At 43.1% G+C, this 288,358-nt stretch overlaps 14 protein-coding genes and 2 long non-coding RNA genes across 54 annotated transcripts in view; 8 read left to right on the top strand and 8 right to left on the bottom strand.

Moving 5' to 3' along the window:
- exd3 (exonuclease 3'-5' domain containing 3) overlaps window positions 1-54,956 on the bottom strand; it is a 95,375-nt gene extending 40,419 nt beyond the window's left edge. Inside the window, exons 1-17 of one of the 6 annotated variants that reach the window (XM_062959116.1) lie at window positions 54,841-54,956; window positions 47,102-47,169; window positions 41,365-41,423; window positions 39,605-39,772; window positions 37,607-37,774; window positions 31,820-31,873; window positions 27,596-27,735; window positions 27,257-27,348; window positions 25,185-25,258; window positions 25,048-25,086; window positions 15,218-15,384; window positions 11,500-11,644; window positions 7,771-7,987; window positions 7,538-7,656; window positions 4,723-4,912; window positions 4,450-4,634; window positions 2,000-2,176 (exon numbers count right to left, since the gene is read on the bottom strand). In XM_062959116.1, the coding sequence (XP_062815186.1) occupies window positions 2,000-2,176; window positions 4,450-4,634; window positions 4,723-4,912; window positions 7,538-7,656; window positions 7,771-7,987; window positions 11,500-11,644; window positions 15,218-15,384; window positions 25,048-25,086; window positions 25,185-25,258; window positions 27,257-27,348; window positions 27,596-27,735; window positions 31,820-31,873; window positions 37,607-37,774; window positions 39,605-39,772; window positions 41,365-41,423; window positions 47,102-47,132 (2,025 nt within the window). In that variant the 5' untranslated portion in view covers window positions 47,133-47,169; window positions 54,841-54,956. Of the gene's footprint in view, window positions 1-1,999; window positions 2,177-4,449; window positions 4,635-4,722; window positions 4,913-7,537; window positions 7,657-7,770; window positions 7,988-11,499; window positions 11,645-15,217; window positions 15,385-25,047; window positions 25,087-25,184; window positions 25,259-27,256; window positions 27,349-27,595; window positions 27,736-31,819; window positions 31,874-37,606; window positions 37,775-39,604; window positions 39,773-41,364; window positions 41,424-47,101; window positions 47,170-47,596; window positions 47,823-51,827; window positions 51,950-54,774 lie in introns of those variants that run through there. The other 5 variants (XM_062959120.1, XM_062959118.1, XM_062959119.1 and 2 more) reach the window with 5 other exon arrangements.
- A 6,332-nt stretch (window positions 54,957-61,288) lies between these two features.
- cimip2a (ciliary microtubule inner protein 2A) lies at window positions 61,289-68,398 on the top strand. Its single transcript, XM_062959133.1, has 7 exons — window positions 61,289-61,421; window positions 61,713-61,927; window positions 62,045-62,400; window positions 63,067-63,184; window positions 64,863-64,957; window positions 67,905-68,022; window positions 68,197-68,398. The coding sequence occupies exons 1-7, from the start codon at window positions 61,366-61,368 to the stop codon at window positions 68,283-68,285; spliced, it is 1,047 nt and encodes a 348-aa protein (XP_062815203.1). The 5' UTR covers window positions 61,289-61,365; the 3' UTR covers window positions 68,286-68,398.
- Window positions 68,278-73,104, bottom strand: tubb4b (tubulin beta 4B class IVb). Its single transcript, XM_003229741.3, has 4 exons — window positions 72,946-73,104; window positions 72,719-72,827; window positions 70,388-70,498; window positions 68,278-69,466 (listed from the first exon to the last, which is right to left on the bottom strand). Exons 1-4 carry the CDS (start codon window positions 73,000-73,002, stop codon window positions 68,406-68,408), a joined length of 1,338 nt encoding a protein of 445 aa, XP_003229789.1. The 5' UTR covers window positions 73,003-73,104; the 3' UTR covers window positions 68,278-68,405.
- Window positions 73,105-75,637: 2,533 nt separating this feature from the next.
- On the bottom strand, window positions 75,638-83,423 carry LOC103281776 (uncharacterized). 4 transcript variants are annotated; one of them, XM_008123956.3, is made up of 13 exons: window positions 82,096-83,423; window positions 81,629-81,750; window positions 81,482-81,536; window positions 80,863-81,016; window positions 80,704-80,769; window positions 80,488-80,562; window positions 79,092-79,145; window positions 78,918-78,965; window positions 78,624-78,668; window positions 78,248-78,301; window positions 77,131-77,202; window positions 76,929-76,979; window positions 75,638-75,774 (listed from the first exon to the last, which is right to left on the bottom strand). In XM_008123956.3, exons 1-13 carry the CDS (start codon window positions 82,145-82,147, stop codon window positions 75,741-75,743), a joined length of 882 nt encoding a protein of 293 aa, XP_008122163.2. In that variant the 5' UTR covers window positions 82,148-83,423; the 3' UTR covers window positions 75,638-75,740. The 4 variants fall into 4 exon arrangements, with proteins under 4 accessions (XP_008122163.2, XP_062815204.1, XP_062815205.1 ...); XM_062959134.1 differs by having other exon boundaries at window positions 78,933-78,965; XM_062959135.1 differs by lacking the exon at window positions 78,248-78,301.
- A 141-nt stretch (window positions 83,424-83,564) lies between these two features.
- Window positions 83,565-92,506, bottom strand: tprn (taperin). Its single transcript, XM_008123955.3, has 4 exons — window positions 90,490-92,506; window positions 85,757-85,949; window positions 85,277-85,404; window positions 83,565-85,058 (listed from the first exon to the last, which is right to left on the bottom strand). The coding sequence occupies exons 1-4, from the start codon at window positions 92,494-92,496 to the stop codon at window positions 84,996-84,998; spliced, it is 2,391 nt and encodes a 796-aa protein (XP_008122162.2). The 5' UTR covers window positions 92,497-92,506; the 3' UTR covers window positions 83,565-84,995.
- A 1,315-nt stretch (window positions 92,507-93,821) lies between these two features.
- tmem203 (transmembrane protein 203) lies at window positions 93,822-97,072 on the bottom strand. Its single transcript, XM_003229740.4, has one exon. It carries the CDS (start codon window positions 97,013-97,015, stop codon window positions 96,587-96,589), a length of 429 nt encoding a protein of 142 aa, XP_003229788.1. The 5' UTR covers window positions 97,016-97,072; the 3' UTR covers window positions 93,822-96,586.
- On the top strand, window positions 97,062-168,514 carry ndor1 (NADPH dependent diflavin oxidoreductase 1). 7 transcript variants are annotated; one of them, XM_062959127.1, is made up of 16 exons: window positions 97,062-97,161; window positions 101,961-102,095; window positions 102,747-102,824; window positions 110,382-110,479; window positions 111,219-111,317; window positions 111,443-111,544; window positions 112,776-112,982; window positions 115,708-115,829; window positions 116,036-116,256; window positions 117,770-117,877; window positions 119,900-120,014; window positions 123,204-123,350; window positions 124,776-124,894; window positions 129,099-129,193; window positions 131,821-131,986; window positions 168,225-168,324. In XM_062959127.1, the coding sequence occupies exons 1-15, from the start codon at window positions 97,150-97,152 to the stop codon at window positions 131,963-131,965; spliced, it is 1,803 nt and encodes a 600-aa protein (XP_062815197.1). In that variant the 5' UTR covers window positions 97,062-97,149; the 3' UTR covers window positions 131,966-131,986; window positions 168,225-168,324. The 7 variants fall into 7 exon arrangements, with proteins under 7 accessions (XP_062815197.1, XP_062815198.1, XP_062815196.1 ...); XM_062959128.1 differs by having other exon boundaries at window positions 168,296-168,317; XM_062959126.1 differs by lacking the exon at window positions 168,225-168,324 and adding an exon at window positions 141,289-142,353.
- Window positions 138,387-140,576, top strand: LOC134292988 (uncharacterized). The gene is made up of 2 exons (XM_062959005.1): window positions 138,387-138,852; window positions 138,916-140,576. The coding sequence occupies exons 1-2, from the start codon at window positions 138,387-138,389 to the stop codon at window positions 139,518-139,520; spliced, it is 1,071 nt and encodes a 356-aa protein (XP_062815075.1). The 3' UTR covers window positions 139,521-140,576.
- Window positions 144,757-151,451, bottom strand: rnf208 (ring finger protein 208). The gene is made up of 2 exons (XM_062959137.1): window positions 151,182-151,451; window positions 144,757-146,324 (listed from the first exon to the last, which is right to left on the bottom strand). Exon 2 carries the CDS (start codon window positions 145,758-145,760, stop codon window positions 144,891-144,893), a length of 870 nt encoding a protein of 289 aa, XP_062815207.1. The 5' UTR covers window positions 145,761-146,324; window positions 151,182-151,451; the 3' UTR covers window positions 144,757-144,890.
- On the top strand, window positions 168,381-180,894 carry cysrt1 (cysteine rich tail 1). The gene is made up of 2 exons (XM_062959140.1): window positions 168,381-168,518; window positions 178,379-180,894. Exon 2 carries the CDS (start codon window positions 178,405-178,407, stop codon window positions 178,786-178,788), a length of 384 nt encoding a protein of 127 aa, XP_062815210.1. The 5' UTR covers window positions 168,381-168,518; window positions 178,379-178,404; the 3' UTR covers window positions 178,789-180,894.
- An 883-nt stretch (window positions 180,895-181,777) lies between these two features.
- Window positions 181,778-185,516, top strand: rnf224 (ring finger protein 224). Its single transcript, XM_062959138.1, has one exon. It carries the CDS (start codon window positions 184,726-184,728, stop codon window positions 185,341-185,343), a length of 618 nt encoding a protein of 205 aa, XP_062815208.1. The 5' UTR covers window positions 181,778-184,725; the 3' UTR covers window positions 185,344-185,516.
- Window positions 185,517-189,102: 3,586 nt separating this feature from the next.
- On the top strand, window positions 189,103-226,801 carry LOC103281621 (uncharacterized). 3 transcript variants are annotated; one of them, XM_062959094.1, is made up of 31 exons: window positions 189,103-190,637; window positions 191,700-191,851; window positions 194,153-194,283; window positions 194,373-194,497; window positions 194,639-194,809; window positions 196,806-196,910; window positions 197,194-197,340; window positions 197,527-197,940; window positions 198,072-198,294; window positions 199,346-199,566; window positions 200,588-200,776; window positions 200,918-201,102; window positions 202,167-202,359; window positions 202,517-202,671; window positions 205,086-205,210; window positions 205,375-205,499; window positions 208,751-209,095; window positions 210,868-211,019; window positions 212,823-212,901; window positions 212,998-213,222; window positions 213,360-213,500; window positions 215,317-215,483; window positions 216,892-217,004; window positions 217,184-217,302; window positions 219,473-219,633; window positions 219,905-220,017; window positions 222,041-222,165; window positions 223,863-224,081; window positions 224,260-224,364; window positions 225,392-225,481; window positions 226,607-226,801. In XM_062959094.1, the coding sequence occupies exons 1-31, from the start codon at window positions 190,559-190,561 to the stop codon at window positions 226,753-226,755; spliced, it is 5,043 nt and encodes a 1,680-aa protein (XP_062815164.1). In that variant the 5' UTR covers window positions 189,103-190,558; the 3' UTR covers window positions 226,756-226,801. The 3 variants fall into 3 exon arrangements, with proteins under 3 accessions (XP_062815164.1, XP_062815163.1, XP_062815165.1); XM_062959093.1 differs by having other exon boundaries at window positions 191,697-191,851; XM_062959095.1 differs by lacking the exons at window positions 189,103-190,637; window positions 191,700-191,851; window positions 194,153-194,283; ... (1 more) ...; window positions 194,639-194,809; window positions 196,806-196,910 and adding an exon at window positions 196,931-197,096.
- A 153-nt stretch (window positions 226,802-226,954) lies between these two features.
- lrrc26 (leucine rich repeat containing 26) lies at window positions 226,955-233,044 on the top strand. The gene is made up of 2 exons (XM_008123555.3): window positions 226,955-228,111; window positions 230,739-233,044. The coding sequence occupies exons 1-2, from the start codon at window positions 227,508-227,510 to the stop codon at window positions 231,017-231,019; spliced, it is 885 nt and encodes a 294-aa protein (XP_008121762.1). The 5' UTR covers window positions 226,955-227,507; the 3' UTR covers window positions 231,020-233,044.
- On the bottom strand, window positions 232,934-285,479 carry grin1 (glutamate ionotropic receptor NMDA type subunit 1). Of its 23 annotated transcripts, none has more exons than XR_010000075.1 (23): window positions 285,084-285,479; window positions 282,162-282,296; window positions 276,933-277,109; window positions 272,222-272,284; window positions 271,056-271,156; window positions 267,533-267,654; window positions 263,210-263,384; window positions 261,374-261,518; window positions 261,116-261,199; window positions 257,659-257,793; window positions 254,523-254,660; window positions 254,055-254,219; window positions 253,602-253,720; window positions 253,259-253,371; window positions 252,710-252,858; window positions 252,181-252,338; window positions 251,645-251,806; window positions 250,919-251,028; window positions 248,975-249,120; window positions 244,960-245,025; window positions 244,370-244,480; window positions 236,041-236,133; window positions 232,934-234,676 (listed from the first exon to the last, which is right to left on the bottom strand). XR_010000075.1 is itself a non-coding variant. In XM_062959100.1 (22 exons), exons 1-22 carry the CDS (start codon window positions 285,330-285,332, stop codon window positions 234,608-234,610), a joined length of 2,883 nt encoding a protein of 960 aa, XP_062815170.1. In that variant the 5' UTR covers window positions 285,333-285,479; the 3' UTR covers window positions 232,934-234,607. The 23 variants fall into 23 exon arrangements, 17 of the variants coding, with proteins under 17 accessions (XP_062815170.1, XP_062815169.1, XP_062815172.1 ...); XR_010000076.1 differs by having other exon boundaries at window positions 232,934-234,673; XR_010000077.1 differs by lacking the exon at window positions 244,960-245,025 and having other exon boundaries at window positions 285,084-285,478.
- LOC134293010 (uncharacterized) lies at window positions 236,471-238,905 on the bottom strand. Its single transcript, XR_010000082.1, has 2 exons — window positions 238,198-238,905; window positions 236,471-237,976 (listed from the first exon to the last, which is right to left on the bottom strand). It is a non-coding gene; the product is annotated as an uncharacterized LOC134293010 (long non-coding RNA).
- Window positions 239,519-247,100, top strand: LOC103281620 (uncharacterized). Its single transcript, XR_507729.3, has 2 exons — window positions 239,519-239,609; window positions 244,088-247,100. It is a non-coding gene; the product is annotated as an uncharacterized LOC103281620 (long non-coding RNA).
- Window positions 285,480-288,358: the final 2,879 nt, after the last annotated feature.

Below are 288,358 nucleotides of genomic sequence, written 5' to 3'. Positions count from 1 at the left end.
ATAATAACCTAATTTGATGTTGAATAGGCTTTTCCTTAATCCCTCTTTATTATTCAAGATATTCGCTTATCCAAGTTTCTGCTGGCTTGTTTAGCTTGGATAAGTGAGACTATACTGTATATAGTACATATATAGTAATATATATATTTATTTATTTATTTACTACATTTATATCCCGCCCTTATCACCCCGAAGGGGACTCAGAGCGGCTTACAAATTAAATTTACATACAATATTATATTATTAGCATAGCACAATACTGGCAATAAATTATTCTATTGTACTATTTCAATATATTCTCATATTATTAGTAATATTACATGTAATATATAATTAATATTATTATATGATATTATTAGTATTATATTGTATTACAAAATATTATTAATATTATATGTATATACACTATATAATATTATTATATATTATTGTAAATTATGTTGTATATTATATACTATATATATATATATATAAGCATAGTAACACCTATATTAGATATATAATATAGTAATTATATATCCCAATCATCTCTCAATCAATCAATCCATGATATAATATATCTGTCGGGGGTGATTTGAATGCAGCTTCTTGGCAGGGGGTTGGACTGGATGGCCCATGAGGTCTCTTCCAACTCTACTATTCTATGATTCTATGATTCTATATCTATGACCATGTATCTATGTTTGGATGGGCCTCTGTAGGGAAGGCTTGATCCTCCTTTGGGGTCCTTGGGGGTTTCTTAACACTCTAGAATTAAAAAAAAAACCCAAAATCCTACCAGGAAAACCCCAAGTGCAAGGAACCCGATGGCACAGATCCATCCCTATGAGTTTCAATGCGATCGGAGAGAGAGGAGAAGGGAAAGGGGACCCCTGTCCGCATTATCTGTGACCACCCAAGCATGGACCGCCGCTTTGGGTAGCCATGGGAACCGGGAGCCCAAACCCACCTGCTCACAAAAAGCCCCCTGATAAAGCACCGAAAGGGAGAAGCACAAAGGATGGAGGAGCCGGGAAAGCCACCTCGCTCTTCCAATTGCATCAGGACGCAGGTTGATGGCCATCTGTTGGGAGGGCTTGGATTGTGTCTTCCTTTATGGCAGAAGGGGGTTGGACTGGATAACCCGTGGGGTCCCTTCCAACTCTTAGATTCTTTCATCCTATAGTCCTATTTCTCCATGAATCTGACAATGTCTATGAGGTTGCATGGTCATCTGGCGGGAGGGATTAGATTGTGTCCTTCTGCCTAAGAAGGTAGGATTGAATGGCCCTTGGGATCTAGGATTCTATGATTTATTTATTGATTGATTTACTACATTTCTATCCCATCCCCAAGAGTGACTTAAAAATTATATGTACAGTAGAGTCTCGCTTATCGAACGTAAATGGGCCAGCAGAACATTGGATAAGCGAATACGTTGGATAATAAGGAGAGATTAAGCAAAAGCCTATTAAACATCAAATTAGGTCATGATTTTACAAATTAAGCACCAAAACATCATGTTATACAACAAATTTGACAGAAAAAGTAGTTCAATACACAATAATGCTATGTAGTAATTACTGTATTTACGAATTTAGCACCAAAATATCACGATATATTGAAAACATTGACTACAAAAATGTGTTGGATAATCCAGGACATTGGATAAGCGAGTCTTGGATAAGTGAGACTCTACTGTACATACAGAATATAATATACATAACATAATATATTATATTATTAGCATAGCACAATATTATCATTATAAATTACTATATTGAACTATACCACTATAATTTCATGTAATTAATACTATTAAATTGTATTATTAGCATATTGTATTACATTATAATATTATATCAATATTATATATATAGACAATATATTATATCATTATATATTATTGTATAATATATTGTATATCAATCACATGTATCTCTATCAATCATATCTATCTATTTGACCTATCTCTATGACTGGGTGGCCATCTGTTGGGAGGGCCTGAATGGTGTCCCACCTCGGCCGCTTTCCGATGGTCGTCGGCGTTCTCCAAAATCCGGACGTCCACCCCGAGGCAGCGCAAGTGGCGGCCCAGGCCCTGGAGCATGTTGTCGCAGACCACGCGGAAGTCCTGGACCGGAGTGACCACCGGCGTCGGGATGGATGGAGTGCCAACGGAGGTCGGGTCCCAATCCTGCAAAAGGGGGAGGTTGGGGGACGAGGTACAGACAGCCCACACCCTCATTTCAATGCTTTTCGTGGCCAGAATCACTGGGTTGCTGTGAGTTTTCTGGACTGTATGGCTATGTTCCAGAAGCATTCTCTCCTGACGTTTCGCCCACATCTATGGCAGGCATCCTCAATTGCAGCATTCACACTTGCCTCCAACAGACCTTATAACCTCTGAGGATGCCTGCCATAGACGTGGGAGAAACGTCAGGAGAGAATGCTTCTGGAACATGGCCATACAGCTTGGAAAACTCACAACAACCCAGCCTCATTTTAAAGCAGGGGTCCTCAAACTCAGTCCTGTGGGCTGGATGAGGTCCTCCAAGGTTATTGACCTGGCCCCTGTCCTAAACTTGGAGGTCTTTGGAGGTCTCTTTGCTTACTTATGGTCTTATGAGATCGTCTAGATGTCTTTTGGAGGTCACTTTCCTTACCTATGGTCCTGTGAGACCATCTAGATGGCCTTTGAGGGTCCCTTTCCTTACCTATGGTCTTATGAGATCATCTAGATGGTCTTTGAAGGTCTCTTTGCTTAGCTATGGCCTTATGAGACCATCTAGATGTCTTTTGTAGGTCACTTTCCTTACCTATGGTCCTGTGAGATCATCTAGATGGCCTTTGAGGGTCCCTTTCCATACCTATGGTCTTACGAGGTCATCTAGATGGTCTTTGAAGGTCTCTTTGCTTAGCTATGGTCCTGTGAGACCATCTAGATGGCCTTTGGGGGTCCCTTTCCTTACCTATGGTCCTATGAGACTGTCTAGATGGCCTTTGAGGGTCCCTTTCCTTACCTATGATCTTATGAGATCATCTAGATGGTCTTTGAAGGTCTCTTTGCTTAGCTACAGCCTTATGAGACCATCTAGATGTCTTTTGGAGGTCACTTTCCTTACCTATGGTCTTATGAGATCATCTAGATCGGGGTCCCCAAACTAAGGCCCGGGGGCCGGATGCGGCCCTCCAAGGCCATTTACCTGGCCCCCGCTCACAGTTTTAGACTTAGGCTCGCCCAAAGTCTGAAATGACTTGAAGGCACAACAACAATCCTACTTGATTATCTCATTGCCCAGAAGCAGGCACACACTTCCCACTGAAATCCTGATAAATTTACAGTATGTTGGTTAATATTATTTTTATTTTTAAATATTGTATTGTTCTTTCATTTACCAATATTGTAAATGAAATATTGTAAATGAATGATATGGTAATAATATAATATATTGTGTATACAAATAATATTGATAATAATATTATAATGTAATACAATATAATTTTTATTTATTTATTTATTTATTACAGTATTTCTGCCCCACCCTTCTCACCCCATAGGGGACTCAGGGCGGCTAATAATAATAATAATACAACATAATAATATTGTATAATATAATAATATTAATTATATATTATATATTAAATGTAATATTACTAATAATATTGGAGCCCCAGATGGCGTAGTGGACTAAGTGACTTGAAGGTTGGGTTGCTGACCTGAAGGCTGCCAGGTTCGAATCCCACCCGGGGAGAGCGCGGATGAGCTCCCTCTATCAGCTCCAGCTCCATGCGGGGACATGAGAGAAGCCTCCCACAACGATGGTAAAAACATCAAAAACATCTGGGCGTCCCCTGGGCAACGTCCTTGCAGACGGCCAATTCTCTCACTCCAGAAGCAACTCAAGTTGCTCCTGACACGAAAGAAAACTAATAATATTACGGTATAATGGTATAGTACAATATAGTAATATATAATGCTAATATTGTGCTATGCTAATAAAATAGTATACTGTATGTACATACAACTTGTAAGCCGCTCTGAGTCCCCTTCAGGGTGAGAAAGGGTGGGGTATAAATGTAGTAAATAAATAAATAAGTAATTGTTGCTGGGTTGTTTTCTTTTGCACTACAAATAAGACACGTGCAGTGATCATAGGAATTTGTTCGTTTTTTTTTTCTCAAATGATAATTCGGCCCCTCAAAAATCTGAGGGACCATGATCTAGATGGTCTTTCAAGGTCTCTTTGCTTAGCTATGGCCTTATGAGACCATCTAGATGGCCTTTGGAGGTCACTTTCCTTACCTATGGTCCTGTGAGACCATCTAGATGTCCCTTGAGGGTCCCTTTCCTTATCTATGGTCTTCTGAGGTCCTGATGAGATCATCTAGATGTCCCTTGAGGGTCCCTTTCCTAACTGATGGTTTTATAAGACCATCTAGATGGCCTTCGGAGGTGGTGCTACTCACCTCCTCCTCCTCCTCCTCCTGCCGAGGAGAGTCCCCTGCGGCTGCGGATTGACCACCGGGCTGCTGGACCTCTGCGCTTTCTGTTCTGCCCATCAGAAAGGCCAACGTCTCGGGACTCAGTCCGAAGGAGGCCGGGTCCTCTAGCAGTTTTGCATACACCTCCAGCAAGCAGTAGGCGTCCGAGGCTGAGGAAAGGAAAGGAGAAGGCCTCAGCACAACTTCCTTTCACCGGAAGAGGGTTCCCAGCCCAGGCCACGGTCCCGATCCCCAGACCTGCGTAGAGGAGCTGCTCCTCCCGGAGGGGCCTCTTCTCCCAGTCGGAGAGCTGCTCTGCTTTGTCCAGCGGACTGCCCAGCACCTCCTGCACCAGCAGGCTCAGGCCACGCTCCGCCAGGCCCCGTGCCCTGCGCCCTCGGACCTCTGACCGCTCGGCATCCACCTTCTGCAGGTCCCCTGGGGAGCCCTGGGAGGAGGGAGGAGGCAGACAATAATCATAATAAATTTAATAATAAAGATAATAATAAGAATAATAACTTTAATAATAACTTTAATAATAATAATAATAATAAATTAATAATAATATATTTAATAATAATCACCCCCGCAGTGATGTTGACTGGCTATATCTGCCTAGAAGATCAGGGGGCAGAGGACTCTTACAAGTCAAACAAGCAGTCAAAGAAGAAGAACATGCCCTGGCAGAATATGTCAAGCAAAGTGAAGAACCTGCTTTGATTGAAGTCCAAAATCAGAAACTCCTCAAAACACAGCAGACAAAAAACCAGTACAAGAAAACCGCACTACAAATTAGAGCTGACAGCTGGCACAACAAAACATTGCATGGAAAGAACCTTGACAAAATTAAAGGAAAAGCTGATAAGGAGAAGACCTGGCTCTGGCTCACGAATGGGACCCTGAAGAAGGAGGCAGAAGGCCTGATCCTTGCAGCCCAGGAGCAAGACATCAGGACAAAGGCAATTAATAATAATAATAATAATAATAATAATAATAATAATAGAAGACCTGGCTCTGGCTCACGAATGGGAACCTGAAGAAGGAGACAGAAGGCCTGATCCTTGCAGCCCAGGAGCAAGACATCAGGACAAAGGCAATTCAGGCCAAGATCGAAAAATCAGCTCATGACCCAAAATGCAGACTGTGCAAGGAAGCTGACGAAACCATTGATCATATCCTCAGCTGCTGTAAGAAAATCGCACAGACAGACTACAAACAGAGGCACAACTGTGTGGCCCAAATGATTCATTGGAACTTATGCCTCAAGTACCACCTCCCAGCAAGAAAGAACTGGTGGGATCACAAACCTGCAAAAGTATTGGAAAATGAGCACGCAAAGATACTGTGGGACTTCCGGATCCAGACTGACAAAGTTCTGGAACACAACACACCAGACATCACAGTTGTGGAAAAGAACAAGGTTTGGATCATTGATGTCGCCATCCCAGGTGACAGTCGCATTGACGAAAAACAACAGGAAAAACTCAGCCGCTATCAGGACCTCAAGATTGAACTGCAAAGACTCTGGCAGAAACCAGTGCAGGTGGTCCCGATGGTGATGGGCACACTGGCTGCCGTGCCAAAAGATCTCAGCCGGCATTTGGAAACAATAGACATTGACAAAATCACGATCTGCCAACTGCAAAAGGCCACCCTGCTGGGATCCGGGTGCATCATCTGAAAATACATCACACAGTCCTAGACACTTGGGAAGTGTTCGACTTGGGATTTTGTGATATGAAATCCAGCATGTCTATCTTGTTTGCTGTGTCATAATAATAATAATAATAATAATAATAATAATAATAATAATAATAATAATAATAATAATAATATCACACAGTCCTAGACACTTAGGAAGTGTCCGATGTGTGATCCAATACAACAGCCAGCAGAGTGTCTGTTGCGGACTCATCTTGTTGTGTTTCAAAGAATAATAATAATAATAATAATAATAATAATAATAATAATAATAATAATGAAGGCTTTTATGGCCTTCAACAACATATTATTATTATTATTATTATTAAATTTATTATTATGGAAGACGTAGGTGAGGAGACAAGAGAGATGGGACCCACGGAGCCCTGAGACAGGAGGTCCCGTACACAAGGTCCCGTTAGATCATGGGACGGTGATGAGGATGATGATAACAACAACTGGGTTGCTGTGAGTTTTCCGGACTGTATGGCCACGTTCCGGAAGCATTCTCTCCTGACGTTTCACCCGCATCTATGGCAGGCATCCTCAGAGGTTGTGAGGCCTACTGGATGTCTATGTGGGTATCATCTCATGGATGATGAAGATGATGATAACAACAACTGGGTTGCTGTGAGTTTTCCGGACTGTATGGCCACGTTCCGGAAGCATTCTCTCCTGACGTTTCACCCGCATCTATGGCAGGCATCCTCAAAGGTTGTGAGGCCTATTGCATGTCTATGTGGGTATCATCTCATGGATGATGAAGATGATGATAACAACAACTGGGTTGCTGTGAGTTTTCCGGACTGTATGGCCACGTTCCGGAAGCATTCTCTCCTGACGTTTCACCCGCATCTATGGCAGGCATCCTCAAAGGTTGTGAGGCCTATTGCATGTCTATGTGGGTATCATCTCATGGATGATGAAGATGATGATAACAACAACTGGGTTGCTGTGAGTTTTCCGGACTGTATGGCCACGTTCCGGAAGCATTCTCTCCTGACGTTTCACCCGCATCTATGGCAGGCATCCTCAGAGGTTGTGAGGCCTATTGCATGTCTATGTGGGTATCATCTCATGGATGATGAAGATGATGATAACAACAACTGGGTTGCTGTGAGTTTTCCGGACTGTATGGCCACGTTCCGGAAGCATTCTCTCCTGACGTTTCACCCGCATCTATGGCAGGCATCCTCAAAGGTTGTGAGGCCTATTGGATGTCTATGTGGGTATCATCTCATGGATGATGAAGATGATGGAGAAGCAAGTGGAAGGAGGTCCCAACGCCAAGCTCCCCCTCTCCCTCTGGGCCCTGCCCAATGGGTGCTCTCCCCTTTGAGAAGCCACTGGGGCCACTCCTCCGTTTTCTGACCTTTCGGATCACTTTATGGACCTTCAGCAGGTCCAGGAAGTTGCACAGCTGCTTCTCCATGGCACTGAAGGTGGGCAGGCTCTTTGCCAGCTGCGCCAAGTCTCCATGCATCCCATAACCTGCAGAAAGGAAGGAAGGAAGGAAGGAACGGAACCCCTCCATGTCTCCATCTCCTCCAAGGCTCCTCCCCTTCCAAAGTGGACTACAACTCCCATTGCAAAGGGCTCTCTTACCCAGCTTGGTGACGTTGGGATCCGCAAAGAGCTCCCGGAAGAACTGGTCGAGGGCTTCTTCCTCTTCCTGGGCCCCTTCCGGCCGAAGAAGGGCCAGCATGTCGAGCAGGAAGACCCGGTCGCGGACGGCCAGCTGGACCAAGGAGACGCGGGGCTTGGACCCCAGGACCCCAAAGGAGGGGCGCCACTCCATGTCCAGCCCCACAATCTGGCCGGCCTGAAGCAGAAAGAAGGAGCTTGCCATCACAGGACCCCAAGGACCACCCAACCCTGACCCATGTGTATGTGTTTATATATATTATACACACACACATATATATACATGCTATGCTAGCTACTGTATATACTCCAGTATAAGCCTAGTTTTTCGGCCATCTTTTTAAGACTGAAAAAGCCCCCCTCGGCAGGCCTGTAGCGAGAGGGCGGTTTTAGGGGTTCAACCCCCCCCCCCCCGAAATTTTTCAGGTTATAAAAAAAACCTGGTTTACTCATGAATTTTAACTGGTTAACCAAATCCCCATGCTAAGTCTATGAGACGCAAAACATTAAGAGTCCCTCCAGGCACTATTTCAAGCAGATATTGACAGGTTTGTAGCGGGGAAAGGTGTGTGCTAAGGGTTCAACCCCCCCCCCCCCCGAAATTTTCAAAACCCCTCCCGAAATTTTTTTCTGGCTACGGCCCTGCCCCTCGGCCTATACTCGGGTGAGGGTCCTGGTTGGCTTATATTTGGGTAAGCTTACACTCGAGAATATACGGTACATTTATTATTTTTCTCTATTATTATTGCTACTATTACATTTATTATTTTTCTCTATTATTGTTGCTACTACATTTATTTTACTCTATTTTTATTATTATTAATAATACATTATTTCACTCTGATCTTATTATTATTGCATTTATTATTTTACTCTATTTATTATTACTTGTATTATTTTCCTGTATTTATTTATTTTATTATTACATGTATTATTTCACTCTGTGATTATTAAAAGGATACATAAGCACATTGACATTGAAGAAGATGAGAATAATGATTTAATCAGAGTTGGACAGTCTTATCTTAAATTGGAGCTTTATGTAAATATTCAAAAACATTTAACCTACTGATGCCTCAATTAATGTAATTTTTTGGTATCTATTTTTATTTCTGAAATTTCCCACCCTTGGCTTATACTGGAGTCAATGTTTTCCCAGTTTTTTGTGGTAAAATTAGAGGCCTTGGCTTATATTCGGGTCGGCTTATACTCGAGTATATTACATGCAATATTACTAATAATATCACGGTATAGTGGTATAGTTCAATATAGTAATATATAATGTTAATATTGTGCTGTGGGAATAATATAATATATTGTATATACATATAATATTGATAATTATATTATAATGTAATACAAGATAATACAGTACTAATAATAATACAATATAATGATATGAATTATATATTACACGTAATATTACTACTAATATTACGGTACAGTGGTATAGTTCAATATAGTAATATATAATGTTAATATTGTGCTATGGGAATAATATAAAATATTGAATATACATATAATATTGATAATTATATTATAATGTAATACAAGATAATACTAATAATAATACAATATAATGATATGAATTATCTATTACTTGCAATGTTACTAATAATATTACAGTATAATGGTATAGTTCAATACAGTAATATATAATTGTAATATTGTGCTATGGGAATAATATATTGAATATACATATAATATTGATAATTATATTACAATGTAATACAAGATAATACTAATAATAATACAATATAATGATATGAATTATATATTACTTGCAATGTTACTAATAATATTACAGTACAGTGGCACAGTTCAATATAGTAACATATAATGCAAATATTGCTAATAATATAATATATTGTATGTATGTATATATAATTTGTAAACCGCTCTGAGTCCCCTTCAAGAGAAGGGTGTGATATAAATGTAGTAAATAAATAAATACCCATGTGGTCATGAAGGGTCAGAAGCGACAGAACAAATAAACAACAACATACGACAACAACAGTTGACCTTTTATGACCGTTTTTATCGATATTGTTATTTTTATTGCTGAATGATTTGCTTTATTGTTTTGTTTGCTTTTATATTGTTGATGTCCAGGCCTGGCCCCATGTAAGCCGCCCCGAGTCCCTTCGGGGAGATGGGGCGGGGTATAAGAATAAAGTTGTTGTTATTATTATTATTATTATTATTGACACAACGACGTTGTATGACACAGCAAACAAGATAGATATGCTGGATTTCGTATCACAAAATCACAAGTCGAACTCTTCCCAAGCGTTTAGGACTGTGTGATGTATTTTCGGACGATGCGTGCAGATCCCAGTAGGGTGGCCTTTTGCAGTTGGCAGATGGTGATTTTGTCAATGTCTATTGTTTCCAAAGGCTGAGATCTTTTGGCACGGCACCCAGTGTGCCCATCACCACCGGGACCACCTGTACTGGTTTCTGCCAGAGTCTTTGCAGTTCAATCTTGAGGTCCTGAGAGCGGCTGAGTTTTTCCTGTTGTTTTTCATCAATGCGACTGTCACCTGGGATGGCAACATCAAAGATCCAAACCTTGTTCTTTTCCACAACTGTGATGTCTGGTGTGTTGTGTTCCAGAACTTTGTCAGTCTGGATTCGGAAGTCCCACAGTATCTTTGCGTGCTCATTTTCCAATACTTTTGCTGGTTTGTGATCCCACCAGTTCTTTGCTGCTGGGAGGTGGTACTTGAGGCATAAGTTCCAATGGATCATTTGGGCCACATAGTTGTGCCTCTGTTTGTAGTCTGTCTGTGCGATTTTCTTACACCAGCTGAGGATATGATCCATGGTTTCGTTGGTTTCCTTGCACAGTCTGCATTTTGGGTCATCAGCTGATTTTTCGATCTTGGCCTGAATTGCCTTTGTCCTGATGTCTTGCTCCTGGGCTGCAAGGATCAGGCCTTCTGTCTCCTTCTTCAGGGTCCCATTCGTGAGCCAGAGCCAGGTCTTCTCCTTATCAGCTTTTCCTTCAATTTTGTCAAGGAACTTTTCATGCAATGTTTTGTTGTGCCAGCTGTCAACTCTAGTTTGTAGTGCAGTTTTCTTGTACTGGTTTTTTGTCTGTTGTGTTTTGAAGAGTTTCTGATTTTTGACTTCAATCAAAGCAGGTTCTTCACTTTGCTTTACATATTCTGCCAGGGCATGTTCTTCTTTTTTCACTGCTTGTTTTACTTGTAAGAGTCCTCTGTCCCCTGATCTTCTAGGCAGATATAGCTGGTCAACATCACTGCGAGGGTACAGTGAATGATGAATGGTCATGAGTTTTCTTGTTTTTCTGTCCAAATTGTCCAGTTCCACCTGTGTCCAATTTATAATGCCAGCAGTATATCTCATGACAGGTATGGCCCAGGTGTTTATGGCCTTGATGGTGTTGCCTCCATTGAGCTTGCTTTTGAGAATTTTTCTGAGCCTTTGTGTGTATTCTTTGCTGACCACAGTTTTCACATGTTCATGCTTGATGTTGTCCAGCTGTAGTATGCCCAGATATTTATAGATATTTATTATTATTATTATTATTATTATTATTATACGAACACACATGACAGATATATCTCTTAGGATCATAACTGGATGGGCCCCCTGGTCTCCCTGTTCAGGCACAAGAAGGGACCCCCAAACTCAAAGCAGACTCCCCATCTCGGCGGGACCTACCTTTAGGAGGCACTCCTTGTGTTCCTGCAGCGCTTCCCAGGTCGACAAAAACAGGATCTGCTCCCTGGGAAGAGGGAGGCCGTAGCACTGAGCCTTCCTCCTGCCTTCGCCAGGACTCCTTGCCGGCTCCGGAGCGTCCTCTCTGCTTGGGAAGAGAAGGAGGCAGGAAGGGGATGATGGGATTGGAAGTGGACGGGCACCAGATCCTTCCTTCCTTCCCCCGGTTTATTCTTTGGGACCACGTGACCAGTTTGATGGTGTCCTGGGGCAAACACGTGTCGTCCAGCGGGCCTGTGTGCTCACCAGACGGTCAATATTTGTGCAAGTGCCAGGGGCAATATTTGGGAAAGGTGTGCGAAAGCCTCCTTTGGATCCACGCATCCAGAAAGATCCGGGAGGGAAGAGGGCAGAAGGGAGGCGGAGGAAGGCGCTGCGGAGCCCATCGGGATGCAGTGTTTCATCAAATGGCAAAACCAGCAGTGAAAGGAATTTAGGAGTCTTCGCAGACCGCAAACGGAACATGACCCAAAAGGGTGATGCGGCAGCTTAAAAGGCTAATGCGATTCTAAGCTGCATAGTATAAAGTACTGTATATACTCGAGTATAAACCCAGTTTTTCAGCCCTTTTTTAGGACTGAAAAAGAATAATAATAATAATAATAATAATAATAATAATAATAATAATCTTTATTTATACCCCGCCACCATCTCCCCAACAGGGACTCGGGGCGGCTTACATGGGGCCATGCCCAGAACAATACAATATCACACAATATAAATAAAACAACAAATCATAACACATTAAAGAATACAATAAAAGATAATATACACTACATTAAGCAAAATCAAAAGAACAATAAAACCAAGAACCTCCTCAGCTTATACTTTTTCTCTCAAAATGGCTTTAGATATGTATCTATGGGGAAAAGTATGTTTTAGAATAGAAGAAATAGGGCAACAACAACAACAAAAACAACAAAAATAATAATACCGTATATACTCGAGTATGAGTTTTTCAGCACTTTTTTAGGACTGAAAAAAAAAACCTCCTCGGCTTATACTCGGGTGAGGGTCCTGGTGGGCTTATATTCAGGTTGGCTTATACTCAAGTATATATGGTATATTTATTATTTTTCTCTATTATTATTGGTATGGTTACATTTATTATTTTACTCTATTAATTATTATTATTATTACATTTATTATTTTTCTCTATTATTGTTGCTACTATTACATTTATTTTACTCTATTTTTATTATTATTAATACATTTATTATATCACTCTGATCTTGTTAATATATTGCATTTATTATTTTACTCTATTTATTATTACATGTATTATTTTACTCTATTCTTATTATTATTAAAAGGATACATAAGCACATTTACATTGAAGAAGATGAGAATAATGATTTGATCAGAGTTGGACAGTCTTATCTTAAATTTGAGCTTTATGTAAATATTCAAAAGCATTTATTTATTTATTTATCACAATATTTATATCCCGCCCTTCTCACCCAACAGGGGACTCAGGGCGGCTTACAAAAAACACATATATAAAAATTATACAGTGTAATATAAATCAGTTAAAAAAATATTATTAACTTACATCGGTATTCATAAAACACATTATAAATATATAAGGCGTGTTCAGTTCGAAAAACTGGGTCTGTCGATTGAGTTCCAGAGTACATGATAATAATTAATGCTGCAATTAACCTACTGATGCCTCCATTAATGTATTTATTTATTTATTTATTTCCATCATTTATATGCCGCCCTTCTCACCCGAAGGGACTCAGGGCGGCTCACAATACAGTAGAAAAATAAAACATAGCAATATAAAACAATCAATTTAAAACAATCCCATAAATACATTTAAAACAGTATAATAAAATACTTAATCCATTCGTCCACATAAACCTTGCACGTAAACCTTAGTCCGGACCGAGTTAAAGCCATTATAATTCATTCATTAAACGCTTGTTCGCAAAGCCAGGTCTTTACCTTTAATGTAATTTTATTGGTATTTGTTTTTATTTCTGAAATGTACCACTCTTGGCTTATACTGGAGTCAATGTTTTCCCAGTTTTTATGTGGTAAAATTAGGTGCCTCGGCTTATATTCATTTATTATTTTACTGGATTTATTGTTATTATTATTATTATTACATTTATTATTTTCACTCTATTATTATTAAAAGGATACATAAGCACATTGACATTGAAGAAGGTGAAAATCATGATTTAATCGGAGTTGAACAGTCATATCTTAAATTACAGTTTGATGTAAAGTTTCAAAAACATTTAAACTACTGAGGCCGCAATTAATGCAATTTTATTGGTATCTCGGCTTATACTGGAGTCAATGTTTTCCCAGTTTTTATGTGGTAAAATTAGGTGCCTCGGCTTATATTCATTTATTATTTTACTGGATTTATTGTTATTATTATTATTATTACATTTATTATTTTCACTCTATTATTATTAAAAGGATACATAAGCACATTGACATTGAAGAAGGTGAAAATCATGATTTAATCGGAGTTGAACAGTCATATCTTAAATTACAGTTTGATGTAAAGTTTCAAAAACATTTAAACTACTGAGGCCGCAATTAATGCAATTTTATTGGTATCTCGGCTTATACTGGAGTCAATGTTTTCCCAGTTTTTATGTGGTAAAATTAGGTGCCTCGGCTTATATTCATTTATTATTTTACTGGATTTATTGTTATTATTATTATTATTACATTTATTATTTTCACTCTATTATTATTAAAAGGATACATAAGCACATTGACATTGAAGAAGGTGAAAATCATGATTTAATCGGAGTTGAACAGTCATATCTTAAATTACAGTTTGATGTAAAGTTTCAAAAACATTTAAACTACTGAGGCCGCAATTAATGCAATTTTATTGGTATCTCGGCTTATACTGGAGTCAATGTTTTCCCAGTTTTTATGTGGTAAAATTAGGTGCCTCGGCTTATATTCATTTATTATTTTACTGGATTTATTGTTATTATTATTATTATTACATTTATTATTTTCACTCTATTATTATTAAAAGGATACATAAGCACATTGACATTGAAGAAGGTGAAAATCATGATTTAATCGGAGTTGAACAGTCATATCTTAAATTACAGTTTGATGTAAAGTTTCAAAAACATTTAAACTACTGAGGCCGCAATTAATGCAATTTTATTGGTATCTCGGCTTATACTGGAGTCAATGTTTTCCCAGTTTTTATGTGGTAAAATTAGGTGCCTCGGCTTATATTCATTTATTATTTTACTGGATTTATTGTTATTATTATTATTATTACATTTATTATTTTCACTCTATTATTATTAAAAGGATACATAAGCACATTGACATTGAAGAAGGTGAAAATCATGATTTAATCGGAGTTGAACAGTCATATCTTAAATTACAGTTTGATGTAAAGTTTCAAAAACATTTAAACTACTGAGGCCGCAATTAATGCAATTTTATTGGTATCTCGGCTTATACTGGAGTCAATGTTTTCCCAGTTTTTTTGTGGTAAAATTAGGTGCTTATATTCGGGTCGGCTTATACTCGAGTATATACGGTACTTAAAACACCTTAAAATAAACACAACCATAGGTCTAGGTCTAAGCTGGCTGGTTCTCTCTCCCAACTCCGTGATTGAATGATCCAAGGGAAGGGATCCCGGCAAGGCCGTCCCTACCTCTCCTGCTGCCGGAGCCTCTCCATCTCCTCCGGGACGCTGCGAGGGAGGCTCTCCTTGGGGAGGCCGTAGTGCAGGCCCCACCGGGCGGCCGCCTGGAGCCCTCCGTGGTGGACCAGGAGATGGACCAGCTGCTCCTGCAGCCACCGGTTCCCCTGCACAGTGACCTGCAAAGCAAAAGGGAAGCGGGTCACTCTCGGGACAACTCAGCGAGGAAGACTCCCTTATAACTAAAGCCTCCCCATCGTTGGCTCCCAGGCTGACTCCTGCTTATAGGGCCACCCATCCCTCCAATGGGTACAGATGTTAGTGTTGTTGCTGCTGCTAAATTATTATTATTATTATTATTATTATTATTATATTATGACACAGCAAACAAGATAGACATGCTGGATTTCGTATCACAAAACCACAAGTCGAACACTTCCCAAGTGTCTAGGACTGTGTGATGTATTATTATTATTATTATTATTATTATTATTATTATTATTATTATATTATGACACAGCAAACAAGATAGACATGCTGGATTTCGTATCACAAAATCACAAGTCGAACACTTCCCAAGTGTCTAGGACTGTGTGATGTATTATTATTATTATTATTATTATTATTATTATTATTATTATTATTATTTTATTATGACACAGCAAACAAGATAGACATGCTGGATTTCGTATCACAAAACCACAAGTCGAACACTTCCCAAGTGTCTAGGACTGTGTGATGTATTATTATTATTATTATTATTATTATTATTATTATTATTATATTAAGACACAGCAAACAAGATAGACATGCTGGATTTCGTATCACAAAATCACAAGTCGAACACTTCCCAAGTGTCTAGGACTGTGTGATGTATTATTATTATTATTATTATTATTATTATTATTATTATTTTATGACACAGCAAACAAGATAGACATGCTGGATTCCGTATCACAAAATCACAAGTCGAACACTTCCCAAGTGTCTAGGACTGTGTGATGTATTATTATTATTATTATTATTATTATTATTATTATTATTATTATATTAAGACACAGCAAACAAGATAGACATGCTGGATTTCGTATCACAAAATCACAAGTCGAACACTTCCCAAGTGTCTAGGACTGTGTGATGTATTATTATTATTATTATTATTATTATTATTATTATTATTATTATTTTATTATGACACAGCAAACAAGATAGACATGCTGGATTTCGTATCACAAAATCACAAGTCGAACACTTCCCAAGTGTCTAGGACTGTGTGATGTATTATTATTATTATTATTATTATTATTATTATTTTATTATGACACAGCAAACAAGATAGACATGCTGGATTTCGTATCACAAAATCACAAGTCGAACACTTCCCAAGTGTCTAGGACTGTGTGATGTATTATTATTATTATTATTATTATTATTATTATTATTATTATTATTATTATTTTATTATGACACAGCAAACAAGATAGACATGCTGGATTTCGTATCACAAAATCACAAGTCGAACACTTCCCAAGTGTCTAGGACTGTGTGATGTATTATTATTATTATTATTATTATTTTATTATGACACAGCAAACAAGATAGACATGCTGGATTTCGTATCACAAAACCACAAGTCGAACACTTCCCAAGTGTCTAGGACTGTGTGATGTATTATTATTATTATTATTATTATTATTATTATTATTTTATTATGACACAGCAAACAAGATAGACATGCTGGATTTCGTATCACAAAATCACAAGTCGAACACTTCCCAAGTGTCTAGGACTGTGTGATGTATTATTATTATTATTATTATTATTATTATTATTATTATTATTATTATTATTATATTAAGACACAGCAAACAAGATAGACATGCTGGATTTCGTATCACAAAATCACAAGTCGAACACTTCCCAAGTGTCTAGGACTGTGTGATGTATTATTATTATTATTATTATTATTATTATTATTATTATTATTATTATATTAAGACACAGCAAACAAGATAGACATGCTGGATTTCGTATCACAAAACCACAAGTCGAACACTTCCCAAGTGTCTAGGACTGTGTGATGTATTATTATTATTATTATTATTATTATTATTATTATTATTATTATTATTATTTTATTATGACACAGCAAACAAGATAGACATGCTGGATTTCGTATCACAAAATCACAAGTCGAACACTTCCCAAGTGTCTAGGACTGTGTGATGTATTATTATTATTATTATTATTATTATTATTATTATTAATTATTTTATTATGACACAGCAAACAAGATAGACATGCTGGATTTCGTATCACAAAATCACAAGTCGAACAATTCCCAAGTGTCTAGGACTGTGTGATATATTTTAGGATGATGCGTGCAGATCCAACATTCGCTTATCCAATGTTCTGGATTATCCAACGCATTTTTGTAGTCAATGTTTTCAATACATCGTGATATTTTGGTGCTAAATTCATAAATAGAGTGATTACTACGTAGCATTACTGCATATTGAACTACTTTTTTTGTCAAATTTATTGTATAACATGTTTTGGTGCTTAATTTGTAAAATCATAACCTAATTTGATGTTTAATAGGCTTCTCCTTAATCTCTCCTTATTATCCAACATATTTGCTTATCCAACGTTCTGCCGGCCCGTTTATGTTGGATAAGTGAGACTCTACTGTATTATTATTATTATTATTATTATTATTATTATTATTATTATTATTATTATATTAAGACACAGCAAACAAGATAGACATGCTGGATTTCGTATCACAAAACCACAAGTCGAACACTTCCCAAGTGTCTAGGACTGTGTGATGTATTATTATTATTATTATTATTATTATTTTATTATGACACAGCAAACAAGATAGACATGCTGGATTTCGTATCACAAAACCACAAGTCGAACACTTCCCAAGTGTCTAGGACTGTGTGATGTATTATTATTATTATTATTATTATTATTATTATTATTATTATTATTATATTAAGACACAGCAAACAAGATAGATATGCTGGATTTCGTATCACAAAATCACAAGTCGAACACTTCCCAAGTGTCTAGGACTGTGTGATGTATTATTATTATTATTATCATTATTATTATTATTATTATTATTATTATTTTATTATGACACAGCAAACAAGATAGACATGCTGGATTTCGTATCACAAAATCACAAGTCGAACCCTTCCCAAGTGTCTAGGACTGTGTGATGTATTATTATTATTATTATTATTATTATTATTATTATTATTATTATATTAAGACACAGCAAACAAGATAGACATGCTGGATTTCGTATCACAAAACCACAAGTCGAACACTTCCCAAGTGTCTAGGACTGTGTGATGTATTATTATTATTATTATTATTATTATTATTATTATTATTATTATTATTATATTAAGACACAGCAAACAAGATAGACATGCTGGATTTCGTATCACAAAATCACAAGTCGAACCCTTCCCAAGTGTCTAGGACTGTGTGATGTATTATTATTATTATTATTATTATTATTATTATTATTATTATTATTATTATTTTATTATGACACAGCAAACAAGATAGACATGCTGGATTTCGTATCACAAAACCACAAGTCGAACCCTTCCCAAGTGTCTAGGACTGTGTGATGTATTATTATTATTATTATTATTATTATTATTATTATTTTATTATGACACAGCAAACAAGATAGACATGCTGGATTTCGTATCACAAAATCACAAGTCGAACACTTCCCAAGTGTCTAGGACTGTGTGATGTATTATTATTATTATTATTATTATTATTATTATTATTATTATTATTATTATTATATTAAGACACAGCAAACAAGATAGACATGCTGGATTTCGTATCACAAAATCACAAGTCGAACCCTTCCCAAGTGTCTAGGACTGTGTGATGTATTATTATTATTATTATTATTATTATTATTATTATTATTATTATTATTATTATATTAAGACACAGCAAACAAGATAGACATGCTGGATTTCGTATCACAAAACCACAAGTCGAACACTTCCCAAGTGTCTAGGACTGTGTGATGTATTATTATTATTATTATTATTATTATTATTATTATTATTATTATTATTATTTTATTATGACACAGCAAACAAGATAGACATGCTGGATTTCGTATCACAAAACCACAAGTCGAACACTTCCCAAGTGTCTAGGACTGTGTGATGTATTATTATTATTATTATTATTATTATTATTATTATTATATTAAGACACAGCAAACAAGATAGACATGCTGGATTTCGTATCACAAAATCACAAGTCGAACACTTCCCAAGTGTCTAGGACTGTGTGATGTATTATTATTATTATTATTATTATTATTATTATTATTATTATTATTATTATTATTATATTAAGACACAGCAAACAAGATAGACATGCTGGATTTCGTATCACAAAATCACAAGTCGAACACTTCCCAAGTGTCTAGGACTGTGTGATGTATTTTCGGATGATGCGCGCAGATCCCGTTCGGGTGGCCTTTTGCAGTTGGCAGATCGTAATTTTGTCAATGTCTATTGTTTCCAAATGCCGGCTGAGATCTTTTGGCACGGCACCCAATTATTATTATTATTTTATTGTATGACATAGCAAACAAGATAGATATGCTGGATTTTGTTTCATAAAATCACAAGTCGAACACTTCCCAAGTGTCTAAGATTGGGTGGTGTATTTTTGGACGATGCACACAGATCCCATTCGGGTGGCCTTTTGCAGTTAGCAGATTGTAATTTTGTCAATGTCTGTTGTTTCCAAATGCCGGCTGAGATCTTTTGGCACGGCACCCAATGTGCCCATCACCACCGGGACCACCTGCACTGGTTTCTGCCAGAGTCTTTGAAGTTCAATCTTGAGGTCCTGATAGCGGATGAGTTTTTCCTGTTGTTTTTCATCAATGCGACTGTCACCTGGGATGGCGACATCAATGATCCAAACATTTTTCTTTTCCACAACTGTGATGTCTGGTGTGTTGTTGTTATTATTATTATTATTATTATTATTATTATTATTATTATTATTATTATGAAGTGGAACAGGACAACTCCTGCTTATAGGGCCACTCATCTCTCTAATGGGTACAGATATTATTGTTGTTGTTGTTATGTGGAACAGGCCAAATCCTGGTTATAAGGCCACTCATCCCATCAATAGGTGGTATTATTATTATTATTATTATTATTATTATTATTATTATTGACACAAAGCCATAGTATGACACAGCAAACAAGATGTATATGCTGGATTTTGTTTCATAAAATCACAAGTCGAACACTTCCCAAGTGTCTAGGACTGTGTGATGTATTTTCGGACGATGCACGCAGATCCCAGTAAGGTGGCCTTTTGCAGTTGGCAGATCGTAATTTTGTCAATGTCTATTGTTTCCAAATGCCGGCTGAGATCTTTTGGCATGGCACCCAGTGTGCCCATCACCACCGGAACCACCAGCCAGTTTTGTAAGCCACCCTGAGTCCCTTCGGGTGAGAAGGGCGGGATAGAAATGATGGAAATAAATAAATAAATAAATACTATTATTATTATGAAGTGGAACATGCCAAATCCTTGTTATAGGGCCACTCATCTCTCATATGGGCCTGGGCTGTGGCGCAGGCTGGAGAGCAAGCCAGCTGCAACCAACTGCAATGAATCACTCTGACCAGGAGGTCATGAGTTCGAGGCCCGCTCGGAGACTATGTTAGTCTTGTCTTTGTTCTATGTTAAAAGGCATTGAATGTTTGCCTTATATGTGTAATGTGATCCACCCTGAGTCCCCTTCGGGGTGAGAAGGGCGGAATATAAATGCTGTAAATAAATAAATAAATAAATAAATAAAGATATTATTATTGTTATTTTTGTTATGTGGAACAGGCCAAATCCTGCTCATCCCTTCAATAGGTGTTGTTGTTGTTGTTGTTGTTGTTGTTGTTGTTGTCATCCCCTTTGACCTCTTGATTGAGATTGAAAGTCCTGCCCCACAATTAGAGGAATGCCTGCTGGCTGCCATCCCTTTGCCCCCCATTCTGCCCTATATGTTGACCCCCTGGCATTCCTGGGAAGGGGCTCCTTGGGGGTCCACGGGGCCCCAAAGCTGGCAAGGATGGAACTGGGGCCCGGAGTCATTGCTCCGGCCTCTTCTTTCCTGAGCAGCGCAGCCCAGTGTGAAAGAGCAAGGAGAACAAGGGGCCGGTCGGGCGGGATTCCTCCGCTGCGGGAAAAGCGAAAGCCGGCATGCCTCGCCCGCCCGGGGCTCCCTTGGCTGTGAAAACACCTGCACAGGCCTTGCACAACCCTCCCCAGAAGGAGGAGGATTGGGGAGGGTCCCACTCCAAAGTATCCCATGAGAAAGTGATTGAACATGAGCCAACAGTGTGATGCAGCAGCTCAAAAAGCCAATGCGATTCTAGACTGTACTTGCTTCCTGGGAGTACAGTAGAGCCACCTTCCCTCTCTGGGAAGCAGAGGCTGGATGGCCATCTGTCGGGAAGGACTGGATCCCTTCCAACTCAAGGATCCTACATCTATTACCGTATATACTCGAGTATAAGCCGACCAGAATATAAGCCGAGGCACCTAATTTGACTACAAAAAATTTGGGCAAACATTGACTCCAGTAAATTTCAGAAATAAAAATAGATACCAATAAAATTACATTAATTGAGGCATCAGTAGGTTAAATTTTTTTGAATATTTACATAAAGCTCAAATTTAAGATAAGGTTGTCCAACTCTGATCCAATCATTATTCTCATCTTCTTCAATGTAAATGTGATTATGTATCCTTTTAATAATAATAATAGAGTAAAATAATACATGTAATAATACTAATATTAAATACAGGAAAATAATACAAGTAATAATAAATAGAGTAAAATAATAAATGCAAGAATAATACAGTAGAGTCTCACTTATCCAACATAAACGGGCCAGCAGGATGTTGGATAAAAAATATGTTTACTTAGAATATAATCCAGTTCTAAGCAGATAATATACGATTCTCAATATACAGTAGAGTCTCACTTATCCAGCATAAACAGGCCGGCAGGATAAGTGAATATCTTGGATAATAAGGAGGGAATCAAGGAAAAGCCTATAAACATCAAATTAGCTTATGATTTTACAAATTAAACACCAAAACATCATGTTACACAACAAATTTGACAGAAAAAGTAGTTCAATACGCAGTCATGTTATGTTGCAATTACTGTATTTACGAATTTAGCACAAAAATATCACGATGTATTGAAAACACTGACTAAAAAAATGTGTTGGATAATCCAGAATGTTGGATAAGCGAGTGTTGGATAAGTGGGACTCTACTGTAATAATAGAGTAAAATAATAAATGCAATAATAATAATAAGATCAGAGTAAAATAACAAATGTCATAATAATAATAATAGAGTAAAATAAATGTAATAGTAGCAACAATAGTAGCAACAATAATAGAGTACAATAATAATTGTAATAATACCAATAATAATATAGAAAAATAATAAATGTACCATATATTCTTGAGTATAAGGTGACCCTAATATAAGTCAACCAGGACCCTCACCCGAGTATAAGCCGAGGGGGGCTTTTTCAGTCTTAAAAAAAGGGCTGAAAAACTAGGCTTATACTCGAGTATATACGGTATATACATATCGAGATGGATATGATAGATATAGGTTTGGGGCCTTGGGGAGAATGTGACCCCCGCCTGGCCCCTCCCAAGAGGAGTGCCTCTCACCTGCGCAGGTGCCGAAAGCATCTCAGGAATGAGGCCCAACCGCCACCGAGGCAGCATTCCTCTGCTGCACAAGGCTGCGTCCGCACACGCACGGGCTCCTTCGGGGGGCAAATATGGCGGCGGCAGCAGCAGCAAGGACATATGTATGTGTATATATGTGTGTGTACATGCGTATGTTGCAATGTACTGTATTATTTTTATATATGTGCTTTTATTGTAAGCCGCCCTGAATCCCCTCTTGGGTGAGAAGGGCGGGATACAAATGCTGCAATAAATAATAAATAAATATATGCACATGTGTGTATATAATATCAAAGGATCAAAGAATTGGAAGTACCCACCAAGGCTTATTCAATGCATGCCAAGCAGGAAGGCACAATTCAAGCCCTACCAACAGATGGCCATCCAGCCATAGATTATACATTCCCCCCCCCCCCCCACACACACACACACATATACACACTATACACACACACACATATACATACAGGGTGTTTGAAAAAGATCTCCCTAGTTTTAAGTATAAACACATTAAAACTAGGGAGTTCTTTTTCAAACACGCTGTACATGCATGCACACACACATATACACCATATATATATACACACACACATATATACACATAACATGCATACACACACATATACACCATATATATATATATATATATATATGCATGCACACGCAAACACATATATACACACCATACACATATATACACATACATGCATGCACACACATGCACCATTGTGCTGTCATGTCTGGGCATGGCCCCATGTAAGCCGCCCCGAGTCCCTCCGGGGAGATGGGGCGGGATATAAGAATAAAATTATTATTATTATTATTATTATTATCTATATATATAAAAGGGTAATGAAATTTCGGCCTAGGACAAAACAACAAAACTACACATCCCAGAAACACTAAACTTGGCAGCATAACCCCTCATCCATGCCTCTACATTCATACAACAAAAAGCTCCAGCTACTCCAGAAAACGGCCAGGCTTTGAGACTGCAAGGCTATTCACTGCTATTTCACCTGGCCAACAAAGGATTCCCATAAGTCACAGCAATGCGTGGCCGGGCAAAGCTAGTATATATATATATATATGCATGCACACGCAAACACATATATACACACCATACACATATACACCATATATATATATATATATATATATATATATATATATATATATATATAAAAACATACACACTCACACGCAAACACATATATGCACATCATATATATATATATATATATATATACATACATACATACACATACACACATATACATATACATGCATGCACACACACACAGATATATATAAACACACCATATATATAAACATCCACACACACTCTCACACATATATATACTCACCATATATATACATGCACACACACACACACACCGCTATATTATGATATAAATATAATAACATTGTAGACCTGGGAGTTCTAAAGACCATCCAGTCACACCCCATTCAGGCACTATGCAAGCCCTCCTGACAGATGGACATCCAACCATAGATAATGATTGAGAGGGAGATATGATAGATAGATCATATGGTCCTAGAGGCAGAGGAGACCCCAAGGGGTGACCCCATCCAGCCTGCAGGAAGGCACCATCCAAGCCCTCCCAACAGATGGCCATCCAGCTACTACTGAAACATCTCCAGAAATCAAGGGAGATATATATACGAATGCAGGCAAGTTCTGTTCCGGCTGTTGTGGGTGAAACCCAAGCGGGGAAACTCCCACCCTGGCTCATTCCTGAGGCAGAGCTTCCTTTGCAAGTGGTGGCCGTGTTCCTGTTCCAGGCCGGCAACCGTCCCACGCTCTGGGTTCCCAGGCCGAGCGAGACGGAGAGAGGAAATCCTCCCCGGAGCAAGGACAGGGCTTCCCAGGGATGGAGCAAAGGAACCTTAGAGTCGGAAGGGACCTCTAAAGGCCATCCAGCCCAACCCTATTAAGCCATGACGGCGTGATTTGGAAACGGAACAGGCTTTTCCTTATGGGCCCCAGAAAACGCGACGTATTCCAAAACTCACCTGGACGTGGTCAGTCCAGTTCTCTTCCGTCATGGTTTTCTGGGAAAGGAAATGCAACGGAAGGGGGTTAAAGCCTCCTTCTGGGCATCGAAATGAAACAGACAGAGAGTGACAGACAGACAGATGTTCCTACTCACCTCCCTAAACCTCTTGTAGATCAGGTACTTGAGGGTGCTCAGGTGTCGCTGGTTGACCACGTTCGGGCAAAGAGCTGGAAGAGGGGTTTGGATATCAGGACATTAATAAATATTTATTATTATTATTATTATTATTATTATTATTATTATTATTATTATTATTATTATTATTATTTAATATAATAATAATTATTATTACATTATTGTTTATTTGTTTATTTATTTACTACATTTATATCCCGCTCTTCTCACCCCGAAGGGGACCCAGAGTGGCTTACAAATCAAATGAACATACAATATACCGTATATACTTGAGTATAAGCCAATCCGAATATAAGCCGAGGCACCTAATTTTACCACAAAAAACTGGGAAAACATTGACTCCAGTATAAGCCAAGATTCCAATAAAATTACATTCATTGAGGGATCAGTAGTTTAAATGTTTTTGAAACTTTACATCAAACTGTAATTTAAGATATGACTGTTCAACTCTGATTAAATGATTATTTTCATTTTCTTCAATGTAAATGTGCTTATGTATCCTTTTAATAATAATAGTGAAAATAATAAATGTAATAATAATAATAATAAATGCAGTAAAATAATAAATGTAATAATAGAGTAAAATAATAAATGTATTATTAATAATAAAAATAGAGTAAAATAAATGTAAATGGGCATTGAATGTTTGCCCTATATGTACATAATGTGATCCGCCCTGAGTTCTCTTCGGGGTGAGAAGGGCGAAATATAAATACTGTAAATAAATAAATAAATAAAAGTATTTATTATTATTATTATTAATAATAATAATAATAATAATAATAATAATAATAATAATAATAATGTGTATTTATACCCCACCTCCATCTCCCAGAAGGGGACTCGGGGCGGCTTACAGAGAATAAAAACAATAACAATATTCAATATACGATACATCAATAAACAAAAAACATACACAAATTATAAAATGTTAAACATTAGCCTATAGAAATAAAAAACACACTTAATAAAACATGGAATTAAAAACAGCGAGGTTATGATAATAGACTAAGTAAAGTGCACATTATAAAAGTTGTAAACTCAAGATAACAGAATAAAGTGCTGCAAATTCGTTGGAGATCAATTTGGGATGGGAGAGGCCCTGAGTTCAACAATAAAAGAGTAAAATAATAACAATAATAACAATAGTAACAACAATAATAGAGTAAAATAATAATAAATGTAATAATAATAATTAATAGAGTAAAATAATAAATGTAACAATAATAATAGATTAAAATAATAAATGTAACAATACCAGTAATAATAGAGAAAAATAATAAATATATCATATATACTTGAGTATAAGTCGACCTGAATATAAGTCCACTAGGACCCTCACCTGAGTATAAGCCGAGGTTTTTTTTCAGTCCTAAAAAAGGGCTGAAAAACTAGGCTTATACTCGAGTATATACAGTATTATTAGCATAGCACAATATGAGCATTAAATTACTATATTGTACTACAGTAGAGTCTCACTTATCCAACACTCGCTTATCCAACGTTCTGGATTATCCAACGCATTTTTGTAGTCAATGTTTTCAATACATCGTGATATTTTGGTGCTAAATTCGTAAATACAACTACATAGCATTACTGTGTATTGAACTACTTTTTCTGTCAAATTTGTTGTAAAACATGTTGTTTTGGTGCTTCATTTGTAAAATCATATCCTAATTTAATGTTTAATAGGCTTTTCCTTAATCTCTCCTTATTATCCAACATATTTGCTTATCCAACGTTCTGCCGGCCCGTTTACGTTGGATAAGTGAGACTCTACTGTACTATATATATATATATATATATATTTCCATAGTAACATTATTATTATTAGTATAATACCGTATTACATTATAATATTATCATCAATATTATATGTATATACAATATATTATATATTTATAAATTATTATAAATTATATATACATATATGTATATAAAATTAGCATAGCATGTTGCTATGGCACAGGAGACAAGATGGAACTACCTTATAAATAGACAAACAACAAAAAACAATGTCCTGGGCCTACCTGGGTCCAGCTGGAACTTGTCCAGGAATCGGAAGACTGTCCTGTTCAAGAGCCGGTGATTGACCTTCTCTGGCTTCAGGCAGGGAAACTTCCTGGAAGAACGGACAGCGGCCATGAAGGGAACCAGGGGCAGGTTTGGCCCTTCTGGGGTCTGGGGGCTTCATGGGACACCTTCAGGAGGGAGACGAGGGAGCTCAAGGGTCTGGAAGCCTCGGAGAAGCCCCCTGAGGAAGACGGGGGTCTTTAACTTGGGAAAGAGAAGGCTGAGAGAAGACAGGTTTCAATATTCAGAAGGGTGTGTATGTATGTGTGGATGGGTGGGGGGCTCTTACCACTCACCGGGCCACGTCTGTGATCTGGAAGTCGGGGGCGAACCAAGTGTCCAGGAGCAGGAGCAGCTGCTGCTGGAGGTCCGGGTGACTCTCCACAAAGGCCTCCACCAGGTCCATCCGCTCCTGGAACAGCAGCGGGACACACATCTGCGCCAAGAGATGCAATAATAATAATAATAATAATAATAATAATAATAATCCATAAAGAGGTTGGTAGCCCCAAGCTAAAGTTTTTATTATTATTATTATTATTATTAATAATAATAATAATAATAATAATAATAATAATAAATGGCAAATGAACCTGCAAACTACGGTTGCATTTAATAATAATAATAATAATAATAATAATAGCAATAATAATAATAATAATAATAAAACTTTATTTATACCCCGCCACCATCTCCCCAATGGGCACTCGGGGCGGCTTACATGGGGCCATGCCCAAGACAATACAATAAACCATAACATAATACAATTAAATAATACATTACATAAAATAAACAGTACAACATAAGATCAAAACAGCAATATAACAAGAGCGGGCCGCATGAACACTACATTTAAAAACTAGATTAAAAATTAAAACTCTGGGTGAGAAAGGGATCAGAATAAAACCTCGAGGGACGGGACATCAGATAGTGAACCAGTCTAGAGGATAAATATCGGAGGGAAGTAGCATAGAACATTTACTCTCCGAAAGCACACCGGAAGAGCCATGTTTATAATAATAATAATAATAATAATAATAATAATAATAATAATAATATGGAAAAGCTGTTGTAACCCCATAGAGAGGTTGGCAGCCCCAAGCTATAGTTTTATTATTATTATTAATAATAATAATAAATGGCAAATGAACCTGAAAACTATGGTTGTATTATTATTATTATTATTATTATTATTATTATTAAACTTTATTTGCACCCCGCTAGCATCTCCCGAAGGACTCGATGCAGCTTACAAAGGCCAAGGCCTCAACACACAATATAACAATACAAAACAAAAGGCAAATTAAAACAATTAAAACAGTATAAACAACAAGCAATAAACAATACGCTAAAACACAATAAAACTGGGCCGGGCCAGAGTAATGGGTACCAGATTAAAAGTGCTGATGTGACAGGTGATATATAAGGCGGTACAAAATAGAAAAGGAAGGAGGACAAAAGGAAGAAATAAGGCTTAATTTCTTTGCCGATGATGCAATGATTATTACAAGTCAACCGTTAATTATGGTAAAAGATATTATTAAAAAACTGGAAGAATTTAAAAATATATCAGGACTATTCGTTAATATTAAAAAGTCAGAGATACTATGTCTTAATACCCCACCAAGGGAACAACTGGAGATTAGGAAAATATCAGGGTTAAGATTAGGATTAAAGAAGCTGAAATACTTAGGAGTATGGATATATAAAAACCCAAAGAGTATAGTCAAGGGGAATTATAAACAAAAATGGAAGGTAATAGAGAAACAGTTTAAGAATTGGGAAGGAAAAACATTAACAAGAGTGGACAGAATAAGGGCACTAAAAATGTTTATAATACCAAAATTGACATATTTATTTCAAACATTACCGAACACAGTAGATAGGAAGACACTAAAGACATGGGACAGGAGAATAAGAAAATGGGCAGTCGGAGGAAAAAGGCCCAGAATAAGGGACAAATGGTTAAATGCAAAAGAGGAAGAGGGAGGCTGGGGGATTCCAAGTTTAGAAGTCTATCATGATGCGTTTCAAATCCAAAGATTATTGGAAATACAGTATACTAAAAAAAAATGGGCAAATATGGAGAAGATAATAAATAATACTAAAGAAAAAGAAATAATATTTAGGGAATGGAGTAGGAGAGAAGAAGCAGAATTTAAGGAACCTTTTAAAGGAACAATAAAAGTGTGGAAAAAAAGAAAGAAGAAGCTAAGTCCAGGCAATGAGAATAAGATGGCAACTATATGGCAAATTAATTACAATAACAACGAAATTATAGGCAGAACATTGAGATCAATTGAAAGTAGAGGGAAAAGGTTAGTGGAGGATTTGTACACAATAGATGGAGACCCTGTAGAACAAAAAGAAATTCAGAATTGGATAGGATCAGGGAATTGGATTCAAAGCTGGGCTATAAGACAGGAAATTTTTAGATTGAGAGAAAAAATTAGAGAACAGGACAGTCCATTTGAGAAGGTGATTAGGAAATGTTTGAGAGAGGAAAAGAAGGTGGCAGGAGATCTGTATGAACAAATTATAACGGTAAAAGAAGAAATAGTAGAGGAAATTTTCCAAACATGGAGAATGGACATGGAAATTGAGAGGGAAGATATACAAAGGGAAATAAGTAATATAGCAAAAGAAAAGTACAATGTATTAAGGGAAGCAAGAAGGAAAATGTTACAAAAATGGTACAGAACTCCTGCACAACTTTCACGGTTTTTACCAGGGATGAAAGATAGGTGTTGGCACGGTTGTGAACAAAGAGGGGTGTTCAATCATATGATATGGGAGTGCGATCGGGTGCAAGAATACTGGAGAATGATTGAAGGAGAAATCAATAGAATGCTAAATCTACAAATAGTAATAGTTAATAGAAATGTACTACATGCAAGGATAACAGAAGTGAAGAATATACAAAAAGAAAAAATGATTGACAAATTAATAGCATGTGCACAAATTGTTTTAGTGAGCGGTTGGAAAGATAAAACAAAATGGACTCTGACGAATTGGTATAAGTATATAATTGATATGTTAAATGTAGAAATCACAAATTGCAAATGGAATAATATAGATAAAAATTGAAAATATTGCAATAATCAAGGGGATGTGGGAACCAGTTAAGAACTATTTAGAGAATGTACTAAGATGTGGAGTGGAAAAATTAAGATTGAGATTGATATTTCAAATGTAACTTCTGTAGTTTGTTGTATAAAGTGTATGTACAAGGGGGGGAGGGTGGGAGGGTGGGAGTGGGATAAGATGACAAAACAACAATAAAAAAAATTAAAAAAAAAAACAGGTGATATATAAGGCTTCTAGGGCAAGTGCAGAGTGCGATATACGATCTTAGTTCTAATAAAGTGCTTATGGGACTTGGTATTGGAAATTTCCTATTAATCTGGGAAGGCACATTGGAACAGCCAGGTCTTCAAGTTCTTTCTGAAGACTGCCAATGTAGGGGCCTGTCTGAGATCCTTGGGGAGGGTGTTCCAGAGTCGGGGGGCCACCACGGAGAAGGCCCTGTCTCGTGTCCCCACCAACCGCGCTTGCGACGCAGGCGGGATCACGAGCAGGGCCTCTTCAGATGACCGAAGTGGACGCGTGGGTTCGTAGACGGAGATGCGGTCACAGAGGTAGGATGGTCCCAAACCGTTCAGGGCTTTGTAGGTAAGCACCTGCACCTTAAATTGGGCTCGGAAAGTAAATGTAATAATAATAGTAATAGCAATAATAATAATAATAATAATAATAATAATAATAATAATAATATGGCAAGGCTGTTGCAACTCCATAAAAAGGTTGGCAGCCCCCAAACTATGGTTGTATAAATAACAACAACAATAGATGGCAAGGCTGTTGTACCTCCAAACTATGATTGCGTGTAATAATAATAATAATAGTAATAACAACAATAATATGGCAAGGCCGTTGTACCTCCAAACCATCATAATAATAATAATAATAATAATAATAATAATAATAATAATAATAATAATAATAACAACAACAATAGTATGGCAAGGCTGTTGTAAACCCATGGAGAGGTTGGCAACTCCCAAACCATGGTTTTATTTTGTAATAATAATAACAATAATAGGTGGTAAGGCTGTTGAACCTCCAAACCATGGCTGAATGTAATAATAACAACAACAACAGCAACAGCAATAATTGTATGGCAAGGCTGTTGTAACCCCATAGAAAGGCTAGAAGCCCCCAAACCATGGCCATATATAATATGGACATAAATAATAATAATAGCAATAGCAATAATAATTGTATGGCAAGGCTGTTGTAACCCCATAGAGAGGCTAGAAGCCCCCAAACCATGCCCATATATAATATGGCCATAAATAATAATAATAATAATAATAATAATAATAATAATAATAATAATAATAATAATAAATAAAATAATATCATCCCCAGGTTTGTCTGAATGGGATTATTATTTTATGAATTAAAGCTGAGTGTGCATAAAACCGGAGAGCGGGAGTCTTGTGAGGCGGGGGGCTCACCTTCTCCAGCTCCAGGTCCGGCTGCAGCTCGAGTTTGATTCCTAACACGGCTGCCTAGAAGACCAAAGAGTTGGGGCAAGGATGAGAAAAAGAGCTTTTAATGGAAACCTCAGAAATGTTTGGCCAACTTTGTTTGAAGGTCACAAAGCAAAGGGGACAGGTAGCCACTTTTCAGAATGGGTTGGACTAGATGGCCCTTGGGGGTCCCTGGGGATGTTTACAGGCCACTAAATGCAGTCAGGATTTGTCACAGGCCCGGCATAGAACGTGTGCACATGCCTCCCCATACGATGCGGCTCATTTGTCTTCCCCGAATGATGGCTGTGACCTTTGCAGGAGCCTAAAAATACCAGGGGGAAAGGGGCAGGGGTCCGGGGAGGCAGGGGGCCAGGCCATTCCCATGCAACTATTTTGATCGGGGCTGGAAAAGGGGCAGAGAAAGCAAGGCGGCACCGCCGGCCCCCAAGCCGTTCCCTTGCGGTTATTTTTACACCCGCTTGGGAACGCTGGGAGCGGCAAATGGGAAGGCTGGGAAGAAAGGGGCCAGGCGGGAAAGGCCCCCCCCCGGGGACCGCTCCCGGATCAGGACCCCAGCCCCACTCCTCCCCGGGGCCGGATGGGGCCACCTTCCCATGCCCTGCCCTGCCTGCCCCACGGCTTCTAGACTCATGGGAACCGCAATCCAAAGAGGAGCCAACCTGGACCCTGTTTTGGCCCGGGAAGAAAGACAGAATCCTTGAGTTGGAAGGGACCCCCAAGGGCCATCCAGTCTGACCTCATCATGGGAAACACAACGAACGAACGAATGAATGAATGAATGAATGAAGCATCATCTATATATATAAAAGAGTGATGGAATCCTGGCGACCACCAAAACAACAAAACTAAACAACCCACAACCTCGAAAATTGACAACACAACCCATCATCCACGCCTCTAGGTTGATACAACAAAAAGAAAAGAAAAATAAAGTCCTAATTAGAGGGAGAGGAATAATTGTTTTTATCCAATTGCTGCCAGTTAGAAGGCTAAGCTCTGCCCACTTGGTCTCCTAGCAACCCACTCACCCAGGGGACAGTCAGAGTTAGGCCTCACTTAGGCCTCTTCCACACTGCCTATAAAATACAGATAATCAGATTTTAACTGGATTAGATGGCAGTGTAGACTTAAGGCCCTTCCACACAGCTATATAACCCATATAATCTTATATTATCTGGTTTAACTGGATTATCTGGACTCCACACCTTTACCCTTTACCTTAACTACCACCAATTCCTCAATACTTTATTTCCCATACCACCATACTTCGCCACAGCAACGCGTGGCCGGGCATGGCTAGTGAACTCATAAAAGTGGAAGAGACTTCCAGGATCCCTTTCTTCCAAGCAGGAAGACACAATCCGATCCCTCCCGACAGATGGCCATCCATAGATATGATATCATTGAGAGAGAAATTGGAAGTAGGCAGGTAGGTAAGTAAATGTATATACAGTAGAGTCTCACTTATCCAACGTTCGCTTATCCAACATTCTGGATTATCCAAGGCATTTTTGTAGCCAATGTTTTCAATATATCATGATATTTTGGTGCGAAATTCGTAAATACAGTAATTACTGCATAGCATTACTGCGTATTGAACTACTTTTTCTGCCAAATTTGTTGTATAACAAATTTTTATTGTTGTTTTTATTGTTTTTATTGTTATTTTAAAGCTAAGTGTATTGTTTTAATCTATTTCTGTAAACCGCTCCGAGCCAAACTGGGAGTAGCGGTATACAAGTCTAATAAATAAATAAATAACATGACGTTTTGGCACCTAATTTGTAAAATCATAACCTAATTTGATGTTTAATAGGCTTCACCTTAATCTCTCCTTATTATCCAACATATTTGCTTATCCAACGTTCTGCCAGCCCGTTTATGTTGGATAAGTGAGACTCTACTGGAATAGATACCTAGAGTTGGAAGAGACCCCAAGGACCCTCCAGTTCAACCCCTTTGTGCCAGGTAGGAAGACACAATCCAATCCCTCCCCACAGATGGCCATCCATAGATATCATATGACTGAGAGAGAAAAAGGAGATAGGCAGGTAGGTAAGTAAATGAATATAATAGAATAAATGAATAGGCAGGTAGGTAAGTAAATGAATAGAGTTGGAAGAGATCCCAAGGACCCTCCAGTTCAACCTCTTTGTGCCAGGCAGAAAGACACAAACTGATCCTTCCCGAAAGATGGCCATCCATAGATAAATGTTTGAGAGAGAAAGAGGAGGCAGGCAGGTAGGTAGATGCATATAAGAGATTCCTAGAATTGGACAAGACCCCAAAGGCCCTCCAGTGCAATCCCCTTTCTGCCAGGCAGGAAAGACACAAGTCCGATCCCTCCTGACAGATGGCCATCAATAATAATAATAATAATAATAATAATAATAATAATAATAATAATAACAACAACTACTTTATTTTTGTATGCCGCCTCCATCTTCCCAGCGGGGACTCGGAGCGGCTCACACGGGGAACAAGCCCAATACAGTGACATAATATCATAAAATACAAACCATTAAGACATCAAGCAACACAAATTAAAAACAAATAAACAGGTCATAATTTAAAATAGGCATAATTAAAATGTTAAACAATCATCCAAGGCATTAAAAAGTCCAATATAGGACAATATACAATAGAGTCTCACTTATCCAACATAAACAGGCCAGCAGAACGTTGGATAAGCAAATATGTTGGATAATAAGGAGGGATCAAGGAAAAGTCTATTATACATCAAATAAGGTTATGATTTTACAAATTAAGCACCAAAACATCATGTTATACAACAAATTTGACAGGAAAAGTAGTCGCATGCGCGATGATGCTATGTAGTAATTACTTTATTTGCAAATTTAGCACCAATATTGTGGTCGTGTAGCAGCCATCTGCATTTAGCTAAAATTTGACCTGCAACAAGGAGTTCCACAGATTCGTAGGAACCATGCTGAAGTCAATAAAAGAATGAAGTATCACGATGTATTGAAACACATTGACTACAAAAATGCATTGGATAATCCAGAATGTTGGATAAGCGAATGTTGGATAAGCGAGACTCTACTGTATCTATATATATAAAAGAGTGATGGCATCACGGCGACCGACAAAACAACAAAACTACAGGACCCCCAACCTCAAAATTTGACAACACAACCCCTCATCCACGCCTCTAGGTTGATACAACAAAAAGAAAAGAAAAATAAAGTCCTAATTAGAGGGAGAGGAATAATTGCTTTTATCCAATTGCTACCAGTTAGAAGGCTAAGCTCCTCCAACTTGGTCTCCTAGCAACCCAATAAAAAATAATTAAAAACACTAAAAAATAATTAAAAACACTAAAAGATTAATACAATAAAATACTATAATAACAGAAAATAACTAAAAATAATACAAGAAAATAATAAAATATAATAAATAAAAAGATAACTTACAATAAAATTAATTAAAAAATACAAATAACGTCAAATAAAAATTACACAATTTTTAACCAATACCACCACCACTTTGCCACAGCAACGCGTGGCCGGGCACAGCTAGTATGATATGAATAAGAGAGAAAGAGGAGGTAGGCAGGTAGGTAAATAAATGCATATAAGATATTCCTAGAGTTGGACAAAACCTGAAGGGCCCTCCATTGCAATCCCCTTCTGCCAGGCAGGAAGACACAATTCGATCCCTCCCAACAGATGGCCATCCATAAATCGGAATGTTTTCCATATCCAGGCCTTTGTCCTCCTTAAGAGACTTAAGTGCCTGAAAGGAGAGTCATCTTGGCCTCAAAGAAAACCTCCCATGAAGTCCCCCCGCCCCCCCAAAATGGCTCACCGCAAGCCAAGAGGCAACTTGGGGTCAAGCCAGGGCAGAGTCTTTGAGGCCCAGAAGATGCGACAAACCCTAAGAAAGTCCCTGAAAGCATATCGGGGAGGAGATACTAAACATTTGTCTTGTTTAGTATTTTTCGGGTTACCTTTCTAAGTGTTTTCCCTCTTTTAAGATGTAAATAAACGGACTCAATGGACAATGGAGGGCATTAAGTGAAAGACGGTGGCCCCGCCGAGAAAGAAGTCACCGGAGAAAGAAGTCACCGGAGCCCCGCTAATGGGAGCTGACAGTGGCCTTTTGGGGGCCCCCACCCCGAAGCCCCGCCAGACAAGAGCCCCCTTTGTCTGCCCCCTTTCAAAGGCCGAGCGAAACCCAAGGCGGGGATGAAATGCAACCCAACCCGGCCCCCTTCCTCCTCCTCCTCCTCCTCCGCCCCTCCAGGCCCATTCAGGCCCTTCAATCCCAGCATTGTCTAGGCATGAGAAGTAAACAAACGGAAGGGACAGCCATCTTGTTCCCCTCGGAAAGTGGTCCCACAGAGCCCCCCCCCCCCCCATCTCTGCAGATCATGGATTTATCTTTATCGATCTATAAAGCCATTTGTATCGCTAGCTGGATGGCCATCTGTTGGGACAGTTTGGATGGTGCCTGGCAGAAGAGAGTTGGACTGGATGGCCCACTGAGGTCTCTCCCAATTCTAGAATCCTATGAACTATCCATCCATCCATTCATTCATATCTTTAATTATTATTTATTCATTTATTTATTTATACCCCGCCATCTGGATGGCCATCTGTCAGGAGGGTTTGGAGAGTGCCTGGCAGAAGAGAGTTGGACTGGATGGCCCACTGAGGTCTCTCCCAATTCTAGAATCCTATGAACTATCCATCCATCCATTCATTCATATCTTTAATTATTATTTATTCATTTATTTATTTATACCCCGCCATCTGGATGGCCATCTGTCAGGAGGGTTTGGAGAGTGCCTGGCAGAAGAGAGTTGGACTGGATGGCCCACTGAGGTCTCTCCCAATTCTAGAATCCTATGAACTATCCATCCATCCATTCATTCATATCTATTATTATTTTTATTTATTTATTTATTTATTTATTTATTTATACCCCGCCATCTGGATGGCTATCTGTCAGGAGGGTTTGGAGAGTGCCTGGCAGAAAGTAGTTAGGTTGGGTGGCACCTTGGAGCCTCCGCCAACTTTATGATCTATATATCTATCTATCCATCCATTCATATCTTTGGCTGGATGGCCATCTGTCGGGAGGGATTTGCTTGTATCTTCCTTTGAGGCAGAAGGGCATTGGATTGGATGGCTCTTGGAAGACTCTTCCAATTCTAGAATTCTATTATCTATCTGTCTGTCTGTCTATCTATCCATCCATCCATATCTTTGGCTGGATGGCCATCTGTCAGGAGGGCTTTGGTTGTATCTTCCTTTGAGACAGAAGGGTATTGGATTGGATGGCTCTTGGAGGTCTCTTCCTACTCTAGGATTCTATTATCTATCTATCCATCAATCCATCCATCCATATCTTTGGCTGGATGGCCATCTGTCAGGAGGGTTTGGATGGTGTCTTCATCTAATATTTATATATATATAAATAATATATGATAATAAATAATATATAATATTATATATGATATATATAAATATATGTATTTATATATATCATATATATCTATCTGCCATATTTATGTCTGGAGTATAAGAGTATGATATATCTATCATAATATATATATGTGTGTATGTGTGTATATATATATATATATATATATATATATGTATGTATCATATCTATCCTATGACTCAGTCTCTCCATGACCAGATGGCAAGGCTGCCCCCAAGTGGCCAGAGGGGCAGATGACCTCCACCTGTCAAGGCATAGGGATGGATGGGGCGGACCCACCTCCTTGAACTTGCCCTTGTGGTAAAGATGGTTGACGTGGCCCAGCAAGAAGTCCCGGTCGGCAGCGTGGAGATGATAGATGCCGATCAAGGGGTCCAAAAGATTTGCATGGCACTCGGCCAGGAGCGGGAAGAGGCGGGCCTGCAGCTTCCTCAGCTTCAAGCCGGACTAAGGAAAATAATATTAATAACAATAATAAAACTCAAGTATAAGCCTAGTTTTTCAGCCCTTTTTTTAAGACTGAAAAAGCCCCCCTCGGAATTATACTCGGGTGAGGGTCCTGGTTGGCTTATATTTGGGTCAACTTATACTCGAGAATATATGGTACATTTATTATTTTTCTCTATTATTGGTATTATTACATTTATTATTTTTCTGTATTATTGTTGCTACTACTACATTTATTTTACTCTATTTTTATTATTATTAATACATTTATTATTTCCCTCTGATCTTATTATTATTACTGTATATACTCGGATATAAGCCTGGTTTTTCAGCCCTTTTTTAGGGCTGAAAAGCTCCCCTCAGCTTATACTCGAGTATACCTTATACTCAAGTATACCAGGCTTATACCCTGGCCGGCTTATATTCAGGTCGGCTTATATCTGAGTATAAAATTATTCAGAGTTGGACAGCCTTATCTTATTAAAGTCTTATTATTATTTTAAATTACAGTTTTATATAAATATTCAAAATCATTTAACCTAAATTTCTGGAAAATCAATAAAAACTATTCAATTCAAAACCATTTAACCTACTGATGCCTCAAATAATGCAATTTTATTAATATCTATTTTTATTTTTGAATTTGACCTGTAGCTGCTGCATTTCCCACCCTCGTCTTATACTCGAGTCAATAAGTTTTCCCAGTTTTTGTGGTAAAATTAGGTGCCTCAGCTTATATTCGGGTCGGCTTATACTCAAGTAGATACGGTATATTATTTTACTCTATTTATTATTACTTGTATTATTTTCCTGTATTATTTATTATTATTATTATTACATGTATTATTTTACTCTATTATTATTAAAAGGATACATCAGCACATTTACATTGAAGAAGATGAGAATAATGATTTGATCAGAGTTGGACTGTCTTATCTTAAATTTGAGCTTTATGTAAATATTCAAAAACATTGAACCTACTGATGCCTCAATTAATGTAATTTTATTGATAGAGTCTCACTTATCCAACATAAACAGGCTGGCAGAACGCTGGATAAGCGAATATGTTGGACAATAAGGACGGATTAAGGAAAAGCCTATTAAACATCAAATTAGGTTATGATTTTACAAATTAAGCACCAAAACATCATGTTATACAACAAATTTGACAGAAAAAGTAGTTCAATACGTAATAATGCTATGTAGTAATTACTGTATTTACGAATTTACCACCAAAATATGATGTATTGAAAACATCGACTACAAAAATGCGTTGGATAATCCAGAACATTGGATAAGTGAGTGTTGGATAAGTGAGACTCTACTGTACTTGTATTATTTTCCTGTATTATTATTATTATTATTATTATTATTATTATTACATGTATTATTTTTCTCTATTATTATTAAAAGGATACATCAGCACATTTACATTGAAGAAGATGAGAACAATGATTTGATCAGAGCTGGACAGTCTTATCTTAAATTTGAGCTTGATGTAAATATTCAAAAACATTGAACCTACTGATGCCTCAATTAATGTAATTTTATTGGTATCTATTTCTATTTCTGAAATTTACCACTCTCGGCTTATAATAGAGTCATTGTTTCCCCAGTTTTTTGTGGTAAAATTAGGTGCCTTGGCTTATATTCGGGTCGGCTTATACTTGAGTATATACGGTAATAATAATTTGTTGATAACCCACTCTATTTCTCCAGGGTGCACCATGATGCAAGCCCTCCCGATAGACTGCCTATCAGAGGATGAGATTTCATTGTATCTAGATATGGAAGGGGCACCCAGAGGACATCAAGTCCATCCCTCCTCACCGGCTGTCCTTCCGGGTGCTTCGTGCACCACTGCTGCAGCCCTTTGACCAGGAGGGCGCCCAGGCTGGGACCCTTGCCCCTCCATCCGCCGCAGACCTCCAGCGCCTCCAGCAGCCAGGTCCAGGGGTCGTCCAGGGCCGAGAAGCCCACCTCCATCTCCTGCTTCAGCTGCAGAAACAAAAAGGAAGGGAAGGGGCTTCGTTGCAGGATGGGGACACTACATCCCCAAGGGGCCTAAGGAAAGCCGTGCTGGGAGGTTGCCCTAAGATCATGAGACAGAAGGGTGGAAAGAAATGTTTCCATAAAATATAAAATAAAAATAGAATATAATATAAACAAAATAATACCTATAAATTAAACAATAAATACATAATATAATAAAATTTTTAAAAAATAAACAGATAAAATTAAAACATTAACAATCAAAATAAAATACTGTATATACTCGAGTATAAGCCTAGTTTTCAGCCCTTTTTTAGGACTGAAAAAAAACCTCCTCAGCTTATACTCGGGTGAGGGTCCTGGTGGGCTTATATTTAGGTCGGCTTTTTTTTTTCTGTGTCAGGAGCAATTTGAGTTGCTTCTGGAGTGAGAGAATTGGCCGTCTGCAAGGACGTTGCCCAGGGGACGCCCAGATGTTTTGATGTTTTACCATCCTTGTGGGAGGCTTCTCTTATGTCCCCGCATGGAGCTGGAGCTGATAGAGGGAGCTCATCCACGCTCTCCCAGGGTGGGATTTGAACCTGGCAGCCTTTAGGTCAGCAACCCAACCTTCAAGTCACGAGGCTTTTATCCCCTATGCCACCGGAGGCTCCTGGTCAGCTTATACTCAAGTATATATGGTATATTTATTATTTTTCTCTATTATTATTGGTATTGTTACATTTATTATTTTACTCTATTAATTATTGCATTTATTATTTTACTCTGTTATTGTTACTTTTACATTTATTTTACTCTATTTTTATTATTATTAATACATTTATTATTTTACTCTATTTATTGTTACATGTATTATTTTACTGCATTTATTATTATTATTACATTTATTATTTTACTCTATTTGTTATTACATGTATTATTTTCCTGTATTTATTTATTTATTTATTCCCAATATTTCTATCCCGCCCTTCTCACCCGAAGGGACTCAGGGCGGCGTACAATTGGCAACAATTATTATTATTATTATTATTATTATTATTATTATTATTATTATTACATGTATAATTTTACTCTATTATTATTAAAAGGATACATAAGTACATTACATTGAAGAAGATGAGAATAATGACTGGATCAGAGTTGAACAGTCATATCTTAAATTACAGTTTAACGTAAAGATTCAAAAACATTTAAACTACTGATGCCTCAATTAATGTAATGTTATTGGTATCTGTTTTTATTTCTGAAATTTACCACCCTTGGCTTATTCTGGACTAAATGTTTTCCCAGGTTTTTTTGTGGTAAAATTAGGTGCCACGGCTTATATTCGGGTCGGCTTATATTTGAGTATATACGGTAAATGCCATAAATATAATATAAAATAATAAACACATCCTATGTTATAAATAAAATAATCGATGCAATACAGATAAAATAAGAAATAAAGCAGATAAAATTAAATTGAATTTAAAAATAAAACACAAAGATAAAAGAAGTCCCCTCGAGCCGCCCTGAGTCCCCTCGGGTGAGAAGGGCGGGGCATAAATGTTGTAAATAAATAATAAATAAATAAAAGAAAGTAAATATCATGGACTCACCTTATTCATGTTTCGCGTTTCCCAGACAGACTGAAGGCTTTGCAGCAGCGGCTTCGGCTCTGGAGAGAAAGAAGGGAGAGATTCAGCAAAGGAGGAAAGGCAAGGATGGAAAGGGCAGGAAAAGAGACTCCATCTCAACCTGCCTCACAATCAAGCGCTATTCAAATCTATCTATTATATCTCTCATTATCAGCAGCAAATATTATATTATGGTCCAAAGACCTTTATTGCACCATAGGCGTAGAAGGCATTCAGGTCAATGAGGCAAGCAACAGCAGATTGATTAACAGCTCTCTCATATCTATGGCCATCTATCGACGGGTGGATGGGCATCTGCTGGGAATGGTTTGATTGTGTCTTGCTTTGGGGCAGAAGGGGGCTGGACTGCGTAGCCCTTGGGATCTCTTCAAACTGTAGGGTTCTATATCAACTGTTCATATATATATATATGTGTGTGTGTGTGTGTATGTACACACACACACATACATACTGTATATACTCGAGTATAAGCTTAGATTTTCAGCCCTCTTTTTAAGACTGAAAAAGGCCCCCTCGGCTTATACTCGGCTGAGGTCATGGTTGGCTTATATTCGGGTCAGCTTATAATTGAGAATATATGGTACATTTATTATTTTTCTCTATTATTGGTATTATTACGTGTATTATTTTTCTCTATTATAGTTGCTACTATTACATTTATTTTACTCTATTTTTATTATTATTATTATTATTACATTTATTATTTCACTCTGATATTATTATTATTATATTAGTTTACTCTATTTATTATTATTATTATTATTATTATTATTATTATTATTATTATTACATGTACTATTTTGTACATGTATTATTATGTACAGGGTCTATTCCCATCCCAATTTGCACTTCCAAGAATTTGTAGCACTTTATCAGTCACCTCCTGTTTACAATATTTATATGGTGCACTTTACCCAGTCTACTTTTATAACCTCTCCATTTTAATCCATGTTTTTATTAGTTCTTGTCATTTATTTTTATTAGCTAATGTTTACATTTTTATAATTGTGCATGTTTTTTGTCTATTGTTGTGTTTTATATTGCTATTGTTTTTTTTTTCGGGCTTGGTCCCACGTAAGCCACCCTGAGTCCCCTTTGGGGAGACAGAGGTGGGGTATAAAATAAAGTTATTATTATTATTATTATTATTATTATTATTATTATTATTATTATTATTATTTTACTCTATTATTATTAAAAGGATACATACGCACATTTACGTTAAAGAAGATGAGAATAATGATTTGATCAGAGTTGGACAGTCTTATCTTAAATTTGAGCTTTATGTCAGTATTCAAAACCGTTTAACCTGCTGATGCCTCAATTAATGTAATTTTATTGGTATCTGTTTTTATTTCTGAAATTCACCACCCTCGGCATATACTGGAGTGAATGTTTTCTGGGTTTTTTGTGGTAAAATTAGGTGCCTCAGCTTATATCCGGGTCAGCTTATACTCGAGTATATACAGTATGTGTGTGTATGTGTATATATGTGTATGTATACACACACGCACACACGCACATATATATAAATAAAAGCCGTCTCTCGATCATATCTATGTCTGGATGGCCATCTGCCAGGAGGGCTTTGATTGTCCCTTCCTTTGTGGCAGGAAGGGTTCCCGTCCCCTTGATCAGGGGATTTTTATTTATTGCTATATAATTGTATTGTTTTACTTTGCTTAATAATGTATTATTATGTTGCTATGTAATGTATGTGTTGTTTTTATTATTGGAAACCGCCCTGAGTCCCATCCGGGAGATAGGGTAGTATATAAATAACGTGTTGTTGTTGTTGTTGTTGTTGTTATTATTATTATTATTATTATTATTATTATTTTATTGTATGACACAACAAACAAGATAGACATGCTGGATTTCATATCACAAAATCACAAGTCGAACACTTCCCAAGCGTTTAGGACTGTGTGATGTATTTTCGGTTGATGCATGCAGATCCCAGTAGGGTGGCCTTTTGCAGTTGGCAGATTGTGATTTTGTTTGTCTATTGTTTCCAAATGCCAGCTGAGATCTTTTGGCATGGCACCCAGTATGCCGATCACCACCGGGACCACCTGCCCTGGTTTCTGCCAGAGTCTTTGAAGTTCAATCTTGAGGTCCTGATAGCGGCTGAGTTTTTCCTGTTGTTTTTCGTCAATGCGACTGTCACCTGGGATGGCAACATCAATGATCCAAACCTTTTTCTTCTTCACAACTGTGATGTCTGGTGTGTTGTGTTCCAGAACTTTGTCAGTCTGGATTCGGAAGTCCCACAGTATCTTTGCGTGCTCATTTTCCAAGACTTTTGCAGGTTTGCGATTCCACCAGTTCTTTGCTGCTGGAAGGTGGTACTTGAGGCATAAGTTCCAATGGATCATTTGGGCCATATAGTTGTGCCTCTGTTTGTAGTCTGTCTGTGCGGTTTTCTTACAGCAGCTGAGGATATGATCAATGGTTTCGTCGGTTTCCTTGCGGAGTCTGCATTTTGGGTCATCAGCTGATTTTTCGATCTTGGCCTTAATTGCATTTGTTCTGATTATTATTATTATTATTATTATTATTATTATTATTATTATTATTATTATTATAAGGGGGTTAGACTGGATGGCCATTGGGGTCCCTTCCAACTCTAGGATTCCTGGAGGAAGGCCCAGGAGAGGGGCTGATGCTTCCTACCCCAAATGTAGGCAGGACCTTAGCCTTGCCGCTCTTCTGAAAGGAGAGCTCACCCCGCAGGGAGGGCGTCCTGCCCGGCAGCCCCTTGCGTTCTTCGGGGAACGCCCTCCCTGCGGATCTGGCCCCTTCCAAGAAAGGCACATCCTGTTTTTCTCATGTCAACGGCGGAGCAAGAAACGGCCAAGTCGGAAGAGCCCAACAGGCAGGAGAGGGATGGTCCTAGGAGGAACCAAGCGCTTGCCCGGGCCCAGCCCTTCCTGGCATCTCTTTTGGGAGGGGAAACCCTGGAGCTTCCTTCAAAACAGATACTGGATGGCCATCTGTCTGGAGGGCTTGGTTTGCGCCTTCCTGAATCATGGCAAAAGGGAATTAGACTGGATGGTTTCCGACTCTAGGATTCTATAATAAATCTTTGATGATGATTATGACAGAGTCCCCTTCTCGGGAGTTTTCAAGCAGAGGCAGATGCCCATCTGTCGGGAGGGCTTTGACTGTGCCTTTTATGCCTGGCAAAAGGGGGATTGATTCGATGGGCGAGAGGGGGAAAGCTATCCAGTCGGCTTTGGTTTTCTAGAATTCTAGAGCGAGAAGGGCCATCCAGTCCAACCCCATTCTGCCAGGCAGTGGGACACCACCCAAGCACTCCCGGCAGATGGCCAGCAGCCATAGATATGAGAGTGGGAGAGATAATAAACAGATAGATATGGTGGAGAGAGAGAGATACGATGAATATATCATAGTATCCAAGAGTTGGTAGAGACTCATAAAGGCCATCCAGTCCACCCCCTTAATAACACAGTAGAGTCTCACTTATCCAACATAAACAGGCCAGCAGAACGTTGGATAAGTGAATATGTTGGATAATAAGGAGGGATTAAGGAAAGCCAATTAAACATCAAATTAAGTTATGATTTTACAAATTAAGCACCAAAACATCATGTTATACAACAAATTTGACAGAAAAAGTAGTTCAATACGCAGTAATGCTATGTAGTACTTACTGTATTTACGAATTTAGCACCAAAATATCATGATGTTTTGAAAACATTAACTACAAAAATTCGTTGGATAATCCAGAACGTTGGATAAGTGAGTGTTGGATAAGTGATACTCTAATAATAAAACTTTATTTATACCCCGCCACCATCTCCCCGTGGGGACTGGGGGCCGCTTACATGGGGCAGAGGCCCAAACAACATAAGGATAAAATATACAGCAACATAATACAAATCACAATATAAAAAATAAAACAGTAATACAATATGAACAAGAGTATTATAACAGTTGAAACCAATCAATTAAAACAATACAAGGATAAAAAATTGCATTTAAAACACCTAAATGCTAAGAAGGGCACCATCCAATCCCTTCCAACAGATGGCCTTCCAGCCTCTGCTTAAAAGCCTCCACCAGGCTCCGAGGCTGGAAGTTCCACTGGTGAACAGCTCTCCTTATGGTTAGGAAGTTCTTATAGTTATCTGTCTTCCCCTTTCCCAGTGTTATTATGAACATAACAAAAACAGATCCCCCCCCCCCACCTTCCTTCCTAGCCTTCCTCCTCCTGCATTTGAACTCAGGGCTTCATTGCTCTCCTGGGGCCTTGGCAGCGAAAGGAGGGAAGTGGGGCCCGAGTCATTGTCTTTGTGCTTCGGAAGGAGGAAGAAGGGAGACGTCAGTTCCTCAGGCAGGCAGAAAGCAGCCTTGTTTGTCTTGGAAAGGAGGCCCTGGTTCTGATTGATGGACAGATGGAGGGAGCAAAAGTCTGGGAGACAGAGAAGGGAATCCGCACCCGGCTCATGTTTGCTCTTGGGGACTTCTTTGGCTAAGAACTATATGCTGTCAACTAACTGCTTTCCAAACTGAGTCATATTTGTATTTTGTGAATTTTAATATATGTATTTCACAGAAATGCGTTTTAATATGTATATTTTAGATGTGTTTTTAATGTGTTGTCAAAAGCTTCCATGGCCGGAATCACTGGGTTGCTGTGAGTTTTTCGGGCTGTATGGCCATGTTCCATACATGATGTGGTTTAGCTATGTTGTTCCCCATCTTGAGCTATGAGGAGAGGTGGGTAAGAAATAAAACTATTATTATTATTATTATTATTATTATTATTATTATTATTATTATTATTATTATATACTCCCAGTGTTGGGACTCAGCCAGACTATCCCTATCCCTAGTTGTTTACAATGTGCCACAAACATGAGGCTGAGATCTCACTTCACAATATCTGTTTTTCAATTTTAAATATTTTTTTACATTTTAAAATATTGTTTATATAGATTTGTCTTGGGGGGGGGAGGTGAGATTATTATTATTATTATTATTATTATTATTATTATTATTATTATTATTATCATTATTATCAGCCACTATCATGACCTCAAGATTGAACTTCAAAGACTCTGGCAGAAACCAGTGCAGGTGATGGGTACACTGGGTGCTGTGCCAAAAGAGCTCAGCCGGCATTTGGAAACAATAGACATTGACAAAATTACGATCTGCCGACTGCAAAAGGCCACCCTACTGGGATCTGCGTGCATCATCCGAAAATACATCACACAGTCCTAGACACTTGGGAAGTGTTCGACTTGTGATTTTGTGATATGAAATCCAGCATGTCTATCTTGTTTGCTGTGTCATACAATAAAATAATAATAGAACAATCACACAAGAGACGACAGGATGGAGTGAGTCACCTTGGGCAGAAAGACTCCACATGCTCAAAGGAGAGGTGGGTAATAAATAAATTATTGTTATTATTATTACAATATTATTCTGGTACATTTCAGGGCTAAATTTGCAGATATTCGGTGACTAGTCTTGGCCCAAAAACAGAGGACAGGAAGAAAGGAGAAGGGAAACTCTTCTTTGGTTGTAAGTAAACACAGTAAACGAAAAACAATCCAAATAAATATAAACAAATAAATATAAGCAAAATAGCCGCCTTGAGTCCCCTTGGGTGAGAAAGGCGGGGTAAAAATATTGTAAATAAATTGTAAATAAATAAACTCACCCCTGTCTTGGGAGCCGCTGGCCTCCAGCATCTTTCCTCAGTGATTAGTGGCAGAAGGGTCTTCAATTCTAGAAAAAGAGAGAAAAAGAGGTTGCCATGATCATAAGGGACGAAGAAAAAGCAGCCGAAAGGGCCTCCTTTGTGGCTTTCCTGGATCTCAACCCATCAGGAGGTGAAAAAAAGGGAAGGCAAAACTGCTTAGGAATAACAGCAAAACTAATCAACGGAGCACAACTACCTCCCTAATGCAGTGTTTCTTTAGTTGTGTGGGGAAATTGAGAGACGTCTCAATTTAATGAGCCAGAACATACCACACATACATACATATAAATAAACATTTTCTGAAGGGTCCTATGGGTGAAAAAAAAGGTTGGGAAGTGCTGTTATGTTATAGAAATGTGTTTTAATATATGCATTTTATGGTGATGTGTTTCAACTGTGCAAGGCAAGGCAGGTACACATTATTATGATTACTATTACAGTAGTCTCACTTACCTAACACTCACTTATCCAACGTTCTGGATTATCCAACGCATTTTTGTAGTCAATGTTTTCAATGCATCGTGATATTTTGGTGCTAAATTCATAAATACAGTAATTACTACATAGCATTAATGTGTAATGAACTACTTTTCTGTCAAATTTGTTGCATATCATGATGTTTTGGTGCTTAATTTGTAAAATCATAACCTATTTCGATGTTTAATAGGCTTTTTCTTAATATCTCCTTATTATCCAACATATTCGCTTATCCAACGTTCTGCGGGCCCGTTTATGTTGGATAAGTGAGACTTTACTATACTATTATTTTTGAATGGAGGATCGGGTTCAGAAAGAAGTAAGGAGGAAAGGCACTATCCCTTTGGTTTGGCAATGGATGGAAGCATCCCTCTCTTTCCCTCTCTCCGAAATCTGGCTGCTCTCCGTATTTTGCTTCAAAGGGAGGAGATGGAAAGGCCCACAGACCCTGTCTGAGATGTTTTGCATTTTTAAAGCCTGGCCTAATAAAGATTCCCAGCCAGTCTCCCCAGAGGGGCCAAGCGGAGGAGAAGGCGGCGTGATTCCCATTCGGAGCCTTTGCAGAAGCCACCCAAAAGCTCCCCCCTTCCAACTCCCCCCAAATCTGCATTGTTCCAGGCTTGGCTTTGCACAATGGAGGGGGAAAAGGCGGGAGAAAGTGGGAAGGAGAGAAGGAGGAAGCAATAAAAACAGCTTGCGGTCTGGTCCCCAATTGCTTTCCCTTCAAAAAAACAACACTAAACACAGACACATGCGCTTCGTCCAGAAGCAGATGCTGTTGCCAATCTATATACAGCAGAGTCTCACTTATCCAAGCTAAACAGGCCAGCAGAAGCTTGGATAAGCGAATATCTTGGATAATAAGGAGGGATTAAGGAAAAGCCTATTCAACATCAAATTAGGTTATGATTTTACAAATTAAGCACCAAAACATCATGTTATACAACAAATTTGACAGAAAAAGTAGTTCTATACACAGTAATATGTTGTAATTACTGTATTTATGAATTTAGCACCAAAATATCATGATATATTGAAAACATTGACTACAAAAATGGCTTGGATAATCCAGAGGCTTGGATAAGCGAGGCTTGGATTAGTGAGACTCTACTGTATATATAAAAGGGTAATGAAATGTGGGCCTAGGACAAAACAACAAAACTACACATACCAGAAACACTAAACCTGGCAGCACAACCCCTCATCCATGCCTCTACGTTCATACAACAAAAAGAAAAGAAAAATAAAGTCCTAATTAGAGGGAGAGGAATACAGTAGAGTCTCACTTATCCAAGCCTCGCTTATCCAAGTCTCTGGATTATCCAAGCCATTTTTATAGTCAGTGTTTTCAATACATAGTGATATTTTGGTGCTAAATTCGTAAATACAGTAATTACAACATAACATTACTGCGTATTGTATTACTTTTTCTGTCAAATTTGTTTTATAACATGATGTTTTGGTGCTTAATTTGAAAAATCATAACCTAATTTGATGTTTAATAGGTTTTCCTTAATCCCTCCTTATTATCCAAGATATTCGCTTATCCAAGCTTCTGCCGGCCCGTTTAGCTTGGATAAGTGAGACTCTATTGTAATTGTTTTTATCCAATTGCTGCCAGTTAGAAGACTAAGCTCCGCCCACTTGATTTCCTAGCAACCCACTCAGCCCAGGGGACAGGCAGAGTTAGGCCTCACTTAGGCCTCTTCCACACTGCCTATAAAATACAGATTATCTGATTTTAACTGGATTATATGGCAGTGTAGACTCAAGGCCCTTCCACACAGCTATATAACCCATTTATAATGGACTTAATGTAAGATAAAACCTTTACCCTTTACCTTAACTACCACCAATTCCTCAATACTTTATTTCCCATACCACCATACTTCGCCACAGCAACGCATGGCCGGGCACAGCTAGTAAAGACCTAAAGATACATCCCAAGCCCTTCAGACCCCAAAGCTAGCTCTTCAGACCCAAAACAAACCCTCAACACCCCAAAACTAACCCTTCAGACAAAAAGCCAGCCCTAAACATCCCCAAAACAAATCCTTCTAACCCAAAATCAGCAGTAAAGATGCAAAACCAGCCCTCCAAACCTAAACCTAGCCCCAGACACCTCCAAACAAGCCCCAACCCCACCCCCCAAAACAAGCCACAAATTAGCACCAAAAACTAAAACTAGCCCTAATTATCGCCCAAAGACAGATATTATATTTTCGAGATGCAGACACAGAGGAGGATGGATGTGGTACAAAAACAATTGATTTGAGACTCCATGAAGCCCAAGGAGGATTTTCAGTCATGGGACCCTCCAGAAGACATTTACCATATACACTCGAATATAAGCCGACCCGAATATAAGCCGAGGCATCTAATTTTACCACAAAAAAACCTGGTAAAACATTGACTCCAGTATAAGCCGAGGGTGGTAAATTTCAGAAATAAAAATAGATACCAATAAAATCACATTAATTGAGGCATCAGTAGGTTAAATGTTTTTGAATATTTACATAAAGCTCAAGTTTAAGATAAGTCTGTCCAACTCTGATCAAATAATTATTCTCATCTTCATGAGCGGCCACTGTTAGCTCCAGCTCCTGCCAACCTAGCAGTTCGAAAACATGCCAATGTGAGTAGATCAATAGGTACCGATCCAGCGGGAAAGTAACGGCGCTCCATGCAGTCATGTCTATGGCCACATGACCTTGGAGGTGTCTACGGACAATGCTGGCTCTTCGGCCTAGAAATGGAGATGAGCACCAACCCCCAGAGTCAGACATGACTGGACTTAACGTCAGGGGAAACCTTTACTATACCTAATAATATAATATTGTATGTAAATTTAATTTGTAAGCCGCTCTGAGTGAGAAGGGTGGGATATAAATATCAGGGGAAACCTTTACCTTTACCTTATCCTTTTAATAATAATAGAGTAAAACAATACATGCAATAATAATAATAAATACAGGAAAATAATACATGTAATAATAAATAGAGTACAATAATAAATGTAATAATAATAAGATCAGAGTGAAATAATAAATGTAATAATAATAATAATAATACAGTAAAATAAATGTAAGTAGCAACATTAATAGAGAACAATAATAAATATAATAATAGAGTAAAATAATAAATGTAATAATGCCAATAATAATAGAGAAAATTGATAGATGTACCATATATTCTCAAGTATAAGCTGACCCAAATATAAACCAACCAGGATCCTCACTCAAGTATAAGCCGAGGGAGGTTTTTTAGTCCTAAAAAAAGGGCTGAAAAACTAGGCTTATACTCAAGTATATACAGTATTTCCCACAGAACCCAACCCTATCCCTGGTTTGTTCCATCAAAATATCATAAAACCTCAGAGTTGGAAGGGACCCCCCCTCCAAGGATCCTCCAGTCCAATCCCAATCTCCCATAAAGGATAATATCATGAATGAGTTGAAAGGTATTCCCATGGGCTATTCAGTCCAACCCCATTCAGCCAGGCAGGAAGACACAATCCAAGCCCTCCCAACAGATGGCCATTCAGCCTCCACTTTAAAACTTCCAGAGATTCCCCCAAAACTTCACTGAACAACTTGTGTGAGCCTGCAACCAGAGTATTGGGAAGTTAGCTGTGCAATGGCTTTTAATGCAAATATATCATAATAATGTTTATTATTATTATTTTCTCACACACATCCCCAGACAGCCCTGCGCTTGGGAGTTGCAGTGTGACACATCTGGAGTGGATCTAGATCAAACCCAGATGGAATCTCCCTTCCCCCTTTTCCTGCCTGTCAATCACTGCAATTTGTGAACTGCAGGCCCCATTTCTCCAATTTCTAAGAGAAGGCCTCCCCCTGCTGCTAGTATCAGGTATTTCTCCCTACTAAACCATATTTATTTGGTATTATTGCATACATTTCGTAATTCTATGGGCCTTGTCAATAAAATAAGCAATATATTATTAATATAAGGAGCTTGTGGGAGGGTAGGGTGAACACAGCACATATAAGAACTTTAGGTAAAGGTTAAAATTTTCCCCTGACATTAAGTTTAGTCGTGTCCGACTCTTGGGTTTGGTGCTCATTTCTATTTCTAAACCGAAGGGCCAGCGTTGTCCATAGACACCTCCAGGGTCATGTGAATGGCATGACTGCATGGAGTGCCGTTACCATCCCATCAGAGCAGTACCTATTGATCTACTCACATTTGCATGTTTTCAAACTGCTAGGTTAGCAGAAGCTGGGGCTAACAGCGGGAGCTCACTCCGCTCTTCAGATTGGAATCGCCAACCTTTCGGTCAGCAAGTTCAGCAGCTCAGCGGTTTCCTATCCTTTCCTATGGCACATAGCAAACAGACAAGAACAAACTAGAGAGGTTTGGGGATAATTCACCACGAATTACCAGAACAGTAAATAAAGAACAGTACAGTAGAGTCTCACTTATATAATAATAATAATAATAATAATAATAATAATAATAATAATAATAATTTTATTCTTGTACCCCGCCTCTATCTCCCCGCAGGGACTCAGGGCGGCTTACAAATGCAAAAGAGTATACATACAAAAACATCAAATACTGAAAACGCACAAATGAAAAATTAAAACATACCATTAAAATCAAACCATTAATAAGACAAAGTTAAAAACACATCAATAAAACCATAAGGATGGGCTGAGGTTCTGGATTATCCAAGGCATTTTTGTAGTCAATGTTTTCAATATATTGTGATATTTTGGTGCTAAATTCGTAAATACAGTAATTACAACATAACATTTCTGCGTATTGAACTACTTTTTCTGTCAAATTTGTTGTATAACATGATGTTTTGGCGCTTAATTTGTAAAATCATAACCTACTTTGATGTTTAATAGGCTTTTTCTTAATCCCTCCTTATTATTCAAGATATTCGCTTATCCAAGGTTCTGACGGCCCGTTTAGCTTGGATAAGTGAGACTACTGTACTCAGAAAACAGGGGAATTCCTGACAGGAAACAATCAGGGCCAGCTAACACCTCCCAACAAAGGATTTCCCCCAAGCAGGAAGCAGCCAGGCTTTGAAGCTGCAAGACTATTTGAATATATTTTATGCCGGAATTTGGGCTTGGTCCCCATGTGAGCCGCCTCGAGTCCCTCCAAGGAGATGGGCCAGGATATAAGAATAAAGTTATTGTTATTATATTATTATTATTATAGTTTCCAACAGACCTCACAACCTCTGTGGGTGCCTGTCATGGAGGTGGGCGAAACGTCAGGAGGGAATGCTTCTGGTACAGCCTGGGAAACTCACAGCAACCCAATAATAATTATACTACGGTAGGCCCTTGATTCAGTATTCGGCATAGATTCAGTATTCCAAGAATTTGCAGCACTTTATCAATCACCTCATGTTTACAATATTTATATGGTGCACCTTACCCAGTCTACTTTTACAACCTCTCCGTTTTAATCCATGTTTTTATTAGTTCTTGTCATTTGTTTTTATTGGGTAATGTTTAAAATTTTATAATTGTGCATGTCTTTTGTCTATTGTTGTGTTTTATATTGCTATTGTTTTTATTCGGGCTTGGCCCCATGTAAGCCGCCCTGAGTCTCCTTTGGGGAGATAGAGGCGGGGTATAAAAATAAAGTTATTATTATATTATTATCATTATTATTACTATTATGCAGAGGCTATATTATTATTATTATTATGCAGAGGCTGTATTATTATTATTATTATTACAATAATAACAATACAATATTTACATTATTTATATGGTGCACCTTACCCAGTCTACTTTTACAACCTCTCCGTTTTAATCCGCGTTTTTATTAGTTCCTGTCATTTGTTTTTATTGGCTAATGTTTAAAATTTTATAATTGTGCATGTTATTTGTCTACTGTTGTGTTTTATATTGCTATTGTTTTTATTTGGGCTTGGCCCTATGTAAGCAGCCTGAGTCCCCTTTGGGGAGATAGAGGCGGAGTATAAAAATAAAGTTATTATTATTATTATTATTATTATTATTATTATTATTATGCAGAGGCTGTATTATTATTATTATGCAGAGGATGTATTATTATTATTATGCAGAGGCTGTATTATTATTATTATTATTACAATAATAATAATACAATATTTACAGTATTTATATGGTGCACCTTACCCAGCCTACTTTTACAACCTCTCCGTTTTAATCCGTGTTTTTATTAGTTCTTGTCATGTGTTTTTCTTGGCTAATGTTTAAATTTTTATAATTGTGCATGTCTTTTGTCTATTGTTGTGTTTTATACTGTTATTGTTTTTATTCAGGCTTGGCCCCATGTAAGCCGCCCTGAGTCCTCTTTGGGGAGATAGAGGCGGGGTATAAAAATAAAGTTATTACAGTAGAGTCTCACTTATCCAACATAAACGGGCCAGCAGAATATTGGATAAGCGAATATGTTGGATAATAAGGAGGGATTAAGGAAAAGCCTATTAAACATAAAATAAGGTTATGATTTTACAAATAAAGCACCAAAACATCATGTTATACAACAAATTGGCCAGAAAAAGTAGTTCAATATGCAGTAATGCTACGTAGTATTGTACTGTATTTATGAATTTAGCACCAAAAAATCACGATGTATTGAAAACATTGACTACAAAAATGCCTTGGATAATCCAGAACATTGGATAAGTGAGTGTTGGATAAGTGAGACTCTACTGTATTATTATTATTATTATTATTGAATCCCAATATTATAATAACGGAATCAAGGAGAATGAGGTAAATCAAGTGTACAGTTTGTCCTATTGAGTCAATAATAAGTAAAGTTAGTACAGTAGAGTTTCACTTATCCAACGTTCTGGATTATCCAACGCATTTTTGTAGACAATGTTTTCAATATATATTTTGGTACTAAATTATTAAATACAGTAATTACAACATAACATTACTGCATATTGAACTACTTTTTCTGTCAAATTTGTTGTATAACATGATGTTTTGGTGCTTAATTTGTAAGATCATAACCTAATTTGATGTTTAATAAGCTTTTCCTTCATGCCTCCTTATTATCCAACATATTTGCTTATCCAACGTTCTGCCGGCCCGTTTATGTTGGATAAATGAGACTCTTCTGTAACCAATATTTACAACAACACGGTAGGCCCGTTGCTTCAATACCGAATCCGAGGATCACAGCGACTGAATCCATCGCCATTCCTCTCAGAAAAAGCGCTTCTCACTCACCTGAGGCGACGCCGGGAAAAAAAGATTCTTCCGGGTCCGTCGGAGAAATGGTTCTCCTCGGAAACGGCGAGCGGGGCGGAACCTTCGCGCGCGGCCAGGATTAAGCCTCCCACAAGCTTAATAACAATAATATACTGTTTATTATATTGACATTTTGTTTACAAGGCCCATCAAGGGGCCAGCTTCGGCCCATGCCTGATCCTAGGCCATAATCTACCTGAGTAGATTAGATTCCTCTGGGAAGCCTGGCTTGTTAATGGTACTTTGGAAAACTATGTCTCTCATGTATATAATTTGCCCTAAACACTCCATGTTGTTGTTTTTTCCCCCCTATGTGTTCCTATTTTGCCTCTATGTTGTGCTCCTGAGATCCCCATTCCTTCCCTTTGGGGGAAACCTTGTTCCTGAACCCCGAGATGTATTGCACACCACACAATTGTGTGATCGAGGTGACCACCCCCCCCCCAGGACTTTGTAAAAGATAGTTCAAAAATCAAGACTTTATGTTCTATATTCCATATATTTATAGTAGAAGGTGATTGAGACTTTTTACTGGAGTTTACTGTGGTTTACTAAAACTCTGCACTCTGAGGCAAGAGATAACAACTTCATGAATTGTAAAATCATGCTGCTAAAACTCCACTTTTATGGATTTCCACGCTGGGTTCTCCAGATGTTATGAACTTCGTTCTTATCAAATATTTTCAATTGTTTATATCATTCATGATTCCCCTTTATGCAATGTAACTCACTTTTATGGATTCTCCCTTATTTCCATGAAATCTATCTATCTGCCTATATGTATTTGTACTCTTTGGGATCCCCGGAAAATATGTATTTTTCCCAGCATGGTTTATATTCCAACTTTATTTTATTTTTCATTTTATTTCATATAATTGTCAAATAATGAAATCAAATAGGAAATATTTTGAACTCAACCTGAACCCCAGAACCTATCCCATTTCCTATGACCCAGGCTTCCTTTCCCAAAAACAAAAGGATAATCTGCTACTGCAAAACCCAATCAAATTCAAATTGCATGGACAATATAGGGCTTGAGTCGCCGAATTCGGAGTTGCTGACCTAAAGGTGATTCGCCCCAAGGCAAACATTGTCATATCTCACCCAAAGGAAAATCCAGGACACCTCAGGAAGGCGCCCTGCAGAGCCTGTCAATATGGCTCATCACCACCCATCTTTGCTTCCATCTCTGACACCCCAAGGCATATCTGAAATCTGTATACGTGACAGAAACCCGGACACCCTTGATTGCTGCCATTAATAAAATAAGCACCCTTTAGAAATCAGTCTAGCAGGACTTAATCCGCTGGTTCCTGTCCCGTCACCTCATTGTTTCGATAACTCCCGCCTTCTCTTTCCTGATTGGCCCGAGCAGAGACAAAAGGCAGCTTCCTATTGGGCCAACGGAGCAAGGCGGGAAACGAAAGCCCGCCTCGTTCAACCTTCTAGCCTATCAACGATCAGATGGGCAGGGAAGGAGGGCGGGAAATTCAAAGGGTTGTCAGACTGAAATTTTGTATAAGTATGGCTTTATTTTGATTGTATGGTACCCTAGTCCTCTTCAGCTGAATTGCTCAATAAAGACTCCTTGGCGGATTTTCCTTCAACTTTGGCGGACCTTCTTCATTTCGGCTTCAGGTTGTATTGCGGCTCGTAATTCTCCTTTTGGCTTCGCCAAGGTCCGTTCTCTCAGGACCGGATCGGGTCTCTCCTTAAGGGCCCGATCCCCTAAAACGCGGTCGACAACAATTGGGGGAAAGAAACCAAGCTGGGAATTTCCTCATCCAATTGATCCAGTAAGTCTGACCTCTTTCATCTCCAATAATAGTCCCGTATTTACGCCTTGAACACCATGAAAAATTGGATAATTCTCCCCTCCTGATGATTTTGACAAACTAGCACTTTGGCCCAGGTTTTTTCTAGATTTTATCCCAGATTTTACCTTTTGTCCTTGAATGTGATTTTCATGACTTGTTTTTATTGTTATTATCTGTTTTATTGCCTTGTTTTATTGTTGTGGACTGGGCTTGGCCCCATGTAAGCGGCTCCGAGTCCCTTCGGGGAGATGGGGCATGGTATAAAAATAAAATTATTATTATTATTGTATTATCAATTTCCAGTCTCACCCATCTCTTGGACTTCATCTGGACATTGCAACACAACAATTTATTGATTAGCCAGTTGGTCTTATCAAGCACAGACAATACAAACATAAAATACAACATACATCTTGTTCAATTAAAATAAAATACAGTAGAGTCTCACTTATCCAACACTCGCTTATCCAACGTTCTGGATTATCCAACGCATTTTTGCAGTCAATGTTTTTAATACATCGTGATATTTTGGTGCTAAATTCGTAAATACAGTAATTACTACGTAGCATTACTGGGTATTGAACTACTTTTTCTGTCAAATTTATTGTCTAACATGATGTTTTGGTGCTTAATTTGTAAAATCATAACCTAATTTGATGTTTAATAGGCTTTTTCTTAATCTCTCCTTATTATCCAACATATTCGCTTATCCAACGTTCTGCCGGCCCGTTTACGTTGGATAAGTGAGACTCTACTGTACAAATATACAGGTATTTGCCAGCTTGGTGCCAATGTAGCTTGGCCATAGATGTATGCATCAACTATCCTCATCTCCCTTACACTGCACCCCAATCTGATCTATGGACTCCGATCTCCTTTTCGCAGCTTTAAGCAAATACAGGGCCACTTTTGTTGTCACAATGGGGTTATAACCGGCCAATAAAAATGTAGTTTTGGCCTCTATGTCCCAGCTGGTTTTATTACAAATAAAAGGCCATAAGTATTGTTTCCTTTCTTTTTCGTATAGGTTACAATTGTGCAAAGTGTGGTTCAAATTTTCGACTTCAGGGGCACCACAAATACATAATCTTTCTTCATATGGGATGTGGTTGAATCTGCCATATCTCTCCATGGACTCCCTTTGTTCGAATCTTGCCCTGGTGAACGCGATTCTTAGGTGTCTTGGCATATCTGCTTTTAGATATAACGCCCGCTGGAAATTACGTTTAAAACGTCCTAACCACTTCAGAGATCCTGTGTTTGACAGGGTGGCTGTGTCTTTCTGGGCTTCAATATCTAGGATCCTTCTTTCAGCCTCCCTATTCTGGCCTAAGGAAGTAATCCACAAATGTGGAGATACCTAGTTAGTTGTTCTGCCCAGAAATCTTGGTTTCGGCCATTAGATTGTTCTAAGAAGCACAATTTTGGGAGTCTGTTATTTTCAAGATTTTTTATTTTAGCCCAGTAATCAAAGGCCCTGATTTTGGGAAGTCCTTCAATAGAATATATTTCTAACTCTGCTCTGATTGCAGCAGCGGTGGTCTTAGTGTCAACGCCAAGGATCTGTCTTAAAAAAATTGATTGTGTTTGTTCCAATATTGGTAGTCTGCTTAGGCCCCAGATTTCTGCTCCATATAATATTATGGGGAGGGAACATTGCAACACAATAGTTTATTTGTGCAGGGCTTTCACCTCTCCCTGCCCTTGGGGAAGAACCCATTTCACCACCTGCGCCTTTGATGAACGGGACCTCTTGCATCGGAAGGAAATCTGCATGTCTACAGCCAAACCCATCCTCTGTCATTTTTGCATGATTGTATTATTATATGATGTTTTGTTTCTCTGGGGTCTGGAACTGCCAGCCCAGCCCTATTAAGGGGCCATGCCATGTTCATATCATTGAAATGGCAGACAAAGGTTTGAGGTAATGAGACAAAGAGAGTTCCGGTGGCTGTAGAAAAAAGACGTTTATTCTCAGTGGCCAGAGAGAATATAGACCCTCCTGTCTGCAGGAAAAAAGGGTACAGAACAAAGAAACACAGGTTCTTATATACTATTTTTGCCTTCCTCTATCTAAAATCTTGGGAGCCAACCCAAGATTTTATCATTATATTTTGTATGTGATTTTTATGACCTGTTTTATTGTTGCTGTTTATTTATTTGTTTATTGCTTTGATTTTATATTGTTGATGTTCGGGCTTGGCCCCATGTAAGTCGCCCTGAGTCCCTTCGGGGAGATGGGGCGGGGTATAAAAATAAAATTATTATTATTATTTTATTGTATGACACAGCAAACAAGATAGACATGCTGGATTTCATCTCACAAAATCACAAGTCGAACACTTCCCAAGTGTCTAGGACTGTGTGATGTATTTTCGGATGATGCGTGCAGATCACAGCAGGGTGGCCTTTTGCAGTTTGCAGATCGTGATTTTGTCAATGTCTATTGTTTCCAAATGCCGGCTGAGATCTTTTGGCACGGCACCCAGTGTGCCCATCACCACCGGGACCACCTGCACTGGTTTCTGCCAGAGTTTTGCAGTTCAATCTTGAGGTCCTGATAGCGGCTGAGTTTTTCCTGTTGTTTTTCGTCAATGCAACTGTCACCTGGGATGGCGACATCAATGAACCAAACCTTTTTCTTTTCCACAACTGTGATGTCTGGTGTGTTGTGTTCCAGAACTTTGTCAGTCTGGATGATGATCATGATGATGATGATGATTATTATTATTATTACATCATATAGGCATTATCCATCACCAATTAGTGTCAAAAAAAGTCTTATTTTGCACTTTACTAAAACCTACTTCTGCATTTTCCTAAAATATAGACTACTTTCAAGACCTCTGACTCTCCATCAGGCCTTATCTAAGGAATTCCTATCTTGGCTCTCAGAGATACATTAATTAAGGAATTCCCCCCTATCTTAGCTTGTCAGGGAGTCATTAGCACTCCTACATGGCGCCAGGTCTTATCTTGACATCCCAAAAGCCTTAATTTGTCTTTTGTCCATTAGCTTAGCTATTCTTGTTGACACTTGACATATGTATCTGGCACTTAGGGTGAACTTTGATCTCTGCTTATGGGGAGACTATTTGCCAGGCAGAGTGTATTTTGGGGCTATATGCATACAATCTGGTGATTACATGTTTCCTATTCCTATTTCTAATATGATTGCATTCAATATATAGTTTCCAATATAAGTATTATATTTTCCCAATACACCTTCATCATCATAAGACAATAGCATTCTTGGGTAGGGCCAGAAAATGCCCCCAATCACTTTGTTATTTTTCCTGTTCAGTAAAAGGAACCTCATTTATCGACACTTCATTATCCCTTGTTCTCAGCCCACCCTGGCCAGTGAGCCAAGCCCCTCTCTGTGACTAGTCAGAATTAGAGGCTTGGCTGCAGCTTATGTATAAAAAGGGCTATGAAACTGTATTCTGTATGCTATCTACTTTGTGAATATATGTGATGTCCCATGGGCCTTGGAGTTCTGATCCCAGCGCCATCGTGGTTGATGATGACGAAAACATGGGTTTTTTGCCGGCTCAGCAAGAGACGGAATGTTTCCAGATGCCTGTTGTTGATGATTCTACCCAAGAGCCCATTAAGGAAGGCCTTTCCCACTGCCTTCCCTCCTTTTGCTAGGAAACAGTCCTATGCTGCGAGTCAGGGTGAAAAAGAGCAGTTTCGGAGAAGCTTGAGAAGCTTGATTAGCAGCTAAACAAGACGTTAATTAGCTATGTTCCCCTGGGAAATTCTAGGGAGGAACGCATCTGGAGGGAGATGTGTTTCGCTTCCCTTTCCCTTGGGAAAGGAAGCTCTGGACACCTGCTTTGCAGGGAAATGGGACTTAATTAAAAGTGCCCGACACGGAGGGTTCCGTGCGGAGTCAACAGATCAGCTTCAGGAGTGATTTCGTGTTTCCAGCCAAGTGTGGACTTCGCAAAGTCTGCAACTCCAGTTCCCTTGCCTCGCCTTGCCTAGCCAAGTATTCAAGAACTATCTTGCCTTGCTTCCTGCCTTGGACCTTGTTTCTAGTATCAAGCCTTGTTCCCAGTTCTTGCCGTGGACTTACTTTGTACTTTGGAAAGATCTTTGGACGTTTCCCCACTCTATTGTTTGTAAATAGAGTGTGTTTCGGTTTGGAATTATAACTTTGGACTCTAATATAAAATATTGGACAATATAATTTTGGACTATATTTTACCTTCCCTGAAAGGTCTTTTTCTGGACTACATTTCCTACTTGTTTTTATTATTCTTATATAATTCCTTAATAAAGATATTAGATAGTTTTTGGCCTCCGTGTGTCGGTTCTTAGTGCTCCGTTGCCTTGGGCGTGACAATGTATCATTAGCTAGCAGCTCAGGCAAATCACTTGCCTGGCTTTCTGCCAACAGGCTTCTCCCTGGTCTCACTCCCAGGGGTTGCTTCCTAAAATGGGGCCAACAGTAAGAATAAAGGGCGGACTGACCTCACTTCCCTCGGCGGGGAGTTCCACAGGACTCAGTGAGGTCCCAACTGGCTCAGCCTTTCCCTGTGGGATCCCTGACCCCCATATTGGGATGGGGAGGGGAGGCAGGGCTCCTTCACAATGGTCACTATGGAGACCAGGAGGCTGCCACTGAGCCCCTGCCCTCTGGTCACTTGAGTGCCCCATCCGGCAGCCTTGACTTACCATGACCGCGACCCAGAGGTGCAGCTTCCTCCCCCAGGATCCCTACTACATCCCTGGGTGAGTTGAACCCACACGCCAAGAGCGGGAGAGTTTGGCCAGAGATAAGAGGCTCTTCCGCCTGGGGATTCTGGGGCTTGCAGTCTTTTCCAAGCCTGGTCCTTGGCTCAGATTCCCAAGAGCAGCCCCCCTGCTCAATATAACAACAACAAAACCCCAAACAGTAGAGACATGGAGAGATTTCAGGTCAAATTCATGGGATTGATTCCATTGCTCCCACATCGTTTATTATACACGATGGTTCTTACTGTGTTGTTTGCGCTCCTCATGCTTCCTCCCTTTCCTCCAAAGCTATAGCGGGTTCTACCCGCAGGTCCGCTACCAGGTGGGCAAGACCTACGGCAGGACCACAAACGACATCCTGACCGACCCCGAGGTCTACAAGAGCCCCAACTCCGTGCTGACCCCCATCTCGCGGCCCAAGTTCATTGAAGACTTCAGCCGCCGGCCGCGTCCCACACCGGAGCCCATGGATCAGCACCAGAACTACATCCCTGGATACACAGGTGGGCACCCTCCCTGCTCTCATTCCATAGGGTCACCTTTTCCCCATGATCATCTCTTTCCGGAGTGAGTTTTTGATCCAGCCTGGCTGATCTTTTCTATTCTATTCTCTGCCACAGGCTTTGTGCCCCACCAAAGCTGCTTCCCCATCCCCGGCAAAGAGAACTGGCCCCCCATTCCGAGGCCTGAGCCCCCAAGGTGGACGGACCCCGACTCGGCGCAGCTGCTGGAGCAGAGGAAGTACAGCCCCTGCCACCCGGGCATCCGCTTGGCCTGTGGCCCCGGCTGGAGGCAGTTTACCGCCACGGCCGGCTCCCGGCTTGTCTCGGGGCAAGGCGACCGGAAGGCCATCTGCCACCCAGACGTGGCCCTGGTCTGCGGGAAGGAGGCGGCCGGCGGGCCCTGCGATGCCGGGATGTCCCTCGTGTGTGGACAGGGATGGAGAGCCACCCCATACCGCACCGGCAGCGAGCAAGTACGTGCAGACATCCAGTTTTGGGCGACCAGCCCTGTTGAGTGGATCCCAGGGAAAGGAAGTCCGCTGGGAGGAAAGCTTTTTCATCTAGCTCAGTGATTCCCAAAGTGGGCGCTACCGCCCCCTGGTGGGTGCTGCAGCGATCCAGGGGGGCGGTGATGGCACCTATTAGGACACGGGGGCGAGGCCAGGGGCCTCTTCCCAAGTGCCAGAATCAGGGCTGAGCATCTAAGACCCATGTTAGGACACAGGGGGCGGAGCTAGAGGAGTGGGCGTGGCTTCTTCCCAAGAGCCTGAGACAGGGCTGAGCCTCTATATTTCTCCTGAGAGGCCTTTTAGGACTAAAGGGCGGGGCTAGGGGCAGGGCCTTTTCCCAAGAGTGTGAGACAGGGCTGAGCCTCTATATTTCTCCTGAGAAGCCTTTTAGGACTAAAGGGTGGGGCTGGGGCCTCTTCCCAAAAGCATGAGACAGGGCTGAGCCTCTATATTTCTCCTGAGAAGCCTTTTAGGACTAAAGGGTGGGGCTGAGGCCTCTTCCCAAAAGCATGAGACAGGGCTGAGCCTCTATATTTCTCCTGAGAGGCCTTTTAGGACTAAAGGGCAGGGCTAGGGGGCGGGGCCTCTACCCAAGAGTTCTTTATTATCGTTGCCTCTCTGGGGCTTTAGCCCACAAGGATCGAAGGCACCCCTTTGCCACAAGTGACGGAGACCGTGGACGTGAGGCGCTTCGACCGGATGCCCAAGATGGACGTGCCCAACCTCATCCAGAGGAAAGCCATCTCAGGTCGGTGGGTGGGGAGAAAAGCCATCCCTCCATCTATCTCCCTTGCCCCTTTTTCACGGCAGTCATAGCACTACCACGTTCAGAACTCAGTTGGGACTGGTAGCCCTTGTCCTCTAGGTTTCTAGGTGGGATTGAGGGTCTCACCCAAGTCCCATGTCCTTAGAGGGGAAATCCATTGAAACTAGACAATCGGATAAGGCCACAGGTAATCAAAGAGACCTCCAAAAACCAGGTAGACTTTGGTCAATCCTAAGTCTAAAATTTAGGACAGGGGAAAGGTAAATGACCTTGGAAGGCCGCATCTGGCACATGGACCTCTGATCTAGATGATCTCATAAGACCATAGGTAAGCAAAGAGACCTCCAAAGACCATCTAGATGGTCTCATAAGACCACAGGTAAGGAAAGGTACCCTCCAAGGCCATCTAGATCAGGGGTCCCCAAACTAAGGCCCGGGGGCCGGATGTGGCCCTCCAAGGTCATTTACCTGGCCCCCGCCCTCATTTATAATATATTTTTATATCAGTTTAAATAATATAATATATTTTATATACATATGATATTGATAATAATATTATCATTTTATACAATATGATAATAACAATAATACCATATAATAATATTAATTATATGGTATATATTACATATAATATTACAGTATAGTGGTATAGTTCAATATAGTAATATATAATGCTAATATTGTGCTATGCTAATAATATAATATATTATATGTACATACAGCTGCTCTGAGTTCCCTTCGGGGTGAGAAGGGTGGGATATAAATGTAGTAAATAAATGTAGTAAATGAATAAATAAATAATTTTGGACTTAGGCTCGCCCGAAGTCTGAAATGTCTTGAAGACACACAACAACAACAATCCTTATTAACCTGACTATCTCATTGGCCAGAAGCAGGCCCACACTTCTTATTGAAATCCTGATAGGTTTATGTTGGTTAAAATTATTTTCATTTTTAAATATTGTATTGGTCTTTCATTGTTATTGTTGTTATTTTGCACTACAAATAAGATATGTGCAGTGTGCACAGGAATTTGTTCATTTTTTTTTTCAAATGATAATTCGGCCCCTCAACAGTCTGAAGGATTGTGGACCGGCCCTCTGCTTTAAAAGTTTGAGGACCCCTGATCTAGATGATCTCATAAGGCCATCAGAAGACCATAGATAAGGAAAGGGACTCTCAAAGACCATCTAGATGATCTCATAAGGCCATCAGAAGACCATAGATAAGGAAAGGGACTCTCAAAGACCATCTAGATGATCTCATAAGGCCATCAGAAGACCATAGCTAAGGAAAGGGACCCTCAAAGACCATCTAGATGATCTCATAGGACCATAGGTAAAGAAAGTGACCTCCAAAAGCCATCTAGATGGTCTCATAAGGCCGTAGCTAAGCAATGAGACCTCCAAAGACCAGGTAGACCTAGGTCAACCCTAAGTCTAACGTTTAGGACAGGGGCCAGGTCAATGACCTTGGAGGGCCGCATCCGGCCCACGGGCCTTAGTTTGGGAATCGCTGAACTAGACAGTCAACACAGAACAGAGGGAACCACGGGAAGTGTCCCATCATTATGTGTATGTGTGGGGCTCAGCTCCCAAGGCCCCAAACAGTTGCCTCCTCCCGACCAGACAGAACCTCTTCCGCTCTTCCTTGTCCGCAGGGTATACGGGATTCATCCCGCGATTCACCTGGATTATGGGCATCAATTACCTGAAAGGAGTCAAGGATGCCATGAACGAGTTTGATAAAAATCAGGTAAAGACGGTGCTGAAGCCAAGCGCTTTCATGTCTGTGTCCTGAGTGAAAACTACAGTAGAGTCTCACTTATCCAAGCTAAACGGGCCGGCAGAAGCTTGGATAAGCAAATATCTTGGATAATAAGGAGGGATTAAGGAAAAGCCTATTAAACATCAAATTAGGTTATGATTTTACAAATTAAGCACCAAAACATCATGTTTTACAACAAATTTGACAGAAAACGCAGTTCAATGCGCAGTGATGTTATGTTGTAATTACTGTATTTACAAATTTAGCACCAAAATATCACGATATATAGAAAAGATTGACTACAAAAATGGCTTGGATAATCCAGAAACTTGGATAAGTGAGGCTTGGATAAGTGAGACTCTACAGTATTACTATTATTGTTTCCCAGTCCCCATGAGTGCCATGGGTTTGCTGAATCTATATTATTATTATGTTTACCAATCCCCATGAGTGCCATGGGTTTGCTGAGTCTACTGTATTATTATTATTATTATGTTTACCAGTAGCCATGAGTACCATGGGTTTGCTGAATCTATATTATTATTTACTAATCCCCATGAGTGCCATCGGTTTGCCGAGTCTACTGTATTATTATTATTATTATTATTATTATTATTATTATTATTATTATTATTATGTTTACCAGTAGCCATGAGTGCCATGGGTTTGCCGAGTCTACTGTATTATTATTATGTTTACCAGTAGCCATGAGTGCCATGGGTTTGCCGAGTCTACTGTATTATTATTATTATGTTTACCAGTAGCCATGAGTGCCATGGGTTTGCCGAGTCTACTGTATTATTATTATTATGTTTACCAGTAGCCATGAGTGCCATGGGTTTGCCGAGTCTACTGTATTATTATTATTATGTTTACCAGTAGCCATGAGTGCCATGGGTTTGCCGAGTCTACTGTATTATTATTATTATGTTTACCAGTAGCCATGAGTGCCATGGGTTTGCCGAGTCTACTGTATTATTATTATTATGTTTACCAGTAGCCATGAGTGCCATGGGTTTGCCGAGTCTACTGTATTATTATTATTATGTTTACCAGTAGCCATGAGTGCCATGGGTTTGCCGAGTCTACTGTATTATTATTATTATGTTTACCAGTAGCCATGAGTGCCATGGGTTTGCCGAGTCTACTGTATTATTATTATTATGTTTACCAGTAGCCATGAGTGCCATGGGTTTGCCGAGTCTACTGTATTATTATTATTATGTTTACCAGTAGCCATGAGTGCCATGGGTTTGCCGAGTCTACTGTATTATTATTATTATTATTATTATTATTATTATTATTATTATTATTATTATTATTATGTTTACCAGTAGCCATGAGTGCCATGGGTTTGCCGAGTCTACTGTATTATTATTATGTTTACCAGTAGCCATGAGTGCCATGGGTTTGCCGAGTCTACTGTATTATTATTATGTTTACCAGTAGCCATGAGTGCCATGGGTTTGCCGAGTCTACTGTATTATTATTATGTTTACCAGTAGCCATGAGTGCCATGGGTTTGCCGAGTCTACTGTATTATTATTATTATTATTATTATTATTATTATTATTATTATTATGTTTACCAGTAGCCATGAGTGCCATGGGTTTGCCGAGTCTACTGTATTATTATTATTATGTTTACCAGTAGCCATGAGTGCCATGGGTTTGCCGAGTCTACTGTATTATTATTATTATTATTATTATTATTATTATTATGTTTACCAGTAGCCATGAGTGCCATGGGTTTGCCGAGTCTACTGTATTATTATTATGTTTACCAGTAGCCATGAGTGCCATGGGTTTGCCGAGTCTACTGTATTATTATTATGTTTACCAGTAGCCATGAGTGCCATGGGTTTGCCGAGTCTACTGTATTATTATTATTATGTTTACCAGTAGCCATGAGTGCCATGGGTTTGCCGAGTCTACTGTATTATTATTATTATTATGTTTACCAGTAGCCATGAGTACCATGGGTTTGCTGAATCTATATTATTATTGTTTACTAATCCCCATGAGTGCCATCGGTTTGCCGAGTCTACTGTATTATTATTATTATGTTTACCAGTAGCCATGAGTACCATGGGTTTGCTGAGTCTACTGTATTATTATTATGTTTACCAGTAGCCATGAGTGCCATGAGTTTGCCGAGTCTACTGTATTATTATTATTATGTTTACCAGTAGCCATGAGTGCCATGGGTTTGCCGAGTCTACTGTATTATTATTATTATTATGTTTACCAGTAGCCATGAGTGCCATGGGTTTGCTGAGTCTACTGTATTATTATTATTGTTTACCAGTAGCCATGAGTGCCATGGGTTTGCTGAGTCTACTGTATTATTATTATTATTTTTACCAGTAGCCATGAGTGCCATGGGTTTGCCGAGTCTACTGTATTATTATTATTATTATGTTTACCAGTAGCCATGAGTGCCATGGGTTTGCTGAGTCTACTGTATTATTATTATGTTTACCAGTAGCCATGAGTGCCATGGGTTTGCTGAGTCTACTGTATTATTATTATGTTTACCAGTAGCCATGAGTGCCATGGGTTTGCTGAGTCTACTGTATTATTATTATTATTATGTTTACCAGTAGCCATGAGTGCCATGGGTTTGCTGAGTCTACTGTATTATTATTATTATGTTTACCAGTAGCCATGAGTGCCATGGGTTTGCTGAGTACTGTATTATTATTATTATGTTTACCAGTAGCCATGAGTGCCATGGGTTTGCTGAGTCTACTGTATTATTATTATTATGCTTACCAGTAGCCATGAGTGCCATGGGTTTGCAGAACCCACCCATGGTCCTCATTTGGATCAGTCTGGGGGAACCTTCTGAAACTTTCCAATTCTAACCTAACCTGGAATGCCTTTTCCACAATGAAAGAAAGGGAAACTATCCCCTCGGTGTTGTCTATCCCCAGGAAATCCTGAGAAGCCCAATGTACTGCTTTGGCCAGCGGCTGCCACATACCTACTGGCCCAACACCAAGATCTACTCCAGTAACGGCTTGCTGCCATTCTACACGGGGTTTGTGCCAAGTAAGTCTGAGACAAAGAGTGTCCCTGCCCACCTTTGGCAGAGCAACGCAGCACATTCCTGGCCCCTTGCGCTCCTCTCCCCTCCCTGGCAGCCCTGTTGCCACATGCCAGGCAGAACAAGCCCGGGCACAGAGAGCCACTGACTCCTCTCCCGTCTTGTGTTTCTTTCCCCAGCCATCAGGCACAACTACGCTCTCACCTTTGGAAACAGCACCCGCAAAGCGTACTATGACGAACTGCTGCGGAGACAGCCTGCAGGGTAGAAACGCTTTTAATGCCTGTACAACATCAGACAGGTGACACAGAGGAAAGGAGAGCGGAACAGTAAAGTAACAGGAAAAAACGAGTGAGACAAATAAAGTCCAACAGGCAGCAAGCAGGCCTTAGGCGGCTTCTTCCTCGGCCTCTTCCTCAAACTCGCCCTCCTCCTCGGCGGTGGCGTCCTGGTACTGCTGGTACTCGGAGACCAGGTCGTTCATGTTGCTCTCGGCCTCGGTGAACTCCATCTCATCCATGCCCTCGCCCGTGTACCAGTGCAGGAAGGCCTTGCGCCGGAACATGGCCGTGAACTGCTCCGAAATGCGCTTGAAGAGCTCCTGGATGGCGGTGCTGTTGCCAATGAAGGTGGCCGACATCTTGAGGCCGCGGGGCGGGATGTCGCAGACGGCCGTCTTGACGTTGTTGGGAATCCACTCCACGAAGTAGCTGCTGTTCTTGTTCTGCACGTTGAGCATCTGCTCGTCCACCTCCTTCATGGACATGCGGCCTCGGAAGACCGCCGCCACCGTCAGGTAGCGCCCGTGGCGGGGGTCGCAGGCCGCCATCATGTTCTTGGCGTCGAACATCTGCTGGGTCAGCTCCGGCACGGTCAGGGCCCGGTACTGCTGGCTCCCGCGGCTGGTGAGCGGGGCGAAACCCGGCATGAAGAAGTGCAAGCGGGGAAAGGGCACCATGTTGACGGCCAGCTTGCGCAGGTCGGCGTTGAGCTGGCCGGGGAAGCGCAGGCAGGTGGTGACGCCGCTCATGGTGGCCGAGACCAGGTGGTTGAGGTCGCCGTAGGTGGGGGTGGTCAGCTTGAGGGTCCGGAAGCAGATGTCGTAGAGGGCCTCGTTGTCGATGCAGTAGGTCTCGTCCGTGTTCTCCACCAGCTGGTGCACCGAGAGGGTGGCGTTGTAGGGCTCCACCACAGTGTCCGAGACCTTGGGGGAGGGCACCACGCTGAAGGTGTTCATGATGCGGTCGGGGTACTCCTCCCGGATCTTGCTGATGAGGAGGGTGCCCATGCCAGAGCCCGTGCCGCCCCCCAGCGAGTGCGTGAGCTGGAAGCCCTGCAGGCAGTCACAGCTCTCGGCCTCCTTCCGCACCACGTCCAGCACCGAGTCCACCAGCTCCGCCCCCTCCGTGTAGTGGCCCTTGGCCCAGTTGTTGCCTGCGCCGCTCTGACCTGGAAGGGAACAGCCAGCGGGGGAGCATCAGGGGCTTCTGCCACTCAAAACAGAAAAACCCTGGCGCTGGCTGGGGGGGCTTTTGTTGCTGTGGAACTGTAGGAACATCAAGATCAGGGGTCCCCAAACTAAGGCCCATGGGCCGGATGCGGCCCTCCAAGGTCATTGACCTGGCCCCTGTCCTAAACTTTAGATTTAGGGTTGACCCAAGTCTACCTGATCTTTGGAGGTCTTTTTGCTTACCTATGGTCTTATGAGATCATCTAGATGGTCTTTGAAGATCTCTTTGCTTAGCTACGAGCTTATGAGACCATCTAGATGGCTTTTGGAGGTCACTTTCCTTACCTATGGTTTTATGAGATTGTCTAGATGGCCTTTGGGGGCCCCTTTCCTTACCTATGGTCTTATGAGACCATCTAGATCGTCTTTGGAGGTCTCTTTGCTTACCTATGGTCTTATGAGATTGTCTAGATCAGGGGTCCCCAAACTAAGGCCCATGGGCCGGATGCGGCCCTCCAAGGTCATTTACCTGGCCTCTGTCCTAAACTTTAGACTTAGGGTTGACCTAAGTCTGAAATAACTTAAAGTCACACAACAACAATCCTAATTTTGGACTATTTCATCATAGTCCAGCCCCCTAACAGCCTGAGAGACTGTGAATCGGCCCTCCACTTAAAAAGTTTGAGGACCCCTGATCAAGATATTTGCTACCGGGGATCTTTCTGCTGAGGTCACTGAGCTTATGCCCTGGAGCCCAGCCGCTCATGCAAATCTTGGCAAACACGGCACAGACCCACCCTCCTCTCCAAGGCTGACACACCCTGGGCCCTGGCACCGGGAAGGGAGCTGGAATGGAGGCAGTTTCCTAACGGCTGCCACATTACAGCCCTGGTGCCATGTTCTACCGCCCAAATACCCACCAAACACAAAGTTATCCGGCCGGAAGATCTGCCCAAAGGGGCCGGAGCGCACGGAGTCCATGGTGCCAGGCTCCAGGTCCACCAACACGGCGCGTGGGACATATTTGCCACCTGTAGAAGGAAGCGGAGGCTACCGGTTAGCGCTGAGGCAACATCTCCTGTATTGCATAATAATAATAATAACTTTATACCCTGCCACCATCTCCCTGTGGGGACTCGGGGCGGCTTACATGGGGGCAGAGGCCCAAACAACATAGGACAAAATATAGGCAACATAATACAAATCACACTATAAAAAGATAAAATAGTAATACAATATATCAATTTAAAAAATACAGGATAAAAAATTGCATTTAAAACACATACATGGAAAAATCGTAATAAATACAGGATAGATTATTAAAAACCCTACAGAGGAATGAGGCAAAAAGCCAATGCTCACCCCCACCAGTGTCATGTCTCAGTGCCAAGACAGGAAAGGCAGCTTTTCCTCAAAATGGAGCCTGTCCTCGGTTCCAGAGTCTTCGTCTTGAGGAAAGGCTGCCTTGCTGTTGCCTCTAGCCTCTGAGCAGGAACAGAGCCAATATTCACCCACCGCCAGAGCCCTCCTGACATGCTCAGAGGCATCATGGCAAAGGGTTCAGGGAAACAACCCCTTTTAGGTGCAGTTTGGAACAGATTTCAATATTTTCATGCTCCGTGACACAACAGACATGCTGTTTAATGTGCATATTCACATTTTAACACATCTAAACTTTAATTATTATGCTCACACTTGACCTGTTTTTAATTGCAATTGCGTGATAATGTTAGCTGCTAGTCGCCTTGAGCACATCAGAAGGGCAGGACAGATGAAAAATATGATAATATAAAAATAATGTAAAATATTAAATAACATAAATATACATGCAATATAAATAACAAAATATATAAATATATAGATATAATAAAATATACAATATGTTGTGACACAGCCTACTGAAAATAAAGTTACTAGGATCTTAGTACAATAACCTGTTTTATACATATATACAATATAATTTCCAATAATCTATAATATATTGTATATGCATATGTTATTAATATTTTGTAATACAATACTAATAATACAATATAATATTAGTTATATATTATATATTACATGTAATATAATTAATAATATTACAATATATAGATATAGTACAGTATGGTAATTATTGCCAGTATGGTGCTATGCTAATAATATAATATTGTATGTAAATTTAATTTGTAAACCGCTCTGAGTCCCCTTCGGGGTGAAAAGGGCGGGATATAAATGAATTAAATAAATAAATAAAAATGTATAGATGACCTTAGTGGCCTGAGGTTAGGGGATTTTTTGATGGTATATGTTGTAATTTATGAATTTGTTGTATATGGTTTAGGTAATGGGTTACCCACTTTGGTTGGCTTATGTTGTTATGTTGAATATGTATTTTATGTAATGTTTTAATCACTGTACGCCGCTTTGAATCCCACCCATGGGAGAAAAGCGGGATCAAAATGAATAAATAAATCTGAACATAATAAAACGCAAAATAAAGATCAAAATAAAAATAATATAAATATAATAAAATGCATAAAAATAAAAAATGAATACATAAATATGAATACATAAAAATAAAAATTGAATAAATACAGTATGAATATAATAAAGTACAAAATAATAATAAAGATAAAAATAAAATGGAAAAATGAATAAGAAATATGAATATAATAAAATACATAAAAATAAAAATGAATACATAAATGAATATAATAAAGTACAAAATAAAGATAAAAATAAAAAAGAATAAGAAATATGAATATAAAATACATAAAAATAAATATGAATATAATAAAGTACAAAATAATATAAAATATAAATGAATAATAAGAAATATGAATATAATAAAGTACATAAAAATAAAAAATGAATAAATATGAACATAATAAAGTACAAAATAATAATAAAAAATAAAAATGAATAATAAGAAATATGAATATAATAAAATACATAAAAATAAAAATGAATACATAAATATGAACATAATAAAGTACAAAATAATAATAATAAATATAAAAATATAATGGAAAAAATGAATAATAAATATGAATATAATAAAATACAAAATAAAAATAAACAATTAGTGTGCTTGGGGTGCCCTTGAAGGGGCACCAAAGTGTGCCCCCAATTTCCCGCTAAAACGCCTCTAAACGGGGATCCATAGCTCCCCTTGACTTTGCGGCCCTCTGCACATGCTCAGAAGCCCCCTCCCCCCTTTGAGGACCCTCTGCACATGCCCAGAGGCCCTTCCTTCCCTCCCTCCTCACCGGTGGCCTCGTTGTAATAGACGTTGATGCGCTCGAGCTGGAGGTCGCTGTCGCCGTGGTAGGTGCCGGTGGGGTCGATGCCGTGCTCGTCCGAGATCACCTCCCAGAACTAGACAGACGGGGAGAAGGCGCGCCTGAGCCGGGCATCGAAGGCCGGATGGATCCCCGGCCTCCCTTGCCCACCTCCCCGCCCCGCCCGCCCTCCCTCTCCTCCGCATCGGCCGCACCTTGGCGCCGATCTGGTTGCCGCACTGTCCGGCCTGCAGGTGCACAATCTCCCTCATGATGGATGCCGAAAGCGGTCAGGCGCGAAGACGAGCAGCAGCAAAGGACAGCGACAGCGTCTGCAGTTGTCAATAACTGGCTGCGTCAAGGTAACGGACGCTCCTTTTATAGAGAAGGGGGCGGGGCGGGCTTTAACCCCGCCCTCCTTCCTCCCCGTTGGTCGGTTTGAATGATTGATGGCGGGCCCCTCTCTGTTAGCGCGAGCGCGCGTGCGCGGGAAAAGGTTCTCTGGGTAACGGCTGCGGTGGAAAAAAAATGCAGCCGTTACCCGCTCCCGAAGATTCTTGACAGGAGTTACGTCGAAAGCGTAAAGTGAAGAAGGCGAGGCGATTCCTTCTATCCGAGATTCAGCGCAATTAGCGTAACGGCTGATGCAGTAGACGCGGTAACCAAGGCCCCGCTTAGCAACGCGGCCTAGTCCCTCCAAGGGACAGTGGCCGCCCTGGGCGACGTTGCTCCCGCCTGGCAACCGGCTCCAACGCCGCAGCTCTGGCCTAGTAACCGCAAAACATAAACAGGGCAGCCATGGCTGGTTTCTGAGGAAACCATGGCAGGAGGAAATGCCTGGGCTTGGCTTGAAGCCCAAAAGAGAAGGCCGGAGACCACTGCAGTCCACATTAAACTATATTTCAAAGCATAGGTGACTCTCTCGTGCAGTCTAGCAAAAGAAAGGCCCACTAAAGTGGGGTCACACTCTCTCAGCCTCAGGGGCAAAACCCCACCTGACAATATTATCATTATTATTGGTATGGGAGAGTATTGGCAAGGAAGGACTCAGAAGCAGAGAGTTCCACTGTTGAACAGCTCTTGACATTATTACTACCACTACTAAGGGCTTATGGTTAAAATTGCTAGCTGTAGAAAAAGCTTAGCAATTCAAAGCCGCAAGTCGGGCTGAGCTCCCGACTGTCAGCCCCAGCTTCTGCCAACGTAGCAGTTCAAAGCATGCAATGCAAGTAGATCAGTAGGTACTGCCTTGGCGGGAAGGTAAAAGGGTGCCCCATGCAGCAAAAAAGATCGGAGATATCTACGGGCAGCAGGCTCCTCATCGTGGAAAATGGAACATGGCCGGAAGTTGAGCAGCACCTCCAGACGCCAGAGATGAAAAAGGGAAGGCCTTTACCATATCTGTGTATTGTATGTCGTTGTTCGTTGTGTAAAAAGGCATTGAATGTTTGCCTTTACATGTACTGTGATCCGCTCTGAGTCCCTCCAGGGAAATAAAGCGGAATATAAAGTGTATTATTATTATTATTATTACTACAGTACTACTACTATTAACCTGGCATCTATCAATCCCCATGGAGGCCATGGATTCATTAAGAGCCCATTATTATTATTAATACTATTCTTATTATAATATATATCAATAGTGATGGAGGCTATGGGTTCATTGAGAATCTACATCATCATCATCATTATTGTTATATTAGTATTACGTTTACGAATCCCCATGAGTGCCATGGGTTTGCTGAGTCTACTGTAGTATTATAATTATTATTATTATTATTACGTTTACCAATCCCCATGAGTGCCATGGGTTTGCTGAGTCTACTGTATCATTATTATTTACCAATCCCCATGAGTGCCATGGGTTTGCTGAGTCTACTGTATTATTATTATTATTATTATTATTATTACGTTTACCAGTCCCCATGAGTGCCATGGGTTTGCTGAGTCTACTGTATTATTATTATTATTATTATTACATTTACCAATCCCCATGGGTGCCATGGGTTTGCTGAGTCTACTGTATTATTATTATTATTATTATTATTATTATTATTATTATTATTATTATCATTATTATGTTTACCAATTCCCATGAGTGCCATGGGTTTGCTGAGTCTACTGTATTATTATTATTATTATTATTATTATTATTATTATTATTATTATTATTATGTTTACCAGTCCCATGAGTGCCATGGGTTTGCTGAATCTATTATATTATTATTATTATTTTATTGTATGACACAGCAAACAAGATAGATATGCTGGATTTCGTATGACAAAATCACAAGTCGAACACTTCCCAAGTGTCTAGGACTGTGTGATGTATTTTTGGATGATGCGCACAGATCCCAGTCTAACTGGTGGCCTTTTGCAGTTGGCAGATCGTAATTTTATCAATGTCTATTGTTTATTATTATTATTATTATTATATCATTTACCAATCCCCATGAGTTTACTGAGTCTACTGTATTGTTATCACTACCTCTGTTATTATTAACCTGGCATCTATCAATCCCAATGGAGCCATGGGTTCAGTGAGTCTATTGTGTTGTTGTAGCTATTATTATTATTATTATTATTATTATTATTATTATTATTATTATTATTATTATTATGGCATCTACCAACCCCCACGGGGCAACATAATCTACTGAATTTCAAAAAACACATTAGAATTTGTAGACATCTTTAAAGTAACCAGAATAATTATCCCTTTTAGGCCACTGCCTTCCTATAAATGGCATACAGAGGTATGGGATAACAGGCAAACTCCCCCAAAGCTCCCAAGAGCAGGAAATGCTGTAAAGTGTGTTCACTGTTAAGAGGTCAAAGCAGGCCGGTTCTGCTTAGGAATATGGAAACCATAACATTTGCAAACACCATATGAGTAAAGGAGGGGAAAAAACAAAACAAGAGATGCTTTAATGCAAAGCCGAGGCAGTCCCCATCCTGCGGGGCCCTCTCCTTCGTGTGGACAGACCATCCATGCGCTGCCCTCCTCTCATCTTATCTCTTCGTAGATATGGTTGTTCTGCCTGGAAAGGGAAGCAGAAAGTGTTGGAGTTCAACCCCACGCTGCCCAAGTCTGCAGTCCTCAATGAGGAAGAGTTAGCTTTAGAACAGGCTGAGGGTTTCCCTTCACCCATGTCTCCTGGATGACAGTTGGAATGTATCTATCTAATTTCTTCTCTCTGCTCTGCTTCTGCTCTTGTTCAGATTGGCTGTGTAGAATGGATACTTTTCTATTGCAAGCCTTTACTTTGGACTTCTACTTTTGCATCTTGGTGTGAGCTGTGCGTATGCTTATGTGTCAGGAGAGATGTAGTGTTTGGTGATTTTTCCCTCTCTTGAAACGTTAGAAGAAATGTGTGTTAGAATAGCTAAGACCCAATGCTTTAACCATTACGGAATGTAATTACAGTAGAGTCTCACTTATCCAACATAAACGGGCCAGCAGAACGTTGGATAAGCGAATATGTTGGATAACATATTTATTTGTGTGTTTTTGTATTTGATATTATTGTATGTTGGTTTTATATCTGTAAGCCACCCCGAGTCCCTCTGGGGAGATGGTGGCGGGGTACAAAAATAAAATTATTATTATTATTATTATTATAACAAGGAGAGATTAAGGAGAAGCCTATTAAACACCAAATTAAGTTATGATTTTACAAATTAAGCACCAAAACATCATGTTATACAACAAATTTGACAGTAAAAGTAGTTCAATACACAGTAATGATATGTAGTAATTACTGTATTTATGAATTTAGCACCAAAATATCATGATATATTGAAAACATTGACTACAAAAATGCGTTGGATAATCCAGAACATTGGATAAGCGAGTGTTGGATAAGTGAGACTCTACTGTAGTTATTTTTATTGTAAATAGACCTTTTGTAATTTTTACGACTCTGCATGTAAAAGCTCTAAATTCTTTACAGCCACAACCAACGGCACTTCATGCTCTGCTTGCTGTGAGCTGAATGCTCAACTACATAAGTATCCTGTTTTTCTATTTTAGATGCTCTGTTGTATTTTTGGGTAGTTTTCCATAACAACCAGAAAATTGTAACACTAACTCCCAAGGGTTTTGCATCATGAGGACTAGAAGTTCTGGAAATGTTATAGGTGGGGATTTAGAGTACTTTCTGGTGTTTGCGTCCATCAAGGAAACCTTACTCACCCTTTTGGGGACAATGTTGGCGACATGGTGGTCCCTGGGCCGCTTCCAGTTCTGCGGGAAGGGAGAAGAGTGCAAAACTGATTGTCTGGGCAGCAGATTTTTTTTTAGCCTCTTATTCTAACGAAGAGGTTCTGGAGAACCCCCAAATTCTTGCTGCTGCTCTGAATAAAAGGACAAAATGGGTAATGGAACCCAAACTTACAGAGAGGTTGGATGGGAGTGATCGATATTCATGTACTTCTCCGCACTCATGTACCTCTTCTCCAAAGGAGGCCTGGAAGAAGAAGGACGCAAGGGATTATATTGCAATAATATATAATAATATAACACATTGTATATACATATAATATTCATAATGTTATATTGTAGTACGATATACAGTAGAGTATCACTTATCCAAGCTAAACGGGCCAGCAGAAGCTTGGATAATAAGGAGGGATTAAGGAAAAGCCTATTAAACATCAAATTAGGTTATGATTATACAAATTAAGCACCAAAGCATCATGTTATACAACAAATTTGACAGAAAAAGTAGTTCAATACGCAGTAATGTTATGTTGTAATTACTGTATTTATGAATTTAGCACCAAAATATCACGATATATTGAAAACATTGACTACAAAAATGGCTTGGATTATCCAGAGGCTTGGATAAGCGAGGCTTGGATAAGTAAGATCTACTGTAATACTAATAATACAATATAATAATATATTAAAGATAAAGGTTTTCCCCTGATGTTAAGTCCAGTCATGTCTGACTCTGGGGTGTGGTGCTCATCTCCATTTCTAAGCCGAAGAGCCGGCGTTGTCCGTAGACACCTCCAAGGTCATGTGGCCACTGGCATGACTGCATGGAGCGCAGTCATGCCAGTGTTTTTGAACTGCTCGGTTGGCAGGAGCTGGAGCTAACAGTGGTTGCTCACGCCGCTCCCAGGGATTGAACCTGGGACCTTTCGGTCTGCAGCTCAGTGCTTTAACGCACTTTGCCACCGGGGCTCCTAATAATATATTATATATTATATATTTACATGTAATATTACTAATAATACTACAATATATTGATACAGTACAATATAGTAATTTATTGCCAGTATTGTACTATGCTAATAATATAATATTATATGTAAATTTAATTTGTAAGCTGCTCTGAGTCCCCTTGGGGGTTAGAAGTGCAGGATATAAATGTAGTAAACAAACAAATAAATAAATAAGGGAGGGGTTGCGAGGGAGAAAATGGTCACGGGGCCCGGACATGGGGAATTGCGGAGGACCGATCTCTGCACATGCTCAGGGGCCACCTTTCCCTCCCAGCGACTCACGTGGAAAGAGGCAGCACTCGCTCAGGGCTGATGTACCCCGTCTCTACGGTTGTCCTGGAAAGGCAAGGAAGGGAGGCTCAGCCCTTCTGCTTTTCCTTCAGTTTGCCCAGCTGGCCCTTTCCACCACCGCTGCCCCCCATTTCCATCTCTGCTTTTTCTGACTACAGTTCCCAGCAACTGCTCCTGCTGGGGATTCTGGGACCTACAGTCACAGCATTTCCCAAATGCTAGACCTCCCCAGCCCCATGTTTGAAGGTGTTGTGGTTCCCAGATTAGTAGCAAGATATCTATCTATCTATCTATCTATCTATCTATCTATCTATCTATCTATCTATCCAACCAAGAAGAGGCCTCCCACTTCCTTGTTCATACTGACTTAGGTTCCATTGGCTTCAGGTTCTGGTAACTGGCCTCTTGGCTTCTGAAATCACAAGGAAAAACAGGACTTTAACTCCATAGGGTCTGGAGCCCAAACTGGTTACGAAAACCCAAATGCAGATCAATAGGAAGTTTGGACTTCAATAGCTGTATTAGGAGCCCCACTAAGGAACCAAATAAAGCCTTAAAGTCTAAGTTCAAATGGGTGCAGGAAATCATTAGGATATTCATTCATTTAGCCATCCAGCCAACCATCCAAGAAGAGGCCCCCCAGTTCCTTGTTGTTACTGACTTGGATTCCACTAACTTAAGGTTCTGGTAGGTCATCTCCCGAGGGCTTCTGAAATCACAAGGAAAAAGAGGACTGGAGTCAAAATATGGGAAGCAATGAAGCAAAAGTCAAAACACTTGACTGGGAAGATTCCTCTTAAAGGAGGATGTCCGTTCTCCCTTTGCTCTTGCTCACCTGGGCCCGGGGTGCAGCTCACTGGCATTCAGGTAGACCCCTTGCGTATCTCGCCTGGAAGGACACAAAGGCAGAGAAAAGAGGACAAGGCCATGTTTCTGGCCAAAGAATGGCCAAGGGCTGTGAGAGACCTTTAAGGCCGACCCATTGATCTCAGCATGAGCTCTCAAGAAGCAAGACAATCTCCACAAAAGCTCAGGATGAAATATAGCAGGTTCTTCTCGGCCCCTTCTGTCCACCCAGCTGGGATATTGGTGCCTCACAGGAAAGTATGTTGATACAAGTCTTCTTCTCTGAAGGTCTTAAAGCAGAGGCTGTAGGGCATCTGTTGGGAGGGCTTGGATGGTGTCTTATTTGATGGCAGAAGGGTTGGACTGGGTGGCCTTTGGGGCCCCCCGCCTATTGAACGCCCTCCCAAACGAAATTAGACAGGCTCCCGCCCTCCTGTCCTTCCGAAAGAGAACAAAAACGTGGCGATGGGATCAGGCATTTGAGCATGAGTAGCAGCAGAATCACGATATGAATATACAGTAGAGTCTCGCTTATCCAACGTAAACGGGCCGGCAGAACGTTGGATAAGTGAATATGTTGGATAATAAGGAGAGATTAAGGAAAAGCCTATTAAACATCAAATTAGGTTATGATTTTACAAATTAAGCACCATAACATCATGTTATACAACAAATTTGACAGAAAAAGTAGTTCAATACACAGTAATGCTATGTAGCAATTACTGTATTTACGAATTTAGCACCAAAATATCATGATGTATTGAAAACATTGTCTACAAAAATGCGTTGGATAATCCAGAACGTTGGATAAGCGAGTGTTGGATAAGTGAGACTCTACTGTATAACTCACTGATAGACCCCCACCTGGACATGAAAAGCGCCTTAAATGTTTATTTAAATGTACAATTATGCTGTTTTTAATGTATATTTTAATTTTTAAATTTGAAAGACTTTTAAATTTGATGTAAACTGTTTTTCTGATGTATATGGTTGTATTGTAAGCCGCCCTGAGTCCCCTGATGGGTGAGAAGGGCGGGGTAGAAATGATGTAATAATAATAATAATAATAATAATAATAATAATAATAATAATAATAATACATCACACAGTCCTAGACACTTGGGAAGTGTTCGACTTGTGATTTTGTGATATGAAATCCAGCATATCTATCTTGTTTGCTGTGTCATAATATAATAATAATAATAATAATAATAATAATAATAATAATAATAATAATAACAACAACAACAATTAAGGAAAGTGAAGCACCATGGGACAAAGTGGTCATTGGCTAAATGAGAACATGGTGTGATTTTCCTAGTTGGGAGCAGGATCGGGGCAGGTGGGGGGTGAAAGAGGGCTTGGGGCAGAGAAGGGGCACTCACGGGGAGGCCGGCTGGATCCGCTCATATCCGTAGGTCTGCCTTGACAACCTGAAGCTGTTGTCTGGGCGAGGAGGCCTGCAACCAGAAGCAAAGGCAGGGCTGAAAGGCAACACAAGGGACCCCCAACTGCCCCATATCTGGATGGGGTGAATGGCCGTGTCAAGCCCCCTTCAGGAAAGGCCTGGAGCCCCCCCGACCTGGGCTTGGGCCACTTACGGGACAGGAGGGGCCCGCCTCCGAGGATGCGACGGGTGGCCCGCCTTCTCCTCTTTCTCCTTCTTCCTGGGAACCAAGAGGGAGAAGGAAAGGCCTGAGATCAGAAAGGGGACACCAAACCCAAGGGCCACTCTGGCAGGGGAGGGTTCCCAGACTTACTTATTTGTCCTCACCACCCAGCACAAGAACCAAATGACCGCCGCCAGGAGGAGGACAGTGGGGAGGAAGGCCAGGAAAGCCAAGGTGGCCACCAGGGCCACCACCGTGCTTTCGGACATCGTCGGCGGGCACTGGCAGTCGTCTTGGATTGGCACTGCAACACAAGAGGCAGCGGAGGAAGGAAGGGAGGGAAAAAGGAAGGGGGATGGAGCAAACGAGTGAGCAAAGGAAGGAAAGGGAGGGAGGGTGGGAAGAAGGAAAGGACGGAAGGAAGGAGCTGCATGGCTCAGTGCTGCTTTGCATGACCACGAAAGCAACCAAAGTGTCCTGGCCCTCGGCCATCCCATGTCTGCTGAACAGCTTCCAAAGGAGGGGAGCCCACTTGTTAAGGTTACCTTCACTGTTTGAAATAGGTCAAATCACCCCTGGGACCACCACAAATGGGAGCTCTGAATCTGTATGGTTTGGAAGACAGCCATGGGAAACAAGACCTCCTCTGCCCAAAGCTGTGCAGAGTGTGAACCCAGAGGAACCCAAAGGCCAGATCTGATCTCTGTCACCAATCTCAGCCACAGAGGCAAGTTTCCTATCTGAATGCCAGGTGCCAGGTGGGCCTTACCTTCGAAGGAGTCATGCCGATGCCCGACACGGCTGTCTCCAGAGTCTTCTGGATACTGTGGACAAGAAGTTGTGTGAGTTCTGTGCCAGACTCTCTTTGGGCAGAGAGGGCCCATGTATCAAGGAACGGCCAGATCCCTGGGCTCACCTTCCGGATGGCTCTCCGGACAACGTCCCCATGGCCCTCTGCGCCGCTCTCATTGAAACTGTCCAGCCGGAGGTCCGAGCCGTGAGACTGAGCTTTGGGTCTCTCTTCCTTGGTGGTTTCCACTGGGAAGCAAAGGAATCAGAGGAACCCGCTCTGAGTGAGGATTGGGCCCATGTCAAGAGACGTCCCGTATCCTTCCCACCTTGCTTCGGTCTTGGCGCCCTGTAATCTGCCACCGGCCCATAAAAACAAATGCTAACAATATAGAAAGTGGGAACCATTTAGAGACTTGTGATTAGATAAAAAGAGCGAGGCAGGATGGAAACTACAAACCAAGGCTGTCGACAATGGCACCCTCCCGGTCACATATCACAAAGGGAAAGCTGCTCTAACTCTTTTTTAGCAGCAGGATAATAATAAAAGGAAGAAGAAGAAATGCCCAGCTGCTCGCTGGCTGCAAGACTCACAGGAAGACGAAGCTGCGATGCAGAGGAAGACTATGCAGGTCAGGTGCATCATGGCAGTCCTTCGCCTAAGGATCCCTCATGCCTTCCAAGGAGCCTCTGCGGCTAAGGGACAGTCGGTCAGGCCAGCGGGTGGGGGGGACAGAGCCTTGCAACAGGGATTCTGGAGCAGATTGTGAGGTCACAGAGCCACGGAACGCTCCCCTCCAGTGGCCGGCCCTCCCCGTGGGAGAAGTGAAGAAATGAGTCTCTTTCTTAGGGGGAAAGAGATGGCGTTCATTGAGGGCCTTCAAAGGTTCCAAACAGCTCTGACCCTTGGGATGCTCTTCCTGGTGTTTGGGTGGCATCTCTTTTCCTGGCATTGGAAACCGTGACTCCACAGCAGCAGCAACGCAAGCCTTGCTCATTCCTCCTCCGTGGGACATACTTTTGCACACTTTGTGCTCCTGAGGTTCAACGGACCACCACAGTAGCATCAGTCAAAAGGGGAAATGGGCCCCAACAGAGCCAGGCTGGTCCACAAAAAACACCAATGGCTGAGCATCCATATGACTGCCATTTCCAATTGATCCACACCACCCTTTATGTAAGCAACCCCAGCGCACTTTCCCAGGAGTCCAAAGCCAGCCTGGGATTGGGGCTTTTGAAATAGCAGGGCTTAACGCATGGCTTAGAAATAGCTCTGATTATCACCGGCATTAGCGGAGCCGGCTATTTCAGAAGAAGCCTGGGCTAAAGGCACTGCTAGGCTCTGGCAGAAACCCAGGGATTCTTGTCCCATTTGGGGAATGGGGGGCAAACAGCTTGGCAGTGACTGAATAGCTGCCCTTCAGGCCTTGCAAGTACAGTAGAGTCTCACTTATCCAACACTCGCTTATCCAACGTTCTGGATTATCCAACGCATTTTTGTAGTCAATGTTTTCAATATATCGTGATATTTTGGTGCTAAATTCATAAATACAGTAATTACTACATAGCATTACTGCATATTGAACTACTTTTTCTGCCAAATTTGTTATCTAACATGATGTTTTGGTGCTTCATTTGTAAAATCATAACTTAATTTGATGTTTAATAGGCTTTTCCTTAATGCCTCCTTATTATCCAACATATTCGCTTGTCCAACATTCTGCCGGCCTGTTTATGTTGGATAAGTGAGACTCTACTGCAGAAGGGGATCGAAATCAGTCACCTCTGAGCCCCCTCCCACCGTATGTTGGTTGGATCCTACAATATTCCCGCGCAATGTATGGCCAATGGTGCTTGAATAATGACTGCATCCTGTGGGCCCTTGTTTTCCATAAGGCTTCTTCTCGTTCTTTTTGGTCAAACAGATAAAAACAAGGCAGAATATGGACCCTGGAAAGGAGGAGAGGGAAGGATTTGCCCAGCAGTCCTTTCCCTTTTAAGGCCCGGTTTCTTTAGCCTAAACGTGTGGGATTTTAGCACCCAAAAAAGCCACAAGTAGCCAGTTGTGAAGCAATCACTTGTGTAGTTTAATGAGCTTTGGAAGCACAAAGTGAAACCATCCAAAGAGGGGAAGTGAGGGGGGGAAGTGGACCCCTGTGCCGCCGTTTTGGCCCCTCCAGCCAGACCCAGCAACAGCGGCCGGCTGAGCGTGCGGGGCAGAGGCCCTTCCCTGGCCACACTTCTCCTGCAAATACATTATCATTGTCGTTGTTATTATCAAGTGCAAAAATACAGAACGTTTTACAACCCACCACAGAGAGAAATCAGCTTTGATTCGACAGATCCTAATTGAAGGAAATACACACATAGTAGGTTTCAGAGCAAAAATCGGGGTCCTTTGGGAGTCGGCCGAGGTCGGTCCCTGGCAGGCAGAACATAGATGCCGACTGAGTTTCCTGCACTGAGGGCTAAAGGGGCGCTAAGGCTACAGTACTGAATCTTGCTTCCACAACCTGAATATTATCAACAACGTTTCAGCTGTTTCTGGAGAACGTGGAAGCAAGAGGTCATTATTGCAAAGTGGGGAAGGGGGGAACAGGCCGGAGACCCACGGGATCCTCCACACCGGAATCAGTGGGATTGACCCAACAGCGGAGTGGTCTTGGCTTTGAGGGCCATGGCTTTGGGAGAGGACTGGCAGCATCCCTAATCCCCAGACACAGACTTGGAGGCGTTTGGACAAGAGCTTGGCCAGTGCCCAGAGGGGCATATTGGGGCGAAAGAGAGCCAGCTAACCAGAGGAGCAACTACTCCCAGCCCCTTTTTACCAAAACCCTGTGACAGCTGATGGATCCAGATGTGTTATGTGTGCAAGCATGCACCACAAACACTCAGCTCCACAGAGAAGTGGTCCACGCTGCTACAAGGCCTACCCCAGCCCCTGCGCCCTCACTGACGTCATGTTTGTTACAGCACCTGAACGTAAGGGGACCCAGGCAGGGCTGGAGTTTGGCTATGCCCACGTCAGAGACACGGAGGGCCGCTCTTGTCCTTTTCTTGTGCTCACCAACGCAGGCAACGTCAGGCTTTGCGCACAAGAGGAGTCCAAACATTCACCAATATGGGGTTTTCCAGCTATCAAAGCACAGCTTGTCTGCTTGGACTCAGCACCAGCTCAACTGCCCCATTCGAATGCTGCTGGTAGCTGTATTCCGAGAAATCTCAAAACCAGCAGCAGGGAAGTAACTCGCTCAGACCTGCATCCATCAAGGAGACTTGCTTTCAAAGCTGGTCTGAAGACAGAACTATTAAGGCAACGGGCAGAAAAGAGGTGAGCTGCCTCCAAGCAAAGGATGCCTGAGCATCCGCTGAAAGTATGAGACGCCCCCCTTCGCATTCACAAGGGAAAAGACGGTCCAACCCTTCCATTTTTTTCTGGAGTGACCCAAGGCCTCCGCAGGTCTCTCTGCTCAGCACCAAGTGAGGCTGGGAAGTCAGAAGTAAAGGGCAGGTTCACTACTGAAGTCGGAGAGGCTGTCCGTGTCGGCTGGGGTGAGCTGCAAAGAGACAAGAGGAAAGGCATAAAGCCTTTTCTTATTCTTCCAGGGAAGGGAAGAATGGCCTTCCCAGTGACACACAGCTGGACGGCCATGGTCTCACCTCTGCTCTTTGATGAACCTGGGAACCGTCTGCAGCCTTTTTGCTAAGTGTGCCCCTTGGCTCCTTCTCCTCCACCCCATGTTCTTCTGCAAAAATGATGAGAAGCAGGCCTTACCATGTCTTGGAGGACCAGCTGGTCAGCATCTCGTGGAAAGGCCCCTGGACTTGGAGGTGCCCCCTCCTGCTGCTTCTCCTGCCACTTGCCGAATTCCAGGGAGTGCTTTGGGGTGTAACTGGATAAACCTACAAAGAAAGGGCAAATGGCTTTATTGAGGAGAAATGGAGGGGGGCTAGTAGAGGAGATGGCTGATTCTAGCCCGGGCCTTCTCTCCGGCGACTGGGGGCCCCTTGGTGACTCTAATCCAGAGCCCAAATTGTGTCTCGCCTGCAGTGTGCGTGTAACCTCCACTTTGCAAGTAAAAGTGTTGCAAAATGAAGCCTGTCTCAAGAGCAAGGGTCCCCAAGATGAACTGTTGGGAAAGCTCTGCTCTAATCCCTTCCTGCAGCAAGTGCTTCGCCTCAGCATTCCTCCAGTCAACAAGGAAAATATCAGAAAATATCCAGGCCCTTCCTTCCATAGGACTGTGAGCTCTACCTGAGTTGGTGGTGTTTGGGTGCCTGGTGCCGGTGGCGCGAGGGATGAAGAGCGCTAGCGGGGCCTCATCCACCTCCGTGGCATATTCTTCTTCCTCTTCCTCTTCCTCCTCCTCCTCTTCCTCCACCAAAGAGCTCTCAGAGGGATACTCAAACATGGTCTGCAGGCTGGACTCGTTGAAGGAAATCTTCATCTGCAACAAGCAAGAAGGGCATCCGCTTTGCCACTCACGAAAACATCCCGCAGCAATCCGACCCTTAGAAGCAGAGCCACCCAACTCCAAATCTGAACTAATGGCCCACTTTTTTCTCTGTGAAAGGGACTGAAAATATGGGGAAGATTTGGAAAACTTCTGGACCACTTTGGGGATAGAACTGAACTGCCTTTCTCTCCAGAAAAGCCCTGAATCAACACAAAGAGGTTGAAAGTACACTCAGATCTAGGCCATGAAAGCAAGGCAAACCTTCTCTCATTCAAATTATGAAGAGACCCCTCAGACCTGTGCTAAACCACACCCAAGTGAGTCCACAATGGGGCTCTCAGATGCTTCCAAGGACAAGAACCTGTGCCCTTCTCAGACTTAAGAGACACACACATGAACTACGGTGGCTTCCAAGAGCCTGCAGAGACTGGCCAGGAGCAGAAGCCAAACCATGCCTGGCACTCCCTCCTTTCTATAAGCCTGGGCTACTTCATTTCCTGTTCACACCTTCTTCCTCGTAACTTCGTTTTATTGCCTTATTCTTATATCAACACACATTCAAACCAACGGGCTGATCCAGGGAGGAAAGGAAGAACAAAGCCTTTTCATTAGCAAGTGCAAGCCTCTCTCCTTCAAGTGCCAACAGGTCCAGTGCCATCTCAGCCAAAACCAATCCTCCTTGTTTTGTTTTTGCAATGCAGGGCTCTCACAGGACAAAGTGACCCCAGTTTTAGCCTAAGCTGTGGCTATGAACATGCGCTGAGGTCTGGACATGGGGCCACCAAAACAGAATCAGCACCGGGATGATAGTTCTCGCTGCACCGTTGCTCTGAGGCCGCTGACCTACTGAGAGGGACATTCAATAGCTGCAGCCGGGAGACGAAGGGGTTGCCGCCTCTGGCTGAAATTCCACTCCTGAGGCCTGCCTTGATTTCGGCCTGGTGTTTAACTCAGTTGCAGCCTTCCTCCAGACCAGCCCTGGAGCCAGTTGACAGGGAAGGTGTTAGGGGAGCCGGCCTGAGAACAGAGGAGAGCACGTTGCGAGAGCTCTATTCTGGTCCATGAGATGAGGCCATTCCTCTGCAGAAATGCAGTCAACAGATTTGGCCTCAACAACACATCCGCAAGACTCGTGCTCTGGGCTTGGAACAATTATTTCAAATAAACAGATCATAATGAATACAGCAGCAGCCCAAGACTGCTTGGTTGCATCCCTGTCTCCAGCCTTGGGTACCATTCCCATTCCGGCAGAATTAAGTCTCCGTTTAGCAAGCAAGGTATGCAAATTTAAGTAGATTTGCCACATGGTCTGCCAAAGAAAGTTCCGGCTGCACCCCGCCTTCTGCTTAACATGCAGCCTCACCCAGGAAATACAGCACTGGACAAAAGGGGCCTGCAATCCATGCACAATTCCCTGTGGAAATCCCCCTTTTCAAAGCATGGCGCCAGAGTGTTTCTAGCCCTGTCGCTCCCTGGGAAGGAGCCTCTGGTGTAACCTGGGCTCCTGGGTCCAGTCCCAAAGCACCACATGCCATGCTGACCAGCCCTTCAAAATCAACATGACGGAGCACATAGTAAACACAACCCACCTCTGATCAGAACTAGAGAAATAGTTCCTCAATTACACTCCAATTTAAATAAGCACTCCTGCTGAAATTGCTCTGTGACAATATTAATCCTGGTCTTCAGGAACAAAAAGGACTTGCCCCAAGCTCTCTGGCTAAATTTCTGCATAGACAAAAGGCTCTTATCAATGGAAGACACCAGAATTAGCCACATAACATCCATCAGAGTCAAGAAGGAACTTCCAGAGATCCAGGCATCACATACTCTTGTTATTCTCAGTAGCTCATTGAATCAATGGGATATAGCTATGTGTTGATTCACCATTGAACAGTGGCGTCAATAGGTCTACTTTAGTTGAGATGAACCAACCGACACCAGGAAAAAGGCTTAGGGACAGGTTCACACTTTATCCATCTAGTAAAGTTGATTGCAATCCACAAAAGCTGGTTCCAGAAGACTAAGTCTAAAAACTGTCATAAGAGCTTGCTTCATTACCAAAAAAGACCTCAATTTGAGGAGATACTGGACCACTTCTGATGCTCCAATAACAAATTCCCTCTGTGCTTTTGCTTTAGCTGTTTACACTCCACTAAAAGTAATCTTCCTACGTTTTCCCCAAGCTAATCCTCCCTGGAGGCAGCAGTCTGCCTCCTAAGCCCCTGGCAATGGCCACCTTTGCTGGGAAGAGAGGGAGCAAATGCCACCCAGCTCCCTTCCATTCCGCTGCCCTTGCCCTCCCTCCTTCGCAGCCACCTGAGCTTTCAGGCCCAGAGCCAGGAGGCAACGGCTTGGGTGCAAGGAACATAAGAGCGACACAATGGCCATTCAGTTGCAGGTTTCCCTCTTCCTTCTTTTATTCACAGAGCGGATATAAATAGCATCAGGCGGAACAAGAGGGAAGCCTTGTAATGGCAGCCACAGAAAAAGGGCAGGTGAATGAAAGAGTGGATGCTAAAGACTACAGAGAAGCGTGAGTTGTAGTCCTGGAATCTGCCTTATCAACACCCCAATCCTCAAGAACAACATGCCATGATTGCAAGATCCAGCCACGAAAAGAGGGTTTGGACAGCGGAGTCCTAGAGTACAAAGATGTCCAATAATCCTCCAGCCATAAGCAAGGTGTAGAACCAAATGGCTGGCTTAAGATTTCACTCCTATCCTTCGAGAGTCTAAATTATGACACCTTATCCTCTTTGATGCCCCAGTTTCCCCTCTTGCTTTCCTTCCGCCTGTTTCTCATTAGGCAAGAGTTGTGGCAATGACACGCATCTGGAGGAAATGGATGGAGTCTGCTAAACCGAGACTTCGTCACACAAACACACCTCTGTTGTCACAGAAACCACACCTGCTGCTGGCTAGATAAGAACAATAAAGCGATCCACTGCCAGCTGGTCGGCCTGTGAGTACAGTCACCTTGCAGCACCCAGGCAGCCATTCAAAAGGACGAAGCCATACCATGTATGGGGGACTACATGTCGCCTGGAGACAAACCAATGGATTTCACAGTTTATTTTAACACTCAGAGATAGCTTTACCAGTTCCTTCCTCTGAAATAGAGCCTGCCTTAGCAGGCATTTGTCAGCAATCTCCTGGAGCTGGCATTCGGCCAAAGCTGACCCTGCTTAGCTTCCAAGATTAAATGGGATCTGGTGTCTTTATAGGATATCTAGGCCTCCATAAAATTAACAGCTATGCTTATGCCTTCCAGCAGAAGTTCTGCTTGGGGCAATGCTTGGAATCTAACTGCATCTCTATTCAGCCCCTGGAAATAAAAAAATAGACTGGTGGGGGTGTCTTTACCTCCCCTTAGAAAGTTCAGCCAAAGACACAAGAGCTCTAGAAACACACAGAAAGACACAGGTCATAACCATGTGGAACTGGAGCAAGCAGCAGCCTCAAGACCTCTCTCCTTCTGATGCCCAGACAGGGCTGTTGATGCTTCTAGTAGCATCTTGGACCAAAGCACAGCTCAGCAATGGCTCTTTCTGGGCCCCATTGTCACCCATTCCTGGCACAGGGACAGCTTCAGCATGCCTGCAACCAATGGGAACGGAGCCAAGCCATTGTACAGAGGTTTGGAAGGTTCCAGGAAACCCACTTAATAAGTGGCAGTGACAGATTATGCAAATGCCACCCCGAGAATCATTATAGGAAAGAGCGTTTGTGCATCTTCACACTTGAGGAATTTTGAGTGGAAAGGTCCAGAGGAAACACAGCAGATTCCTGGTCCGCACTGAGAGGCAAAGTGGCAACCATGGCCCTAACTGGAACCTGAGATGATTCTCTAAGTCCTGCCAGCCTAGAAATTATATAAAATCGCAGCTGCACAAGTGACTCAATGAACTTCAAAGGGAAACACCTGGTGCAGGAGAGGCCCTCTGTTTTCCCACCAGTCCCTGAGCAGCACATGTTCGGACTCATTTTACTAGCACATAAAGGCATTCTCTTTACCCGATAAATGCAAGAATCCCACTGTGGGCCCAGATATGCACAGCTGTGTCAACATGAAGGTTGGCTTTCCCCAGCTGGTGTCTGTAGAAAAGAGTTTGGTCACAGAAATACTAATCTGGGTCAGAAAGGTGCCAAGTTGGCTGGATGAGACACCAAAAGATGAAAGGGCAGATACTGCCCGTGGGAGAGATCAAGGAAGTTGGCTATTCTGAACTTTGACCATTTCCTGTCAGTCAGATGAGCCAGAAGGGGCCAGGGCAGGCCGGAGGAAACCTGAATGAACTTTGGGCACTGCAAGTGAGGAAATGAAATAATACGTTGCCCTGTTCCACTTATATTTGTACACACACAATTTGCTTATTTTAGGTGTGTTTACACTAATACCTTGAAGACATACAGTTATGTTCACTGGACTCTCTGCAATGTCAGAGACTGAGAGAGAGTGAAGTTGATCATTTACAGCACATTAGAGCCACTCAGGCTTGACTGGGCGAAAGGCCTCTCCTCCAAGTACCTTCTTCCGCTGGGAGCCGGATTTGCTCATGCAGGACTTGTCCAGGGAGAGGTAGCCACCGATGACCTCGATCTCGTGGACGGTGGGGTAGCGCTTCTTGCGGAGGTGGCCCAGCTCCAGGTGAGGGGCCCGGGCCTTGCCCTCCTCCTCATCCTCCTCCTCCGGCAACCAGGCTCTGTGGAAGGTCTCCAGTCCGGCCGCGGGGGGTTTCCTCTTGGGCACGACGGTGAAGGTGTTGCCGTTCTTCGGGGGGAAGGCCAGAGGGGTCCTGCACAGGGACGCCACTGCGGCCTCCTCCATCTCCAGGCCGCCTTCGAGCAGCACGTCAAAGCCCTCCAGCCTGGGGCTCAGGACTCTCAGCGGGGGCAAGGAGCCCGGCTCTGGCTCCAGAAGGTCCTCGTCGATGCATGTCACCGGCACCGGGGTCTCGGACTGCTTCTCGGGGACGTGTGCGGGATCGGGATCCGGCAGCTTCCTCCGCGGCACGAAGAGGAAGGAGTTGCGGGAGTTGAGCCTGAGGCTGGCCAGCGCCTGGGCCTGCAAATCGTGAGCCGGGATGGCGGCCAGGTCCGGCTTGGGGGCGGGGCGGATTTCGAAGGCACCGTTGCCGTTGTTGTTGAGTGGCAGCGTGGTGGCACTGCTGTCGGGACTGGCACTGCTGTCTGCAAGGGGGGCTTCGGGGCTCTTCTCGGGCTTTGGCTTCCAGGGGCTGGCGGGGCTTGGCGGAGATGGCACTGGCGGGGCGCTGGCAGCCGGAGCCCCGTGAGCCCCACAGTTCCTGGGCAGGGTGGCGGGCTCCTCGTCCTCCTCCTCCCTCTCCTTCTCCTGGGGCTCCAGGGGCCCATTGCTGAGCACGGCCGGCGGGTGGCTGGGGAGGCGGAGGTGCCCCCGAGGGTTCACCGTGAAGGAGTTGGCCCCGATCTTCTGCACAAAGCCCCGGGCGGGGGGCGGGAGGCCGCCATGGGGTGGGGAGTGGGGGGGCAAGCGGGGCTCCTCCGAGGGAGACTTTGGCACCACCGCTGGGCCCGCTTCCGCCCCCGCGGCCCCTCCGCCACGCCACCAGGCCCTGTTCCCACGGGGGCCCCTCCGCTGGTCGAACTTCTGCAGCAGGCGGCTGACCCTGCCCGGCTCGGGGTCCGGCTCCTTCTCCTGCTCCTTCTCCGGGGGGTCCGGGGGCCGTGGCTCGTAGATGACCACCTCGGAGGCGCGGATCTCAGTGACCCGGGAGCCACTGCGGGCCAGGAGGGCGCGGAGGGGGTCCTGCTGTTGTTGTTGATGCTTCCAAAGGGGGCGGGGCGAGTGCGACGCCCCGCCCCCTGGAGAGCCGGCAGAGGCCCCGCCCCCTGGCTTCCCCTCAGGGCCCTTCTCCTGGGACTCGATGATGAGGATGTTGTCGGCGCGGATGGTGCGGATGCCCGGCATGGAGCCGTAGAGCTCCAGCAGCTGGGCCAGGGCGGGCGCCTCGGCGGGCTTGGGCGGGGAAGGGGGCCTGGGCGCGGGCGGAGGGGCCCGGGGCCCGCTGGTCCTCCTCCTCCGCCGCCGCCGCTCGCTCTCCAGGCGCATGAAGGGGTTCTCCCGCAGCGGGCCCAGGCTCTCCGCCACCACCAGCCGCTCCTCCTCCTCCTCCGCCTCCCGCTTCCCTTCGGAGCCGGGCGGCCTCGCCGTCGGAGCGCCTCTCGGAGGCAGCTCCAGCCCGGCCGCCAGCTTGGCCCGCTTCCGCTCCAGGATGGCCTGCTTCCATGCCGGCAGCCCGGCCGAACTCATGGCGCCTGAGGGAGAAGACAGCAGCGAGGGAGGGAGCCAAGACGCGGCCGCCCGCCGCCCTCTCCTCAGGGAGACTGACCCTCTCCGGCTTGGTCCGGCGAAAAGGGGGCGGGCCCCAGGGAGCGTCGCCGCTGGCCATTGGGGAGCATCCCCCAGGCGGCGGCGCCCATTGGCTGGGAGGCAAAGCGGCTCTTTGAGGCACACCCGATTGGATAAAACCATCGTGTCCTTCAGGCAGGGCATTTCGCCGTCGCCTGAGGAGGCGGCACAGGTGATTGGCTCAACCGCTATGGCCCGCCCTTGCTCTTTTGATTGGTGGCCTTCGCTGAGGGGCGCGCATTCATTGGTCAATCAGGGGAAGGGCCCACAACAGAGAAAAAGCCGGCTAAGAATGTGCCTTAGGGGGTGGGGCTTCAGGGACAAGGACCAATTAGTAGAGAGAAACACCAGCATGGCTTGGAATTACGAGCCGCCATTGGATGAGCATTCCCTTCGTCTTGTGTTGGGCAAACAAGCCAGAGGTTTGTATACTCCCGCCCTTCTCATATGCTCCGCCTATCGGCTGTCATCTATGTCAATCAAAGAATGGAGGTGGATTAGTGCGCTTGCTTTCCTGCTATTGGTCAAAACCCCTGTCTATCGAGTATTATATTAGAGTCTCGCTTATCCAACATTCTGGATTATCCAACGCATTTTTGTAGTCAATGTTGTTCATTACATCGTGATATTTTGGTGCTAAATTTGTAAATACAGTAATTACTACATAGCATCACTGCACATTGAACTACTTTTTCTGTCAAATTTGTTGTTAAACATGATGTTTTGGCGCTTAATTTGTAAAATCATAACCTAATTTAATGTTTAATAGGCTTTTCCTTAATCTCTCCTTATTATCCAACATATTCGCTTATCCAACGTTCTGCCGGCCCATTTACGTTGGATAAGCGAGACTCTACTGTATATTATTTATTTATTACATTTATGTCCCGCTCTTCTCACCCCAAAGGGGACTCAGAGCGGCTTACAAATCAAATGAACATACAATATATTATTAGCATAGCACAATAAAAGTGTTAAATTACTATATTGTACTATATCGTTATGTGGTAATATTATTAGTAATATTAAATTGAATATATAATATATAATTAATATTATTGTATTGTATCATTAGTAGTATAATAATGCATTCCAATATTTATTTCAATGAGGATTTCCATTCCTGCTTCAATAGCCAGGATGGAGTGACTCCCACTCAACAGGAATATTATTTGGACTATTATTATTACTATGATTATTCTTTATTCTTCCAAAAGGTTTTCCAAGAAGTTTAAACACAACATAAAGCAACACCTGGCCCCCTCAACAATTGAGATTATAATTCAGGAAGGCACCATGCAAGCCCTCCTGACAGATGGCCAAACTCCCAGGCAGCATACTCTACTCTTAGCACCAGCAGAGAAAAACAATAAAACCATACATATATACTTACATGTCTATTCTTAAATTGTGATCTTGTTCCATATGGTTGGAAGTCCAGTGAGAATTCATAAACATGAGAATGGAAATCGATGTACATCTTTATTCTTAAATAGCCATCTTGTTCCATTCCTACTTCCACATAGTCTGAAGTCCAGAGAGAATATATGAATTGAATGGGAATCTATTTACATATTTATTCTTAAATAGCAGTCTGGTTCTATATGGTCGGAAGTCCAACGAGAATACATGTATTGACACAATAATGGGAATATACCCATGTCTTCACATGTCTGAAGTCACATATTTACATAAGAAGGAGGATCTGTCTACACATTTCTTAAGTTGATGTTCTGGTTCCATTTGGTCAGAAGTCCAGTAAGAATATACATATTGATGATATAAGAATTGGACTCTATCTACATATTTACTCTATGGAAATCTATCTACATATTTAGTCTTAAACAGCAGTCTAGTTCAACATAGTCTGAAGTCACATATTTACATAAGAAGGAGGATCTGTCTACATATTTCTGAAGTTGATGTTCTGGTTCCATTTGGTCAGAAGTCCAGTGAGAAAACACCTATTGACCTAAGAACTGGAATATATCTACATATTTAGTCTATGGGAATAGATCTATGTATTTATTGTCAAATAGCAGTCTTGTTCGACATATTCTGGAGTCACATATTTTCATCAGAAGGGGGATCGGTCTACACATTTCTTCTTAAGTTGGTGTTCTGGTTCCATTTGGTCGGAAGTCCAGTGAGAATACACGCACTGACACGAGAATGGGAATATATTTACATATTTAGTCTTAAACGGCAGTCTTGTTCGACATAGTCTGAAGTAACATATTTGTATTAGGGGGGAATCTATCTATACATTTCTTCTTAAGTTGATGTTCTGGTTCCATTTGGTCAGAAGTCCAGTAAGAATATACATATTGATGATATAAGAATTGGACTCTATCTACATATTTACTCTATGGAAATCTATCTACATATTTAGTCTTAAACAGCAGTCTAGTTCAACATAGTCTGAAGTCACATATTTACATAAGAAGGAGGATCTGTCTACATATTTCTGAAGTTGATGTTCTGGTTCCATTTGGTCAGAAGTCCAGTGAGAAAACACCTATTGACCTAAGAACTGGAATATATCTACATATTTAGTCTATGGGAATAGATCTATGTATTTATTGTCAAATAGCAGTCTTGTTCGACATATTCTGGAGTCACATATTTTCATCAGAAGGGGGATCGGTCTACACATTTCTTCTTAAGTTGGTGTTCTGGTTCCATTTGGTCAGAAGTTCAGTGAGAAAACACCAATTGACATAAGAATGGGAATTTATTTACATATTTAGTCTTAAAAGGCAGTCTTGTTCAACATAGTCTGAAGTCACATATTTGCATTAGGGGGGAATCTCTCTACATATTTTTGAAATTGGTGTTCTGGTTCCATTTGGTAGGAAGTCCAGTGAGAATACATGTATTGACAACATAAGAATTGGAATATATCTATATATTTAGTCTTTGCGAATATATCTACATATTTATTATTAAATAGCAGTCTTGTTCGACATATTCTGGAGTCACATATTTGCATCAGAAGGAGGATCGGTCTACACATTTCTTCTTAAGTTGGTGTTCTGTTTCCATTTGGTCGGAAGTCCAGTGAGAATACATGTATTGATGATATAAGAATTGGAATATATTTACATATTTAGTCTATGGGAATAGATCTAAGTATTTATTCTTAAATAGCAGTCTAGTTCAACATAGTCTGAAGACAGATATTTACATAAGGAGGATCTGTCTACACATTTCTTCTTAAGTTGGTGTTCTGGTTCCATTTGGTCGGAAGTCCAGTGAGAATACACGCACTGACACGAGAATGGGAATATATTTACATATTTAGTCTTAAACGGCAGTCTTGTTCGACATAGTCTGAAGTAACATATTTGTATTAGGGGGGAATCTATCTATACATTTCTTCTTAAGTTGGTGTTCTGGTTCCATTTGGTCGGAAGTCCAGTGAGAATACACGTATTGACACGAGAATGGGAATATATTTACATATTTAGTCTATGGGAATAGATCTAAGTATTTATTCTTAAACAGCAGTCTAGCTCAACATAGTCTGAAGTCAGATATTTACATAAGGACTAACTGTCTACACATTTCTTCTTAAGTTGGTGTTCTGGTTCCATTTGGTTGGAAGTCCACTGAGAAAACACCTATGACATAAGAACTAGAATATATCTACATATTTAGTCTATGGGAATAGATCTACGTATTTATTGTGAAATAGCAGTCTTGTTCGACATATTCTGGAGTCACATATTGGCATCAGAAGGAGGATCTGTCTACACATTTCTTCTTAAGTTGGTGTTCTGGTTCCATTTGGTCGGAAGTCCAGTGAGAATACACGTATTGACAGCATAACAATTGGAATATATCTATATATTTAGTCTTTGTGAATATATCAACATTTATTATTAAATAGCAGTCTTGTTCGACATATTCTGGAGTCATATATTGGCATCAGAAGGAGGATCTGTCTACACATTTCTTCTTAAGTTGGTGTCCAATGAGAATACACGCATTGACACGAGAATGGGAATATATTTACATATTTAGTCTTAAACCAGTCTTGTTCAACATACCCTGAAGTCACATATTTGCATCAGAAGGGGGTGTATCTACATATTTCTTCTCTGGTTCCACGGCGGTCCAGGGTCCAGCGACAATGCCTCTCTCTGCACGAGAAGGGGCCCCGTTTGCAGCCTGTCCGTGTCCCCGGGCCACTCCTCCCCTCGGCCCGGCAGCACGGCCTTCCCGGGCGGCCTCAGAAGATCCTGCAGGCGCGGATCATGAGGAGCTGGAGCAGGATGAAGACGGGCGCCATGATGAGGCCGTACCAGAGCTGCTCGCGGCCGGGCTTGGGCTCCTGGCCCAGCTTCTGGCAGAGCAGCATCTCGAAGACGAACTTGAGGCTGAGCAGGGTGAGCACCCAGAAGAGCCGCAGCACGGCCAGCCGCTTCTCGCCGTCCTGGAAGAGCCGCACCGAGACGATGGCGGTGAAGTAGGTGCAGAGCCCGTCGGCGGCGAAGAGCGGGCCCAGCGCGCCCCACCAGCTCAGCCCCGCCGAGGCCTCCCCGCCGTCCGCCTTCAGCGCCACCAGCGCCGAGGCCGCCAGCAGCGCCAGGCCCTGCAGGAGCAGCTCGAAGGGCGCCAGGCCCAGCCACTGCACCGCCTCACGCAGCGAGAACAACATCGCCCCCGCTTCCGCTTCCGCTTCCGCTCCCGCCGCCTCAGGAGAGCCGCTTCCGGCGCGCGGGAGTGACGTCAGGCCACACACAGCGCGAGCCAGGGACTCTGCCGCGCGGCAGTGACGTCACCGGCGCCGAGATGCCGGCTGAGGTGAGGCGCTTCTGCTCCTTTCTGAGGAGAAAAAAGTATCTCCTTATTCTACTTTTCCTGATTTGGAATACTTCCCTGTTTAATTCGCCTTCTTCTTCCCCCCAATGGCGACCTATTTCAATAGGGTTGTTGTATGTTTTCCAGGTGGTCTGGCCATGTTCCGAGCAGCATTCTCTCCTGACGTTTCGCCCACATCCTCAGAGGATGCCTACCATAGATGTGGGCGAAACGTCAGGAGAGAATACTTCAGGAACATGGCCATACAGCCCGGAAAACATACAACAGCCCTGTGCCCCCGGCCATGAAAGCCTTTCGACAACATATTTCAATAGGGTTGCTGTGGGTTTTCCAGGCTCTCTGGCCATGTCCGAGCAGCATTCTCTCCTGACGTTTCGCTCACATCCGTGGCAGGAGAGAATTCTTCTGGATTGTGGCCAGGCAGCCCGGAAAACTCACAGCAACCCAGTGGTTTCAGCCATGAAAGCCTTCGGCAAATTTGGTACCACTTATACAGCTTTTTCCTTCTACGGTAATAAATAATAATAATAATAATAATAATAATAATAAAAAACATGATTTATATACCGCCCTATCTCCCGGATGGTACTCAGGGCGGTTTCCAACCATAAAAACAACACATAAATATAAATATATATAAACATAGCTCCTAAAAGCCCATTTTGGGGAGATAAATATAGCTCCTAAAAGCCCATTTTGGGGGGAATTAATCTGACCTCAGAAATATAAATATGGGCCCAGAAAGACAATTTTTGGGGTTCAATCTGACCCTTAAAAACCCATTTTGGGGAGATAAATATAGCTCCTAAAAGCCCATTGTGGGGAGATAAATATATGGTAGAGTCTCACTTATCCAACGTTCTGGATTATCCAACGCATTTTTGTAGTCAATGTTTTCAATACATCATGATATTTTGGTGCTAAATTCGTAAATACAGTAATTACTATGTAGCATTACTGCATATTGAACTACTTTTCTGTCAAATCTGTTGTATAACATGATGTTTTGGCACTTAATTTGTAAAAGCATAACCTAATTTGGTGTTTAAAAGGCTTCTCCTTAATCTCTCCTTATTATCCAACATATTCGCTTATCCAACGTTTTGCCGGCCCATTTATGTTGGATAAGTGAGACTCTACTGTACTGAGACTCAGCTTTTTCCTTCTACGGTAATAAATAATAATAATAATAATAATAATAATAATAACAAAACGTTATTTATATACCGCCCTATCTCCCGGATGGGACTCAGGGCAGTTTCCAACCATAAAAAAAACACATAAATATATATAAACATAGCTCCTAAAAGCCCATTTTGGGGAGATAAATATAGCTCCTAAAAGCCCATTTTGGGGGGAATTATTCTGACCTCAGAAATATAAATATGGGCCCAGAAAGACAATTTTTGGGGTTCAATCTGACCCTTAAAAACCCATTTTGGGGAGATAAATGTAGCTCCTAAAAGCCCATTGTGGGGAGATAAATATAGCTCCTAAAAGCCCATTTTGGGGGTTGAATTTGACCCCTAAAAGCCCATTTTGGGGAGATAAACATAGCTCCTAAAAGCTCATTTTGGGGAGATAAATATAGCTCCCTCTCTCTTATCCAACCTTCGCTTATCCAACGTTCTGTATTATCCAACACAGTCTGCCTTTTAGTAGTCAGTGTTTTTGTAGTCAGTGATTTCAATCATTGTGATATTTTGGTATTAAATTCATAAATAAAGTAATTACTACACAACATGACTGGGTATTGGACTGCTTTTTCGGTCGATTTGTTGTAAAACGTGATGTTTTGGTGCTTAATTTGTGAAATCATAACATAATTTGATGTTTAAGAGGCTTTTCCTTAATCCCTCCTTATTATCCAACATTTTCGCTTATCCAACGTTCTGCTGGCCCGTTTATGTTGGATAAGCGAGACTCTACTGTATTTGTTTTCTGTCTGTTGCTGGAGGAAAACACCCATTCCAATCATCCATAGATATCCTATCTTGAGAACAATTTGAAATCTTTTCTATTAATTTTCTCATAGAATTCTGCCTTTTTGAGTTATATACAGTAGAGCAGGGATCCCCAAACTAAGGCCCGGGGGCCGGATGCGGCCCCCCAAGGTCATTTACCTGGCCCCCGCCCTCAGTTTTATAATATAATATTTTTATATCAGTTTTAATAATATAATATATTGTATATACATATAATATTGATAATAATATTATGCTATACAACATAATACTAATAATAATACCATATAATAATATTAATTATATGTTATATATTACGTATTATATAATAGTATAGTGGTAAGTTATAGTATAATTGTATATAAATAGTATAATTGTAAGTTATCTTTTTATTTATTATATTTTATTATTTTCTTGTATTATTTTTAGTTATTTTCTGTTATTATAGTATTTTATTGTATTAATTTTTCAGTGTTTTTAATTATTTTTAGTGTTTTTTATTATTTTTTATTGGGTTGCTAGGAGACCAAGTTGGAGGAGCTTAGCCTTCTAACTGGCAGCAATTGGATAAAAGCAATTATTCCTCTCTCTCTAATTAGGACTTTATTTTTCTTTTCTTTTTGTTGTATCAACCTAGAGCCGTGGATGATGGGTTGTGTTGTCAAATTTCGAGGCTGGGGGGCCTGTAGTTTTGTTGTTTTGTGGGTCGCCGTGATGCCATCACTCTTTTATATATATAGATAGTGGTATAGTTCAATATAGTAATATATAATGCTAATATTGTGTTATGCTAATAATATAATATATTGTATGTACATACAGCTGCTCTGAGTCCCCTTCTGGGTGAGAAGGGTGGGATATAAATGTAGTAAATAAATGCAGTAAATAAATAATTAATTTTAGACTTAGTCTCGGCCAAAGTCTGAAATGACTTGAAGGCACACAACAACAACAACAATCCTAATTAATTTGACTATCTCATTGGCCAGTAGCAGGCCCACACTTTCCATTGAAATCCTGATAGGTTTATGTTGGTTAAAATTGTTTTCATTTTTAAATATTGTATTGTTCTTTCGTTGTTGTTGTTGTTGCACTACAAATAAGACATGTGCAATATGCATAGGAATTTGTTTGTATTTTTTTTTTCAAATGATAATTCGGCCCCTCAACAGTCTGAAGGATTGTGGACTGGCCCTCTGCTTCAAAAGTTTGAGGACCCCTGCAGTAGAGTCTCACTTATCCAATCTAAACGGGCCTGCAGATGCTTGGATAAGCGAATATCTTGGATAATAAGGAGGGATTAAGGAAAAGCCTATTAAACATCAAATTAGGTTATGATTTTACAAATTAAGCACCAAAACGTCATGTTATACAACAAATTTGACAGAAAAGTAGTTCAATATTCAGTAATGTTATGTTGTAATTACTGTATTTACGAATTTAGCACCAAAATATCACAATATATTGAAAACATTGACTACAAAAATGGCTTGGATTATCCAGAGGCTTGGATAAGCGAGGCTTGGATAAGTGAGACTCTACTGTAATAATAATAATAATAATAATGTTGAATGTATTACTTGCCTGTCCCTGCAGCTCAAGGAAGGACACAATATCATTAAACATCATTTAATAATAATAATATTATAATAATACTTTATTTATCTATCCCGCCACCATCTCCCCAAAAGGATTCGGGGCCGCTAACATGGGGGGCGATGCCCAAAACAAAACAGAATAAAGCAATTACAATGAATATCAAAACAAAACAATATTAACATAAATCAAATCAAATAAACAATTGAAACATTTTAAAAATACAATAAAGCACATACAATCAGAACAAATGAATAATAATACAGCATCAACCACTGGAGATAAAAGGGGTCGGGCATATAAAACACAATATCCAAAGCTTTAATAAGGTACATAAACAAGTGTCAGAGAGTCAACTGGGATAATATGGGATGAGGTAAGGTAGGAAGGGATTAAAGTGCTAAGAAGTAATGTCTCGGTGAAAAGGTTTTTAAATTTAAATTCCTGCTACCAATACAGTAGAGTCTCACTTATCCAACACTCACTTATCCAATGTTCTGGATTATCCAACGCATTTTTGTAGTCAATGTTTTCAATACATCGTGATATTTTGGTGCTAAATTTGTAAATACAGTAATTACTACATAGTATTACTGCTTATTGAACTACTTTTTCTGTCAAATTTGTTGTATAATATGATGATTTGCTGCTTAATTTGTAAAATCATAACCTAATTTGATGTTTAATAGGCTTTTCCTTAATCCCTCCTTATTATCCAACATATTCGCTTATCCAACATTCTGCCGGCCCATTTACGTTGGATAAGTGAGACTCTACTGTAGTTTGTATAGAGCAGTGGTTCTCAACCTGTGGGTCCCCAGGTGTTTTGACCTACAACTCCCAGAAATCCCAGCCAGTTTACCAGCTGTTAGGATTTCTGGGAGTTGAAGGCCAAAACATCTGGGAACCTACAGATTGTGAACCACTGTTATAGATAGAAATGTGATTGTTAGGTCATCGTTGTCTAAGTACGTCTCTTCGTCGATATTGTGGCTTATACTTCTGTGTGAAGTTTGTGTTGTAAAAAAAATATAGGGGAAGAAAGGAAGCGACTTCAACAGGTTTGTTTGGGGTTTCTCCACTATCCAAGCCCTTCTTTCCTCTCCCCTCTTGCTTGAGTCCCCACCATGTTCTTCTTAACATGATAAAACCAGTGGCCGAGAGAGAAGCCTTGGCCTCTTGCTTTCGCTAAATGGGGCGTCTCTGCTTCTCCTCTTCCAGATGGAGGTTCGGAAGATGCTGGTCCTCTTCGGCAGCCAGACAGGAACGGCTCAAGATGCGGCTGAAAGGGTCGGCCGGGAGGCCAAGCGGCATCGCTTCCAGTGCAAAGTGGAGGCCCTGGACGACTACAGCGTGGTGAGCAGCCCAGCCGCCCTTCTGTCTCCCCCCCCCCCCCTTCAAGACGCATGGCTTTAACAGGCCAAATATTCCCCGAGACCCCCAAACCACCTCCAAATATGATCCGAGGGGCACTTCTAGTTGTGACTTTGGGGGTTTACAAGGAGGTGGTACCCTATTCATTCAAATCTAATCCATGATTTTAACATTTTATCTTGTATGTCGTTTTTATGACTTGCTTTTATTGTCTGATTATTGGTTTCATTGTTTTTTTGTCTTGTTTTTATTCTTCTGTTCGGGCTTGGCCCCATGTAAGCCGCCCCGAGTCTCTTCGGGGAGATGGGGCTGGATATAAGAATAAAATTATTATTATTATTATTAAATCTCATGCTCACCCTTTTGAGCTAAATATCCTCGCCAAACAAGGGTGCACATTAGATTCAGTATGGTCATCTTAGTGCTGAGCCAAAGAGGAAGTGCTTTAAGAGCTCCTATTTGAGGGACATCATCTCTCATTTAACGGCTATGGCTCCTGAGATTTGTAGTTTGGTGCGGCATTGGCCTTCTTTGGAAGAGAAGGCTCAAGGTCATGTTCTTTTGATGAAAGTAGAAAGTATCGGACAGTAATTGCTTCATAAATTATTGATCCTTGCCTGTCTTTTTCTACAGGCTTCCCTCATCCATGAGCCACTGGTGGTATTTGTCTGTGCAACAACAGGGCAAGGAGATCCTCCTGATAACATGAAGGTCAGATTATTATTTTATTGTATGACACAGCAAACAAGATAGATATGCTGGATTTCGTATCATAAAATCATAAGTTGAACACTTCCCAAGTGTCTAGGACTGTGTGATGTATTTTCGGATGATGCATGCAGATCCAAGTAGGGTGGCCTTTTGCAGTTGGCAGATTGTAATTTTGTCAGTGTCTATGGTTTCCAAATGCTGGCTGAGATCTTTTGGCACGGCACCCAGTGTGCCCATCACCACCGGGACCACCTGCACTGGTTTCTGCCAGAGTCTTTGAAGTTCCATCTTGAGGTCCTGATGGCGGCTGAGTTTTTCCTGTTGTTTTTCGTCAATGCGACTGACACCTGGGATGGCAACATCAATGATCCAAACCTTTTTCTTTTCCACAACTGTGATTATTATTATTATTATTATTATTATTATTATTATTACTATTATTACAGTGTTCCCTCACTTATTGCAGGGGTTATGTGTTATGATTGAGCCTCGTGGCTCTGTTTCTGACAGGCGTGGGCGTAAGACTCCTCGAGAGTCGGATACTCTCGAGGAGCGAGAGAGAAAAAGACTGCGAGACATATTTGCAGCACCCTCTGACGAAGAGTCTTTCGAAGGGTTCACGGAGAGAATGGAGGAAGGGCTGGTTAGCTCAGAGGAGGATGAGATGGATTGGACTCGGGTAAGGGAGGAATTGGGGGCCACTGGCCATGATGGGACAGAAGATGAATGGGGACCTTCAGGATTAGACCCATGGCTTAGCTGGAGGGATGGGACGGGATCCACAGCTGGAGATGCTGTTGGGCGTAGTCAGAGGTGTTCCAGCTCTGACGAGGAAAGTGATGAGGAAACGCCCGGGTTAAGGAGGACAGCTGACAGTGATGAAGATTTGTAACTGGCATAAAATGGGGCTTGGGAGCAATTGCAAATTGCGTCGGGCAAGGTAATCTGGGCAAACGCTTGGGATCCGTGTGTGTGTGGGACGCTTCCCTGAAGACTTGTGTGCTTTCCTGTGCTGTGACGTAAGTTGATTGAAATCCAGGGTCAGACGGCGGGAGGGATTGTGTGGGCATTTGTTTGTGCAAACCTGTGCTTACTCTTATTAGCTTGACCTTCCGTCGTCTTTCTGACGGACGCCATCTCCTGCTTTGAGAACCCGGACTGAACTGACCACGGCTTGTCTTCCCCCCTTCTTGGACTTGGAAAAACTACAAACGTCTGCTTCTGGCTTTGATTTACGGAACGGAACTGGTCTACTCTACTTCTACAATCCTTGGCTGAATTGCTCGTGTTGGAGATCCTGTCTACTGTGTGTGTGTGGGAGCGACGCAAGTTACTCTAAGCACAGTGCTGGCAGCAGAGAGGAATCTGCTGCCAATTAGTTGCATTCTTTGTATCTTTTGTTCTTTGGCTTTCGTTCTGTTAATACCTAGGCTGAAGCAAGCAGTTTGTTTTTACCCGGATTAAACTCCGGTTTAATCCGGTTTATCTTTTGAACATTTACTTTTGTCCCCTTTTTGCTCCTAAAGGCAAAAATTGCCTGGCCCTTGTGTTTTTACGGGCATTTTTGAGTTCTGTAATCTAATAAACTCTGTTACTTTGAATCTTGTGGCGTTCTGTCCTTGACAGATTGCCCGACGCCGATAAAAAGTTTATTGCAGCAATAAACCCGTCAGGAAGACGATGGATGAGTTAAGAGCCAAAGTAGACCAATTGCAAACGGCCTTAAGCCAAACAGCTTTTGCTGTGAAAGGACATGTTTTGACTCCTGAACGCTTTGACGGAACCAGGTGCAAGTTGCCAACCTTTTTGGCACAAGTGGAGCTTTATTTTTCTCAGCTCAGTGCTCATGCTTTTCCTACTGACACTAGCAAGGTGGCTTTTATTTTGAGTTTGTTGACCGGTCCCGCAGGACAATGGGCCACTAATTTAATTTTGGGAAATGACCCAGTCAAGGACAATTTGAATAATTTCAAAAGGTTGTTAACTGATACTTTTGGGGATCCTCTCCGCACGGAGAACGCTGGGTGGGCTCTGTATCGGTTGAAACAGGGAAAGGGGACTGTTTTGGATTACTTAAATAAGTTTAACCTGTATCGCCACCAGCTGGATTGGGGGGAAAATGCATTCATGCTTTTATTTACTGCCGGGTTAAGTGATATGCTCCAGGATGAATTAGCACGCTTGGAGCCGGCTGAAAGCTGGGACGCCTTAGTAGCTAAGGTGCTGCGTTTAGACGCAAGGTTCGAGGCTCGTAAACACTCAAAAGCAATGTGTGCGCCACCTATGCATGTAACCAGGGCACCTGTGGTGATGGGGGAAGAGCTCATGGAGCTTGGGGTCTTTAAAAAACTGTCTACAGAGGAAAAGAGCCGTAGGAGGCAGCTGGGCTTGTGTTTGTACTGTGGGAATGCTGGGCATTTTGCCAAAAATTGTAATGTGAAACCTTCCCAGCTTTCGGGAAAAGGCCAGCCCTAGTGCGACGTGAGTCCAACGCACTAGGGCTCCTCAAGCAGTCAACTGAGGGGAGGAAGCATGTTTTCGTACCCATTACATTATCTGTTGGGGGAAGGGAACTTGTTTCTACTCTGGCACTGCTGGACTCAGGAGCTACGGTCTCCTATGTAGATATTGAGTTTGCTAAGAAGCATGGCATTCCTAGAGTGCGCAAGGCATGCGACGTGTGGGTGGAGGGAGCAGATGGGAGACTGCTGGAGACTGGGGTGGTTAACCAGGAAACCTCAGCAGTAACGTGGGAGGTGCAGGGAGTAACGGGAACGTTTGTGTGGGATATTACGAGCTTGCCTAGATATGATGTGATCCTGGGGATGGATTGGCTAGCTGTAGTAAACCCACAAGTGGATTGGGCAACACGTAAAGTGATCTTAAAGAGGCAGGATTGTTGCACTCTAAACGTTACTCATGCTGATATGGAGGGAGTGCCTGCTGAGTATGGGGAGTTCTCTGATGTATTTTGTAAAAGAGAAGCGGACAAATTACCACCGCACAGGCCATATGATTGCGCCATCAAGTTGGCAGAAGGTGCGAAACTGCCAGCAGGGAGGCTGTATGCCTTGACTGTACCGGAAAGGCAAGCTTTGCGGGAGTTTTTAGATGACAATTTAGCCAAGGGGTTTATTCGCCCATCTAGTTCTCCAACTGCGGCACCAGTATTCTTTGTAGCCAAAAAGACTGGGGAACTTAGGCTGGTCTGCGACTATCGGATCCTAAACAAATACACCATTCGGGATAGGTACCCGCTCCCTTTAATCTCGGAACTGTTATCAAGGGTGCAAGGGGCTAAGGTCTTTACCAAGCTTGACCTGCGGGGGGCCTATAACTTAATCCGTATACGGGAAGGGGATGAATGGAAGACGGCATTTAACACGTGTTTCGGATGCCACGAGTTCCGAGTCATGCCTTTTGGGCTTTGTAATGCTCCTGCGGTCTTCCAGAGGTTCATGAACGATGTGTTCAGGGACCTAATTGACCAATTTTTAGTGATTTATTTGGATGATATCTTGATTTTTTCTAAGGACGAGAAAGAACATCGTCAACATGTCAAGCAGGTTCTGCACCGACTGCGGGCTAATGGGCTTTTCGCCAAGGCTTCCAAATGCGTCTTTCATGTGCCTGAAGTGGAGTTCCTAGGTCATGTAGTGTCAGGTAGGGAACTTAAAATGGACCCACATAAGGTTGACGCCGTCAACTCATGGCAGGAGCTGAAAACTAAGAAGGATGTACAAAGGTTCTTAGGTTTTGCTAATTACTACCGGGAGTTTATTCCGAATTTTGCAAAGCTCACGGTACCTTTGACGCAGCTTCTGCGCAAGAAACAGCCATTTGTGTGGGGGCGGGAAGCTCACGAGGCGTTTCTACAACTTAAGTCTAGTTTTCAATCAGACAACATACTAACCCATCCTGATGTTGACAAACCGTTCGTGGTAGAAGCGGACGCTTCTAGCTACGCGTTGGGGGCTGTATTGTCTCAGAAAGATTCCTCAGGGACCTTGCGTCCCTGTGGATTTTACTCGCGGCAACTAACACCCTTCGAGCAGAACTATACCATATGGGAGAAGGAGTTGTTGGCGATTAAGGTGGCGTTTGAGGTGTGGCGGCACTGGCTTGAAGGGGCACGGCACCAGATCGTGGTCAGATCTGATCACAAGAATTTAGAGCACTTGCAAACAGCAAAGAAGTTAAACCAGCGTCAAATCCGATGGGCTTTGTTTTTCTCCAGGTTTAACTTCAAGGTGCAGTTCGTAGAGGGGAAGGCAAACTTGCGGGCCGATGCTTTATCCCGCAAGCCGGAGTTTAAGACCAATGAGCAGGTTGTATGTCAGACCATCTTGCCTACTGCCTCTCTGTGTGTTGTAGATAATGAGCTCGGGTTACATGACCAGATCCTTGAGGCTCAGAGGGATGATGTGTGGACACAGGAGCAACTGATGCTGCTCTCAGCAGGTAATCGTACCATACTGCCGCATCTACAAGATCAAGACGGAGTATTGGTACGCAGGGGGCAGGTCTACGTACCAGTGGGGGCCCTCAGGTTGGAGGTGATTAGAGCCCACCATGACGAACCCATGGCTGGGCACTTTGGCAGATTCAAGACCGTGCAGCTCATTACCAGGAGCTATTGGTGGCCAAAGATGCGGCAAGACATTCTGCGCTTTTGTGACAGCTGCGCCGTTTGCCAGCAGAGTAAGACGCCTGTTGGGCGCCCTAGAGGGTTGTTGTCGTCTTTACCTGTTCCGGACAGGCCATGGCAAATCATTTCCATGGATTTCATTTCAGATTTGCCTAAGTCTGGGGGTTATACTTGTATTTGGGTGGTGGTGGATTTATTTAGTAAACTGGCTCATTTTATTCCTTGTTCAACCATTCCGGCGGCCCCTACGTTGGCCTTACTATTTACTAAGCACATCTATCGTTTGCACGGAGCACCCGAGGTGATTATTTCAGATAGGGCTCCGCAATTTGTGTCACGCTTTTGGAAACATTTCCATGAGTGCTTGGGGACTAAGTTAAACGTTTCTTCAGCCTTTCATCCGCAAACGGATGGACAGTCGGAACGGGTTAATGGGCTCTTAGAGCAATATCTGCGTTGTTTTTGTTTAGATCAACCCACGGCTTGGGTGAAGTGGCTACCGGTGGCGGAATTTGCTTACAACAATGCGGTGCACACATCTAGTCAGCATACGCCGTTTGAGCTAACTTATGGTTTTCACCCACGGGGAGGTGTGGCGCCGTCGACCAATGTGGTCTCTTCGGACCCTGTGTACCGCTCTACGGAAATGGCTGCATTGCATGATGTTGCCCGTCGCTTACTGCTGGAAGCTAAGGCAACGCAGAAGACTCAGGCTGACCGCCACAGGCAGGCAGGGGAGGAGTTGGAAGAAGGGGATTTGGTATGGTTATCTTCCAAACATATTAAACAGGCTGGGGGAAAGTTTGCGCCTCGGTATTTGGGTCCCTTTCCTATCGTTAAAAAGATTTCTTCTGTTGCGTTTCGTTTGCGTTTACCGTCTAGTTTAAAGGTCCATCCAGTCTTTCATCGTTCGCTGTTGAAACTTGATACCTCTAGTCGTCGTGGTGCTATAGCGGAGGGTATCACTGCCACTTCTCCGCCATCGGGGGAGGAGGCCTTTGTGAGAGGGGATAGTGTTATGATTGAGCCTCGTGGCTCTGTTTCTGACAGGCGTGGGCGTAAGACTCCTCGAGAGTCGGATACTCTCGAGGAGCGAGAGAGAAAAAGACTGCGAGACATATTTGCAGCACCCTCTGACGAAGAGTCTTTCGAAGGGTTCACGGAGAGAATGGAGGAAGGGCTGGTTAGCTCAGAGGAGGATGAGATGGATTGGACTCGGGTAAGGGAGGAATTGGGGGCCACTGGCCATGATGGGACAGAAGATGAATGGGGACCTTCAGGATTAGACCCATGGCTTAGCTGGAGGGATGGGACGGGATCCACAGCTGGAGATGCTGTTGGGCGTAGTCAGAGGTGTTCCAGCTCTGACGAGGAAAGTGATGAGGAAACGCCCGGGTTAAGGAGGACAGCTGACAGTGATGAAGATTTGTAACTGGCATAAAATGGGGCTTGGGAGCAATTGCAAATTGCGTCGGGCAAGGTAATCTGGGCAAACGCTTGGGATCCGTGTGTGTGTGGGACGCTTCCCTGAAGACTTGTGTGCTTTCCTGTGCTGTGACGTAAGTTGATTGAAATCCAGGGTCAGACGGCGGGAGGGATTGTGTGGGCATTTGTTTGTGCAAACCTGTGCTTACTCTTATTAGCTTGACCTTCCGTCGTCTTTCTGACGGACGCCATCTCCTGCTTTGAGAACCCGGACTGAACTGACCACGGCTTGTCTTCCCCCCTTCTTGGACTTGGAAAAACTACAAACGTCTGCTTCTGGCTTTGATTTACGGAACGGAACTGGTCTACTCTACTTCTACAATCCTTGGCTGAATTGCTCGTGTTGGAGATCCTGTCTACTGTGTGTGTGTGGGAGCGACGCAAGTTACTCTAAGCACAGTGCTGGCAGCAGAGAGGAATCTGCTGCCAATTAGTTGCATTCTTTGTATCTTTTGTTCTTTGGCTTTCGTTCTGTTAATACCTAGGCTGAAGCAAGCAGTTTGTTTTTACCCGGATTAAACTCCGGTTTAATCCGGTTTATCTTTTGAACATTTACTTTTGTCCCCTTTTTGCTCCTAAAGGCAAAAATTGCCTGGCCCTTGTGTTTTTACGGGCATTTTTGAGTTCTGTAATCTAATAAACTCTGTTACTTTGAATCTTGTGGCGTTCTGTCCTTGACATTATGTTCCAGGACCACCTGCAATAAGTGAAAATCCACAAAGTAGGGACACTATATTTATTTTAATATTTATACATTATTTTAGTAGTTATACACTATTTTAAGTCTTTATCAACCCATCGTGTGTTGATAAATCACCTCCTTCTCCTCCTGTTGCTGCTTGGGCTCCTTTTCTCTCCCTTTGGCTTCTCCTTCCTCCCTTCCTTAGTAATTTTTTTATGATTTATAATATTCTTTTAGAGTTTATTGAAAAACCACAAAACAGTAAATCCGCGAAAAGTGAACCGTGAAGTAGTGAGGGAACACTGTATTATTATTAGATACATAACATGATGAGTCCACTGCAAACAAGATCACTATGCTGGCTGTATTGGCTCACACAAGTGTCTAGGATTATGTGATGTATCGGTGAATAATGCATGCAGATCCAAGTAGGGTGGCCTTTTGCAGCTGACAGATGGTGCTGGTTGTTTTCAAGTGCTGGCCAAGGTCCCCTCTGTCTCTGATTGGTCTCTATATACAAGTGTTGATGCTTCTTCACTTCCACCACTCCCAGGGAGGAGCCTTCTGAGACCCTGGGGAAGCCGTTCCTTAGAGAGCATGTGATGTGTACATGTAAAGCTGGTTGTGCTGGAAGAAGTAGTGAGGCAGAATGAACAAAACACTGCAGGGCCACAATCTGTAGCAGGTTTCCTGAGCATCAGCCCCAGTCTCACAGCCTGCTTTTTGGTTGACTTTGGTCTAGAATTTCTGGCGGTTCATCTTCCGGAAGAACTTGCCCCCCAGTTCCCTTTGTCAGATGGATTATGCCGTTCTGGGGCTTGGAGATTCCTCATATCCCAAGTAAGTGGCGCTTCCTGCCTTGTCCATGATGCAATGGCAGCCCCCCTCCGTCTCCTATCCAGGGATGTTTTGGACCTATAGAGAGGTCTGTCATTGGAAGCTTGTGTCCGGGGCAGGATTATGGGAACACCTTCCTGATATCAAAATATGATCTTGGACCAGAGCTTTGGAATGGTACTTTTCAGGACTGCAGCTGCCAGGATAATAACTGAGGAATGAAATTTTGGGAATTGTAGTCCAAAGCATGTCTTAGTTTCGAAGTCTCTAAAAATATTGTTGTTGTTAGAGAGCTTGTGGGTGGGATTCTGGGAAGACTGGGAGTATTATTATTTTTATTGTTGAGGTTGTGGGTGACTTCTGGGAGGGATTAGGAATTTTAAATGTGATTTTAATTGTATTTATTATATCTTAACTGTATTTTAACCTGTATAATCTGTTCCAGTTTTTAAGTAACTATTACGTTGTTTTTATCTTGTATTGCATTGTTTTAAAATCTCATTGTTTTAGTTGATTGTGTGCATTGTATGCTATGTTGTTGCCATATCCTCATTGTAAGCCGCCCCGAGTCCCCGCGGGGAGATGGTGATGGGGTATAAATAAAGTTATTATTATTATTATACATTACACAAATATTTAAAATTGTTTTTAGTGATTGTATTTACTGTGTTTTAAAATTTATACTGGGTTGTAATTGTATAATTGCTAGCTTTCCCTCTCTCTCCGTGGCATCTCTGCTCAGGTTCAACTTCGTGGCCAAGAAACTGCACAAGCGGCTGCTGCAACTGGGGGGCCACCCCTTGACCCCCGTTGCCCTGGGGGATGACCGCCATGACCTTGGGTGAGAGGACAGTGACTAGATCCCATGTGGTCTGGCAATGCCGAGAGACTGTCCCCCTCCCTCTGAGGATTCTGCTTTGTTTTTAACCCATCCAAAATGGCTCCCTTTCCTGCTGTTGTTTGTAGCCCGGATGCGGTGATTGACCCCTGGCTGCTGGACTTGTGGGGCAAGGTCCTGGCGCTGCACCCCTTACCTCCCGGCCTCCAAATAATCAGCCCAGAAACCATGTAAGTGGAAAGGAAAGTAAGAGCTGGGGACCAGAATATAACTAACTGCTTTATTTATTTATTTTATTTTCTATTTTTTTCTTATTTTTTTATTAATTTATCAGTCAAAAGTATAAGTTTAAGTTTACATTCCTCACTTTACAATATCTTAAACATATCATATTACAGTAGAGTCTCACTTATCCAACATAAATGGGCCAGCAGAATGTTAGATAAGCAAATATGTTGGAAATAAGGAGAGATTAAGGAAAAGCCTATTAAACATCAAATTAGGTTATGCTTTTACAAATTAAGGACCAAAACATCATGTTATACCACAAATTTGACAGAAAAAGTACTGTAGTTCAATACACAGTAATGCTATGTAGAAATTACTGTACTTACGAACTTGGCACTAAAATATCAGGATGTATTGAAAACATTGACTACAAAAAAGTGTTGGATAATCCAGAACGTTGGATAAGCGAGTGTTGGATAAGTGAGACTACTGTATATACAATTCGACAGTAAAAAAAAATCAAGAACATCTTTAAGCATATTTCTTATCAGTTTTTAACTTTTCCATTACAACTTTACATATCTCTCTACTGCACACTTTTTATCTACTTACACGTGTTTTATAATTACTATTATTATTATTAATTTATCAATCAAAATGTATAAGTATTATTCTCATTTTACAGTATCTTAAACATATTATATTGCATACAATCCGACAATAAAGAAAAATCAAATCCAAAAACATTTTAAATCATGTGTTGTCGAAGGCTTTCATGGCCGGGATCACAGGGTTGTTGTATGTCTTTCGGGCTGTGTGGCCATGTTTCAGAAGCATTCTCTCCTGACGTTTCGCCCACATCTATGCCTGCCATAGATGTGGGCGAAATGTCAGGAGAGAATGCTTCTGGAACATGGCCACACAGCCCGAAAGACATACAACAACCCTATTTTAAAGCATATTTCGTATCAGTTTTAGACTTTTCCATTACAACTTTACTAAGTAAGGGGAGGGGGGATGATATAACAACAACAACAATAATAATAACAATAAAAAATAAAACACGTATAAGTAGATTAAAAAATGTGTAGTAGAGAGTTATTTATTTTTTCAAATTGGAACCTCACACTCAAATAAGTCTAGGTTGATGCATCTCTCCTGCCCTTGAACACTAGAAGAGATATCAGACTTTTATTGCTTCCACACAAGCGGGTTTTGCCATCTTTCCTGCAGTTTGCCGCCCAAATTCACCTTCCAGTTTCTGGAAGAAGAAGAAGAAGAAGGCAGCACCACTTGCGAGGAGGAGCAGCCCCTTCGGGACCACCCTTCAGAGCTGTGCCCTTTTGCTTCTCGGATGGTGTCCAATCGGCGCGTGACGTCTGAATCGCACTTCCAAGACGTCCGCCTCATTGAGTTCGACATCGCCGGCTCTGGGTTCGAGTGAGTTTCCTTAGCGCCTGTTGTGCTTTGGCCAGAGAACAGCAGGCAAAGAAACATGGCAAGTTGCGTCCAAATGTCTGCGTGTGAGAATCATAGATTCCTAGAGTGGGAAGGGACCCCAAGGGCCATCCAGTCCCACCCCTTTTTGCCAGGAAGGACACCATCCAAGCCCTCACAGATGGCTCTCCAGCCATAGATACGATTGAGAAAAAGAACAAATAGATACTGTATATACTCGAGTATAAGCCTAGTTTTTCAGCCCTTTTTTTAAGACTGAAAAAGCCCCCCGCGGCTTATACTCGGGTGAGGGTCCTGGTTGGCTTATATTTGGGTCAGCTTATACTCGAGAATATATGGTACATTTATTATTTTTCTCTATTATTGTTGCTACTATTACATTTATTTTACTCTATTTTATTGTTACAGTAGAGTCTCACTTATCCAACACTCGCTTATCCAACGTTCTGGATTATCCAACGCATTTTTGTAGTCAATGTGTTCAATATATCGTGAGATTTTGGTGCTAAATTCATAAATACAGGAATTACTACATAGCATTACTGCGTATTGAACTACTTTTTCTGCCAAATTTGTTGTCTAACATGATGTTTTGATGCTTCATTTGTAAAATCATAACCTAATTTGATGTTTAATAAGCTTTTCCTTAATGCCTCCTTATTATCCAACATATTTGCTTATCCAACATTCTGCCGGCCCGTTTATGTTGGATAAGTGAGACTCTACTGTATTATTAAGCATTTAATGAATGAATTATGATGGCTTTAACTCGGTCCGGACTAAGGTTTACGTGCAAGGTTTATGTGGACGAATGGATTATTTTAAATGTATTTATTGGATTGTTTTAAATTGATTGTTTTAATTGCTATGTTTTATTTTTGTACTGTATACCGGCATTGAATTTGCCAGATTGTGAGGCGCCCTGAGTCCCTTCGGGTGAGAAGGGTGGCATATAAATGATGGAAATAAATAAATAAATAAATAAATTTATTATTTCACTCTGATCTTATCATTATTACATTTATTATTTTACTCTATTTATTATTACAGTAGAGTCTCACTTATCCAACATAAACGGGCTGACAGAAAGTTGGATAAGCGAATATGTTGGATAATAAGGAGGGATTAAGGAAAATCCTATTAAACATCAAATTAGGTTATGATTTTACAAATTAAGCACCAAAACATCATGTTATACAACAAATTTGACAGAAAAAGTAGTTCAATACGCAGTAAAGTTATGTTGTAATTACTGTATTTACGAATTTAGCACCAAAATATCACAGTGTATTGAAAACATTGACTACAAAAATGCGTTGGATAATCCAGAACGTTGGATAAGCGAGTGTTGGATAAGTGAGACTCTACTGTATATGTATTATTTTTCTGTATTTATTATTATTATTATTATTATTATTATTATTATTACATGTATTATTTTACTCTATTATTATTAAAGCACATTTACATTGAAGAAGATGAGAATAATGATTTCATCAGAGTTGGGCAGTCTTATCTTAAATTAGAGCTTTATGTAAATATTCAAAAACATTTAACCTACTGATGCCTCAATTAATGTAATTTTATTGGTATCTATTTTTATTTCTGAAATTTACCACCCTCGGCTTATACTTGAGTCAATGTTTTCCCAGGTTCTTTTGTGGTAAAATTAGGTGCCTCGGCTTATATTCAGGTCGGCTTATACTCGAGTATATACGGTAGATAGGATTGAGATGGACATACATATAGGATACATAAATAATCCTAGAATTGGAAGAGATCCCAAGGGTCATCCAGTCCAATCCTTTTCTGCCAAGATGGTGACCCAAGCCCTCTTAAGAGATGGCCATCCAGCCTGTTAAAGAAACCTAGAATCTAGAGTTGGAAGGCCATCTAGTTTATTTATTTATTTACTACATTTATATCCCGCTTTTCTCACCCCGAAGGGGACTCAGAGCGGCTTACAAATCAAATGAACATACAATATATTATTAGCATAGCACAATATAAACATTACATTACTATGTTGTACTATATCATTATACGGTAATATTATTAGTAATATTACATTCAATATATAATATAATATATAAATAATTTTATTAGTAATATAATATTGTATTCCATTATAATATTATTATCAATATTATATGTATATGCAATATATTATATATTTATAAATTATTATAAATTATATATGGTATGTAAAATTAGCATAGCATGTTGCTATGGCACAGAAGACAAGATGGAACTATCTTCCTGGCTCTCAGGTTGATATGATGTCTTCCTGGCCCCCCGTTCTTCCGGCCGTCAGGCAGGTTCAAAATGTTCAAAGAATAAGTTTTGTTGGCTTTGACTCAGTCTGGACTAAGGTTCTATAGATGAATGGCTCAAGTATTTGGTATTGTTTTAAATCTGTTTTTCACTACTTACGTTTTATTCTTTTGTATTGTTGTGTATTGGCATCGAATTCTGCCAGTTTTGTAAGCCGCCCTGAGTCCCTTCGGGTGAGAAGGGTGGGATAGAAAGGATGGAAATAAATAAATCGCAAGAAAGCACCCCCAACAGATGGCCATCCAGCCTGTGCTTAAAATCCTCCAAAGAGTCTTCATCCACTGCATCCCCTAAGCTTGTAAGAGACAAAGTGGGTCTGACATGATTATGTTTTTGAAGAAGCCCTGTTGAAGAGCCCCTCCTCTTTTGGCAGGTACACCGCGGGCGACGTGGTCATGATCCAGCCCCGCAACCCTCCCGAGGAAGTGCAGCTCTTCTGCCGCCTCCTGCGTTTGGACCCGGAGAGGCGCTTTGTCCTGAGGCCGACCGAACCAGGTACCAGGGGAGCCTGGAGGAGGGATTTTCCTGGGCCATTGCCTGTTAGAAAGAGCCGGCATTAACACAGAGCCCCTAAACAGCAGCTCTGAGGGTCTGGTTGCTCCAAAAGAGGCTCAGCCTCTGGAAGCCAAATCCTTTCATCTTGGGCACTTTATTTATAATTTAGCTATTTATTTATGCCCCCGTCGTGCCTTGCTCCCCAGGTTCTTCGCTCCCTGCCCAGCTGCCCCAGCCCTGCTCCGTCCGTCACCTGGTCACCCATTACCTGGACATCACCTGTGTCCCCCGGCGCTCCTTCTTCGAGCTCCTCTCCCATTTCTCCACGGACGACTTGGAGCGAGAGAAGCTGCGGGAGTTCAGCTCCGCTCAGGGCCAGGAGGACCTCTACGCTTACTGCAACCGCCCACGCAGGACCACCCTGGAGGTGAGGGTTTCGGGGGGGACGGGGTCTCGCCTTTGACCCCAGAAGGCTTCCTGAGAGTCCCCTTTGCTTGGCCCCGCAGTGGAAGAAATTCTGCTCCAAAGAAAGCTGGACTCCATGGCTTGCTAGCGTTTATTTTTCTTATTTGGAGTAAGAGGAATTGGATCATGGAAGGGACCTCCAAGGACCATCCAATCCTACTTGCTTCTGCCAGGAAGGAAGATATTTATTTATTTGCTACATTTATAGGCCGCCCTTCTCACCCCGAAGGGGACTCAGAGCGGCTTACAAATTAAATTTACATACAATATTATATTAGCATAGTACAATACTGGTAATAGATTACTATATTGTACTGTATCAATATATTGTAATATTATTAGTAATATTACATGTAAATTATAATATATAATTAATATTATTATATTGTATTATTAGTATTATATCGTATTACAATATAATATGAATATTATATGTATATACAATATGTTATAATTATTATATATTATTGTAAATTATATTGTGTGTATATCTATATATATATATATACACACACACACACACATATATATATGTGTGTGTGTATACATATATATACACATATATACATATATATAAAACTAGCATAGCATGTTATTGCGGGGAGGGCCTCCAGCTGATGCAAAGAGACAAGATGGAACTCTCCTCATGGCTCCCTCTTAGTTTAGATATCATCCAAACACTCCTGACAGAGGGCCAGCTAGTCACAGATATGATTGATAGATTGATGATAGATAGATAGATAGATAGATAGATAGATAGATAGATAGATAAGCATGGGGAATGGTTACCACTCCTGTGACATTTGCTTTGCTATTTGTGCTCCTGTTCAGACGATTGCACCTCACTTTCTGTCCCTATGATCATTGGATTTTGAAAAATGTATGTATTTATGTTGTTGTTGTTTTTTGCTTAATTATGTTGTTTGGGCTTGGCCCCATGTAAGCCATCCCGAGTCCCCATGGGGAAATGGTGGCGGGGTATAAATAAAGGTATTATTATTATTATTATTATTATTATTATTATTATTGACACAGTGACATAGTATGACACAGCAAACAAGATAGATATGCTGGATGTCGTATCACAAAATCACAAGTCGAACACTTCCCAAGTGTCTAGGACTGTGTGATGTATTTTTGGATGATGCGCGCAGATCCCAGTCGGTTGGCCTTTTGCAGTTGGCAGATCATGATTTTGTCAATGTCTATTGTTTCCAAATGCCGGCTGAGATCTTTTGGCACGGCACCGAGTGTGCCCATTACCACTGGGACCATCTGTACTGGTTTCTGCCAGAGTCTTTGAAGTTCAATCTTGAATAATAATAATAATTATTATTATTATTATTTTATTATGTCACAGCAAACAAGATAGATATGCTGGATTTTGTATCACAAAATCACATTATTATTATTATTATTAATAATATGTATATGTGTGTGTTTGTATACACACTTTCCTTTTTGCCCCCTCCAAGGTCCTCAGCGACTTCCCCCACACGACGTGTGCAATCCCCTGCGACTATCTCTTCGACCTCATTCCACGGATCAGGCCCCGGGCCTTCTCCATTGCGTCCTCCATGCTGGTAAGGAAACGGGGATGGGGTCTTTCGGGAACCCCTTTTCAAAGGCTAGTTGTGTGCTTCCTGCAGATGGCGCTGGGCCAACATGGCTCCCTCTCATTCATCCTCAGCGAGCTCCATGGAGCCCCTGGTGGCGCCATGGGTTTACAGCTTCCCATCCCACAAGGATGATAAAATATAATTTTAAACTGAATTGAAATGCTATTGTAATTTTTATGTGTGTGTTTCATATTGTAAGCTGCCCTGAGTCCCCTTATTGAGTGAGAAGGGCGGGGTAGAAATACTGTATTAAATGAATAAATAAAATATCAAATATCCGGGAGTCCCCTGGGCAACATCCTTGCAGATGGCCAATTCTCTCACACCAGAAGCAACTTGCAGTTTCTCAAGTCGCTCCTGATATGAAAAAAAAAAACAACCACCTAAGTTCATAGATCTGCAGCTGGAACCATAGATCCTGAAAACTTAGCTCTTCACACAGGACTTTGGATAAGTACTGCCCATTTGTATGATAAATTTCGTACTGGCGATTACTTCTTGATCAGTTGTACCTTTGCATTGTTAATCTCGCCGATATAGCCACAGGGTTCAGCCCCATTTGCTTTCCCGTGATCTTATAGCACTTTTGGCTACCTCTTGTTTGCAAAACTCACTTAGCACACTTTTGCCCAGTTCATTTTTATGACTCTACTAGCTGTGCCCGGCCACGCGTTGCTGTGGCAAAGTGGTGGTGGTATTGGTTAAAAATTGTTGTGTAATTTTTATTTGACATTATTTGCAATTTTTTATTAATTTTATTGTAAGTTATATTTTTATTTATTATATTTTATTATTTTCTTGTATTATTTTTAGTTATTTTCTCTTATTATAGTATTTTATTGTATTAATTTTTAGTGTTTATTATTATTTTTTTATTGGGTTGCTAGGAGACCAAGTTGGAGGAGCTTAGCCTTCTAACTGGCAGCAATTGGATAAAAGCAATTATTCCTCTCTCTCTAATTAGGACTTTATTTTTCTTTTCTTTTTGTTGTATCAACCTAGAGGCATGGATGATGGGTTGTGTTGTCAAATTTCGAGGTTGGGGGGCCTGTAGTTTTGTTGTTTTGTGGGTCGCCGTGATGCCATCACTCTTATATATATAGATTGCTGTGTTTTAACTTGTGTTTGACTAATGTTTGTTATTTTACTTTTATGCTCATTTTTAATGTTTATTTGCGCATGGTTTCTGTTATTTGATGTTGTTTTATGTTTGTTACTGTATTTGTCCGGGCTTTGGCCCCATGTAAGCTGCCCCAAGTCCCTACGGGGAGATGGAGACGGGGTATAAAAATAAAATTATTATTATTATTATTATTATTGGAGCCCCCGGTGGAGTAGTGGGTTAAAGCCTTGTGACTTGAAAGTTGGGTTGTTGACCTGAAGGCTGCCAGGTTCGAATCCCACCCGGGGAGAGCGCGGATGAGCTCCCTCTATCAGCTCCAGCTCCATGCGGGGACATGAGAGAAGCCTCCCACAAGGATGGTAAAAACATCAAAAACATCCAGGCATCCCCTAGGCAACATCCTTGCAGACGACCAATTCTCTCACTCCAGAAGCGACTTGTAGTTTCTCAAGTCGCTCGTGACACGAAAAAATAAAATTATTATTATTATAGAGTGCAATTCTCTCCACGCTTATGGAGCTGAATTCCAAAGCTGGATGTAGGAGAAGGGATGCAGCACAGGGGCCATGGGTCTCAAGTTGACCATAGGATCCGAATTTGACCCCAGAACTGTGCTGGAAGACCTACAAATGCCTAGAGAGAACGCTTTTGTAGGGTTTGGTAGACACCTACCAACAGTGGCAACTGCTGCTCTTTCCTAGGACTTGTTTTAATTTGTCAATGTCTTTGAGGCTCGGGTTTGGGGAAAGGCGATGAGGACTGACTGTAACTCTCAGAATCCCCTGGCCATTTCCTCAAGTCCTGGGCTTGAGTTGCTCCAGGGAGGGTCTCCATTCCTAATGCTGTTGCTGCCCGCCCTGCAGGTCCGTCCCGACCGCCTGGAGATCCTCCTGGCCGTGGTCCAGTACAAGACCTTCCTCAGCCGGCCCCGGCGCGGCCTCTGCTCCACCTGGCTGGCCTCCCTTGACCCCCAGAACGGTAAAGTGGGGGCACAGAGGGGAGAGGAGGGGCCATTGTGGGGAGAGGAAGCTGTCCGCCTGCTGTCCTCCATCCCCTCAGCTATCGCTTCATGCTAGTGTTGAGGCTCGGATGGCTTTGCAGAAACCCCTAGTGCCGGTTTTCCAACAAAGGAACCAGGAGGCAGAGGAGATAGAAATACACAGATTTATTTGCAAATAGAGCTGCAGGTGACCATCATGAAAAAGAGTGGCACTTTATAATATTATAATATTCTTGCGGGGTACCATTCACTTCACAACCTTCCTTGTTCCCACGCCCCCTCCTTCTTTCATCTTGTTTCATCCTGACATTTATCAAAACAACAGACAACAAATGTCCATCTATCAAAATCAAACTGAAACAAAACACCATCTCTGATCCTCACATCTAGAACTGTTTCTAAGGTTTTATTTATTTGCTACATTTATATGCCGCCATTCTCACCCCGAAGGGGACTCAGAGCGGCTTACAAATTAAATTTACATACAATATTATATTATTTATTTATTTACAGTATTTATATTCCGCCCTTCTCACTCCGAAGGGGACTCAGGGCAGATCACATTACACATATAAGGCAAACATTCAATGCCTTGACATAGAACAAAGACAGAGACAAACGCAGGCTCCGATCTGGCCTCGAACTCATGATCTCTTGGTCAGAGTGATTGGTCTCAGCTGGCTGCAGCTGGCTGCTCACCAGCTTGCGCCACAACCTGGGCCTGTTTATTATATTATTATTATTATTATTATTATTATTATTATTATTATTATTATTATTATATAATATTATAATAATATATATTATTATAATATAATATATTATAATAATATATTATAATAATATAATATTATTGTGCTATGCTATATTATAACTGGCAATAAATTACCATATTGTACTGTATCAATATATTGTAATATTATTAGTAATATTACATGTAAAATATAATATATAATTAATATTATATTGTATTATTAGTATTATATCGTATTACAATATAATATTATGAATATTGTATGTATATATAATATGTTATAATTATTTTATATTATTGTAAACTATATTGTGTGTATATATATATAAACACACACACATATATATATGTGTGTGTGTGTGTGTGTGTGTGTGTGTGTATATATATATATACACATATATACATATATATAAAACTAGCATAGCATGGTATGAGAGATACCCTGCTCTTGGGGAGAGATAGCCAACGCCTTGTCAAGGTCGCGGGGCAATGCCAGGGACACTGAGACTTTTATTTTTAAAGGGGGTTCAAATTGGCATCCAGGCAGTTTGAAACTGATTCTGCCTACTTGCAGGCACATGCAAAGGCAAATGACTCTCCCCATGGTATTTTATTGCCCTGCCCGCATGTGTGAGTTCCTGGTCAATTGATTTCCTTTGCATCCCCAGGAAGGCAATGGGCTTGTTTTGTTGCTGGCCATTTGTTGATGTTTGTGACAAACATTTCTTACTGACATCTTCTAACTACAGTAGAGTCTCACTTATCCAAGCTAAACGGGCCGGCAGAACCTTGGATAAGCGAATATCTTGGATAATAAGGAGGGATCAAGGAAAAGCCTATTAAACATCAAATTAGGTTATGATTTTACAAATAAGCACCAAAACATCATGTTATACAACAAATTTGACAGAAAAAGTAGTTCAATACGCAGTAATGCTATGTAGTAATTGCTGTATTTACAAATTTAGCACCAAAATATCACGATGTATTGATAACATTGACTACAAAAATGGCTTGGATAATCCAGAAACTTGGATAAGCAAGGCTTGGATAAGTGAGACTCTACTATATTAAGAAGACTATTTAAACGCAGGCCGGGCTGTGGCGCAGGCTGGTTAGCAGCCAGCTGCAACAAATCACTCTGACCAAGAGGTCATGAGTTCGAGGCCAGCCCGTGCCTGCGTTTGTCTCTGTTTCTGTTCTATGTTATGACATTGAATGTTTGCCTTATGTGTGTGCAGTGTGATCCGCCCTGAGTCCACTTCAGGATGAGAAGGGCGGAATATAAATACTGTAAGTAGATAAATAATAAATACATTAGTTAATCAAACCATTCTGAATACCATTGCTATTTATGAATCAGATTGAATCAAATTAAATCAGGCCCTTTGTGTCCCTTCACTAGTTATATATGTGACTAGCTGTGCCCGGCCACGCGTTGCTGTGGTGTTGTCTGGTGGTGTTGGTGAGAAATTGTTGAGGTAGTGGTGGTACTGAATGTCTGTTGTATGGTTGTCTTTATGTTTAGTATGCACACTGAAGTGGATTATATGGCAGTGTGGAGTCAAGATAATCCAGTTCAAAGCAGATAATATAAGATTCTAAATGGGTTATATTGCTGTTTGGAAGGGCCTTGAGTCTACACTGCCATATAATCCAGTTCAGATCTGATAATCTGTGGAAGAGGCCTAAGTGAGGCCTAACTGTGCCTGTCCCCTGGGCTGAGTAGGTTGCTAGGAGACCAAATGGGCGGAGCTTAGCCTTCAAACTGGCAGCAATTGGATAAAAACTATTATTCCTCTCCCTGTAATTAGGACTTTATTTTTCTTTTCTTTTTGTTGTATCAACCTTGAGCCGTGAATGATGGGTTGTGTTGTCAAATTTCGAGGTTGGGGGCCTGTAGTTTTGTTGTTTTGTCCGCTGCCCTGATGCCATCACTCTTTTATATATATAGATGTAGCCAAGGTGTTGGAGGGTCTGTTGCCCCCCTACTTTCATCCCTTCTTCCTCTTCTTCCCTCATACCTTTTACACTTTCTTCCCTTCCCTGGCCTCTCGCTCCTTTACCTATTATTTTGTTCTTTGTTAACATAGCTCTATATGGGATTCTGTAGGATGTTGACAAGGGGCACCTGCAGGACAGACTGCAAGACTAGTATATTGCAGTCCTCCCTTCAGTGTCTTCCCAATGACAATGTTGCTATACAGACAGAGAACAGGGAGAAAAACTAAATGGGAGGAAAAAGGCCGCCGAGGAATGTTTGCAACGTCAAAGGGCGGCAGAAACACATCCAGAGAGAGGTGTGAAGAGGAGCCCAAAATAACCCTCCGGGGAACAAGAATGTGAAAAATGTGTCCGGAGATGGAGAGGCCAGACTCTGTGGCTGGGAATTGACTCGATCCCTTTCTTTCAGGGTCCGTCCGGGTTCCTCTCTGGGTGAAGAAAGGCGGGATGAAATTCCCCAAAGACCCGGAGACCCCTGTGATCCTGATTGGGCCTGGCACCGGCGTGGCACCTTTCCGAGCCGCCGTCCAGGAGAGAGTGGCCCAAGGCAAACAAGGTGATGCCCTCCACGGGGTCTGCAGGGTGGCCTTCGTGCAGCCTGGGAGGTCACTGAGCCACACTCAGGCCACACTCAAGGGCACTGCATTGCCTAACTCAGGGGTCCTCAAACCTTTTAAGCAGAGGGCCGGTGCACAATCCTTCAGACTGTTGAGGGGGCAAATTATCATTTGTAGAAAAATTCCTATGCACACTGCACATGTCTTATTTGTAGTGCAAAACAACAACAACAACAACAATGAAAGAACAATACAATATTTAAAAATAAAAACAATTTAACCAACATAAACCTATCAGGATTTCAATGAGAAGTGTGGGTCTGCTTCTGGCCAATGAGATAGTCAAGTTAACCCCATGTAAGCCGCCCCGAGTCCCTTCGGGGAGATGGGGGCGGGGTATAAGAATAAAATTATTATTATTATTATTAATTAGGATTGTTGTTGTTGTTGTTGTTGTGTGCCTTCAAGACAATTCAGACTTTGGGCGGGCCTAAGTCTAAATTTTATTTATTTATTATTGATTTATTTACTACATTTATTTACTACATTTATATTCCGCCCTTCTCACCCCAAAGGGGACTCAGAACGGCTTACAAATTAGATGTACTGTACATACAATATATTATATTATTAGCATAGCACAATATTAGCATCGTATATTACTATGTTGTACTATACCACTGTTCTGTAATATTATTAGTAATATTATATGTAATACAGTAGAGTCTCACTTATCCAACATTCGCTTATCCAACGTTCTGGATTATCCAAGACATTTTGTAGTCAATGTTTTCAGTACATCATGATATTTTGGTGCTAAATTCGTAAATACAGTAATTACTATGTAGCATTACTGCTTATTGAACTACTTTTTCTTTCAGATTTGTTGTATAACATGATGTTTTTGGTGCTTAATTTGTAAAATCATAACCTAATTTGATGTTTAATAGGCTTCTCTTTAATATTAATACTCGCTTATCCAACGTTCTGCCGGACCGTTTATGTTGGATAAGTGAGACTCTACTGTATATTATATATAATATTACTATATGGTATTGTTATTATTAGTATTATATTGTGTTACATTATAATATTATTATCAATATTATATGTATATATAATATATTATATTATTAAAACTTATATAAAATATTCTATTATAAAACTGATGGTGGGGGCCAGGTAAATGACCGCATCTGGCCCACGGACCTTAGTTTGGGGACCCCTGCCCTTCCTAGTCACTTACACAAAGCGGAGTTCTTTGTGGCTTTCTTTCTTTTCTCTTCCCTTGCTTTCCCTCCTACACGGGTTCACCCAGTGATACGCTGGCATTGCAGTGCCCTTTGAGCCCTCCCATGCCCTTTGTGTCCCCAAATCTTCTCAGAATGGTCCTTGAATGCACCCCATTCTTTCCCCTCTCTCAGGAAACATTCTGTTCTTCGGCTGCCGCCAGAAAAGCCAGGATTTCTTCTGCCGGGAGGAATGGGAGGCGCTGGTGGAGCAGGGCTCCCTGGTGCTCTTTGTGGCCTTCTCCCGGGATCAGGTAGGCTCCAGGTGCGAGGGATGTGGGGATCTCCAGCCCCTCGGAGGGGTCTTCTGGGGCCACATGTTCTCCCCCCCCCCATTGCTGTGGGCAGGACTAGGCTGCGAGGTGTCCTTGGGTCTGAGAAAGGAGCGTTGGGGAGAGAGATTCTGCTTCTTCTGGGCCTGCAAACTTAACAAAGCAGAAGCCGGTGGCTGCAGATATAATAATAATAATAATAATAATAATAATCCAGCATATCTATCTTGTTTGCTGTGTCATACAATGTCATTGTGTCAATAATAATAATACGTTTGTTGCTATGTCATATTGTGTTTTTGTGTCAGTAAAATATAATAATAATAATAATTATTATTATTATTTTGCTTGGAGCACCATTGCCAAGTTGCCGCTTGCCACTCCTTCCTGGCTATGGCTGGCACAGCTGGGTCCCTTTATTTACTTGTTCAAAGCCACGCACAGTCTGCCCGACCTTGGCCCCAGCCTGCATTCGGCCTGCCTCTTATACTAATAATAATAATAATACAACATTATATTAATTATATATTATATATTAAATGTAATATTACTAATAATATTACCATATAATGATATACAATATAGTAATTTAATGCTTCTATTGTGCTATGCTAATAATATATTGTACGTTCATTTGATTTGTAAGCCGCTCTGAGTCCCCTTCGGGGTGAGAAGAGTGGGATATAAATGTAGTAAATAAATCTATATATATAAAAGGGTAATGAAATTCTGGCCTAGGACAAAACAACAAAACTACACATCCCAGAAACACTAAACTTGGCAGCACAAGCCCTCATCCATGCCTCTACGTTCATACAACAAAAAGAAAAGAAAAATAAAGTCCTAATTAGAGGGAGAGGAATAATTGTTTTTATCTAATTGCTGCCAGTTAGAAGGCTAAGCTCTGCCCACTTGGTCTCCTAGCAACCCACTCAGCCCAGGGGACAGGCAGAGTTAGGCCTCACTTAGGCCTCTTCCACACTGCCTTTAAAATACAGATCATCTGATTTTAACTGGATTATATGGCAGTGTAGACTCAAGGCCCTTCCACACAGCTATATAACCCATTTATAATGGACTTAATGTAAGGTAAAATCTTTACCCTTTACCTTAACTGCCACCAATTCCTCAATACTTTATTTCCCATACCACCAGACTTCGCCACAGCAACGCGTGGCTGGGCACAGCTAGTAAATATATAATAAAGTATCAGGATCCAGCTCCTAAAAGATCTCATTGGCATACTAGATGTCTAACCAAAGTGTAGAGGAGTCTTAAAAAAAAAAGCAGGGTTCTGTATTAGCATCATAGACTCATTCAACAGGAAGAGACCCCAATGGGATGAGCCCCCAGCTCAGAATTCCCATTTCGTGGGGCAAGGAAGGAGCGATGGGAACATTTGATAACGCTCAGCTTCCCCTGTGGCTTCCGCGGGAGGGGCCAGGCCAAGACCCCGCTGTCAGGTGTGGCACAAACAGGCCAAGCCGCTCCTGATTCAACGGGGAAGAACAGGGAGGAACCCCAAGGCCTTCCTTTGGAGAGCGCATGGCTCCGGCACACGTCCCTCCATGCCTCAGAAGAAAGCGGGCGGAAGCGGGTGCGGGACAGGGGCCCCGCCTGCCATTATCTGGCTGTTGCAGGAGCGGCTTCCTGTCCCTCCTTTTGAGACTGAAAACACCGGCTTTGATGCCAGGTGACCAAAGAGGAATCAAGAGGGGATAAATACACCCCTCCTCCCTTTGAGAGATACCATTGGGATCCCTGCAGGTAGAAACCTAGCATGGCAACGAGCACTTTCTGGGTTTCCTGTGCGGTACTGCTGCATGGCCTTGCAGGGCTTCTCCTAATAACACCGGCTTTGATGCCAGGTGACCAAAGAGGAATCAAGAGGGGATAAATACACCCCTCCTCTCTTTGAGAGATACCATTGGGATCCCTGCAGGTAGAAACCTAGCATGGCAACGAGCACTTTCTGGGTTTCCTGTGCGGTACTGCTGCATGGCCTTGCAGGGCTTCTCCTAATAACACCGGCTTTGATGCCAGGTGACCAAAGAGGAATCAAGAGGGGATAAATACACCCCTCCTCTCTTTGAGAGATACCATTGGGATCCCTGCAGGTAGAAACCTAGCATGGCAACGAGCACTTTCTGGGTTTCCTGTGCGGTACTGCTGCATGGCCTTGCAGGGCTTCTCCTAATAATAATAATAATGATAATAATAATAATAATAATAATAATAATAATAATAATAATAATATGAAATCCAGCATATCTATCTTGCTTGCTGTGTCATAATAAAATAAAATAATAATAATAATAATTTTATTTTTATGTCGCCTCCATCTCCCCAACGGGGACATGGAGCAGCTCACACAGGGGCAAGCCCAATACAATCATATAATATCATAAAAACAACAGTTAAGACATCGAAGAATGCATTTAAAAAACAAATTAACAAGTCATGATTTAAAATAGACATAATTAAGATATTAAACAATCATTCTTGCTTTGAATGTCCCCTTTTCAAGGAGAAGCAGAGGCAGTGGAGTCGGGGAAAGGGCCAACGACAAAGAAGCGAGGCCAAGGACACGGTGTGTCAAGGACAGAACGCCACAAGATTCAAAGTAACAGAGTTTATTAGATTACAGAACTCAAAAATGCCCGTAAAACACAAGGGCCAGGCAGTTTTTGCCTTTAGGAGCAAAAAGGGGCAAAAGTAAATGTTCAAAAGATAAACCGGATTAAACCGGAGTTTAATCCGGGTAAAAACAAACTGCTTGCTTCAGCCTGGGTATAAACGAAACGAAAGCCAAGGAACAAAAGATACAAAGAATGCAACTAATTGGCAGCAGATTCCTCTCTGCTGCCAACACTGTGCTTAGAGTAACTTGCGTCGCTCCCCCACACACACAGCAGACAGGATCTCCAACACGAGTAAATCAGCCAAGGATTGTAGCAGTTGAGTAGACCAGTTCCGTTCCGTAGATCAAAGCCAGAAGCAGACGTTTGTAGTTTTTCCAAGTCCAAGAAGGGGGGAAGACAAGCCGTGGTCAGTTCAGTCCGAGTTCTCAAAGCAGGAGATGGCGTCCGTCAAGAAGACGACGGAGGGTCAAGCTAATAAGAGTAAGCACAGGTTTGCACAAACAAATGCCCACACAATCCCTCCCGCCGTCTGACCCTGGATTCCAATCAACTTACGTCACAGCACAGGAAAGCACACAAGTCTTCAGGGAAGCGTCCCACACACACACGGATCCCAAGCGTTTGCCCAGATTACCTTGCCCAACGCAATTTGCAATTGCTCCCAAGCCCCATTTTATGCCAGTTACAAATCTTCATCACTGTCAGCTGTCCTCCTTAACCCGGGCGTTTCCTCATCACTTTCCTCGTCAGAGCTGGAACACCTCTGACTACGCCCAACAGCATCTCCAGCTGTGGATCCCGTCCCATCCCTCCAGCTAAACCATGGGTCTAATCCTGAAGGTCCCCATTCATCTTCTGTCCCATCATGGCCAGTGGCACCCACTTCCTCCCTTACCCGAGTCCAATCCATCTCATCCTCCTCTGAGCTAACCAGCCCCTCCTCCATTCTCTCCGTAAACCCTTCGAAAGACTCCTCGTCAGATGGTGCTGCAAATATGTCTCGCAGTCTTTTTCTCTCTCGCTCCTCGAGAGTATCTGACTCTCGAGGAGTCTTACGCCCACGTCTGTCAGTAACAGAGCCATGAGGCTCAATCATAACACGGTGGGAGAGTAGGGCCCATGGGTGCCATGCATTCAAATGACAGGAAAGGAGATTCCACCTGAACATTAGGAAGAATATCCTGACTGTAAGAACTGTTCAATGCCTCATGGAAGGCCGCATCGGCTTTTTTGGTGGTTGCTTCAAAGGGCCACTGAATCCATGGGCAGCGTGCCCTTCCACACAACCATATAACCCACAATATCTGCTCTGAACTGGATAATCTGAGTCCACGCTGCCATATATTCCAGTTCAAAGCAGAAAATGTGGGATTTTATTCAGCTGTATGTAGGATACCACAAAGAGGGCCAACTATCAGTTTTGTAACATCGCTTTCACCCAGTTTGAGTCCCCAGATGTTATTCTGGGGATAATGGGAATTGCAACCCAACCGCCTTTGGGAGTGCCCTTCTGTGACCCTCTGGGTGGTCTTTTTTCCTTCCAGGAGGAGAAGATCTACGTCCAGCACCGTCTCCGGGAGAACAAGGCCCTCGTGTGGGACCTGGTGAAGCATCAAGGCAGCCACATCTACCTGGCCGGGTAAGTGGCAAGAAGCAGCCAAAGAAGGGAGAGACCTGCCTGGTCCGCCTTGAGTGGCCAAGCCTGAGCCCCCAACATCCCCCAAGACTCCCAGTGGCATCATGCTGGCCATAGCTAGTGGAGGAGGAACCTCCCTCCCAGTGTAAGCCACCCCAAGTCCTTCGGGAGATGGAGCAGGTTATATATAATAATAATAATAATTATTATTATTATTATTATTACTATTATTTTATTATGTCACAGCAATGGGGGACGCCTGGCTTGACAGCAGTGTGTGCGAAAAAGATCTTGGAGTCCTCGTGGACAACAAGTTAAACATGAGCCTACAATGTGATGCGGCAGCTAAAAAAGCCAATGGGATTTTGGCCTGCATCAATAGGGGAATAACGTCTAGATCCAGGGAAGTCATGCTCCCCCTCTATTCTGCCTTGGTCAGACCACACCTGGAATACTGTGTCCAGTTTTGGGCACCGCAGATGAAGGGAGATGCTGACAAGCTGGAAAGCGTCCAGAGGAGGGCAACTAAAATGATTAAGGGTCTGGAGAACAAGCCCTATGAGGAGAGGCTTAAAGAGCTGGGCATGTTTAGCCTGCAGAAGAGAAGGCTGAGAGGAGACATGAGAGCCATGTACAAATATGTGAGGGGAAGTCATAGGGAGGAGGGAGCAAGCTTATTTTCTGCTGCCCTGCAGACTAGGACACGGAACAATGGCTTCAAACTACAGGAAAGGAGATTCCACCTGAACATCAGGAAGAACTTCCTCACTGTGAGGGCTGTTCGGCAGTGGAACTCTCTCCCCCGGGCCGTGGTGGAGGCTCCTTCTTTGGAGGCTTTTAAGCAGAGGCTGGATGGCCATCTGTCGGGGGTGCTTTGAATGCGATTTCCTGCTTCTTAGCGGGGGGTTGGACTAGATGGCCCTTGAGGTCTCTTCCAACTCTACTATTCTATGATTCTATGATTCAAACAAGATAGATATTAGATAGATTATTATTATTATTATTATTATTATTATTATTATTCTTTGAAACACAACAAGATGAGCCCACAGCAGACACTCTGCTAGCTGTTGAATTGGATCACACGTCGAACCTTTCCCAAGTGTCTAGGACTGTGTATTATTATTATTATTATTATTATTATTATTTGAAACACAAGGTGAGTCCGCAGCAGACACTCTGCTGGCTGTTGTATTGGATCACACATCGGACACTTCCTAAGTGTCTAGGACTGTGTGATATTATTATTATTATTATTATTATTATTATTATTATTATTCTTTGAAACACAACAAGATGAGTCCGCAACAGACACTCTGCTGGCTGTTGTATTGGATCACACATCGGACACTTCCTAAGTGTCTAGGACTGTGTGATATTATTATTATTATTATTATTATTATTATTATTATTATTATTATTATTATTCTTTGAAACACAACAAGATGAGTCCGCAACAGACACTCTGCTAGCTGTTGAATTGGATCACATGTCGGACCCTTCCCAAGTGTCTAGGACTGTGTAGTATTATTATTATTATTATTATTATTATTATTATTATTATTTGAAACACAACAAGATGAGTCCACAGTAGACACTCTGCTGGCTGTTGAATTGGATCACACGTCGGACCCTTCCCAAGTGTCTAGGACTGTGTAGTATTATTATTATTATTATTATTATTATTATTCTTTGAAACACAACAAGATGAGTCCGCAACAGACACTCTGCTAGCTGTTGAATTGGATCACACGTCGGACCCTTCCCAAGTGTCTAGGACTGTGTGTTATTGTTGTTGTTGTTGTTATTCTTTAAAACACAACAAGATGTGTCCACATCAGACACTCTACTGGCTGTTGAATTGGATCACACGTCCAATTCAAGTGTCCCAAGTGTCTAGGACTGTGTATTATTATTTTTTATTATTATTATTATTATTATTATTATTATTATTATTATTATTATTATTATTATTATTTGAAACACAACAGACACTGCTGGCTGTTGAATTGGATCACACATCAGACCCTTCCCAAGTGTCCCTATATTATTATTATTATTATTATTATTATTATTATTATTATTATTATTATTATTATTATTATTATTATTATTAGATCCTCCAGGGAAGGAGCAGAACCATAGAACCATAGTTGGAAGAGATCATAAGGGGCCGTCCAGTCCCGCCCTCTTCTGCCAGGCAGGAAGGCACCATCCAAGCCATCCCGACAGATGGCCATCCAGCCTGTTCTTAATATATCTCTGTGAGTGGCTCAGTGCCAGGCTGGCTTCCTTTTTGACCTGCTTCCTTGCAAGAGTGTTGCAGGGAACTGAGTTCCCTGAGTCAGCCGGCCTCTCTCCTTGGGCTTCCTTGGGATGCCAAGGCTGGTTCGGGTGGCAACTATGGGCCGTCTGTGTCACGGAAACCTCCACCGGTTTCCCTGCGTGAGCCAGTTTTCTGGGGCAAACGGGTTCTTCAACGTTCTTGGAGGCCCCGTCAGCCCTTGGGGAAGAAGCCAACCTGAGAGAACGGGAACCATGCTTTGCACCTGGGCTTCCATCTTCCAACCAGACTGACTCTCAGGAGTTTTGCAACCACAGTCAATCACAGCCCCCGCTTCCCTTTCTAGGAACGCCAAGCAGATGCCGGAGGGGGTGTCCAATGCCTTGGTCTCCGTCTTCCAGTCGGAAGGAGGCCTCTCTGCTCCGGAAGCCCAGGAATATCTCCAAAACATGGAACGCGAGGGCCGCTTCCAGGCCGAGACCTGGTCTTGAATGGACCTTGCGGAGACCCAGGTCAGGACCAATAAATCTAAACTAGTGCCATTGATCTTCCTACTGGATTTTGGTTTGTTTGTTTACATTGCTATACCGCTTTTCTCACCCCTGGGGGGGACTCAAAACGGTTTGCAGCTAAGGAAATGGCAAGATTCAATGCCTCCCATATGTCAAATAAAACATCACAAATCTAAGATAGCATATCACTGTGAACTAAAACCATTACAACTCAAAACTTTAGACATAAACATAAAACATTTTTATCTCGCCTTTCCCCACTCCAGGGCCCAAGGCAGCTAACAGCATTTGTAAAATACACACAATACGAACATTAAAGCAATCTATCTATATATATAAAAGAGTGATGGCATCATGGCAGCGGACAAAACAACAGAAGTAAACACCCCACAACGTCGAAAATTGACATCACAACCCCTCATCCTTTCCTCTAGGTTGATACAACAAAAAGAAAAGAAAAATAAAGTCCTAATTAGAGGGAGAGGAATAATTGTTTTTATCCAATTGCTGCCAGTTAGAAGGCTAAGCTCCCCCACTTGGTCTCCTAGCAACCCACTCAGCCCAGGGGACCCTTTACCTTAACTACCACCAATTCCTTAATACTTTATTTCTCATACCACCATATGCGTGGCCGGGCACAGCTAGTATATATATAAAAGGGTAATGAAATTTCGGCCTAGGACAAAACGACACATCCCAGAAACACTAAACTTGGCAACACAAACCCTCATCCATGCCTCTACGTTCATACAACAAAAAGAAAAGAAAAATAAAGTCCTAATTAGAGGGAGAGGAATAATTGTTTTTTATCCAATTGCTGCCAGTTACAAGGCTAAACTCTGCCCACTTGGTCTCCTAGCAACCTACTCAGCCCAGGGGACAGGCACAGTTAGGCCTCAGACCTCTTCCACACTGCCTATAAGATACAGATTATCTGATTTTAACTGGATTATATGGCAGTGTAGACTCAAGGCCCTTTCACACAGCTATTTTACCCATTTATAATCTTATATTATCTGCTTTGAACTGGATTATCTTGAGTCCACACTGCCAGATAATTCACTTCAGTGTGCATTTTATACAGCTGTATAGAAGGGGCCTCATATAATCCTGTTCTAAGCAGATAATATAAGATTATAAATATACAGTAGAGTCTCATTTATCCAACATAAACAGGCCAGCAGAACATTGGATAAGCGAATATGTTGGATAATAAGGAAGGATTACGGAAAAGCCTATTAAAAATCAAATTAGATTATGATTTTACAAATTAAGCACCAAAGCATCATGTTATACAACACATTTGACAGAAAAAATAGTTCAGTACGCAGTAATGCTATGTAGTAATTACTGTATTTACGAATTTAGCACCAAATATCATGATGTATTGAAAACATTGACTACAAAAATGCGTTGGATAATCCAAAATGTTGGATAAGTGAGTGTTGGATAAGTGAGACTCTACTGAATAATAAAATGTGATATACCCTTATATACTTGAGTATAAGCCAACCCGAATATAAGCCGAGGCACCTAATTTTACCACAAAAACACCTGGGAAAACATTGACTCCAGTATAAGCCGAGGGTGGTAAATTTCAGATATAAAAATAGATAGCAATAAAATTACATTAATTGAGGCATCAGTAAGTTCAATGTTTTTGAATATTTGCATAAAGCTCTAATTTAAGATAAGACTGTCCAACTCTGAATCATCATTCTCATCTTCTTCAATGTAAATATGCTTATGTATCCTTTTAATAATAATAGAGTGAAATAATGAATATAATAATAATAAATGCAGTAAAATAAATGTAAAAGTAACAATAATAGAGTAAAATAATAAATGTAATAATAATAATTAAGAGAGTAAAATAATAAATGTAACAATACCAATAATAATAATAGAGAAAAATAATAAATATACCATATATTTATGGTATTTCGAATAACAATTCGAATAGGCTTTCGAATAACAATTAGCAGCATTAATTGGAACTCAATTGACAGACCCAGTCCTTTGAATTTGAACACACCCATTTTAGAATGTATTTTAGAATGTTTTTATGAATGTTGACATAAGTTATAAATTTTAAATTGATTTATAGTGCACTAGCTGTGCCCGGCCACGCGTTGCTGTGGCAAAGTGGTGGTGGTATTGGTTAAAAATTGTTGTGTAATTTTTATTTGACGTTATTTGTATTTTTTAATTAATTTTATTGTAAGTTATCTTTTTTATTTATTATATTTTATTATTTTCTTGTATTATTTTTAGTTATTTTCTCTTATTATAGTATTTTATTGTATTAATTTTTTTAGTGTTTTTAATTTTTTTTTAGTGTTTTTTATTATTTTTTATTGGGTTGCTAGGAGACCAAGTTGGAGGAGCTTAGCCTTCTAACTGGCAGCAATTGGCTAAAAGCAATTATTCCTCTCTCTCTAATTAGGACTTTATTTTTTTTTTCTTTTTGTTGTATCAACCTAGAGGCGTGGATGATGGGTTGTGTTGTCAAATTTCGAGGTTGGGGGGGCCTGTAGTTTTGTTGTTTTGTGGGTCGCCGTGATGCCATCACTCTTTTATATATATAGAAGATATAATTTTTATATGTGTGCTTATTGTAAGCCGCCCTGAGTCCCCTCTCGGGTGAGAAGGGCAGGATATAAATGTTGTAATAATAAATAAATAAATAAATAAATACTTGAATATAAGCCGACCTGAATATAAACCCACCAGGACCCTCACCCGAGTATAAGCCAACGAGGTTTTTTTTCAGTTCTGAAAAACCAGGCGTATACTCGAGTATATACAGTATAATAAAATGTGATATATATCTTATATAGATAATGTGTATAGATAATGTGTGTATAGACACACCTTCTCCATAACCATAGATAATGTGTGTATAGACACACCTTCTCCATTTCTTTTTGTTGTATCAACCTAGAGCCGTGGATGATGGGTTGTGTTGTCAAATTTCGAGGTTGGGGGGGCCTGTAGTTTTGTTGTTTTGTGGGTCGCCGTGATGCCATCACTCTTTTATATATATAGATTATATCATTTTTATATGTGTGCTTATTGTAAGCCGCCCTGAGTCCCCTCTCGGGTGAGAAGGGCAGGATATAAATGTTGTAATAATAAATAAATAAATACTTGAATATAAGCCGACCTGAATATAAACCCACCAGGAACCTCACCTGAGTATAAGCCGAGGAGGGTTTTTTTTGTTCTGAAAAACCAGGCTTATACTCGAGTATATGCAGTATAATAAAATGTGATATATATCTTATATAGATAATGTGTATAGATCAGGGGTCCCCAAACTAAGGCCCGGGGGCCGGATGCGGCCCTCCAAGGTCATTGACCTGGCCCCTGCCCTAAACCTTAGACTTAGGGTTCACCTTAGTCTACCTGGTCTTTGGAGGTCTTTTTGCTTATCTATGGGCTTATGAGATCGTCTAGATGGTCTTTGAAGGTCTCTTTGCTTAGCTATGGCCTTATGAAACCATCTAGATGGCTTTTAGAGGTCACTTTCCTTACCTATGGTCCTATGAGACCATCTAGATGGCCTTTGAGGGTCCTTTTCCTTACCTATGGTTTTATGAGATTATCTAGATGGCCTTTGGGGCCCCCTTTCCTTACCTATGGTCTTATGATCATCTAGATCAGGGGTCCCCAAACTAAGGCCCATGGGCTTCAAAGGTGATTGACCTGGCCTCTGTCCTAAACTTTAGACTTAGGGTTGACCTAAGTCTGAAATGACTTGAAGGCACACAACAACAACAACAATATTTCATCCTAGTCCGGCCCCCTAACAGTCTGAGGGACTGTGAAACAGCCCTCCACTTTAAAAGTTTGGGGACCCTTGGTATAGATAATGTGTGTATAGACACACCTTCTCCATAACGCAGAGGTATATGGGAGGTGCCAGAGAAGAAAGTGGGGTGCTGCATGACCTCTGGGTGCCCTCTCCTCCCAACGGACTGGCTCTCTTGCATTCCTCTTCCTCCTCCTCCTGCCATCCACTTCCTCTTGCGGAGGAGTCATTGAGCCCAGGCCGGTAAATCAGGAATGCCTGACCCAGATCCGTTCCGTCCTGCCTAATAAGTGGAGCAAATGGGTCGGACGAACAATGATGCTGCCCTTGTGCCAAGGGAGGAGGCTGACCTTATACAAGGAGGGTCCTGGGACCCCCTCAAGGCCCCTCTGGTTCCCTGCCCTCCGTCGATTTCTCTTTTGTGGGAGCCCAGTGGGCCTCAAAGTCCTGATCTGGGGTCGGTGGGGATATCTTGGCTGTCCTTCAAGGGCTATATGCACAGATGTCTATTATATACAGCAAAACGAAAAAAAGGAAAAATGTGGTGCCTAATATAACACAAAGCAAGTTATGTTACAGTTATACACTTCTATTGCAATACAATCACTTATATTATGATTGTAACATCAATCTATATATTCAAAACTGTATAGGTAAGTGAATGTAATAGATGGATTAAACATATATAAATAGGGTACCTGCACTGCATTATATGGTGTTTGTTTATATTGATACTATACATAAGTCTACCATTATTTATTATTCAGTGTGTTAAAGTGCTGAGCTGCTGAACTTATTTATTATTATTATTATTTTTTAAAATACATTTCTATCTCACCCTTCTCACCCCGAAGGGGACTCAGAACGGCTTACAAATTAAATTTACATACAATATTATATTATTAGCATAGCACAATACTGGCAATAACTATATTGTACTATATTGATATATGTAATTTTATTATTAATATTACATATAATATATAATAAACATTATTATATTGTATTATTAGTATTACATTGTATTACAAAATAATATTATTAATATTATATGCATATACGACATATTATAATATTATATATTATTGTACATTTATATATATATATAGGTACATGTGTATATATGTATGTGTGTACATAGACACACACACACACACACACACATGTATGTATGTGTATATATATATATATATATATATATATATATATATATATATATAAAAAAGAGTGATGGCATCAGGGCAGCGGACAAAACAACAAAACTACAGGCCCCCCAACCTCGAAATTTGACAACACAACCCATAATTCACGGCTCTAGGTTGATACAACAAAAAGAAAAGAAAAATAAAGTCCTAATTACAGGGAGAGGAATAATAGTTTTTATCCAATTGCTGCCAGTTTGAAGGCTAAGCTCCGCCCACTTGGTCTCCTAGCAACCTACTCAGCCCAGGGGACAGGCACAGTTAGGCCTCACTTAGGCCTCTTCCACAGATTATCAGATTTTAACTGGATTCTATGGCAGTGTAGACTCAAGGCCCTTCCACACAGCTATATAACCCATTTATAATCTTATATTATCTGCTTTGAACTGGATTATCTTGATGCCACACTGCCATATAATCCACTTCAGTGTGCATACTAAACATAAAGACAACCATACAACAGACATTCAATACCACCACTACCTCAACAATTTCTCACCAACACCACCAGACAACGCCACAGCAACGTGTGGCCGGGCACAGCTAGTATATATATATATAATTAGCATATCATGTTACTGAAAGGTCCCAGGTTCAAACCCAGGGAGCGGAGTGAGCGCCCGCTGTTAGCTCCAGCTTCTGCCAACCTAGCAGTTCGAAAACATGCCAATGTGAGTAGATCAATAGCTACCGCTCCGGCGGGAAGGTAACGGCGCTCCATGCAGTCATGCCCATGACCACATGACCTTGGAGGTGTCTACGGACAATGCCGGCTCTTCGGCTTAGAAATGGAGATGAGCTCCAGCCTCCAGAGTCAGACATGACTGGACTTAACATCAGGGGAAACCTTTACCTTTTTTACCAAACGAAATGATGTAAGTGGAGGCCCAAGCCCTGCTGTGTCAGAGGCTCGACCTGCACCTTCACCTTGTTTTGGCTGCTGCTGAGGCAGACAGAGGCCGTGCTTGGCACAGGAAGGGGGGAGGAGGAGGTTACCTGGGGCCTCACCTGGGCAGGTGGCTCCGCCCCTCACCTGCTCTGGCCTGATTCGCTCTGCGCCCTGCAAGCGGACACACCTGGCCCCGCCTGGGAATGGCCAGCCAGCCAGCCGCCTTCCTTCTTTCCTTCTTGTCTTCCATCCCTCTGAGTTGGCAGTCATATTTGGCCCACTTCTGAGCAGGTACAGAGGAGCCGAGAGGAAAAACTGGCCTGGCATCTACAGCAGTTCCTTCCGCGGACCCAGACCTTGTGGGGAGATTCCCAAGATGGGAGCTGAGCTGGGGCTGAGCCGGCAGAGGGACCACGGAGGCTGCGGACACTGAGACCGCCACGATGGGGAAGACTCCTTGGGACGGAGCCAGTTCTCGGCCCCAGTTTGGAGGAGATGGAGGCTGCTGGTCTCTGCGGGCAGGAGGTGAAGTTGGAGGGGAAGAAGGCCCTCCCGGAAGCGGAAATGGTGGTGCCAATGGTGAGCTGCCCTCCAGGCCAAGGTGGGTCCATCATGGCAGAGGAGGAGGATGGAGAAGAGAAGGACCGAAGGGCTGAGGAGCGGGAACCTCTTCTGGGCCTCACTGTTTCGTTATCCCCATCTCGCCCTGACTTGGAAGGCCCTCTGCGCAGTGCCAACATTGCAGAGGCTGGGCAGGGGCTTGCTTTGGGGGACAGCACAGGAGCAGAGACTCTGGTTGGCACCTTGAAGGATGCAGTGCTGCAGAGAGGACAGCAAGGAGAAACGGAGGAGATTGTAAACAAACACGAGACTACGGAGGAAGAAACCAAAGAGGAGGAGGAGGGAGTGGCATTGGAATCGTGCTGCATCCAGATGGAGGAGCCGCTTGAGGAAGTGGAGTGTCCCATCTGCATGAAGCCCTACGAGGCGGAGGAGTCCAAAGAAGAGGAGAAGGGGACCCCAGTGGAAGAGGAGGAGGAGGGGGCAGCAGTGGCATTGGACTCCCCTTGCATCCCAGTGGAAGAGGAGCCAGAGTGTCCTATTTGCACGGAGCCCTACGACCAGGAGGCCCACCGCCCGGCCCCCCTGAACTGCGGCCACGTCCTCTGCGGCCGGTGCCTGCGGGCCATCCTGGAGGCGGGCAGTGCCGCCGACATCGGCCGGGTGCGCTGCCCCATCTGCCGCCAGAAGACCCCCATGATGGAGTGGGAGATCTGCCGGCTGCAGGAGGAGCTGCTGCTGCTGGGGGCCTCCGAGGGTCCGGCCCAGGAGACCCCTGCGGCGGCCTCCCTCCTCTTCCGCCCGCTGCCCCCTCGGCGCCCGGGCTTCTGGGGCGGCCTGGAGCACCGCTTCCGTGTGCGCTTCCTCACCTCGCGCACCGTGGGCTGCCTGCCCTGCCTGCGCTACCCCCCGGGCCTGGTCCTGCGCCTGGAACGCCTAGAGGGGCGCTGCAAGTGGGGCTTCCGCCTGGCACTCCTGGCCTTGACGGCGGCCGATGCCCTCAGCCTCCTCCTGGTCTTCCTCCCCATCGCGCTCCTGCTCCTCCTCTTCCTCATCATGGACCAGTAGCGGATCTGGACTCACGGCCTCTGGGCCATTCTCTGGCTCAGGTGGGACTGAGCTGATTTGCTCTGGCTGAAGAGAGGAAGCCAAGGAGCCAAGAGGGCCCCCAAGAGGTCCAGTGGGGCTGCCTTGTCTCCTGTCTAGACTTGCGTGACCTTGGAGGTGTCTACGGACAACGCCAGCTCTTCGGCTTAGAAATGGAGATGAGCACCAACCCCCAGAGTCAGACACCACTGGACTTAATTTCACATGCAAATGTGAGTAGATCAATAGGTACTGCTCTGGCGGGAAGGTAACAGCGCTCCATGCAGTCATGCCAGTGGCCACATGATCTTGGAGGTGTCTACAGACAACGTTGGCTCTTGAGCTTAGAAATGGAGATGAGCACCAACTCCTAGAGTCAGACACAACTGGACTTAATGTCACATGCAAATGTGAGTAGATCAATAGGTACTTCTCCAGCGGGAGGTAATGGTGGAGCTCGATGCAGTCATGCCAGTGGCCACATGATCTTGGAGGTGTCTACAGACAACGCCCGCTCTTCGGTTTAGAAATGGAGATGAGCACCAATTCCTAGAGTCAGACACAACTGGACTTAATGTCACATGCAAATGTGAGTAGATCATTAGGTACTGCTCCAGCGCTCCATGCAGTCATGCCTTTGGCCACATGACCTTGGAGGTGTCTACGGACAACACCGGCTCTTGGGCTTAGAAATGGAGATGAGCACCAACCCCCAGAGTCGGACACGACTGGACTTAGCGTCAGGGGAAACCTTTACCTTTTGCATTCAGTAGCATCGCTCCCAGGACAGGGACTGGATGCAGAGATGCCCGAGGGCACAGGGAAGGGGAGGCAGGCAAACAGTGGTCCTAGACAATGCCTAGCATTCTGCAGCACTGCCTGATGGGAGCTGCAGTCAAGCCACGCCTGGACTCCAAAAGAGTGACACATTGGAAACTTCCCAAAAGTGCAGGAAGTCCTGCAAGGGTCTTGGTTTTGTCATGTGCTGCTGTTTTAATTTTTAATCAGTGTATTTATTATAACAATTTTTAGTATGAATGTGTGGTTTGTGAAAGCATTGTGTTGTCAATGGAAGGATGAAAGGGGATAGGAAAGGAGGGCAGCCCACTCTGCACATGCTCCAGGGAAATAGGGTTGGGAAGCTGACTGTTGCCAGTGAGTCACTGATGGTCACCAGATGAGTTCCTTTCAGGAAAGCAGACTGTTGGAAGGTCTGCCCATGGCCACATTGGGTTCTTTTTCCGGCCACATCCTCAAAGACGCATGAAAATGGATGCGCCTGGCTTGGAAAGAGGCCTCGCCTGCAGCTTTCAGCTCATTTGCTTGTTTACAAGGAGAGCCAAGGCGGCCTAATTGAATCAGAGCCATGCACACGGAAAGCAAGAGGGAAAGGGAGGGGAGGCTGGCAATCAGGCCTGGGCAAACTTTGGCCCTCCAGGTGTTTTGGACTTCAACTCCCACCATTCCTAACAGCCGGTAGGTTGTTAGGAATGGTGGGAGTTGAAGTCCAAAACACCTGGAGGGCCAAAGTTTGCCCAGGCCTGATCTAGATCCACGAGAAGATGATCCAAAGAACCCAGCAACGGGGGCTGCAGTGCGCAGAGAAACAGGAGGAGAGCCTGAACAAAGCATGCCCCCAGGCAGGAAAGGCCAGGAGATGACCCTTTTCAGTGCTAATTAGGGTGATTAACTGCAACATTCACACTGGCCTCCAACTGACAAAGCGTTGGGGTTGTTGTATGTCTTTCAGGCTGTGTGGCCATGCTCCAGAAGTATTCTCTCCTGACGTTTCGCCCACATCTATGGCAGGCATCCTCAGAGGTTGTGAGGCATGGATAAACTAGGTAAGGAAGGTAAATATAGTCCAGGGTGTGACAAGAGTCCTTTTTCAGTTGGAATCCAGCGTTAATGTTGCAATTAATCACCCTAATTAGCATTGGAAAGGTTTGTCTCTTGCCTGGGGAGCATCCTTTGTTCAGAGTCATTAGCCGTCCCTGGGGCTCCTCTGCCCTCAGAGTGTTGCTTCCCATCTACGGTTTTGATTTTTGAGTTTTTTAATAGCCAGATTTTGTTCATTTTCATGGTTTCCTCCTTTCTGTTGAAGTTGTCCACATGCTTGTGGATTTCAATGGCTTCTCTGTGTCATCTGACATGATAGTTGTTGGAGTGGTCAAGCATTTTTGTGTTCTCAAATAATATCCTGTGTCCAGGTTGGTTCATCAAGTGCTCTGTTATGGCTGATTTCTCTGGTTGAGTGAGTCTGCAGTGCTTTGTGCTTTCATGTTCTTTGACTCGTGTTTGGGCAATGCTACATTTGGTGGTCTCTATGTAGACTTGTCCACAGCTGCATGGATATATGTTTACCTTACTTGCCTAGTTTATCCATGCCTCACAACCTCTGAGGATGCCTGCCATAGATGTGGGTGAAACGTTAGGAGAGAATACTTCTAGAACATGGCCATATACCCTGGGAAACATACAACAACATAGAGCCTGCCATTGTCACACACACAATAGTGTTTTGAATCCGACCCCCGCTTGGACCTTCTTCCTTGGCCCATGCTCTCCTTTGTTGTCTTTGCAGATAGGGATGGCTTTAGGGTGGGCCGCGTGGGGGTCTTTCCCCTATATTTTATGCCACACACACTTCCAGCATAGCAAACCATAGGGGGCTCAGTCAGTGGGTGATTTAGCCTGTGTTTTCTGGTCAGTGCCTGCTTTTATTTGGAGATTGATAAGGCTTGTCCTAGTGTAAGCCGCCCCTAGTCCTTCGGGAGATGGAGCAGGGTATAAATAAAGTTTTATTTATTTATTATTGTTATTGTTATTATTATTATGACACAGCAAACAAGATAGATATGTTGGATTTTGTATTATTACTAGCTTTGCCCGGCCACGCGTTGCTGTGGGTTATGCTTTCGGAGTGTTGCTCTTTAATTACTGTCCTGATTTTAGAGATTATATTGTTCTGTATTATTATTAATCGCTTTGAATGCGATTTCCTGCTTCTTGGCAGAATGGGGTTGGACTGGATGGCCCATGAGGTCTCTTCCAACTCTACTATTCTATGATTCTATATCACAGTAATTATTACATATTATATTTATAATCTTATCTGCTTAGAACTGGATTATATGAGGCCCCTTCTTCACAGCTGTATAAAATGCACACTGAAGTGGATTATATGGCAGTGTGGAGACAAGATAATCCAATGCAAAGCAGATAATATAAGATTATAAATGGGTTATATAGCTGTGTGGAAGGGCCTTGAGTCTACACTGCCATATAATCCAGTTAAAATCAGAGAATCTGTGGAACAGGCCGAGGCCTAAGTCTGCCTGTCCCCTGGGCTGAGTTGGTTGCTAGGAGACCAAGTGGGCAGAGATTAGTCCTCTAACTGGCAGCAATTGGATAAAAACAATTATTGCTCTCCCTCTAATTAGGACTTTATTTTTCTTTTCTTTTTGTTGTATCAACCTAGAGGCGTGGATGATGGGTTGTGTTGTCAAATTTCGAGGTTGGGGGGCCTGTAGTTTTGTTGTTTTGTGGGTCGCCGTGATGCCATCACTCATTTATATATATAGATTATTATTATTATAGGTAGGAGCCTCCGGTGGCCTAGGGGATAAAAGCCTCATGACTTGAAGGTTGAGTTGCTGACCTGAAGGCTGCCAGGTTCAAATCCCACCTGGGGAGAGCACGGATGAGCTCCCTCTATCAGCTCCAGCTCCATGCGGGGACATGAGAGAAGCCTCCCACAAGGATGGTAAAAACATCAAAACATCTGGGCGTCCCCTGGGCAACGTCCTTGCAGACGGCCAATTCTCTCACTCCAGAAGCAACTCTGGTTGCTCCTGACACACACACAAAAAAATTATAGGTGACTCAGTGTGTTAAAGCTCTGAGCTGCTGAACTTGCAAACCGAAAGGTCCCAGGTTCAAATCTGGGGAGCGGAGTGAGCACCCGCTGTTAGCTCCAGCTCCTGCCAACCTAGCAGTTTGAAAAAATGCCAATGTGAGTAGATCAATAGGTACCGCTCCAGCGGGAAGGTAACGGCACTCCAAGCAGTCATGCTGGCCACATGACCTTGGAGGTGTCTACGGACAACGCCGGCTCTTCAGCTTAGAAATGGAGATGAGCACCAACCCCCAGAGTCAGACATGACTGGACTTAACGTCAGGGGAAACCTTTACCTTTTACTAAGGCTTGTCCCAGTGTAAGCGGCCCCAAGTAATTCAGGAGATGGAGCAGGGTATAAATAAATATATTATTATTATTATTATTATTATTATTATTATTATTATTATTATTACTATAGGAGCAGCATCTTGGGATAACAATGTCTGCGATGGCCAGCTGGGTTTCCTTGCTTCGTGGGCCCAAAGCTGTGGGTCATGAAGCCCTCCCTGAATCTATGTGGGGCAGCCGGTGTTGCTCTAGACTTGTTTTGGGTCAGGCAAACTCCGAGACTCAAGGACCATGGAGGAGACTGGTCCCACCACTTTCCCTGCTGGTTTTGCCCCTTTCTCCCCATTAGGACCACACTGCTGGGGGGCAGGATTTTAAATCCAAGGCTATCCAACAGTCCCCTCTGTTTACCCAATTACTTCTCCCTCTTCTCTTTGCATCTCTGGATCTAGAATGTGTACAAAACATAGGCCCAAATTCACCTTATACTGGCATGATGTTTTTTTGCAGGTGGAAGCATTCATTCAGTCGCCAAAGCCGCCTCCTCAAGTGCAGCCCCCTCCCAACCCACAGGCACCCCAAGGAGGAGGAGGAGTGTGGCAACCACAATCTGTTTTATTGGGTGCAAAGGGCCGACGGGGAGTGTCTCTGAAAGAGCGCCCCGAAATGAGGAACGTGGAAAAGAGGAAGAGCCCACCTCCCACCCGCATCCTTTGTCCCTCGGTTCCACGGAAGAGGAGCAGAGGCAGGGGTCCGACAAGGACGTCCCTTGGCAACTGAGTCAGACCCCCAAACGGCTTGGCCACAGAGACGGAAGCTTTGGCAAATAACTTAACATATGGGCTCCCCTTTGGTTCTTGGCACAGGCCCCGCTGGCCTCTGGCTTAACCCTTCGGAGTCCCGTGGTCACGATCCTGGGAGAAAAGGGTCTGGAGGTGGAACACAGAGGGAAGCAGGGTGGCGGTGGCGGAGGAGGGGGTGTTATGGGTCTGTGCTCTTCGTCCTCTGTCCTGCACCAAGCCTCTCTCATTCCCATATTCCCCTCTTGAGCCACAGAGAGGCCCCGCATTGCGTTGCAGATTGAGTCCCGGGCTCCTCTCTGTGCAAACGGCCCCGTGGTCCAGACGGGAGAGGTGCCACGGCGGGGCCCGGCTGTCCGTGGCTCACATGATGGTGCAGGAGGAGAGCGGGTTGCGGACGTGGCAGGTGCAGGCGGCGCCGCAGTACTGGCGGAAGGTCTGGTAGCAGCTGCGGTCGGCCTCGCTGCTCCACTGGACGGGGTTCCCGGGTCCGGCCAGGGCCTCGGCGGGCAGGCGGTTGAGGATGCTGGTGTTGACGGCCAGGGCGGCCAGGCCGTAGTCGGTGAAGAGGACGGTCTCGCGCTTGCAGGTGGGGCAGGAGATGAACTTGTACTTGGGGCAGGACTCGTAGAGGATCTGCAGGCACTCCTCGCAGACCGAGTGCAGGCAGGAGAGGATGCGCGGCCGCTTGTGGGTGAAGTTGTAGCGGTGGCCGCAGGTGGGGCACTCCAGGGGCTCGCAGGGCGAGGCCGGCGGCGGAGGGGGCAGCGGCGGGGGCGGCTGCAGCGCGTACTGGTTGGCGATCACCTCGCCCGAGGGGGCGGAGCAGGAGGAGGGGGCCGGGGGCAGCGGCAGGGGCGGCGGGGGCCGGTGGAAGCAGAGGCGCTCGCCGCGCCGGGGCAGGGGGGGCGTCCGGGGGAGCCCCAGGGGGCCGGGGGGGTCCAGGGCCGGGAGGTCCCCCCCGCAGGCCTGGTTGACGATGATCTCCGGCTCGGAGGGCCAGGCCCGCTTGGCGGCCAGGGGGGGCTCGCGGCGGGGGGCCGGGGCGAAGCAGCGCGAGGAGGGCGGCCCGACCGCGACGCCCTGGCGCTCGGGGGGGAACTTCTCCGGGTGGATGATCTTCATGGCCTCCATCTTGAGCATGACCTGCTGCCCTTTCAGGCAGGACATGAGCAGGCTCTTGACATGGCTCTCGGGGGGCCGGCCGGGCTCCCCCAGCACCCCCTCCTGCATGGGGCTAGGCGGCCGCGCCGCCGTCTGCAGCAGGCCGGGCTTTGAAGCGGGCGCGGGACGTGAAGCGGCAGCGCTGGAGAACGCCCCCGGAGCCACCGCCCCCGGGGCGCATCGTGGGCCCAAGGTGGCAAAAATGGCTGCTTCCCGGGGCCGGAGGGGGAGGATGGCAGCGAGAATGGCGCTGGAGAAGGAGGCGAGGCCCCCGGGGACCGGAGGGGATCCCCAGCGGGGCCCTAGCAGCAGGGCCCCTCCAGCATCGCCGGGGCTGCGGAAACAGGCCCAAGGTGCCCAAGGGGATGAGGCACCTGCGCGGCAGGTGAGTCCCGCATGGAGCCGCCTCGAGGAGAAGGACGAGGCCCCGGGAGGATGTGCTTGGCAAATTCCTGAGTTCTGACCTCAACCTCTCTCCCACGCAGAGCAGAGTGGAGCCGAGCAGAGCGCCTTCCTCCCCTCCCGGTGCTGGTCAAGGCGCTCCGGCCGGCTGTTGGATGGTGGTCAGACGTCTAGCTCAGAAGGTGGACGTCAGTCTTAGTCTTCCTGTTGTTTGCAGCCCCCCTGGTCAGCCTGGAAAACAAAGCAAAGTGGTTTCACAGACCTGATGGTGTCTGCACCCTGCCTCAATCTAAAAGCAGTAAAAAAGAAACGTCAACAAGAGCCCGGCCATGCACCGGCTTTGGGTGGGAGGGTGCCTTGCTGGGCCCCTTCCCCGTACCAGGTTAGAGGGAGGAGGAGGAGGAGAAGGAGAACAACAACAACAACAAGTCCTGACAGAATATGTAAAGCAAAGTGAAGAACCTGCTTTGATTGAAGTCAAAAATCAGAAACTCCACAAAGCACAGCAGACAAAAAACCAGTACAAGAAAATCGCACTACAAACTAGAGCAGAATCAGTACAAGAAAACCGCACTACAAACTAGAGCTGACAGCTGGCACAAAACAACATTGCATGGAATGTTCCTTGACAAAATTGAAGGAAAAGCTGATAAGGAGAAGACCTGGCTCTGGCTCACGAATGGGACCCTGAAGAAGGAGACAGAAGGCCTGATCCTTGCAGCCCAGGAGCAAGACATCAGGACAAAGGCAATTCAGGCCAATATCGAAAAATCAGCTGTTGACCCAACAATGCAGACTGTGCAAGGAAACTGACGAAACCATGGATCATATCCTCAGCTGCTGTAAGAAAATTGCACAGACAGACTACAAACAGAGGCACAACTATGTGGCCCAAATGATTCATTGGAACTTATGCCTCAAGTACCACCTCCCAGCAGGAAAGAACTGGTGGGATCACAAACTTGCAAAAGTATTGGAAAATGAGCACGCAAAGATACTGTGGGACTTCCGAATCCAGACTGACAAAGTTCTGGAACACAACACACCGGACATCACAGTTGTGGAAAAGAAAAAGGTTTGGATCATTGATGTTGCCATCCCAGGTGAGAGTCTCATTGACAAAAACAACAGGAAAAACTCAGGACCTCAAGATTGAACTTCAAAGACTCTGGCAGAAACCAGTGCAGGTGGTCCCGGTGGTGATCGGCACACTGGGTGCCGTTCCAAAAGATCTCAGCCGGCATTTGGAAACAACAGACATTGACAAAATTACGATCTGCCAACTGCAAAATGCCACCCTGCTGAGATCTGCATGCATCATCTGAAAATACATCACACAGTCCTAGACATTTGGGAAGTGTTTGATTTGTGATTTTGTGACACGAAATCCAGCATGTCTATCTTGTTTGCTGTGTCATACAATAATAACAATAATAACAATAATAATAATCCTAGACACTTGGGAAGTGTTCGACTTAGAATTTTGTGACACGAAATCCAGCATATCTATCTTGTTTGCTGTGTCACACAATAATAATAATAATAATAATAATAATAATAATAATAATAATAATAATAATAATAATAATAATGTTTTGTTGTGCCAGCTGTCAGCTCTAGTTTGTAGTGTGGTTTTCTTGTACTGGTTTTTTGTCTGCTGTGCCTTGAGGAGTTTCTTATTTTTGACTTCAATCAAAGCAGGTTCTTCACTTTGCTTTACATATTCTGCCAATAATAATAATAATAATAATCCTAGACACTTGGGAAGTGTTCGACTTGGGATTTTGTGACACGAAATCCAGCATATCCGTCTTGTTTGCTGTGTCACCCAATAATAATAATAATAATAATAATAATAATAATAATGTTTTGTTGTGCCGGCTGTCAGCTCTAGTTTGTAGTGCGGTTTTCTTGTACTGGTTTTTTGTCTGCTGTGCTTTGAGGAGTTTCTGATTTTTGACTTCAATCAAAGCAGGTTCTTCACTTTGCTTTACATATTCTGCCAATAATAATAATAATAATAATAATAATAATCCTAGACACTTGGGAAGTGTTCGACTTGGGATTTTGTGACACAAAATCCAGCATATCCGTCTTGTTTGCTGTGTCGTACAATAAACTTTATTTATATACCGCCTTATTTCCCAGATGGGACTCAGGGCGGTTTCCAATCATAAAAACAACACATAGCCGCATAATAACACATTAACAATACAATTATACAGCACTTACACAACCTGATCAAGGGGACGGGCTTTTCCCTCTTGCCACCCCAAAGTGGACGTGTTTAATTCGGCCCCGGAGCCCTCGGACCCAGCCGGCCTTTTCTGGAGAAGAAGCTGCTGGAGTTACGAAACCGGCCCCGCAGGAAGGAAGCGGATGCTCCAGCACTCGGCACACACATGCACACACACATCGGCCCCAAACTGAGCGAGGGCAGGCAGCCCCTGAGCATATGCAGAGCGGCCTCAAGTACGATCCCCTCCCTGCAGGGCTCTATCTAATCTGCAAGGGAGCTCTCCAGGGTCCTGGATCCATGCAAAGGCCCAGGATGGAGTTTAGCTCCATTTGCTCAAGTTCCCTTTTCGAAACGAGAGCTGCTTCTGAGTCACGGAGGACTCACAGAATCCGAGTCCGGGCGGGCCATCCGGTCCAACCCCATTCTGCTAAGAAGCAGGAAAATCTCATTCAAAGCACCCCCGACAGATGGCCATCCAGCCTCTGTTTAAGATCCTCCACCACACTCCAGGGCAGAGAATCATTGAATCATAGAATAGCAGAGTTGGAAGAGACCTCATGGGCCATCCAGTCCAACCCTCTGCCAAGAAGCAGGAAATCGCATTCAAAGCAATTCAGAGAGTTCCACTGCTGAACAGCTCTCTCTCTCTCACAGTGAGGACGTTCTTCCTCATGTTCAGGTGGAATCTCCTTGCTTTTCTGTAGTTCCATTGCGTCCTAGTCTCCAGAGCAGCTCCCTCCTCCCTATGTCTTCCCCTCACGTATTTATATCATGTCTCCTCTCAGCCTTCTTTTCTGCAGGCTAAACATGCCCAGCTCTTTAAGCCACTCCTCATAGGGGTTGTTCTCCAGACCCTTGATCCTTTGAGACAGCACTACGTTAGAATATAGAATAAAAATATAATAAATAGTACTGTTGCACTTGGGCAACAAGACTACTCTTGATGCAGCCTAGAATCACATTGGCCTTTTTTGCTGCTACATGACAGTCTCGGCTCAGGTTTGGTTTTATGATAATGACAACGACAATATAAATAATAATATGCTGCACTGTATTAGAATAATAATATAATAAATAGTACCGTTGCACTTGTTGTGGGCATTAAGACTACTCTTGCTGCAGCCTAGAATCACATTGGCCTTTTTTGCTGCTGCATGTCAGTCTCGGCTCAGGTTTAGTTTATGATAATGACAACAATAATATAAATAATAATACGTTGCACTATGTTAGAATACATTAGAATAATAATCTAATAAATAGTACCATTGCACTCGTTGCGGGCATTAAGACTACTCTTGCTGCAGCCTAGAATCACATTGGCCTTTTTTGCTGCTGCGTGACAGTCTTGGCTCAGGTTCGGTTTATGATAATGACAACAATAATATAAATAATAATATGCTGCACTGTATTAGAATAATAATATAATAAATAGTACCGTTGCACTTGTTGTGGGCATTAAGTCTACTCTTGATACAGCTTAGAATAATAGTAAAATAAATAGTACTGTTGCACTTGTTGTGGGCATTAGACTACTCTTGATGCAGCCTAGAATCACATTGGCCTTTTTTGCTGCTGCATGACAATCTCGGCTCTGGTTCAGTTTACTATCATGGTGGTAATATAAATAATAACAGACGGCACTATGTTAGGATAATAATATAATAATAGTCCTGTTGCACTTGTTGTGGACATTAAGACTCCTCTTGATGCAGCCTAGAATCACATTGGCCTTTTTTGCTGCTGTACAACAGTCTCGACTCGGGTTCGGTTTATGATAATGACAGCAATAATATAAATTATAATATGCTTCAGTTTATGATCATGGCAGTAATATAAATAATAACATATGGCACTATATTAGAATCATAATAAAATAAATAGTCCTGTTGCACTTGTTGTGGACATTAGACTACTCTTGATGCAGCCTAGAATCACACTGGCCTTTTTTGCTGCTGCGTGACAGTCTTGGCTCAGGTTCGGTTTATGATAATGACAACAAATAATATAAATAATAACAGACGACAATAATATAAATAATAATAGATGGCTCTATGTTAGGATAATAATATAATGAATAATCCTGTTGCACTTGTTGTGGACATTAAGACTACTCTGGATGCAGCCTAGAATCACACTGGCCTTTTTTGCTGCTGCGTGACAGTCTGGGCTCGGGTTCGGTTTACGATAATGACAACAATAATATAAATAATAATATGCTGCACTATATTAGAATAATAATAGTACCGTTGCAATTATTGTGGACATTAGACTACTCTTGATGCAGCCTAGAATCACATTGGCCTTTTTTGCTGCTGCATGACAGTCTTGGCTCAGGTTCCGTTTATGATCATGGTGGTAATATAAATAATAACAGATGGCAATAATATAAATAATAATAGACAGCACTATGTTAGGATAATAATATAATAAATAGTCCTGTTGCACTTGTTTTGGACATTAAGACTACTCTTGATGCAGCCTAGAATCACATTGGCCTTTTTTGCTGCTGCTGCGGGTTCGGTTTACGATAATGACAACGATAATAAGAATATAGAATAATAATATAATAAATAGTACTGTTGCACTTGAGCAGGCAAGGGCAAACTTGGGCCCTCCAGGGGGTTTGGACTACAACTCCCACCATTCCTAACAGCCTATCGGCTGTTAGGAATGGTGGGAGTTGTAGTCCAAACCCCCTGGAGGGCCCAAGTTTGCCCTTGCCTGCTCTAGGGTCGAGAAAGGTCATGCAAGCAACCCCCCCCCCCCCCCATGTTTTCTTCCTCTAAAAATAGATGCCATGCAAAGGCAGGGTCCCAAGAGTCTCCCATGCCCCTCCCTTTCCAGCTCACCTGCCAATCATCTCCTTCCAGGAGGAGGATGCTGCAGGAGGATGCTCAATGCAGGCCTCGGTCTCGCAAGGCCAGGGACGAGGATGGTGGGGCTCTTCCCGCCGCCGAGCGCCCCCCCTCCGCTGCCGTTCCCACCCCCCTGGGCGCCCCCCTCCGCGCCCCCTCTGCCTCCCAATCTGTCAATCTCCAGGGCTCTCGCCTCCGTTCCTTTCCGCAGTCGGCGCAGCAGCAGCACTGCAGTGCCCTCCGCCGCGCCTCCCTCCTTTCTCTGCAAAAGCCCAGGGGCGGGGGAGAAAGGCAGGGAAGAGCCTCCGCCGGGTCCTAGCGCCCGCCCGATTCTCCCCTCTGCCTCCATGGAGATGGTCCTTGGGATAGAAGCCTGGATTTGGATAAGATATAGGCATGTATATGATACATAGAGAATCCTAGAATCAGAAGAAACCCCAAAGGCCATCCAGTCCAACCCCCTTCTGCCAGAAAGCAAGGCGCCATCCAATCCCTCCCGACAGATGGCCTTCCATCAATAAAAATGATTGAGATAGATACGTGTACATGATATATAGAAAATCCTAGAGTCGAAAGGGACCCCAAAGGCCATCCAGTCCAACCCCCTTCTGCCAGAAAGCAAGGCGCCATCCAAACCCTCCCGACAGATGGCCATCCAGCTACATAATAAATATGATGACATATTATCTATTTGGCATAGAATCCTAGACTATGATATATAGGGAATCTTAGAGTCAGAAGGGACCCCAAAGGCCATCCAATCCAACCCCCTTCTGCCAGAAAGCAAGGCACCATCCAAGCCCTCCCGACAGATGGCCTTCCAGCCACATAATAAACATGACATATTATGTATTTGGTATAGTATCCTTGATTTGGATAAATGCATGTGAGTCGGAAGGGACCCCAAAGGCCACCCAGTCCAACCCCCTTCTGCCAGAAAGCAAGGCGCCATCCAAACCCTCCCGACAGATGGCCTTCCAACCACATAATAAATATGATGACATATTATCTATTTGGCATAGAATCCTAGACTATGATATATAGGGAATCTTAGAGTCAGAAGAGACCCCAAAGGCCATCCAGTCCAACCCCCTTCTGCCAGAAAGCAGGGCACCATCCAAACCCTCCCGACAGATGGCCATCCAGCTACATAATAAATATGATGACATATTATCTATTTGGCATAGAATCCTAGACTATGATATATAGGGAATCCTAGAGTTGGAAGGGACCCCAAAGGCCATCCAGTCCAACCTCCTTCTGCCAGAAAGCAAGGCACCATCCAACCCTCCCGACAGATGGCCATCCAGCTACATAATAAATATGATGACATATTATCTATTTGGCATAGAATCCTAGACTATGATATATAGGGAATCTTAGAGTCAGAAGGGACCCCAAAGGCCATCCAGTCCAACCCCCTTCTGCCAGAAAGCAAGGCGCCATCCAAACCCTCCCGACAGATGGCCTTCCAACCACATCTATATCTATAAAAGGCTTTTGGCATCACGGCGACTCACAAAACAACAAAACCCAACACCGCCCAAACTCTAAAATTGGCAACACAATCCATCATCCCTGCCTCCAGTAAGATACAACATAATCACACAAAAAACACAATCACAACACCAAAAAAGGCCAAAACCCACAACAGGCAATGTACGCATGCGCGCGGAATATATATGATGATTATTATTGGGTTCCTGAAAACCATCAAAATGAACAAAACCTGGCAGCCCCCATTTTAAAAAGTCTACAATCTGGACAGTAAATAAAAAACAACACTCTGAAAATAAGGGTACTCCAGACAGGAAACAACCAGAGCCAGCTAACACCTCCCAACAAAGGATTCCCCCAGGGAGGAAACAACCACGCTTTGAAGCTGCAAGCCCATTCAGTGCTAATCAAGGTGACTAATTACAACATTCATACTTGCCTCCACAAACAAAAACCCACTTAGGACAACACCACAGCAATGTGTGGCCGGGCACAGCTAGTAATAAATATGATGACATATTATCTATTTGGCATAGAATCCTAGACTATGATATATAGGGAATCTTAGAGTCAGAAGAGACCCCAAAGGCCATCCAGTCCAACCCCCTTCTGCCAGAAAGCAGGGCACCATCCAAACCCTCCCGACAGATGGCCATCCAGCTACATAATAAATATGATGACATATTATCTATTTGGCATAGAATCCTAGACTATGATATATAAGGAATCTTAGAGTCAGAAGAAACCCCAAAGGCCATCCAGTCCAACCCCCTTCTGCCAGAAAGCAAGGCGCCATCCAAACCCTCCCGACAGATGGCCATCCAGCTACATAATAAATATGATGACATATTATCTATTTGGCATAGAATCCTAGACTATGATATATAGGGAATCTTAGAGTCAGAAGAGACCCCAAAGGCCATCCAGTCCAACCCCCTTCTGCCAGAAAGCAGGGCACCATCCAAACCCTCCCGACAGATGGCCTTCCAGCCACATAATAAACATGACATATTATGTATTTGGTATAGTATCCTTGATTTGGATAAATGCATGTGAGTCGGAAGGGACCCCAAAGGCCACCCAGTCCAACCCCCTTCTGCCAGAAAGCAAGGCGCCATCCAAACCCTCCCGACAGATGGCCTTCCAACCACATAATAAATATGATGACATATTATCTATTTGGCATAGAATCCTAGACTATGATATATAGGGAATCTTAGAGTCAGAAGAGACCCCAAAGGCCATCCAGTCCAACCCCCTTCTGCCAGAAAGCAGGGCACCATCCAAACCCTCCCGACAGATGGCCATCCAGCTACATAATAAATATGATGACATATTATCTATTTGGCATAGAATCCTAGACTATGATATATAGGGAATCCTAGAGTTGGAAGGGACCCCAAAGGCCATCCAGTCCAACCTCCTTCTGCCAGAAAGCAAGGCACCATCCAACCCTCCCGACAGATGGCCATCCAGCTACATAATAAATATGATGACATATTATCTATTTGGCATAGAATCCTAGACTATGATATATAGGGAATCTTAGAGTCAGAAGGGACCCCAAAGGCCATCCAGTCCAACCCCCTTCTGCCAGAAAGCAAGGCGCCATCCAAACCCTCCCGACAGATGGCCTTCCAACCACATCTATATCTATAAAAGGCTTTTGGCATCACGGCGACTCACAAAACAACAAAACCCAACACCGCCCAAACTCTAAAATTGGCAACACAATCCATCATCCCTGCCTCCAGTAAGATACAACATAATCACACAAAAAACACAATCACAACACCAAAAAAGGCCAAAACCCACAACAGGCAATGTACGCATGCGCGCGGAATATATATGATGATTATTATTGGGTTCCTGAAAACCATCAAAATGAACAAAACCTGGCAGCCCCCATTTTAAAAAGTCTACAATCTGGACAGTAAATAAAAAACAACACTCTGAAAATAAGGGTACTCCAGACAGGAAACAACCAGAGCCAGCTAACACCTCCCAACAAAGGATTCCCCCAGGGAGGAAACAACCACGCTTTGAAGCTGCAAGCCCATTCAGTGCTAATCAAGGTGACTAATTACAACATTCATACTTGCCTCCACAAACAAAAACCCACTTAGGACAACACCACAGCAATGTGTGGCCGGGCACAGCTAGTAATAAATATGATGACATATTATCTATTTGGCATAGAATCCTAGACTATGATATATAGGGAATCTTAGAGTCAGAAGAGACCCCAAAGGCCATCCAGTCCAACCCCCTTCTGCCAGAAAGCAGGGCACCATCCAAACCCTCCCGACAGATGGCCATCCAGCTACATAATAAATATGATGACATATTATCTATTTGGCATAGAATCCTAGACTATGATATATAAGGAATCTTAGAGTCAGAAGAAACCCCAAAGGCCATCCAGTCCAACCCCCTTCTGCCAGAAAGCAAGGCGCCATCCAAACCCTCCCGACAGATGGCCATCCAGCTACATAATAAATATGATGACATATTATCTATTTGGCATAGAATCCTAGACTATGATATATAAGGAATCTTAGAGTCAGAAGAAACCCCAAAGGCCATCCAGTCCAACCCCCTTCTGCCAGAAAGCAAGGCGCCATCCAAACCCTCCCGACAGATGGCCTTCCAACCACATAATAAATATGATGACATATTATCTATTTGGCATAGAATCCTAGACTATGATATATAGGGAATCTTAGAGTCAGAAGGGACCCCAAAGGCCATCCAGTCCAACCCCCTTCTGCCAGAAAGCAAGGCACCATCCAAGCCCTCCTGACAGATGGCCTTCCAGCCACATAATAAACATGACATATTATGTATTTGGTATAGTATCCTTGATTTGGATAAGATATATGCATGTGAGTCGGAAGGGACCCCAAAGGCCATCCAGTCCAACCCCCTTCTGCCAGAAAGCAAGGCACCATCCAAGCCCTCCTGACAGATGGCCTTCCAGCCACATAATAAACATGACATATTATGTATTTGGTATAGTATCCTTGATTTGGATAAGATATATGCATGTGAGTCGGAAGGGACCCCAAAGGCCATCCAGTCCAACCCCCTTCTGCCAGAAAGCAAGGCACCATCCAAGCCCTCCTGACAGATGGCCTTCCAGCCACATAATAAACATGACATATTATGTATTTGGTATAGTATCCTTGATTTGGATAAGATATATGCATGTGAGTCGGAAGGGACCCCAAAGGCCATCCAGTCCAACCCCCTTCTGCCAGAAAGCAGGGCACCATCCAAACCCTCCCGACAGATGGCCATCCAGCTACATAATAAATATGATGACATATTATCTATTTGGCATAGAATCCTAGACTATGATATATAGGGAATCTTAGAGTCAGAAGGGACCCCAAAGGCCATCCAGTCCAACCCCCTTCTGCCAGAAAGCAAGGCGCCATCCAAACCCTCCCGACAGATGGCCTTCCAACCACATAATAAATATGATGACATATTATCTATTTGGCATAGAATTCTAGACTATGATATATAGGGAATCTTAGAGTCAGAAGGGACCCCAAAGGCCACCCAGTCCAACCCCCTTCTGCCAGAAAGCAAGGCGCCATCCAAACCCTCCCGACAGATGGCCTTCCAACCACATAATAAATATGATGACATATTATCTATTTGGCATAGAATCCTAGACTATGATATATAAGGAATCTTAGAGTCAGAAGGGACCCCAAAGGCCACCCAGTCCAACCCCCTTCTGCCAGAAAGCAAGGCGCCATCCAAACCCTCCCGACAGATGGCCATCCAGCTACATAATAAATATGATGACATATTATCTATTTGGCATAGAATCCTAGACTATGATATATAGGGAATCTTAGAGTCAGAAGAGACCCCAAAGGCCATCCAGTCCAACCCCCTTCTTCCAGAAAGCAAGGCGCCATCCAAGCCCTCCTGACAGATGGCCTTCCAGCCACATAATAAACATGACATATTATGTATTTGGTATAGTATCCTTGATTTGGATAAGATATATGCATGTGAGTCGGAAGGGACCCCAAAGGCCATCCAGTCCAACCCCCTTCTGCCAGAAAGCAAGGCACCATCCAAGCCCTCCTGACAGATGGCCTTCCAGCCACATAATAAACATGACATATTATGTATTTGGTATAGTATCCTTGATTTGGATAAGATATATGAATGTGAGTCGGAAGGGACCCCAAAGGCCATCCAGTCCAACCCCCTTCTGCCAGAAAGCAGGGCACCATCCAAACCCTCCCGACAGATGGCCATCCAGCTACATAATAAATATGATGACATATTATCTATTTGGCATAGAATCCTAGACTATGATATATAGGGAATCCTAGAGTCAGAAGGGACCCCAAAGGCCATCCAGTCCAACCCCCTTCTGCCAGAAAGCAAGGCACCATCCAAACCCTCCCGACAGATGGCCATCCAGCCACATAATATACATGACATATTATATATTTGGCATAGAATCCTAGACTATGATATACAGGGAATCTTAGAGTCAGAAGAGACCCCAAAGACCATCCAATCCAACCCCCTTCTGCCAGAAAGCAGGGCACCATCCAAGCCCTCCCAATAGATGGCCTTCCAGTCATAGAAATTATTGAGATATATACGTGTACATGATATATAGAGAATCCTAGAATCAAAAGGGGACCCAAAGCCCATCCAGTCCAACCCCCTTCTGCCAGAAAGCAAGGCACCATCCAAACCCTCCCGACAGATAGCCTTCCAGCCACATAATAGCCATGACATATTATGTATTTGGTATAGAATCCCAGATTTGGATAAGATATATGCATGTATATAATACATAAAGAATCCTAGAGTCAGAAGGGACCCCAAAAGCACCATCCAAACCCTCCCAACAGATGGCCTTCCAGCAACATATATATAGAATCCTAGATTTGGATAAGATATATGCATTTATATGATACATAGAGAATCCTAGAGTCGGAAGGGATCCCAAGGGCCATCCAGTCCAACCCCCTTCTGCCAGAAAGCAAGGACCATCCAAGCCCTCCTGACAGATGGCCTTCCAGCCACATAATAAACATGACATATTATGTATTTGGTATAGAATCCTATATTTGGATAATATATATGCATTTATATGATACATAAAGAATCCTAGAGTCAAAAGAGACCCCCAAAGGCCATCCAGTCCAACCCCTTCTGCCAGAAAGCAAGGCAGATTATAATTGTATTGGACATTAAGACTATTATAATTGTATATTTATATTACATGCAATATTGCTAATAATATTGCAATATAGTTGTATAATATAATATATTGTATGTATATATACTTGTAAACCTTCCTGAGTCCAAATAAATAAATGTCGCAAATAAATAAAGGCACCATCCAAGCCCTCCTGACAGATGGCCTTCCAGCCACATAGTAATGACATATTATGTATTTGGTATAGAAGCCTTAAATTTGGATAAGATATATGCATGTATATAATACATAGAGAATCCTAGAGTCGAAAGAGACCCCCAAAGACCATCCAACCCAACCCCCTAATGCCAGGCAGGAAGGCGCCATCCAATCCCTCCCGACAGATGGCCTTCCATCAATAAAAATGATTGAGATAGATACGTGTACATGATATATAGAAAATCCTAGAGTCGAAAGGGACCCCAAAGGCCATCCAGTCCAAACCTCTTCTGCCAGAAATCAAGTCACCATCCAAGCCCTCCTGACAGATGGCCATCCAGCCACATAATAAATATGATGACATATTATCTATTTGGCATAGAATCCTAGACTATGATATTTAGGGAATCCTAGAGTCGGAAGGGACCCCAAAGGCCATCCAGTCCAACACCCTTCTGCCAGAAAGCAAGGCACCATCCAAGCCCTCCCGACAGATGGCCTTCCAGCTATAGAAACAATCGAGATATATAGATATGATTGTGATATATACATGTATATGATAAATAGAGAATCCTAGAGTCGAAAGGGACCCCAAAAGCCATCCAGTCCAACCTCCTTCTGCCAGAAAGCAGGGCACTATCCAGTCCCTCCCAAAAGATGGCCTTCCAGCCATAGATACGATTGAGATATATAAGTGTACATGATATATAGAGAATCCTAGAGTCAAAAGAGACTCCCAAGGGCCATCCAATCCAACCCCCTTCTGTCAGAAAGCAAGACACCATCCAAGCCCTCCCAACAGATGGCCAGCCAGCCATAGGTATGATTGAGAGATGATGGATAGATAGATATGATAGAGGGAAATGTATCCAGCCATATTATGACTGAGAGAGAGATGACAGATAAATATATCATAGATACATTATAGAGCTGGAAGAGATCTGAAAGGCCATCCAGTCCGATTCCATTCCATCATGGAAGACACTATCAAAGCCCTCCTGACAGATGACCATCCAGCCATAACGATGATTAGGAGAGAGATGACCAATAGATGTATTATTGTATCCCAAAGGCCATCCAGTCCAATCCCATGACACCATCAAAGCCCTCCTGACAGATGGCCAGCCTGCCATAGATATATTAGCCACGACAGTGAGAGAGGATAGATATGATTGAGAGGGATTTGTGCTTGGAAACAGGGCCCAGCACCCGCACCGGGCTCCACTTCTCCCCCCAAAAAATGTCCCTCCGGACCAGTCTTACCTGTTTTTCTGAGCAAACAGGGCCCGGAAAGGGACATCCGCATGCTCTTTCCACCGTTTCCCCCATTTTCCACGCAACCCTTGGCCTTGTTTCCTCGAAGAACCAGTCGGCTTTGGTTTTCGGGGCAAAAGGTTTCCCACTTGGGGCAGAAAAGCAGGAGGAAGGGCAGGCGAGAGGCCTCTGAACTGGTTTGCACCAAATGCAAGCAAGAGGTGGCGTGGAAAGGAGCAAGGGTCAGGGAACAAGCCCTGTGAGGAGTGGCTTAAAGAGCCGGGCGTGTTTAGCCTGCAAAGCGCCATGCCCGCGCTCCCTGGGCCACTCAAGAGCAGAGCTTTATTTATCTGACAGCGGAGTTGGCACTTGGTGACGCAGAGGCAGCCGAAAGGGATGCGGGCAAAAATAGCAAGGAAGAGGCCTGGCAGGAAGGAGCGCCAGCACGGGGAGGATGGCACAGGCAACAAGGGGAGGGGTAGAGTGGCCTCCCTGGGGTCCCTGTGCTGCCACAACCCCCGGCAGAGCCTCTGCATCCTCCCTGCTCAGTGGCAGTCTACCAGAGGCGAGGAAAGGATGCCTGTGTTGAACAAGGAGGCTCTACTGAGCTGCACAGAATCATAAAAGGGACCCCACAAAGCCCACCCAGTCCAACCACTTCTGCCAGGCAGGAGGCACCATCCAAACCCTCCCAACAGATGGCCATACAGCCATAGATATGATAGATAGATAGATAGATAGATAGATAGATAGATAGATAGATAGATAGATAGACGGACAGATATATGATTGCTTCTTTTTCGTGTCAGAAGCAACGCTTCTGGAGTGAGAGAATTGGCCGTCTGCAAGGACTTTGCCCAGGGGACACCTGGATGTTTTTGATGTTTTGTGGGAGGCTTCTCTCATGTCCCCGCATGGAGCTGGAGCTGATAGAGGGAGCTCATCCGCGCTCTCCCCGGGTGGGATTTGAACCTGGCAGCTTTCAGGTCAGCAACCCAACCTTCAAGTCACAAGGCTTTTATCCCCTAGGCCATTGGAGGCTCCATATGATTGCTATATAGATAGATACGAAGATAGATACGTAGATAAATAGACAGGGGGGATTGCTATATAAATATGTAGACAGACAGATATGATTGCTAGATAGATAGATAGATAGATAGATAGATAGATAGATAGATAGATAAATAGGATTGCTATGTAGATAGATAATAGACAGATGGACATGACAGATAGATAGATAGATAGATAGATAGATAGATAGATAGATAGATAGATAGATAGATAGATAGATAGATAGATAGGATTGCTATGTAGATAGATAATAGACAGATGGACATGACAGATAGATAGATAGATAGATAGATAGATAGATAGATAGATAGATAGATAGATAGATAGATAGATAGATAGATAGGATTGCTATGTAGATAGATAATAGACAGATGGACATGACTGATAGATAGATAGATAGATAGATAGATAGATAGATAGATAGATAGATAGATAGATAGATATGATTGCTATGTAGATAGATAATAGACAGATGGACATGACTGATAGATAGATAGATAGATAGATAGATAGATAGATAGATAGATAGATAGATAGATAGATAGATAGATATGATTGCTATATAGATAGATAATAGACAGATGGACATGACTGATAGATAGATAGATAGATAGATAGATAGATAGATAGATAGATAGATAGATATGATTGCTATATAGATAGATAATAGACAGATGGACATGACTGCTAGATAGATAGATAGATAGATAGATAGATAGATAGATAGATAGATAGATAGATAGATAGATAGATAGATATGATTGCTATGTAGATAGATAATAGACAGATGGACATGACTGCTAGATAGATAGATAGATAGATAGATAGATAGATAGATAGATAGATAGATAGATAGATAGATATGATTGCTATATAGATAGATAATAGACAGATGGACATGACTGATAGATAGATAGATAGATAGATAGATAGATAGATATGATTGCTATGTAGATAGATAATAGACAGATGGACATGACTGCTAGATAGATAGATAGATAGATAGATAGATAGATAGATAGATAGATAGATAGATAGATAGATAGATAGATATGATTGCTATATAGATAGATAGACGGACAGAGATATATGATTGCTATATAGATAGATATGAAGATAGATACGTAGATAAATAGATAGATAGGTGGGATTGCTATATAGATATGTAGACAGACATTGACATGACTGCTAGATAGATAGATAATAGATAGATAGATAGATAGATATGATTGCTATATAGATAGATAATAGACAGACAGACAGATATGATTGCTGTATAGATAGCTACCTAGATCAATAGACAGATAGACAGATAGATGGACATGATTGCTATATAGATAGATATTTAGACAGAGAGACAGATATGATTGCTTTATAGATAGATATATTTATATAAATAGATATGAAAGCTATAGATATATAGATAGATAGACATGATTGTATATAGATAGATAGATAGATAGATAGATAGATAGATAGATAGATAGATAGAGTTGACAGATAGATGGATAGATTAGATAGATAGATAGATAGATAGATAGATAGATGGACAGAACAGACAGACAGACAGAATTGATGATAGATGATAGATAGGCAGACAGACAAGATAGAGAGACAGAATAGATGGTAGATAGATAGATAGATAGATAGATAGATAGATAGATAGATAGATAGATAGATATTACATATATACAGTAGAGTCTCACTTATCCAACACTCGCTTATCCAACATTCTGGATTATCCAAGGCATTTTTGTAGTCAATGTCGTGATATTTTGGTGCTAAATTTGCAAATACTACATAGAATTACTGCGTATTGAACTACTTTTTCTGTCAAATTTGTTGTATAACATGATGTTTTGGTGCTTAATTTGTAAAATCATAAGCTAATGTGATGTTTAATAGGCTTTTCCTTAATCCCTCCTTATTATCCAAGATATTCGTTTGTCCAAGCTTCTGTTGGTCCGTTTAGCTTGGATAAGTGAGACTCTACTGTATTATTATTGTTGTTATTATTATTATTATTATTATTATTATTATTATTATTATTTATTGTATGACACAGCAAACAAAATAGACATGCTGGATTTCATATCACAAAATCACAAGTTGAACACTTCCAAGTGTCTAGGACTGTGTGATATATTTTCGGATGATGCGTGCAGATCCCAGTAGGGTGGCCTTTTGCAGTTGGCAGATTGTGATTTTGTCAATGTCTATTGTTTCCAAATGCCGGCTGAGATCTTTTGGCACGACACCCAGTGTGCCCATCACCAGTGTGCGGGGAGGGGGGGTATTATTATTGATTATTATTATTATCCTTTATTTTCAGCCTGGAATCGTATTGGCCTTTTGAGCTGCTGCATCACCCTCTTGGCTCATGTTCAGGCTTGGAAGGGTTTCCTTCCTGTCTCTTTTGCTCTGTATTTGCTTATCCAAGGTTCTGCCGGCCCGTTTAGCTTGGATAAGTGAGACTCTACTGTAGATAGATAGATATTACATATATATGTATATCATTGAATCCTAGTAGGAAGAGGCCCGAAGAGCCATCCATTCCAACTCTGATTTAACTGCAGATGGTATACATCAGGGGTCCTCAAACTTTTAAAGCAGAGGGCCGGTCCACAATCCTTCAGACTGTTGAGGGGCCGAATTATCATTTGAAAAAAAACGAACAAATTCCTATGCACACTGCACATGTCTTATTTGTAATGCAAAATAACAACAACAATGAAAGAACAATACAATATTTAAAAATGAAAACAATTTTAACCAACATAAACCTATCAGGATTTCAATGGGAAGTGTGGGCCTGCTTCTGGCCAATGAGATAGTCAAGTTAATTAGGATTGTTGTTGTTGTGTGCCTTCAAGTCATTTCAGACTTTGGGTGAGCCTAAGTCTAAAATTATTTATTTATTCATTTACTACATTTATTTATTACATTTATATCCCACCCTTCTCACCCTGAAAGGGACTCAGAGCAACTGTACATACATACAATATATTATATTATTAGCATAGTACAATATTAGAATTATATATTACTATACTGAACTATACAACTATACTGTAATATTATATGTAATATATAACATATAATTAATATTATTATATGATATTATTATTAGTATTATATTGTATAAAGTGATAATATTATCAATATAATATGTCTATAAAAAGGTAAAGGTTTCCCCTGAAGTTAAGTCCAGTCATGACCGACTCTGGGGGTTGGTGCTCATCTCCATTTCTAAGCCGAAGAGCCTGTGTTGTCCATAGACACCTCCAAGGTCATGTGGCCGGCATGACTGCATAGAGCACTGTTACCTTCCCGCCAGAGCAGTACCTATTGATCTACTCACATTTGCATGTTTTCGAGCTGCTAGGTTGGCAGGAGCTGGGGCTAACAGTGGGCGCTCACTCTGCTCCCGGGATTTGAACCTGGGACCTTTTGGTCCGCAAGTTCAGCAGCTCAGTGCCTTAACACACTGTGCCACCAGTGTGTTAAATATATTATTAATATGTTATATTATTAAAACTGATATAAAAATATAATATTATAAAACTGAGGGCGGGGGCCAGGTAAATGACCTTGAAGGGCCGCATCCGGCCCCCGGGCCTTAGTTTGGGGACCCCTGGTATACATAATTGTATGGTGATGGATTAAATAGTCCACGATGTCCTTGGCCCAGGTTGGAGACTGGCAAAAGGATGCCAGAGCCCCTTGACTATTTTTGTGCATGGATCTGAGCAGGGAAGAAGGCTGGCTGCCTCCCGTGCAGGGCTGTTGTGCAGAGGGCTCCTCCCTGCCACCAGGGGGCGCTCTTGCCCTGCGGAGAGAGACTCATAGAGTGCTTCTAAAAAAGGGGGACCTGTGGTGACCCCTGGTGGTGAGAGGTGGTGGCACAGGGCCCACTGTCTAATACACATTGACAGCATTACAATGTAATCTTCTTCCGGCCGCAGATAGGAAAGGTATAATTAAACCGTATCATTACGTATCAAGGGAGAGGGCCTTTTCTGCTGTGGCCCCCCGTTTATGGAACTCACTGCCCATCGAAATTAGGCAAGCCCCCACTCTTTTAGCCTTCAGGAAAGATTTAAAAACCTGGCTTTTCCGATGTGCTTTCGGAGAGTAACTATTACACACTTCTTTTGTTACTCCCCCATCATCTACCCTCTAGATTGTTTTTATCTTATGTCCCTGGTCTCCGTGATTATATTCTTATCCTTTTCTCACCCCAAGTTTTAATTAAGTGTCTTATGCGGCCCGCCCTGTTTTATATATATATTTATAGATTTTGTGTTGCAGTGTATATGATTATTTATTGTATTGTTTAATTGTATTGTGATATGTTGTTTTATATTTTGCTATATTGTACTGTTCTGGGCATGGCCCCATGTAAGCCGCCCCGAGTCCCCGTTGGGGAGATGGTGGCGGGGTATAAATAAAGTTTTATTATTATTATTATTATTATTATTATTATTATTACAAACATGTATTCAGACTTGCACCACGTCGCAAATTAATTTTTGTAACACGGATAGGATTCCGTGATCAATTAAAATCTTAAAGTAATACGTATAATTATTATATATTAATTATTATTATATATTAATTAATCTATACAGTAGAGTCTCACTTATCCAACATAAACGGGCCGACAGAATGTTGGATAAGTGAATATGTTGGATAATAAGGAGAGATTAAGAAAAAGCCTATTAAACATCAAATTAGGTTATGATTTTACAAATTAAGCACCAAAACATCATGTTATACAACAAATTTGACAGAAAAAGTAGTTCTATACACAGCAATGCTATGTAGTAATTACTGTATTTACGAATTTAGCACCAAAAGATCACGATGTATTAAAAACATTGACTACAAAAATGCGTTGGATAATCCAGAACGTTGGATAAGCGAGTGTTGGATAAGTGAGACTCTACTGTATATATAAAAGAGTGATGGCATCATGGCGACCCACAAAACAACAAAACTACAGGTCCTCCAACCTCGAAATTTGACAGCACAACCCATCATCCACACCTCTAGGTTGATACAACAAAAAGAAAAGAAAAATAAAGTCCTAATTAGAGAGAGAGGAATAATTGCTTTTATCCAATTGCTGCCAGTTAGAAGGCTAAGCTCCTCCAACTTAGTCTCCTAGCAACACAATAAAAAATAATAAAAAACACTAAAAATTAATACAATAAAATACTATAATACTATAGTATAGTATACTATACTATAATAACAGAAAATAACTAAAAATAATACAAGAAAATATAATAAATAAATATATAACTTACAATAAAATTAATAAAAAATGCAAATAAAGTCAAATAAAAATTACACAACAATTTTTAACCAATACCACCACCACTTTGCCACAGCAACGCGTGGCTGGGTACAGCTAGTATTAATATATAATAATAATAATAATATATTATAATATAATATTAATTAATATATATATGACCATGTTCCAGAAGCATTCTATGTTGCAATTGGCCAGCTGGATTAGCATTGAATGGCCTTGCAACTTCAAAGCCTGGCTGCTTCTTGCCTGGGGGAATCCTTTTTTTGATATTATTATTGTTGTATTAACTCTTGTGTTATTACCTTATTGTGTTTTAACTTGTGTATATTGGGCAAATGTATTTATGTCGTTACTTCTGTGAACTATGTTGACCGGGCTTTGCCCCATGTGAGCCGCCTCAAGTCCTTGTAGAGAGATGGTGGCGGGGTATAAATAAAGTTTTATTATTATTATTTTATTGTATGACACAGCAAACAAGATAGACATGCTGGATTTTGTATCACAAAATCACAATTATTACTATTATTATTATTGTTGTTGTTGAGAGGTGTTAGCTGGCCCTGATTGTTTCCTGTCTGGAAGTCCCCTGTTTTCTGAGTGTTGTCTTTTATTTATTATCCTGATTAGCTATTCTTTATTTACTGTCCCAAACACCTCCCAACAAAGGATCCCTCCAGGAAGGAAGCAGCCAGGCTTTGAAGCTGCAAAGCCATTCGATGCTAATCAAGGTGGCCAAGGTGGATTATTAGTCTGGTTGGATTAGTCTGCAGTGCCTTTCATGTCCTTTGATCTGCACTTGCCGAGTTTCCAACAGACCTCACAACCTCTGAGATGCCTGCCATAGATGTTGGCGAAACGTCAGGAGAGAATGCTCCGGGAACGTGGCCATACAGTCTGGAAAACTCACAGCAGCCCAGTAATAGAACAGAATACCATAATGGCTATGCGAGCAAGTATTCAAAGAATAAGTTTTGTTGGCTTCGACTCGGTCTGGACTAAGGTTTATGTACAAGGTTTTTGTGGATGAATGGCTCAAGTATTTTGTATTATTTTAAATCTGTTTTTAATTGCTTATGTATTGTATTGTTGTATATTGGCATTGAATTCTGCCAGTTTTGTAAGCCGCCCTGAGTCCCTTCGGGTGAGAAGGGCGGGATAGAAATGATGGAAATAATAATAATAATAATAATAATAATAATAATAATAATAATAATAATAATAATGATTTTATTTTATGACACAGCAAACAAGATAGATATGCTGGATTTCGTATCACAAAATCACAAGTCGAACACTTCCCAAGTGTCTAGGACTGTGTGATGTATTTTCGGATGATGTGTGCAGATCCCAGTCGGGTGGCCTTTTGTAGTTGGCAGATCGTAATTTTGTCAATGCCTATTGTTTCCAAATGCCAGCTGAGATCTTTTCACACAGCACCCAATGTGCCGATCACCACCGGGACCACCTGCACTGTTTTCTGCCAGTCTTTGAAGTTCAATCTTGAGGTCCTGATAGCGGCTGAGTTTTTCCTGTTGTTTTTCATCAATGCGACTGTCACCTGGGATGGCGACATCAATGATCCAAACCTTTTTCTTTCCCACAACTGTGATGTCTGGTGTGTTGTGTTCCAGAACTTCGTCAGTCTGGATTCAGAAGTCCCACAGTATCTTTGCGTGCTCATTTTCCAAGACTTTTGCAGGTTTGTGATCCCACCAGTTCTTTGCTGCTGGGAGGTGGGACTTGAGGCATAAGTTCCAATGAATCATTTGGGCCACATAGTTGTGCCTCTGTTTGTAGTCTGTCTGTGCGATTTTCTTACAGCAGCTGAGGATATGATCCATGGTTTCCTTTAGATGTTATCCAAGATTTTATCATTATGTTTTGTAGGTGATTTTTAATGACTTGTTTTATTGTTGTTTGATTTGTTTTATTTCTTTGTTTTTATATTATTGATGACCGGGCTTGGCCCCATGTAAGCTGCCCCGAGTCCCTTCGGGGAGATGAGGCGGGGTATAAAAATAAAATTATTATTTTTATTATTATTATTATTATTATTATTATTATTGTTATTATTATTAATGGTTTCGTTGGTTTCCTTGCAGAGTCTGCATTTTGGGTCATCAGCTGATTTTTCGATCTTGGCCTTCATTGCCTTTGTCCTGATGTCTTGCTCCTGGGCTGCAAGGATCAGGCCTTCTGTCTCCTTCTTCAGGGTCCCATTCGTGAGCCAGAGCCAGGTCTTCTCCTTATCAGCTTTTCCTTCAATTTTGTCAAGGAACTTTCCATGCAATGTTTTGTTGTGCCAGCTGTCAGCTCTAGTTTGTAGTGCGGTTTTCTTGTACTGGTTTTTTTGTCTGCTGTGCTTCGAGGAGTTTCTAATTTATGATAATAATAATGCCCACAGAAGAGCTTGGGCATTATTATTATTATTGTTGTAATAAAAGACAATAATAAAAGACAATATTCCAATTTTTTTCCATTGCAGGAGGACAGTGGTGTTCAGCGCCGCAAAAGGCACTCTGCACGTGCTCAGAGGTGCCGTGTTTCCCTTCCCAGGGCCCCACGAAGGCGGAATGGCAAGGCAAACAAGGAGGGAGTGACCTCATCGGGGCTGGAAAGGAAGAAGGAAGGAAAGAGTGAAAAAGAGCGAAAGGAGGAGAAGAAGAGAAGGAGGGGCCTGGAGGTGGCAACAACACAGGTGAGGGTGGAAGCCTCAGGGCGTGCCAGAGGTGAAGTGGAGCCGACGAAGCGGACAACGGACACCGGCAGCCCCCTCCAGGTAAGGAAATCCAAGGGAGAGCCCTTCTTTGCCATCCCAACAACCCTGCGAGGTGGGCAGGATCGGAACCTGTGATTGTGTGGACCTCCTTTGCCCTGATGATGTTTGTTTCTGTGTGCTATTCGATGATTCAGGTCAAGGGAAGGAAGCTAAAAAACCTTGACGTTGCACTTTAGGCACATGTTGAGAACAGAGCCATGTCACCCCTTCGAAGTCGGTTCCCAAACAGAGCTCGATTGTGCTTTGGCCAGGCCTTCCCCATTTCCTATATTGATTCTACAAATCCAGGCCCCGCCTTGTCAGGATTAAATAATACAGTAGAGTCTCACTAATCCAAGCCTCGCTTATCCAAGCCTCTGGATAATCCAAGCCATTTTTGTAGTCAATGTTTTCAATATATCATGATATTTTGGTGCTAAATTCGTAAATACAGTAATTACATCATAACATTACTGCATATTGAACTACCTTTTCTGTCCAATTTGTTGTATAACAGGATGTTTTGGTGCTTAATTTGTAAAATCATAACCTAATTTGACATTTAATAGGCTTTTCCTTAATCCCTCCTTACTATCCAAGTTATTCGCTTATCCAAGCTTCTGCCGGCCCGTTTAGCTTGGATAAGTGACACTCTACTGTAATAAAATTACTAATAATTATTAATAATTATGCTAATCAAGGTGATATTCTATATCTATCTATCTATCTATCTATCTATCTATCTAGATAGACAGACAGACAGATAGAGATATTACTCAAGTATAAGCCTAGTTTTTCAGCCCGTTTTTTAAGACTGAAAAAGCCCCCCTCGGCTTGTACTCTGGTGAGTGTCCTGGTTGGCTTATATTTCGGTCATCTTATACTTGAGAATATATGGTACATTTATTATTTTTCTCTATTATTATTGGTATTATTACATTTATTATTTTTCTCTATTATTGTTGCTACTATTACATTTATTTTACTCTATTTTTATTATTATGTATTTTTATTATTATTATTATTAAATGTATTAATACATTGTGTTGTCGAAGGCTTTCATGGCCGGGATCACAGGGTTGTTGTATGTCTTTCGGGCTGTGTGGCCATGTTCCAGAAGCATTCTCTCCTGACGTTTCGCCCACATCTATGGCAGGCATCCTCAGAGGTTGTGAGGTATGGAGAAAACTAAGCAAAGAGTTTAATATATATCTGTGGAAAGTCTAGGGTGAGAGAGGTCAGTGTGAATGTGTAGTTAATCACTTAAATTAGCATTGAAAAGCTTATCTGCTGTCTTCTTCCTGCCTCTGGGGCATCCTTTGTTTAGAGTCGTTAACTGCCCTTGGTTGATTCATGTCTGGAAACCCTCTGTTTTCAGAGTATTGCTTTTTATTTACTGTTCTGATTTTTGAGTTTTGTAATACTGGTAGCCAGATTTTGTTCATTTTCATGGTTTCTTCCTTTCTGTTGAAGTTGTCCACAAGCATGTGGACAACTTCAACAGAAAGGAAGAAACCATGAAAATGAACAAAATCTGGCTACCAGTATTACAAAACTCAAAAATCAGAACAGTAAATAAAAAGCAATACTCTGAAAACAGAGGGTTTCCAGACATGAATCAACCAAGGGCAGTTAACGACTCTAAACAAAGGATGCCCCAGAGGCAGGAAGAAGACAGCAGATAAGCTTTTCAATGCTAATTTAAGTGATTAACTACACATTCACACTGACCTCTCTCACCCTAGACTTTCCACAGATATATATTAAACTCTTTGCTTAGTTTTCTCCATACCTCACAACCTCTGAGGATGCCTGCCATAGATGTGGGCGAAACGTCAGGAGAGAATGCTTCTGGAACATGGCCACACAGCCCGAAAGACATACAACAACCCTATTAATACATTTATTATTTCACTCTGATCTCATTATTATTATTGTTGCATTTATTATTTTACTCAATTTATTATTATTTGTATTATTTTCCTGTATTTGTTATTATTATTACATGTCGTATTTTACTCTATTATTATTAAAAGGATACATAAGCACATTTACATTGAAGAAGATGAAAATTATGATTGGATCAGAGTTGGAGAGTCTTATTTTAAATTTGAGCTTGATGTAAATATTCAAAAACATTGAACCTACAGATGCCTCAATTAATGTAATTTTTGGTATCTGTTTTTACTTCTGAAATTTACCACCCTTGGCTTATGCTGGACTCAATGTTTTCCCAGTTTTTTTGTGGTAAAATTAGGTGCCACGGCTTATATTCGGGTCAGCTTATACTCAAGTATATATGGTAGATATATTCCTTTCCTATGGGGCATATTATGGTCTGGAATGGGCCTACTTTGGTGGATTTCACCAGGTTCCTGGGCCATCTTGGGCGCAATGGCGCATCCAATGTGGGGCAAAGGTAAGGTGTGGGCGGAGCAGTATCACACCTGTTGAACCTTTACCTGTGATGGAGCAGCAAGGCCTTATCGGTCCGTCCAAAATGGAAAGTGCAGTCCGTGCATTCCTCTGCTTATCTCGGGACACCTTTAAATAGCTTTGCTGTCCAGAGGACACCTCATGCCTGTGTTTGTTATAAAGGGAGGGTGCAAACCATGCAGAAAGCCTCGAAAATATTGATTTAAGCAGCCCAGCCCAAGGCCAGGAATGAGGTTGCACTTCTCGGCCACAAAGCCCTCCTTGAGATCCAGAGTTAATGCAGTTTGATACTACTTTGAGCGCCATGGCTACCGAACGGTGGGATTTGTAGTTTACTGACATGCCAGAAGGCTCAAGGCTTTGCAAGATCCCATAGCCAGAGTAATTCTAGTGGTGTCACCCTGTAGTCATTGTCTTCAACACTGAGTGGGCTGGATGGCCACCTGTTGGGAGTGCTCTGATGGTGTCTTCCATTATGGCAGAATGGGGTTGGACTGGATTGCCCTTAGGGGTCTCTTCCAGTTCTAGGATTATATACAGATATCTATCTCAATTATATCTGCCTATCGTTTCTCTTTTTTATGTCTCATCTATGGCTGGATGGCCATCTGTTGGGAGTGCTCTGATCGTGCCTTCCTTTATGGCAGAAGGAGGTTGGACTTGGTGGGCCTTAGGGGTTTCTTCCAGTTCTAGGATTATATACAGATATCTATCTCAATTATATCTGCCGATTATCTCTCTTTTTTGTGTCTCATACCTATGACTGGATGGCCATCTGTTGGGAGTGCTCTGATGGTGTCTTCCTTTATGGCAGAAGGGAGTTGGACTGGATCGCCCTTAGGGGTCTCTTCCAGTTCTAGGATTATATACAGATATATATCTCAATTATATCTGCCTATCATCTCTCTTTTTTGTGTCTCATCTATGGCTGGATGGCCATCTGCTGGGAGTGCTCTGATGGTGTCTTCCATTATGGCAGAAGGGGTTTGGATTGGACGGGCCTTAGGGGTCTCTTCTATTATAAGGTTATATATTTCTCATATACAGAGACCTATCTCAATTATATCTGTCTTTCTGTGTCTCATATCGATGGCTGGCCATCTGTTGGGAGTGGTCAAATGGTGCCTTCCTTTGTGGCAGAATGGGGTTGGACTGTCCTTGCTCTTACCTGTCCTCTGTCCCTTTAAGCGCAATCTGCAGGAAGTTCCCTGATCTGAAATTAATTAATCTCAAATTATTATTATTATTATTATTATTGACACAACGAAATAGTCTGACACAGCAAACAAGATAGATATTCTGGATTTCATATCACAAAATCACAAGTCGAACACTTCCCAAGCGTTTAGGACTGTGTGATGATGAAGATGATGATGATGATTTTTATTATTATTATTATATGCTGGATTTCGTATCACAAAATCACAAGTCGAACACTTCCCAAGTGTCTAGGACTGTGTGATTTATTATTATTATTATTGACACAACGACGTTGTATGACACAGCAAACAAGATAGATATGCTGGATTTCGTTTCACAAAATCACAAGTCGAACACTTCCCAAGTGTCTAGGACTGTGTGATGTATTATTATTATTATTATTATTATTATTATTATTATTATTATTATTATTATTTTATTATGACACAGCAAACAAGATAGATATGCTGGATTTCGTATCACAAAATCACAAGTCGAACACTTCCCAAGCGTTTAGGACTGTGTGATGATAATGATGATGATGATGATGATGATGATTATTATTTACTTTTATCCCTCGTTTTTCCCATAGTGAACAAAATAAAAAAAACTATAATACAGATAACCATCATCTTCCCCCAGCCCAACATATACAGTAGAGTCTCACTTATCCAACATTCGGTTATCTAACATTCTGGATTATCCAACACATTTTTGTAGTAATGTTTTCAATACATCATGATATTTTGGTGCTAAATTCATAAATACAGTAATTACTACCTAGCATTACTGCATATTGAACTACTTTTTCTGTCAAATTTGTTGTATGACATGATGTTTTGGTGCTTAATTTGTAGAATCATAACCTAAATTGATATTTAATAGGCTTCTCCTTAATCTCTCCTTATTATCCAACATATTCACTTATCCAACGTTCTGCCAGCCCGTTTATGTTGGGTAAGTGAGACTCTTCTGTAACTCATAAATCAACATTTTGCATAAAATACAAATTACATAAATATAAATAAGCCCAAAAGCGATCACATATATCATTCTCACTACGATCCCTAGGCCTCAGGCCACCGAGGTTGTCCTAAGACATTAAACTAATTAAGATTTAATTTGAAATGTTCACAAAAAGAGCGGAGGCGATGCCTCGGGAGCAGAGATTGGAAACACCTTCTCCGAGCCTTTGAAGCCAGAATCCAGTTGAGTCCTCGTTCTGGAAAAGTCTCTTTATTTGCACAGAGGTGTTTGAGGTGGAATCTTCCAGGACGGCCTCTGGTTTCGGCTGAAAAGCCCCTGAGATCCATCAAGAGAGAAACCCAGATAATGGGGATTAGGAAGCTCAGACCAAGATTTAGGAGGGAGCCTTTGGTTGAAGGAGACTCGGACATTTCGCCCGGAGAGGAGGAAGCAGACAGGTGAGCGGACACCTTCAAGATTGGGCTCGTTTTCTGAGAGTATTGGGGGGAAACCAAGAGAAGAAAGGCCTCCTAAACATGGCAAGGGCTTCTTGAATGTACAATCCATTGTTGGGGTTGGAGGGGCATCTCTCTAGAGAGATTTCATTGTGTCTTTCTGCCCTGCAGAGGTTGGACTGGGTGGTCTTTAGGAGCCCCTCATCTCTAAGAGTCTGGGATTCACTTTGAGGTCTCAGTGTTCAGATTTGGAATTCTTATTACAGTAGAGTCTCCAGGCAGGAAACAATCAGGGCTAGTTAACACCTCCCAACAAAGGATTCCCCCAGGCAGGAAGCAGCCAGGCTTTGCAACTGCAAGGCTATTCAGTGCTAATCAAGTTGGCCAATGGCAATATTCACACTTGCCTCAAGCAGACAAGAATTCTTTCTTTCTCCCACCCTGGACATCATTCCACAGATATATATATATATATATATATATATATATATATATATATACACACACACACACACACACACACACACACACACACACACACACACATACACACACACACACACACACACACTAGCTGTGCCCGGCCACGCGTTGCTGTGGCGAAGTATGGTGGAAGGGCCTTGAGTCTACACTGCCATATAATCCAGTGCAAATTAGATAATCTGTGGAAGAATCCTAATTGAGGCCTAAATCTGCCTGTCCCCTAACTGAACCCTGGCTGTCCCTTGGCTGAGTTGGTTGCTAGGAGACCAAGTGGGTGGAGCTTAGCCTTCTAACTGGCAGCAATTGGATAAAAACAATTATTGCTCTCCCTCTAATTAGGACTTTATTTTTCTTTTCTTTTTGTTGTATCAACCTAGAGGCGTGGATGATGGGTTGTGTTGTCAAATTTCCAGGTTGGGGGCCTGTAGTTTTGTTGTTTTGTGGGTCGCCGTGATGCCATCACTTTTTTATATATATATATATATATATTAGCTGTGCCCGGCCACGCGTTGCTGTGGCTAGGACTTAATTTTTCTTTTCTTTTTGTTGTATGAACGTAGAGGCATAGATGAGAGGTTGTGCTGTCAATTTTCAAGGTTGTGGGGCGTTCAGTTTAGTTGTTTTGTCCGGTGCCGTGATTCCATTACCCTTTTATATATATAGATATACACAGTAGATTCTCACTTATCCAAGCAAAACAGGCCGGCAGAACCTTGGATAAGCGAATATCTTGGATAATAAGGAGGGATTAAGGAAAAGCCTATTAAACGTCAAATTAGGTTATGATTTTACAAATTAAGCACCAAAACATCTTGTTATACAACAAATTTGACAGGAAAAGTAGTTCAATACGCAGTAATGTTATGTTGTAATTACTGTATTTACGAATTTAGCACTGAAATATCATGATGTATTGAAAATATTGACTACAAAAATGCATTGGATGAATTAGAACCTTGGATAAGCGAGGCTTGGATGAGACTTTACTGTATTATTGTTGTTCTTGTTGTTGTTGCAGTCAGATTTGGATTTTTTTAAATATTATTTTATGTAAAGGCAATACACAGTAATGTTATGATTTAATTCCTGTATTTACGAATTTAGCACCAAAATATCACGATATATTGAAAACATTGACGACAAAAATGGCTTTATTATCTAGAGGCTTGGATAAGTGAGGCTTGGATAAGTGAGACTCTACTGTATTATTATTATTATTAATAATAATAATCTATATATATAAAATGATAAAGTTGTTTGCGCAGTGACTATAACAACAAAACTAAACATCCCAGAAATGCGAAATTTGGCAACACAATGCAAAAGGCTTGCCTCCCGGTTACAACAACACAACCACACTACAAAACCACAATCCGGACCCACAAAACTCACAACAACGCATCATGCGATAACAACACAACTAAACGCCCCAGAAATACAAAACTTGGCAACACAATGCAAAAACCTTGCCTCCCAGTTGTAACAACACAACCACACCACAAAACCACACAGGACCCACAAAACTCACAACAACGCATTGTGACTATAACAACACAACTAAACGCCCCAGAAATACGAAACTTGGCAACACAACGCAAAAGCCTTCCCTCCAGGTTGTAACAACACAACCACACCACAAAACCACAATCCGGACCCACAAAACTCACAACAACGCATCGTGACTATAACAACACAACTAAATGCCCCAGAAATACGAAACTTGGCACACAACTAAACACCCCAGAAATATAAAACTTGACAACACAACGTAAAAGTCTTGCGTCCCGGTTGTAACAACACAACCACACCACAAAACCACAATCCGGACCCACAAAACTCACAACAATGCATCGTGACTATAACAACACAACTAAACCACTCAGAAATACGAAACTTGGTGCACAACTAAACGCCCCAGAAATACAAAACTTGACAACACAACACAAAAGCCTTTTCTCCCGGTTGTAACAACACAACTACACCACAAAACCACAATCCGGACCCACAAAACTCACAACAACGCATTGTGACTATAACAAATACCAAATTTGACAACACAACTCATCCACCTCCCCAATCCCTACATTCACACTTGGCCTCCAAAAAAACAATTACAATAATAACAATAACAACAACAACAATAAGAATCAACACCATCACAGGCAAGAAACAGCCAGGCACTGAGGCTGAGAGGCCAGTCAGTGCTACACTGGGCCTCCAAAAAACAATACAGTAGCATCTAACTTATCCAACCTTCATGACCACAACAACAACAATAATAATAAACACCTACACAGGCAAAACAAAAAAAGGACTATTGTACCACAATAAAAATATAAACTGCACTCAGCAGAATCAGACATTACAACTAACAACAAACCAAAGACAACAGGGATCTCAAGCAATTATCAATCAACACAAAAATTGAAGAAGGTAACAGACTTCAAATACTACTACTAATGTGAGTATAAAGAAGGTCACAGCATAAATACAACCTAATGTAGACTGACCAACACCACCAGACTAAGCCACAGCAACGCGTGGCCGGGCACAGCTAGTAATATTATATTATGACATAGCAAATAAGATAGATATGCTGGATTTCGTATCACAAAATCACAAGTCGAACACTTCCCGAGTGTCTAGGACTGGGTGATGTATTTTCGGATGATGCACACAGATCCCAGTTGGGTGGCCTTTTGCAGTTGACAGATCGTAATTTTGTCAATGTCTGTTGTTTCCAAATGCCGACTGAGATCTTTTGGCACGTCACCCAGTGTGCCCATCACCACCGGGACCACCTGCACTGGTTTCTGCCAGAGTCTTTGAAGTTCAATCTTGAGGTCCTGAGAGCGACTGAGTTTTTCCTGTTGTTTTTCCTCAATGCGACTTTCACCTGGGATGGCAACATCAATGATCCAAACCTTTTTCTTTTCCACAACTGTGAGGTCTGGTGTGTTGTGTTCCAGAACTTTGTCAGTCTGGATTCGGAAGTCCCACAGTATCTTTGCGTGCTCGTTTTCCAAGACTTTTGCAGGTTTGTGATCCCACCAGTTCTTTGCTGCTGGGAGGTGGTACTTGAGGCATAAGTTCCAATGAATCATTTGGGCCACATAGTTGTGCCTCTGTTTGTAGTCTGTCTGTGCGATTTTCTTACAGCAGCTGAGGATATGATCCATGGTTTCGTCGGTTTCCTTGCACAGTCTGCATTTTGGGTCATCAGCTGATTTTTCGGCCTTTGTTTTGAGGGCTTGCTCCTGGGCTGCAAGGATCAGGCCTTCTGTCTCCTTCTTCAGGGTCCCATTCGTGAGCCAGAGCCAGGTCTTCTCCTTATCAGCTTTTCCTTCAATTTTGTCAAGGAACTTTCCATGCAATGTTTTGTCGTGCTAGCTTTTCAGCTCTAGTTTGTAGTGCGATTTTCTTGTACTGATTTTTTGTCTGCTGTGCTTTGAGGAGTTTCTGATTTTGGACTTCAATCAAAGCAGGTTCTTCACTTTGCTTGACATATTCTGCCAGGGCATGTTCTTCTTCTTTGACGGCTTGTTTGACTTGTAAGAGTCCTCTGCCCCCTGATGTTCTAGGCAGATATAGCGAGGGTGCAGTGAATGATGAATGGTCATGAGTTTTCTTGTTTTTCTGTCCAAATTTTCCAGTTCCATCTGTGTCCAGTTTATGATGCCAGCAGTATATCTTATGACAGGTATGGCCCAGGTGTTTATGGCCTTGATAGTGTTGCCTCCATTGAGCTTGCTTTTGAGAATTTTTCTGACCCTTTGTGTGTATTCTTTGCTGACCAGTTTTCACATGTTCATGCTTGATGTTGTCCAGCTGTAGTATGCCCAGATATTTATAGGCCTCTGGGTGGTGACACTTTATCGTTTGGCCATTAGGCATATTTATGCCCTCACTTTCAATGATTTTTCCCTTCTTCAATGCCACTGTCGAACATTTTCCAAACCAAACTCCATGCTGATATCAGTGCTAAAAATTCAGACAGTGTTGGTCAGAGACTGGATTTCAGTTTCCGTTTTCCCATACAGCTTCAGGTCATCCATGTACATCAGATGTGAAATTTTGTGAGATTTCTTAGATGTTTGATAGCCGAGATTTGTTTTTTGTAAGATTGTTGACAGAGGGATCATGGCGATAATGAAAAGCAGAGGGGACAATGAGTCTCCCTGGGTTGTGCCAGCTGTCAGCTCTAGTTTGTAGTGCGGTTTTCTTGTACTGATTCTTTGCTGTGTTTTGAGGAGTTTCTGATTATTATTATTATTATCAAGCAAAAGAGGGGATGCTTAATTAAAACCACCCTCTCTCTCTTTCTGTCTCTCTCTCTGACAGGTGATTGGCTGACCCTGGGCAGATCCATGGACCGCGGGGTGACCATCAAGAACCCTTATGCCAGCGTGAGCCTCCCGCGGGCGCAGCTCAAGGAGGACTTCCTCCGCTACTCCCTGGGCGAGGACCAGGCCCCGGGCGCCGTGCTCTACAGCCCCAGCCCCCTGCCCACCTACACGGAGGGCCCCCGGGTCCCCACGCGGGAGTCCTGGGCCCAGCCCTTCAACCCTTACGCCAGCCTCTCCCTGCCCAACCGCGGGGCCGCTGCTCCGGAGCCTTTCCACTGGAAGAGCCAGCAGGCCGCAGGCGGCGGGGACAGCAGGGGCCCTAAAGGCGGGGGCTGCTGCTGCTGTTGCCCTTGCTGCTGCAAGCGCTCCCCGTGCAGCAGGCGCTGCCGCTGCGTCGTCTCCTAAGGCAAGACCCCCACCTTGGCCCCCAAGACGGCTTCCGACCGGCGCCGGGCAACTCCAGTTTGGACCTTAAAGCAAAGGAACACAAGACAGGGATGGAAAGCAGGACTCTTAGGACAAAGGGACTCTTCTTGGAAAGGGGCCACGCACCTTTGCAACCCACATGCGTTGACTTTGCAACCCATACGCATTGACTTCGCAACCCACATGCGTTGACTTTGCAACCCATACGCGTTGGCTTTGCAACCCATATGCGTTGACTTTGCAGCCCATATGCATTGACTTTGCAACCCATATGCGTTGGCTTTACAACCCATACGCATTGGCTTTGCAACCCATATGCGTTGACTTTGCAACCCATATGCAATGACTTTGCAAGCCATATGCGTTGACTTTGCAAGCCATATGCATTGACTTTGCAAGCCATATGCGTTGATTTCGCAACCCATATACATTGACTTTGCAACCCATATACATTGACTTTGCAACCCATATGCGTTGACTTCGCAACCCATATACGTTGACTTTGCAACCCATATGCATTGACTTTGCAACCCACATGCATTGACTTTGCAACCCATGACTTTACAACCCATATGTGTTGACTTTGCAACCCATTTGCATTGACTTCGCAACCCATGACTTTACAACCCATATGAGTTGACTTTGCAACCCATATGCATTGACTTTGCAACCCATACGCATTGACTTTGCAACCTATACTCATTGACTTTGCAACCTATACGCATTGACTTTGCAGTCCATACGCATTGACTTTGCAAGCCATATGCATTGACTTTGCAACCCATATGCATTGACTTTGCAACCCACATGCATTGACTTTGCAACCCACATGCATTGACTTTGCAACCCATATGCATTGACTTTGCAACCCACATGCATTGACTTTGCAATCCATGGGCATTGACTTTGCAACCCACATGCATTGACTTTGCAATCCATGGGCATTGACTTTGCAACCCACATGCATTGACGTAATCTTCTCTGCAGGAACTGGTGAAGGAGCGACGACACCCTCAACAAGTCCTAGAGTTGAAAGAGATCCCCGGAGGCCACCCAATCCAACCCTCTTCTGCCAGGAAGGAACTACACCATTCAATCCCTCCTGACAGATGGCCATCCAGCCTCTCATAGAGTCATAGCATTGGAAGAGACTCCCAAAGGACATCCTATCCAATCCCATTTTGCCAGAAAGGAAGACACATAAGTCAGTCCCTCCTGATAGATGGCCATCCCCTGGACTTTGAGGCAAAGAGTTCCACTGGTGAACACAGCTCTTCTTACAGTCCTTCCTTATGTTCAGGCCGAATCTCTCCTGCTGTCTTTTGAGTCCAAAGTCTCCAAGGGCAGAAGGAAACAAGCCTGTTCCCTTTTGTGTCATCCTTTCGAACATGTAAACAACTGCTTTAAACTGGAGTATCTGCCGCATAATCCAGCTCAATACACAACTGTATGGAAGGGGCCTTTGTCACGCAGCTGTGGGTTCGAGGACCTTGTCCTTGTGCCTTCGCTCTGTGTTTGCTCTTTTTCTTTCTCTTTCTTGGGCAGGGACTCTCCGCTCTGGCTCTTCCACATTCTGAGCATTTTCTGCTCTTTCCTCGTCTCGGCCGAAACCCTCTTGCAGCCCTGAAGCCTTTCTAAGGATGGTGACCGGAGAAGCCCCAGAGGGTCCTGTGCAGCTGCAGATATACAGCCAGAAAACCCTGAAGGCAGAAGAGAAAAGGGGGAAAGGGGGCTTTGTTGCAGTGCTGCTTTTTTTTCCCTCCCCGTGGCCAAAAAAGCTGCCTCGTGGGTGCTATTTTTAGGCCCACGTTGCCTTGCGAGGCGTTTGCATCGAGGGTGGAACGAGAAAGGCAGGCGGAGGGAGGGAGGCTGGAACCAGGGCTTGGGGAGCCATAAACTCCCTGCCACTGCGCATCATGTCTTTGCCATGTTTCCTTTTCATGGGTTCGGGCGGGGGGAGGTTTGCAAGGCACAGCTCCCTCGACTCAGTGGGTCCGGCTCTGCAAGATTCCTGGGCTCTGCTTGACCTTATCCCCCCTCAATAAAAAAAAGTCCCAAGTTTGGACAAGCAGGAATGCAACAAGACCAGTCCGGCCTGATTCCCTTCCAGGAAAGAGAGGCCTTGCAAGTGGGCAGCAGCAGGAGCATGGGGGGAGTAATTGAGTTTGTTTTCTTATCGCGTCAGACACGACTTGAGAACATCTTGGTGCGAAAGAATTGGCCGTCTACATAGACGTTGCCCAGGGGATGCCCGGATGTGTTGCCGTCCTGCTGGGAGGTTTCTCTCATTTCCCCCCGCAAGCTAGAGCTGACAGATGAGAGCTCACCCCATTGCATAGATTCAAACCGCTAACCTTTAGGTTAGCAACCCAACCTTCAGGTCAGCAGTCCAGGGTTTAACCCAGTGGTTCCCAAACTTATCTGGCCTCCCGCCCCCTTTCCAGAAAAAATATGACTCAGTGCTCCCTGGAAAGGTGGGTGTGGCTTAGAGGGGTGGGCGTGGCTCCTGCTCAAGAGGGCGGGGCTGAGCCTCTCCCCTAGTCCAAGCTGGGAGGGGGAGGTGGGCGGGGCCACAAATGGGCAGCCGGGACTGGGATGGGCGGAGTTACGAGCTCTGAGATAGGGCTGAGCTTCTATCCTGGCGCCTGCCAGGACACAGGGGGCGGGGCTAGAGGAGGGGGCGGGGCCACTCCCCAAGTGCCTGACGGGGAGGTATACAGAGGCTCAGCCCTGTCTCGCGCTCTTGGGAAGAGGCCCAGGCCCGCCCTTTAGTCCTAAAAGGCCTCTCAGGAGAGATATAGAGGCTCAGCCCTGTCTCAGGCTTTTGGGAAGAGGCCCAGCCCTGCCCTTTAGTCCTAAAAGGCCTCTCAGGAGAAATATAGAGGCTCAGCCCTGTCTCGCGCACTTGGGTAGAGGCCCCGCCCCCACCCCTAGCCCCGCCCTTTAGTCCTAAAAGGCCTCTCAGGAGAGGCATAGAGACTCAGCCCTGTCTCAGGCTCTTGGAAGGAGGCCCCGCCCCCTTCCCTGTGTCCCAACAAGCGCCTCAAGGGAGGTCTAGACTCTCAGCCCTGTCTCGGGCTCTTGGGAAGAAGCCATGCCCCTCCCCTGGCCCCGCCCCCAAATGCACCTGTGGTTATCACCACCCCCCTGGATTGCTGCAGCGCCCACCAGGGGGCGGTAGCGCACACTTTGGGAATCACTGGTTTAACCCTTTGCACGGAGTCAAATGTCAGGAAAATAAATTATTATAATTAGTAGTAGTAGTAGTAGCAATAAGCAGAGGGTGCATGGCCTTCTACTGGGAGGATTTGAGGGTTAGACTGAATGGCCCTTGTGATGTCTTCCAACTCCAGGATTCTATAGGTGGCCCTCTGCCAGGAGGGTTTGGAGGGTGTTTTCCTCCACGAGGGTTAGACTGAATGGTCTTCCAACTCCAGGTTCCTATGATATGGGAGTAGTTTCTATGGCCTTCGGGGACCTATTTTGCGAATGAAACCAGGGCAGACTGCTGCCCAGGAACGGAGAGCAGGTGCCTCTGCCTCTGCCTGTGTTTCTGCGGCGATTGTCATCCGGGGCAACAGTAACCCTATCTGTCCAGGCTGGCCTCCTGCGGCAGATACAATGGCACAACTGTCTCTGAAACGTGAACCCCGCTGGCGGTGATCGCCGGCTGGAAGGGGAGGCAACGGGAGGCAGGTGTGTGGGAGGCAAGTGAGGAACCCCACGGGGCCACCCGACCCCAAGGACGGGGTGCCGGAATCCCCCAGGAGGTGCACCCATGAACAGGGCTGCCGAGGATGCAGCAGGACCAGGAAATGTAGGTTTCCCCTCGCCAGGTATTTGCATGTGTTCCAGCCACAGGCCCGGTGGGAAGGGCAGGCGGGAGCGGCACCTGGTTCCGTGGGATGTCTCCCCACCAAGGCCCACGTTTGGACCACCCTGACCAGGAATTCAGGCTGTGGTCCTCAAGAGAACGCCGAGGCCAAAGGAGCTCCCCAGGGTTTGTTTACGTTCCCTTCATTCAAGGGAGTTGCTAGGCCCTCAGTGAAATCCAAGCTGCTAAACCCACTTGCAAAGGATGATTTCCATTGTAGCTGCAGGTGATGAAACTACCCTGTTTCCCCGAAAATAAGACAGTGTCTTATATTAATTTTGGCTCCCAAAGATGCACTAGAGCAATGATGGGCCACCTTTTGAGCTTGGTGTGTCAAAATTCACCAAAAAAAAAAAAACCTAGCATGACTTGGGTGGTGTGTCACTTTGAGAAAAAAACCCATAATTTCGCAACATGTATAGTTTAAATAACAAAAATGTATAATCTATATATATAAAAGAGTGATGGCATCACGGCAACCCACAAAACTACAGGCCCCCCAACCTCGAAATTTGACAACACAACCCATCATCCACGCCTCTAGGTTGATACAACAAAAAGAAAAGAAAAATAAAGTCCTAATTAGAGAGAGAGGAATAATTGCTTTTATCCAATTGCTGCCAGTTAGAAGGCTAAGCTCCTCCAACTTGGTCTCCTAGCAACCCAATAAAAATAATAAAATACACTAAAAATTAATACAATAAAATACTATAATAACAGAAAATAACTAAAAATAATACAATATAATAAATAAAAATATAACTTACAATAAAATTAATAAAAAATTGCAAATAACGTCAAATAAAAATTACACAACAATTTTTAATCAATACCACCACCACTTTGTCACAGCAACGCGTGGCCGGGCACAGCTAGTTGTAATATATAACTGTATTTAATAAATCAAAAACTATGTACTACCCTTATTTCCATGTACAACCATCTATGGTACCTCTTGCAGTTTCCATGCTGATTTCTCTCTATTCTAGTTTCAATGTAGTTATGAATAATGAATAATAATATAATAATATAATAGTAATAATAGGATAATATACTACAATAATAATAGAATAATAATAGAATGATATAATGATAATGTAATGTGCATAATTCCCATGGAGTAAACAACAAAACCACTGGACCAAATCACACTGAATTTGGCCACAAAAGACATAGTCATCCAATCAATCTGCGTGCAGCAGCGTGTCAGCAAAAATGGCTAGGCGTGTCAGTGCTGACACGCGTGTCATAGGTTGGCCATCACTGCACTAGGTCTTATTTTCAGGGGATGACTTATTTTTCCATGAAGAAGAATTCACATTTATTGTTGAACATTGATGAACATTTATTGTATGCTGTACTGTAGTTGTCATCACAAACCAGCATAACCAGACAAACTTTGGATCCTATCAAGACTTTTTCCTTCCATTATTTCCCTGTCTATTGTATTTACATTGCTAGGTCTTATTTTCAGGGGAGTTCTTATATTATGGAGCCCCAGTGGCAAAGTGTGTTAAAGCGCTGAGCTGCTGAACTTGCAGATCGAAAGGTCTCAGGTTCAAATCCCGGGAGCGGAATGAGCGCCCGCCGTTAGCCCCAGCTCCTGCCAACCTAGCAGTTCGAAAACATGCCAATGTGAGTAGATCAATAGGTACTGCTCTGGTGGGAAGGTAAGGGCGCTCCATGCAGTCATGCCAATGGCCACATGACCTTGGAGGTGTCTACGGACAATGCCGGCTCTTCGGCTTAGAAATGGAGATGAGCACCAACCCTCAGAGTTGGTCACGACTGGACTTAACATCAGGGGAAACCTTTACCTTTACCTCTTATATTTAGCAATTCAGCAAAACCTCTACTAGGTCTTATTTTCAGGGGATGTCTTATTTTTGGCTCCTGGGTGTTGTGCTCCATTCAAATGCATGAAACGGATGTCCAGGCTGACATCCTGGTACATCAATCAGTTCTGAAGATGATTCAGCAGAAGGCAGGATGTTTGTGGCAGAGATGCCCAAATTTGAAGGATACCTGAGTGGCTGGGATGGATGTCAGTGTTCAGTGCTCAATGGATGGGCCCGATTTTGTGCCACAATGGACCTATTCTGGTCATCAAGGGCTATACGGTTGGCAAGGCTGAACGGTCACTCTCTTTGCCTCTCTCTGCCCGCTTTAGAATGCCCGGAAGCAGCGAGGTGTCCGACCAGAGTCCGGGGACACTCCGCTCCTCGGCCGTGGCTCGCAGCAGCCACCGCGTGGACTGCATCGTCTGCTTCGGCTCCTACGACCTCTCGGCCCGGCTGCCCCGCCGCCTCTACTGTGGTCACACCTTCTGCCAGGCCTGCCTCCGGCGCCTCAACGCTCCGGCCAACGAACAGTGGTGGATCCCGTGTCCGCAGTGCCGGCAGAGCACCCCCACCCCCCGCGGAGGGGTGGCCATGCTGGACCTGGACCTGGCGGCCTTCCTGGCGGTCAAGAATGAGAAGGAGCACCCCCCGCACGGCTCCGGGAGGACCAAGGCCAAGGCCGCTTCTGCCAAGGAGGAGCCGGTCACCCGGCAGCCGGGCGGCCTGTGCCACGAGGCCCTGCCCCGGCCCGCTTTCCCAGAGAGCGACTGCTGCAACCACTGCCTCTGCTGCGGGACCACCGCCACCTTCCACAGCTGACTCTGAGGCTGAGAAGTGCGAGATTTGTACGGGTTTTCTGCCGCCACTCTTTGCAGCAATGGACCCAATGGCGGTGCAATGCTGAGGTTGTCTTCCCTGGACATCTTCAATGGGCCTTGCGGAGAAGAGATGTTGGATGTTTATTTAATTATATTATTATATTATAACCACTGCTACCAGTGTAAAGATGTTTATAACGCGGCCACCAGATGTAAAGGGGGATTATCCACGCTTGCCACCACTATGGGACGATATAGCCACTAGCTACTTAGAGAGGAGACCTTTCAAATTTTGTTTTTCTTCTTTCTTCTTGTTTGTTTTTGATGGTAATATATATGACAGAAGCTGAGATGTTTAAAAGAACAGTAACACGTTTATTCTGGTACAAAGCTTAATGGTTACAGTAACCTTCTCTTCAGAGGCACTTTGGTTAACAGTTGCAAGGCTAGAATGTGGTGTTTCAAACTTCTTAAAATGTCACTTCTTTCTTTATTGCTCTCAACTGCAGTCACCCTGTGAATTACAATCACAGATTATCTGTTCCTCATCAGGAGACAGACTACCTTAAAATAAGTCACCAAACTTATTTTAAATTGACTCAAAAATAAGTATTTGAGTCTCCCTGATCCCTTTAACTGAGGATCAGTCTTCACTGTACCTCATCAGGGCACAGACTAACTGCTTCTTTTTCAAACCTGCACTTCTCCACCAAAATGGCAGTTGGCAACCAACTCATGAGTGCAAAGTAACTGAAATAATGACCCTTTTAAAATGCAATCAAACATGACATCTGCAAACTAAAAAATTTACACTTTGTTACAGGCCTGATGCTGGGGATGCAAGGCCTGGGTTGGATGGTCCCATCTGCATTCATGTCCGATCTCTACTCGTTTGGAGATGTAGATAAACTCTTCTAAGCAGGTCATATCCCTGAGGGCAATCCTTTGCCGATTGGACCTCTCTCATGTGTTTCTGCGTGTTGTTTTTTAAAACATGGTTACCCTCCCAGCCTGTTTTCTCCCTGCATCCCCTTGATGTGGCTTTCTCTTCGACTTTGATGTTGAAACTTTGGCCACTGATGGTCTGGCCAACAGGATACGTAAGGTGACCATACGTAAGAAGTGGAGGGTAATAAATAAAACTATTATTATTATTATTATTATTATTATTATTATTATTATTATTATTATTAATATACCGCCCTCTCTCCCTGAAGGGACTCAGGGAGGTTTACAAGCATAAAAACAGCAACATACATTACAAGCAACACAATACACACATTATTAAACAAAATTAAAGACTTGTACAACTCGTAAAACAGTGAAGACCATAAGAAACAATCACAACAACCTAGAATATAAGAAGGAACAAGAATACAAGAATGTTTGCACATTGGCATATTGACCATTCTGGTAATAATAATAATAATAATAATAATAATAATAATAATAATAATAATGATTATGAAGATGTTGGCACCCTTTATGAAGATGTTGACATTGACAAAATCACGATCTGCCAACTGCAAAAGGCCACCCTACTGGGATCTGCACGCATTAATAATAATAATAATAATAATAATAATAATAATAATAATATCAATCTCCAGTGGCCCTTCTAGTAGTAGTAATAGTAGTAGTAGTTGTTGTTGTAATAATAATAATATCAATGTTTGCACATTGGCACATTGACCATTCTGATGATGATAATAATAATAATAATAATAATATCAATGTCCAGTGGCCCTTCTAGTAGTAGTAATAGTAATAGTAGTAGTTGTAATAATAATAATAATAATAATAATAATAATAATAATAATAATAATATCAATGTTTGCACATTGGCACATTGACCATTCTGATAATAATAATAATAATAATAATAATAATAATATCAATGTCAGGGGCCCTTCTAGTAGTAGTAATAGTATTAGTAGTTGTAGTAGTAGTAGTAATAATAATAATAATAATAATAATATCAATGTTTGCACATTGGCACATTGACCATTCTGATAATAATAATAATAATAATAATAATAATAATATCAGTGTCCAGTGGCCCTTCTAGTAGTAGTAATAGTAGTAGTAGTTGTAATAATAATAATAATAATAATATCAATGTTTGCACATTGGCACATTGATCATTCTGATAATAATAATAATAATAGTAATAATAATATCAGTGTCCAGTGGCCCTTCTAGTAGTAGTAGTAGTAGTAGTAGTAGTTGTTGTTGTTGTAATAATAATAATATTTATAATATCAATATCCAGTGGCCCTGCTGTAGTAGTAATAGTAGTAGTAGTAGTAGTAATAATAAGAATAAGAATAATATCAATGTTTGCACATTGGCACATTGACCATTCTGATAATAATAATAATAATAATAATAATAATAATAATAAGACACCATTGATTATAAGACGCACCCCGCTCCCTGGATTCGAACTGCCAACCTTTCGGTCAGCAAGTTCAGCAGCTCAGCAGTTTAACCCGCTGCGCCACCAGGGGCTCATTCATATATATATATATATATATATATATATATATATATATATATATACACATATACATATATATATATACACACACACACACACACACACACATATACATATATATATGCATACATATATTAAACACAACGTCAATACACAAAGTCAATACAGCGAAGGCTGCGGCCTTACCCTCCCTTAAAGCTGGTTTTTGTTACTCCCCTCCGGCTTAATGCTAGGCCTGCGAGTCAATACGGCCATTGTCAGAGTGATATAAAGAAGGCATTCACTTGTGGTCATATCCCAAAAAAAATTAAATAAAAATTATAATGGCTGTCAAATAGGTGAGGCGCCAACTCCCCGCCGGCAAAACCGCCGAGGCAAGTTTCCAGCCTTGTTGGGGTTCTGCTTCAGGAAGAAGAAGAAGAAAAATTAACCTATTTATTTTTCCACTGCGAAAAACAGTACCGTCTTTATAAATTGGTTTCTTCTGAAGCCATAGTTTCGAGAAAAGGAAAATCTAGAATTTGTGTCTAAATGGAGGGACAAGAGGGAAGGCATAATGGAGGAGAATGGCTTTGTTAATCATCATTTTATCCTCTTTTTCCTCAGACTATTATTATTAATTATTATTATTATTTGTTTGGTTTGAAAGGGCGTTAATGAAGGACAGGCCCCGCTTGGGCCTAGTGCAAGATTGCTCAAAAGCCAGGCCTGCGTAGGAGTAGTGCCGGTTGCCACGGCAACCCCAGTCAGGAATTGGGCGCCGCCATTGCGATCTTCCTCAGCGGGTAAAAGAAGGCCGTGCCACACAAATAAACTTCTAAGACATAAGTATAATGATTTTTTTTTTACTAATTTGGGATATGAGGAAATATGTAGAAAAGGCACGGGCCAACTTGGGCCTTCCTTCCAGGTGTTTTGGACTCCAACTCCCACCATTCCTAACAGCCTCAGGCCCTTTTCTTTCCTGTGTGATGTATTTAATTGCTGTATTGACTTTGTGTATTGACGTTGCATTTAATATATGTATGTGTGTATATATATATATATATGTATGAATGAGCCCCTGGTGGCGCAGCGGGTTAAACCGCTGAGCTGCTGAACTTGCTGACTGAAAGGTTGGCAGTTCGAATCCAGGGAGCGGGGTGCGTCTTATAATCAATGGTGTCTTATTATTATTATTATTATTATTATTATCATAATGGTCAATGTGTCAATGTGCAAACATTGATATTATTATTATTATTATTATTATTATTATTATTATTATTATTATTACAACTACTACTAGAAGGGCCACTGGACACTGATATTATTATTATTATCATCATCATCATCATCATCATCAGAATGGTCAATGTGCCATTGTGCAAACATTTATATTATTATTATTATTATTATTATTATTATTACAACAACTACTACTAATACTATTACTACTACTAGAAGGGCCACTGGACACTGATACTATTATTATTATTATTATGACACAGCAAACAAACCTGAAAGGAAGGCCTAAATTGGCCCGTGCTTAGTGTAGACTCATAATCCAGTTCAAAGCAGATCATGTGGATTATCTGCTTTGATGTTCTGGATTATAGGACAGTGTAGATGGGGCCTTTGGCTTAAATAGTAGCATCAATATGTCTGAACTGGATTACTGTATATACTTGAGTATAAACCCAGTTTTTCAGCCCTTTTTTAGGACCGAAAAAGCCCCCCTCGGCTTACACTCGAGTGAGGGTCCTGGTCGTCTTATACTCGAGTATATATGACACGTTTATTATTTTTCTCTTATTATTATTGGTATTATTACATTTATTATTTATTTTATTTATTTATTTCCGATATTTCTATCCCGCCCTTCTCCCCCGAGGGGATTCAGGGCGGCTTACACAACTGGCAGGATCACTCCCAGTATATCATAATACAATAAAATAATAAAACAGTTAAAATAGTTAAATAACATAATAAAGTACAATATATAAAAGATATAACATAGTGCAACGCCGAATATATATATATGCCAATCATCCATCAGACCTTGTGCAAGAGCCTTAATCCAATCCATGTCAACGCTAACTGAATTCATTCATTAAACGCTTGCACACATATCATAGAATCATAGAATAGTAGAGTTGACATATGATTATTGTTACTATTGCATTTACTTTACTCTGTTTTTATTATTATTAATACATTTATTATTTCACCCTGATATTATTATTGTTATTACATTTATTGTTTTACTCTATGATTATTGTCACTATTACATTTATTTTACTCTATTTTTATTATTATTAATACATTTATTATTTCACCCTGATATTATTATTGTTATTACATTTATTGTTTTACCCTATTGTTACATTTATTATTTTACCCTATTATTATTAAAAGGGTACATAAGGGCATTTACATGGAAGAAGATGAGAATAATGATTCAATCAGAGTTGGAGGGTCTTATCTTAAATTAGAGTTTTATGTAAATATTCAAAAACATTTAACCTACCAATGCCTCCGTTAATGTAATTTTATTGGTATCTATTTTTATTTCTGAAATTTACCACCCTCGGCTTATACTTGAGTCAATGTTTTCCCAGTTTTCTTGTGGTAAAATTAGGCGCCTCGGCTTATATTCAGGTTGGCTTATACTTGAGTATATACGGTATATTAATTTTAGGCCTGTGCTGGTGTTGGCGGCTGCTTTTTCAGGATCATGGCATTGGCTGCGATGCCTGGAGAACTGCACCGGAAGGTAGTCCAGGCGGCACTGATGTGGCTCATGGCAAATTCTGGTGAGAGAATATTTTGGAAAATTGAAATCTCCATAACCTTTTGGAGAAATTATGATCTTTAGAGAGGCATGATCTTGTTAGAAGTCATAACCTTTTGGGAAAATGGCATTCGTGTAAGGCAGTTAGGTTTCTCAGCTGTTAAACTGATGTACAGTAGATTCTCACTTATCCAACATTGGCTTAGCCAACATTCTGGATTATCCAACGCAGTCTGCCTTTTAGTAGTCAATATTTTTGTAGTCAATGTTTTCAATACATTGTGATGCTTTGGTACTAAATTCGTAAATACAGTAATTACTACGTAGCATTACTGCGTATTGAACTACTTTTTCTGTCAAATTTGTTAAACATGATGTTTTGGTGCTTGATTTGTAAAATCATAACCCAATTTGACATTTAATAGGCTTTTCCTTAATCCTTATTTGCTTATCCAATGTTCTGCCGGCCTGTTTATGTTGGATAAGTGAGACTCTACTGTACCTAGATATCTCTTTGAACTAGGTGCCCCCGGTGCTCGTAGGACTGCTGACTTGAAGGTTGGGTTGCTGACCTGAAGGTTGTCAGTTTGAATCCGGGGAGAGCTTGGATGAGCTCCCTCTGTCAGCTCCAACTCCCCATGTGGAGACATGAGATAAACCTCCCACAAAGATGGTAAAAACATCAAACATCCAGGCATCCCCTGGGCAATGTCCTTGCAGACGGCCAATTATCTCACAGCCTTTTGAAGGCAACCATAAGGTTGATATGGCCCTCCATGAAAATGCGTTTGACACCCCTGATCTAACAGATGCTCCCATTGTCTTGCATGATTGTCCTTTGCTTCCTTAGCCCAGCCCCCTGCCATGCAGGAAAAGCACAATCAAAATACCCCTGACAGAAGTTTATTTCATGGCCCTCATCTGTTTTCCATTGTTCAGGGTGCCAGGGTGCAGTTGTGTGAGGCCCTGGATTATTTTCTTGGGGTGGGGCAGCTTTAAGGGCTGCTGTCTGTAAGGCATGAGAGGCCACACTTTGTGGGCATCGAAGGCACCTGAAGAGGTGGCCCCTTTACTTTCCCAGCAGTGCTGGCGCCATGCCCCTCGAGGTGGGTCCCGTACAGGGAGGAACTTTGCCTCTTCCTCCCGCCTGCGCCTGCTCTTTCATGGGATGAAGCCAGGGTCTTCTGCCAGGACCAGAGGGCACAGCTTGTTGTCATCAAGGACCACAATAAGCAGGTAAATGGTGACTCTTCCTTCCAGCTATCTCATACTGGGACATATTGCCTATCTGAGGGTTGACATCTGGCCTGACTGAGACCGCCTCCTGCAGCCCCTCTTTTCCCTTTTGGCACCAAAACCCCAACCTGTGCATGATTCGTCCTTCCAAATCATGTGCTGATTATTACCTGCTTGGCAGGCTCCCAGGTTGTCCCTTCGTTCTTCCCATGCCTTTCCCCCTCCCAACCACATTCCCTATATCAGGGGTCCCCAAACTAAGGCCCGGGGGCCAGATGCGGCCCATCAAAGCTATTTATCCGGCCCCCACGGCACAAGGGGGTTGGGCTAAATGACCCAAGGGGTCTCTTTTTCTCTTACAACCATTATTATTATTATTATTAAACATTGAGGCTGGGTGGCCATCTGTCAGGGATGCTTTGCTTGTGCTTTTGGTGCACAAAGGCAGAAGGAGTTGGATTAAATGGCCCAAGGGGTCTCTTCCAACCCTCTTTATTATTATTACTATTATTATTATTATGACACAGCAAACAAGATAGATATGCTGGATTTCATATCACAAAATCACAAGTCGAACACTTCCCAAGTGTCTAGGACTGTGTGATGTATTTTCGGATGATGCGCGCAGATCCCGGCAGGGTGGCCTTTTGCAGCTGGCAGATCGTAATTTTGTCAATGTCTATTGTTTCCAAATGCCGGCTGAGATCTTTTGGCACGGCACCCAATGTGCCCATCACCATCGGGACCATTATTATTATTATTATTATTATTATTATTATTATTAACATTGAGGCTGGGTGGCCATCTGTCAGGGGTGCTTTGCTTGTGCTTTTGGCGCACAAAGGCTGTCACAGACAGAACGCCAGCGAGTAAAACAAAACTCAGTTTATTGAGGTTACAGAACTAAAAACACACGTAGGAAACAAAGAACAGGGCAAACACTTGACTTCAGTGTGATAAGTAACAAAAAACAGCTCAGTTTGAGCTTAAACGGTTCAAAGGGATAAACCGGGTTAAACAGAAGTATAATCCTGATTAAATCAAAGGTGCTTACTTCAGCCTGGCAAACAATGCAAACAAAAGAGGATCAACAGGAGTCAGAATGTAAACAACAGACTGGTAGCAGATTCCTCTCTGCTACTCAGAAACAGCAGGAGAATAAACCAGGCTTGTTTATTCCTTCCTGCAGCGAACGAAAAGCGTGGTCGTAGTCAGGATTCAGTTTAAGGTTCAGCGGCCAACGATATCCAGGTCCAGGCACAGCAGTCAGGGTAACGGCAGTCAGCAGGGTCCCAATCCGGTCCAGAGGTCAATAGCCAAGCGTAGTCGTCTAGGAAATCCAAAGGTCTCACCGATAGCCAGCAGAAGGGATAATCCGGAATCGAAGTCAGTCAGTCCAGCGTCAATCCAGTGCGAGTAGATATTGCCCGTCAAAAAGACGACGGAGGTCCAAGGTGTCCAGTAACGAATCACACCCGTCTTCAGGAAGTTCCCCAACAAAAGCCCAAGCGTCCGTCCAGATTACCTTGCCCAACGCAATTAGACATTGGTCCCAAACCCCAATTTATCCCAGTTCAAGCTCATCATCGCTGTCAGCTGCCATCCCAATTCCAGGTGCCCCAACATCATCATCCACATCAGAGCTTAAGCACCTTTGACTACGCCCCACAGCATCCCCAGCTGTGGATCCCGCTCCATCCCTCCAGCCAGTCCATGGGTCTGATCCTGCAACCCGCCAATCACCTCCCATGCTTTCATTGCCTGTTTCCCCAACACCCAAATCCTCCTTCACACGAGTCCATTCCATGTCGTCCTCCTCCGAGCTGGCCATCTCTTCCTCCAAACCCTCAGAAAAACCCTCAAATGAGTCCTCATCTGTCGGGTCTGTAAACAAATCCCGGAGCCGTTTTCTTTCACGCTCCTCGAAAGAGTCTGACTCTCGAGGAGTCTTATGACCCCTTCTTCTATTACCGGAGCCCGAAGGCTCAACCATAACAAAGGCAGAAGGGGATTGGACTCAATGGCCCAAAGGGTCTCGTCCAACCCTCTTTATTGTTGTTGTTGTTGTTGTTGTTGTTGTTGTTATTAATTGGCTCGGTGGCCAACTATAGTCCGGCCCTCCAACGGTCCGAAGGATCGTGAACCGGCCTCCTATTTAAAAAGTTTGGGGACCCCTGCCCTATATGTTTCCTGGCCCTTGCCGAGAACAAGTCTGAGAAACAGTCCTGTCAGATGCTTATTTGGGGCTTGGAGGAAGCCCTTCCGCATGTCTGAAGCTGCTCTTCCGATGCCTTGGAGCAGATGTTCCTGACGGACCTCATCGCCAGACTCGGGGGCCAAGGTTCGCCTTATTGGATAGGGCTGGCCTGGCAGGAGGCGAGCGCCCAGCTCACCTGGGTGGATGGGACGCCAGCATCAAAGAACTGGTACAGGTGAGTGAAGCCAAGGGGACCTGGCAGATGGCTTGGGTGTGTGCCAGGTCAGAAACACAGTTCACCTCTTGAGTTTTATTCCATGCCAGTAACTGGCTGCTGGGCCATCCCAAAAAGGAGCGCTGTGTGCAGCTTGTGGGCATCTACATGGGTCAATGGAGAGACTGGGACTGCAGTACCAAGAGCACCTTCATCTGCGAGATGCCCGTGAAAGGTATGAGAGGCAAGGGTAAGCCCCACATTCTCACAAGAGCAATTGTTTACATCCTTGCCCTTTCTTCCTTTCTGTCAGACCATCCCATGCTCTATGTGGCACCTTAAGTCTCCCTCCCTTTTCACCTGTTTCCTTCCCTAGATGCCTTTCCCGGCTCTGTCCGAAAGGTGCGCTTCCGCTCTCACTGCTACGCGTTCCACTTCCCCTCTTTCCGGGAGTGGAGGTCCTGGAGAGAGGCCCAGGCGCTGTGCCAGGAGTCTGGGGAGAACTTGGTTGTCATCCACCAGGAAGAGGAGAATGCCTTCCTCTCAGGTGAGGGGGCCCAGAGGGGCTTTGCTTTACTTTGACTTGGAACCCTGCCCTTTAGAAACAGCAAAGGCCACACTTCTAAGGTGTGATGCTCTCACATACACACTCATTCTAGCAGCCTGTGTGTGTTTGTGTGCTTGGTTTTGCATTGTTAGGACTACTACCAAGGCGCAGTGGGATAGTGAGGTAACCAAGTGGGGTCTCAGGGTTGTTGTATGTCTTTCGGGCTGTGTGGCCATGTTCCAGAAGTATTCTCTCCTGACGTTTCGCCCACATCTATGGCAGGCATCCTCAGAGGTTGTGAGGTATGGATAAACTTAAGTAAGGAAAGGAAAGAATATATATCTGTGTAGAGTCCAGGGTGTGGCAAGTGTCCTTTGTCACTGGGAGCCAGCATTAATGTTTCAGTTAATCACCCTAATTAGCATTGGAAATGTTTTGTCTCTTGCCTGGGGGCATCCTTTGTTCAGTCAAGCCCTCAGAGTGTTGGTTCCCATCTACTGTTTTGATTTTGGAGTTTTGTAATACTGGTAGCCAGATTTTGTTCATTTTCATGGTTTCTTCCTTTCTGTTGAAGTTGTCCACATGTTTGTGGATTTCAATGGCTTCTCTGTGTAATCTGACATGATAGTTGTTGGAATGGTCCAGCATTTTTGTGTTCTCAAATAATATCCTGTGTCCAGGCTGGTTCATCAAATGCTCTGCTATGGCTGATTTCTCTGGTTGAATTAGTCTGCAGTGCCTTTTATATGTTCTTTGACTCTTGTTTGGGCGCTGCGTTTGGTGGTCCCTATGTATACTTGTCCACAGCTGCATGGTATCCGGTAGACTCCTGCAGAGGAGAGAGGATCCCTCTTGTCCTTCGCTGACCGTAGCATTTGTTGGATTTTCTTTGTGGGTCTGTAGATAGTTTGTAGGTTGTGCTTCTTCATCAGCTTCCCTATGCGGTCAGTGGTTCCCTTGATGTATGGTAAGAACACCTTTCCTCTGGGTGGATCTTTGTCTTGACTCTCATGGCTTGCTCTTGGCCTTGCAGCTCTTCTGATGTCTGTGGTGGAGTATCCATTGGCCTGTAGAGCCCAGTTTAGGTGGTTGAGTTCACCTTGGAGGAGGTGAGGTTCGCAGATTCTTTGAGCACGGTCTGTCAGGGCTTTGATTGTGCTCCTTTTTTGATTTGGGTGATGGTTGGAGTTTTTATGAAGGTATCTATCTGTGTGTGTAGGTTTTCTGTAAACTGTGTGGCCCAATTGTTGATTGGGTTTACGGATGACCAGAACATCTAGAAATGGCAGTTTTCCTTCCTTTTCTTTTTCCATGGTGAATTGGATGTTTGGGTGGATGCTGTTAAGATGGTCCAGGAACTTGCTGAGTTCTTCCTTTCCATGGCTCCAAATGGTAAAGGTGTCATCTACGTATCTGAACCAAACAGTTGGCTTTTTTGGTGCTGTTTCTAGGGCCTGTTTTTCAAAGGATTCCATATAGAAATTTGCTACTACTGGGCTGAGAGGGCTCCCCATGGCCACTCCATCCTTCTGTTCATAGAATCCAGTGTCCCACTGAAAGTAGCTAGTGGTGAGGCAATGGTGAAACAGGGCTGTGATGTCTTCTGGGAAGTTTTGTTTGATTAGTGTGAGGGTGTCAGCTACTGGGACTTTGGTAAAAAGGGACACCACATCAAAGCTGATCAGGATGTCATTGGTGCTTAGATTGAGGTTGCTGATCTTTTTAATAAAGTGTGTTGAGTCCTTGATATAGTGTGCAGTGAGCCCAATGTGGGTTTGTAGCTGTGTAGCCAGAAATTTTGCCAGGTTGTAAGTCAGCGATCCAATGGCACTTACAATGGGTCTGAGTGGGATGGAGTCCTTGTGGATTTTGGGGAGTCCGTAAAGCCTGGGTAAGTGGGGTCTGGTTGGATTGCAAGGGTCTTGCCTTGGATGGTAAGCGGAAGGAGGGTCTGTTTCAAAGTGCCCACAGTGCTCCTTCTGTCTCCCTGCTCCAGACGCTTTTCCGGAAAACGGTTGGCACATGTGGATTGGGCTCCGCTTAGGCACCAACTGGAGGTGGACTGACTCATCGGCCCCTGACTATTTGCGGTGGCATCCAGGTACCTGCCTTTCTGAGAGCATGGCTCTTCTGTAACCGCTGGAATGATCCACCACATACCACGAAGTGGCATTTTATGAACAATAACAAAATGATGGGTGAATGATACAAAAGAAAACCTTGCCAAGGGTGCCTTGAATGTGTCCTGAGCAGTGAAAGACTCCTCTCCTGGCTACAGCTGTAGTAGGTGAGTTTTTCACTGCTTAGGACTCATTCTACTGGCAACTTTAGGCCTATCTCCTAAAGACTTGAGGTGGAAATCTTCTTGTTTCTCTTCTGTCCAGAAAAGGTCCCATCGAAGAAGCGGGACCAGTGTGCTGTGCTGAGCCTCCAGGCTGCCAATGTGGCTCATCACGGAGCGTGGGAAACCAGGCCTTGCAGTGTGCGCCCCAAAAGTGAGGTCACAGGGTTCATCTGCCAGCACAGATATGGTGAGTGCGAGGAATCCGGTGGAAAGAGGGGGAAATAACCCACATCTGGGCTGGTCTTCTCTAGTAATACTCAACATTTCAAGGTTCACTCTTCTTCAAAGCAGAGTCTTGTTTCATTGTCTTCCCTGGTCTTGATGGCTCTAGAGTCCCCGTTTGGACCTAATCTACCCTCGTTCCTCTTCTCAGATTTTTGTGGCCTACCCGGGTTTGTGCGCTTCCCTCTCCCTGGCGGCATGGGCCCACAGGCCACAGCAGACATCACCTTCTCCTTGGCTGCCAATTCCACCTGCTTTCTATCCTTGACTGGCCTCCGTGCCAACACCAGCACCACCCTTTTCTGGCTCATCCTCCGCACCAACGGCACCCGGGTGCAGGGCAGCATTCTCTCTGAACTTGGGGGCGTTTCTGTGCACAAGAATGTCCCTCGCACCTCCTTCTCTCCGGGGCTCAACACTTGGACCTTCATCACCTACTCGAACGGGGCAGCCAGCTACCTCAACCACCAGGAACACTTCCGACTCTCAGGCCCCCGCGGCATTTCTTTTGCACATCTCAGCTCTTTGCAGATAACTGGAGCAACTGTGGACAATGCCTCTCTAGGTAAACTGGTTTTGATGTGGTGGGGCTAGGTAGGGTTCAGGACAAAGGTTCTTTCTCCTTTGAGATTGGTGGAAGAGGGGCTAGCAGCCCTCCTGCCAGCCAAGGAACATTCTCTGGTCATTCCCTTGTAGAGTACGGCCTCTCGTCGGAGCTGCACTTCCCTGGCAGCAGCGGCCTGCAGCTGGAGAATGCCATCCAGTCATACCTGGGCAACTTCTCTGTGGCACTCTGGCTCCGAAGCTCCGCCACTCGGGCTCCCAAGATGTGCCTGGTCAGCTACTCCCTGAAGTGGAGGCGACCGGAGTTTGCGCTCTTCCTTCTCTCCCCATCCGGACTGGAATTCCACATCAAGGGGTGAGCAGGGTTATTTTCCCTACAACCTGCAACATGAACTCTTCCAGAAGCACAGAGCAAACATTTCATTTCAGGTAGTTTCTCCCTCGATCCACATTCAGTTTTAAAATGTTTTTAATTTGGCTATTTAAGGATGTACAGTAGAGTCTCACTTATCGAACATAAACAGGCCGGCAGAACGTTGGATAAGCGAATATGTTGGATAATAAGGAAGAATTAAGGAAAAGCCTATTAAACATCAAATTAGGTTATAATTTTACAAATTAAGCACCAAAACATCATGTTATACAACAAATTCAACAGAAAAAGTAGTTCAATACATGGTAATGTTATGCAGTAATTACTGTATTTACGAATTTATTACCAAAATATCATGATATATTGGATAATCCAGAACGTTGGATAAGCGAGTGTTGCATAAGTGAGACTCTACTGTAGTTCTGTTTGATTGTGCTTCAGTATTAGAACTTTTTTTTTCGTGTCAGGAGCAACCGGAGTTGCTTCTGGAGTGAGAGAATTGGCCGTCTGCAAGGACGTTGCCCAGGGGACGCCCGGATGTTTTGATGTTTTACCATCCTTGTGGGAGGCTTCTCTGATGTCCCCACATGGAGCTGGAGCTGATAGAGGGAGCTCATCCACGCTCTCCCCGGGTGGGATTTGAACCTGGCAGCTTTCAGGTCAGCAACCCAACCTTCAAGTCACAAGGCTTTTATCCCCTAGGCCATCGGAGGCTCCTTGCTGTGTTTTTAATGACATCTGTTTTTTTAATCCTACCGCGAGCCACTTTGGTTCAGAGGACTGAGGGCAAGTCAGCTATTAGATGGACAAAAATACATAATTATTGAGCAGATGACTCTGAGATCTGAGACAAACAAAGCAAAGGCTGGGATTCTCTAGCAGTTGGGTCATGAATTACCACTCCTCCTGCTCCTCTTTGGTGCTCTGTGCATTTGGCCTCCTCGGTGAACTTGGAGATTATCTGATAATTGCCGCGAGAGTCCTGCAGCCTGTGTCCTCTTTGAAATCATGACTTCTGTCCTCTTCTCTGCAGGGCCACCCTGTTCAGCGGCACGCGTGGCTTCCTTCTGGACGGGTCCTGGCACCACTTGGTTGTCTCCGTCTCCAACGCTCCTGGTTGGCCCCCCTTCATGGTCTTTGTGGATGGAGAGCCCTGGGAGCCCTATTTCACAGCACCCGCCAGTGTTTTCCTGTGGAGGGGCCTTGCGCTGGGAGGCAGGCTGAGTGTCGGGCAGCTGGAGGAGGACAACAGGGGTGAGTGTATCTTGGCAACTCACTGGGCCTTTTGTAGGCTGTCCTGCCCCACATGACCACTTCTCATACAGAACACAGTTCAGGTTGCTTTGAGTATCCTGTGAAGGAGGAAATACCACTTTGGTGTCTTGGTAGCCATTGTTGCACATGTTTGGAATCATCCTGGACTACTCAGGTCTAAATGTAGTTAGATAGATGATAGATTGAGGGAATCCTTTCCCTGTTTCCAAAGCATGCCTAGACAGGCTTTGCTGTGTTTTCCTCTATCCTGTTTACGTCACATCCCTTACTTTGAAGTTAGTAGAAATGTGAATATTTAGGGACACTAACTTCCCATTGGTCAGAATGTCTTTTATGGCCCCAATAAAGTGGACCTTGAGGTCGGAACCATTTTGGTTCTCTCTTCTCCCTTTGTTCTTCAAGCTAACAACACGTCTCACCATCTCTCCTAGCAAGATGTAACTATTTAGATGTTTGTTATTTTTCCTTAGAAACCAGTCTAGAGTAGACTAGACAGCTCCCAAGCCTTTCTATCTACAATGGAGTTCTTTTTACCTGAATAAATACTTTTTGAACTTTTACTGAGACTCTGCAGTCCATTGCAATCCTAAATGGTCAAAGGCTTCTCTTGCTCTCCCCATGTAAGTAAGTGCTGCATTTCAAAGCTTTGCTTTTGCTACTCTGCTGATTTTTGGTGGACTCTCCCCCAGAGTGGGTTAAATTGAGTCTAACCTCTCAGAGATTACCACAACAGCACAGAAATGCAAAAATGCTGAAATCACTGGGGTGGGGGGGGGGGGGTCTTAGACAAGTCACACTTTCTCAGTCTCAAAGGAAGGCCATGGTGGCAAACCCATTCTGAGCCAATCTTGCCAAGACAGCGCTCATGATAGATTTGCCTTGGGTTCACCGTAAGCCAGAAGCAACCTTAACGTTCACAACAGCAAACAACCCCAGCCTGCTTCCTCCCTTTTCATATAGTCAAAAAGCTAGTGCCTCATCCCTCTCTCCTGGTTTGCAGGGACCTACTTCTTCGAGGGAGACCTGAGCGAAGTGAACCTGTGGGACAGAGCTCTCTCACGGCCTTCAGTGAGGCAACTGGCAGCTTCAAGGACCAAGTGGAAGTTCCCAGGGAACGTGGTGAGCTGGGCCCAGCTGTCGGCAGAGAGGCCTCCCCCGGTGCAGCCCCTCGCTCCAAGTGACCAGCCAGGTAAGGGGTGGCCCAAGGCCTGGGACAAGGAGGTGATGAGCCAGCTTTGGGAGAAGGGAAGTTGCATGGGAGTGCCTTGCTATTTTGCAAGGCCAGTAATGATACTGTTTCAGCAGGAACATCTTGTTTCTCCCCCCAAAGAGGCTGCCTTCATGTGGTTTGGCCTCCTCCGGCTCAGAGGGAAGCATTCGGTCCTGTGTGCAGATCCGGCGCAGCTCCTGGTCTCCATCGTGCCCCTTCTGGCCCAGTGCCCCAGCGGGGCCTTCTGGGGGCTGCAGCTGAACGGGCGGCTGCGCAGCATGGCCAACCTACCTTCCTGCCTCCTGGTAAGAGGAATGACCTGAGATCTGGGAGAAGGAGAAAAAGTGTGCACAGACAGGTGCTGGAGCTCTTTGGGGCAATATTTCCCAAATTCAGACGATATACATTTTCCAGGGGCTAGACTCAGAGAGTGCACCCCTACATCTTCTCCAGGGCCTCCTGAAGTAGCTTCAGGGGGTCTATGAAGCTTCTTTTTATGGCCACGTTAGTCTTGCTTCTTTTCCTCACTTTCTCAACCCATTCCCTGGCCTTGGTCTTCCCACGTTCTCCCACAAGAAAATGAACCATCAAAGAGATCAGGGCCCTTCTTCAACAGAAGAGGGGTGGGGACTGGGAATCTTGCATTTCCCAGGAGGCTCAGGCCAAAGCACAATGCTGCACCTCAAATAGCCTGTGTGTGTTGGGAATGGACGAGCCGTTAAGCCCTAATCACCCTCTTTATGAGATAAATTCCCATTAAAATAGAGTAAAAATTGCAGCAGCGGTGAGACTTACGCGCAGTGTGCGTTTCGGAAGGCCTCTGTGTCATCAGGAAGGCAAAGGGATGCAAAGTTAGCTTTAAAGTTTAAAAGCATTTATTGAGGTAAAAAGAAATCCATTGATGGATAGAAAAGGTTCGGACCTAACTATCTAATCCTGTTCTAATACACATAGACGGATTAAAATAACAAAGCTCTAGGTAGCTACATCTTGACTAATAGAGGACAGAGGTGCGTCCTCTCTGGAACAAAGCAGGAAGCTGGAATGGCGACCAAGCCTCATGGGGCTGTTCTTCGCTAGGGCCATAAACATTCCAAAAGGCCAAATTGGGGGAAGTTACATCAAAGCCCTAGGAGAGATCACATTTCTAGAAACATCAAAGGGTGGGCTGACCTAAATAGGACGGGAAGCAGGAAACAATGGTGAAGCCTTATCTAGGCATGCTTTGGAAACGGGGAAAAGATTCCCTCAATCTAACTCTATCTTCTATCTGACTACATTTAGACTTGAGTAGTCCAGGATGATTCCCAACAGTGTGTCCTTCCTGACCGATATATATCTGTGGCCGTCTTTCTTCTGCTCTGGGCAGGTGGCTGTGGATGGAGCCTTCTTGAGGAGCAGCTGGAACTGTTCTGCGGAGGCCCGGCATTCCTTCCGCCTCTTGCCGGACCAGCGCCTGCAGAGCCTGCAGTCCGGCTTCTGCGTGTTTCAAGACCTCAGGAGCACCCAACTGCTCTTGAAGAAATGCAGCCCACAAGCCTTGTATTTTGTCTTGGATTGGGGTGCGTGCTGTCTCCTCTGCCCTCCCTCCCTCTTCTCCCTTTTATCCCCACAACAACTCTATGATGAGGGTTAGGCTGGAGATCCTGCATAAGACATAACCCCAGGGTGAAAGAAGCTGGCCAGGCTCATGGGGCCACTCCTCTTCTTCCTTCCCAGACTTGCGCTGCCCCCGGAGCCCGGGCTGGAGGTCCTGGAAAGACAAGTGCCTCTTCCTAGTCCTGGATGTGGCCCTGGAGTGGAGCCAGGCACTGAGGTTCTGCCAGAGGTTCCACGGCGGCTCTTTGCTCACCCTGAGCAGCCCTCAGGACCTGGTGAGCAGTTTCCCCCATTTGGATCACACCCAGCCCCCCATCCAGTCTGGCCAGTGGCCCCTCTCTGCACAAGGCACAGGCACTTCCCAAAAAGTAGAAGCACAGGAGAGGTGGGAAGCTGCCTCGGTCCCAGGGCCCTTCTGCACTCACATTCTGCCCCACTTTAGCACCCAATCCCTGGTTACTCCATAGAAAGGTGTGCCCCAGTGGCAGCCTCTGATGCTGGAGGGAATGCACCGCCAGCTCCAGCCTCCTCCCTGGCTGCCATTAGAAGAAGGATTTGTTTATTTATTACATCACTTCTACCCCACCCTTCTCACCCAGCAGGGGACTTAGGGCGGCTTACAATATAAACATACACATCAAAAACCAGTTTTCATCAATGTGTTGTCAAAGGCTTTCATGGCCGGGATTACAGAGTTGTTGTATGTCTTTCGGGCCGTACGGCCATGTTCCAGAAGCAGCATTCTCTCCTGACGTTTCGCCCACATCTATGACAGGCATCCTCAGAGGTTGTGAGGTATGGATAAACTAAGTAAGGAAAGGAAAGAATATATATCTGTGTAGAGTCCAGGGTGTGGCAAGAGTCCTTTGTCACTGGGAAGCCAGCATTAATGTTTCAGTTAATCACCCTAATTAGCATTGGAAAGGTTTTTTGTTTCTTGCCTGGGGGCATCCTTTGTTCAGTCATTAGACCCCAGAGTGTTGGTTCCCATCTAATGTTTTGATTTTAGAGTTTTGTAATACTGGTAGCCAGATTTTGTTCATTTTCATGGTTTCTTCTTTTCTGTTGAAGTTGTCCACATGCTTGTGGATTTCAGTGGCTTCTCTGACAAAAAACAAAGAGACAAAAAACCTTTCCAATGCTAATTAGGGTGATTAACTGAAACATTAATGCTGGCTTCCCAGTGACAAAGGAATCTTGCCACACCCTGGACTCTACACAGATATATATTCTTTCCTTTCCTTGCTTAGTTTCTCCATACCTCACAACCTCTGAGGATGCCTGCCATAGATGTGGGCGAAACGTCAGGAGAGAATACTTCTGGAACATGGCCACACAGCCCAAAAGACATACAACAACCCAGTTTTCATCAAATTTAAAAATCCATCGAGATTAAAAATTACAATAAAATTAAGAATATACATTAAAAATATACATAATTATACATTTAAATATACATTTAAGGTGCTTTCCATGTCCAGCTGGGGTCTCTCAGTAGGTCATATATTCATATCTCATTTTTGCTGCTACTCATGTTCAAATGCCTGGTCCCATAACCATGTTTTTGTTCTCTTTCGGAAAGACAGGAGGGAGGGAGCCTGCCTGACTTCAATGGGGAGGGCGTTCCATAGGCGGGGAGCCACCACTGAAAAGGCCCTGTCTCTCGTCCCCGCCAGCCCCACCTGTGAGACTGATGGGGCCGCGAGCAGGGCCTCACCTGACGATCTTAAGCTTCGAGGAGGGTCATCGCAGGGGACACGTTTGGACAGATAAGCTGGGCCGGAACCTGGCAGCCTCCCGTTGGACTAATAATAATAATAATAATAATAATAATAATAATAATAATAATCACGCAGTCCTAGACACTTGGGAAGTGTTCGACTTGTGATTTTGTGATATGAAATCCAGCATATCTATCTTGTTTGCTGTGTCATAATAAAACAATAATAATAATAATAACTTTATTCTTATACCCCGCCCCATCTCCCCGAAGGGACTCGGGGCGGCTTACATGGGGCCATGCCCAGACATAACAATATAAAAGCGAACAATGCAATAAAACCAATCAACAATAAAAACAACAATATTGATAAAAAACAGTCATAAAAGGTCAGCATACAAAATAGGTATTAAAAACATGAGTTGAATTCACGGATCTGGGCCAAAGTGCAAAATATGTTGAAGTCATCAGGAAGGGGTAGTTACCTAGCTGACGTAGTCATTAAAGTGCTAAGTGTAATACTGAGAAGGCATACCTATGGGTCTATGCTCAGTGGGCAAATAGGTCGAACCTACAGGGTCAATCATCAAAGGCCTTCTGGAAGAGCCAGGTTTTCAGGCTCCTCCGAAAGGAGAGGAGGGTGGGGGCCTGCCTGATCTCCCTGGGGAGTGAGTTCCAAAGCTGGGGGGCCACGACGGAGAAGGCCCTCTCCCTCGTCCCCACCAACCGCGACTGCGATTGAAGCTTCCAAACAGTCTTCAAAGGCAGCCCCACGTAGAGTGCGTTGCAGTAGTCTAAACGGGGATGTAACAAGAGCGTGGTCCACGCTCTTTCCCTTCCCCTTTTTGCTGTTCAGCTCCATTGGGAAACCAACCCCCTTGGGGTCTGCTGTTAGGAGACACACATACACACACATGTTGTTGCTGCTGTGGGCCTGTGATAGGGACCTCCCTCTGTTGTCCTTCCCAGGCCTGGCTGCAAGAGGAGCTGCAGGTTAGCGTCTGGACCGGTCTCCGCAGCAGCAGCGATAGTGGTGGCAGAAAGGACCTGTTGCGCTGGGCCGACGGAAGCCCCCTCAGTGCATCTTTGCAACGGTAAGAGCCACTCTGTTCTGTTTGTGGCTGCTTCTGCTCTCCATGTGAATGGCCAGACTGTGGTCATCATGCATTACGGCTGCATCCCTGTGTGTGTTGACTTGGACATATGTCTCATGAGCTTTCACCCCACACTGTTCTCCTCTCTCTCTCTTTGGCCACAGCTTCCTGGTTTCCTGGGGGGGCCCTGGTAGCACAATCTGCACTCTGGCCCTGCCCACTGGCTTCCTGAAGGCCGAGCCCTGCCACCGGCCTCACCGGTGGGTCTGCCAGGCTTTGCAACAGAGCGGTAAGAATTAGGTGCCCACTTCCCAGCTGTTGTTCTGCTCTCACTGGGAGGTTTTGCTTTGGGGAAAACCTTTCCTTGGCCTGTTGTGAATTTTTGGTCTTTTTAATGTTGACGCTTTTAAAAAAAAAAAACAACTCAGTTTATAAAATGCTGTAAAGTTGGTCTGTGACCGTAACAATGAAATGCATTAATTCCCTGGCCTGCCATTTGATTGGGGAATTTTATGCAAAGTCCATTCTTTGACTTTGCATCGGTTGCTCTTTGTATATTGCCCTTTATTGCTTTCAGAGCACTGTGGTTTTAGTACTGAATTGCTTTTTTGTTTACGTCACGCATCTTTATTTATTGAGTGGAACAGCACAGTGTACGCTCTTATCCCACATACATTTCCTAACAATGGCAAGAAAAGTGTGTGTGTGGGGGGGAGGTTTTTCCATGGTGAGGTATAGAGCCCATGCTATGTTTACCTCTTAGGTGTGGCGCTGGCCAGGTGCCGGTGGAGCTTCAAGGGCACCTTTACCTCACAGAGGAAGGCTGTGCTAGACCCTGCCAGAACTTAAGATCCACAGATGCCACTTGTGACCTCATGGGGAGCAGGTCCTGGGGTGGTCATTCAGCAGGACACACAGTGCACCATTTAGACAGAAAACAGCGTCTCATAAGCAAGGAGAATACTGTATATACTCAAGTATAAGCCTAGTTTTTCCGCCCTTTTTTTAAGACTGAAAAAGCCCCCCTCGGCTTATACTCGGGTGGGGGTCCTGGTTGGCTTATATTTGGGTCAGCTTATACTTGAGAATATATGGTACATTTATTATTCTTCTCTATTATTATTGGTAGTATTACATTTATTATTTTTCTCTATTATTGTTGCTACTATTACATTTATTTTACTCTATTATTATTATTATTAATACATTTATTATTTCACTCTGATCTTATTATTATGATTACATTTATTATTCTACTCTTTTTATTATTACATGTATTATTTTCCTGTATTTATTATTATTATTATTACATATATTATTTTACTCTATTATTATAAAAAGGATACATAAGCACATTTACATTGAAGAAGATGAGAATGATGATTCAATCAGAGTTGGAAAGCCTTATCTTAAATTTGAGCTTTATGTAAATATTCAAAACCATTTAACCTACAGATGCCTCAATTAATGTAATTTTCTTGGTACAGTAGAGTCTCACTTATCCAACACTCGCTTATCCAACGTTCTGGATTATGCAACACATTTTTGTAGTCAGTGTTTTCAATACATCGTGATATTTTCGTGCTAAATTTGTAAATACAGTAATTGCGACATAGCATTACTGCGTATTGAACTACTTTTTCTGTCAAATTTGTTGTATAACATTATGTTTTGGTGCTTAATTTGTAAAATCATAACCTAATTTGATGTTGAATAGGCTTTTCCTTAATCCCTCCTTATTATCCAAGATATTCGCTTATCCAAGCTTCTGCCGGCCTGTTTAGCTTGGATAAGTGAGACTCTACTGTATTACATGTATTATTTTACTCTATTATTATTAAAAGGATACATAAGCACATTTACATTGAAGAAGATGAGAATAATGATTTGATCAGAGTTGGACAGCCTTATCTTAAATTTGAGCTTTATGTAAATATTCAAAAACATTTAACCTATGGATGCCTCAATTAATGTAATTTTCTTGGTATCTATTTTTATTTCTGAAATTTACCACCCTCGGCTTATAGTGGAGTCAATGTTTTCCCAGTTTTTTTTTTTGTGGTAAAATTAGTTGCCTCGGCTTATATTTGGGTTGGCTTATACTTGAGTATATATGGCAGGGGTCCTCAAACTTTTTAAACCGAGGGCCAGTCCACAATCCTTCAGACTGTTGAGGGGCCGGATTATCATTTGGAAAAAAAATACAAACAAATTCCGATGCACACTGCACATGTCTTACTTGTAGTGCAAAAACAACAACAATAACAAGAACAATGAAAGAACAATACAATTTTTAAAAATAAAAACAATTTTAACAAACATACATTTATCAGGATTTCAATGGGAAGTGTGGCCCTGCTTCTGGCCAATGAGATAGTCAAGTTAATTGTTGTTGTTGTTGTTGTGTGCCTTCAAGTCATGTCAGACTTTGGGTGAGCCTAAGTCTAAAATTTATTTATTTATTATTTATTTACTGCATTTATTTACTACATTTGTATCACACCCTTCTCACCCCAAAGGGGACTCAGAGTGGCTTACAAATTATATGTACATACAATATATTATATTATTAGCATAGCACAATATTAGCATTATATATTACTTTATTGAACTATACCACTATACTGTAATATTATGAGTAATATTATATGTAATACTAGCTGTGCCCGGCCACGCGTTGCTGTGGCATTTTCTGGTGGTGTTGGTGAGAAATTGTTGAGGTAGTGGTGGTATTGAATGTCTGTTGTATGGTAGTCTTTATGTTTAGTAGGCACACTGAAGTGGATTATATGGTAGTGTGGAGTCAAGATAATCCAGTTCAAAGCATATAATATAAGATTCTAAATGGGTTATATAGCTGTGTGGAAGGGCCTTGAGTCTACACTGCCATATAATCCAGTTAAAATCTGATAATCTGTGGAAGAGGCCTAAGTGAGTCTCCTCGGGTTAGAAGGACGGGGTATAAATAATTGAAATAAAATAAATAAATAAATAAATAAATAAGTGAGGCCTATCTGTGCCTGTCCCCTGGGCTGAGTAGGTTGCTAGGAGACCAAGTGGGCGGAACTTAGCCTTCTAACTGGCAGCAATTGGATAAAAACTATTATTCCTCTCCCTGTAATTAGGACTTTATTTTTCTTTTCTTTTTGTTGTATCAACCTTGAGCCGTGAATGATGGGTTGTGTTGTCAAATTTCGAGGTTGGGGGGCCTGTAGTTTTGTTGTTTTGTCCGCTGCCCTGATGCCATCACTCTTTTATATATATAGATAGAATATATAATTAATATTATTATGTGGTATTATTATTAGTGTTATATTGTATTACATTATAATATTATTATCAATATTATATGTATATACAATATATTATATTATAAAACTGAGGGCGGGGGCCAGGTAAATGACCTCGGAGGGCCGCATCCGGCCCCCGGGCCTTAGTTTGGGGACCCCTGATATATGGTATGTCTGCATGGCCTGGAACTAGAGGGGAGGGCCATGGGACCTGATGCTTCTTTTCTCCATCCCCTCCCAACCCCCCCAGACCTATATGTTACCTTCCCAGGGAAATCCTTCCATGGGGCTCCTTCTGCAGACCTCAGCTTCTCCTCGCTCCAGGTGGCCCAGCGCCAGTGCAGCACTTTGGGCCCCGGCTGCAATGTCGTGGTCAGCACCTCGGCCGGCCACCGTCTCAGCTTTGGGAGGCGCTTGGTCACCCTTGAGGGCCCCACCACTGACCCTGCGGCCGTTATCCACGTCAAGACGCGGTGCTCCCCCGGCTACTCTGGCCAGGACTGCCAATCCATGTGCCCCCAGTGTGACCCCCGGCTGAGCTGCAACCCCCTGACTGGCCGCTGTGATGGATTCTTGCGCTACAGGCAGGCACCGGGTATGTTAGGCAGAGGGTTGTGTGCGCTTGCAACCTGACGGGCTTCCCCTTCACTTCCCGGGGTCACAAAGGGGATAGAACAGTGATGGCCAACCTATGACACGCGTTTCAGCACTAACACACCTAGCCGTTTTTGCTGACACACTGCTGCATGCAGATTGATTGGATGACTAATGATTTTGTGGCCAAATTTGATGTGATTTGGTCCAGTGGTTTTGTTGTTTAGTCCATGGGAATTATGCACATTACATTTATATATTATTTATTTATTTCCAGCATTTATACCCCGCCCTTCTCACCCGGGGGGACTCAGGGCGGCTTACAACAGTTGGCAACATTTAATGCCAAGAACATAATAATAAAACAAAAACAGTACATATAATCAATTAAAACTATAAAAATACATCATTAAAATACATCATAACAATTAAAACATATGTAAATTATATATAATTACTATTATTATTATTATTATTATTATTAATATTATTATTAAACTTTATTTGTACCCCGCTAGCATCTCCCGAAGGACTCGATGCGGCTTACAAAGGCCAAGGCCTCAACACACAATATAACAATACAAAACAAAAGGCAAATTAAAACAATTAAAACAGTATAAACAACAAGCAATAAACAATACGCTAAAACACAATAAAACTGGGCCGGGCCAGAGTAATGGGTACAAGATTAAAAGTGCTGATGTGACAGATGATATATAAGGCTTCTAGGGCAAGTGCAGAGTGCGATATACGATCTTAGTTCTAATAAAGTGCTTATGGGACTTGGTGTTGGAGATTTCCTATTAATCTGGGAAGGCACATTGGAACAGCCAGGTCTTCAAGTTCTTTCTGAAGACTGCCAATGTAGGGGCCTGTCTGAGATCCTTGGGGAGGGTGTTCCAGATTCGGGGGGCCACCACAGAGAAGGCCCTGTCTCGTGTCCCCACCAACCGCACTTATTATATTATTATTCATTATTCATGACTACATTGAAACTAGAATAGAGAGAAATCAGCGTGGAAACTGCAAGAGGTACCATAGATTATTGTACATGGAAATAATGGTAGTAAATAGTTTTTGATTTATTATATACAGTTATATATTACAAATAAGGAGCCCCCGTGGCCTAGTGGATTAAAGCCTTGTGACTTGAAGGTTGGGTTGCTGACCTGAAGGCTGCCAGGTTCAAATCCCACCCAGGGAGAGCGCGGATGAGCTCCCTCTATCAGCTCCAGCTCCATGCAGGGACATGAGAGAAGCTTCCCACAAGGATGGTAAAACATCAAAACATCCGGGCGTCCCCTGGGCAACGTCCTTGCAGACAGTCAATTCTCTCACCCCAGAAGCAACTCCGGTTGCTCCTGACACAAAAAAAAAAAATATTACAAATATATATTTTTGTTATTTAAACTATACATATTGAGAAATTATGTTTTTGTTCTCGTGACACACCACCCAAGTCATGCTAGGTTTTTTGGTGAATTTTGACACACCAAGGGCAAAGGCTTGCCCATCATTGGGATAGAACAAGGCCTGAAACCTCTCTGCCCAGACCAACCTGCAGCCCTTGAGCTCCAAGGGACAGTGGCCATCTATGGCTTCCACTGATGCTTTGTCTGGCAAGAGCAATGGTGGTACCCCTGACCCTGAGCAGATGGGAACATCTGAGAGTGGAATAGAGGCCTAGCAGCTCTAAGGGTTGGTGGAAGCACTCCGCAGGATGCCTTGCTGCCTCCTTGACCCTGCTGGTAATGACCAACCCACTTTTCACAGCCGTGGTCTACTCCCTGAAGTGCCTGCCCCTGGAGTCCTGGGTGTTTGAGCATGGAGCCTGCTTATCTTCGGAGCGCTACAGCAGTCAGGAGGAAGCAGCATCCGTTTGCCAGAGGTATCTGGGTGCCACTGTGCTGAAGGTCAAGCAGAAGGTATGGGCAGTGGGTGTGGTCAAGAATGCCTTCCATACTCTTGAACCCACACCTTTTTATAATAATAATAATAATAATAATAATAATAATAATAATAATAATAATAATGGCCAAGATCGAAAAATCAGCTGATGACCCCAAATGCAGACTGTGCAAGGAAACCGACGAAACCATTGATCATATCCTCAGCTGCTGTAAGAAAATTGCACAGACAGACTACAAACAGAGGCACAACTATGTGGCCCAAATGATTCACTGGAACTTATGCCTCAAGTACCACCTCCCAGCAGCAAAGAACTGGTGGGATCACAAACCTGCAAAAGTATTGGAAAATGAGCATGCAAATAAAATACAATAAAATAATAATAATAATTGTATTTTTATACCCTGCCCCATCTCCCCAAAGAGACTCGGGGCGGCTTACATGGGGCCAAGCCCAGGATAAACAGACAATGTAAAAACACAACAATAAAACAAATCAAGCAACAATAAAATAGATCATAAACCTAGTAAGATCACATAAAATAGACATAGGTAAAGGTAAAGGTTTTCCCCTGACGTTAAGTCCAGTCATGTCTGACCGGGGGTTGGTGCTCATCTCCATTTCTAAGTCGAAGAGCCGGCATTGTCCGTAGACACCTCCAAGGTCATGTGGCCAGTGGCATGACTGCATGGAGCGCTGTTACCTTCCCGCTGGAGCAGTACCTATTGATCTACTTGGCTTTTCACCCAGGCCTTTGGTTAAGATCGCCTTTTTCCATCATAATTATTATGCTCCCGACCTTTTGTACTGGTCACTCTTCTCCTGATTCCTGATTGCTTGATATTATTCAGGACTCCTCCCTATCTAATGTGACCTTAAATGATTCTATTGCACTTTATCTATTTATGAATTTGTTACTCATAATGTGCACTTTGCTCATCCACTATTGCAACCTCATTGGTTTTAATTTGATGTTTTAATTCTGTGTTGTGTTTTTTTCTCCTATAGTGTGTATTTTATTATTGGTTTCTGTTGTTGTCCTTTGATGTGTCATATTTTTTCATTGCTTGTATTTTGATTTTGCTGTAAGCCGCCCCGAGTCCCCTTCGGGGGAGATGGAGGCAGGATATAAATAAAATTATTATTATTATTATTATTATTATTATTATTATTATTATTATTACTCACATTTGCATGTTTTCGAACTGCTAGGTTGGCAGGAGCTGGAGCTAACAGCAGGCGCTCGTTCCGCTCCCGGGATTTGAACATACTTTAGTAAAATCCTGGTTTGGCTCCTTTTTCAGGATTACACTTAGCACTTTAAGTATTACACCTGCTGTGTAATTATCCCTCCCTGATGACTTGACATTTTTTCTGCACCTTGGCCCAGATCTTTGATCCAAATCATGATTTTAACATTATTTTGTATATTGATCTTTTATGACTGTTTTTTTATTCATGTTGATGTTTTATTGTTGGGTGATTTGTTTATTGTTTTTATTTGATTTTGTGCTGTTGTGTCCAGGCATGGCCCCATGTAAGCCGCTCTGAGTCCCTCCGGGGAGATGGGGCGGGGTATAAGAATAAAGTTATTATTATATTATTATTATTATAAAAGGAACTGGGCCAAAGAAAGTGTCAGTGGTGTCAGATACAATCGGGGGGAGAACAATACCTGAACTATTGTCCAAATTAAAGTCCTGGGGAAGGCGTAAACAAGGGAACCTATGGCCGGCTAAAGGAATAAAGTGCAATAAAATAAGATAGGCAACAGGTCAGTACTATGGAAGTCAAGGTTGCACCCATCTTCTCTCTTGCAGGCCTCCAATGGCTCTTCTGGAGTCCAAGCAGGGGACTTGGAGGCCAGCCGTTTCCTTTGGGCTTGCCGGCGAGATGAAGGTGGGTGCTCACCCTGCGCCCCCATCCCCACTCAAGGGCGGTGTTTGGGGCTGCCAAGGGCCTCCTTTCCGTTCTCCTTTCCTCTCTCCTGCCCAGATATCGAGCTGCCAACTTTTCAGGAGAAGCTGCTGGTCTCCCTCCGGGGCTCGGCTTCCCAGCAATGGCGACGTCACGGCTCCCTCCAAGAAGCCAGGGATGCCTGCCACCTGCAGAAGGAGCACTGTGGGGGCTTCCTGAGCTTGAGGGGTAGCCATTACACAGTGGCTGGGACCGTACTGGTGGAGAGCCGCGGCTCAGGGGCCCTGCTACATATCAAGACAGGTCAGTGGGCACTCTGGCTCAAGACAGAATGGCAGCAGGAAGTGTGCGGGCATGTGAGTGTCCTGCCATACTCATGCCTCCTGCAGTTGGGGGCTATCTCGGCCTTACTCTCTGAGGCTCCTATCCTGTTCCCACAGGCTGCTCCCTGGGCTTCTGTGGCGGGCGGTGCCAGAGGCGCTGCTCCCCCTGCTTGAGCACCCGCGTCTACAACCCCTTGACTGGCCGGTGCGATGGCTCCCTGCGCTGTGCCCGCCACTCCAGCCCTTCATGCCTCCACGGTAAGGTCAATTTGTTCCTTTGCTGACCTACTGCCCACTGTTCTGCTCATATGTTCTTGTGCTTTTGAGGCAGATTGGGGCAGGGGGTCTTTCTTTGTGTCTGAATGCAACCGTTCTTCCCTGCAAAAGCCACTATTGCCACTATGTTTGTCAGAGTAATTTGTAGCGCAGCAGTAGTTGGATGGAATCAGTGGAACGCAGAACAAAGTGACACCAAGAGTCGTTGGTAAAACTATATACAAGTTTTACTGTAAGCAGTAATAAACAAGACAAACAGGCTTGCAGACAATGGACACAGGACTTAACACCTAGGCAGACAGCACTCAACTCAGAACAGAGCTGATACAATCAGCAATGCACAAACACTTGTGTCTGGACACTCCCCAGTTCCAGCCACACATCAAGGACATTACAGCTTCTTAGTACAGTAGAGTCTCACTTATCCAAACCTCGCTTATCCAACATTCTGGATTATCCAACGCATTTTTGTAGTCAATGTTTTCAATATATCGTGATATTTTGGTGCTAAATTCGTAAATACAGTAATTGCAACATAACATTACTGCATATTGAACTGCTTTTTCTGTCAAATTTGTTGTATAACATGATGTTTTGGTGCTTAATTTGTAAAATCATGACCTAATTTGATGTTTAATAGGCTTTTCCTTCATCCCTCCTTATTATCCAAGATAATCGCTTATCCAAGCTTCTGCTGGCCCGTTTAGCTTGGATAAGTGAGACTCTACTGTACATTGAAAGTGGTGGAACAATATATCAATAGAAAAGTGAGAAAGTATCAAGAGGAAAAAATAAGCATAGAAATAGAGGTAAAAAAAAAGACCAAAAAAAAAGGGGGGGGGGAGAGAAGAAGAAAAGAGAGGAAAAAAATCAGGGTATACAGTAGAGTCTCAGTTATCCAACATAAACGGGCCGGCACAATGTTGGATAAGCGAATATGTTGGATAATAAGGAGGCATTAAGGAAAAGCCTATTAAACATCAAATTAGGTTACGATTTTACAAATGAAGCACCAAAACATCATGTTAGACAACAAATTTGGCAGAAAAAGTAGTTCAATACGCAGTAATGCTATGTAGTAATTACTGTATTTTTGAATTTAGCACCAAAATATCACGATATATTGAAAACATTGACTACAAAAATGCATTGGATAATCCAGAACGTTGGATAAGCGAGTGTTGGATAAGTGTACTGTATGTGTACTCTACTGTATGTGTTTTTAACTTGTTTTATTTTGTTTGATTTGTTTTATTGTCTGTTTTATATTATTGATGCCTGGGCTTCGCCCCATGTAAGCCGCCCCGAGTCCCTTCAGGGAGATGGGGCGGGATATAAGAATAAAATTATTATTATTATTATTATTATTATTATTATTATTATTATTATTATTATTATTATTATTGTAGTCAATGTTTTCAATTTTTCGTGATATTTTGGTGCTAAATTCATAAATACAGTAATTACAACATAACATTACTGCGTATTGAACTGCTTTTTCTGTCAAATTTGTTGTATAACATGACGTTTTGGTTCTTCATTTGTAAAATCATAACCTAATTTGATGTTTAATAGGCTTTTTCTTCATCCCTCCTTATTATCCAAGATATTTGCTTATCCAAGCTTCTGCTGGCCTGTTTAGCTTGGATAAGTGAGACTCTACTGTAATTAACTCTTTCCAGACTATAGTACACTCTGGATGATGCAATCAGTATGCAATACAGACAAGATACAAATTTCATTTAAACACTACCAATACACAAATCCCACATTAACAATGTTTGTACCTGTTGTGCAGGTTTGGTGAACTCCAGATGTCCTCAGGGGCCTGGATGGTGGTTCTGGGATGGACATTGCTATTACATCGAGGAGCATGGCAGCAAGAATTGGCAAGGGGCACGAGATGCTTGCCAGGCTCATGGAGAAAGCATAATGCTCTTGACTCTCAGCAGTACAAAAGAAAAGGTACTTCTTTGGCCCCTTCTACACAGCTGTATAAAATCCAGATTATTTGCTTTGAACTAGATTATATGGCAATTGCTCATCCCCATAACAATCCTGTATCCGTGACCATTTTCGTACCAGTTTGTACTTTTTACCTTTCTCCACTTGATATAGACACAGGGTCTACTCCCATCCCAATTTGCACTTCCAAGAATTTGCAGCACTTTATCAGTCACCTCATGTTTACAATATTTATATGGTGCACTTTACCCAGTCTATTTTTACAACTTCTCTGTTTTAATCCATGTTTTTATTAAGTTTTTGACATTTATTTTTATTGGGTGATGTTTAAATTTTTATACAGTAGAGTCTCACTAATCCAAGCCTCGCTTATCCAAGCCTCTGGATAATCCAAGCCATTTTTGTAGTCAATGTTTTCAATATATCGTGATATTTTGGTGCTAAATTCGTAAATACGGTAATTACAACATAACATTACTACGTATTGAATTACTTTTTCTGTCAAATTTGTTGTATAACGTGATGTTTTGGTACTTAATTTGTAAAATCATAACCTAATTTGATGTTTAATAGGCTAATCCAAGATATTCGCTTATCCAAGCTTCTGCCGGCCCGTTTAGCTTGGATTAGTGAGACTCTACTGTATTTATATATGTCTATCATTGTGTTTTATATTGTTATTGTTTTTATTCGGGCACAGATCCCAGTAGGGTGGCCTTTTGCAGCTGGCAGATTGTAATTTTGTCAATGTCTATTGTTTCCAAATGCTGGCTGAGATCTTTTGGCACGGCACCCAATGTGCCCATCACCACTGGGACCACCTGCACTGGTTTCTGCCAGAGTCTTTGAAGTTCAATCTTGAGGTCCTGATAGCGGCTGAGTTTTTCCTGTTGTTTTTCGTCAATGCGACTGTCACCTGGGATGGCAACATCAATGATCCAAACCTTTTTCTTTTCCACAACTGTGATGTCTGGTGTGTTGTGTTCCAGAACTTTGTCAGTCTGGATTCGGAAGTCACACAGTATCTTTGTGTGCTCATTTTCCAAGACTTTTGCAGGTTTGTGATCCCACCAGTTCTTTGCTGCTGGGAGGTGGTACTTGAGGCATAAGTTCCAATGAATCATTTGGGCCACATAGTTGTACCTCTGTTTGTAGTCTGTCTGTGCAATTTTCTTACAGCAGCTGAGGATATGATCAATGGTTTCGTCGGTTTCCTTATTATTATTATTATTATTATTATTATTATTATTATTATCATTATCTCCCTTGATATTCCTTGCTTTTCTGGAATATGTTTCAGTCTTGGCCAGGACTGAAAGGGATTGCTGGTGGGGAGAGAGAGGCTCTATAAGCCAATGGGATCCCTTGTGAGAAAGAGACTTGAAGTGAACCATTTTCTCCCTCCCAGGCCTGGGTTGCTGCCATGGTGCGGAAGGACAGCTGGGTGGGCCTGAATGATTTGGATGGAGATGGCACGTGGACCTGGGCTGCGGGGCAGAACCTGCGCCCCCCTTTTCCTTGGTGAGTGCTTGGGACGGTGACCAGACCAAATCCCTCTGCTCTCTGTTTCTGCAGAAGGGACACCCTGACAATGCCTGGGAGTGGCATTCTTACTCTGTGGGTGTCTGCCCAGGGCCTTTTCAAACTCATTTGCCCTTCTGCCACCGCCATGAGTGTCACATCTTTTCTCTCTCTGTTAGGATGGCTGGGGTACGGCTTAAGGTGGGCAATTGCCTGGAGATGAAGCGCCGAGCAAAGCAGGCCCTGGCTGCCTCCCCTTGCTCAGGACACAAAGCATGGGTCTGCAAAGGGGCTTTGGGTAAGCGCTTTGGAGGGGCTGCCATCTGGAAAGCAATATATTTGCAGGTTCCTTGTTGAACCCTGATGCCAACAGTTGCTTTTTGGGGCTGATAGGCAGCAACACCCTTCTTTAGACTCTGCTTTAGATTGGAGAAAGTGGAGCAAGTGCAACCTCAAGGCTGGACTCCAGTGTGCCTTCTGGCTGTCAGCCTTTGCCTCCGCTGATCCCAGACCCATCCGCTGGCATCTGGGAACCATGGGGAACACCTGCCAGCAGCCCCATTTGTTGGGAATCATCCTGGACTACTCAAGTCTAGATGTAGTTAGATAGATGATAGAGTTAGATTGAGGGAATCCTTTCTCTGTTTCCAAAGCATGCCTAGACAGGCTTTACTGTGTTTTCACTCTATCCTGTTTACGCCACATCCCTTACTTTGAAGTTAGTAGAAATGTGAATCTCCAGGGACAGTAACTTCTCATTGGTCAGAATGTCTTTTATGGCCCCAATAAACTGGACCATGAGGTTGGAACCATTTTGGTTCATTCTTCTCCCTTTGTTCTTCTAGCTAACAAGAAACATCTCACCATCTCTCCCGGCAAGATGTAACTATTTAGATGTTTGTTATTATTCCTTTCATATTTTCCTTTAGAAACCAGTCTAGAGTAGACTAGACAGCTCCCAAGCCTTTCTATCTACAATGGAATTCTTTTGAATAAATACTTTTTGAACTTCTAGTTAACAAGAAGCATCTCGCCATCCCTCCTGGCAAGATGTAACTATTTAGATCAGGGGTCCCCAAACTAAGGCCCGGGGGCCGGATGCGGCCCTCCAAGGTCATTTACCTGGCCCCCGCCCTCAGTTTTAGACCTAGGCTTACCCAAAGTCTGAAATGACTTGAAGTCACACAACAACAACAATCCTACTTGACTATCTCATTGGTCAAAAGCAGGCCCACACTTCCCATTGAAATCCTGATAGCTTTATGTTGGTTAAAATTGTTTTTATTTTTAAATATTGCACTTGTTCTTTCATTTACTAATATTGTGCTATGGTAATAATATAATATATTGTGTATACCAGGGGTCCCCAAACTTTTTAAACAGTGGGCCAGTTCACAATCCTTTGGACTGTTGGAGGGCTGGAATATAGTTGGCCACCGAGCAATAATAATAATTAATAATAATAATAATAATAATAAATAACAGTAATAATAATAAAAAGAGGGTTGGAAGAGACCCTTTGGGCCATTGAGTCCAATCCCCTTCTGCCTTTGTGCACCGAAAACACAAGCAAAGCACCCCTGACAGATGGCCACCCAGCCTCAATGTTAATAATAACAACAACAACAACAACAACAATAATAATAATGGTTGTAAGAGAAAAAGAGACCGCTTGGGTCATTTAGTCCAACCCCCTTATGCCCTTGTGCCATGGGGGTCGGATAAATGGCTTCGATGGGCCTGGTGTATACATATAATATTGATACTAATATTATAATGTAATACAATATAATAATAATACAATATAATAATATTAATTATATATTATTACTAAAAATATTACAGTATAGTGGTATAGTACAATATATTAATATATAATGCTAATATTGTGCTATGCTGATAATATAATATATTGTATGTACATACAACTTGTAAGCCGCTCTGAGAGAGGGTGGGGTATAAATGTAGTAAATAAATAAATAAATAAATAATTGTTGGGGGGTGTTTTGCACTACAAATAAGGTGTGCAGTGTGCATAGGAATTTGTTCGTATTTTTTTTCAAATGATAATTCAGCCCCGCAATAGTCTGAGGGACCATGAACCGGCCCTCCACTTAAAAAGTTTGAGGACCCCTGATTTAGATGTTTGTTATTTTTCCTTTCTTATTTTTCCTTAGAAACCAGTCTAGAGTAGACTAGACAGCTCCCAAGCCTTTCTATCTACAATGGGGTTCTTTTTACCTGAATAAATACTTTTTGAACTTTTACTGAGACTCTGCAGTCCATTGCAATCCTAAATAAACAAAGGCTTCTCTTGCTCACCCCGTGTAAGTAACTGCTGCATTTGAAAGCTTTGCTTTTGCTACTCTGCTGATTTTTAGTGGAATCTCCCCCAGAGAGGGTTAAATTGAGTCTAACCGCTCAGAGATTACCACAACACCATTCAGCCTGGAAATGTCTCCCTTCAGCCCCAAAGAGTTCCTGCCCGTCAGAGCCCGGCTGGAGGCCATGGAACGGCAGCTGCTACTTCTGGGACCCGCTTTCGGTCGGAGGGTGGCACGAGGCTTTGGCTTCTTGCCGGAGGTTCAGGAACACAGAGCTGCTGTACTTGACCTCGCTCCGGGAGAAGGTAACTGCTTTGGATGGGGAAGGTGTGAACATGGAAGCCCCTGGGAACCTCCAGCAAGATCCCATCTCGCCTGAGTGGGTTGTTTTAGCCCTTGGCCTTTCCCACCATCTGCAATCAAAATGCTATCCTTATTGCAGAAGAGGCTGAAGATGTACCATTGGTCTTGCACCATATAGAAAATCCCCTCCCTCTTGCTGATGCTCAGGCTGTCTCTCTGGGGAACGGGCCAAGAGGGACGCCCAGCTGCCTTCCACTTGTCTCTTCCTTCCAGGACTGGGTCCACTCAAACTTCCAAGGCTCTTTCTGGACCGGCCTGAATGACCTGCAGGAGGAATCGGTCTTTCGCTGGACTACACAAGAGCCCCTCAGCAGACCTGTGGCACAGTGAGTTTGGCATGGCTTGTGCTGCCCCTCTACTCTCAGCTCTTTCTGTATTATATCAGCACTTTATTGACTATGTTAGCTGTGAAACTACCTCTCCCCGATTCTGAAATATTCTGCACTTTGGCCCAGATCCGTGTATTCGTCTCCTGTTTTTAACATTTTATTTTGTATGGACCTTTTATGACTGTTTTATTGATGCTGATGTTTTGTTGTTGAGATATATGTTTTATTGTTTTTATTATATTGTTGTGTATGGGCATGGCCCCATATAAGCCGCCCCAAGTCCCTTTGGGGATATGGGGCGGGGTATAAGAATAAAGTTATCATTATCATTATTATTATTATTATTTTTATTATTTTATTATGACACAGCAAACTAGATAGATATGCTGGATTTCATATCACAAAATCACAAGTCGAACACTTCCCAAGTGTCTAGGACTGTGTGATGTAATTATTATTTATTTATTTATTTATTTATTTATTTACAGCATTTATATTCTGCCCTTCTCACCCCGAAGGGGACTCAGGGCGGATCACATTACACATATAAGGCAAACATTCAATGCCTTAACATAGAACAAAGACAAAGACAAACACGGGGCTCCAAGCTGGCCTCGAACTCATGACCTCTTGGTCAGAGTGATTTGTTGCACTGGCTGCAGCTGGTTGCTCAACAGCCTGCACCACAGCCCGGGCCCACTTGCCTACAACCCTATTTCTGCTACACCTTCAGAAAAGGACAAATCCATTCATTCGTACACCTTGCCAATTAGCATACTACTATAAAAAGGGGAGTAGTCAGTGCTGGCATGGATAATAATAATAATAATAATAATAATAATAATAATAATTATTATTATTATTATTATTATTATTATTATTATTATTATTATACCCCACCCCATCTCCCCAAAGGGACTCAGGTCGGCTTACATGGGGCCATGGGCATAGATGTCATCAGAAAGGGTGGTTTATGCACATGATGTGGGAATGTGAATATGTACAGTATTTTTGGCAGACTATACAAAATGAGTCAAATACTAGGAAATGAGTGGATCATAACAAAGGAAATAGTGGTATTAGGGAAAAGAGAGGAAACGGGAAATAAAAGGGAAATAAAAGAAGCAATAATTGAATGCGCACAAGCAGTAATAGCATTAGGGTGGAAAGATAAATCAAAATGGTCACTAAGTAAATGGTACCAATATATGGTGGAGCAAATGGAATTTGAAATTATGAATGTGAAATTAAATGTTTTGAAAAGCAATGAAGATAGAATGAGAGAAATGGAAGAAAGATGGACAAGGGTAAAGAACTATATCATGAATCAATCTGGAATTTTTTTTTCTTCGTGTCAGGAGCAACCGGAGTTGCTTCTGGAGTGAGAGAATTGGCCGTCTGCAAGGACGTTGCCCAGGGGACGCCTGGATGTTTTGATGTTTTACCATCCTTGTGGGAGGCTTCTCTCATGTCCCCGCATGGAGCTGGAGCTGATAGAGGGAGCTCATCCGCGCTCTCCCCGGGTGGGATTTGAACCTGGCAGCCTTCAGGTCAGCAACCCAACCTTCAAGTCACAAGGCTTTTATCCCCTAGGCCACCGGAGGCTCCTAGTTGATCTGGAGATCAAGCCATAAGAAATAAGATACAAATGTTATATAGTTATAGGATGGGAATGTATAAGATAGAGATATAAAGATTGTCTCAAAAAGAGATGAATATGTAAAGGAAAACAATCCTAGTGTTGGTGGTGGGAATTGTAAATGTTTTGTATGTGTACGGTATGTATTATTTGTGTTTTAAAAATAAAAATTCATTAAAATAAATAATTAATAAATAAATGAAAAATAAAAATTAATAATAATAATAATAATAATAATAATAATAATAATTAAAAATAAATAATACAAAAATAATTTTAAAAATTCATTCATGTCACATATTGTCAGGTCTGGTGGGTGGGTTGGACATAATACGTGAGCCCTATATTTGGCACGTTTCCTTTTCAATGTGTGTGCAACAGGTATTTGCAGGATGACATGGCAGATGGTGGCCTGAAGGACTGTGTGTGGTTTGACTCGGTGACCGGACTTCTCCGTGACGCCCGCTGTGAGGAGGAAAGGCCCTTCCTGTGCAAAAGCAGTGAAGGTGAGGTTGCTGTGGGGGGGGGGGGGAGCTCGGTGCTTCAGAATAAAAGACTGCAAAGAGCAGGCTCAGGGGCCTGTGGGGCTTCAAAAGATCAGTATCCCTTCTTCAGAGGCTTCTGCAATCAAATAAAAACAAGGAAAGCTTTTGCCTGGTGAGATCTCTGCTTGGTTTTTAAAATTTAATGCCAAGGTGCCAGCTGAGCATCTTGCAGGGTCTAGAGAGAGGCTCGTTCAGCAGTGCCAGAGGCCCCCTTATCTTGGGCTTGTTGTGGTGATCTCTGAGCGGTTAGACTCAATTTAACCCACCAAAAATCAGCAGACTAGCAAAAGCAAAAGCTTTCAAATGTAACAGTTACTTACACGGGGTGAGCAAAGAGAAGCTTAGGATGGCAATTGATTGCAGAGTCTCAGTAAAAGTTCAAAAAGTATTTATTCGGGTAAAAAGAACTCCATTGTAGATAGAAAGGCTTGGGAGCTGTCTAGTCTACTCTAGACTGGTTTCTAAGGAAAAATAAGAAAGGAAAAATAACAAACGTCTAAATCAGGGGTCCTCAAACTTTTTAAGAGGAGGGCCAGTTCATGGTCCCTCAGACTATTGAGGGGTCAAATTACCATTTGAAAAAAAAAACCGAAGAAATTCCTATGCGCACTGCACATGTCTTATTTGTAGTACAAAAAAACCCCCAACAACATTTATTTATTTACTACATTTATACCCCACCCTCTCTCACACCGAAGGGGACTCAAAGCGGCCTACAAATTATATGTACATACAATAAATTATATTATTAGCACAGGACAATATTAGCATTATATATTACTATATTGTACTATACCACTATACCGTAATATTATTAGTAATATTACATTTAATATGTGACATATAATTAATATTAGTATATTATACAATATTATTATATTATATTGTATTATTATTATTAGCTGCCCTGAGTCCCCTATTGGGTGAGAAGGGTGGGGTAGAAATACTGTAATAAATTAATAAGTATTATATTGTATTACATTATAATATTATTATCAATATTATATGTATACACAATATATTATATTACTACCATAGCACAATATTAGTAAATGAAAGAACACTACAATGTTTAAAAATAAAAACAGTTTTAACCAACATACTGTAAACCCATCAGGATTTCAATAGCAAGTGTGGGCCTGCTTCTGGCCAATGAGATAGCCACGTTAAGTAGGATTGTTGTTGTGTGCCTTCAAGTCATTTCAGACTTTGGGCGAGCCTAAGTCTAAAACTGAGGGCGGGGGCCAAGTCAATGACTTTGGAGGGCCGCATCCGGCCCCTGGGCCTTAGTTTGGGGACCCCTGGTCTAAATAGTTACATCTTGCCAGGAGAGACAGCAAGATGCTGCTTGTTAGCTAGAAGAACAAAGGGAGGAGAGTGAACCCAAATGGTTCCAACCTCATGGTCCAGTTTATTGGGGCCATAAAAGACATTCTGACCAATGGGAAGTTAGTGTCCCTAAAGATTCACATTTCTACTAACTTCAAAGTAAGGCATGTGACGTAAACAGGATAGAGTAAAACACAGTAAAGCCTGTCTAGGCATGCTTTGGAAACAGGAAAAGGATTCCCTTAATCTAACTCTATCATCTGTCTGACTACATTTAGACGTGAGTAGTCCAGGGTGATTTCCAACAGGGCTGCCTTCTCTCTCCACAGCCACTGACTGGTTTGAGGAGCGCCCTGGCCTCAGTGTGACAGATGGGGACCCTGTGCCACTCTTGCCCTCCTCCGAGAGCCTGATGCAGGCCAAGCAGGAGTGCCTGTGGGAGCGCAGCGTCTGCATCGCGGTCCTCCAGGCCGTCTCCGGCTTCTTCTTGGTCAGCTCCATGGACAGGGTTGTCTCCAAGCCGGACTCGGTGCTCTACATCTGGACCAGTACGTGGGTCTTTATGGGGAACGGGCAGGAGGCAAGCCCGACACTGGCACTGGTGCTTGCCTTGGCGATGGCAACCATTCACCATGAATGAGACCAGGGTGGGAAGAGGACTGGGGGAAGGTCCTCTTGCCTCTCTGACCCAGACCGTGACATATCCATGACTATGGCATCCTTCAGTTTGCACAGAGGGATTCCACGGCCCAGATTGCCGCAGGGCCTTGGAGCGCCCGCCTCCCCCGGCCTGTGACTGCAGTGGCAGATTCCAGACCACAGCGGAAAGAGGTGAGTGGCGGGCAGGGAGAGACTCTTGTGGACTGGGCCTGCAAAGTGGAGTGTTGGTGGTCAGCACAATATGGGGTGGCAAGGGGACTCTTTTGCGGCCCAAAGATTGTGTGGTTTAGGTCCAGGCCAAGACTTTTGCTCGCTGAGTGGCAAACATGGTTTACCTGGTTCATTCTAACTCTCTCAAGCAGGTTGTGTATGGGAGAGTGTCTTTGTGTGTTGTGTGTATATTTGTGTGTGCAGAACTGTCTAGAAATGGCTTCTGTTCCAATCTGGTTCCTACCAGCCATCCTCAGTGTCATCCTGAATGATGAGGGCTATTCACGGCAGCCAGGAAAAGGTCTATTTACAGTAGAGTCTCACTTATCCAACATAAACGGGCCGGCAGAACGTTGGATAAGCGAATATGTTGGATAATAAGGAGAGATTAAGGAGAAGCCTATTAAACATCAAATTAGGTTATGATTTTACAAATTAAGCACCAAAACATCATGTTAGACAACAAATTTGACAGAAAAAGCAGTTCAGTACGCAGTAATGCTACGTAGTAATTACTGTATTTACGAATTTAGCACCAAAATATCACGATGTATTGAAAACATTGACTACAAAAATGCCTTGGATAATCCAGAACGTTGGATAAGCGAATGTTGGATAAGTGAGACTCTACTGTACTTGTCTTCCTTCAGAGAAGTGCCTTGACTCAGACACTGCCTGGAACCTCATCCTGGAGGGAAGGAGGCCTTCTTCCCCCATCCACCACGCCCCAACTTTCCTTGGAATTCGGTTCCTCCTGCTTCTCATTTTTCTCCTTTCTTTCTGTGTATAAAAAGTACACAGGGAGTACAGGGATGAATTGCACTGTCTGTGCTGGGGATCCAAGATCCTCCGTTCAGGCCTTGGTTTGCTTTGAGGGAGAAAGGAAGTAGGTGTGCCTGAACTGACAAACATAGGAGAACAAAAGGAATAGGTGCTGGTAAGGCTTCTGCGCTGGAAACCAATAACGGCACCATTTCTCTTGCTGCAGTTTGTGGCGTCCTGGTGCAGACGTGTGTGGATGACTGTCGGCGAAGAACTGCCTGGAGTAACTGCTCGGTGTGTCTGCCGGCCTGCACGGGTACGTTGAGAAAGGGGGGGGGGGTTGCTGCCGGTCTTCCCACCTCCCTGGCAGGACAGACCGGCATCATCAAATATCATCAAGGTAAGTGGCCAGCATCTCTTTAGACAACACTATGAGTCCAAGAAGGCTCTCCCAGGGCCTACACTGAAGTACACAGAAATCTGTAGATACATGTAGAGATACAGTTGTCCTATGACTAGCTTATATACATATTTGTGTGTGTGTGTGTTTATATATATGTATTTATATATACAATATAATTTACAATAATATATAATAATTGTAACCTATTGTATATACATATAATATTCATAATATTATATTGTAATACGATATAATACTAATAATACAATATAATAATATTAATTATATATTATATTTTACATGTAATATTACTAATAATATTACAATATATTGATACAGTACAATATAGTAATTTATTACCAGTATTGTACTATGTTAATATTATATTGTATGTAAATTTAATTTGTAAGCCGCCCTGAGTCCCCTTCAGGGTGAGAAGGGCGGCATATAAATGTAGCAAATAAATAAATAAATAAATAAATATACAGAATAGAACAATGGTAACAGACAAAATATAATCATTACAGGCGCGTGAGTAATGCACAAATGAAAACTGTTTACAACATTACATCAAACATATTCATGCTTGTATTTTTTTCAGTATATTCAGTGACTGAGTTCAACACTTTGAATTTCCGTATTGTCCCACGCAGATAAAGTCTTAGGAATGCAGGGTCAATGCAATAAACAACTGATCATTTCTTCTGTAAATTGTAGATAAATTCATCATTGTCTCGGAGATGCGTATAAAGGAATGTAAAAAATATAGGAGTGTAGAACAACAAGGATTCCCGGGTATTTTGTAATCGTCGTTTCTGGATCAGAATCCCTTCTTTAGGTAGCTTCTGAGGGTTCTTTCATGCGTTTGTGGTAGAATCTCCTGAAGCTTTTGTAAACTATATTTTAAAAAGACAACATAATAGATTTGTTGTTGCCAGCACCCAGTAACATTAAATAATTTCTCATTAGTTTAACGCTCATTAATCAAAGAAAAACACCTCCCTCTCTGCCTGTCTGTCTGTCTCCTTCTGCACCCAGAGGCCACCCTGAGCCACCTGGATCCCGAGGAAGTCGCCCTCATCACAATGATTGAGTACAAGGTGTCGCACTCTCTCAACCTCACGGCAGAAGACGAAAGGGACCGGAGGAACTCCTCCAAGATCATCTATGATGCCAAATACCCATGATGTTGCCGCATCCCGAAGAAGGAATGGCAATAAAAGTTTGTGGAGACATTTGTGTTCTCTTGTCTCGTTGCGGTTGGGTTTCCCTAGTTTCCTGTGTTGCCCATTTCCCACAGACCCCTGCTTGTGGGCAAAGGCAGGCCTAAGGCGCATGGTGGCTCATTCGGTTCAAATGGAGCTCTTCTTCTTCAGGGTGCAGACAGCTTCCACAGGAAGTCTGAGATATTTGGCTGATTGGTTGTCCCAGTCATGGCGGTTTCCTGTGGCAAGGAGTCCCAGGGGGCACCTGGTTCTTCCCTGATTTTGCAGGCCTGTGCTACATGCCACCCGAAAGAGTAGGAAGGAGGAAACAAGATGAGGCTGTCCAGCCGGGGGCAATATTGCCAGGTGAGCCCAGAGGCTGGCACAGCCGGTTCTTTGGGAGAAGACAGAGCCAGCCATGAGGAAGTTGTGGCTTTGCCCCTTGGCAGGCGAAGCTGTGCTGTGAAAATATTTGCTAAGGAAGAGCAAAAACCCCACCCAGAAAGAAGGGCAGAGAGGAAGAGCAGCTGCCTTCGAAAAGAGTTGCGCAGGGGCGCAGGCAAAGCCTCTCCTGTAGGATCCGGGCGGCTGGAAAGGGAGAGACGGCTGCGCTGGACGGACAGCAATGGCCTCCCTTTGCTAGGAGAACAGGAAAGCATTGGCAGCAGCACCGTGTTCTGCCCCAGGATCCTGAGGAGACGTTGCCTTCTCCAGAGGACTTTTGGTGTGCCTTCATGGCTCCTGCCCTGGCCATGGTCATGGTTGCCTTCCTCCTGCCCTGCTCCGTCTCTGGCTGCCCAGAGGTCTGCACCTGCTCCGACAGGGAGGTCAACTGCATAGAGCACCAGCTACGCTTTGTGCCGGACAACCTGCCTCCCAACGCCACCACCATCCTGCTGGACTACAACCGTATCACCGCCCTCCGGAACAGGAGCTTTGTGGCCCAGAATACCCTGTCCCGCCTGAGCCTCCGCAGCAACCAGTTGGTGAGCATCCACCGCCAGGCCCTGGCCGGCCTCAGCCAGCTGCAGGAGCTGGACCTGAGTGGGAACTACTTGAGTCTCCTGTTGCCGGAGATTTTCTTGCCGGTGCCTAGCTTGATGGCGCTCAACCTGGACAATAACCGGCTCCTGAAGCTGGAGGCAGAGCTGGTGGGCGCCATACCGCGGCTCCAGAGCCTTTCGCTGCAGGGCAACGCTTTGACTTCTATCGAGTCAGGCTTCTTTGAGAACGTGCCCCTGCTCCGCTCCCTGAAGCTGGCCGGAAACCCCTGGGCCTGCTCCTGTGCCATCCATCCTCTCTTCCAGTGGCTGACGGACAACATTGACAAGGTCCCAGGTGAGGTAGGGAGGGCAGCGGGGCAGGGCTGGGGTCTGGCTGCACTTGGAAGGGTCCCGAGTGGATAAGAGAAAAGTGGTGGGTTCTGAGAAGGAAAGGAAAGGACAGGAACAGCCACAACATCCAAAGATGTTTTCAGAGTTTGTAATTATGGGGAAAGGCAAGAGAAGAGCAGTGGCATTCACGTCCTTTCTTGTCGCTCTTCCAGTAATATTACTTAAATTGGAGATATAAGTTGTAATGAAGTGTGATTTTTTTTAGATTACAGATGTCATGGTTAATTGCGTTTTAAAGGGGTCAATATTTCAGTTACTCTGCACTCATGAGTTGGTTGCCATGGAGAAGGGGGCGGAGCCAACTGCCGTTTTGGTGGAGAAGTGCAGGTTTGAAAAAGAAGCAGTTAGTCTGTGCCCTGATGAGGTACAGTGAAGACTGATCCTCAGTTGAGGGGATCAGGGAGACTGAAATGCTTATTTTTGCGTCAATTTAAAATAAGTTTGGTGACTTATTTTATGGTAGTCTGTCTCCTGATGAGGAACAGATAATCTGTGATTCACAGGGTGACTGCATTTTAGAGCAGTAAAGAAAGAAGTGACATTTAAGAAGTTTGAAACACCTCATTCTAGCCTTGCAACTGTTAACCAAAGTGCCTCTAAAGAGAAAGTTACTGTAACCATTAAGCTTTGTGCCAGAATAAACGTGCTTTTGTTCTTTTAAACATCCCAGCTTCTGTCATATATATTACCATCAAAAACAAACAAGAAGAAAGAAGAAAAACAAAATTTGAAAGGTCTCCTCTCTAAGTAGCTAGTGGCTATATCTTCCCATAGTGGTGGCAAGTGTGGATAATCCCCGTTACATCTGGTGGCCGCATTATAAACATCTTTACACTGGTAGCAGCGGTTATAATATAATAATATAATAAAATAAACATCCAACATCCCTTCTCCGCACATGTAAACATGTAATGGGAGAAGAGTGGAGGGTGTGCACCGTGGACTTTCATGCCGGTGCTTTTTGGAGTCATCATCTCTTTGCTCTATCTGGTATGAACATCCAGGAAAACAAGGCTGCCCAGTGTTGGGATTCATCCTGGACTACTCAAGTCTAAATGTAGTCAGATAGATGATAGAGTTAGATTGAGGGAATCCTTTCTCTGTTTCCAAAGCATGCCTAGATAGGATTCACCATTGTTTCCTGCTTCCCATCCTATTTAGGTCAGCCCACCCTTTGATGTTCCCAGAAATGTGATCTCTCCTAGGGCTTTGACGTAACTTCCCCAATTTGGCCTTTTGGAATGTTTATGGCCCTAGAGAAGAACAGCCCCACGAGGCTTGGTCGCCATTCCAGCTTCCTGCTTTGTTCCAGAGAGGATGCACCTCTGTCCTCTATTAGTCAAGATGTAGCTATCTAGAGCTTTGTTATTTTAATCCGTCTATGTGTATTAGAACAGGATAGATAAGCCAGTTAGGTCCAAACTTTTTCTATCCATCAATGGATTTCTTTACCTCAATAAATGCTTTTAAACTTTAAAGCTAACTTTGCATCCCTTTTGCCTTCCTGATGACGCAGAGGCCTTCCAAACTCACACCCGTAAGTCTCACCGCTGCTGCAATTTTTTCCTCTGCTATTTTAATGGGAATTTACCTCATAAAGAGGGTGATTAGAGCTTAACGGCTCTTCCATTCCCGACACCCAGAAGGCAGGCATCTTGCAGGCCTTGAAGTGGAGCAAAACCTCCATGATGGGGTTGTCCATAGCAGTTGAGGGGCCGCAGCCCTGGGTGGGGATCATCTTGGAATGGGTTGAATGGAAAGACAGGATCCAGATGGCAAAAGTCTGAGTGTCTTCTGGAGAAGGCATTAGGCCTCTTGGAGGAAATGCCAAGGGTGTTCTTTTCTGGCGCAGACATGCAGCAAGGAGGAGCCATGGGATGGTGTTGTTGTGGTAATCTCTGAGCGGTTAGACTCAATTTAACCCTCTCTGGGGGAGATTCCACCAAAATCAGCAGAGTAGCAAAAGCAAAGCTTTCAAATGCAACAGTTACTTACACTGGCGAGCAAGAGAAGCCTTTAGGATTGCAATGGAGTGCAGAGTCTCAATAAAAGTTCAAAAAATATTTATTTAGGTAAAAAGAACTCCATTGTAGATAGAAAGGCTTGGGAGCTGTCTAGTCTACTCTAGACTGGTTTCTAAGGAAAAATAAGAAAGGAAAAATAACAAACATCTACATAGTTACATCTTGCCAGGTGAGATGGCAGGATGCTGCTTGTTAGCTTGAAGAGCAAAGGGAGAAGAAAAAACCAAAATGGTTCCGACCTCATGGTCCAGTTTACTGGGGCCATAAAAGACACTCTGACCAATGAGAAGTTAGTGTCCCTAAAGATTCACATTTCTACTAACTTCAAAGTAAGGGATGTGACGTAAACAGGATGGAGTGAAACACAGTAAAGCCTGTCTAGGCATGCTTTGGAAACAGGGAAAGGATTCCCTCAATTTAACTCTATCATCTATCTAACTACATTTGGACTTGAGTAGTCCAGGATGATTTCCCAACAGGTGTAGAGTAGAAGCCACTCTGAACCAGTGACACAGACCTTACTTTGCCTTTGTTTTTTCCTTTGCAGAGGTGAGTGCCGTCTCTTGCAAGCGCCCAGCGTTCCTTTCCCACAGGCCCATCGTCTCCCTCGGGAACGGCTCCTTCGCCCACTGCCAGGATTCCTGGCTGAACCCCCAGGACTACGCCTTCTTCCTGCTCATCGGACCCTCCACCTTCCTCACCAGCATCTGCGCCTGCATCCTGGCTGGCTCGCTGGCTGTCGCCCGCCGGAGGATGATGGCAATGATGGCAGTGGTGCACAGGAGGGCAGGGACCCTGGCCAGGCGGGCAGAGCATCGCCAACGCTGAGGCTGCTGTGGGAGGACACGGCCTTTCTGTTCATCCTGTGAGGTGGGCCAGGTTGCCTCTTGGCTGTTGTTTTGCCTGAAATGCTGATAGCAGAAGGACTCACCAAGAGTCCTGAGCAATAGAGGAGAGGCTGGGTGGGTGGGCCAGCTTCTCCTCTATTCCTTGCTGAGGGTTACGAAGTAAACAAAGGTTGTGTCTGTTAAGTCACAGTAATATTGTTCATATAATATTAAGGACACCACAAACATTTCTCATATCAGAGACTTCCTTCATTTCTACTTACCAACCTTCTCCTCATATGCAAAAAAGAAAAAGAAGACAACTACTTGCAACATACTGTGCAACTATTGGTATAACAAGTTGCAAAAGAGTGAATTGAACTCTTAACTATTTTGTTACTTATGCATATATGAGTAAAAGCTTAACCCTGCACTATATGCTTTAAGCAGCAGAGTGAATTAAACTCAAACTGTTTTGCTGAATTGAACTCTAACTATTGTGTTACTTATGCATATACAGTAGAGTCTCACTTATCCAACGTTCTGGATTATCCAACGCATTTTTGTAGTCAATGTTTTCAATACATCATGATATTTTGGTGCTAAATTCGTAAATACAGTAATTACTATGTAGAATTACTGCATATTGAACTACTTTTTCTGTCAAATTTGTTGTGTAACATGATGTTTTGGTGCTTAATTTGTAAAATCATAACCTCATTTGATGTTTAATAGGCTTCTCCTTAATCTCTCCTCATTATCCAACATATTCACTTATCCAACGTTCTGCCGGCCCGTTTATGTTGGATAAGTGAGACTCTACTGTACTTGCAACATACTGTGCAACTATTGGTATAACAAGTTGCAAAATAGTGAATTGAACTCTAACTATTTTGTTACTTATGCATATACAGTAGAGTCTCACTTATCCAACATAAACGGGCTGGCAGAATGTTGGATAAGCGAATATGTAGGATAATAAGGAGGCATTAAGGAAAAGCCTATTAAACATTAAAACATTAAAAATTAGGTTATGATTTTACAAATGAAGCACCAAAACATCATGTTACACAACAAATTTGACAGAAAAAGTAGTTCAATACGCAGTAATGCTATGTAGTAATTACTGTATTTACGAATTTAGCACCAAAAGATCACAATGTTTTGAAAACATTGACTACAAAAATGCCTTGGATAATCCAGAACGTTGGATAAGCGAGTGTTGGATAAGTGAGACTCTACTGTACTTGCAACATACTGTGCAACTATTGGTATAACAAGTTGCAAAAGAGTGAATTGAACTCTTAACTATTTTGCTACTTATGCATATATGAGTAAAAGCTTAACCCTGCACTATATGCTTTAAGCAGTAGAGTAATTAGAACTCAAACTGTTTTGCTGAATTGAACTCTAACTATTGTGTTACTTATGCATATATGAGTAAAAGCTTAACCCTGCATTATATGCTTTAAGCAGCAGAGTAATTAAAACTCAAACTGTTTTGTTATATGAACACATACTTGTGAGAATTTAATCCTGAAATATCTATTTTAGAAACACTACACTGCTACGTGTCAATATTTGGTGGATATATGTGCATAATATTACTGTGACTTAACAGACACAACCTTTGTTTACCTCCTTTATACTGTATAGATATCTGTGACTTTTTGGAGGGTTACGAAGTCCCACAGGTGTGTCTGTTGAATTTCCCAGGAATTATTGTCTTGTCATTTTTCTTTCTTTCCCCCAAAATGGTCCCACCGCCCTGCTTCTGGGCGTCCTCTGTGTGTATCGAAGCCACAAAACCAACCTTCCCAGCCCTTTGTGGGGCCAGGAGCGTGGCCGGTTTTGCCTCCCCCCTCCCCATATATATCATTCTGAATGTGGCTCAGGGACAGACAGAGACACACACTCTTGTTGGCATACGAAGTTCATTGAAGAATACCCGTCAGCTGTTACAAAAATTCACAGTACAATTGTAAATAAATATGTTGATTACTGATCATGATCAGATGCGGATGCCCCGTTGAGATGCCACCCCGATCTACCCAACATCTATTTACAGGAGAGTCCAGGGCAACCTTGGCTGCACGTTCCAGGTTGCTTTCGCTGGGGAGATGTGCCTCTACCTGGGAGCAAGCCCCGCGCATGATGATGCACGGGACGTGCTCCGAGGCTGAGCTATTGTTCTCATCACAGAGGAGAAGAGTGGCCAGTTGTGTCTGTGTGAATGCCTCTTGATGCATGGCCGGCACTCTGGCACATGTGCTCCAGACTAACGTTGGTCTGGGACACATTGCCAGAGGAAGAGGAGGAGGAAGCAACACTTGGAAAAGCAAGAGGTTTGGTTGTGTGCTGCTGTGGATGATGCACTGAGCTTGCTTGCAATGTGGGGCTGCCTGGTTGGATTGTAGGATCACAGGGGCTTGGTTAAAGCTAGGTGCCCTTTGCTGTTTCACCAAAATGAAAATGTGGGTCCAGAATGGGTGGCACACCTCACCTATTCTCAGCTGAAAGGTCAGCAACACAAAACCTGGCCTTTAGGGATGGATGATGGATCATTGGCAAACCTGGAATGAAACCTTATGGCATTGGCTGGCATTCATGCCCACCTCCTGCCACAATCACTGGGAAGGCTGAGCACAGCGGCCTCGCTCTTTGCAAGGATGGCCAAGGCAGGCCTTGGAGAGGCTTCCAACCAGAGCTGGCCACCATGGGCTAGACAGAGGAGAGGGTGGCCTGATGGCTCATGATCTTGGAGCCGGAGACCTCTCAGGATGGGCTTGAAACCACGTTTTGCTGGCCTGCCTTGAGTTGTGTGCTGTAGGCTTTTCTAAGTCTGAGGTGGAAGCAATAGGGTACTTCTGCAACCCACCTGGATCCCTTACCTGGAGCCGTAACTGAGGACAGTTGAAACCGTTCAGAGTGGGGAGCTAGGAGGTGCTAGCGCAGGGCAAGGAAAGGTCTGGAAAGTTCCCCATTTGCCATCCTTTTGCTGAAACCCGCCTTTATCGAGACCCCAAAGTTCCCTTTGATGAATGGTCCAAAAAGTGGGCAGCAGGAAAGGAACAGCGGTGAAAGAAGAAGAGTTTCTTTTGGGCGGGATCTCCCCAGGAAGAGCCGGAGAACATGCATCACGTCACTCCAGATGAGATGAGCCTGAAGGGCTATGTACAAGACGGCCCACGAGAAGCCCCTCCGTCTTCCTCTGGCGTGACGTGAAGAGATGGGACGTGGTGGCCGTGGGGTGGAAGAAGTCCTGCGCATGCGTGTCGGATGAAGAGGATGAAGAGCCCCATCCGCTTCGGAGAACACCCGGCCTCCCCTTTGCGGCTGTTGGGAGCCACAATCCCTGTCTCTGTTGGCATCAGAAAGGCCTGGAAAAAGAAGGGGGTCAGGGAGGGCTGGCTGCTCCAAGTGGGCCTGGTGTTTGTGTGGTTCATCCAAAGGGCCCAGAGACCAAAAAAGGCCAGGAGGGGAGGAAGCAATGCAGACGCTGCGGATGGCTGGCCGAGCCTGGGCTTGGGTGCCTCCGGACAGGCCCCGTCAGAGTCTCCATTGGTCTGTCCCCTTGGGGTCTCGGGCGTCACACCACGGTGCTGACCGAGGGGTCGGAGAGGTTGAGCTGCCCGGCGATGTCTGTGGGGTGATACTGCTGCAAGAGACAAACAGACAGACAGAGAGGGCTGGGCGTTAGGCACGGCTGGGCGAGACCCGCTTGAGACGCACGCCCCGGGGAGGCCGCTCAGGGATGATGCAAGGGCCGCCGGTCCAAAGAGGCGCTCGGGGGTCCTGCCGGAGTCCCGCCATCACCGCTGCGGCTAGGGGGTCTCGCTTTCTGCAGAATGTGGGCCGGGGTCTGGGCCAGCCCATGCAGAGGGCGGCTCGCTCGTCGACCAAATAGGGGCCAAGCCGGAAAGACTCCCGCTGCCCGGTGCCTCCTGTGGCACAAGCCCCCTCCTCCCGGTCCCGGCCCCGGCCCCAGCGGCCTAGAATTTGGCCCCAGTGGCACCCATGGACCCCTTTGTTTGGGCCATGGGCAATTGGAAGGTGGAAATGCCAACCTATGTGTCAGAGACAAGCCTACGAGTGGGTCTCTGCTGTCCTTGCCGGAGAAGGGTCGGTGCCACCCCGGAGGAAACACCAATCAGTTTGCGCCGAATGTTGTATTCTGGATGGATAAGATTGTTGTATTCTGGATGGATTCCAAATCCATTTGTCTTTGTTGTCTATGGGCGTTGGCAGACTCCTTTTTTTGGAGGGGCCTATTCTTAATGTAATCATTGGAAGCCCCGTTGACTTATTTGACTTGTTCCAAACAAAACGGCAGGCAGCCTTCCCTCTGCCCCATGGCGATGGTGGGCTGCCAAAGTGCAAGTTGCGGGGTGTCGTCCCGGAAGCCCCCAGGCAAAGAAGGGCCTGCTTAGATTTGTTTTCACCCGAATGTCCAAAAATCATCTCTAAAGGCCAGGATGTATGTAGCGGCATGAGGAAAGACCTGCTTCCCCGATTTCCCACTTGACGCCTCGCCATGTGGCAGAACTGGGGCTGCTGCCGGTCCCCTTGGGGGCCCCCGTTTTGTACCTGGGCTGGCACCTTCCCGGTCTCCCCGCCGGGACAGCAGAGACCTGCATCATCTCTCAGGGGCTCCCCAGAAGACAGGGGGGAAGAGGAGAGCATCATCCGCTAGACCCTTTGCTTTCCCGTCCACACAAAGCCAGCCAGCCAGCGACCAAAGACAGTCCTGGAGGGGAGCGTAGAGGGGCACCTGCCCAGAGGCCGCCGAGGGGCTCCTCTCCTAGAGGAACGCTGCCGTGGGTGCCTCTGCCCCATGCGCCGGACCGCCAGCCCCACAGCCCCCCTCTCCTGTCCCGTCTCCTCCTGCGGTCCCTGGCTCAGCCTCTGCGCTCCCTGGACCCCAACTTCCTCGTCGTCATGGTCATCATCATCGTCATCATCATACAGTAGGACTTTGGATACAGGACAAAAGTGCATGAACATTCAGGACAAGAGCCCCACCCTGTGCCGAGCAGCTCCTGAAGCCGGGATTTCTCTACAGGGCTTATCTGCAGCTCACGGATTCTGGGCGTGGTGGTGGCATCGCGGGGCAGTCTGTAGGGAGCAGGCGCATCAGAGGGAGGGTCTATGACACAGGCATCCTCGGCCGCAGGTCCGGCGTCCCAGGCGGCACCCCCGGCCCGCCGTCCAGCCGCCCGCCCGCTTGCCCGCCCGCCCCGAGGGCCACAGAAGGGCGGCGGGCAGTCCCACCCGCCCACCCACCCCCCAGCACACATGCACACGCATGCACACGCACACACACACGCACACACATAGAGAGAGCCCCCTCCCCAGACGCAGTGAGGACGGGAGACGACATGGCCCTGGCTTTGGGGGTCAAGGGGCTATCTCTGGGCCTGGGTCCAGCTACGAGAGCCTGGGCCGTGTTTGCTTGCATGGACAAGCTTGGGGTTCCTTTCCAACCCTCTTCCAAGCCTCCAAAGTGAGTGACCACTGGGAGTTTGGTCTCCCCTTTAGACATGAGGCCGTCATCATAACAACAAATAAAGTTAGGACCGCTAGGCCTTAACATTCCTGTTCTTTCAAAAAGGCCTTTTGTGCCTTCGAATGCTCGGCTCTGCTCCGGTCTTTGCTCTACTGCTACGCTCAGAAGCTTCTGCTCTGCTAAACTGCTGCCGTTGCCACTTAACCAATGCTTTTTCTACTATTTGGAAATCCCCCAACCACCCCTATCTCTTTCCTCTGGGGCAAAAAACTTGGCCAGTTTTCCTTGGAAGTGTACAAAAAGGAGAGAGACTGTACTGAAGATATACACGGGAGATGAGATTCCCCGCCACCCACCCATCCATCCTCCCATCTGGCAGCCCAGAACCCATTGGAAGTGGCTGACACCTTTGTGGGGAAACATACAATATCTGTGTCACACCATTAAACACCATTCCTCTCTCTGTGCTATTTGAAAATGCTGGCAATTTGAACCCTAAGCTGCCTGGTTTTGGGAGCTTCTTTTTATAAGAGTTAAGCAAATGAAGGGCAAGATTGGAATTGCAAGATAACCTGGTCAAGACCGCCACCACCATCATCATCATAATTATCATTATTATTAGAGCTTCGCAAGGGAATTGCAAGATTGGAATGGCAAGATAACCTGGTCAAGAGCATTATTATTATTATTATTATTATTATTATTATTATTATTATTATTATTAATTACTGTATTATTATTATTATTATTATTATTATTATTAGAGCTTAGCATGTGAATTGCAAGATTGGAATTGCAAGACAACCTGGTCAAGAGCTCCATCATCATCATCATCATCATCATCATCATCATCATTATTAGAGCTTACCAAGTGAATTGCAAGATTGGAATTGCAAGATAACCTGGTCAAGAGCTTTATTATTATTATTATTATCATTATCATTATCATTATTAGAGCTTAGCAAGTGAATTGCAAGATTGGAATTGCAAGATAACCTGGTCAAGAGCTCCATTATTATTATTATTATTATTATTATTATTATTATTATTATTATTATTCTATAATTGACACAAAGATATATCTTATATATAATTAGAGTTAAGCAAGGGAAGTGCAAAATTGGAATTGCAAGATCAAGAGCTCCATCATCATCATCATCATCATCATCATCATTATTAGAGCTTAGCAAGTGAATTGCAAGATTGGAATTGCAAGATAACCTGGTCAAGAGCTTTATTATTATTATTATTATTAGAGCTTACCAAGTGAATTGCAAGATTGGAATTGCAAGATAACCTGGTCAAGAGCTTTATTATTATTATTATTATTATTAGAGCTTACCAAGTGAATTGCAAGATTGGAATTGCAAGATAACCTGGTCAAGAGCTTTATTATTATTATTATTATTAGAGCTTACCAAGTGAATTGCAAGATTGGAATTGCAAGATAACCTGGCAAAGAGCTCCAATATTATTGTTGTTGTTGTTATTATTATTATTATTATACTATTATTGACACAAAGACAAATATATATCTTATATATAATTAGAGTTAAGCAAGGGAAGTGCAAAATTGGAATTGCAAGATAACCTGGTCAAGAGCTTTATTATTATTATTATTATTATTATTAGAGCTTACCAAGTGAATTGCAAGATTGGAATTGCAAGATAACCTGGTCAAGAGCTTTATTATTATTATTATTATTATTAGAGCTTACCAAGTGAATTGCAAGATTGGAATTGCAAGATAACCTGGTCAAGAGCTTTATTATTATTATTATTATTATTATTATTATTATTAGAGCTTACCAAGTGAATTGCAAGATTGGAATTGCAAGATAACCTGGTCAAGAGCTTTATTATTATTATTATTATTATTATTATTATTATTATTATTATTATTATTATTTAATATTGTACATACAAGATAACCTGGCAAAGAGCTCCAATATTATTGTTGTTGTTGTTATTATTATTATTATTATTATCATTATACTATTATTGACACAAAGACAAATATATATCTTATATATAATTAGAGTTAAGCAAGGGAAGTGCAAAATTGGAATTGCAAGAAAACCTGGCAAAGAGCTCCATTATTATTATTATTATTATTATTATTATTATTATTATTATTATTATTATATTATACTATTATTGACACAAAGACAAAGATATATCTTATATATAATTAGAGTTAAGCAAGGGAATTACAAGATTGAAATTTCAAGATAACCTGGCAAAGAGCTCCATTATTATTATTATTATTATTATTATTATTATTATTATTATTATTATTATTATTATACTATTATTGACACAAAGGCAAAGATATATCTTATATATAATTAGAGTTAAGCAAGTGAAGTGCAAAATTAGAATTGCAAGAAAACCTGGCAAAGACCACAATAATAATACATTATATAATAATTACAGTTAAACAAGGGAGCTCATCTCAAGTACAGTAGAGTCTCACTTATCCAACATTCGCTTATCCAACGTTCTGGATTATCCAACGCATTTTTGTAGTCAATGTTTTCAATACATCATGATATTTTGGTGCTAAATTCATAAATACAGCAATTACTACGTAGTATTACTGCATATTGAACTACTTTTTCTGTCAAATTTGTTGTATAACATGATGTTTTGGTGCTTACTTTGTAAAATCATAACTTAATTTGGTGTTTAAAAGGCTTCTCCTTAATCTCTCCTTGTTATCCAACATATTCGCTTATCCAACGTTCTGTCGGCCCGTTTATGTTGGATAAGTGAGACTACTGTATTTCTAACCTTTCATGCGACAGAGTGTGAGTGACAGGCCGCGTGTCCAATGGGACACCGCTGAAGGGCTGCTACCGAGGGGAAGAGGGAGGGTGAAAGGCGCCTTCCTTTCTGGACTACCGCTCCCAGGATCCTCTTGGCCGAGCGCTCCGCGGACTGCCAAGGGCCCTTCTGCGCGGGGGCTTCTGGGAGCGGTAGTCCAGAAGGGCTCTCGCGCCCTCTTCCCTCAGGTGAGAACTCGCCGTCCGTCGGCGTCGTCGAGGCTCCTGAGGAGACGCTTTTCTGCCCGTTCCTTCCTCAGGTGGGCCGCAAGGCAAAGAGGCAACGCTCCCAGTAACGTTACCTCAACTTGGGGAAGTTACTTCTGCCATATATATATATATATACGAGCTCCCTCGGGTTGCTGTGAATTTTCCCAGCTGTCCCAGAAGCATTCTCTCCTGACGTTTCGCCCACATCTATGGTAGGCGTCCTCAGGGGTTGTGAAGCCTGTTGGAAACTAGGCCAGTGGGGTTTGTTTATATACCAAGAGGGTGGGAGAAAGAAAGAACTCTTTTTTGGAGGCAAGTGTGAATGTTGCTTTTGGCCATCTTGATTAGCATTGGATGGCCTTGCAGCTTCACAGCCTGGCTGCTTCCTGCATGAAAACATGGAAGGCACTGCAGCCTAATTCAGCCAGAGAAGTCGGCCATAGCAGAGCACTTGAGGAACCAACCTTGACACAGAATATTATTTAAGTATAATAATAATAATTAATTATTATTATTTGAGAACACAGAAATGCTGGTCCACTCTCACAACCACCTTGTCAGACGACACAGAGAAGACACTGAAATCCACAAGAAACGTGTGGACAATTTCAACAACAAGGAGGAAACCATGGAAGTGAACAAAATCTGGCTATCCGTATTTTAAAAACTCTAAAATAAATAAAGAAAACGGGAATTCCAGGCAGGAAACAATCAGGGCCAGTTAACATCTCCCAACAAAGGATTCCCCCAGGCAGGAAGCAGCCAGGCTTTGCAACTGCAAAGCTATTCAGTGCTAATCAAGGTGGCCAATGGCAATATTCACACTTGCCTCAAGCAGACAAGAATTCTTTCTTTCTCCCACCCTGGACATCATTCCACATCATGTATGTATATATAGATATAAACCCCACTTGCCTAGTTCCCAACAGGCCTCACAACCTCTGAGGATGCCTGTCATAGATGTGGGCAAAGCATCAAGAGAGAATGCTACTGTAACATGGCTAGACAGTTCAAAAAACTCACAGCAACCCAATGATCTTTCTTTTTATTGCCTTTTCAATTCATTTTTACTTACTGTATATACTCAAGTGTAAGCCTAGTTTTTCAGCCCTTTTTAAGACTGAAAAAGCCCCCCTCAGCTTATACTCGGCTGAGGGTCCTGGTTGGATTATATTTAGGTCGGCTTATACTCGAGAATATATGATACATTTATTATTTTTCTCTATTATTATTGGTATTATTACATTTATTATTTTTCTCTATTATTGTTGCTACTATTACACTTATTTTACTCTATTTTTATTAATAATAATACATTTATTATTTCACTCTGATATTATTATTATTGCATTTATTATTTTACTCTATTATTACATGTATTATTTTTCTCTATTATTATTATTATGTATTATTTTACTCTATTATTATTATTATGTATTATTTTACTCTATTATTATTAAAAGGATACATAAGCACATTTACATTGAAGAAGATGAGAATAATGATTTAATCAGAGTTGGACAATCTTATCTTAAATTAGAGCTTTATGTAAATATTCAAAAACATTTAATCTACCGATGCCTCAATTAATGTAATTTTATTGGTATCTGGTTTTTTTTCTGAAATTTACCACTCTCGGCTTATACTGGAGTCAATGTTTTCCCAGGTTTTTTGTGGTAAAATTAGGTGCCTCAGCTTATATTTGGGTCGGCTTATACTCAAGTATACAGTGTTCCCTCACTTATCACTGGGGTTAGGTTCCAGGACCACCCACAATAAGTGAAAATCCGCAAAGTAAGGACACTATATTTATTTTAATATTTATACATTATTTTAGTTGTTATACACTATTTTAAGTCTTTTATCAACCAATCGTGTGTTGATAAATCGCCTCCCCCCCCCCCCCCCCCCTTGCTGCTTAGGCTCCTTTTCTCTCCTTTTGGCTTCTCCTTCCTCCCTTCCTTAGGCTGTAAATTGTAATTTCTTATGATTTATAATAGTCTTTTAGAGTTTACTGAAAAACCACAAAACAGCGAATCTGCAGAAAGTGAACCGCGAAGTAGCAAGGGAACACTGTATACGGGTACATTTATATCTATTTTTATACAGTAGAGTCTCACTTATCCAACACTCGCTTATCCAACGTTCTGGATTATCCAACGCATTTTTGTAGTCAATGTTTTCAATACATCGTGATATTTTGGTGCTAAATTAATAAATACAGTAATTACTAAATAGCATTACTATGTATTGAACTACTTTTTCTGTAAAATTTGTTGTATAACATGATGTATTGGTGCTTAATTTGTAAAATCATAACCTAATTTGATGTTTAATAGGCTTTTCCTTAAACTCTCCTTATTATCCAACATATTCGCTTATCCAACATTCTGCCGGCCCGTTTACGTTGGGTAAGTGAGACTCTACTGTAGTCTTTTAGAGTTTATTGAAAAACCGCAAAACAGCGAATCTGCAGAAAGTGAACCGCGAAGTAGCAAGGGAACACTGTATACTGTACATTTATATCTGTGTTTATATTTATATTTATATTTATTATTTATTTACAGCCCAGGGGCCATCTACAGTGCCATAGAATCCACTTTCAGCTGAATTATATGGCAGTGAAGACTCATATAATCAAAGCAGATAATCTGGATTCAGAAACTGGATTCTGTGACACTGTAGATCCAGCCTGAGAGCTGAAAGGTGGAGACACTGATGTATCCCATCTACCATAAAATTTTTAACATTTTATGCTGCATGTTGATTTTAATGACTGTTTTTATTGATGCTGATGTTTTTATTTTTGGGATAATTGTTTTAATTTTTTGTTGTTATTATATTGTTGTATCGGGCAAGGCCCCATGTAAGCCGCCCCAAGTCCCTTCGGGGAGATGGGGCAGGGTATAAAAATAAAGTTGTTGTTGTTGTTATTATTATTATTATTATTATTATTATTATTATTATTATTATTATTATTATTATTATAAAATGGAGCTCCCTTGTTTTGAAAGATTGCTGCAACCCTCAGGAAATGAGAAGAGAGCATTTATGTTTTTTGCCTTGAGGGGCAGATAGGAGATAGATAGGAGACCCTCCTGTTTCCGCAGGCCTTGGGGGTCTCTGGGTGGAAAGGAGCCCTTTGTTGACGTGATGGGGAAAGTGGCCCTGAGTCAGCTCGCTTCTTGCTCTTCTGGGTAGAGAGTGCCAGGACTCCCAGAGAGACAACTTCAGGCCTTGCCAGTTGGCCTGCCTTTTTCTTCTAGGGAATTAGGACCCTTTCTCCATCCCATGAAGGACGGGAAGAGGATAAAGGCCTTCCTGGATGGCTGCCTGACCTGCCTATCTGCCTTGGCCACCTTTCTCTCACATTTCCAGAATTGAGGGGAGACTCTGGCATCACTTTTCTATGCCTGGAAGGTTCCCTGGGGTGCCCACCCTTCCCGTTTCCTTACCAAACTGTGGCATCTGCACTCTTTGGCGTTGCCCCTCCACCACCGTCTGCACCTTCCTAGGTGTGCAGTTGTGACCCTCCAACCCATCTTATTGCCTGATCCAGGAGCAAATGACCCCAAAGCCAAAATAACACACCCTTCCCTGAAAGGAAATCCAGAAGTCTACTTCCAAAAGAAAAATGGGGGTTTTTGGGGGGTGGGGTGAATGAAGGACAATTTAGAGTTTACAGCAGGAGGCAGTTTTGTGAGCCGGTTCCTTGTGCTGCGTAGCGCAAAAACAGAAATTGCATTTCCCTGCTGACCAGATGTCCCAGCGTGCAATCAGTGGCATCCAGGCGAGGGTCCATGCAAATTGTGTATGGGGGACGAGGTGTGCCCTGGTCTTGGTGGAGTGGTGCATGCAATCCCCTCATCCCCAGACCTCCCTCCAGAGGGGCATGTTGGGAAGCAAGAAGCTTAGAGCAAGCAAAGGTTTCGGCGGTGGCATCTCTCACCCTGTGGGAGACGGCTTCCGCCAAAACGGAATAGCTTTTCTTTCCAGTTGGGACCCCTGCCTTCCTTTCCTCTTTTTTTTTTCTTCTTCTTTCTTCCTGGTGTGGCTCTTTTATTTTTTACCTTCCAAAATGCTACCACTCCAGATCACCCCTGACTCTTGCCCTGCCCTGGTAAGCCGTGATCAGAGAGAGTTGTCACTTTGATACAAAACCCTACCTTCTGTCTTCTCTCTCTCTTCCTTGGTTAAAAAACACAAACAAAAGTCACATGTCAGGAGTGCGGTAAAGGTAAACAGGTGGCCTCCAGGTGAGGTAGGTTAGACGTGGCCCGAATTGGACTGGGGCAGAATGGGGGGGCCTCGGGGACCGCTAGAGGCATACAATGACAAAACAGGTACGAGAACACTCAGAAAAACAGCGGGAAGGGTGAGGGGGAAAGATCGTTTTAAAAGGTCGGGGAGGAAAATTTAAACCACGTTTCCAAACAGAAGGAAATAAAAGGATCCAGTTGGAAGAAAAAAAAATGAAACGAAAACATCAACAGGAAACTCACTGCAGTTATCTCCAAACTCTTCACAGAACACTACAAGGGTATTCAAGCCTTTTCCTTGCCCAGCGGGGCTTTGAAACTTTTCGAGGGACACGGGAATGACTGACTGACTGACCGACTGACTGACCGACTCTTGACGGACATGAGGCTATGGTAGGTTACACTGGCAGCTTCGGGATGGGCGTGTGGTAGTTGATGGGATGGCAGAAGAGAGGGGGGGAGAGAGAGAAAGAGAGAGAGAGAGAGAGAGAGAAAGAAAGAAAAGAAAGAAAGAAAGAGAAAGAGGGCATAATTGTTTTTCTTCCTCTTACCGTATCTTTGGATGACCTACGTCTCTTGAAGCTGGAGGCCAGGGTAGAGGTGATGGACCTAAAAGTGGCTTTCTTTTTAGGGTCTGGTTCTGCTCTACCACTTTTTCTATCCTAAAATGAATATGTATATAAGCGATTAGATCTCCAGTGGGTGGCTTGGACCTCTACACCTACATGAACACTGCCCCACGGTCCTTGGTTTGCCTTGGTCTTTTTTTTTTCCTTCCGGCTCGCTTTCTGACATTGGCGGTGGCAGTGGTCAAGACCACGACTGAGTCATCCTTACGGCTGTCAGTCCCAAAAGTGGCACTGACTCTGGGTCCTGGCGCTGGGCGAGGGCCAGTGCGTGGCTTGGTCTGAAGGAGGACAGCGTTTCAATTGGAGGAAAGGAGCCCCTGAAGGGGAGCGGAGGGGCAGGGAGGGGGCGGTGGGCGCTATAGGTCAGAGGCCTCCAGTGGGAGTGGTCTTCCCCCAGAGAGAGAAAGAGAGAGAGAGAGAGCCGTGGGGTCCCTGGGGGAGCCGCCTGCGCCCTACCCCTTTCCTGTCACGGCTGGCCTGACTAGAGGGAGAGGCGAGACACTTTCACCTACCACTAAATAAAAATGCTCGGGGCCTTTTCTGAAGCTGAATCCTACGGCCACAAGAGAGAGAGAGGACTGCATTGAAAGAGAAGGTCATTGTATGTTAAAAAAAGGTATTCCAAAAAATTTCAATGACGCTAGGCGCAAAGCTTGAACTGTTTTTTTTTTGTTTTTTCCCGAAATCATATTATAAAAAACAACAACAAAAAAACTATAACAAGAACAGAACTTCTGAAACGAGGAAAAGAAAGGGAAGAAGCAAAGCGTTTTAGGCTTTGAATGATGTTAGGGTCAGCAGGAACTCAAAGGAACAGAACCAAAGAGAAAAAAACCACAGCGGCAGAGCTGAGCGGTAGGCGGCCGGACCTGGTCCACGGGGCAGAGAGCGGGCAGAAGGGACCCCAGGCCAATCTCCCCACTTCCCCTCCTTTTCCTGGACCCCTTTGTGGATGTGGGGTGACAGTGGTGGCTGGGACCAGGTCTGGCCCTACCCGCCCATGGTGGGGGTGACCAAAAATGTATCCCGCTGGTGCATGGAGCATGCACAGGGGATACATTTCCTCCTCCTTTTCGGTTATTTTTTTTTCTCGGTTTTTTTGTTGCATGCATGCACAGAAAAAGAAAAGCTAGCGAGAAGAGAATGGGATGGGATGACTTTTTTTTTGTGCCTTCCCATGGCATTGCCAGAAATAGCCATGGCAAAACTGTGATTTCCCCCAGAAACAAAAGAAGAAGAAAAAAGAAAAAGAACCCATTATAGATATATTTGCTTTTTTTTTTGTTTTTTTTTTCTTGAACAAAGAAATCTTTCCACTTGCCTACCTTCTAGCAATGTACCAGATACTAGTGGTCTGAGGAATCCTCCTGTGAAAAAGTCTTACATTGTCAAACGGATCTAATGAGCGTACTTCTTTGTATCTTTGTCATAATATCCCGTGGGGTGGCATGCTTGGCTGGCAGCCCCAAAGAGTCTGTCCCCCCCCACAATGGCCCCGGGCAGGGTTTTTTCTAGAAAGTTGGCAAGTGAAAAATGACAGTGACTAATGTGCTCTGGTTCCCTGCACATTGCACCCCTTTGGTACGGCTGCCTGGGATTTTGGGGGGCAAGGGAGGGACAGAACGGGGGAAGGAGGCAGGGACGGAGGGAGAGAGGAAAATGGAGGTGGGACGCAAGGACGTGGTATTAGTGAGGAGCTCTTGGTCTGTTTAACTGGGTCATGCGCCAGCTTGCCTTTCCCCTTCCGCTCTGCACCAGAGGCCCAGGCCTTTTCTAGCAGGAGGGGCATTTGCAGGTTTCCCAAAACCTCCCTTGGGAAGTAAGCCTGGTTCTCTAAACTTGACCAACGGGCCTCGTTCTGGCCTGGCTTGGTTGGGAGATCCTGGTAGGCTTTGGTTTCTTCTGATTGTTTGCTTCTTTAACGTAATAGAGCAGGGGTCCCCAAACTAAGGCCCGGGGGCCGGATGCGGCCCTCCAAGGTCATTTACCTGGCCCGCGCCCTCATTTATAATATAATATTTTTATATCCGTTTTAATAATGTAATATATTGCATATACAGTAGAGTCTCACTTATCCAAGCCTCGCTTATCCAAGCCTCTGGATAATCCAAGCCATTTTTGTAGTCAATGTTTTCAATATATCATGATATTTTTGTGCTAAATTCGTAAATACAGTAATTACAACATAACATTACTGCGTATTGAACTACTTTTTCTGTCAAATTTATTGTATAACATGATGTTTTGGTGCTTAATTTGTAAAATCATAACCTAATTTGATGTTTAATAGGCTTTTCCTTAATCCCTCCTTATTATCCAAGATATTCGCTTGTCATGGAGCCAGATCCCAGGGCTGAATTTCCAAGCCCTGAATCTGACTTCATAACATAAACAATCCTGCAAGCACCTGGCGGGAGAAGATAAAATGAGCCTGGGAACTCAGGGTTGAAAGTATAAACAATTATAATTGATGTAGTGTGTGGGAATGGTAGTAATGTGATCCAGGGGGTGGGATTTGATGATGATATTTGCGTGTGGTATTACGTTGCATCAGAAGTGATAAAATTAGATGTATGTAAACATTAGGTCATTCTCGACTTTTCCAAAGTCATGTATTCTTCAATAAAGATTGGATTTGAGAGCAGCTATCTTTGATCTGCGTTCAGACTGGTCCTTTGAAGTGAGCCTGACATTCGCTTATCCAAGTTTCTGCCGGCCCATTTAGCTTGGATAAGTGAGACTCTACTGTACATATTATATTGATAATAATATTATTTTATACAATATAATACTAATAATAATACCATATAATATTAATTATATGTTATATATTACATATAATATTACAGTATAGTGATATAGTTCAATATAGTAATATATAATGCTAATATTGTGCTATGCTAATAATATAATATATTGTATGTACATGCAGCTGCTCTGAGTTCCCTTCTGGGAGAAAAGGGTGGGATATAAATGTAGTAAATAAATGTAGTAAATGATTAAATAAATAATTTTGGATTTAAGCTCACCCAAAGTCTGAAATGACTTGAAGACACACAACAACAACAATTCTAATTAACCTGACTATCTCATTGGCCAGAAGCAGGCCCACACTTCCTATTGAAATCCTGATAGATTTATGTTGGTTAAAATTATTTTCATTTTTAAATATTGTATTGTTCTTTCATTGTTATTGTTGTTGTTTTGCACTACTAATAAGATATGTGCAGTGTGCATAGGATTTTTTTTCCCCCAAATGATCATTCGGCCCCTCAACCGTCTGAAGGATTGTGAACTGGCCCTCTGCTTTAAAACTTTGAGGACCCCTGATCTAGATGGTCTCATAAGACCATAAGTAAAGAAAGAGACCCTCAAAGGCCATCTAGATGATCTCATCAGGCCATCAGAAGACCATAGATAAGGAATAGGACCCTCAAAGGCCATCTAGACGGTCTCATAGGACCATAGATAAGGAACGTGACCTCCAAAAGCCATCTAGATGATCTCATAAGACCATAGGTAAGCAAAGACCAGAGAGACTTAGGTCAACCCTAAGTCTAAAGTTTAGGACAGGGGCCAGGTAAATGGCCTTGGGGGGCCGCATCTGGCCCACGGGCCTTAGTTAGTTAGACCCCTGCTCTACTGTATAGTTTTCTGAGGGCGAGCAGATGGCGACTACTGGACGGCATATGTTCTGTATCAGAAACTAGAGCTGATGAGGTCCATCCAATGCAATTTTCTGAATCAGCACCCCAATTTAAAGTTGACCAAAAACTGATTCGTAACCTTTTTGGTACTAATGTTGGAAAATGGTCCCTGGTCAAAAAAAAAAAAAAGGTTGCGAACCACTACTCTAAATGATATGCACCAATAAATAAGGCTGCTTCTCTCCTGCCATTGCCCATGGGGTGTGAGGAGGAGAAGCCAGCCCACCTCTTCTCCGATTCTGCTCCAGGCCTTTGCAGTCTCTTCTGCCAGCTGTTGGTGGCGCCAAATGCACAGCAGTTAATGGAGTGACCCTCTCATATCCCCCCCCCCCAAATCCTTCAGGTGTGGGCAGAGTCACGCATCTGGGCTGGCTAGACCTGCAGAGAGCGGGTTGCTCTTGGGCCTCGCGCCTGGGGTTCGAAGGCGACTGGACAGGAGAGCCCTGTGAGGCAACAGTCTAGCATTGTGGGTTGCCCAAGGAAGCCCCATCTCGGAGGGGAGGGCATGGCGTGGGGCGCAGTGGGCCGTTTCTTGCCAGGGACCTGGACCTGAGTGGGGAGCAGGACATGGGGCCGGGGCTCGAATGCGGATGCCGGCCGGAGGGGCAGGAGCAGCTCTTTGCCCCCGTCGCCCGGGTCAGGCCTGTGGGGAAAGTGGGCTGCAGAGGGGTTTGGGCTCCTGTCCCTGTGCTATTCCCACATAGCACTGTAGTCACTGGTTGGGTGAAGTAATGGGAAAAACAAAAACGAAACGAAAAGAAAACCAACCGCACCTGTTTTGGAGGTTTTTTTTTTTTTCTCTAAAAACGGTCTGTCCTACCTGCAGGTTTTTCCGCCACACATTAACCGCCGCAAACGCCAGTTGCATCTGCTTCCTCCGGGCGTCTTTATGCCTTTTGTATGCTATTTCTATGAATATTAAAAATATCCCGGCCACAATACCTCCAGCCACCAGCATGAATACACCTGAAAGAAGCAGGAAAGTTAACGCCAGGGAGCAAGGAGGACGCAGGCCACCAGTGCCCTCCCTGACGCCTCTCCTTTGGCTTCGCAATTAGCATACATATACACAGCTTTTTTGGGGGGGGGATTTTGTTTGGATGAGGGGAAGATTCTGTTGGAAATCACCCTGGACTACTCAAGTCTAAATGTAGTCAGATAGATGATAGAGTTAAATTAAGGGAATCTTTTGCCTGTTTCCAAAGCATGCCTAGATAGGCTTTACTGTGTTTCACTCTATCCTGTTTACGTCACATCCCTTACTTTGAAATTAGTAGAAATGTGAATCTCTAGGGACAATAACTTCTCATTGGTCAGAATGTCTTTTATGGCCCCAATAAACTGGACCATGAGATTGGAACCATTTTGGTTCACTCTTATCCCTTTGTTCTTCTAGCTAACAAGCAGCATCTCGCCATCTCTCCTGGCAAGATGTAACTATTTAGATGTTTGTTATTTTTCCTTTCTTATTTTTCCTTAGAAACCAGTCTAGAGTAGACTAGACAGCTCCCAAGCCTTTCTATCTACAATGGAATTCTTTTGAATAAATACTTTTTGAACTTTTACTGAGACTCTGCACTCCATTGCCATCCTAAGTTGAAAGGCTTTTCTTTGCTCACCCTGTGTAAGTAACTGTTGCTTTTGAAAGCTTTTGCTTTTTGCTATTCTGCTGCGTTTTGGTGGAATCTCCCCCAGAGAGGGTTAATTTGAGTCTAACTGCTCAGAGATTACCACAACAGATTCCACCTGAACATGACCATGAGAAGAGGGTTTCAACAGTGGAAAACTCTGCCTTAGTGGAGTCTAGTGGAAGCCCCTTTCTGGAGTGCTTTTAAACAGAGGCTGAATGGCCATCAGTCATGTGTGCTTTGATTGTGCCTTCCTCTATGGCTGAAGAGGGTCGGACTGGATGGCCCCTGGGGTTTCTTCCGACGCTAGAATTCTATCATTCTAAGCCCATTGGCCAGCACATCATCCTGGAGATATTTGTAACTCCTCTTGTTGTTAGTGTGTGTGTTGTTGGTTTTCACAAAACGGGGAGCAAACTGCAGGCATTTAAAGAGGCAACTCCGGGACAAAGAACTGAAATGAGGCAAAGGTATGGGCACTTAAGGAAACCGGGGCCTTTGTTTCGCTGTGCAGTACAACTCAGAGCTCACCAGTCATACAATTTGGACCAGGGCAGTCTCTTTCCTTGAGGGCATACATGAGTTGTGCGCACAGCATGTGTCTGGTGTGGGAGACACGTGGGCGTTCAGTGCTAGGATGAACAAGGGTTGGGACACGTGGCTGGGGTTTGGGTTTGGATGAATTGCCGTTCCTAAATGTACTCAAAATTCAGAGAGAAAGAAGGGTGCTCTCTGCTTTGAGGTTATTCGCCTCTGCTATAAATTTTATTGCAACACCGTAAGAGAAAGAAAGGGCTATGTCTTTTGGCCCAGACTCATGGTTGCCATGCCCTTCCCACATATGAAATATGGGATTGACATGCTGTGAAAAGAGGGAGTGTAATGAGCCTCGTGACATTAGAATCAATGTATTTCGGGCGGAGGTGGGATCTGGAGCTGAATTGTGACTTAAAGTGAGGCAGGGCCAAGGACTGCTTAATCCACCCTCTTCTGCACTGCAGAGAGCTCCTTGTAGTTACAGGGAAGTTGTTTCCCTTGGGTGACTCATAGCAGCTCTCAAAGGAGCCATGAAGGACTTGAGACACCCCCATGTGGGAAGCCATGGGAGGGAGGGAGGGAGGAGGGGAGAAACCCACCTGCCATGTTCTCAAAGGTGAGGGTCGCTGGGGCGTTGCTGCGGGAGTCGCACTCCTGGTACCTAACCCAGGTCTTGTCCAGCTCTTCCATGAAGCCGTTCTCGTGGAGGCTGCAGGCAAAGGGAGAGAGAGCAAAGAGGGGTCACTGGGGCAGGGGGCCCAATAGGGCAGGATGCAGGGCTGGCAGTGGAAATGGGAGAAAGGCGCTCTGGCATATATCCTAAGTGGCTTCAGAACTAGAGCCAGGTGTCACTCTCATACAGAGCCTGCAAAAGTCAGGATTCCTTGCTCTCAGGAGAGCCCTCGCACCACAGATCTGCAGAGGTCACTGAGCCAGGCCTGTTTCCTGAGGGAAGCCAAGACCTGGGAGCCAAGTTTGACCACTAGTAATTCATGTGGAAGGCTTTGCATACAGGGGCAGAGCAGGGACACTGCAGATGGGTCCTTTCTTGCAGGAAAGCATGTATGTGTGTGTGGGATGTGGGGGACTTTGATCTTTTTACTTCATCCCATATCTCGTGGCACAGATCTGCACTTTTGTCAGGATGCACTAGTATGCCCTAGTGGGCTTGTCGTATATTCCTAATAGGCCCCCAACGCCATATCCTGTAGGAATCTCCCCCAGCCAAACTAAGGGCTGACCGCAACCCCCTTTGCTGCTCTTCTGAATGCCCCCCCCCCATGCAATATATGGTTCTCCCTTTTGGGAGATGTCACGATACAGACTTGAGGATGGCCAGAGAGACGTTCTGCTTCCAGGGGCTGTCCTTGCGCATCCCGATGCCGAAGCCGGAGCGGAAAAAGAGCTCTCCCGTCGTCACCAGGTCACACTTCTGCGAAGCTTCGAACTCCAGCACAGCCGAGTCCCAGATGAAAGCGTGGAGCTTGCTGTTATGGGGAGGGGGAGGGAGGTACAAGCAAGAGAGGTGAATTCTCCTTCTGGATCAGGAAAGTCAAAATGCTAATCATGTTTCGAGATGCCTGTTCTGTTGTGTTTCCCAACATTCTTAATCATTTGACTTCATCTGAGCACTTGACTATTCATCCATAATAGTTCTAATACAGACCCTATGCCACTCTTGCCTCCATTCTAAGCACTGCCTCTTTGTTTCTGCTTGCTGCCCCATGTTCAGGGCAGAGGCCATCACTGTTTGTGTGCGTCAACCCTGTCTGCTCCTTGGGAGAGCTCTTTTCTTGAAAGGAGCAGCAACAGGCTGCTTCCTCCCCTGTCTCTGGAAGACCCCCGATGCCCCCTCATTTACTTGTCCCGGACGGCCTGGATGGCTTCAGCAGCGCTCTCGTAGTTGTGCTTCTCCATGTGCCGGTACATCGTGCTCAGCTCCACTTGCCGCCGGAAGTAAATGTCCACAGAACTCTGCTTCACGGTGGCGTAGATGAACTTGTCGGAAGGGTTCCGCAACTAGAAAAGCAAAGCAAGAAGATGTGTTGTCGAAGGCTCATCCATACCTCACAACCTCTGAGGATGCCTGCCATAGATGTGGTCGAAATGCCAGGGGAGAATACTTCTGGAACATGGCCACACAGCCCGAAAGACATACAACAACAAAGCAAGAAGAACCCTTTCTTTAAAAGGTAAACACAAATGATGCTGCAATTGGAAATTAAGGTGTGTGACTCCTGTTTCTGCTCTAACATTGAAACAAAGAGCACTGCTCTCAGTACAATGTTGTCTCAGTCTCCTCCTCTGGCCACTGCTTTTTCTGAGAAGGGTCACATCCGGCACCCACCAAGCTGCATTCATGCCAAACTGCTTCTGCTGCTGTTTATTACCCTGGGGTCGTTGATGCCAGTGATGCGCTCCTCCGGTCTGTCCAACACCAGGAAGGCAGCCAGGTTGGCAGTGTAGGAGGCAACGATGATCATGGCAAAGCCGGCCCAGACCATCCCGAGGATCCGAGCAGAGAAACTCCGAGGGGCGCCTGGAGGAAAAAGAGTATCGTGGGACAGGAAGCAACAATGTGGAGGCCGTGGAGTGGAACCCCAACAGGAGGAATGGCACTGGCGCATGGATGCCACTCTCCAGACAAGATGACCACTTCCCTGGGACCTCTTCCAGGGAAAAATCCACCTGCTATCTCTACATTCCTTAAGTCCACATTTCTGCTGCCTTGCCATGTTCAACTTCAAATGCTCCTGGCTACTCCCTTCCATGCAGTCATGCCGGCCACACCTTGGAGGTGTCTATGGACAACGCCGGCTCTTCGGCTTAGAAATGGAGGTGGGCACCAACCCCCAGAATCAGACACGACTGGACTTAACGTCAGGGGAAACCTTTACCTTTACCCTACCTCCCATAACCTGTATCTGCTTGAGACCCACCTTCTCCAATTCCAGAGTTCAGGAGGACTCCCCAGGAAAACCACATGGCAGAAGAGAGAGTCAGGGCATCCTCCTCCTCTTCTTCGCTGTTCACTTTAAACCGGCCAAATGGACTGAAAGAGAACAACCAAGTGGATGGTTTAGCTGCTCCAAGGCGGGCCATTTGAGGGAGTGGTTGTCAAGAGGAAAGGGGCTGGGAACTTGAGCAGAGGTGGGACCCTATGAATATCAGTCTAAACATCAAAAACGAGGGCAGAACAGATATTAAGAGAGGGAGGGTAAGTCGGGATGGGCTTCCTACCCGTTACGGCTCTTCTCATGGCCGGGGTCGCCCCAGAGTTACCTGAAGCGGTCCAGGAGGTATAACATCACCGCCACCACGTGCACCGAGAGCCCCACCAGGAGCCAGAGCGTGCTCTGGAACGGCTGCATGAATGAGTCCAGTGTGCTGCGGGGAATTTCCTGGAAAAGAACAGGACCAGAGAAGTGGGCCGCAGCTCCGAAACGGCCCAAGGCGAATCTCGCCAGCGTGTGACTACACAAGATAGCTCTCTGCTTGGGGGAAAATATCCCTGCGAATCCCTGTAAATATGTGTGTGAAATGCCATTCTGAGTCTGCCTTCTGACAACCGCCAAATGCGAGCCACCAATGACCATCAGGCCATCTAGGAGAGAATTACCTGCTGGGTCCGGCCGCCAAGGGTCCATCAGGTTTCCTGCTGGGAGCAGCTGGGCGCTTCAAGGAAGTCTGGGGCTGGCCTGTTTCATGTGGCTGGTTTTCCCACACCCACATTACCTTTTTGACGAGGATGGTGAGCCCCTGGTACTTGAAAGGCTTGGAGAACTCAATGTACTGCGCCCGCTCATTGTTGATGGTCAGCGGGGCCACAATCATGTCGGCCTGGCCACTCAGCAGCTCCCCCATCATCCCATTCCACTCCTTCTTGTTGCTGTTGTTCACCTGCCGTGAGAAAGCAATGCACACGTCTTTGAGAAAGTCACCCGCAATAGGGCAGAAATCTCACATTTAGAGGTCCCCTGAGCACTCCACACTGGCAACCGTGCAGAATCCAAGCCTTGGCATGAGCCAAGGTGGCTCTCTAGCTACTCCTTCCACCTGCAAAGGAAATGCCTGGAATGGGAGGCACTTTGAGAATTGTTTTCCCTGGGACTCTTTCTTAGTCTGTTTCTGCCCCCCTCTTTCTCTACCCCCCCCCCCCCAACCCAAACGGAAGGAAGAGGTGCTTCCGTGGCCCACACTTACCCGCTCTTGGGTGCCAAATTTGCCATCGGCCACCAGGTGAACTTCGTAGGTGAAATTCATTGTCTTAGCGAGCTTGATGAGCAGGTCAATGCAGAATCCGTAGCAGCACAACATTACGCTGGGCCGCCCTGCATCGCCAAAATGGGAAAAAGCAAAGAGGTTTTATGGCAGCGTTTCTAGGATCCGGCATTCAGGCCAATCAGGGGATGCTAATTCTATCTCACCCAATAGCTATCCTCTGTCAATGTGTTGTTGAAGGCTTTCATGGCCGGGATCACAGGGTTGTTGTATGTTTTCCGGGCTATATTATTATTATCGGGTTGTGCATTTTCCCAGCTGTATGGCCATGTTCCAGAAACATTCTCTCCTGACATTTCACCCACATCTATGGCAGGCATCCTCAGAGGTTGTGAGGTACCTTATTATTATTATTACTATTATTATTATTGGGTTGTTGTGCATTTTCCCAGCTGTATGGCCATGTTCCAGAAACATTCTCTCCTGACATTTCACCCACATCTATGGCAGGCATCCTCAGAGGTTGTGAGGTACCTTATTATTATTTTTATTATTTTATTGTGTGACACAGCAAACAAGATAGATATGCTGGATTTCGTATCACAAAATCACAAGTCGAACACTTCCCAAGTGTCTAGGACTGTGTGATGTATTTTCGGATGATGCGTGCCTTTTGCAGTTGACAGATCGTAATTTGGTCAATGTCTATTGTTTTCAAATGCTGGCTGAGATCTTTTGGCATGGCACCCAGTGTCCCCATTACCACCGGGACTATCTGCACTGGTTTCTGCCAGAGTCTTTGAAGTTGTTGTTATTACAGTAGAGTCTCACTAATCCAAGCCTCACTTATCCAAGCCTCTGGATAATCCAAGCCATTTTTGTAGTCAATGTTTTCAATATATCATGATATTTTGGTGCTAAATTCGTAAATACAGTAATTACAACATAACATTACTGCGTATTGAACTACTATTTCTGTCAAATTTGTTGTATAACATGATGTTTTGGTGCTTAATTTGTAAAATCATAACCTAATTTGATGTTTAATAGGCTTTGCCTTAATCTCTCCTTATTATCCAAGATATTCGCTTATCCAAGCTTCTGCTGGCCCGTTTAGTTTGGATAAGTGAGACTCTACTGTACTATTATTATTATTATTATTATTGGGTTGTTGTGCATTTTCCCAGCTGTATGGCCATGTTCCAGAAGCATTCTCTCTTGACATTTCACCCACATCTATGGCAGGCATCCTCAGAGGTTGTGAGGTACCTTATTATTATTATTTTATTATGACACAGCAAACAAGATAGATATGCTGGATTTTTATCACAAAATCACAAGTCGAACACTTCCCAAGTGTCTAGGACTGTGTGATGTATTTTCGGATGATGTGTGCAGATCCCAGCAGGGTGGCCTTTTGCAGTTGACAGATCGTAATTTTGTCAATGTCTATTGTTTCCAAATGCCGGCTGAGATCTTTTGGCACGGCACCCAGTGTGCCCATCACCACCGGGACTACCTGCACTGGTTTCTGCCAGAGTCTTTGAAGTTATTATTAATATTATTGTTATTATTACTAGAATCATAGAATCATAGAATAGTAAAGTTGGGAGAGACCTCAAGGGCCCTCCAGTCCAACCCCATTCTGCCAAGAAGCATGAAATCGCATTCAAAGCACCCCCGACAGATGGCCATCCAGCCTCTGTTTAAAAGCCTCCAAAGAAGGAGCCTCCACCACAGTCCAGGAGAGAGAGTTCCACTGCCAAACAGCCCTTCTCACAGTGAGGAAGTTCTTGCTGAAGTTCAGGTGGAATCTCCTTTCCTGTAGTTTGAAGGATAATACTACTACTATTATTATTATTGGGTTGTTGTGCATTTTCCCAGCTGTATGGCCATGTTCCAGAAGCATTCTCTCCTGACGTTTCGCCCACATCTATGGCAGGAATCCTCAGAGGTTGCCTGCCATAGATGTGGGCAAAACATCAGGAGAGAATACTTCTAGAACATGGCCATACAGCCCGGAAAACATACAACAACCCTATCCTCTGTCAGTTCCACCTGTCAGTTTCATCGTTCGGTTGTCCACTTTGTTAGCAATCTGTCCTTAGAAGTGGGACTTTTGGCTTGGACCTGGTGCCGCACATTTTGCTTATGGCTGTGTGATTTCCTGGGATACCGAGTCTTCAAAGCATGCACAGAGTCCTGTGCTGCATCAGCATGGGATTTCGAGTGAAGCCCATTCTGCCTTGCCTCGTTCCCCACAAAACAGTGCCGGGTCTGTTTGGGGCCAGGGAACAGCTTGCCGAGGACTCGGGAGGCATTCTTGTGACCTCCAATCTACCCCAGTGATCTGGTTCCACTGCATACTTGAATGAGGGGAAAGGGTCTGAGAGAACGTATGTTTTTATGACATAGCATTTGAGTTACCAAGAGACAGCATGCTTGAGGCCTCCACCCCACCCCTAGTCCCCCATGGCATGCAAATAGTCTCTGTGGCAACCTGCCTGGAAATGTGTAGTCCTTTCAAAGAGGCAAAGGTGATGCCCGTTTCCTTGCAACTTTGTTTGGAGGTTAAATAAGAGCTGCTTTCAGTTGGGTTTACTTTGCAGGGCACTGGCTCAGATGAAAGGCAACAGGGCCCTGCTTGGAAACCATGGCCACGTTTTGCTTTGCTCTATAGGCATGTCCTTCTCCACATGAGCCTTCACAGCCTCGAAAGCAGACTTCCTATACCCTGCTAATTCTCCACTCCAAATTGTAGTTTTATTTAATTTCGTGTCAAAAGCATTGCATAATAAATAAGTTTAAAAGTTGTAGTGTCAAACACTGACATGGCCAAGCTTGAACTGTGTGGGGCACTCAAAGGTATTCGCTCCTAACATGTTACCTTCACACTTATTGCAAGGGCTACTTTCCTACTTTTGGTCAGAACCAAAGAGGCAACTTTCCTGACCTACAGTCCCCATGGCGAAGGCAACATTAACCTCTCACAATCAATTATGACTTCAGTCTTTCATAAGTCGAAATGGCCAAACGCCAGCCATTCATCAAGATGGCCACGGCTCTTGCCCCAGACCTGCTTCCAGCCCAAATACCTTTCACAGTGCTGAGCCTCACCTGGCATGGTCTCATTGGGGCCGGTGCAGAGAACCTGCTGCACCAAGCCCCCAGTGCTGTTGTGCCGGGCCTCGCACTTCCCATCCTGCTGGGTTTGCTTCACATAAACAAACGGTTCTTGGTGGATTGTGACAATCTGTGGAGAGAGAAGTGGGCCATTTGCCACTTTGGACCCCAGGCTTCCTTGCTAGGGGGGAGAAAGATGTGCTGTTGAGCCAAAGGGAGCAGGGCACACCCTGAACCTTGCCAGCACTGAGGGAGATGCTGAAGCGTCCGTTCTTTTTTTTTTTGGGGGGGGGGGGGTTCTGCCCTGTGCTAGTGGCAGAACCCCTAGTGGCAGAGAAGGTAGACCTAGTGGCAGAGAAGGTAGACCTAGTGGCAGAGAAGGTAGACCTAGTGGCAGAGAAGGTAGACCTAGCGGCAGAGAAGGTAGACCTAGTGGCAGAGAAGGTAGACCTAGTGGCAGAGATGGTAGACCTAGCGGCAGAGAAGGTAGACCTAGTGGCAGAGAAGGTAGACCTAGTGGCAGAGAAGGTAGACCTAGTGGCAGAGAAGGTAGACCTAGTGGCAGAGATGGTAGACCTAGTGGCAGAGAAGGTAGACCTAGCGGCAGAGAAGGTAGACCTAGCGGCAGAGAAGGTAGACCTAGCGGCAGAGAAGGTAGACCTAGCGGCAGAGATGGTAGACCTAGCGGCAGAGAAGGTAGACCTAGGGGCAGAGAAGGTAGACCTAGCGGCAGAGATGGTAGACCTAGCGGCAGAGATGGTAGACCTAGTGGCAGAGAAGGTAGACCTAGCGGCAGAGATGGTAGACCTAGCGGCAGAGAAGGTAGACCTAGTGGCAGAGAAGGTAGACCTAGTGGCAGAGAAGGTAGACCTAGTGGCAGAGAAGGTAGACCTAGTGGCAGAGAAGGTAGACCTAGTGGCAGAGATGGTAGACCTAGTGGCAGAGAAGGTAGACCTAGCGGCAGAGAAGGTAGACCTAGTGGCAGAGAAGGTAGACCTAGTGGCAGAGATGGTAGACCTAGCGGCAGAGAAGGTAGACCTAGGGGCAGAGAAGGTAGACCTAGCGGCAGAGATGGTAGACCTAGCGGCAGAGAAGGTAGACCTAGTGGCAGAGAAGGTAGACCTAGTGGCAGAGAAGGTAGACCTAGTGGCAGAGATGGTAGACCTAGCGGCAGAGAAGGTAGACCTAGTGGCAGAGAAGGTAGACCTAGTGGCAGAGATGGTAGACCTAGTGGCAGAGAAGGTAGACCTAGCGGCAGAGAAGGTAGACCTAGCGGCAGAGAAGGTAGACCTAGTGGCAGAGAAGGTAGACCTAGTGGCAGAGAAGGTAGACCTAGTGGCAGAGAAGGTAGACCTAGTGGCAGAGAAGGTAGACCTAGTGGCAGAGATGGTAGACCTAGTGGTAGAGAAGGTAGACCTAGTGGCAGAGAAGGTAGACCTAGTGGCAGAGAAGGTAGACCTAGTGGCAGAGAAGGTAGACCTAGTGGCAGAGATGGTAGACCTAGTGGCAGAGAAGGTAGACCTAGCGGCAGAGAAGGTAGACCTAGCGGCAGAGAAGGTAGACCTAGTGGCAGAGAAGGTAGACCTAGTGGCAGAGATGGTAGACCTAGCGGCAGAGAAGGTAGACCTAGGGGCAGAGAAGGTAGACCTAGCGGCAGAGATGGTAGACCTAGCGGCAGAGAAGGTAGACCTAGTGGCAGAGAAGGTAGACCTAGTGGCAGAGATGGTAGACCTAGTGGCAGAGATGGTAGACCTAGTGGCAGAGAAGGTAGACCTAGTGGCAGAGAAGGTAGACCTAGTGGCAGAGAAGGTAGACCTAGTGGCAGAGAAGGTAGACCTAGTGGCAGAGAAGGTAGACCTAGCGGCAGAGAAGGTAGACCTAGCGGCAGAGATGGTAGACCTAGCGGCAGAGAAGGTAGACCTAGTGGCAGAGAAGGTAGACCTAGTGGCAGAGAAGGTAGACCTAGTGGCAGAGAAGGTAGACCTAGTGGCAGAGATGGTAGACCTAGTGGCAGAGAAGGTAGACCTAGTGGCAGAGAAGGTAGACCTAGCGGCAGAGAAGGTAGACCTAGTGGCAGAGAAGGTAGACCTAGTGGCAGAGATGGTAGACCTAGCGGCAGAGAAGGTAGACCTAGGGGCAGAGAAGGTAGACCTAGCGGCAGAGATGGTAGACCTAGCGGCAGAGAAGGTAGACCTAGTGGCAGAGAAGGTAGACCTAGTGGCAGAGAAGGTAGACCTAGTGGCAGAGATGGTAGACCTAGTGGCAGAGAAGGTAGACCTAGTGGCAGAGAAGGTAGACCTAGTGGCAGAGAAGGTAGACCTAGTGGCAGAGAAGGTAGACCTAGTGGCAGAGAAGGTAGACCTAGTGGCAGAGAAGGTAGACCTAGCGGCAGAGAAGGTAGACCTAGCGGCAGAGATGGTAGACCTAGCGGCAGAGAAGGTAGACCTAGTGGCAGAGAAGGTAGACCTAGTGGCAGAGATGGTAGACCTAGCGGCAGAGAAGGTAGACCTAGTGGCAGAGAAGGTAGACCTAGTGGCAGAGAAGGTAGACCTAGTGGCAGAGAAGGTAGACCTAGTGGCAGAGAAGGTAGACCTAGTGGCAGAGATGGTAGACCTAGTGGCAGAGAAGGTAGACCTAGTGGCAGAGAAGGTAGACCTAGCGGCAGAGAAGGTAGACCTAGTGGCAGAGAAGGTAGACCTAGTGGCAGAGATGGTAGACCTAGCGGCAAAGAAGGTAGACCTAGGGGCAGAGAAGGTAGACCTAGCGGCAGAGATGGTAGACCTAGCGGCAGAGAAGGTAGACCTAGTGGCAGAGAAGGTAGACCTAGTGGCAGAGAAGGTAGACCTAGTGGCAGAGAAGGTAGACCTAGCGGCAGAGAAGGTAGACCTAGCGACAGAGAAGGTAGACCTAGCGGCAGAGAAGGTAGACCTAGCGGCAGAGATGGTAGACCTAGCGGCAGAGAAGGTAGACCTAGCGGCAGAGATGGTAGACCTAGCGGCAGAGAAGGTAGACCTAGCGGCAGAGAAGGTAGACCTAGCGGCAGAGATGGTAGACCTAGCGGCAGAGAAGGTAGACCTAGCGGCAGAGATGGTAGACCTAGTGGCAGAGAAGGTAGACCTAGCGGCAGAGATGGTAGACCTAGCGGCAGAGAAGGTAGACCTAGCGGCAGAGAAGGTAGACCTAGCGGCAGAGATGGTAGACCTAGCGGCAGAGAAGGTAGACCTAGCGGCAGAGATGGTAGACCTAGTGGCAGAGAAGGTAGACCTAGCGGCAGAGATGGTAGACCTAGCGGCAGAGATGGTAGACCTAGCGACAGAGAAGGTAGAGGGAGATGCTAAAGCGTCCATTTGAGGGGTTTTAATGCCCCGCAACACATATATAAATCTTTATATAAAGAGGGGAGGAGCATTACTTCTCTTTGTCTCCCTGTTCCTATGGTCCGACGTTTTTACCTTTAGCTTTGTAGACATTTCGTAGCCCTGTGGCGTCTCCGTCTCCCCTCCAGGCCAGATGATCTTGCGGTCGTTGGGCAGGAACTGGGGAAGGAGAAAGGAAGTGGTAAATTGCAAGGCTGGCCAAGGGCTGCAGTGGTGGTCAGTTGGCCTGCAAGCCCACATTCGTGAGCGGGGTGTCATTCATGCATTTCGCCCTTCCATGGCATGAGCCCAAAGAGGTGGGAAGGGACCCAGCCTAGTGGCCGTCCTACGTACGTGGCTACCGTTGTAGACTCCAACTTGAACCAATTTATTGTTCTGTAGGTTCATGACACTGTAGTTGGCGTATTTCCTGTCGCCATCCTCATTGAACTCCACTCTGCCGGTGATGCCATCGGCGTACTTGGTCTGCATCAGCACCCTGGGGAGAAAGGCACCCTTGTTTAGGTTCCTGGAGTGTTTGCTCTACCAGTATTCATTTTGGGTCGGTAGAACGGGAGGTGGCCACAGAGAGCTAGCAAAGCAGCAGGTGGAGTCCTCTGTGTAATACAAGGGCCGTTGGGTTGTCCAGCCTTCACAAGTCAGCAGCATGCAAGGCTCCATGGGTTCTGTCTGTCGCTTGACCCTCCATCTGCGTTGGGAGCAGCTATACTAAGTCATCCCTCATTTTAATGATTGTTTTTATTGATGTTGATTGGGTTGATTGGCACGTTCTGTTCGCTCGTCGGGGGAGGCCCTTCTCTCGCTCCCACCACCCTCGCAGTCGTGGTTGGTGGGGACAAGAGAGAGGGCCTTCTCCGTCGTGGCCCCCCGGCTTTGGAACTCGCTTCCTAGAGAGATCAGGCAGGCCCCTACCCTCCTTTCCTTTCATAGGAGCTTAAAAACCTGGCTCTTCCAAAAGGCCTTTGATACTTAATTTGATGTTGGACTGATCCATCTGCCCATTTTATAATAGCCCCCATTTCGAGATGTTGCCAATGCTATTTTGCACTTTATTGTCCATTTCTACCGGCACATTCTGTTCTGGATTTTATGAATTAGTCTCCTGTTTTAATATTGTATGTTTTTTGTATGCTTCTTGCCGATTTTAACGATTGTTTTATTGCTATTGATGTTTTACTGGTATAATTGTTTTATAGTCGTGTTACTGATATTGATTGTTTTATCGGGCTAGGCCCCATGTAAGCCGCCCCGAGTCCCTTCGGGGAGATGGGGCGGGGTATAAAAATAAAGTTATTATTATTATTATTATTATTATTATTATTATTATTATTATTATTAATTGTGTTATGGCTTTGTGATTGGTTTTTTGATAGTTGTATCGGGCATGGCCCCATGTGAGCCACCCCGAGTCCCTTCGGGGAGATGGGGCGGGGTATAAAAATAAAGTTATTATTATTATTATTATTATTATTATTATTATTATTATTATTATTAATTGTGTTATGGCTTTGTGATTGGTTTTTTGATAGTTGTATCGGGCATGGCCCCATGTGAGCCACCCCGAGTCCCTTCGGGGAGATGGGGCGGGGTATAAAAATAAAGTTATTATTATTATTATTATTATTATTATTATTATTATTAATTGTGTTATGGCTTTGTGATTGGTTTTTTTATTGTTGTATCGGGCATGGCCCCATGTGAGCCACCCCGAGTCCCTTCGGGGAGATGGGGCGGGGTATAAAAATAAAGTTATTATTATTATTATTATTATTATTATTATTATTATTATTATCTCCCGCCCAATGCGCCAAGGCTCCTTCTCCCTTAGTGGACCTTTCTGATGGCTGTGGAGAGGGAAACCGCACAGTGGCAGGCCCTGTTTGGAGGATTTGTGGGGCAGGGAGCAGAGGCGCAATGAGGAAGCACCGTTTCAGTCATTGGATAGCTCCGTAGTGAGTCAGAGTGAACTATAAAGTGAGAGGTGGGACAGGGCTGGGCTTGATAAGTCCGGAGTGTTTGTTCATGAGAGTGCTGCGTCCTTTCCTTAAAGTGTGGACCTTACTCTTCCTTCCTGCCTCTCCTTCCTCTCTCCCCATTTCCCGCCACCTCCGCAAAGGGAAGGTCTGAAGGTGTCCAGGTGTGACACAATTGGCTTGCAGCTCCTGTTACCTTTTGAAGAGAGGGCCCGTCTTCCAGATGTTGGTGTTGCCCACGCAGCCCCTGGGCGGGTCTGTGATGTTCTCTTTCTCAAACAGGTCGTGCACGGCTTGGGCCACCACAGCCACCGCGTCCCTAATGTGAGCCGACTCATTCTTCCCGTTCATGAGTTGCAAGCCAATCAGTCCTGTAACAGTAGAGGGTCAGAGGCACCCCACAGTTAAGCTGGGTGCAAGGGGGTTCCTTGGGTCTCACCTCTATTTCATGATAAATTTTATAAATATATAATATATTGTAAATCAGTCCTGTAACAGCAGAGGGTCAGGGGCGTCCCACAGTTAGGCTGGGTGCAGGGGGGCTCCTTGGGTCCCACCTCTATTTCATGATAAATTTTATAAATATATAATACATTGTAAATCAGTCCTGTAACAGCAGAGGGTCAGGGGCGTCCCACAGTTAGGCTGGGTGCAGGGGGGCTCCTTGGGTCCCACCTCTATTTCATGATAAATTTTATAAATATATAATACATTGTAAATCAGTCCTGTAACAGCAGAGGGTCAGGGGCGCCCCACAGTTAGGCTGGGTGCAGGGGGGCTCCTTGGGTCCCACCTCTATTTCATGATAAATTTTATAAATATATAATACATTGTAAATCAGTCCTGTAACAGCAGAGGGTCAGGGGCGTCCCACAGTTAGGCTGGGTGCAGGGGGGCTCCTTGGGTCCCACCTCTATTTCATGATAAATTTTATAAATATATAATACATTGTAAATCAGTCCTGTAACAGCAGAGGGTCAGGGGCGCCCCACAGTTAGGCTGGGTGCAGGGGGGCTCCTTGGGTCCCACCTCTATTTCATGATAAATTTTATAAATATATAATACATTGTAAATCAGTCCTGTAACAGCAGAGGGTCAGGGGCGTCCCACAGTTAGGCTGGGTGCAGGGGGGCTCCTTGGGTCCCACCTCTATTTCATGATAAATTTTATAAATATATAATACATTGTAAATCAGTCCTGTAACAGCAGAGGGTCAGGGGCGCCCCACAGTTAGGCTGGGTGCAGGGGGGCTCCTTGGGTCCCACCTCTATTTCATGATAAATTTTATAAATATATAATACATTGTAAATCAGTCCTGTAACAGCAGAGGGTCAGGGGCGTCCCACAGTTAGGCTGGGTGCAGGGGGGCTCCTTGGGTCCCACCTCTATTTCATGATAAATTTTATAAATATATAATACATTGTAAATCAGTCCTGTAACAGCAGAGGGTCAGGGGCGCCCCACAGTTAGGCTGGGTGCAGGGGGGCTCCTTGGGTCCCACCTCTATTTCATGATAAATTTTATAAATATATAATACATTGTAAATCAGTCCTGTAACAGCAGAGGGTCAGGGGCGCCCCACAGTTAGGCTGGATGCAGGGGGGCTCCTTGGGTCCCACCTCTATTTCATGATAAATTTTATAAATATATAATCTATATATATAAAAGAGTGATGGCATCACGGCGACCCACAAAACTACAGGCCCCCCAACCTCGAAATTTGACAACACAACTCATCATCCATGGCTCTAGGTTGTTACAACAAAAAGAAAAGAAAAATAAAGTCCTAATGAGAGAGAGAGGAATAATTGCTTTTATCCAATTGCTGCCAGTTAGAAGGCTAAGCTCCTCCAACTTGGTCTCCTAGCAGCCCAATAAAAATAATAAAAAACACTAAAAGATAATTTAAAACACTAAAAATTAATACAATAAAATACTATAATAACAGAAAATAACTAAAAATAATACAAGAAAATAATAAAATATAATAAATAAAAAGATAACTTACAATAAAATTAATTAAAAAAATACAAATAACGTCAAATAAAAATTACACAACAATTTTTAACCAATACCACGACCACTTTGCCACAGCAACGCGTGGCCGGGCACAGCTAGTATATTGTAAATCAGTCCTGTAACAGCAGAGGGTAAGGGGTGCCCCACAATTAGGCTGGGTGCAAGGGGGCTCCTTGGGTTCCACCTCTGTTTCATGATAAATTTTATAAATATATAATATATTGTGTTCTCGAAGGCTTTCATGGCCAGGATCACAGGTTGTGAGGCCTCACAACCTCTGAGGATGCCTGCCATAGATGTGGGCAGAACATCAGGAGAGAATACTTCTAGAACATGGCCATACAGCCCGGAATACATACAACAACCCCATATAATATATATATAGTGTATACATATAATATTGATAATAATATTATAATGGAATACAATATTATACTACTAATAATACAGTATAATAATATTAATTATATATTATATATTAAATGTAATATTACTAATAATATTACCATATAATGATATAGTACAATATAGTAATTTAATGCTTATATTGTGCTATGCTAATAATATATTGTATGTTCATTTGATTTGTAAGCCGCTCTGAGTCCCCTTCGGGGTGAGAAGAGTGGGATATAAATGTAGTAAATAATAATAATAATAATATAGTCTGGGGCTGTGATGGGCCCGGGCTGTGGCGCAGGCGGGAGAGCAAGCCAGTTGCAATTAACTGCAATGAATCACTCTGACCAGGAGGTCATGAGTTCGAGGCCCTTCGGAGCCTATGTTTGTTTGTCTTTGTTCTATGTTAAAAGGCATTGAATGTTTGCCTATATGTGTAATGTGATCTGTCCTGAGTCCCCTTTGGGGTGAGGAAGGCGGAATATAAATGCGGTAAATAAATAAATAAATAATAAGTAAAAAGGTAAAGGTTTCCCCTGACGTTAAGTCCAGTCGTGACCGATGACTGCATGGAGCGCTGTTACCTTCCCGCCGGAGCGGTACCTATTGATCTACTCACATTGGCATGTTTTCGAACTGCTAGGTTGGCAGGAGCTGGAGCTTACAGCGGGCGCTCAAGCCGCTCCTGGGATTTGAACCTGGGACCTTTCAGTCTGCAAGTTCAGCAGCTCAGCGCTTTAACACACTGCGCCACCACCAGGGGCCCATTAATTATATATTATATATTAAATGTAATATTACTAAGAATATTACCATATAATGATATAGTACAATATAGTAATTTAATGCTTATATTGTGCTATGCTAATAATATATTGTATGTTCATTTGATTTGTAAGCCGCTCTGAGTCCCCTTCGGGGTGAGAAGAGCGGGATATAAATGTAGTAAATAAATAATAATAATAATAATAATAATAATAATAATAATAATAATAATAATAAGTAAAAAGGTAAAGGTTTCCCCTGACGTTAAGTCCAATCATGTCTGACTCTGGGGGTTGGTGCTCATCTCTATTTCTAAGCCGAAGAGCAGGCGTTGTCTGTAGACACCTCCAAGGTCTATTCTATTCTTATAGCATTTTTACTCCTTGCCATATATAGTCTTTGGGTGTATGCCTCCTCCAGCACCTTAATGGGATAATAGTCCCTGGTACCTACCTCTTTCCTATTCTGTACTGTATAAAACTATTTGCACTTTTCTGGCACTACCCTTTTTAGGAGCCAACCCAGGTTTTTATCAAAGTGTGTTTATTGTTTATTGGTATATGTGATTTTATTTGTTTATGATTTATTTTTTATTGCTGAGTTTTATATTGTTTGTTGCCTGGGCTTGGCCCCATGTAAGCCGCCCCGAGTCCCCTTGGGGAGATGGGGCGGGGTATAAAAATGAAGTTATTATTATTATTATTATTATAAGGTCATGTGGCCGGCATGATTGCATGGAGCGCTGTTACCTTCCCGCTGGAGCGGTACCTATTGATCTACTCACATTTGCATGTTTTCGAACTGCTAGGTTGGCAGGAGCTGGAGCTTACAGCGGGCGCTCAAGCCGCTCCCGGGATTTGAACCTGGGACCTTTCTGTCCGCAAGTTCAGCAGCTCAGTGCTTTAACGCACTTCGCCACCGGGGCTCCTGTAATAATAATAATAATAATAATAATAATAATAATAATAATAATAATAATAATAATAATAAAAAAGTCCTAGACACTTGGGAAGTGTTCAACTTGTGATTTTGTGATATGAAATCCAGCATCTCTATCTTGTTTGCTGTGTCATAATAATAATAATAATAATAGTAATAATAATAATAATAATAGTAATAATAATAATGGCTCATGCTATTTGTTTTGGGTTGATCTCTTTTCTCACACAGTGGAACCTCTGTGGCTAATGGCCAGTGATAGATCCAGCCTCAGCTGATGAGTCTGATTTTTCCTCTGTGGGAACCATCTAAGCTAGTGACCCTCAGCCCCGCTTCCATATACGAAGGGCCAGGTTTGAGGCAGTTGGCAAGTTGGCGGAAGGGAAGGGCCGAGGGGTACCTTCTGGGGCGCTGCGCAGGGCGTTGCCCGAGATCTCCCTTTCTCCCACCAGCCAGACGTAGCCAGGACCAGTCATGTTCTCTTTGGCTGCCGCCGTGTAGACCGTGGTGGCATCATCCTCACTGGAAGAGAGCAGAGAGCTGTGGGTCGGATGGCGCATAGGTAGGAATCCTGGGCTTGGCTTGGAGTGGCAGCCATTGGGCCAGGAGCCTTGGGGCTGCCCATGTATCTATGTCTTTGTGTGAACAACCACACTGTACTCCTCTTGCTCTGCTGGTGACGGATGCCCTAGGCCAAGGGTCCCCAAACTTTTTAAGTGGAGGGCCGATTCACAGTCCCTCAGACTGTTAGGGGGCCGGACTAGGATGAAATATTGTTGTTGTTGTTGTGTGCCTTCAAGTCATTTCAGACTTAGGTCAACCCTAAGTCTAAAGTTTAGGACAGAGGCCAGGTCAATCACCTTTGAAGCCCATGGGCCTTAGTTTGGGGACCCCTGATCTAGATGATCATAAGACCATAGGTAAGGAAAGGGGGCCCCAAAGGCCATCTAGATAATCTCATCAAACCATAGGTAAGGAAAAGGACCCTCAAAGGCCATCTAGATGGTCTCATAGGACCATAGGTAAGGAAAGTGACCTCTAAAAGCCATCTAGATGGTTTCATAAGGCCATAGCTAAGCAAAGAGACCTTCAAAGACCATCTAGACGATCTCATAAGACCATAGATAAGCAAAAAGACCTCCAAAGACCAGGTAGACTAAGGTGAACCCTAAGTCTAAGGTTTAGGGCAGGGGCCAGGTCAATGACCTTGGAGGGCCGCATCCGGCCCCCGGGCCTTAGTTTGGGGACCCCTGCCCTAGGCTCCCACCAGTTTGTGCCACTTGTCCCAGCAGAGACCCCCTGCATCCCATTGGGTTCAGGTTCACAACTTCACAAACAGTCATGAATAAGAATTCCTCCGCACTGGACGTTTCCAGTTTGAAGTGGTTTGTAGTGGAGTCCAACCACTCATCTACCTGTCTTTTCCCAGACGGCTTTTCGGTCATACACTCAAAGCAGTAAAACGTTCATGAAAACAGAGCTCTTCCTACAAGTGTACATTCCTCCCATTTTGGAATGTGTGAAATGTGTGTGCATGAGTCTCTGCGTGAGAGAGAAAAGGTGAAAAACAGGCCGGTAGAGTCTTGGAGGGGAAGTATGGTCCCTCAAGAATCCTGACCCTTCCTTGACTGCAATGGCCCCATTCCGCTCCCTGTGACTCTTTTGCAATAAAGCCCCCCCGCTTCAAAGGGCCCAGTTCAGCTACAGTAGAGTCTCACTTATCCAAGACTCGCTTATCCAAGGTTCTGGATTATCCAAGGCATTTTTGTAGTCAATGTTTTCAATATATCGTGATATTTTGGTGCTAAATTCGTAAATACAGTCATTACAACACAACATTACTGCGTATTGAACTACAGTAGAGTCTCACTTATCCAAGACTCGCTTATCCAACATTCTGGATTATCCAACACATTTTTGTAGTCAATGTTTTCAATATATCGTGATATTTTGGTGCTAAATTTGTAAATACAGTAATTACAACATAACATTACTACCTATTGAACTACTTTTTTTGTCGAATTTGTTGTATAGCAGGATGTTTTGGTGCTTAATTTGTAAAATCATAACCTAATTTGATGTTTAATAGACTTTTCCTTAATCCCTCCTTATTATCCAACATATTCGCTTATCCAAGGTTCTGCCAGCCCGTTTAGCTTGAATGAATGAATTGCTGCACTTTATCTATTGAATTCATAACTTATAAGGTGCACTTTAACTTATCTATTACTGTAACCTCACTGGTTTTAATTGTGTGTTTTATTAAGCGTGTTTTTATTTATTTGTTTGTTTGTTTGTTTGTTTATTTACAGTATTTATATTCCGGCCTTCTCACCCCGAAGGGGACTCAGGGCGGATCACATTACACATATAAGGCAAACATTCAATGCCTTAACATAGAACAAAGACAGAGACAAACGCAGGCTCCGAGCTGGCCTCGAACTCATGACCTCTTGGTCAGAGTGATTTGTTGCAGCTGGCTGCAGCTGGCTGCTCACCAGCCTGCGCCACAGCCCAGGCCCATAGGTTTTTGGGGTTTTTTTATATCATAGGTTAATGTTTAGATTTTTAACTGGTGCATGTTTTGGTCCATTGATGTACTGTATACTGTTATTGTTTTTATTAGATATTTCTGTGAGCTGCCCCGAGTCTCCTTCGGGGGAGATGGAGGCGGGATATAAATAAACTAAATAAATAAATAAATAAAAATAAGTGAGACTCTACTGTACAGTAGAGACTGTACTGTACAGCCTCGCTTATCCAAGCCTCTGGATAATCCGAGCCATTTTTGTAGCCAATGTTTCCAATATAGTACATTGTGATATTTTGGTACTAAATTCGTAAATACAGTAATTACAACATAACATTACTGCGTATTGAACTACTTTTTCTGCCAGATTCGTTGTATAACATGATGTTTTGGTGCTTCATTTGTAAAATCATAACCTCATTTGATGTTTAATAGGCTTTTCCTTAATCCCTCCTTATTATCCAAGATATTTGCTTATCCAAGCTTCTGCCGGCCTGTTTAGCTTGGATAAGTGAGATTCTACTGTATTATTATTATTATTATTATTATTATTATTATTATTATTATTATTACATGTATTATTTTACTCTAATGTTATTAAAAGGATCCATAAGCACATTTATATTGAAGAAGATGAGAATAATGATTTGATCACAGTTGGACAGTCTTATCTTAAATTTGAGCTTTATGTAATATTCAAAAACATTTAACCTACCGATGCCTCAATTAATGTAATTTTATTGGTATCTGTTTTTATTTCTGAAATTTACCACTCTCGGCTTATACTGGAGTCAATGTTTTCCCAGTTTTTTTGTGGTAAAATTGGCTTATATTTGGGTCAGCTTATACTCGAGTATATATGGTAAATAAACTAACTCAATAAATAAATAAAAATAAGTGAGACTCTACTGTATTTGCAAAGTAGGGGTTTTTTGGGTGCATTTTTTATTTTTTTTGAAGAAACTGCAAGTCGCTTCTGGTGTGAGAGAATTGGCCATCTACAAGGACATTGCCTAGGGGATGCTTAGATGTTTCTGTGGGAGTCTTCTCTCATGTGCTGGAGCTGACAGATGGAATCCCTAGATTCGAACTGCCAACCTTTCGGTCAGCAGCCCTGCTGGCACAAGGATTTAACCAATGTGCCACCGCGGGCTCCCATCAGGATGCCATCCTTGTAATAAATAGTTCTGGCATGGTCACCCCACTCCCTAGATTCGAACTGCCAACCTTTCGGTCAGCAGCCCTGCCGGCACAAGGATTTAACCAATGTGCCACCAAGGGGTCCCATCAGGATGCCATCCTTGTAATAAATAGTTCTTGCATGGTTATGGGGCTTTGGGGGCATTAGATGGCAGAGGAATTGACTTATCCATCTGTCCGTTGCAGGGCTCACCTGGCGGAGAGGATGATGACCCGGGCCTCCAGTTCCTTGGCCTCCAAGAGCAGCGAGGTGACATTTTTGGTCCCGGGTTCGAACTGCAGCACCTTCTCGGCCTGAAAGGGGTGCGAGCAAAGCAGGTCAGTGGGGGAGCCGGGTGCCCGTGGTCTGAGAGCCATGCTTTCTAGGAGGAAAGAGGGTCTCCTTAACGCTTTCCAAGCACTGCTAGGTATGGAAAGGAAGGGTGGCCGCTAAGTCGGTGGTCTCGTCTTTTTTTTTTTTCTCTTCCACCCCTTTCTTTTCCTTTCTCTCTTAAGGGTTCTTTTTTCCCCCTTTCTTTCAACATACTTTCTCTCTCTCTCTCTCTCTCTACTTTAAAAAAAGGTATTTTGCACTCTGCATGCAAACTGAAGTCACGCAAGACCCAAAAAAGAGAGGCGTGCATTTGTACAGGAAAGAGGAAAAAAAGGCATATATAGATATAGATATATATATATTGAGTCATATATTTATTTATTTTATTGCAATGCAATTGAAAACTCAAACCAGTGTTGTTTTTCAAAAAACAAAAACAAACAAAGAAACCACGGGAAAACTGAGAAATGAAAATAAACCAAAAAAAAACGAAAGAAAGAAATGCACAAGGTTCACCTCCAGAGCGGGAAGGGGAAGATACCAAAGTGAGTGAGATTCACACCAAGGAACTCTTTCCTTTCGGGACAGGAAGGAGGGCCGGGGGGGGGGGGCATAGGGGGGGTAGCGTCTGGGGAGGGGGGTCGGTTCAACTCTCCAAGAAAGAAAGAAAAGAAAACTTGCAAGTTAATTATTGCTCGACATGCATGTCTCCAAAAGAAATGCTTCCAGGGCTGGCTTGCTACGGTTCCATTCTCAAGGTCAAACCAAACTTATCCCAACATAAAAAAGAACGTGCTGCCAAAAAACATGGAGTTTGCTCGCTTGCTCAATTAGAGGTATAGAGATAGTATTTGCTTTTTTTGGATTTCTTTTTTTTTCTGGTTACGATTATGCTTATTATGATTATCAGCATCGTTATGATTATGATTATCATTATGATTTATGATTATCATTATTATTATTATTTATTTTTTTGTGCCTGTGGCCAAGTTCATCATTTTGCTAGTTAGGTTGGTGGGCGGCGTGCATTGTCCATGCAAATATACCTTGGGTCCTCGCTTGTTGTCATAGGATAGTTGTTCGAGGCTGTCATAGTTCCTTTTTTTACTCTGATGAATAATGTGCACAGAAAAAATATGTAGACACAGAAGAATATTATAAACAGTTGAAAAAAAATGACGTGTAGTAAAGCAATCCAATATCCAACTCCTCCTCCATCCACTGTTTGTGAAAAAGGGGGCTGAATAACACTGGAGCACGCAAAACCCGGCCAGTTGTTTCTCTATTGTCAGTGTTGTTTTCTCCTCTTTCTTAAGGCTTGTGTTTAGTTATTACCTTGGTTTTTGTTGTTGGTGCATTTTGAACATTGTCACTTCTCTATATTTCTTGTTAACGTTTTCAATAACGGTTCTATACTAGGTTGCCGTGAGTTTTCTGGGCTGCATGGCCATGCTCCAGAAGCATTCTTTCCTTTTATTCCCATCATTTTAAAATGTATTTGTTATGCAATGCTTTTGACACGAAATAAATAATTCTTTCCTGACGTCATGAGATAATAATAATAATACAGTAGAGTCTCACTTATCCAAGACTTGCTTATCCAAAGTTCTGGATTATCCAAGGCATTTTTGTAGTCAATGTTTTCAATATATCGTGATATTTTGGTGCTAAATTCGTAAATACAGTAATTACAACATAACATTACTGCGTATTGAACTACTTTTTCTGTCAAAGTTGTTGTAAAATATGCTGTTTTGGTGCTTAATTTGTAAAATCATAACCTAATTTGATGTTTAATCGGCTTTTCCTTAATCCTTATTATCCAAGATATTTGCTTATCCAAGGTTCTGCCGGCCTGTTTAGTTTGGATAAGTGAGACTCTTCTGTGTATTTATTTATTTTTCAAACTTATATGCCGCCACTCCCCTAGGGCTCGGGGCGGCTTACAAGAACCGGCTAAAATCAACAATTTAAAAACATCTTAAAAACATCTTTTAAAAAACATCTTAAAAACATCCTAAAAGCACTCTCTCTCTCTATATATATATATATATAGAGAGAGAGAGAGAGAGTGCTTTTATATATATATATATATAACGTTTTTTATATATATATATATATAACGTTAACGTTTTCAATAACGGTTCTATACTAGGTTGCCGTGAGTTTTCCGGGCTGCATGGCCATGCTCCAGAAGCATTCTTTCCTGATGTCACGAGATAATAATAATATTAATAATAATATATTTATATATGTTTACATTTTTATTTTTGTTATTTTTGAGTTGTTCGATAAGTACACCTGATGTTGTTCATTTTATTGTTTATGATTCGATCAGTCTGTTATGTTTTCTAATGTATGGTTGGCATTTTGCCATTATGTTGTAAACCGCTTTGAGTCCCGTCAGGGGTGAGAAAAGCAGTATATAAATGCAGTAAATAAATAAATAAATAAATAATAGTTATAATTAATTTTTATTTAGATACAGTGCTATCTCCTCGAGAGGACTCAGGGCGGTTTCCAACATAGCAAAGAAACCAGAATGCTTCTGGGACATGGTCATACAGCCCGGAAAACTCACAGCAGCCTAGTTATTCCGATCATGGAAGCCTTTGACAACATATTGAACGGTTCTATACTAGTTCAAGGCGTCTTCCAAGGTTAGGATGAGATCGTCCGCAAATGTATTTATTTTATAGGCTTGAAGTAGACCAGGCATGTGCAAACTTGGGCCCTCCAGGTGTTTTGGACTTCCACAATTCCTGACAGCCTCAGGCCCCTTCCTTTAATTATATTAATTTAAGCTAAGGCCCTACCAAGAACCCATGAAGTCATCCCTTTGGCACCTGATTTAAGCAGCTGAAGAGGAAAAGGAAAGGGTCTAAGGCTGTTAGGAATGATGGGAGTTGAAGTCCGAAACATCTAGAGGGCCCAAGTTTGCCCATGCATGAACTCTCTAAACTTGGAGGTTTCATTTGAAGTGTTTCTAATCCTTTGATGATTGTATTTTTAATGTAATCTAAGACCCATATCAAAGTCCATGCATCATATCATAGATAGGTTTCATTATTAAATGAATTGGCTGCAAGAGTAGTCTTTAGTCTTTGTGTAAGTCCTCCTCATTCATCCTGAGAGGACTTCTAGGACTTTGGAACAGGGAAGGGTAATGGCTCTATTCTCTGAATTCAGTGCTCAATAATGTACAATTTGTTTGGCTCAAATTAGTCCGAGAACTCAAGGATGCTGCTTGTTGCCTCTCTGCCTGATTCCCTACCTTGGCCACTCCTATTCCACCCATTGCAGGAAAGACATAACCTGCATGGTCAGGATTAGAGATGCAGGAAATCCATTGGGGCGGCAAATGTTGAAAGAAATCCGTAATATACTGAATATAAGCCGGCCCGAATATAAGCCGAGGCATCTAATTTTACCACAAAAAAACTGGGAAATCATTGACTCAAGTATATGCCGAGGGTGGGAAATTTCAGAAATAAAATAGATACCAAAAATTACATTAATTGAGGCATCGGGAGGTTAAATGTTTTTGAATATTTACATCAAACTCTGATTTAAGATAAGACTCTCCGACTCTGATCAAATCATTATTCTCATCTTCTTCAGTGTAAATGTGCTTATGTATCCTTTTAATGATAATAGAGTAAAATAATACATGTAATAATAATAATGAATACAGGAAAATAATACATGTAGTAATAAATAGAGTAGAATAATAAATGTAAAAATAAGATCAGAGTTAAATAATAAATGTATTGATAATAAAAATAGAGTAAAATAAATGTAATAGAAGCAACAATTATAGAGTACAATAAATGTAATAATAGAGTAAAATAATACATGTAATAATACCTATATACATATATATAATATAATTTACAATGATATGTAATATTATAATATATTGTATATGCATATAATATTAATCATAGAATAGTAGAGTTGGTAGAGTGAAGTATAGTAGAGTAGAATTAATATAATATTAATAATATTAATAATATTATTTTGTAATACAATATAATACAGTAGAGTCTCATTTATCCAACATTCGCTTATCCAACGTTCTGGATTATCCAACGCATTTTTGTAGTCAATTTTTTCAGTACATCGTGATATTTTGGTGCTAAACTCGTAAATACAGTGATTACTACGTAGCATTACTGCATATTGAACTACTTTTTCTTTCAAATTTATTGTATAACATGATGTTTTGGTGCTTAATTTGTAAAATCATAAACTAATTTGATGTTTAATAGGCTTTTCCTTAATCCCTCCTTATTATCCAAGATATTCGCTTATCCAAGCTTCTGCCGGCCCGTTTACGTTGGATAAGTGAGACTCTACTGTATATTGTATATGCATATAATATTAATCATAGAATAGGAGAGTTGGTAGAGAAGAGTATAGTAGAGTAGAATTAATATATTGTAATACAATATAATACTAATAATACAATATAATAATGTTATTTATATACTATATATTACATGTAATATTAATAATAATATTACAATATATTGATATAGTACAATATAGTAATTTATTGCCAGTATTGTGCTATGCTAATAATATAATATTGTGTGTAAATTTAATTTGTAAGCCGCTCTGAGTCCCCTTCAGGGTGAAAAGGGTGGGATATAAATGTATTAAATAAATAAATAATAAATAAATACCAATAATAATAGAGAAAAATATTTTTGTGTGTGTCACGAGCGACTTGAGAAACTGCAAGTCGCTTCTGGAGTGAGAGAATTGGCCGTCTGTAAGGACGTTGCCCAGGGGACACCTGGATGATTTGATGTTTTACCATCCTCATGTCCCTGCATGGAGCTGGAGCTGATAGAGGGAGCTCATCCACGCTCTCCCTGTGTGGGATTCGAACCTGGCAGCTTGCAGATCAGCAGCCCAACCTTCAAGTCACAAGGCTTTAACCCACTACTTAATGGGGGCTCTGAGGAAAATAATAAATGTACCATATATTCTCGAGTATAAGCTGACCCAAATATAAGCCACGTTTGTCTGAGACCCTTGGAAAAGACAGGCAATGGGTCTGAGGTTTACCTGCCTGCCTGTTAAATGCCCAGGGTCAGTTGTCTTTCCTGTTTCCCTCTGTCTTGGCCTTTTTGGGAGGGAAGGCTTAGTTGTATCATTCTCCATAGAAATTTATTTTTTTCTGTGGCTGAAGTAAGCATGGATCTCAATGAAGGAAGTGCCATGCGGTGTGCAGATGGCTGCCGCAAATGCCATCTGCAGCTGCTGGCAAGGATTCGGACAACGTAAAATAGGGCATCCGTGTTTCCTATTCTGTCCTTGACTTTGCTTTCGGTCAGTGGAGGATGAGCACTTTTGCAAAATGAATGACTCCAGGAGGGTTGTTATTATTACTATTATTATTTTGCAGAGCTCCAGGTTATTCTCCCCCCTTGTTTCACAGTTGTTGCTGGGTTTTGCTTTTTGTTTTGTTTCAATGTAGGAGATTTTTCGACCATGGCAAAGCAAGTGAAATGAATAAAGAGTACAAACTTTTGTCAGGTACTACTCAAGAGACACTGTTGATGCTTAAAGCATAATGTTAGTCATGTTAACAATGGGAAGAAGAAAGAAGGTGTTTTACATACAGAAGTCTACATACAGACAACAAGTCTGAGACTTTAAAAGGGTCTGCCGTATCAACAGCAGCAACAACAAGAACAGGAACAACAACAACAACATTGCAGACAGCAGGGCAGGTGCGGTACTGACCTTTGACTCTTTCTCTTCCAAGAGGGTCTCCAGTTTCTTCTGGGCGGCCCGCCCCTCGTGGTCGTCGCTCACAATGAGGATGATGTGGTTCCACTTGTAGTAGCGCATCATCTCAAACCAGACGTTGGACTGGTGGGAGTATGGCGGCACCGTGCGCAGGAAGGACAGGTGGATGCTCTGCGGGAGAGGAGCCCGTGAGCAGGAGCCCCACGGAGACCGGACCCACGGCTGTGGCCCACGGCTCCCCCCCCCCCCACAATAGCTAAGGAACCAATGGGATTTTTGGGATGCATCAAAAAGCGTATCACATCTAGATGTGTTTTATGTTCCTTATTGTATTTGCTCAGGCTTTTGCCCCATATAAGCCACCCCGAGTCCCTTTGGGGAGATGGAGGCGGGGTATAAGAATAAAGATTATTATTATTATTATTATATGAAACAGCAAACAAGATAGATATACTGGATTTCGTATCACAAAATCACAAGTCGAACACTTCCAAGTGTTTAGGACTGTGTGATGTATTTTTGGATGATGCGTGCCTTTTGCAGTTGTTGTTGTTGTTGTTATTATTTTATTATGACACGGCAAACAAGATAGACATGCTGGATTTCATAGCACAAAATCACAAGTCGAACACTTCCCAAGTGTCTAGGACTGTGTGATGTATTATTATTATTATTATTATTTTATTATGACACAGCAAACAAGATAGACATGCTGGATTTCATATCACAAAATCACAAGTCGAACACTTCCCAAGTGTCTAGGACTGTGTGATGTATTATTATTATTATTATTATTATTATTATTATTATTATTATTATTTTATTATGACACAGCAAACAAGATAGACATGCTGGATTTCATATCACAAAATCACAAGTCGAACACTTCCCAAGTGTCTAGGACTGTGTGATGTATTATTATTATTATTATTATTATTATTATTATTATTATTATTTATTATGACACAGCAAACAAAATAGACATGCTGGATTTCATATCACAAAATCACAAGTCGAACACTTCCCAAGTGTCTAGGACTGTGTGATGTATTATTATTATTATTATTATTATTTATTATGCCACAGCAAACAAAATAGACATGCTGGATTTCGTATCACAAAATCACAAGTTGAACACTTCCCAAGTGTCTAGGACTGTGTGATGTATTATTATTATTATTATTATTATTATTATTATTATTATTATTTATGACACAGCAAACAAAATAGACATGCTGGATTTCATATCACAAAATCACAATTCGAACACTTCCCAAGTGTCTAGGACTGTGTGATGTATTATTATTATTATTATTATTATTATTATTATTATTATTATTATTATTATTATTTTATTATGACGCAGCAAACAAGATAGACATGCTGGATTTCATATCACAAAATCACAAGTCGAACACTTCCCAAGCGTCTAGGACTGTGTGATGTATTTTCGGATGATGCGCGCAGATCCCAGCAGGGTGGCCTTTTGCAGTTGGCAGATCGTGATTTTGTCAATGTCTATGGTTTCCAAATGCCGGCTGAGATCTTTTGGCACGGCACCCAGTGTGCCCATCACCACCGGGACCACCTGCACTGGTTTCTGCCAGAGTCTCTGAAGTTCAATCTTGAGGTTGTTGTTGTTATTATTATTATTATTATTATTATTATTATTATTATTATTATTATTTGAAACACAACAAGATGAGTCCACAGCTGGCTGTTGAATTGGATCACTATTGGATTGGATTATTATTATTATTGACACAATGACATTGTATGACACAACAAGCAAGATAGATATGCTGGATTTCGTATCACAAAATCACAAGTCAAACACTTCCCAAGTGTCTAGGACTGTGTGATGATGATGATGATTATTATTATTATTATTATTAGATTGAGGGAAGTCATGGTGCCCCTCTGTTCTGCTTTGGCCAGAGCTCTTCGACTGGAATAATAACCCTATGTCCAATTCTTAGCAAAGCAAGTCACGAGAGCTATTGATGAGATGGAACATGCCACCAAAATGATCAAAGGTCTGGGAACTATGAATCCCTCTGAGGAGTGGCTTAAAGAGCAGGATCTATTTTTAGCCACCAGAACAGAAGGCTTAGAGGGATGTGAGAGTTGTGTTTCAATATTGGAAAGGATGTTCTAAGGAAGAGGGAGCAAGGCTTGGAGCCATGGGTTCAAATGACAGGAAAGGGGTTGCCTTTGAAGACAGCCCGGAAGCTCCAACTAGTACAACGGGCAGCAACCAGATTAATAGCTGGGGCAATTTACAGGGAGCATACCACTCCCCTGTTAAGCCAGCTCCAATATGTTACCGAGCCCAATTCAAAGTGCTGTTTTTGACCTATAAAGCCCTAAATGGTTCTGGCCGAATGTATCTCCTCCTATGAGCCAGGAAGATCCTTAAAGTCATCTAGAGGCCCTACTCTCGGTCCCACCTGCCTTGGAGGTGTGGCTGGTGGGAACAAGGGACAGGGCCTTCTCGGTGGTGGCTCCCCGGCTGTGGAACACCCTCCCCAGAGATATGCGACAAATTCCAACTTTGTTGGGCTTCAGAAAAGCCCTAAAAACATGGCTGTGTGCCCAGGCCTTTAATCAATAAATGGCAAAGATGACATGGACTGAACTACGAACAAAGCATGAGGTTTCTCTAGGATGAACGCATCTGATTTTACGTTTTAAATGTATACAGTAGAGCAGGGGTCCCCAAACTTTTTAAACAGGGGGCCAGTTCACAATCCTTCGGACCGTTGGAGGGCCGGACTATGGTTGGCCACCGAGCAATAATAATAATAATAATAATAATAATAATAATAATAATAATCCAGACTGACAAAGTTCTGGAACACAACACACCAGACATCACAGTTGTGGAAAAGAACAAGGTTTGGATCATTGATGTTGCCATCCCAGGTGACAGTCGCATTGAAGAAAAACAACAGGAAAAACTCAGCCGCTATCAGGACCTCAAGACTGAACTGCAAAGACTCTGGCAGAAACCAGTGCAGGTGGTCCCGGTGGTGATGGGCACACTGGGTGCCGTGCCAAAAGATCTCAGCCGGCATTTGGAAACAATAGACATTGACAAAATTACGATCTGCCAACTGCAAAAGGCCACCTTACTGGGATCTGCACGCATCATCCGAAAATACACCACACAGTCCTAGACACTTGGGAAGTGTTCGACTTGTGATTTTGTGAAACGAAATCCAGCATATCTATCTTGTTTGCTGTGTCATACAATGTCGTTGTGTCAATAATAATAATAAAATAACAACAACAATAATAATAAAAAGAGGGTTGGCAGAGACCCTTTGGGCCATTGAGTCCAATCTCCTTCTGCCTTTGTGCACCAAAAGCACAAGCACGGCACCCCGACAGATGGCTACCCAGCTTCAATGTTAATAATAATAATAATAATAATAATAATAATAATGAGGGTTGGAAGAGACCCCTTGGGCCATTTAGTCCAACCCCCTTCTGCCTCTGTGCACCAAAAGCACAAGCAAAGCATCCCTGACAGATGGCCACCCAGCCTCAATGATGATGATGATGATGATGATGATGATGATAATAATAATAATAATAATAATACAGGGTTTTGGAACACAATACTCCTGACTTCACAATCGTGTTAAAAAACAAAGTATAGATTGTCGATGTTGCAATCCCAGGTGACAGTAGGATTGAGGAGAAACAACTGGAATAGCTGACATGATATGAGGATTTAAAGATCGAACTACAAAGACTCTGGCACAAGCCAGTCAAGGTGGTCCCAGTGGTGATCGGCACACTGGGTGCAGTGCCTAAAGGCCTTGGCCTGCACTTAAATACAATCGGTGCTGACAGAATTACCACCTGCTGGCTGCAGAAGGCCACCTTACTGAGATCTGCGCACATTATTCGCCGATACATCACACAGTCCTAGACACTTGGGAAGTGTCCGACGTGGGATCCAATTCAACAGCCAGCAGAGTGTCTGCTGTGGACTCATCTTGTTGTGTTTCTAATAATAATAATAATAATAATAATAATAATAATGGGTTGTAAGAGAAGAAGAGACCTCTTGGGTCATTTAGCCCAACCCCCTTCTGCCCTTGTGCCGTGGGGGCCGGATAAATGGCTTCGATGGGCCGTATCCGGCCCCCGGGCCTTAGTTTGGGGACCCCTGCAGTAGAGTCTCACTTATCCAAGCTAAACGGGCCGGCAGAAGCTTGGATAAGCGAATATCTTGGATAATAAGGAGGGATCAAGGAAAAGCCTATTAAACATCAAATTAGGTTATGATTTTACAAATTAAGCACCAAAACATCATGTTTTACAACAAATTTGACAGAAAAAGTAGTTCAATACGCAGTAATGTTATGTTGTAATTACTGTATTTATGAATTTAGCACCAAAATATCACGATATATTGAAAACATTGACTACAAAAATGGCTTGGATTATCCAGAGGCTTGGATAAGCGAGGCTTGGATAAGTGAGACTCTACTGTATATTGTAATTTATATTGTATTTTTAATAGTTTTAATTGTTTTATGCATTGTTTTGATACTGATCTTGTATGGGCATCGAATTGCTGCCATTACTGTGCCCGGGCTGTGGCGCAGGCTGGAGAGCAAGCCAGCTGCAACCAGCTGCAATGAATCACTCTGACCAGGAGGTCATGAGTTCGAGGCCCGCTCGGAGCCTATGTTTGTCTTGTCTTTGTTCTAAGGCATTGAATGTGTGCCTATATGTGTAATGTGATCCGCCCTGAGTCCCCTTCGGGGTGAGAAGGGCGGAATATAAATGCTGTAAATAAATAAATAGGATGAACGCATCTGATTTTACGTTTTAAATTTATATATTGTAATTGATATTGTATTTTTAATAGTTTTAATTGTTTTATGCATTGTTTTGATACTGATTTTGTATGGGAATCGAATTGCTGCCATTACTGTGGCGCAGGCTGGAGAGCAAGCCAGCTGCAACCAGCTGCAATGAATCACTCTGACCAGGAGGTCATGAGTTCAAGGCCCGCTCGGAGCCTATGTTTGTCTTGTCTTTGTTATGGCAGAAAGGGGTTGGACTGGATGGCCCCTGGGGGTCTCCTCCAACATTATGACTCTATGTTTCTAGCACTAGATTCCCTTGATTGTGAAAGCGATCCGTTCCATTTCTTCCTGCTGGGGATTTGGTGCTCCCTTGGGTAACTTTTGACGGAATTACCTTGTCTGAGTAGATGGACATGCGCGTCGTCAGCCCAATGACCGGGATCCGGTAGAAGCCCGCCGTGTAGGAGACCGGGGTCGGCGTGAGGTGGTCGTTGGGAGCCGGCGGGTGGCTCACGAGGATGGCGTAAACCTGCGGGACACCATGCAGAGTGACTGAGGCAGATCAAGTGCCTCCCGCCCCAGACAGGCCTAATGTGATTTATCTAACCGCACATTTAATGGGGAAGTGTAATTCCCCTCCAAGGACTCTTTCAGATGAAACGTTTCCAAAGGAAGGAGATGGAGGAGAGGCGCCAAGGAGAGAGAGGCTGCCAAGATGCTGTCCACGGCCACTCACAGCCTCCTGGGGAGAAAAAGGGGGGTGGGCTTGGGCAGGAAGCCCAGAGAGTGTCCTTGTGCGGGGAGGGGGGTCTTTGGGGGTATCAGAGGGCATCAGATGGTGGGTCCCAGTTGTTATTTTTTACCTGGAACACAGATGGGTCTGTTTCAGGCATGGGCAAATTTGGCCCTCCCTCCAGGTGTTTTGGACTTCAACTCCCACAATTCCTAACGGCCGGTAGGCCGTTAGGAATTGTGGGAGTTGAAGTCCAAAACACCTGGAGGGAGGGCCAAATTTGCCCATGCCTGGTCTATTTGGGAATCCTTTGTTGGGAGGTGTTAACTGACCCTGATTGTTTCCTGTCTGGAATTCCTCTGGTTTTTTTGAGTGTTTTTCATTATTTACTGTCCTGATTTTGGAATTTTTTTAAAATACAGGTAGCCCGATTGTATTCATTTCCATGGTTTCCTCCCTTCTGTTGAAATTGTCCACATGCTTCTTGTGGATTTTAGTGGCTTCTCTGTGTCGAATGGTCCAGCATTTCTGTGCTCTGAAATAATACGTTGTGTCCAGGTTGCTCTGCTATGGCTGACGTCTCTGGTTCTATCTATGTATCAATATATATATTTATCTGTGTCCAGATTGGCTCATCAAGGGCTCTGCTATGGCTGACGTCTCTGGTTCTCTGTATCCATTTATGTATCTCTATCTATCTATATATCAATATATATTTTTACAGCTGGACATGGTCTGGACCAAGGATTATCTGCAAGGCTTTTGGATGAACAGATTTAAGCACTTTACATGTCTTAGGTTTTGTATCTTGTTTTTAAATGTTGAATGCCTAATTGTTTTATTTTATTGTATTGTTGTTTGTTGGCATTGAATTTGGCCAGATTTGTGAGGCTGCCTTGAGTCCCCTCGGGTGAGAAAGGCGGGATAGAAATGATGTAAATAACAATAATGATATTTCTCTGTCCAGGTTGGTTCCTCAAGGGCTCTGTCGTGGCTGAAGTCTCTAGTTCTGTGTATCTATCTATGTATCTCTATCTATCTAGGTATCAATATATATATTTATCTGTGTCCAGATTGGTTCATCAAGGGCTCTGCCATGGCTGATGTCTCTGGTTCTATCTATCTATCTCTAGGTATCAATATATTTATCTGTGTCCAGATTGGTTCATCAAGGGCTCTGCTATGGCTGACGTCTCTGGTTCTATCTATCTACCGTGTTTCCCCGAAAATAAGACAGTGTCTTATATTATTTTTTGCTCCCAAAGATGTGCTAGGTCTTATTTTCAGGGGATGTCTTATTTTTCCATGGAGAAGAATTCACATTTATTGTTGAACAAAAAAAATGAACATTTATTATATACTGTACAGCATAACTAGACAAACTGTGAATCCTATCAAGAATTTCTTGTTACTACCATTATTTCCATTTACAACTGGTATGTACATTTACCAATCCTGCATGCTCTGGTGTTCTGTTTGGCAGGCACTGGGCATGCTTCCAAACAAAAACTTTGCTAGGTCTTACTTTGCTAGGCCTTATATTTAGCAATTCAGCAAAATGTCTACTAGGTCTTATTTTTTGGGGATGTCTTATTTTCGGGGAAACAGGGTATCTATCTAGGTATCAATATATATTTCTCTGTGTCCAGGTTGGTTCATAAGATGATCTGCTATGGCTGACATCTCTGGTTCTATGTATCTATATCTATCTATCTATCTATCTATCTAGGTATCAATATATGTTTATTTGTGTTTAGGTTGGTTTCTCAAGGGCTCTGCTACAGCTGACGTCTCTGGTTCTATGTATTCATCTAATTATCTAGGTATCAATATATATATCTCTGTGTCCAGGTTGGTTCCTTAAAGGCTCTGCTATGGCTGACGTCTCTGGTTCTATCTATCTATCTATCTAGTTAACAATATATATATATTTATTTGTGTCCAGATTGGCTCATCAAGTGCTCTGCTAGGGTTGATGTCTCTGGTTCTATCTATCTATCTATGTATGTATCAGTCTATATTTATCTGTGTCCAGATTGGTTCCTCAAGGGCTCTGCCATGGCTGAAGTCTCTAGTTCTATGTATCTATCTATGTATCTCTATCTATCTAGGTATGAATATAGATTTATCTGCATCCAGGTTGGTTCCCCAAGGGCTCTGCCATGGCTAGCTTTTCTAGTTCAGTGTCTGAGGGGACAAGGAAGGGAACTGAGGCTGTGAGGAATGGTGGGAGTTGGAGTCCAAAGCACCCAAGTTGTGGAAGGCTTCCATGGCCGGGATCATAGGGTTGTTGTATGTTTTCTGGGCTGTATGGCCTGGACTATGGACCTATCCTTCTGGAACATGGCCATAAAGCCCGGAAACCATACAGCAACCCCCAAGTGGGTCTGTTTGGGGAGAGGCGGGTCTCAGCTTCCCACGGAGAGGGAGGGGGGTGTCCGTGCCGCCCATTCCTCTCTGTCTGGGAGGGGGTGCGCATTCCTGAGCCAGGCGCGCGGCCCCTTCCCTGCGCCAAAGCGCGCCCCCGCCGAGAGCGAGAGCGAGAGCGAGCGAGCCCCCCCCCCCCCCCCCGTGCGCGCCTACCTGGCTGGAGATGAGGTCCTCGCAGACGGAGAGGGCCATCTGGATGGCGTTGGGCTTGTGGGTGACGGAGGTGGCGTTGAGCTGGATCTTCCAGGCGCCGTGCCGCTTGTTGGCCTGCAGGACGGCCTCGCGGAAGACGGCCTCGTGCCGCTTGGTGCTCAGCACCGCGCCCAGGTTCACGATCTTGGGCTCGCAGCCCGCCCGCGCGAACGACGACGACAGCAGCGCCGCCAGCACCAGCAGCCGCATGGCCCCGCGCCCGGAGGAGGCAGGCGCCCCGGGGAACAGAGCCCCGCGCCCCGACGCCGCCCGCCCGCCGCCTCGACGCCCGGCCCGGCGCCGCTCTCCGTGGTGCTGAAGCGCCCTCTCCCTCTCCCTCGCACGCGCGCTCGCTCACTCCCGCACGCGCGCGCGGCCCCGACGCCGCCCAATGCGGAGACCCAGCCCCCCCCCCGCCGCCGCCGCCTCTCACACTGGAAGGGAGGGGCCCATTTTGGAGCTCAGCCCCCAGCCTCGCCCTCCCTCCCTCCCTCCCTCCCTCCTTGCCCAAAATTGCCCCCCCAGGGCAAGGGAAAGAAAGGCACTGCTATTATTATTATTATTATTTTATTATGACACAAGATAGTCATGCTGGATTTCGTGTCACAAAACCACAAGTCAAACACTTCCCAAGTGTCTAGGACTGTGTGATGTATTTTCAGATGATGCGCGCAGATCCCAGCAGGGTGGCCTTTTGCAGTTGGCAGATCGTAATTTTGTCAATGTCTATTGTTTCCAAATGCCGGCTGAGATCTTTTGGCACGGCACCCAGTGTGCCCATCACCACCGGGACCACCTGCACTGGTTTCTGCCAGAGTCTTTGAAGTTCAGTCTTGAGGTCCTGATAGCGGCTGAATTTTTCCTGTTGTTTTTCGTCAATGGGACTGTCACCTGGGATGGCGACATCAATGATCCAAACCTTGTTCTTTTCCACAACTGTGAGGTCTGGTGTGTTGTGTTCCAGAACTTTGTCAGTCTGGATTCGGAAGTCCCACAGTCTCTTTGCGTGCTCATTTTCCAAGACTTTTGGAGGTTTGTGATCCCACCAGTTCTTTGCTGCTGGGAGGTGGGACTTGAGGCATAAGTTCCAATGAATCATTTGGGCCACATAGTTGTGCCTCTGTTTGTAGTCTGTCTGTGCAATTTTCTTACAGCAGCTGAGGAGATGATCCATGGTTTCGTCAGCTTGCTTGCACAGTCTGCATTTTGGGTCTTCAGCTGATTTTTCGATCTTGGCCTTAATTGCCTTTGTCCTGATGTCTTGCTCCTGGGCTGCAAGGATCAGGCCTTCTGTCTCCTTCTTCAGGGTCCCATTCGTGAGCCAGAGCCAGGTCTTCTCCTTGTCAGCTTTTCCTTCAATTTTGTCAAGGAACTTTTCATGCAATATTTTGTTGTGCCAGCTGTCAGCTCTAGTTTGTAGTGTGGCTTTCTTGTACTGGTTTTTTGTCTGCTGTGCTTTGAGGAGTTTCTAATTTTTGACTTCAATCAAAGCAGGTTCTTGCCCCCCTCCCTCCCTTTAGCTTGCACCATCACACCCATCATCATCATCATCATACTGCAAAAGGCCACCCGACTGGGATCTGCGCACATCATCCAAAAATACACCACACAGTCCTAAACGCTTGGGAAGGGCTCCACTTGTGATTTTGTGATACAAAATCCAGCCTATAGATCTCGTTTGCTGTGTCTTACTATGGCATTGTGTCAATAATAATAATAATTGTGTGGTTTTCTGGCATTGTATATTTCTGCCACTTCTGTGACTTTTCATTTGGGTTTTGATGATTCCGTGGCCCACTTGTCGATGGATGTCCAGAATCAGCAGCATCCACCGCGGTTCTTTTTATCCTGGGCGACGACCGAGCCAGTATAGACTTGGTTTGGGTTTGATTCTCCATAATGCTAATGGGTTAGGTGCTCTTAGTTCTGCTCCTCAGCTGAGGCCTCTCTGGCTTGGTTGGACCTGCCGGTAGTTACACTTCCGCCAGCACAGCCCCCAGTCATCATTGGAGCAGCTAAGCCCCCCCACCACGTCAAGGTGGCACCTGCAAGGGGGGGGGGCAAAAGGCCACCCTACTGGGATCTGCACACATCATCCAAAAATACATCACACAGTCCTAGACACTTGGGAAGGTTTCGACTTGTCATTTTGTGATACGAAATCCAGCATATCTATCTTGTTTGCTGTGTCATACAATAAAATAATAATAATACATCACACAGTCCTAAACACTTGGGAAGTGTTCGACTTGTGATTTTGTGATACGAAATCCAGCATATCTGTCTTGTTTGCTGCATCATACTATGTTGTTGTGTCAATAATAATAATAATAATAATAATAATAATAATAATAATAATGCATCGCACAGTCCTAAACCCTTGGGAAGTGTTCCATTTGTGATTTTGTGATACGAAATCCAGCATATAGATCTCGTTTGCTATGTCAATAATAATAATAATAATATTTTTATTAAACGTTTCCAACTACATTTTACATAAAAAGGGGAAGGGAGGGGAAATTATTATTATTATTATTATTATTATTATTATTATTATTATACACCACACAGCCCTAAACCCTTGGGAAATGTTCAACTTGATTTTGTGATATGAAATCCAGCATATACATCTCGTTTGCTGTGTCAATAATAATCATAATAATAATAATAATAATGTGCCTCACAACCTCTGAGGATGCCTGCCATAGATGTGGGCAGAACGTCAGGAGAGAATTCTTCTAGAACATGGTCATGCAGCCCAGAAAATGCACAACAATCCAATAATTACTAATTTCATTTCTATCTAGATAAATACTACTAGCCTCCCCCCCCCCCCCAATATTAAGGTCTTCTGTGGTTCTCTTGGATAATAATAAAAAGGTACCCCACAACCTCTGAGGATGCCTGACATAGATGTGGGCCAAACGTCAGGAGAGAATGCTTCTGGAACATGGCCAGACAGCCCGGAAAATTCACAACAACCCAGTGATTCCGGCCATGAAAGCCTTGAACAACACAATAATAATAATAATGACGATGCATTGTTGAAGATTTTGATGGTGGGAATCACTGGGTTGCTGTGAGTTTCCCCATGTTCCAGAAGCATTCTCTCCTGACGTTCTGCCCACATCTATGGCAGGCATCCTCAGAGGTTGTGAGGTACCTTATTATTATTATTATTGGGTTGTTGTGTGTTTTGTGGGCTGTACGGCCATGTTCCAGAAGCATTCTCTCCT

This window comes from Anolis carolinensis, unplaced genomic scaffold, assembly GCF_035594765.1.
Source record: "Anolis carolinensis isolate JA03-04 unplaced genomic scaffold, rAnoCar3.1.pri scaffold_7, whole genome shotgun sequence".
Classification (NCBI taxonomy): Eukaryota; Metazoa; Chordata; class Lepidosauria; order Squamata; family Dactyloidae; genus Anolis; species Anolis carolinensis.
The sequence above is the reverse complement of the archived record's forward strand: the minus strand, read 5'-3'. Positions and strand labels throughout refer to the sequence as shown.

Coding starts and splice junctions, on each gene's coding strand:
- cimip2a (XM_062959133.1), top strand. CDS start 61,366: ATGACCGCGACCCAGAGGTGCAGCTTCCTCCCCCAGGATCCCTACTAC. Junction 61,928..62,044: donor CTACATCCCTGGATACACAG/GTGGGCACCCTC, acceptor TCTCTGCCACAG/GCTTTGTGCCCCACCAAAGC. Junction 68,023..68,196: donor CTACACGGGGTTTGTGCCAA/GTAAGTCTGAGA, acceptor TTCTTTCCCCAG/CCATCAGGCACAACTACGCT.
- tubb4b (XM_003229741.3), bottom strand. CDS start 73,002: ATGAGGGAGATTGTGCACCTGCAGGCCGGACAGTGCGGCAACCAGATC. Junction 70,499..72,718: donor CTATTACAACGAGGCCACCG/GTGAGGAGGGAG, acceptor TTCCTTCTACAG/GTGGCAAATATGTCCCACGC. Junction 69,467..70,387: donor GCCGGATAACTTTGTGTTTG/GTGGGTATTTGG, acceptor GTTCCCTTCCAG/GTCAGAGCGGCGCAGGCAAC.
- LOC103281776 (XM_008123956.3), bottom strand. CDS start 82,147: ATGATGCACCTGACCTGCATAGTCTTCCTCTGCATCGCAGCTTCGTCT. Junction 81,017..81,481: donor TCGGCATGACTCCTTCGAAG/GTAAGGCCCACC, acceptor CTTGTGTTGCAG/TGCCAATCCAAGACGACTGC. Junction 80,770..80,862: donor TGGGTGGTGAGGACAAATAA/GTAAGTCTGGGA, acceptor CTTGGTTCCCAG/GAAGAAGGAGAAAGAGGAGA.
- tprn (XM_008123955.3), bottom strand. CDS start 92,496: ATGCCCTGCCTGAAGGACACGATGGTTTTATCCAATCGGGTGTGCCTC. Junction 85,950..90,489: donor CCGGCTCCCAGCGGAAGAAG/GTACTTGGAGGA, acceptor TGCTTGTTGCAG/ATGAAGATTTCCTTCAACGA. Junction 85,405..85,756: donor CCCAAACACCACCAACTCAG/GTAGAGCTCACA, acceptor CTTTCTTTGTAG/GTTTATCCAGTTACACCCCA.
- tmem203 (XM_003229740.4), bottom strand. CDS start 97,015: ATGTTGTTCTCGCTGCGTGAGGCGGTGCAGTGGCTGGGCCTGGCGCCC.
- ndor1 (XM_062959124.1), top strand. Junction 120,015..123,203: donor CTCCCTTGACCCCCAGAACG/GTAAAGTGGGGG, acceptor CCTTTCTTTCAG/GGTCCGTCCGGGTTCCTCTC. Junction 123,351..129,098: donor AGTGGCCCAAGGCAAACAAG/GTGATGCCCTCC, acceptor TTTTCCTTCCAG/GAGGAGAAGATCTACGTCCA.
- LOC134292988 (XM_062959005.1), top strand. CDS start 138,387: ATGGAGGCTGCTGGTCTCTGCGGGCAGGAGGTGAAGTTGGAGGGGAAG. Junction 138,853..138,915: donor GCCGCTTGAGGAAGTGGAGT/GTCCCATCTGCA, acceptor AGGGGACCCCAG/TGGAAGAGGAGGAGGAGGGG.
- rnf208 (XM_062959137.1), bottom strand. CDS start 145,760: ATGCAGGAGGGGGTGCTGGGGGAGCCCGGCCGGCCCCCCGAGAGCCAT.
- cysrt1 (XM_062959140.1), top strand. CDS start 178,405: ATGGACCGCGGGGTGACCATCAAGAACCCTTATGCCAGCGTGAGCCTC.
- rnf224 (XM_062959138.1), top strand. CDS start 184,726: ATGTCAGTGTTCAGTGCTCAATGGATGGGCCCGATTTTGTGCCACAAT.
- LOC103281621 (XM_062959093.1), top strand. CDS start 190,559: ATGGCATTGGCTGCGATGCCTGGAGAACTGCACCGGAAGGTAGTCCAG. Junction 196,911..197,193: donor CTATTTGCGGTGGCATCCAG/GTACCTGCCTTT, acceptor TCTTCTGTCCAG/AAAAGGTCCCATCGAAGAAG. Junction 219,634..219,904: donor TGACCTCGCTCCGGGAGAAG/GTAACTGCTTTG, acceptor TCTTCCTTCCAG/GACTGGGTCCACTCAAACTT.
- lrrc26 (XM_008123555.3), top strand. CDS start 227,508: ATGGCTCCTGCCCTGGCCATGGTCATGGTTGCCTTCCTCCTGCCCTGC. Junction 228,112..230,738: donor CAACATTGACAAGGTCCCAG/GTGAGGTAGGGA, acceptor TTTCCTTTGCAG/AGGTGAGTGCCGTCTCTTGC.
- grin1 (XM_062959099.1), bottom strand. CDS start 285,332: ATGCGGCTGCTGGTGCTGGCGGCGCTGCTGTCGTCGTCGTTCGCGCGG. Junction 254,661..257,658: donor GCCCCAATGAGACCATGCCA/GGTGAGGCTCAG, acceptor TTTTCCCATTTT/GGCGATGCAGGGCGGCCCAG. Junction 251,807..252,180: donor ATCCAGGCCGTCCGGGACAA/GTAAATGAGGGG, acceptor TCCCCATAACAG/CAAGCTCCACGCTTTCATCT.